At 37.1% G+C, this 205,890-nt stretch overlaps 2 protein-coding genes across 3 annotated transcripts; one reads left to right on the plus strand and one right to left on the minus strand.

Annotated features, from left to right (window-relative positions):
- Nucleotides 1–299: 299 nt before the first annotated feature.
- Nucleotides 300–40,206, plus strand: GREM2 (gremlin 2, DAN family BMP antagonist). Its single transcript, XM_065834468.2, has 2 exons — nt 300–598; nt 36,946–40,206. The coding sequence occupies exon 2, from the start codon at nt 36,947–36,949 to the stop codon at nt 37,451–37,453; it is 507 nt and encodes a 168-aa protein (XP_065690540.2). The 5' UTR covers nt 300–598; nt 36,946; the 3' UTR covers nt 37,454–40,206.
- Nucleotides 40,207–42,972: 2,766 nt separating this feature from the next.
- Nucleotides 42,973–201,492, minus strand: FMN2 (formin 2). 2 transcript variants are annotated; one of them, XM_065835906.2, is made up of 18 exons: nt 199,548–201,490; nt 181,681–181,847; nt 170,152–170,299; nt 165,199–165,260; nt 147,382–149,048; nt 146,221–146,365; nt 134,025–134,112; nt 111,989–112,050; nt 103,980–104,071; nt 103,701–103,830; nt 102,616–102,762; nt 100,729–100,788; nt 100,431–100,551; nt 90,542–90,634; nt 76,820–76,871; nt 61,380–61,529; nt 46,460–46,541; nt 42,973–45,071 (listed from the first exon to the last, which is right to left on the minus strand). In XM_065835906.2, exons 1-18 carry the CDS (start codon nt 201,487–201,489, stop codon nt 45,045–45,047), a joined length of 5,235 nt encoding a protein of 1,744 aa, XP_065691978.2. In that variant the 5' UTR covers nt 201,490; the 3' UTR covers nt 42,973–45,044. The 2 variants fall into 2 exon arrangements, 1 of the variants encoding a protein (XP_065691978.2); XR_011738305.1 differs by lacking the exon at nt 42,973–45,071 and adding an exon at nt 62,995–63,049 and having other exon boundaries at nt 199,548–201,492.
- Between the last annotated feature and the right edge of the window lie 4,398 nt (nt 201,493–205,890).

Below are 205,890 nucleotides of genomic sequence, written 5' to 3' on the forward strand. Positions count from 1 at the left end.
TGACACAAAATGTCATGAATGCTTAAAGTTGCAGGTCCTTCAACCAAAGGAGGAAGATGCTAAGGGAAGAGAGCGTGTTTTGTCAGATCCAGGGTGAGAATGTCCCTGCCTAAACAAAAGGCTCCTGACTGGACGTCCCATTAGGGCAAGGCGCGGAGGGGTGGGGGAGTAAAAGCAGGGGGTTAGATCTGCCCACCAGGTTGCGAGGTTGGGAGGAGCGGAGCCGCGGGCGAGCGGAGCGTGTGGGGCGGTGGAGGGGAGGCGGGCGGGAGGCGGCGGGCGGGCAGGCTGGGGTGAGCGGCGCGGCCACCGGAGCCAATCGAAAGCTGGAGCCCCAGCCTCTCCTCGGCCAGTGCCTGCGCCGAGGCAGTGCCGAGCTCCCCTCGCTGCCGGGACCGGCAAAGCCGCTCGCTCTCTGCACGCACCGCTCTCCCCCACTGAGCGCCTATGGGCGTCTGCAACCAGCGAGAGCTTCGCACCACCACCACCATCAGCAGCAGTAGCAGCAGGCGACGACCGCCACCCAGCTTCATCACTCCTTGGGATCTATAGCTGGCAGGACGGAGCGCGCTGCAGACCCTTCCTCGCCTCCGTGCAGGTATGGGGCGGCCGTTGGGCGCCCAGCGTCCCGCTCCGGCACCGCTTCTCTTGCTGTCGCTCTGCTCCCTTCCTCCTCCTCCTCCTTCCCTGCCCTATTACACTTATCGCCCCTCCGCCAGGCAGCGAGCGGGGTGTCGCGCCGGGCCGGCGGTCGCGGTGGCGGTGACAGCGACAGCGCGGGGCCGCCCGGCAGCGCCTCCGCCCGCCGCAGCCCCGCCGCCCGCGCCCCTCCCGGGCACCCGCCCTGCGCGGGGATCCCGCCGGCCGGGGCGCTGGAGGCCGCACGTCTCTGCGGGGAGCAGCGTGTCCCGCTGCCCGCCCGTGGGGCGTTTCCAGGGGCACGTAACTAAAGTAACGAGAGGCGGCTGCGTCTGGGTCTCTGTGCTTTGCTCTGAGCGCCTTCACATGTTACCTGAATGGCCAGATCCCTTTGGGTTTGAAGCGTCGTGCATTGCGTCTCCATGCTACCTCCCAACTGAAAAAGAAGAACCCAAAAAAACCAAACCAGGAAAAAAACCCCAATATTAATCTCGTGCTTGAAACCTGTGCCCCTTTGTACCTTTCTTTCTTTGCTTTGGGTTAATGATGGGTTGTGATTATGAAACCCCACGAGGGATCAGCTCCAAGAGCGAATAGCATTACTTTAGGTCATGAGTTGGAAAGATTTATGTGTATATATATACACTGTTTTTTCCCCCTACAAATTAGGATTATACTAATACAACCCCATGTCTGTCTCACAAGGAACTCCTGCTTGACTTTCTGCTAAAGCTAAGGAAATATTTGCACTTTGACAGGTCTTGCAGAATTGGAGTCACAGGTCTTATAAAAACTTGCAGTGGCATTTGGCTGAACAGCTCTTATTTTTAGCACAATGTTGTGAAAGTGGTTATATAACTTTTGGTGGATTTTTGAGGACAAAATTAACAGCTCATAGCAAGTTAAACCTCTTCTTTTTCTTCAAAAGAGGAGACATAAACTGAATGAAAGCCCGATGAGTGCAGTCAGGTGAACTTCAGCCTGACAAATGACCCTGGCAGAGATTCCGTGAGGAAGACCCCCTGGTTAAGGATCCCACTGTCCTCCTGAGAATCATGAAGCAGCAGGTGCAAACACCAAGCAGTGTCTGTGCAGAGCCCCAGTTAGCGTGCTGGTTATCAGGCCACTTCAAGTCTATTTCTTGCTAAACCAGGGAGAAATCAACATCGCATCAGAGTCTCGTCTTCCCACCAGTGCCAATACAATACAGATACTGTGTTCCCTTAGGGGATTAGTTTGTTGCTTGAACTCCAAGAAGTGCACACTGCCTGAAGTATTTGCTTAGAATGCCTGGTGTATTTTAATGCCGATACTTTGCTTGCTGAACTTGGTGCTAGGTTCTCAGGCTGGCTTTTCTTCGTTTCCTTCCAAAAGTTAAAGAAAAACAATACCCTAAGATTTTAAAGAAATGCCCCAAGAAAATAGTTGAATAGATGTAAGAAACAGTTTATTACTGAGGGCGAGGACGTGAGAATTGTCTCAGTATCCAGGCTCTGATCAAAGGTCCTCTCTCTGTACTTCTATTGCACTGTTTTCATGAACCACCATCATCCAAGATGTGAAGTCCTAAATTCTAAGCATTTGTGTGTGATTACTGTGCAGCTGAAGAGAACAGACAAATTTGCTAAATCTCTGTTGCAGGATGAATGAGAAACCTAGCAGGTAGAATTTTGCTTTCTCGCATCTCTTGGAGCCCACTCTTTGTGCAGAGTTCTTGTGCACGGCAAGGAGATGCATCTGGTAACGGCGAGGTTTGCCCAGCCTTTCATTGCAGGATGATAAATAAGTGAACGATGTGTCAGTGGAAAACATCAGCAAGACCTCAGAAAGGGTGCCACAAAATTAATGCAATTAACCCTAGCTTTTGAACTGATTGGTTTAACTGACTGATTTGCTTTTTTATTTTTCAAATAGATTGTGCTGTCATGAAACATGTCTTTCATTATGGAAAAGAACAAAGGTATAAGTTGAAGAATAAAGCTCAGGAGATTTTTGTTTGTTTCCATAGTATCAGATAAGCATAAAAATTAATACGGGAAATGCCAACTGAACTATTAGAAAATGCTTGGTTTCAGTGATGTTTGTCAAGGCTTATGAACGTGTAAATCAAATAGACTCAAATCATGCTCATCTAAAATAAATAGTTTAATCCTGCTGTGGTTTTGCTTGATAAATTTGGTAGCTGGTAAATTCCAACTGCTCAGTTTCATCCTTTCACACACACTACTACTAAATTCACATTGAAATAATTCTAACTCAAGCATCAGAAACTGGTAAATTCCAATTTGGAATCAGTAAATTAGAATTTACCAGTTCCTGATGCTTGAATTAGAATTATTTCAATGAGCAGTTCAAGTCACTGTGCAGATTCACTGACGTCCAAAGAGTTTTTTGAAGAGCTGCACAACAAGGTCTTACTTCGTTTCACTCTCACAGATGCTCGTGGGTGTGGTTGTGCATTTATATTAGTGTTGTGGTTCATGTCAGGGGTGTACTTTTGACACCAGTCTTCCAGTTTTTCCCACTTACTGTCCATCTCCATATATCTCATGGTGGGCCAGCTGGATTCCTTTAGAATGAATCTAAATGAGAAGTTGTGCCTGAGTCATTGCTGGAAATTCAGTCTGTGGGACCAGACCAGAGTAAGCCTTAAGTAAAACCCCAGAAAATGCATATAGTGTTGACAGAAAATCTTCCATGCTTAACTGTTTTGCTCTGTATGTCTGTTCCTGTTGGGCTGTGCTGGCTGCTAACACAGCCCTGGTCCATTTGCAGCAAAGTGCTGGTGTACCATGCAGTTGGAAGCCAATCCTGACTGTCTTTCCCAGGAGTGTGGGCTGGTCCCTACTTCTTACACCATTGCCCACACATGTGTTCCTGAGAAGCTCCCTCTGGCTCAGCAGGAGGGCACAACCCTGCAACAAGCTATGGCTGTCGTACTTGTATCTACACACATTGAGCTCCCTTCAGTTCTAAAAGAAGATGGTTGTTATTATTATTATTATTATTATTTTTTAATTGTCTGGCTAGTGATAGACTACTTTCTGAGTGGGAACTTTGGATAATGCAACCTTGCGCTTGTCTGGTGAATGTGAACACAGCAGCTGCATTTAGGAAAGGCCAACTGGTGCTTCTTCATGGTTGTTTGCCTGTCACTGACTTTAGCTTTTCTGCATATAAAGGTTCACAGGTCTTGTTTTTGTTCCTCATTGCATTTGAGAGTGGTAATAACTGTTGACTTGAACCTTAAAAACTGGCATTTAGAAATGCTGTGCTGTGTTTCCTGGGTGCAGTATCTTGGTTGACTACATTTCCCATAATGCAGCAGAAATAGTGCTTTGGAGAAAGAGGATCCCAGCATATGATGGCAAACATCCTCTGGCACTGGAGTCCAGTTGCCCCAAGCAGGTGGGAATGTGTGATGCCCAGAGGGATGTTTAGAAGCATCCACTTAAAACTGAAAGCTTCTGTTTAAAAAATGATTACACTTTTTTTATTTTCTTTCCTGCAGTTTCCACTCTAAAACTGAAAACTTTTCAGTTGTTTGTTTGGTGATTTGATTGACTTCTTGCACTTTCTTGTTTTTCTTTAGTTTGCTTCTTTTGTGAAAATTATTTTAAACAGAAGGATTATTTTGTCAATTATAAGCAATTATCTTTCGTTTGAAAGCATTTATAACTAGAAAATACATTATTGGAGCAATTAGGAATCAAACCATTTTTAGTCATTAACGGAAGATGGTCATTATTGCTGCAAACTTTGGGCTTTCTACAGACACTTCAGTTTTAAACACATTTTTACAGGGATCATGATGGAAATTACAGGGTTGTAATGATACATGAGTGATACAAAGCTCCTCCTTGTACTGGATCACGATCACTGTGACTGCTCCAAAACTGCTTTTAGATCACATAAAATGCTGTGCTATTCAGAACAACAGGAACTGATAAACAAGAGAGCTTTTCCATCTCAAATGACTGTATTTCTATTGCTAGAAGTTGTCTACTCCAAACCTTATTCCAATGAATATCTTCTCTGCAGGATGAAGTGTGGATTTTAACATGAGTTGTGCAGATTATAGATACATCACTTGAAATTATGCTATTTCTTGTTCTCAGTGCATTAAGTCTTTTATTACCAGTTTTTGAAGATTTTTAAAGCCTGTTTCAGCAAGGGAAACAGCCCATAAGAATCTGTCTTGCTCCAGGATGTTAAAACAGAAGGCAATCTATCTTTCAATATCTGGTGTGATACAATCATGGCAACTTCCCTTGTAACCTGCCTTTGTCAAAAAGTCATCTTACAGCATCTGCTTTTCACTTTTTTTTTTTTTTTCTTCTAGGCATAACCTTGTTTATGAGATTTTGTATATTTTTTCTGTGGTTACTGTCTACATAGTATTTGTAAGAGTTATAGTGGCATATTTAAATTAGTCATAAAACTAAGGGGGATTCACTAAGGTCAGTTTTTTTGTAGAGACTACAGTGCCTACAGAGGCTACTGTCTTTACTACAAGCTTCTTTATAGAAAGAGAAAGGTAAATTTATTTCTCATTCCAGACTGTTTTAAAGTAATTATTGCTTGGGAAGTGAGTATTTTAGGAAACCATAATTTGTAATGAAACCAACATTCAAATACAAAAAGTCTCATAAAGATTTCATTTCTGCCTATTTTGTGTTAAGGAAGTGGGAGAAGAAAAGTACACTGGGAAAGGAAAACATATTATTTACCCTCCAAATTTCATTTTGGAACAAATTTTTATAAAGTGTGATGGGCAATGCACAAATACAACATCAGACTGTGGATTTAAAAGCAATAAAACTTAAACATTTCCTAAATTTTAAACTTATCTTTAAACTTGGGAACGGCATTTGTACAACTCATGCGGAACACATTGTTGACCTTGTCTTGTACAAACACTTGCTAGAACTGGAAAACTGTATTGAGCTGGGGCTACAAACTGCCCTTCTTGGTTTGTGTGGAGTTTTGCTGTGGATTCTAGCCATGTCTAGTCTATCCTATTACTCTGCTAAAGTGCTATTCTGATAATGCTAAATAGCATGTTATTCTACAGTAGTGCTAACAAAAAAAACAGCAGCATTGTAAAAATTCTGCATGACCATTTCTGGCATGAAACAGCCTGCTTTCGTGGTGCAAATCTCAAACCTAATCTCATTTCCAGCGAGGCCAAAACACTAGTTTGGCTTAGAGTTGAGCAGGATCCTGCCCATAAGTCTGGCCAGTCTCCATATAGATAACATCTGGAAAGCTGTCATTTAAAAATACGTGGGAGAGCTTGGGACAGGGGTGTAAATAGTGGGTCAGAGCTTCCATCCAAAATGAAAACAGCTTGGCTCTCAGATGTCAAGCATCCTTGCCCTAGGCATGTTTTTTTGTTATGATCCATCTATCGTTTGTCGGTTCCTGTTCCGTCAACATAATTTGGAGCTCAGTGTCCTTTGCAAGGAACAAGAGGAGGTTGACAGGAAGAGAAGACAGGGAATATGTGAACATGTTACATGACTTAATGAATTCATCCAGCAAAGTCTCCTAATAAAGAGAGAGATGGCTATCACTTGTATTTCAGTTTAAGTTGTTCTCTGGCTGACACCTTTCAGATTACCACACACAATGGCTTTATACTAAGCATGTTTATTGACTTTGGTCTGTATTCTTAATTAATGAAGCCCATGGAAACTTTGCCTAATACTTCAGTGAGAACAGCTTTTGCCCAGATATTCTTAAGAGGGCATACTTACTTATAAGGACCTTGGATTCGTGTAGGCAGGGAAAAATTGTTGATCTGCCTCTTTAATATTTCCATTTCTTACTGAAGCTGATCCCTAAGTAAAGGCATAGCCCAGAACTTGTGACTTCTTAAGGGTATCTGAAGCTGAAGATTCAAACGTCACGTAAACTGATTATTAGGAAAAATTATAGCCTTATTCAAAAATTCACAGAAAATATGTGAAACTAACACCATTGTACGCTATTTTTGTTATATGTAATGTACTTTTATCTACCGTAAATTCCTCCCAAATGAAGAGAAGCTTTAAATACAAATTGTACCATAATAAATCCCATTTGGCTTACTTTATGCACTTTTTTTTTAAGTCATCTGCACTTCATGTTTTTTCTTCTTGAAGGAACACTGAAAAAGCTTCTTCACAACCTACAGTTTACTGTTTTCTGAATTCTACATCCAAAATGCCAGTTGTTTTGTCATTCAACTCAGGTAGACTGCTTCCAACTAGAAAAAATATTTTTATGTTGATGTTGATGACTTTAAAAGTACGATACATGCAAACACTATTTTGAGTACCTATCAGAAATTGCCAGTCTTCTCTTTATAAAAATAGTCTTGGTTGTTTGTGTTGTTTTTTGGTTTTTGGTTTTTTTTTTTTTTCAGTTTAAAATTAGTATTTTATGAAACATAAGTTTCTTTGGAAACAAGTTTATTGTATCATTCCAAGTTGATCCTAGTTCTTTTCTGGACATCTCTAAGATTTCTTTAAAAGAAGAATATGATATTACAAGAAGAATGTTACTTTTGTTTGCCAGAGACCTGTACTGTGTTTACTATAATAGGATTAAAGGAAATTTGAAAGTCAATACTAGCTCAGCAGGAAACTGATAAACACACGTTGTACTCACAGGAACACTCTGCCCAGTAGTATTAGGAAATTTATCACTATTTATTTAGCAGTTCAGACTTTATCCAACAAACATATTTATTGTCCATTTAAAACTATGCCAGACATTGAAAGACTTAACAATACGGATGTGATTTGCAGAAGCTGAACTATTATCCCGGCATAGCCATCTCATGTGGCTTAGGATTGGGACTCTCATACCATAGATTTTCAAAATAAGAAGTCTGTAGCTTATGGATCCTGTTGCTTTCCAAAGTCTGTGGTTTGTTTCTTGGCACTTCTGGTTAGGTCAGCTATTGTAGCCACAGTCATAAACAGTGATTTTCAGAATCGGAGCAAGCTAGATGAGGGTGTAGCTCCTTGGAAAAGTTATTCTGGAAGAGGCAAACCCAGCAATATCTCTGGATCCATGTCTGGTATTGGCAGGCTCTACTGTTGAGAAGCAATGACAGTCCAGTCCAGTCTCGTGTATACTAATGTTTGTTTATTTGTGCCTTGGCCAGCTTTTCAACGAGAGTGAATTCTGGAGAAATAAAAGGCCACAGACTTTCTATTCCTAAGTACATGTTAAGAGGTCATTTTTACATGGATACAAATGCTGCTTACGAAATCAGTAAAACAGAATGAAGTAGTTTTGTTTTGAAATGCATACAGGAATTATTTTTTTTTTTTAATATCACGAGTGGAGGGGGATACATAATCACAATGCAACACTTAAACTACTATTGCAAATGTTTTCATCATCTCCAAGACGCAAGATATCTTGCAAAAGTGGGAAGCTACTCTGTGTACTACTGAACACCAGAAAAGGCCAGTGGTCTATTCCTACTGGAATTGGTAGGAACTTCAGGATGGAGTCCCTGTTGGTTATGCAAACTACTGCTGTGAGCTGTTCATGCTGTGTATGGTAACACAATGATTTGATAAAAAGACAGGGAAAGTAGTTTATTCCTAGGCTGCTCTCACTTTTGGAATATTTTAGAAAAGTGGATCATTGTTTGTATGAAATTTATGGATGTTTATACTATCCATGAAGTCACCCCAAGATACCCATTTCTTCTGTTCATATAAAATGTCAATGCAAGACGCTAATCTGCTTTGAGATGTTCAGATCTGAATAAATCTTTTTCATACTGTTCAGCATGCTTGTGCTGACAAGAATAATCTCATTTCTCCTGTGTTCCTCTCCCACCCAAAATGATCTTTAAAAGTCTGTGGAATCACTGGAAATGACCTTTCTCAGCCAGCGGAGTTATCCTTTTATTATGGTCCATGCCTCTCTATTGTAGCCATGGCCATAGTACAGCCCAGCGTGTTGTGGAATCTCTGAGAATGCCAGCAATGATGGAAATTTTTACTTTGGTTTTAGCTGGTCCTTTCAGACAGTGGAACTGTAAACACATGAGTGAGAAGTCCATATCAAGGGATTCCTGTCTCAAGGGAGACTGTTGTGTATCTAACTCCACTGGAGGTCCAGGCTTCAAGTCATGGTGAAGCTGAGTTCTTCTGTCCTGGGCAACTTCACCTGCAGGTTGAAGAAACTTCTATCTTACTTTATCACTAATTAAAACAAAATGTTGCCTATTTGAACTCTTCTGCTTAGCTTCATCCACATAGATAGGCTACAATCAGAGTGCTTGCAGTTTGCTCGATTATATACAAATTGTAACTCAAGGCTGCAGCAAGTTGCCAGTTCGTGTCCCCACTCGGATGCCAGCTTCATTTACTCATATGAATAACTGCATAGCAGTTGAATGTGATTGACTTAAGCTGGTACTTTTTCTGAATGTGTAAAATACAGGGAGCTTGGTTTTGTTAACAGTATTTAAATGTAATTTTTTCTGTGTATTTATTATGAATTTAGATTTATCTTTACTGTTTACAAGGCAACACAAAAGAATTAATTAAAAAAACATTGTTTTTTTATTGCCGTATGAGAGTATGAATGATTGGATTTGTATTGGCTAGAGAGAGACTTAGTTTCTTAGTAAAAATCAACTGTAATTCAAGAGACTCTGGTTATGAAATGCCCCAAATGAGATTTTTTTTTTCTTTTTCCCCAAGTCACACACTTTTCCTTTAAAATGCTAACTACATTCAAAAACTGGATTATTTTACCACAATTATGGCTGATACCTCAATTAGGTCATCAAATGCACTATAACTTTTGAGCTAGATGCGTGCTATCATACTAACTACTAACATAGATAGCATAGCAGTTACTCTGCAATGCTGGTGGAATATTTTGGTGAGATCCGTGCTTCAGTTTTGCTTTTAAGTAAGCACTATCTTCTTGCTAATTGTAAACCTTCCCTAAAGCTTCTATGATGGCCTTTTGCTTTCTTTGCAAGACCAATTTCTTTCAGGTGGCAGAATCTGACAGTCTCTATTAATTAAGTATTAATGGTCCACTGAGTATTCCTGCTTTGTTATGCTGCTTGTGGCTTTGTCTGTGGTGTCACTTTAGCTGGGCTGAAGGGGTCATCTTGTCCTTGGTGTTGCTTGTAGCCGCCAGCTTGTGTCTTCATCCTGTTACAGACTTTCTTTTGGGAAACTGGCTCAGAAATTGTGCTGTAAATGTTGACGTACATGTTCAAAACATTGTATGTCCTCTAGCTGACAATATTCTCAGGTAAAGTCTCCTTGCATGGTGTCTTGAAAACCCTGCTAATACTGGATAGCTGTAGTGGTCTAGATAGACAGGCTCAGTGGCTAAATGTGGAAGATACTTGAATAACGTTGCTATTTCAGAGATAGCCCAAAGACCAGCATTCCCAAATTTTCTGGACAATGACATGGGCTAATTAGGGTGGTGAGGCATTGGAACACTCTGCCCAGAGAAGCTGTGTATGTTCCATCCCTGGAAGTGTTCATGGTCATACTAGACAGGACTTCGAGCAACCTGTTCTAGTGGAAAGTGTCCCTGCAACATGGCAGAGCATTTGGTCTGGATGGTCTTTGAAGATCTCTTAAAACCCAAACCATTTGGTGATTGTATAATCCTGTCATTGCCTGAACAGAATGTTATGGGTCACTCTACAGGCTGTAAACACTTTTACTGTCATTCAACATTAAAAAAATGTATTAAAAGGCTAAAATGCTTGTATTATAAACAACTTATTACAGTGTACTATATGTGTATTTAAGGAAATACAAACAGGATGCAAAAAAGCCATGAATTTAGATGTAGATGCAAAAAAAAAAAAAAGTGAATTCTTTTGCAGATTTGCACACATTGAACTAAATTAATTCATGCACAGAGGAACGGAATAGTGGATCACTTCGAGACAATGCAAAAGTGCTTTTATACCTTTTAAAAAAAGGCACTGTTAACCACAGCTTCTATATAGTGGGAATTTCTGCCCACTGTGTCTTACTCTGCTGTCTTCATTATTTAACATTTCTAACCTGGGACATCCAAAGCTTTTGTTTATGATTTACACAAGGTCATCCAAAGCTGTAAAATGTATTTTTGCTGTAGTAAAAGAAAGAGACAACAACATCTAATTGCCCTTGCACTTTTCTCTTTTAAAACAGATTATCTAAACCCAAGCCATATAAAGTAGGGAAGAGATAATTTGCTTCTGATGAGCTGAATTATTGCACACATAGATTGTTCTGTAACATTTCAGTTACACTTTTTACTCTATATTATTTTGGAGTTAATTCTGAGTTAATATATTCAAATGGTAACTTTGAAAAAAAGCTATGTAAATGCTTATGTTTTATGATAAAACTCATAATTTAATTCTAGAATTATTTAATCATTTTTTCTGACTTACATATATTATTAATTTCAAATCTAAGTGAAACTGGCCTGGGTACTTTGAGATATGGTGTTACCCTATCAAAGATATGTCCAATAAGGGGTTGACATTAAAACTTCTGAACTTCATTCTTTAAGAGTCACCTTATTTATAGCAAGATAAATGCACTTTCAGCTCTAATTGCAAAGAGAGGCAAAAGCATTCTTTGGATAGCCTAAGTAATCTAAAATATATCTTATCTGGGAAACCTCAGAGGATCTATTTATTCAATGAGCTAGGAAAATTTAAGGGATGTATACTTACAGCCCGGATTTCAGAATATGCAACTGCTGCTTGCACATTTTAGGAGAACTCTTAATTTCTTTTAATTATATAGAATGTTTTAAACATCATAAGCTATGTTTTCACAGAGTTTATAGGACAGATGTCATGCCATACTAGAAATATAGATGAGAACTTGAAAAGCATATTCAAGAAGAAAATCCAAAGAGATTAATGCTTTTATGTAACTGAAAAACAGGCAAAATGCAAATAGTGACAAAAATGAAAAGTGAGTTAAGCTTCTCAGTGGTCTGTCCGATATAACTACAAGTTAAATTCCAAATTGTTTATGGCTTCAGAGTAAAGTGGTGGGGGGTGGTGTTCAACAAGGGTTTTGGTCTTTTTAACTACCTTTAGAATTTTTTATTATTCATTGTAAACTAGTGCCCTCACTCATTCACTGGTTGTTCTAAATATTTTTAATGGAAATTTCACACATTTCCTAAGAAATACTTGCAAATGACATCTTTACTGTAACATATCTTGCTGTAAACTCACACTGTCTTGGCATGTAATCCTCTTCTGGGAGTGTATACATACAACTTGCTGTTAAGGCTTTTTGTCAAGAAGTCACATGGGATTTATTCCTCCATAGGCTGCCTTGGTTAGCATTTGTGAGGAAAATCACATCTAACTGCTAGTAGATATTATGTTGTGTAACCTTTGCAAGTATTCATCGCATGTTAACTCTTGACAGATAACATTACTTATTCACTATTGACTTAACTTTGAGGGATGATTTGCTTTGTCACTATTTAGTCATCTTCATGCTATGTTGAGACAGCAGTCTCTCCACAGATCATCTTGTGACATGCAACTCTTTGCCTGATGCAAAGTTGTGTAATAGTTAGAGGTCTGCAGAAGGAATGTGCAGGGGAAAAGGGAGAAAGGCAAATGCTGGCATGTTTTTGAATCTGTGCTCAAGAGAGCCAACATTGGTACCTGTGAAGCAGAGGGTTATACATCTGTAGCTTTTACTTGCTGCTGTTTACTGGGCTGCTCTCCAAGACATGCTGGGAGTATGGGGAGAGGAAGGTTAAACATTTACCTATTACCTGCTTTTGCTCACAGGATTATGTTATTTTGTCCCACAAAAAAAGATCACGAATCAAGAAACACTGTGATGTTGCCACTTTGTGTCAGTCACCTGCTTATATTAACTTATCCTTTACTTAAAACGTGCCTGTTAGCCCAACCTTGTATATATGTATATGACTTGCAATAAAACCTTGATGCATTCTTAAGCTAATGAAAGGAGCCTCTTGCTTTTATTCTAGATATTTCAGCATGACCTCTGAGAAACTTAGGAAGAATCTAAATATTTCTGACCCCTCTGACACTGCTTATATACATGAAGTGTAAAAGTAGCCTTTGCCTTCTTCCATGTATTTTCACAATGCAGAATACTGGCCTATTATGAAGGTCAAATGAATTCTACAAATAACAGTGTCTAGAGTTTGGGAACATGGAGCCACAAACTTTTTGTTTTGTGTTTGACAATTCGCCTGAAATCTGTATCTTAAGAGTACTTAGACTTTCCTCTGTTCAGCATTACAAAGACTAAGAATTCTGCAGGGTCCTTACTGTGAAGGACCACAGGAAGGGTCCTGTGAAGCTGTGGAGGTAGATGAAGCTGACAGTCTGGACTTGACAAGTCTTGCAGAAAACCAGGAGGCTAATAGCTAAGGCGATCTGTTTTGTGATGACCTGCTGACGTGGCTTCACGTGCTCTGTGAACTGAGCTGCAAAGTATTGTGGAAGTGCAAGCCCTGATTTTCCAAAGCAGCTGCTTTTGAATGTAGAACTGAGCAATCTAAATAATTCAGCAGAGGCATCACTGTAAGGACTGTTGAAGAACCTAAAATTTAGGTGACTAGTATCAGGAATTCCCATAGGTGAGGCAGACACCTACATTCTTTGTGCTGTGAACCAGGAGAGTTTGGGGATTATGTTTATGGTGTACATAAGCATGTGTGCTGAGGTAGAGAATTATTAAAATTCAGAAAATACTGAGGAAGTGAGTGTTTCCAAAACCCTGCTTCTCATGAGTTCAGGCTGCCACAGAAGTGCTGGGGGAAAATGGTGGAAGAGAGGTTGAGAAATGCTGCAAAATGCTGCTTAATGCTCTTGTCTCTGGATGCATTTGCTGAGATTTTCTTTCTGTAACGAAAACAGTGGAGCTGAAGGCTTGGAAGGATCTCTATGAGGGTTGAATGCATAGGTTAAATTACACTCTGGAACTAAAGGTGATAAAATCCTCAGAGCTATAAGGAGATGTAATTAGATCCAAAGTACAGCTAGACAAATTCTACCCCCTCCCCTCTACTGTCAAACTCTTACATAGGTGCCAGTAACCAGAATGTCACAGTTCAGAACTGGTGAGCTTTTCAGAGGCCGTTGAGATTTCCCAGATACTTTTAAGTATTGCTGAACATTATTTGACTTCAACATGAGAAAGCCCTGTATAGCAATCAATTTTACAAGTCTAAAGTTCAGTTGGGAGCTATGCACACAAAGCAACACAGATACTGAATTCTTCATTGATACTGTATTAGCATTGCATGAGGAGAGATTAGGATCAGCCGTTCTTTGCTTAAATGTTTTGCCTGGTACAGCCAACTGGCAGTAACTAGGTCCTTCCAGCCAGGAAACTGTAACAAACAAGAAACTCGTGTTATGAAGCCTACAATTAATGCACACATTGTGGGAAAACTACCATTAGCTTCAGAAAATCAGTTATTTGTCACCATTGCCAAAACTGAACCTAATGACTTCACATGGTCTGGCATCTCTGAAGTAAACCTTAATCAGATCTTGATTTGGTTCAAGCCAGGAGTGTAAATCAATGCGATGCAGGGTAATTCCATTTACACTTCCATATTTCTTCCTTTAGATTATATGGCAGTCATGCAATGAAAAAGCCTTAATTTCTTTACATTCCTCCCTGCCCCCCCTCCAAAAAGTTGTATTACAGCTCTTTCTTCCTCTTCCCTTACCTTAATATTTTACCCATGATGGTCTTCTATTAAGTTATTACTAGATCCTGATACCTAAGGCTGTGAAAAAAGAAAACAGTATGAGCTAGTTATCTGTGGTGTGTCGATATTTAATTATTGTAGGCTCAAACTTCTTAGAAAGGTATGTAATTGGAGACTGAGCAATTCTTGGATGTCCCATGTGAGACTGATGGGTAGCTCTGCTAAACTGCAAAAGCAAGAAAAAGCAGAAAACTTAGAGAAATCTGTTGGCCTGGACATCTTTTAAAAAAAAAAGGGATATTGTTCAGCATTACAGACACTTTTGAGGGATTTTAGCCATCGTTTATAGAACCTATTCAGATACTTGAGCTTTTGTAAAGTCAAGGACTCCTGTAGCCTAGATTAGGACTAAGTAGACTAGGTTTGTTTGGAGTGTTACACTATGCAGGAAACAGATGTTTGTGGAGTTTTCTCTTCACTTGTCCATTTTTCCCCTTTATAGCCAGTTCGCTAATTAAAAGTTAAAAAAAAAAAAGTAAAGAAAAAGATTCCCTGATTAAAAGTAAAATACAATTAAAAGTATACAAAATAACTAAAGAAGAAATGTGATACTAAGTAGATATGAAAAATAATTTGTATTGGAATTATTGGAATTACAAGATATTCCAAGAACATAAATATTGTTAATCTATTGTTTTAAATTACTTCCTGATAAACATTTCTGGTGTGGCTGTTTTTTTTTTTTTTTGTTTTGTTTTGTTTTGTTTTCATCTGTCAGCTGTCACGATAATTTATCTGTAAGCATTTGCTGATTACTTCAAAGGGACTGAGTATTTTAATGGCAGTACATTTTTGGCCGCCTGAACTGTGTGAAAAATCAGTGAGTCTACCTGAAGACAGATCCTTGCCTGGTCTAAATGACTGTGTATTTTAAACCTCACAACTTTGTATTGATATTCTCACCGAGTAAAATTATTGGCTCAATTGAAGTAAAATATTATGGTTTTTTAATTTACTCTAATGAAGTCACTATTTGTCAGATAAATCCTCTGAAAAAAATTAAAATACATATTTGCAGAGAATCCTTCCTCCATTTATTTATTTTTTTGTTTGTTTTGTTTTGTTTATTTATTTTTTCCTGAGCTTACTGGACGCAGTGAAAATGTGGCCTTCTTGTTGGTAGAAAACATTGCAGTACTGCCTACTGTATGAAGCCTCGCCAGACTATATCTAGGCAGGGGAGCAGTTCTTCATTGGGAAAATGTTGAGGAGATGCCTTTATTCTGTAGGCTAATTTTAGGGAATTAGCAACAGTAAGAAAATCAGATTTCAAAACTTATCTCAATTTCAGGACAATAAAGAAGGCAGATGGGAAACCAGAATTTTATTCCAGTATGTGTTCAGTTTCTGTTTGAAGGCAATTTCATTTATTTAATTGTTGGGTTTTGTGGGAAAGGGAGGGTTAGACAGCGTGTGCATCTTCACAGGGTATTGCTGTATTTGTAGGACAAATATTACAGTTTTATTATGACAACTGTTGACAAACCGTTCCACACCTGTTAATTACAGGTATTATGGATAGAGAGAAATTTGGGTGTTTGCTGTCATGAGGACAATACAGATGTTTTGGTCTGTGCAAATCTCTGTGGTTTGCCTCAGTTCCTTGAGGACATGGGTATTTCTGGGCCTGTCCTTCTGTCCTGAGGCCTTTGGATAAGAAGCCACTCAGCTGCCCCATTCAGTTGCTGTTTACAGACTTTGGTCACTCCATCAGCCAGTGCAGCACCATCATTGCCCCACTTCTAGTTCAAGGTGTCTGTTGCTATGGCTCTGAAGGGACCAGGAGTCAAAAATATGATATGGCATGATATTGTAACAATATCATCTTCCCACACTGATAGTTAGGAGTTTTGACTTCTCTGCCTTGAAATTAGTCCTCAAAGACAATGTAAAACTATGCCCAAATCAGCATTATGTGGAAAATTGTGTGTATGTGTGTTTAATGGGTATTTAAATATGCTTTAGGAATTATTTCTAATGATTTACAAATGACGTTCATCTTCTTCAACAAATCAACTAGAAATGTTTTTTCTAAATAACTTAAATTTTGAAAAACCCAAGGTGTTCTGTAGAATCCTGAGTCTTGACCTCTTTTGCCAACAGAGGAGCATGAAAAAAATGTTATGTATTCTGCCTACAGCAAAATAAATCAAACTGAGTCTTTAATTCTGAAAGTATCTGATAGTATCTGCATTATAAACCTGCTAGGTGGGGGACTACGGAGGGTTCGTGGATTCCCTGACGCAGTTAGCAAGTCGGAGTGTGTTAAACATAAGGCTGGCTTTGAGTAGTGGCTTAGCAACCCCCTAGCAAATGTACCTTAAGCTGTACTGCAAAAAGAATTATGATGTCTTTTCCATGATAGCTAGCATGAAACACAGAAGCCTAGATGAGATGAGAGATGACAGAAAACTAGACAAAAATCCATTAAAAAGATGGTTCTTTTTAGTACAATAATTGTTATATATGTATCTCTTTATTTACTTAAAAGAGAATTAGAGGGACTTCGAGAAGCCATCTGGCTCACATGTGTTTGTTACAGTCCATTTTATCTAACATAATTCCTGGCAGAGGTGGTGATTTTTTTTTTTTTTCCTCTTTTTGTGTCACTTTCTCCTTAATAATCCTATTAATGAGTCTACAACCTTAGGAAAATCAATTCTGTATCACAGCACTTGTTAATAGGAATATTGTCTGAAATCTTGTTTGCTGACATTATTGCATTTGCATCTATGAAGGGTAAGGGCATACTTTTTTCACTCTTTGTGATAGCCTTTAATGCATTTGAAACTAATAATATCACTCCTCTAGTATTTGCTTCTGTATTGAAGGTTCCTGATTCCTGCAATCTTGCCACATTAAGTTAGAAGTTCTGTATATATAGATGTTCTTCTTTGCCTTCCCTCTAGAAATCTTCATGGCTTTTCTGAAGTATGGTGCCCAGAACTGGCACCTAACCTACTACTTTCCATTCCATATTTGTGCTTTTAGAGTCCAAAACCAGAACTTTTATTTGGCCTTAATGTGCTCAACATACCATAAACAAAGTGTGATGGGCATAGATCTCTTAGGGGACTTTTTTGAGATTTCCGTACAAATTGGGTTAACTTCTCCTTTTGGATTTTTTTTTTTTTTTAATGAGGAGTCTCTTGTCCTAATGTGGGATATGTTGAGACAGACAAGTTACTGTGCTGACCATTGTGAGAGACATCGATGCACAGAGGAACAATATACAATTTGGCGTGTGTGTATGAAAACTGACTGAATAAAAAAATGCAGCAGGCTGTCAGTGAAGAACAGAGCCTAGGGCTTCCTTTAAGATTAATAAGTATTAGTTGAGAAAACTGATTAAAAATAAGAGATGGCACGCAGCTTTCCTTGTTTAAATGCCATCTGACACAAACTGTAAATTTAACCAACATGATACAATTTCCACCTCTTAATTACAGGTGGGTATGGTGTGTTCTCTGATGCTTTTGACCTGCTAGTGTGTAGGGTATGTTGCCACGCTTTTCTTCTAATGTCTGGTAACTTCAATAGGCTTTTGGACCTGAATAAAATGTTTGCCTAGCTTCTACAGTGTTAGTTTAAAGCTGTCCTAATCACTAAAATGGTGTGAGCTCATGACCTATATGAGAGCTTTAGTCGTCTCTGTTGACCAGTAAGTAAATTTATGCATACAAGCAACTGTATTTAACTGGAAAACAACCCATGTGGTACTCAAAATCATCCAAGCTTTTGGAGAATGAGGATCTCTTTGTTCAGTAACAGGTGAGTAGCTTAATGTACAAGTTCTGTGCTTGAGCCTGTGCCCTTTGCCTGGCTGGTCACCATGCTGTTTGTACCCTTTGACTGGGTGGGAGAGATATGAGCTGGTGCTCTTTGACCTTGAAGGCTTCACCTTAGACTCTGAAGGGTCAGATGCTGTTTCAGCCTTCTGCTGAATGAATACTTCTGGAAAACTTGTCTCCTCTTTTTCTTGTTCATGTATTAGGATCTTCACTCCATTTCTTACCATGTCATGTACATGCACAACTTATGCTTTTGCTTAACGAGGGCAAATATTCATGTGAACTCAATAGCCAAAACAATTGAACAACTTTTCTTATGGTTCCAGTTCTCTATTCTGAAAAGGAGTTTGTATAAATGTTTGCATTCAAATTGTGTTATAACTTCTGATACACTTTTTTTTTTTTTCAGGTTAGTAACAAGTAGATTGATTCTGTCTCATGAGCATTTTTGGCTCATCTGTTACCTGGAAAGAGACCAGAAAACTATTTCCCTCCAACTTCTTTCACCAAGCCACATGGTTTGTTTGTCCTTAAAATCAGGTTTTCTTAATTTTGTAATGCACTAATTGCACGGGTACATAGCATATTCACAAAAAGAAGAGTCACCTTGCTGCAGTCTTCAGTGCTAGATTCTGGATCACATGTGATGAATCCAGCAAGGGTAGGTGTTGGGGCAAAGAGGCTGAGGGGGCCATATGATTAAGGGAGAAAGAGTGAAGGAGAAGGCGTCAGTACTTCAGATATCACGTAGATTATTCCAGTGCAGTCTAATCAGTGATTGTATTTAATATCTTAAAACCCCAAGGCGTCGGTGGAAGAAACCTTTGAAATTAAAAGGTGGGACACTCAAAAGTCAGACAGTAGGATGCAGCAGTTAGACTTCATTTTCATGATTCTTTTTCCATCTTTAATATTTAGCATTGCACTACAGTTGCAGAGCACATTTTCAAGATAAGATAAAAGATCCTCTTTTTAAGTACTCCATATCCATTGAGGACTTGAGATAAATGGTGCATACCTCTTTTGGAAATGTAGTCGTAAGTAAGAACTGTAATGTTTAAGACACTTGCAAGTGCCTGTTTGAATACCCCATATCTCTCACCTGGCTTCCAACAGCCACTGTGAAGGAGTATACATCTCCCATAGGGTCTACCTCTGATGTGCCAGCATATACAAACATCTTAGATGCCCTTGGGCATTTGAAATGGTAGTACTCATCACATTCTATTATTCTTAATTTATTTCCTCTCACTGCTGTGGTATAGACTGTAGTTCTAACACCAAGCTATTTAGATGAAAGGACCATCCATCTCATATAGGAAGCAAAAGTATGCAGTTCTGTCAGTCAACACCACCTTTATCAGCCACACCCTACCAGTTACTTTAGCCTCCTCCACCCTGAAACAGGTAAGTTGGGTGACATTGTTCCCAGGCCCCATTTGGGAAGGAGTATCAGGGCGTGGCTGCCCGGCTGGTGGAAGGCAGCCTGCCCGTGGGCTGGTGCTGGCAGGGCAGAGCAGCCCCTAGCACTGGCATGGGGGCCCCGGCGGTGCTACTGATCCTGCCGGCAGCTGGAGAGCCAGCTGGCAAAACAAAAAAAAAAGGATACCTTTCTGGGTGGATCAGCAAACTCGCCTTGCTGACTGTGTGGCTGCATGGTTGTTAGTACTGGCACGGAGTGACCGAGGAGTGTGTGTGTGTCAGTGTGAGCACCATGCTTGTGTGCTGGGCACAGGAAAGGTGGTGCTGGTGGGGACCAGGAGCAGGGGGACTACAGCTCACAGTTTAAATGAACCAAACTGCACCCTGGACTGGGTGACAGCATGAGGTGATTTGAGCTTTATCTCAGAGGGGCATGGGTTGTGATTAGAAATATATCCAGCTGACATTAAGTGTTGTTCTAGTTGTTTCTCAAGGTCAGATACAGAGTTTTCTCTGTGCCATTACTTCACCTGAAAGTGGAATTGCACTGTTCTACAGTGAGTATATGTAACTGGAATATGTATTTGAACCCACATCCTGCAGTATTCCTATCAGAACCTAAAATTGAGAAAAAAGTGCATAGGTTTTAATTCTTTTGGTCTGTGATTATTTTCATTTGGATTTAAAAACCTAGAACAAATGACATTCTTTATGTGTTGGGGAGGATGACAAAATTCAGGGAGCTTAAATGAAGACCTTACCCTCCACATCACTAAGCCTAATCACAGAAAAATAGTGTTGGATGTGGTATTATAATTCCCTTTAGGTCCAGGAATTTTACCTTTATTCCCTACCCAGTAACCCAGCTTTAACAGAAAGTATGGGTAATGCCTTGTTGTGCTTTCTGCTCTTCCACTACCCTTTTCTGGAGTTTTTAGTTTGCAGTGGGGGAAATGTGAATGGAGTTATCTCCAGTTCACGTGGGTACTGAAACTCTAAGCTTATATTCATGAATGGGGAAGATGTTGGAGAAAGTCCTGAGGCAGGCCATGAAGATGATCAGAGGGCTGGAACACTTCTCCTATGAGGACAGGCTGAGAGACTTCAGATTGTTCAGCCTGGAGAAGAGAAGATTCTGCAGAGACCTTAGATCAGCCTTTCAGTACTTAAAGGGGAAATACAAGAAAGCTGGAGAGGGAATTTTTGCAAGGACGCATAGTGGCAGGACAAGAGGTGATGACTTTGAACTGACAGAGGGTGGATCTAGATCAAATATAAGGAAGAAATTCTTCATCATGAGGGCGGTGAGGCACTGGAACAGTCTGCCCAGAGAAGCTGTGGATGTCCTGTCCCTGGAAGTGTTCAAGGTCAGGCTGGATGGGGCTTGGAACAACCTGGTCTAGTGGAAGGTGTCCCTGCCTTTGGCAGGGTGGTTAGAACTAGGTGATTTCTATGGTCCCTTCCAATCCAACCCATTATATGATTCCATGATTCTATAAAGATCACAGAATGATTGAGGTTGGAAGTGACCTTTGGAGATCATCTAGTCCAACCCACCTGCTAAAGCAGGTACACCTAGAGCAGATCACACAGGAATATGTCCAGGCGTGTCTTGAATGTCTCCAGAGAAGGAAACTCCACAACTTCTCTGGGTAGCCTGTTCCAGTGCTTTGTCACCCAAAAAGTAAAGAAGTTTCTTTTCATATTCAGGTGGAGCCAGTTTAAGAAGATCTTGTTGCTAAGCTGGTTATGAGAAGGATATATAGAATGCCCCATTGGCTAAATTTTTGGATGACTGGTAGTAGTTAATGCTGTTAATTTTCTGCTTATTGGTGTTGTTTGGTACATGAGAAACACACTTGACAAAGCAGGACAGTTGGGGAGCTGCTGAGTGGTTCCCAAACTTTGTCTACCTTCTCTATGAGTGGCAGGAGATGGCATTACCACCTGCCCAGTCCTATGTCTGGGCACCCTACAGAGGCACCAGTGTATAAACATGTAAGGAATGTTGCCGTCCAAAATGACACTGGAGGCTTTGTAGGTGTGGGAACAGGAGTTTTCTGGATTACTCACATTGATTTAAGTGACAGGTATGTCCCTGTCACCTATTTCTAAAGTGTCTCTAAATCTCATCTCTGGTTTCTGTTAGATGCTTTGCCATGGATTTGGCAAGCAGCTTTAAACAAATAATATTTTGAGGGGAGTGGAGAATATTTATAGAGAGGACCTTGTTAAAACCATGGTATCTAGATGAGCTCTTTATGTCTTCTGTACAGTTATGCTGTAGATCCATTCAGTAGCTTGCCTTCTTGGGTCTGTTTCTATTAATCCAATTGTGCCTCTCTTGCTTTCTTTCCTCTTCAAGTCTGTGGTGCCATTGTGTATTCTGCTTAAACCATACAGTTTAAGGATTTAATTCTCACTCCTGTTTTCTTTTTAGATAAGCTTGAGTCCTCCCCTTCAGCCTTATAACAAACATGTAGATAGGAAATTGTGCATTTGCTCCCATGTACCCTTTTATGTAGAACAAGTGTGGGATTTCAGGGGCAGGAAGGAAGAAAAAAACCCCACAAACATGCCCTGTGTTTTTAATGAGCGGAGTTTTGCCAAGGGGCAACTGGTATTCCTCAGTCTTTGTGCTAATTAGGAGCTTCTTAGGGTTCTCTAAGTAAAATATTTTTTGCCAAGTTAGCGGATTCTCAGACAGGTGAGCTACTTTTAGCTTTGTCTTTGCTAGGTGCATTTTGGTAGTGTTTTTCCTAACTGCTATTCCATTCCCTCTGATGCTCTGACATTATCCATGTTCTTATGCTGCACAAATCACTGGTCTGATCTGTGTGGAGCTTCTCTACAATTTTGTGCTGGACAAAAATTATAGGAGCTGAAGGAATCATTCAAAGCAGAAGCTGTCGTTCTGAAACTAAGTAAGGGAAGAGGGGAAGCATAGTTTTGTTTTGCTAAGGCAAATTCTTTACTGAGCCTTCTTTCAAAATACAAGCATTAAAAAATTCCGTGGGGCTGTGGTTATCCTTGACCCATTGAGGACCATCACGCTACATGAATTGTGGTAGCTGACCCCAAGGGTTAGAGTTACACTCTTTTTTTTTTTTTTTTTAAATCAGGTGAAGTGTTAATGAAAACTCTTTTTTTTGAACTCTTTTTTTTTTTTTTTTTTTTTTCTTTCTGGAAGAGGTATCAACACCTTTAGACTGAAAACACCTGAAGGTCCTAGTTCAAGTTTTTGTGTACTTTTTAGGGCTTTCCCATTACTGAGACAAAAAGATGTTTCATGTTAACTCTGCAAAATGGCTTCCTGGCTTTTGAAGGTTTAATGATTTTACATTGGAAGTATCTTAAAATCTAGTTTCGCTCGCTTCACCTCCTTCTTCACAAGTAAAATAAGGAAGAGCTCAGAATGTAGTAGTCCAGCTGATTGGAAGTGAAAACATAGACCAATGGCTAGGACTTAATTTTTCCTCTAATTTGGAGATGAGGCTATTAATATGTCTAGTTCTAATAGTGTCAGAAAATATTTTCCATCTAGCCTTCTTTGAGATTCCAGTTTTCTGAATGCCACGTTACACATAACTTCTTTCAAAAGCCTGCTGTTTAGCCAAGACATAGGAAAAAGCTAGAAAAAGCCATGTTCATAGTTGAATAATGTTGTTTGTACCTGGGGTCTAAATAACTCATCAATGACTCAGTTGTGTGTATGATCACTCAGCAGGAAACAGAGCAAACCTATGGATCAGAGCATTTTCCCTGGGATAACCTTATTTGAACTAATCAATCACAATGTGCCTTAGCAAGTAGTACAGGTGGCATTTGGTTGCTGAGCCAACTAAATGGTTTATAGAGTGATGCATACAAATTTAAACTGCTTGTAATGATTCTCCTAGCACCAACACAAAGCTGTGTTGATGCTAGAACCACCATCACAAGTAGTTTGCAAACCCTTCAGCTAATCAGTCTCCCTCACTGCTTCAGCAATATATATATACATAAATGTTTGAAACAGCTCTAAGTGGTAGGATTAGTAAAAGGGTGTAAACTGTAATGCACAACGTGTTCTCTGACTGCTTTGTAATAAGATAAAAAAAGTGCCAAACCTTGAATGAGCAACCTTTGTGATCACTTGTTGCTCTTCACAATCAGTCTGGCATTTGCTGGTCGCATATGGAAATGTTAGCTAGCATCTAACGTTGTGGTCATATCAAAAGGGAAGCTGTCTTGGCCGCTTCAATTGGAAAATTCATTACTATCAATCAAATCAAGCACTGACATGAAATAGAGTTTCAGTATCTTCGTCCTTCTGTGTAGTAACATAGGGTCATCAAAAATTACCAGAAGTGTAATTTCTTTCCTCTAGATTCAGGGAAGTGCTCCCTAAGTTAGAGCTGGGGAAGAGGCCTTGAGCAGACCTGGAAGAGTAATGGAGCTTGCCATCTCACACTGTAATTTATAGCGAGATATGGCTAACTCTTTCTGAGATACCTTACTGACCTTTCTGAGTATAGATTTCTGAAAGAGCTAGACAGAAGAATATTTAGATTTCCTTTTACTTATTGTCTAATTCTCTGAGATTGAAAGCATAAGTTACTGAAAAATATTCAAATCTTAATTCTGGTGACATGGTATGAACAGCTTATGGCCAAACACTGTAAAAAAATGAGGTCACATTAACTTAATAAAGGCTGTCTAGGTGCTGTTCATCTTCTACTTACGTTTATATAAAGAGGGTCCCAAATTACTATCAACAACAACAACAAAATTCCCAGAGACAGTAAGCCCCGAAGTTGGAAACTTTTCCCTCTTTGCTGAAAAATGATAAATGCAAATGGGGTTACAAAGCTAGAAATGATCCCTAAATGGCCTACAGAGAAGGAGAGTTCTGGCGCTTGTCTGTTGATCTGTGAGCAGAAGAGGTTGGTGATTGCCTCTATAGGCTTCCTTCCTCCTTCTCCTTCTCCTTCTCCTTCTCCTTCTCCTTCTCCTTCTCCTTCTCCTTCTCCTTCTCCTTCTCCTTCTCCTTCTCCTTCTCCTTCTCCTCCTGTCATAGGGAAGATCTCTGCCATTATTAAGAAATGTGTAGACTCATTCCACTCCACAATGCACCTACATGATGTGTGATTCCTTGTCACTTTTCTTTCTGGATATTGAAACTGGATCTGTTCACCTGACTCGAAGGGCTGAACTTTCAAATTCAAGTCAGTTCATCTGTTTATCACACATTACTCTGTTTCCCATGTCCTGTATTTGACTGACAGCTCATGTCTGAGACTCTGTTCAGCTCCACACCATTGTCAAAACTGCCTAATGAAGGTCTCACCTTCCAAATCGTGAGGAGTTACATCTTTAGCTCCCATTACTAGCTTTGCCTCTGATTTACTAGTCCAGTGGCACACTACTGAATCTCCTTTCGTTCTTTGAAGGGAGGCTGAAGAAACCAGCTTATGTGTGTTTTTAATTACATGTTTATTCAACCATCTGAGGATGTCAGAAACTGTGAACAGTAAATGCCAAGTGATTGCCAGGAAGAAAGCTGCTGACTGAAGTGCATCGTAGACAGAACCCTTCTGTGTAGCTGCCACTGCCTTGCCGTGCACATACCGACGATATCTGATTTTGATTATAGTCTCTCCTCTGATGATAGTGCTGTCTCGGGTTCTCCTAGAGACAAAGTCTTAGTCAAGGGAAAACATAAGCAATAGTGTAGTCAAGGACAAAGTCAGTCTCCCCCTGGATTCCTCTCTATTGACTCTTCTTTCTTCCTCATTTGGAGTGAACTGAAAGTCTAACGATCCTCCTTTAAATGAGCATAACTTGCTGTATTATGTTAGTCTAGACAAAGGAAATCAAATTAATTAGCAGAAAGACTGCAAATGTGCTGTGTAGGAGTACCTGTCATTAGAGTACCTCATCCAGGCTCCTGTGGCTTGGTGTATATTCAGAATGATAGCTCTGGTCTTCCTCTCAGCAGAAGAGAAATAGGATAATACTAGTCTTCAATTAGAGACAGAACTATAATTCAAGTCATGGGCAAGGAGAGGGGGAGGTAAGTAGGAAGACGGCTGCTCTGCAAAGCCTAAGTCATAAAACATAAAATCCCAGTTTATGCGTGGCAACAGATCCTTCTATGATTGAATTACAGCCTTCGTATTCAATCGTGGGCTAAGTCCATAAACCAGAATACAGACAGAACAAATATTTACATTCTTGGGGCAATGATGGAGGGAGAATCACTGAGCAGAGCGTGAATCAAAGCCACAAGAACATAGATGTGGGACAGCCATGTGTTGCCATCAGTGTGAAGCAGGAGGGATGGAGTAAGTTTCCAGTATTTGGATGTGAGATTTCCTGTAGTACAGGTCACCCAGCAGCATTTCCCTGAAAATCCATATTTTAGTAAAGTGAGACACACTGCCAATAGCAGTGAGTAAACTATAGTTTGTCCATTCATTCTGTGTGCTATGCATTTTCCAGTATATCTAGAAAGTGATATTGAAATGTTTAAGTATTTAGCAATGTTTATGTTGATATTGCATATCTAATTACAATTTTATTTGTATTCCTGACTTTATAGCACCTCGTAAGTTCTGTACTTTTGACAGTTGTTGAGCACCAGCTGCTGTGATTTATTTTGGTCCAGCTGACAGATATGACAGTCATAAACATTGCTGTCAATTCAGAAATATCAATAGACGTGTAGCTAAATAAATGAAAATTCCTTTTGTTATCTTAGAAAACAGCTTGGAAATAAGGGTCAGAATAGTTCTATACCGAAGAACTTGCATCAAGACATCAATTGATGCATATACTAGGGTAGATAAGAAGCCATGTAGCTCAGAAGATTTTAAACTCCAAATGTCATCTTTGTTTATAGGCTTGCAAATGCACATATGCAAGCAGCTATCAGAGTATGCAGTTTCTGTGCTTCTCAGCTCACAGGCTTCAACTGCGTTTCAATTGCATACCTGGATTTTCTCATATGAGACCTTGAGTAAATAGACTTCCTTTTGGAGCAAAGCCTACAACTGAGTTAAACATTTGAAAGAAAAGTCATTAGACCATTAGTTAATCCGCAAAAAGAAATAACAGTAGTAAGCCAAGCAGAAGCCTGGTGTTCTTAGGGAAAGAAGAAAACATCTTGTAACACTCCAAATAAGTTTGTGAGCAAAAGGGGATACAAAATATTACAGGATCAACCCAAGGGTAATACTGTGCCTGGTGTGCAGCAGTGACTCACTACTGCCTGGCTTTTGTCTACACATAGTGCCTAGTAAATTTTTCTTAGCTATTGGGACAGCTTATATACTGAAAAAGAAAATGTATTAAACACCTTGAGGTGATCCACTGTTCTTTCAAGGTGTCTTGTACTACACATGAACATTAGAGCTCATGAACTCTGATTTTCTATGGATATGTTTGGTGTGTCAGTTCAACACGGTAACCCTAAATGTCCTCTTTACTACTCATGCCTTCTGTGTTACCAAATTGTGATATCCTTGACTTGTCCCCCCCTTTCTCTTCCCTGAAATACTTTTCATGCCTTCCCACATACCCTAGGAGAAAATACACTTAGTGTAATGCAATACGAGTTTCAAAACTGACTTGCTGTCCAACTTGCTTGAAATATGGCCAGTGGATTGAAAAATATAATTATGAGAATCTGTCAGATGGTTAATAGACAACATGCGGTTACGCAAAGGCAAAAAAAAAAGGATAAGAGGATTCACTAGGTTTAGCCTCACCAAGCAGAAAAATGCCTTTCTGTGAAACTAATCATTCTGGGAAGGTGCTTTCTTACATGTGTGTGTGGCACAGACCTGGTTGTGACTAACGGACAGAATCGGCTTAATAGGTGTTTTATTTGTACACTGGCACAGGTCTTGTGCAGTCTGTCCCCAGAACTGCTGTAAGGTTCAGTCAGGGGCACTGATGTTCTGTCAGTGAAATGTAAGCAGAGACAAATGTAAATGAAAAACTCTTGAAGCAATAAATCTATGAAATCTTTATGATAGTACAGCTGCAATAGTTCTTGCAAGTGGCATGTTGGAAAATAGTGGGATGCACTGCTGAAATTGTGTCTGCATGGGAATTTGCATACTACCTAATAGAAAGGCTAGCCTGCAGGATATTGAGATAAGAGCAATTCTTATTTAAACCATCTGTGTTTCAGCTCTATAAATAGGATATTGGCTTACAAAAATTCATAATATAAACCCTAGACCATAAATAACATCTTAGATTTTTTTTTTTTCAAACAGGAACGTGACTACTTAAGAGTTATAATGCAGTAACTGAGGATAGGATCTTGAATAAAGACCCTGACCTGGACCTACCAGAAAATTGGGAAAATTTAAATGTTACTTCTCTGCTGATTAATCTGGTGTTTCTCAGATACAAGATTACATGCCACCTATTGATTTTTAGAAGTAATTGCATTTTTCTGACCGTTAAGAGAAGCAAGCAGAAATTCTTCTGAGCACGTTTATGATGCTTTAAGGTGCAGGCTTCAGTCTTCTAGAACAGATCTCATCCAAATGCCCTTTTCTGGGAATGGGGCAAGTACAGTAATGTACCTATAATGGAGACTAATGGTTTTCTCCCTTACAGTGAGCTAGAAAATGAGCTGTGTGCTCAGGAAGTTGTCCATTGTGTGAAGCTGCAGAGCAATAAAACTCCTAACGTCATCTCTGTTCTATCAAAACTCAGGGAAACTATACTGGAAATTTTCATACAGAACCATTTTCATATACAAAAGCACAATGTTTTTAAAGAAAAGATTGCCTAAGGGTATCAAATCTGGATTGATCGGCAAAAAGCATTGGTGCCGTGTGGTGCAATTGTAAGATTTTGGAAACGGTCCATTCTCAGTTAATTTCTGACCTCCAGTAACTCACTTCCCCTCTGTGCTCAGTTCTGGTCCCACCATATGTTGCTCGCCAAGTTAGTCTACAAACATTTGAAGTTGTGTTGCTTAGTCAGGCACTGGTCTTGGAAAAGATTTCTATGTTCTGTTGTAATGCAAACAACAAAAATATAATGGAGGATACTCATTGCAAAATAGTCTTTTGTAGTATCGATTCTCCAGTGAGGAAGCAATAAAATGACCTATTGTATTTAAATGCTGAACTTTCCCCATTCTTGTGACTGTCCTCCTTTCCAGCAGGCTGAGGGATGGTCACAAGTGAAGACATTTGCTCAAGCCACCGCTTCCCTTCTGATTTAGTTTTTAGTTTCCCAAGGGCAGAAGTCTGCTGTTTTCTCCTGAATGAAACGCTGCCAAGTGGGAGTGTACCAGCTGCCTTCTGCACAGAAGAATAAATTTTAATATAGGCTATTATTTCTTGCTGGACAAAATGTTCATGTGCAAACAGAACTGACTCGCCTATTTGGGGCTCTTTATCTCGTGCTGAAAAGCTGAGGACACTGAGAAGGAGAACAAGTATCTTTTCAGCTGGTTCAGTCTTGCAAAAAGACATTTTTCAGATTGTTAGGACAACTAACTTTCAGTTCTTTCCAAAAAGCTATTCTCCTTGTATCCAAGGAGTTTTCTTTTATTTATTCCTCCCACCCCCTGACTGTAGCATTCTCCAAAACCAGGTTTGGAGAAAGAAAACCAACCTCATGGATGGCAAGTAGAAATCTGGTTTTATTTTGTGGGTTTTTGCCTCCTTCCACTCCCCCCTTTCTCCCCAGTGTTGCATGTGCTGCCAGTACTGATGACTATCCAGGCACTTCTGAGTAGGACATCTCACTCTGCTTGGGACAATTCACATGTGCTCACCAGGCAGACATTTGTCTGTGGCTGGTTCTAAAACCACAAGTTCCTGAAGCTGAAATTGCAACAAGATCTAGGAGTTTTAGTCATAACGATATTCCAGAAAGCCTTTGTCCAGATACCTGTTAGTATTCAATCTGGGTTCTACCTATCCATGTTCCCTGAAAAATGGTATTGCTGTGCTACCAGAGCTACTGCAGGAAGACTTAGCTTTTGCATTTCTTGCAGCTTTTCTTAATCCTCCTTATTCTGCTTTTCCTATCTTAGACTGATAAATTCTGACACAGTTGTGGAATCACATCTTTGCTACTGATAAATGCAGGGCAGTATGAAGTTGATAGTGTCTTGTTTCACTGTGTTACCTGGCTAACATTTAGCCCTAAAAAAACAACCAGGCAAAAGCAAAAAAAAACTTGGAGCATGATTTTCTTCACTATTCTCTTCTACTTGGGTGATTGCCTTAGTAATTGCGTTTGTTATATGTGTATGTGTTTTTTGGGAAGCGTTGGTATTTATCGTGGATATAAGTCTTAGTGAATGTATCTCAAAGAAAAATACCAGTACTGGCTTCACCAATAATTTTTTTGTTTTTCTTTTTTTCCCCCCTTCTTTCTCTCCAGTCTTCTGGAGCTCTAGTTCATGTCTTAGATATAACAGATAAAAACTGAAATGTCACCTAGTGAAATCTTCAGTGCATTGCCTCACAAAATCCTTGTTCTGGCTTTGAAAAATGAGAAACTTCTCTCAGTTCCTCCAATACTAATACTACTTGAATAAAATAAAGTGAATCATGGTTTTGGAAGCTAGGCAAGATAAGAAGGCTTCAGCTTGTGGAGAGCCTAATACCATAGATCAGTAATACAATATCTAAATCAATATACTTCCTGGCAGGATGTCAATGTGAAGAGGAGTGTTGGAGCAATGTGATCTCTGAACTCTGATGAAGTAAGCAGCTGCATTCAAAACTGTTTCGAATGAGCTTGTCTAAAGTTCCTGAATGAAGAAGTGGCTCAGTGGTTATAAACATGAATTTTTGGAGGCAGTAAAGGTAGATAGATAAGAAAGACAGAGAACAAAACATGAAGGAAAAGCTTGACGTTTTATCTGGTTAGCTTTAGTAACAAGGGTGAGTTCACCTTCAAGTTTTCTTCGTAATTGCTCCTGTCCTAAAAATGGCATATGTGACACATTACACATTGCTGAATATGACAGGAGTAATTAGTTGAGTTCTTGATTCCTCTTCTTTTGTTGTGCAAGGACCAGGAATTCTTCTAAACTCTCAGCCTCTTCAGGGAAAATTCCTGGTCGTAGAAAATCTACAGTGAGAGCTGAAATTAGCACGAAGCAGCATTCTCTGAGTTGCTTTGAACTATCTTTGTCTTAGCATAGGCAGTTCCCACCAGAGTCTTTGCTTTATGTACTTTGGTTTTGTTGATGACGTACTCTATTTTTCAGTATTTTAAATTCAGTGTTTCAGGAACTGTCTTGGCAAGCAGAACGGAGTGCTGGCATTATGGGGGCAGCGGTCGTCTTCTGAGGGACACAGGCTGGCGTCAGTGAAAACCAACCCCGCCTTCCCCTTTTGAAAACAGAACTAGACCCTGCACAAGACACATCTTGAGGCATCCAAACTGCAGGCAGACCTTTCCTGTTTCCTTCAAAGCTGCGTAGTGTTCCCCTGCGGGTCTGCTTGGGCCTCTCTGGGGAAGAGGTGTTGGTGTAAAGGAGAGACAAGGATGGATCTCCTTGGTGGAAGGGAGATCGAAGGATGGAGATGAGAAAGGATCTCCATCCAAGCCAGCCAGTGAGGGTAAAAGGAGTTTATTAAGTCTGAAAGAAATGTTTTCTCCCTCTACCACCTACCGCTAGGGCTGTGATGCAACAAAATAGCTTTCTCTCAGATCACTATAGAAGGTTGTTAGAGGGCAAGAATGAAAAAAAAATCCGCTTGTAATGGCATTAATTATTGCTTTTTAAACAATTATTCCCTTTGGTGTTGCATGCAGTGGTTTTAAAAAGTGATGCTTAGCATTCCTAGTACATGGTAACTCTTCTGCTAAAATGCAGAGATTTTCTATCTGAATAGCTGAATAACATATTCTAGCTGCATTACTGGGTTTTCTGAGTTTTGTTTGTTTGTTTGTTTGCTTGTTTGTTTTTAAAAATTTGGTTGCCCCCCGCCTTCTACATGTTTTGTTGTTGCAGCTGGCCTCAGTCTTGGCAATTTAATCATGACAACCTATTAATCATGTAATGATTTACTAAGACAACCATGGCTCTGCAAAAAGAAAGATACAGCACAGTGCTTAGTTATTGCTGACGTTGAGGCACAGGAGCAAAGTTTCCAAAGGGTATTTAAAAGGGAGAAGTTAAGAGCAAATGCCTCCCTTGCACAAAGATGCCTCATTTGTATAGTCTTTATGTGAATGTTGTGCCATTAGAATCATGCCTTATCCTTAATAAATTAAATAAATAGCATTGTTGGCTTCCTGGTAGAGTATCTGATATTTCCTGGCTTCCCACATATGTTGCTAAAGCCAAGTTTTAGTTCTTTGAGGAGTTATTGCCTGGCTTGTCTTCAAGGAACACTTCTTGTGTCCCATCTTAAATGCTGAGAACTGACCATATACACCATGTTCTTATATTAATATATGTACAACTGGTTTATCCGGATTCTTCTTTGACTAAGTCTAATATGGAGGTAAGAGTGGAGTAGAAAATATTTTGGTAACAGAGGTTCCCCCAGTCAGCTGATACCAACCGAGAGCTCTCAAGTCTCTGAAATTTGCAGGATGGAAAGTGGAAAAGAATGATGTAGATGGTCAAATGTGACCATGCATGTACAATGCTACAGAACTGTACCTGATTTAGTCTAGCCTATAATGCCTGTCTTTTGCTGGTAGATGAAGAGAAACCATTTTCCGAGACAAACTCTTCAACTATTAATTAAATTCAAAATTTTCAAGAAAAGTATCTCTGAATTCATTTATCTTCCTCCCAGTCATTGGCTCTTACAGTGCTTTTGATGAGTGTAGGATGTTTATAGCACTAAATCTTCTTCCACATGTATTTACAGACTGAATCCATTCTGTGACTGAGCTAAACAGATAGGCTTTCAAGTTCCACGGTAAGACAGGTTTTGCAGATTTCTTTTCTTTTTTTTTTTTTAAACCATTACCTGTGACTTTTTTTCTGAACCCCTCCCAGGAAGACCTGGTGAAGAGGAGATGGTTGTGTGTCATACCTGTATCAGAGAGTTGAAGGCTTCCAGGAATACTGATAACACCAAGTGCTTTGTAGGTGTTGCATGCTAAAACAAACAAAAGGGTCTTACACCCGAGGATTTCCTGAGCAGCTAGCATAAAATATCACAGCGATCTTCCAGTTGCATCCCTCTCTCTTGCTGTCCACCTCCAACCCTGAAGTAGGCTGATGTACAAAACAGGAATTTCTAGTCAGAAAATGCATCCTGAGCTGAGAAACTGGTTATGTCTTTGGCAATCAGAGGAAACGTCAGAGCAGTCACCCAGCACAGATCGGCACTGCCGTTACCTCCTGCTCTGCCTTTTAGACCATAGCACGCACCCGCGCATTGCGGGACTTATCCCAAAATGATGTGCTTGAATTCCCAGGTCAAATCCAATACTCCAATTCCCAGAGAAGTGCCCTAGCCACAAAACCATGGGCTATTTTGGGGGTCACACTAGTGCCTGTCCTGCTCCAGAGCTGGATTGCTTTCAAGAATTCATGAGTTATAGGGCCAGAAGGTCAGTATGCCAGAGGGAGCCTGCCTTGGTAGATATTTTATGTGACACAGTAATTGGATACAAAGAAGAAATAAAGCTAAGGGCAGACACAGTGATCCAGGGTCTTCCCCTCCCAGCTGAGTGCCCTGGCCTCTCTGGATTATGGAGCTGGCTTTTGGTGTTCTTGCCTCCTTGGCCAAGGATTTTTTACACTCCTAGGTACCTGATAGCCTAGCTCTGGTATGACACATTTGATAAATTTATGAACCCAAACTTGGTGCTGATTTCTTTATCTCAAAGAGATAAAAACTTAGCATGTGAAATGTGAATGCAGCTAGGCCTTGTTTGGTGTCTAGTGTAAGGTTATTTTCTGCAGCAGCTCATGCACTGGCAAAAAAGGGTGGGGGGAACCAGCAGCAGCTGGCAATGACACTTGAAGAAGCTGAAAAAACTGTCACATGGGAACTTCTACCATCTCTGCCATGGGGAGCCCCCAGTGCAGTGGGGATACTCGGCCCAGGCTGGCATATGTGCAAGTTTCAGAGGCGTTGGTCTCTTGAGGCAGTTCTTGCTTTCTTGGTCTCAGCCACATGCTGTTCAGTTCTGTGACATCTAAGTAGGACAGAAATGCCCTGTTCTTGCCAGAAGCCAGATTCTTCTCCAGTACGTTTTGTGCTTCTTCTCATCATGCTCTGTCAGCAGACAGACAGCATTCACCATGTTGCTTTGCATTCAGGCTCAGTTTACTGAAACGATCTCTGAGAATAGCGAGATTTCTCTTCTCTTTGCATGCGAGTACCAAAACTATATGTAGTTCCTTGGCATGTTGCTGGCACCAGGTGACCTTGTTTGCACCCTTACTTGCTTGAATAGGGGGTTTGTGTGCCAGGGCTTAGAAAGGGGTGATTTGCAGGCTAGTAAGGGGTAACGCTGTGATTAGAAATTCCGTGCTCTGACAGCATACACATTTGACCTGCTAGTGTAAAATAGATTATTATTCTATTATGTAAACACTTAAGGTCAAGGTTTGATAAGGATCAATTACAGAAATAGGTGATGCCTTCCTACCTGTCTGTAGAAGTACTTGCTAACACATACTGCAGCATTTCACTTATAACCTTACAATAGTGGCTTTGATTAATAATGCTTTATTAGTTATAAACGTAGACTTACTGAATAAATCCTACTTACTCCGTTGAATGGCTCCCCATGCCTACATAAAACTATTTCAGTAATTAGGAAGCTACTATAATATTTCTCTATATTGTAGACTTTGAGTTGTTAGCTCTCTGTCAGCTTTCCTGAATTCCTACGTAGGCTTTCTACTTGACCCCATCCTTGACACAAAAGGGAAACTGTTTCAACTTGTACTGTGTGATGAGAAATGGCAAGTGTGGGAAGACAGGGTTTCCCAAAGAAAAGAGGGTGGGAGAAAGAGCACATCTCTCCTTCTGACGTGCCTCTGGACCTGTACTGTCCTCTTCTCCACCGGGATCGGAGAAGTGAGACTGGACAGGTGATATCCCTGCTGAAAGGGACCAAACTCCCTCCCTGAAGGACAGCAGAGTTATCAAAATCGCTTTGTGGGCTTGCATTTCAAGAATAGAATAGATGAGGATGCCTGAGGAGTGTTGGCAAATGACATCCTGTAGAGACCTCTGTCTTTTTCTAGAAGATGTAGGCTTGTAACTCCTGGGTTTTTTCTTCCCTTTCTGTGTAAAACACAAAGCAGAGGGAAACAGTTCTTTTATCTACTACTGAAATGCAGCCATCACTGCAGAATAACATGAGAACAGTTTGAAGCATGGAACACTATATTCAACTGAAACTAATTACCTGATTAGGTTTTGGCCTGGCTGTGTGGGTTGACATCCAATGGTCTTGGCGACAATACCTGCGAGCAAAGCCAAGTCTAGCCTTGCTTCATTTGAAGACTCTGGACAAAACTTCTGGACTTGTGTGCTGAATGCTAAGCAGTGTGAAAATAGGCCACTGATTTAAAGTACCCATGGCTACAACGGGTGTCAGTGGGCAGCTATCATGTTTGCAGATGAATGAGCCTATTTGGGCTTTAGAAATACTGGTTTCTATTTAAAGGTGGTTCCGTTTCAAGCACACAATCTGGTGAAATATAACTCTGCATCAGAACATCCTCTGTCCACAGCTATAGGATTAGCACTTTCCTTCAGCACTTCGAACTTCTCCCCTTAGAAATTTAGTTACAGTCTGACACTGAGATCTCATAAACTTAGAAAATCACCTAAAGGGTTTTTATTTCACCTAGTGTCTGCTACAGGAGCTCTTTCTCTTTATCTCCATAGGGGTTAAATACGTTAAGTCTGCTTTTTTAGAAGCATTTGTTAATGCTGTTATTGTCTTCTCTTGCACCTTTGTTACAAACACTTTTTGAGTCTGTTTGTTGGTATCTTTGCCTGAGAAATGGTGTGTTTTCATGTTAGGAGTACCTACTCTACATCTGAAGTGTCTATAGAGTTAGACACATCTATATTTACCAGTGTGATGGTATTTTTTTGTCTTGGCATGAATCTAAAGGAAAATAAAATTATTACTTAGAATGACTTGAAGCTTTACTGGGAAGAGAGGGATAAGTCTTTCATCTGAATATTATTATTGTAATACAGTCCCTTAAGAACAAAAGTGAGCAGAGCACTTTTAGATAGACTTGAAGTGTCCTTGCCTCCAAACAAGAAGCTTCTGGGCTGCACTCACTTCTGGCACCCTAGGGAGCCTCTATTCTCCCTTCCCAGGGATGTGAAATGAACTGTCAAATTAGTCATGGCAGTTCACTGGTGAACATTGACTTTATGAGGAAATTTAGTACATCTACTCTGATATCCTGGAAGCACTTTGAGACGCATTACTAAAATGAATAGGACAAGTGGTTGATGAAAATCCAAGAGCTGGTAAAAGATGTTCCACAGAACAAGAAATCCTGATAGACAGCCATAGGAAAAAACATTTTTGCCAACTGGATGACTATTTTAGCTTAACAACTGGCTTGTGCTCCACTCTGTTCCTCAACATCTAAAATAAATATTGAATTCTCTCCTGTTTACAAACCTTCTTAAACCATTTGCCTAAGATGCGTTGCAGTAATGAAGTCCTCAAAGTTGTTTTTAAGCATTTCCTCTTACTGCAAAAATAAATCCATGAAGTTTTTGGCCTCCCACAAAGACAACCAATGCAAGCCTGTAGGTGCCATAAAAGCCCCAAGAAACTTCAGAAGCAATTTAAAATAAGATACACTTTTGGATACCTCTCGCTACTTCTGTGTGGAACAAGGCTGGGCAGGGACTCGGGCTGGAGAGGCAGATGGAAGATCACCCTGTGCAACCTGGTATTTCCTTCCCCAACTCCCCAAATCAGCTGTAACAGTATTGGCAGGAGTGCCCTGAGCCTTTGCTAGCCAGGAGTTTGCCCAGCTGTTTGGCCCAGGATTTCGCAGGGAAGGATGAAACCTTTCTGGCTGCAGATTTTGTGAAATCACTGCTTCAGCAATCAAAACAGCTGTGTCCCTATGGGGGAAAAAAAGAAGTTGGAGAGCTTGGGGGGCAGGGAGGGGGGCAATCTGACTTTCCACAGGGCCTAGCATCTTTATGATTAACAATCACCCTGGAGTAGAGCTAATGTCCTAGGAAAAGTGGTGGGATTACAGAGGCAGTAAGATCTCCACTTCTAAAAGCAAGAGTAAAGTTCAACTCCATTACAATTTTGCAGCTTGAAAATGTGTCTCTCCTAACAGCCCCTTGTGTTGCCATTGCAGGATGATTTGGAAATTTGCCTTGTCCGTTTTTCTGATGTCAGCGCTGGTTCGAGTAACAGACACTAGGAAAAACCGTCCTGCCGGCGCCATTCCCTCCCCTTACAAAGACAGCAGCAGCAACCACTCGGAGCGGAGGCAGCAGCTGAATAAGGAGGTACTGGCCTCTAGCCAGGAGGCCCTGGTGGTCACTGAAAGAAAGTACCTCAAGAGCGACTGGTGCAAGACGCAACCCCTGCGACAGACTGTCAGCGAGGAGGGCTGCATAAGCCGCACCATCATCAACCGTTTCTGCTATGGGCAGTGCAACTCCTTCTACATACCACGGCACGTGAAAAAGGAGGAGGAGTCCTTCCAGTCCTGTGCTTTCTGCAAGCCTCACAAGGTCACCTCTTCGACTGTGCAGCTGGAGTGTCCTGAGCTGGACCCACCTTTCCGACTCAAGAAAATTCAGAAGGTCAAGCAGTGCCGGTGCATGTCTGTGAATCTTAACAACTCGGGCAAACTGTGAGAGCAGGTGTGCAGCTACTGCTTGGTGTTGCCCCCATCAGATTTACTGCTGCCTCTCCTCTCCCACTGAGTAGACTGTCCATCTTGTTGTTTTTCTTCTTTACCTTTTTTTTTGTGTGTGTGTGTGTGTGTATGTGTGTGTGTTTTTTCCTTTCAGGAGGCATCTCTCCAACAAGGAAAGGTTCCTTGTTGCTTGCCTGCTGGAATAATGCTTTTTAATAGGCTGTGTTAGGCACTTCACTCTAAAGTTTCATTGTATTTCTAATACCATCTGGCAGTTGAACCTTCAGGAGTGGAGCAGGCTCCCAGAAGTTGGGATTGATCAGCTAAGTGGCCGTTTGGCTGAATTCAGCATTAAATGTTTCCACTGTGTGGAGTAAAGCCCTCTGCCCTACACTCCAGTCCTCTCCACAAGACGAGAACACTTTCCTCGCGCTTTGGCCCGGAGCTTGCTGCTCCCACTTGGATGTGCTGGGGAGCTTCCCAGGACTGGGGGACACAAACGAGGGAGAGTAACAATGAGTAACGTGCGCAAAGTGAGACTCTCCGATGAGGCTCGTCTCCTCCAGATGACTTCATTTGTGCAAGAACAGACGGTGCTACTGGGCCTGTTGTCTGAATGGCAGATAAGAAGCGAGGGGGAGAGGGCAAGGCGCTGGGTCAGCCGCTGTGACCACAGAGCAGACTGAGGGTGGGTTCTGGTGCTGCTGTGGTTAGAGCATATCGAACACGTGGTCTCTGCAGCAGTGTTTATTTTGTAACCTAGCTATCGTAAACAGCTGTTTAAAGTATCATAGACCTAGCCATGTGTATTTTTCTTGTGGCAGAATATGACAGAGATTAAAATGCGTTGAGTAAGAAAGACTTGGTTGCTAGGTCAGCTGCCTGGCCTAAAATGGACATGGTTTAACTAGGCTTTCAGTGGGTTTTTGTGTGTTAGATATGTGTGTTTGTTACTCCAAAAAGGACAACATCCATACATGACCTTATACTTACGCCTGCTCAGACCGGGGAAAGTGGGAGGTTAGTGGGAGAGGAGCTGAGAACACTTAAGGGAACGAAGCTTCACTTAAGGTAGAAAAGCACTGCTGCACAAAGGACAAAATTTGGTCATTGCTGGACTGAATACAAAAGCTGCATCAGTGTCATCAGGTTTTGGGAGTGGTGTCTCTCCCATGGCTGGAAACCATGTTAATGTCTAAGTGTTAAAGGACAAACCCATCAGTCAAGTGCTGCTGGAATGGGTCACAGCTGTCAGAGTGGGGAGAGAGTTGTAATTGCTACAATACTGGTGGTCCACTCAGTTTATGAGTCCTGCATAATCAGTGTTGGTGAACACTTGCAGTTCATTTCAAATCATACTTTTTTGTTATTCAGTTAATGGAGTTTAGCATGTCCTGTATATCCCGTTTGTTCCAGTTCTGATCTGTATTACTCCCAGCTGCATGAAAATACTACATCTCAAAACAAACCAGCCCCTTCCCCCAAACCAAAGCCTATGCATGCTCAGTTGGTTGAAGCTTACAAATTAAAAATGACACACCAACTCCCTGATGCATGTCTCACAGCTCAGCATCTACATCTAGTGAAACCAGCTTGCTGTGGGAGCCCTTTCCTGACAGCTTCTTCAAGAGGTTAATGTGTTTAGCACTCTGGGCAGCCAGGGGTTCAGTGCCACAGGTCTCTATTATGTGAGACAGGCTGCTCTAAGAGGCTTTCAGGACTGAGCTCCACCAGAGCTCAACAAGCGGTTTAGGGGATTGGCACGGGCAGGATGAGGTTGGTTGGGTCTGTTAGCCCTCTTACATGAACGATCGTGGCTTTTCTGCCGTGATCTTTCAGTGTGTCAGAAGTGCACAGGGAGATCACTTCAGCCACCAAATGGGCACCATCAAGTCCAGGCTTGAAGGTGTTGGTGTGGGTGGGACAGGGGGCGAAGTGGCAATAGGTATAGTCTACTAAGACTACAGAGAACTCAGTCTCTACTTGAAAGAAATGGACTGAAAGTCAGGCATTTTGGACTAGAGAGACAAAAAGCACCCTAATAACTTCAGTTAAGAAAAATGTGCAAGAATCCTTATCATCTTTAAGCTATGTCCTGCCTGGGTTTTTCACCACTTTGCAATATGAATATGCTGCAGCTTAAAGCTCCTTCTAGGAGCTGTGTTTATGTAAAAACTGAGTTGAGCTTGTAATGGTTAAAACTGTATTTAATTCTTGTTTTATAAATGAAAACAAAAATGAAGAAATGCTTTAAGTATAATGTAATTATTTTATAGGTCTGCTATTAAATTATAGATGAAATAATAAACCACTTTAGGGTTATATGGCATCCAGGTGTATGGGCTTTGCTTCAAAAACTTCTATCCAAGTGCTCACTAATCAGTGTATTCTCCCGCTTCTTTTTGACCCTGCCAGATGCAGGTAAATGTTGCCTCACTCTGACAGGTTGGGAAAGCCTAGCTATTTCTTCTCTTGTCTCCCAGCTCCCCCCCCCCAAACAAAGGTATGTGTGATGCAAGAGGGAAAAATAAATTGCACTAATCCTAGATTCTGGAGTTGAATCTACATGCACAAACTGGTTTTCTGGTTAACTAACAAGAGGACGATAGAAGCTCGACCACAGGCTGAACTGCTGGCATCACTTGTGGTAAAAGAAGTAACTGTTACTGTGAACTAAGTAGTTTTGCTTAACATATAGCTAGGTCCTTATGTAACAGGCACCAAACTATTCATAAGGAAAGAAAAAATGGCATATCTTAAGATATAGGTGAGCTTTAATGGTTGCTTTCAGCTCTTGCATGAGTACGCTGTATGTCTCTCTGAAGTAGGGTAGTGTTCTGTTTTGTTGTTTTTGTTGTTGTTGTTTGTTTGTTTGCTTGCTTTTTTTTTTTTTTTAGTAGCTGTCACTTTTGAGAATTACTGTTTTGCTGTGCTTTATCTCAGCATGGCCAGGGCCCTCTGCTCAGAACTTGTAAGTGCCTCTGTTGGTCAGCTCAGAAGGGGCTCAGGCAACCACCTCGTCCAATGTCCATCTCTCAATTCCACCTGTCTCTCCTGCTTAGCAGGTAGCTTCATTGCCCAGCACCCACTTCAATCTCTATGGTTTGTGATGCAACCCAGAGTCCTGTTCCAGCTCGCTCAGTCTCTTGCTGCCCGACTGCTGAAGCACCATGAGGCAAATACTGTAATCCAAAAATCTCCCCCTTGTGGAAGCAATCCAAGAGCAAGGCAAGTCTCACGGGGTAGATGAAAAAAAGCTTCAGATGGATCTGGTATTTCTTAAAGTAGAATGATGGTGTGGGACAAGAGGAGGAGGAAGACACTAAATGTTAAGCTCTACAACCATGGAACCGTCCCATTGGCAGGACCCTAATTTTAGGTGAGTGACAAATGAAGACTCCCAGTTTCTAAGATCTTAAATTCAAACTGCAGCTTTGAATAAATGAGAAAACAGTGCTGACTCAACAGGGATCATTTATCTTCAGAAAGACAAAATCTTTTTGAGGCAGTGCTTATTGACCTAGGTTATAAAACAAAATAATTGAAATGCGAAGATTTGCTGTACTTCTCTCCATGAAATTAATAACTGCTTCCAACTTTTTAGTTGATCACTGAAAAACTGTGCAAGAAGAAATGGCAGTCTGTGGAAGATGTACTAACTGTATTCCCACTGCCACTGTGGGTTAATACTTAACTAAGTTTTGGAAGTGCTTTAGGATGATGAAAGGTGCTACAGAAAAAATCCAACTGTTACATGAGAACGTTGCCAGCCAGGCGAGGGAGGTGATTGTCCCACTCTGCTCTGCACTGGTGCGGCCTCACCTGGAGCCCTGTGTGCAGTTCTGTGTGCCACAGAATAAAAAAAAGATACTAAGCTACTGGTGAGTGTCCAGAAGATGGACACAGAGTTGGTAAAGGGTTCTGAGAGGAAACCATATGAGGAGCAACTAAAGTCACTTGGTTTGTTCAGCCTGGAGAAGAGAAGGCTGAGGTGAGACCTCATTGTGATCTACAGCTTCCTCACAAGGGGAGGAGGAAGGCAGGCACCAACCTCTTCTCTTTGGCAACCAATGACAGAACCCAAAGGAATGGCAGGAAGATGTGCCAGGGGAGGTTTACATCAGACATTACAAAAAAGTTCTTCACCCAGAGGGTGGTAAAACACTGGAACAGGCTCCCCAGGGAGATAGTAACACCCCCAAGCCTGATAGTATTCAAGAAGAGACTGGACAATGCCCTAAGACACATGGTGTGAACTGTGGGGTTGTCCTGTGCAGGGACAGGAGTTGGACTCGATTATCCTTGTGTGTCCCTTCCAACTCAGGACATTCTATGATTCCATGACAAAGTACCATGCTTCTGAAAGATTTTAATTTGTAAGCAAAACACCAAGAATCTTCTCAGTTTCTCATAAAAGCCAGACTGCTATTCTCAGTAAGTCACATCTACTGCTCAGGTATGAGAGTCCTTACTTAGTTCCTGCATTTATTGAAGTAACCATGAGTGATATGTGGTGTGGGTGATCAACAAAGGCTCAGAATCTTTTCTGTGAGAACTCTCGCAAAGACTACAGCCAATTCAAAGTGAAGTATGCTTGATGTTGCAGTAAATGGAGGGAGAGGAGACCAGTGGGGTGTCTGACCTCTTTAAAACATACCAAAACAAACAAAATAACATTAGTTCAGAATTCTGTAAACAGCTGAGTGTGCCACTGAAAAAAAGAGCAGCAATGAAAATTATGTTGGAATTTCGTTCTGAGAGTGCTGTGTGTCAACTTTGGTGCTACACATAGTGGGCTACTTTACTTTCTATGGAAGTTTGAAAACAGGCTAGAGAGAAGCTATATAAGAGTGAGATGTTCAACCAAATAGGCTGGACCTGAGTAAATGAAATGAGGAAAAATCTATGTAACAGCTTGTATCTTAAGTACCACCAGCTGCAGTCAACCTTTGACACTGTTCTTCAGAGAGAGGTTTGCAAATAACTTTCAGCATACATGTTGCAGATCCAGTGAAAAGGGTAGTACGTCTGTATGTGACAGTCCTATCAGGTTGCTGGACAACACTTCACATATATATATATATATATATAAAATATATATGTACATAATGTTTCATATCATTAAAGGCATAACATGCAGATAAGACTTTTTAATGCATGCTTTTGCTCTAATAGCAATTTCTTGAGACTCTTAGGGAGGCGGCATTAATAAGAACAGTTTACAAAACTAAGCCAAATGCACTCCAAGGAAGTGAGCCAAATATATAGTCTGCTTGGGTAAAGGACTCTGGAGCTCCTCACTACCACCACCTTGGGAAGAGCTAATATATCCACATAACTGGAAATTACTATCACTATGCTTGTGAAAGACAAGGAAAGAGAAGCCCATTTTCCACCCATCATTTCAGAAAAGTTTTCCCTTGATCACAGGAACCTGAATGGGATGTGGTGCTTAGGAAGGAAATAGTTGTTAACAAACTACTGTATAGTCTGCCAGTGAAGAAAGAAGGCAATTACTTCAGTATTATTCCTTTTATTTTCATATAAATTAACATTCTAAAAAAATCGAAATAGAAACACTAAATACAGTATTGCACATAGTGATCTTTGTTAGATGATCTATTATTTCTTTTAGTATAGTAATATACATACTGTAGGTACTGAAGGGAACAGGAAGGCTACAAATGAAAACATGCTACTGTATCCTTGCATTTAGGAGTGAAGTTAAGAGGAAAAGACTATTGTTTACATAAATACAAACATGGTTTTGAATCAGTGCCATTAAAATAGCTTTATCTTTTAAAGTTTTTTTTCCCATAAGTTAGTTGTCACAGCAAATAATCTCTTCTGTTCACTTCCCCAAATAGTAATGTTACTCCCAACAACACAAAATTTCAGAACTCCATTCTTGGTAATTTATATCCCTGCCAGAAACTATTACAAGTACAGTTTTTCACATAGATTTGTCAGCAACAGGAGACTTGCTTTTCACATAGTGAAAAAAAACCTCTTTTCTAGTGCTTGGTATATGTGAAGAATAACAGGTTCCTGAGGTCATATTTTGCACTTCCTTTCATGACACCCTGTAGGGTATACGAGCCTCTGGACAGCTAGGAAAGTCTCTTCATGTGCTAGATTAGAGAATAACCCAACCCAGCAGGTGAGAGCTCATTTGCCTTATCCCAGTGTCTTTCAGGCTCCAAGCCTGTGAGCACATGCATCCAATTCAGTTGCACACACAGTCTGCTTTTAGAAAAAGTGTGTTTTGAAAGAAAAAACGTTATCAATCAGGCTGATTGGTTTGGGGCTCTTTAATTAGGACTGGAGGAATGGGTTGTTATCAGTTAAGCAGATCAAAACTGATACAGTAAATTCTGGATTGCAAATAGGAATCAAGCATGTTGTCTAAAATGGAAGCCCTAAGTCATGGATTTCAATCATTAACCTCCTCGTCAGGAACACTGAAAGCCTGGAGGAAAAGTCTGCAATTTTGTTAAGTGTGAAATTGATGTCAATTAGTTGGTAGTCTATGTTCTGTCACTAGAATTGGCGACTATTTTCCATAAATGGCAATCTCCATGTGTATCTTTTAATGGCTCTCTAAAGGAGTTTTGAATTAACTGTAAAGCTAAGTCCAAACGGGAATTCACGTACATGTGGCCAAAAGCCTGACTGACTTAGGTGGTCAGCAGTTAAAACTATACTCTACCTTCTAAACTTCATGTAAAAGTATTAGCTGCTTTATATATTAACAAACTATAATAGCCAAATCTCTCTCATGCTCTCTATCATATTTCTGTGCTTTTCTGTATTTTCCTGCTTTTCAATTACTCTTTTTCTTTTTTTTTTTTTTTAAATGCTGGATTTCTGATCCCCATGCCACCTGGCATTCACTATCTGGCAAATGATGAAGTAAAACTATGCTGCCTTATTGATTTTAAAGATAGTTACAGTAAACATCTTGTTCCACAAATATTTAGTCATGGAGGGCAACCAAACAAGTTGGGAAAGCATTGATTATACTGTATAAACAGCACTGAACGATTCAAAATACAAACTACAAATGCCAACATGAAACGGATACAAACAATTCACTAGGAAGTAACATTTTTTTTTTCCCTAATCTAAGTGCAGTGCCATGAAGTATTTGTGTTAAACAGATGTTGCCAGTAGGAATGGAAATGTTTTACTGTATCAAGTAGCATTCTTAGGAAGTTCAACTTAATGCGATTTTTAGCATGTTCAGCACTGATGCAGATGTCACTTTTTATGCATGCTGACTTGGCCTATGTGTAATATACCATACACTTTACAAAATACCATTTTTGAGTGGCAAAGGAGATAGAGTACAGGGAAGGTGTTTCAAGTCCATACCTAGTCTATTGCTGGGCACTCCATTAAAGTGATTACATTCATGAATGAATGTACAATAACACATCAATTGGTGGAAAACTTGAGGGAACAAAAAGCAAATTCAAAAAGGTCAAGAAAGCAAATGACCAGGATGATGTAGTTTTCTTCTCCTCACTCCCCACCCACAGGCATGTTGAGTTTTGGTAACCAGGTAACAATGGCTTTTTCTGTTGTTCTCAGATTTTCATACTTATCTTTGCTTTCTGAAAAAAATAAAGAAGAAAATTAAGTATACACAAAACCACCTCACACAAACATGAAAAGAACAGAAATATATAGTTTAATGTTCTATCACACTTTACAAAAGCACTGACTTCACAAATTTCATTTGAAGCTAGAACTGAAGTAGGCTACAGCTACACACTGCTTGTGAAAAATTTTTGATTACTTTCCTTTTCACTCTTATCAAATTTTCAGTAACACTGAAAGTCCCAGTTTCAATGCAAATAATAATCATAATGATACAGGAATAATTAAGCCTCTAGTTATTTCTCACCAAAAAAAAGTCTCAGTGTCTTTACATATAGCAAGATATGTAGGGGTTTTTGGTAGTTCTTCTGTTTGTGGTTTGTTGTTTTTATTTTTTTAATAACATCTTGATCTGCTTTCAAATAAAATTGATAAAATAAAATCTGGTTTATCATTCCTAACCAAGCTGCTGCTCTATTTACATTTCTTGTGGCACTAACCCGCTAACCACAGCCAGTTCTCCCTAAATATTCAGAATACGAAACAAATGCAAAATTATTTCTTCTTGTGTCAGATTATGTTAGCTAGAATATAGTGCATTACCACCTGCTTCATTTCAAGGGTGTGTTCCAGTAACATAGTCATGGCTACAAAGCAGAAAAGAATTAAATCTTGCCAGGGTAGGGGGACAGAGAGGGACATGGACAAATGAAAAGTATCTTCTGTTATAATATTTTACAAATATAATTGATAGTCAGTTGCTACAGGTTTAATTTTAATGTGAGGTGCCAGATTAATTTTTCACTAGAGGAATATTCATTTTCTGTAAAATCAGACATGATCCTAGAAATGCTTAGGCAATCATAGTGGAAAAGTTTCATTGCATAACTAGAATTATCCTCTACTATCATTAAAGTTATTTATCTGCTTTCAGAAGAATGATCAGAGCACAGTATTATCTTTTTCCTGGGGTTCTATTCCAAACAAATCCAGATCAGGGGAACAGAAGCCACTAGAATTTGGTAAAGAGATCCAACTTGTAAAATGTGTACTTATCACAATTCTTCCTTACATTTTGTAACTGTAGAAAAGAGATTGGATACAGACTAAGTGAGCTTGAAGACTGGAACTGCCTTTCTGCCTTCTGGTTGCATTCTGCACCAAGAATGAGATGCAGACAGATTGGCAGGGTGGGACAATGATATTCTGCCCTTGCTTACACTGTGGAGTAACATTCACGGGCAGCATTCAAGTTTGTTCATCTAACATTTTCAAAGTTAATACCAAACAAACATACGCACAAAACAAAAAAGTACACCAAGAGTAACATACGTATAAAATGCAAAGAGAAAGAGGTAGAATGAGGCATGGGAACAAAAGTATGGCTACAATTTTTACTTACAATTCCGGAGTCATGTTTTGGTCTTATATTGTATAGCGACTTGCCCTTTTTCTGCCTGCAGACTTCCTCTGCTTCTTTAACTCTGAAGAAAGACATCATTTATAAGTATTCCTCCAGACCAAAACCATTTCCAAAGACAGTGCAGTTTATAACTTACAAATTTAGGCCTGAGGACACAAGTGGATAACTTTATCCCCCATATTTTTATTAGTGCACTCCACAAAACAGCACCTTGCACTCTGTGGCTGTTGTTGCCCTACCATCAGGTTCTGGCACTTACAAGGACAGGCATAAACAATGACATAATCAATTTTAGTTACAAATGCAATCAGTACTTACTATAGTTGAAGTTTCAAATATATCAGGATTTAAAATACACTGGATGACTTGAAGAATACCTTTCAGAGCATTCATAGCAAACACTGCTAAGAAAGCTTTCTTTTCTTTTTATGAGTATTTAAAAATCATTCTTCATCCATTCCCAACCTCATTACTTCAACTAAAGTTTAAAAAAAAGTTTCTCATCAAGCTATCTTCCCTTTCACTCAATTTGTTTCTATTTAAAATGGCAAAACAGCTTAACCAAAATTTCTAGTCTTCACTCAATGACTTAAAATAAAAACAGAAATTTGCAGAATCATTATTAAAGAACATGATGTTTACAACCAAGGTGGTGCATGTCACTATACACATCTCTTTATTTCCAAAACTGAGGATGAGCAGCAAGGCTACAGGACTGCTGGGGATGAAAGCAGTTGGGCTGCTCGGATGTAAGGAGAGGAGCAGGTTCCAGAAATGAGGCTCAATTTCTTGGTGCTCCCTGACTTGGTAAAGGGTCAAATTAGGATCTTGTGAAATACCACCAAATGCCACATTTTCAATGGGATGAATGTCCTGTTTGTCACACACAGAGGGAATAAACTATGAAAGGCAGAGGGCTCTATTCCAAGAGGAGGCTGCCAGAATAAGTCTGGTAGGTTCAATGGCACGCTGTAAAAAATTTCTTTGCCATTTTTACTCATTTTTTAGATCAACCTTACAAACACACATGGTTATTGAAACACTGATAATGCAGATTTAAGTTATAAATACTCTGAGCTTCAAAAACTTACATAAACCCTTCCTATATGATTGTATTAAATGGTGTGAGATGTATATATATATATATATTTTTAATGAGAGATGAGAATATTATTTATAAATTAGAAAGTAGAAAATAAAAACGTAAATCCTATATTGGCTTGCTCTTGCCAACAACGTAGACTTCAGATAGTGTTTACTCTGCCTTTTCATCATTATCCAACAGTGAGGGAAAAAAAAAAAAACACACAATAATAAAATGATATTGAAGAAATTATATATCCTTGGCTGGTTCCATGCAGTTCATCTCCAGACCACTTGCATGTCTGCTATTTCACTGAGTCTACACAGGGCAATGTGAGAATCAGACGTGGTGTTATTATTATTTTTAAATATTTTTGTGTGTGTGGTAAGGGCCAGATTTTGAAAATACAACTCCAGCTGGGTCTGCTAAGCGCATTTAAAAAAAAAAAAAAAATCACCTTCACTTCCATCTCTCCTTATTCCAATTTCACCAGACACACATCATTCTTTTCATAAGTTTCAAATTTATACTTTCAAATATTAATTTTAACATCAGTTGTTTTCCAGCACTTCCAACAAGTTGCTATCTTCGTTTGATGAACTTATATTTCATTAACGTAGGAAGACCTTCACACGCAATGGGAAGAAAAAAGGCTTTCAAACCTATTATTGTCAAGCTGTAACATTTTCTGACTGCAAATCAGATAGATTGTTGCAGCATAATATAGAACAAGAATGTCAGACAGCCAAGTAATCCACCTTTAAAATGTATTTAAATAAATTCAGTAAAAGTGGTGACCAAAACGTGGTGATAGCTTTAAACAGAAACTTATGGGAAAGATACAGAATGCGGTGAAGTTCAAAGACATTTTCTTTTTCCTGAAACACCACTTTTTCTTCACATCTACTTACATCTGAAGGAGGAAAAGTATCTGTGACATCGATCCTCCCACGATCTTTTCCAAACAGTCAGACACACCCTGACCCATCAAAAGACACTCTTACAAAGTCAGATATAAAATAGCACGTCTTTCATATAATTTGCTTTTTTTCAAATACAACTATAGCTGGCTCCTTTCACTGGTAGACATCATTTAAATAAGAAAATGAAATATTACTTGGGAGTGAATTAGTGTCAAATCCCAGGGACTGTACAAGTACTACTGAGGTTATCAAAATGACGGGTTTATAGAAGCAATGTAATATATGCAGGTATTCAGTCTACTCATCATGCAAACGACAGCATATGTAACATACAAAAATATTTACCAAATCAGTTCACACAGCTCTGGATGTTATCCTCAGGAAACGTCAGGAAATCTTTAGTTCTAGTCTTTGTCACATCTAAATATCTCCCTTCCAGGACAGATTACCCACTGCTTGCCTAACATACCAGGTTGTAAGACAGCACAGCTCTCTGGGGGTCTCACATTGATTCAAAACAAAAGTCCTCATATGGAATGGAACTGTTGACAATACAGTGATAGGTGTTATTTTCTAAAAAGCTGGTTCCCTTAAGTGTCACTGTCAGTGTACCATCTAAATTTTCTGCTTCTATTAGAGAAATAGGTATTTGGAGAAAGGCTTTCTCTGCCTGAAACAGCAAAATGCTAATAACAGTGCCAGTCTGGGAGGGTGGAAATCAGAAATTCTCTGTCCCTTAGATTGTACTTGAAAAAATGATCCAGAACTTCTAGACTGATAAATGACAGCCTCAACCTTGTGCCACCCATTTTTCTAGGATTACATATGAGGTTCGAGTCTCACTAGTTTAATTGTGGTCCTCAAGTTTTTGGTAGCTCTTGTGAAATTCCTTGGAGTTTGAGCCTATTTATTCATACCAACGGGAATGCAGAAGATGAGAAGCATTACTCCCTACAGCACTTAAGAGAAAGCTAAGAGCTAGCAGCCGCTCAGTTCCAGTTCCAACCATATCACTGACTCACTGTGTGGGTTTGGGACAGCTTGCTGTCTCTTGGCCCCTGTCCTGTTCCCTGTACAGGAAGATTCACACGGTTGGATAGAGCCTCTGAGGTCAATATGATCTATACGTATGCTTCTTCAGAAAGAAACATCCTTAGAAACGTAAAGGCAGCACACCAAAAGCTCACTGTTAGGAGACTCAGTTTATGACCATGTTAAAACTGGAAGCACGGAGAACTGTATAAATCTACAGCTGTATCTATAAAAGAAAAGTTGGCAGACTGGTGAAATATAGAGACAAAGGCAATCATTAGCTTTCCACGGTGCTAAATCATAAACCAGCAGAACTGGTATCAATTTCTACAGTATGCGAGTGTGTTTTCCGAACACTGGTCATTCAACTAAATTAGGATGTTATTAAATGTAGAACTAAAATAACCCAGTCCTTCCAGAAGGGCAAAAGGGCATGTTTTGATGTGAACATTTAAACTGAAAGATCTAGAAAAGTAGATAAAACATCACCTCTGAAGTGAGGACAATAATCTTAATTCAGTTGGAAAATAACTTTTACTTGCCACTGGTAATTCTTTCGTCAACTTCTTAGGTTTTTTCCACCTGGCCCTGAATTATTCTTCATCTTCCCATCCATGAAACTCAGGAGATTTAGACAAAACTGCCCTGCTTCTCTTATCTCATGCCTAGTTCAAGTCACATTCTCACAGTGGCAAATTCCTTCTTGCTCAGGCTTTTCCCACATTAATTCCCACTTACCCAGTGAGACCCTGATCAGCTTGGCGATCCAAGATAATAACCTAAGACCAAAAGGTGCAAAACCTGTATTAATGCTAGTGGTCATATCAGGAAAATTGGGTTAACTATTCAACTATAGTGAGTTGTTAGAGCTTCATGAAGAAATCAATGGATCTAATTCAAAATTGGGAGGAGGGAAGATGATATTTTGAGAAAGCAACACCAGAACTATAAATCCATGAACCTCCCAACAGTCACAAAATGAGAAGCAGTTGCAGACAATGACATACTTCCAGGCTCCAGGCCAAAGTGACACTGCAGCTTTGCCAATTCAGAGCACAAAGAGCTCAAAGGGCATGAAGCAGTTAAAAAGACATTCCTAGGAAAGCGGGGATTGGTTGTCAGGCCATCTGTGGAAAGACAGGCTGCCACTGGGGGAGGATGTGGAAAGAGAGTTTGAGCAAGGTGGGTGTTCCCCAGTTCCCAAGCATTGCGACCCTCAGCCAAAGGCTAGCACGTGTACAGACTGATTTGTTGTTCTGAAGATCTGGTTTTACTTAAATTATTTAGTTCTAACAGGACTAACGTTTTCTGTCAAAGAGGCTGTTCAGCCATTTTATAAGACTATTGCTCTCAAGTGAACCAAACACTCAGAAGCAGGACAGATCCTCAAGGTATGATCTGAGAGTGGGTAAGATGTAGATGCCAAGGGACATGGTGCACTCCTGACGAAGCCAGGTGGTACCGTTAACTTGGTAACTGTGATGGCACTTATTTGCAAGCTTACAGTGTGCTAAGCTGCTTTGCTAGACTGATGCTCAAACTATCTCACTTTGTACTTTCCAACTGCTTCTCAAACTCTCTTTCAGTAAACTGACTTTGGTTCATTTGCTATCAACCCCTGCCCCATCTCATGTCAATTCTGGCTATAAAGTGAGCATACCAGTTTGACATGAAATATAACATTGACTGCATTACTTTTAGCAACTTTTGCCTGTTACTTCTTTTCCCAAATAATTTTTCAATTTTGTCTTAATAAGAACAGAATCCTATAAAAACTAGTCTTCTTAGCCTAGATAGTCACAGAGTTACTTAACTCTCACTGTAACAATCTGAAGAGCAGAGGTATTAACAGCAGTGGGCTCAATATCAGGCCCAGGGCTGGTTATATAAATACTTAAGAAGAGTGTTCATAACTTGAATCTGGACAAATATATAGGATCTCCTTAAACATTAAATTTTGCTACAGTGTTGCCTGCATTATTTCAGAAAGCATATACTTTCAAACAGCCCTAACAATAAGAAAACACGTAAGGAATGTACAACAGTGGGCAATCCATTGATCGGTTTTAAAAAAAAATAAATCTACAAATGAATGGTCAGTCACAGAGGCTAAGAATTAAGGTCTCAAAATCTGCTATTTAATAAGATTCAGAAAGTCAAATAATTATGACCTGTAAGAAAGGAAGTGGTTTCCTATTTCCATAATAATAAAAACCCTTCTCCAGCACTTTTGCTGCCTTCTACCTCATATTTATTGTGAAACAAACATATACGAACTCTGATTAAATTTAAAGCCAGTCTGCAAGATGAATAAGCAAGTTACACTTTGGCACGCACACAGGAAAAAGAAACCAGACATCTGTACAAACCCAAAAGACAGAGTATCTTTATCTACCTTCTAGACCAAGAGCCAGCCTGGCCACAACCTTATCAAGGCTTAGAGACTTTCTGTCATCATTCAATCCATTGGGGGCGAGCCACTTTCCTGCCACTAAACATTAATAATTTTGTCTGAAGTATCTGTGGCAGACAGATTCATTTCCTACTGGCTCCATCTAGGCTTGGTAGCCTTTCACTTCACTAGCGAGCACTGCTACATGACAAATGTAAGCACAGTGAGAAGGCTGGAAGGTTATACGCCTCAGATAGTAAAGCTGCTCACAAAACTTCCACGATAAACTCAGACACTACTTTTACAGTTTGACTGTATAGTTCATGAAACACAAAAGACATTTTTCTGTAGATATTCTGTATTTTTTAACATAAAACAAAGCTCAGACCAATACTCTTTATAACACTAAATGCTTGTAATCAGAGAAATTAAAGGGGTGTTGCAAAAATGTTTTATGTAAGCTTGTCTGAGTTTGAGATATCTTATTGATAATAACAATAGTACCTTTACAAATAAAAACAAATTTTAAAATCCTCAGCAAAAATATCAAGTGCCAGACAAATTTAAGACTTCATGATCAGAAAACTTTAAAACTCTTCCTTTGGAAACTTTTCAAGGACAATGTGCCTATGTTGCCTATATTTTATTCTTTGACCCAGTTACTGAAATACTGAAGTCATTTGTGCTAAGGAGTTTCTCTTTAGCAAAAGAAAAAAAAAAAAAAAACAACAAAAAAAACCCAACCAACAAAAAAACCCACAAACCAAACCAAAACAACAACACCACCACCACCTAAGCCAAATCAACCAACCAATCACCAGCAACAACAAAAAGGAAAATTACAATTCCTGACATAAAAGCAGAACAAAAAATGTAGAGCTTTTACTTTCACACCAATAGGGTTGAGGTGAGGACATAGATATGATTCAGTAACTGAATGCAAAGACTTTATACAGATAAGAAGCACACTGTAGTGTACCTGGTCCCATCAAACTGACTGATGAAACCTAGCCTCTACCTGCCAACAAAGAGATTATTAGACTATCTTGACATCCCTGCCATGGTTACTTCAAGGGCCATGAGGCAGCCAATGGATAGCTGAAATACACAGTGATTAATCATACTTTGGCTCAGAGGACCAAGGACAAATAGATTAAAATGTTTTAAACTGTCCACTTAACACAGAGAGTAAACCGTACCAGGATCCTGAACAAGATCTCTCCTCTGTCAACAGTGTAGAGTAGACTTTGGAGAATATATTTCAGATTTTCTTTAGTGTAGATCATGTCAAATGGACCTAAAATAAGGCTTCGAGGCCAACTGAAGTTGAGGCCAACTGGATGAAAGTAAGATCCCTCCATTTGCACAGTCTTACTGTACTCCACAATGCACGTCAAAATATTCTGAAATAATTTCAATTTAGAAGTATTCCATTTCACTCAGTCCTATCTAGCAATCATATTATTGGTGATCTAGGGGTTCTGCTTTTATCTGTGCAGAGATACACAGATTTCCATAAGTACAAAAAAGTATATTGTGTTGAAACATAAGATGACAACTTTAGCATTAAAGAAAATTTCATCTTGAAAATGATGATGTAAAAAATAAAACTTTTAAGGATGGCTATGATTCTAATGAAATGCAAATGTTCATATGCCCACTTAAATACATTTCCTGACTTCTGCCATCTTGTCAAAGTACCCAGTATTTCAGGCCATACCTGCTACTTTCACGCAAGATGGAAATCACTTTCCTACAGACTTTGCCCATAAAAATTTAGATCGCTCTAAGAAAAGATAGTTATCACCTTCCATTGTTTTTCTTGGAACTGAAGCCAGGTTGTTTTCAAAGAAGCTGGCTGCATTCTGGGCTATGTGGTTAGGAAATTCAACAGGAAATGATAAGGGAATGGAACAAGACTGGAGGTGAGGTAAAACTGGTAACATAATCAGCAAGCAAAAGAAAGAAAACTCATAAGTGAATGGGAATATGAAACTTTGCTGTAAAACATTTTAAAGCAGCAGATGAGGTAAAAAAAGGAAAAAATGCAAGGTGTAAAAAAGAATGAGAAAAGTCTTGGTGAACAGACTTCATGGAGAAGGAGGTTGACTTAAATAGGATATGGAGACATACCCTGCACAGATGAGTTGCTACCTTTGCTATATTGGGGCTACTATGTTGGATAATTGATAGCTACAAGATTAGCAGTAGAAGCAAAGATGAGAATTGACTAAATAGAAGAGATCACTGAAAAGCAAAGAAAAAAAGTCAGGTGGAGAGCCACAGAACTAGAGATATCCAGTGCAGGAGATGGGAAAATAAGAAGCCTCCAGCTTTGCTGCATCAGGTAAAAATATTCAAAAGTTCTAATGTAATGACTCAAATGTAATTATATGACTCAAAATGACTGCAGACACAGTGAGACTCTTCCCAAAAATGTAAAAAAACCCACTGATGTTAGACTGCTCCCTGTACTCATGTCATAAAACATGCACACAGACATATGCTTAAACTTAATGGACGTTGTCATTATTATGCCAACTCCATGCACTCATTTGGCAAACTCCCAGTAACCAAGGAATCTAACATCTTCAGTAGTTCAGGATCAGTCTGGGTTACAGTGGATTTGAAGTCTTTGCAAGTGTCTCAAACTTTAAGGGTCTAACATGTTAAGGAGAAATGCTGCTCATTTAGAAAATATTGCATCTTATTGCACCTCAAATGCCAATGTAATCACTTTGAGAACGAAAACATTTCACAAGCATAGAAAGTGTAACACCTCTTGTCAATAATTCTGTATAAATATTTTTTTGTGATATAATTTTTTTCACTGATATGCAAATATCTGTTGAGTATGTTGGGCTGATTTTTATTATAGGCAAGTGTTATTCTTTTTTCAAGGAACAGGAAAGGGTTAAAAAAACTGAAAAGATCACTATATAGTAGGAATCATGGTATTCCATCTCACTAACATCGTACCTGTCACATCAAACCTGACATTACAACCATGAAAACAGACTGCAACTTCATTATGAGATGACTGCTATCTATCTCCTATCTACACACACCAGGATGTAACGTGACGTGCCAGCATGAAACAACACCATCACCAGGTAAATAAAGATGAGACTGCTGAAATGCACTTCTGCTGTTCATGTGGGCACATTCTGAAATCTGGCCTCATGTCACAAAAATTAAGAAAAATCATAGATTTCAAATTATTTTTTTACTGGATTCTTTACTTTGTTCAAGTTTACTATTTGTATGCACCAGCTGCTTTACAGTTGCATATGGAAATATTTGTTCCTGCCTTACAAAACACAGTATTACTTAAAAATGTTAAACTAAGGTATTTAAAATTTCTACCAAAGAACCAGATTGAGAAAATTATGTCCAAATGCTTTTATTTTTTCACAAATTTCTCCCTCAAAGGCAATGCAAAAAATGAAAGTTACTGCTTTCCTCTCCCAATCAAAAAATTCTAGTGTTTTCATTGAAAAAAAAGGATTAATTGCTGAAGATGCACAAGGAAGAAAAAGAAAAGAAAAAAAAAAAATAGTACTGAAATATTGAGCAATCTCTCTCAGCTGGACAGCAAACTGTCTCTTTGTGAGGCATGGCCTCAAAGGCCTGTTCCCAGCTTCTGAATCTTTGGTGTGTTTAGACTTCTTTTAAGTAGATTTTCCAATGCCTGTAACAGTATGTTCTGTTCAGAAAGCTATTTTATTCAAGTTAATAGTTTGAAATTCTCTCAAAAACTGAAGATCCTTTTAATTACTCAGTTCAAAGTCACATAAAGTACATTCTGTTTTGAAATGTTTCTATAACCACGAGTTGTAAAACCAAGCATACCAGCATGCAACTCAGCTGATTAGAGAGCAATAAAGACATTGAGATTAAAGCTCCCAAGTCAGAAAATGTATCTACCTGTAAAAACTTACTAATGTAACACTTGCAGCTTTCAGTAGGCATTACAACAGCATGCCAAGCAAAATGTGACCCCACTAAACATACTCCACATTTTCATCCTTTCCCTTTCATGCTGCCCCTCCATCTACGTTTATCTTCTCTTTACCTCCATCTCCACATTTCTTTGCAAATGCATATTCCCACATCCCCCAAGTTCTCACTCTCAAGTCTGACTCACTGGTTCCTATTATAAGCGTTAACAAAATATCCTTTAAATTACTCTAAGAGGACGTTGCTCATGCCATGGGATTTAATGCCCTACTCTGCAAGCAGAAGTGGCAGCTTACCAGTACACTCCTTACTGTGCAACGTACAGATATCCAATGCCAGATTTAAATTGCTCAACAGCAAGTTTTAAATCATCCTGCCGAGAAGTCTGTAGGGAGACATACCAGTCTTTCTGCAGAGGGAGATCAATGAGCTGTGGAGACATGCTGGCCAGGAATCTCCCTTTCATCTAGATATACACAGTGTGACACACCAGGTGCCAGTTTAACTGCTATTCTTACGGGAACGGGCAACTTTTACATTTGAGACACAAGTGCATGGTTTTGAGTTTATAGATTATTTTTAATGTGTCAAAGATTTATCGTGGGAGTTAAAGGGTTGAATAAAGTCAGCCAAAAGAAATTCTTAAGCTTAGTGTTATGCAAGATATCTGGGACTTACAGAATTTTACCATCATGTTGATCCTGCTTATGAACTGTGCTCTGTTGGCATCCCTGACACAGGGAGTCTCTGTTCAGTGACATGCCTTTACATAAAGGCAAGGGCCACACGAGCTTATGAGCAATATATACCTTATGTACACACTTACAGGACACTGATATCTGTCCTTTTATTTCTTGCCCTGGCCCCTTCACCGCCACTCTGCTGTCTAGAAATACAACTTTCCCCTGTTTTAGGTAAATCTTTGCAAGGTTGCACAGGCCCTCTGGAACAGCAAGCAATCTGAAGAAATGGAAACATGTCCAGAGCTGGAGTGGACAAACGAGTGCCAGTGCCTCACTTGCACCCAGAAAAACGGAAAGTGGAACTGAGGCCCTGCAAATACATTTCTGTCCTGTCATTGACCCATTTCCAGTAACATCTGAATAGACATCTATGGCCTAATGATACTGGTATTAAACTTTCAGAGCAATGGAACTTTTCTTTGATCCCATTTCTTTTAAACTTAAAAATACTTAAAGGATTGACTGGTTTTTGTTACTGTAATGAGCCAGGATGTATTTCATGGTGATAAAGAAAACTTCAAGTTCTAGTCCTACAGATGGAACATTGCTGTCCATGCTAATATAAGCTTTTCTGATTAATAATTGTATTTTAGCTACCAGGAACTTTCCAGCTCCATATTTGATTGCCATACCCAGCAGGTGCTTAACTGTCTAGGACAGATTATCTTTTCCTAGTTACTAGGAAAGTCTGGGCAGCAGTTGTGTAGGCCTTTGCTGGATGTCAAGAAAAATAAAAATAATTCTTGCTCTCACAGAAGTGCTAGATTGGAATAGTGCATTTAAAATTGAACATCTCTACCTCAGAAATTTAAAGAAACCAGCTGTTGAATAAAAGCAGAGATTCATGAGTAAAGAGTTAATATATTTACAGGTCAGTTTGTATGAGGCTCCTGCTCTCATTACGGAAGAAAAAAACAGCATTTGAAGATTTGTGGCATGATCCTCTAAGAGCTTTTCTAAAAAGTTGAGACTTTTGCATATCTGTCACTGCAGCTGTGCATTATCTGACAATATGTATTCAGAGAGCAACACAAATCTTACCACATTCAGCAACTGAAATGCATATATAGATAATGAGCATGTTGAACAAGGAAGTTCACAAGGTTCAAAATCTTTTTTTTTTTTTTTTTTTTCCAAACAACACCGAAAAATAATTAGGGAAAGCTCTTCTTGAATTTCTTACTGATCACAAGCTATATTGGCTGATAGCTTTCAAGAGGTTTCAAAGTTCACATGGAGAGCGTGCCAGTGACACATTTAATATACAATGAAAGGACACTACCTACAACATTTAAAAACTTTAAACATGCAACTTTAGTGCTTTTTTTTTTTTTTAAGTTACTTAATCAGAAAGAAGTTGTATTACTTGGACATTTTTCAGTTAAAAGGATACATCTTTAGGATAGACATAGCATCAGAAATTTCAACCTCCACAAATTATATCTGAGAACTTTCTGAATAACCGAGGTAACAATCTCTATTGGAATGCCCCAGTTAGCCTGGAGTGCAGTGTGACCACAAAAAGTAGTACTGTTCAGAGAACCTTTTGGCAGACCTATGCTTTCACTGTAATTTTCAGGTGCATTTTTTTAATTGCTACTGTATTTAACAGTTTATCATGCATAATCTTCTCTACAGCTGGTATTTTCCAGTTCTGCTTTATTTCAAGTGAGAGAACTGAGTGAAAGTAGTAAAAAACTTCAGAAAAATTAATACATTTTTAACCTTGCCCCATTTCTCTTCATTTTTTTTTCTCATCTTCTGGTAAGGAAATATGAAGTCTGACACTTCAGTGTTTATCTTTTGCATATAAATGCTTGGCAAACCAATATACAAGTTGAAATGCCAAGTGAAAAGTGTTTAAAATAAGAACTGGCTGACTGCTTTCTTTAAAACATACACTTTTAATCTATCAGTAACAAAAAGTAGTACCACCTTAGGAAATACCATCTATGAAAAGCTTTTGGGTAAATTATTGTAAAACAGTGTGACTCACATTTGCAGAGACTAAATAAGGCACACTTTCTATTAACAAGTAATTCCTTTCCATACACAGTCCATATGGAAACTGGGATATAAAATACTCTAAAAACATTGGCCACAGAATAAAAGTGTATTAAATTAAAGTGGAGGAGGAAGAGGCAAAAAAAACCCAAAACCAACCCAGGTGTGAGAAAGAAAGATGATCAAACTAAAAAAGAAAAGGAAATAAAGTTATACATTTTATAAATAATGATAATAATTAAAATACATTTCATGAGGTAGCAACCTGGTAAATAATCCATCACAGGTGGCACACTGCAATACTTCAAAAAAAGTCTCACTGTATCCATCACTTTGGTGCCAATGAAAAACTACAGAAATATACTTTGACCATTAATGTTGTAGCCTGCTCCTCAACTTTGGAAGAAAAAACCTTCAAGAACATGAACTAAAGAGTAAAATCTAGTTTCTTGAAGTAAATATTTCTATTTTGGTGGCAATACCCAGATTTCCGATTTCTGTCACCTACAGTTTGGTCGATCTAGGTTAAGATTTTGAAAACCATTGTATTGTACATTCTTACACCTTTGGGCAACACTTAGTTTTCAATCAAGATTTTTCTCCTTTGACTTTTCAATATCAAGACACCTTCACATCATAGCATCTTGTCTTTCACTAAGAAAAGTGGAAATGTAAAATAAAAAAAAAAAAAGTCTAAAGAGCAACTTCAGATACCAGGTTGAACTATGACTGGAGGCAAAATATTTTCCATGTAAAGGTTTTGCTAAGACAGCTGTTTTACCAAAGAAGATCCTTCATTTGGGGCAAAATAATTTATTTTACTTAGAAAATCGTTACTCTTACTGCTAATTTGGGCAAAGTATTTTAATTCCTAAAAGGCAATGAAGAGAGCTTGAATTTGCCAGATCTGAAACAGCACCATGCCAAAGTTTTCTGAGAGGTAAGCACAAATCAAGATATCAAAGGTTTCCAAAGTCTAAACCCTGCCTCAGCTGAACAACCAAAATCTATGAAGAGGAAGATTTAAACTTGATGAGACGAGTCAAAATTAAAAATTCAAAACAAAAATCTATCTGTGATTGCCAGGATGGATCATTTTCAGTCTTAACCTCAGTGACATCCTGGGCTGCAGTTACCTGGGAAATTCTGAGTCTGGGTTTGGGTCTCTCTGTTGTGCTTCCCTATGATTCTTCCAGTTTCTTTTCCCACTGTCCTTTTTCTTCCCTGTCATTTCCTGCACCTTGAGGCTAAAAACACCCTTGTCCTAGAAGGGAGCAGCTAGCAGCCACATTTTTTCTCTTCTTAGCATACTCATACATAGAACTGGAAGTGAATTAAATGTATCACAATACCACTGTTCTCTTAAGCTTTAGATGTATTAATAAAATAGGAGGAAGAGGTTTTTTCCTTATTTAGTTAATGTCTTTTAAAGAAAAATACTTTGCAGCAAGAACCCTCTGGAGGGTTTTTGTTTGTTTGATTTTAGAAAAATAGCTTAGTATTTTGGAAAGGAAAGGACTTTTTTCTTAAATCATATTCTATAAAAAATACAAGGTGAAATTAACCTGTATTAAGTTGACAGCTAAATCCCTGTAAAGGAAACCAAATTTAGCATTTAACTGTCAGCTCAATTCCAGAAAGATATACTTAATTACATAAAATCAAGTCAGACAGTTAGTAAAGTGAAATAGATCCCCAGAGAGCTGCTGTACTGTGATAACATTTGCACCACACTCCTGCAATAGGAGCAGAATCCATGTTTCTTACCTGTGAGACTGCTTCAAAATGTATCCACTCACACTGAACATATATGGTATACAAGACACTGATCATATAGCTGCCTAAGAAGAGTTTTCAATGAGTTCCTAAGCCAGCAATCTGATATCTGTGACAATTGCATAGGGTGAGTACTCTTAAAAAGAGGCTTGTTCTTGTCAAGTTACTTAAACACGGACTTATATCAATCGCTTAATGAACATATAGCTTCCATCCTGTTAATGTTAAGATTCGGAAGTACCTTCATTATCTGTATACCAAGGTCACTCAAGTTGCTAACAGATGTAGGATTATACAACTGTGTCTGCAGTTTTCATGTTTGTATTGGTTTGATTTGTTCTTGTATGGCATGTATTACTTTTTAAACAACTGATTAATTCTTGGCATTTTCATAAACAAAGGGTGACCACAATGCAATATCTGCATGCAGATGAAAGCAAACTTCATAGCTCTTCTAATACATGTACCAGACAGTATGGGCAATTTTTCAAAATTTTTATTTCATTTCTTTATGCCACATATACCACATGTGCTCATGTCCATGGGCTGTGATTTGCAATATGGTTCAGTCTGAGTCTTTTCTTACCATGGGGTCAAATTGACTTTTCCTTCTGTCTTCCCGCTTACCTTCCTTTTTCCCAGCTTCATTGGACAAATATTTATGATATGTCATGTCTTGATACCTTGTTTTCACTAAATATGCTAATCAGAAAACTGTAATAAACTTTCAGACCTGAAACAAGTCTCCGATTTCTTGGATTCAGAGTGGCACAGTAGTTACATGCTCTACCAAAAATATCATTCAGGTTTGATATTAATGTCCCATTTGAAAATTATGAAGGTTACATATTTTTTAAAAGTCTATTAAAAAAATGAGAAAACTTCAATAGGTTGTGTGCTAATGAAGTGAGGCTGATTGCTTTCTGTGTGATTGCTCCCAATAACATCCTCTGAGAAAAGCCTTTGAACAAACAAACAAATGTACCTTTCTTGAAGAATAAGTTTGTTTTCCTTCTTCCAGAAGTCTTTGAAATCAGAACTGAATTCATGCCAAATGCTGAAGAAAGAATGTGGGGACACCTCCTTCTCTCCCATTTTTGGTTTCATACAGAAATAGGCTGCAGTTTCCAAAAAGCTGTCAAAGAAAACAACAATGGCAAATGTTTCAGCACCCATTGATGCAGATTTTTTTTCCCCCTTAGTTAAAATAAAATAATAAAAAAACATAACAGTTGTGAGCTCTTCATATAGCAATAGATACATGATATGACTTTTTAGCAAAGTTGGGAGCTGGTATTTATCATAGGTTCTGTTTTTGACCGAAGTATTTTCCATTTCAAAAGCTAAAATCAACACACTGTCCAAAGCGCTGGAAATCCAGACATCCACACCTGCCCATATTCTGCTTTTCTGTCATGTTTTAAAATATTTTCAAAACACAGAGTCAAAGCTTATAAAGGACTGCACACATAGATGCGTAACATTCTGTTATATCTATACTATGACACAATAGGGTAGATAGCTTAGGTTGAAGCCTACGCAAATGTTGAAACTCAAACCTGCTGTGTACTAAACAAAGGATGCAACAGAATACCAGGCTAGAAGCAACTGTGCTAGAAAACAGGTGCTCATCATGGCTATCAGAAGATCTGACAACCCCTTCTGAGCACAGCAAAAGTAAAGTAGCATATTAAACGTAAAAGCTACACCTAAAGTAAGAACTTCTGCTGAAATGGCAAGGACGCATTTTGAACACTGAGTGAAGGCTGTAACTGTATTAAATTTAACAAATTTCTGAATTTCAACTGCTGCTATTTTATTTCAAATTTAAAAATATGTAGGAATGTTATAGGAAGCTACAGAAGAATTAGTTCAAAAACTGCTTGATTAACTAGTATTCCATTTTGGTTTTTGCCTTAATATTTTGTAAATACTTGAGGTTTTAAGAACATTTTTCTCATCTGAAGTTCAACATGGAAGCCTCTGGATAGTTGTTTTCTTTAAATGAAAAATTCTATGGAAAGCTGTTTCTTGAAATATAATTGTAGATGCTCTGCTCACCGATCTATTACTCCCCATTGACCTCGACGATAGTTTTCTATGAAACACACATCACAGTGTTAATCACTTTAATTATGTGAAAAAATGCAATTCCAATTAAATGGACGGAAATATAATTTCAGTCACAGAAGTTGTACCTTAATTCATGGACTATTGTAACTGGAGATTGAGAGCTTTCACAGTTGTTATAATTTAAACGGTTTAATGGTGACAATAATATACAAAGATTCAACCACTGAGAAGGGTTAATCTCACGAAGTCTCTATGAAACTGTTTGTCCTAGTTCTCAAAACTCAATACATCAGTTGTTGTCCTCAACATGAAAAATGTCTACATAAATTATCCTATTTCTGAATAAAAAAGCCTAGCGCTAAAAAAGTTGTCATCAGTTTACGCGTGTTTTCTTCTTAGTTCCTAATCCATTTTTCCATCTGCTGATGCAAAATGAAGCTGTTGAGCAACAAAGATGCAGCACAAATAAAGGACAAAAATATAGTCTCTTTCTAACCCAGTGTGTTGACATTCAAATGTCAACTTACCTGAGTGTGCAACTTCTTCATCTCTCTCACAGTTTGCCTACCATGGCACTCTGTTCTGTAAATCAGTTTATGGTTAGTAAATAAAATGTCTTATAGAATGTCTTTTTTTTTTTTTTTTTTTTTTTGTGGCTGGGTTTTGTCATGTTTTTTCAAGTGATTTATAGGTGAATGATACTACTGATTAAACTAAAAAAACCCCAGTTTTACTTATTTGCATATTCCTCACAGATTAATACTGGGGAAAATATTTATTATCTATCCTTTGGTCTCACATAATCACTCAAAAAGAATATCCCTGACATTGTCAATCAGCTGTACTATGTTTTAAATCTTTTGCCTACTTTTACATGTTTTCAAGTTCTTGCAAGAGTGCTTACTTATCAGGGAGATCTTTTGGTTTTCTTCCCAGCCCCTTTCCTCAGACTTATAGCTCTGGAGCTGGCTAGTGGGGAAATCATATAAAAGGCTTGTTTGATTTTTCAGAATGACCTAGCAATATTTTTGAAGGAACATGAAGAATACAGGACAAGAGAGAAATCTGGAGGCATCAGCTGAGTCAGTGGCTTATTTTTAAGGAAACTCTTTGGATGAAGGTCATTAATGATTTACAGAACATAGAAACAATAGAAATTCAAATAAGAAACATTGTTCTGAGAAACATGTCTTCAAACCATTCTACAAGTGACAATAATGTGACAAGAATTTGATAGTGAATTGCCATCCTAAATAACACTTTTAAATATGAGGTAACAAGCTAGAATTCCCTCACAGGAAAACATCCCAAGAAATAGCAAGACTAGACAAAATGGAATCCATACTGTACAGGAGAATGCTCAAAAAAAAATTATTAACAGCATGAACATTTATTGGAGATGCAAAGGTTTCCATTACTCTTCTATTATTCCAACTATCCTTTGGGAGCAAAAGAAGATAGCCAATGTCTTTGTCTTTTCCTCTGGTGACTGAAAAAAAAAAAAAAATCTTCGAGAACAACTTGTATAACTAGTACAACCTTACACATGCATACAGATGTGTCTACCAGCTATAACTTAATTTCCAGGTTTATAGAGAGAAGAGAAATGCTCAGCCAGGTTGCTTGCCTCCCTGGCAGTTACTTTGGGAGGTAAGGGAAATAAGCTGTTTGTGAAATGTGAAACAGCAGCAGCATACCAGGTTGTCATTGTTAATATGTCACACCTTTCTAATGACTGGTAACAATGCTCAAGACATCAGCTGCAACACAGTAAGACTTCAAGGCACAAATCTCCATGAATCAAGTATTTCTTCTATATGTACAGATCAAACAGTCAAGACAGTTACCATATTTTTTTCAACCAGAGAGGTCTCCCCTTATTTAGCAGTTAAGTCTCTCAGAGTACATTTCGAAGACATATGGAAACCTGCTTGCTATACATTTGATTCTGTCACTTTTGTAGTACAAGACAAAGTGGCATAACTCACACATGAAACACAAAGCAAATAAAGTGAATCCACATGCATCAAATAATAAAACACACACAGCAATAAATCTTCTGTATTACCATGCTCTATCTGATTTGGAAATGTTTATGTATGACAAACTAGACATATCTCAAAGCTGACTCCAGGAGGGGACACACCTTTTAGATACAAAGAGAAATTTGGGTGATACTGCCATAATCCCAAGACTAGATATCATCCTTTCAGATTTCATCGAGGCAGCAAGTACCTTTTCTCTGGGGCAGCCCATGCAAATTTTCCTGTTGGTCCTTCAGCAGACTTTGAAACAAAACATCTACAAATATCATTGATACTGTTCCTGACTATATGTACAGGCACACAGACATTTTGAGTCAAATAAGGGACTAAAGTTCACGAGGCTGTTGTTCCTATAACCAAATTCTGCATCATACAGCCTTAGGAAACTCATCCGACCACTGAATTTCATTCCACCTATCTGCAAAATGCAACATTTATTACCAAACAGGTATTGCAAATCTTGTTTAGTGTCCATTTCTCAACTGAAAAGGTTGTCTGTACTCTTAGCAAGTGTCTCTAAAAAGAATGTGCATTAGAGAAGAGATAGCAGTCATGGAAGAGGGAAAGGAGGGCATGTGAGTTATTTTCAGGGATTAAAAAAGGTAAAGAAGGTCGCTGGCTTTGGTTCAAACAGCCTGACTTTTCAAGTATGATTAAAAATAAGGGAGTGATGTTCACACCACTGTCTTATCCTCACATGGCAGAAGCCAGAATTCTTTTAAACAGATTTCAGACTGGGTTTCATATCACTCTTGCTGTCCCTAAAGGAGAATTAAATAACATGAAATCTCTCAAAATAATGGCAGAGTTGCTCAACCCTGACAACTAAGTAAGGAAATAAGATCAAGAAAGATGGTTAGTTCTTTTTCTCCTTTTTTTTTTTTTTTTTTTTTTAATCTTCTAATTTCCTTCATTCAAGTGTTTGTGTAATTCAGAAAAAATACTGCATACTAAGACAACCGAACTCACAGCTTACTCAAATCTGGAAATCTGATGAATGAATCATTGGACTTTTCTGTGTGCTCCCTTGTGTACAACTATGAGACTATGGTAAATGATTTTTCTATTTGGAGAGGGAATAAAGGAATGAATGCACTAACAGCCAAACTGAATTTAATCACATGAGAAAAAAAGAAGCCATTCACATAGCTAATGGCTCATTGACAGCATTTCTAGCTAATAGATCTGATCCATTAGGAATATTTTAAGAGCAGTTATGGATTATTCAATTTTTTTTTCCATTCCATTCTGAAGCCAGTTAGCAAGCTGTTGCAGACAATGATTCCAATTCATGTCTGCTGTGTGCAATGCATTGACCAGTTTATAAATATGTACAACATATATTTGTATGCAAGCATGAATGTATGTGAATATATGCAGTGAGTCAAGCAAAAAGAGAGGGAGAGGCAACAGAGCAGCTGGCAACTACAAAAAATACTACTTCTGCTCAAAAAAAAAAAGGCAATAAGGAGGCAAATCAACAACACAACAATACTAAGCAATGGATAGCAGTCATTTCATGTCAGCATCATTTGATCAGCCTTCCATGGCCAAATAAATAGCAAAGTAACCATAGGTACCAATGTGCCCTGCCTGACCTTTTTGAGAAATAATGAACACATGCAGAAACACTCATGCACGTGGTTTCCACATACAGCAAAACAAATCACCTGCAAGAATAAAGGTTTGTTCAATATGGATTTAGAAGCAGAAAAAATGTTTCTCCAGTTCTGCAGGGGAGATTCTGTACTGTTTAACAGATTGTACGTTTTGCTTGAAGTTCAAACCTGGATATTCTTGACTATTTGGGTTTGGTTTTATAAATTGTTAAGCGTCACCTCTGTATGTACATTTGAGATGAAGAACAGGTAGTCTTACTCATGGTACAGCAGCTGTGCTTCAGGAGCAGTTCTGAGTCAGGCAGGAGCTGTTAAGGTCCATTTTAGTTTGATTAAAGTCGCAAGGAAAATTTAGAAATTAACACAATCTACCAAAAGTGTTGTGGTTTAACCCAAGCTAGCAATACAGCCACAACAGCTGCTCACTCACTCCTTCCCCCACCCCACCAGCAGGGGAGAGAATCAAAAGAGAAGGGAGAAACTTGGATTGAGATAAACAGTTTAATAAAATAACAAAATACTAATACACTACTAGTAAATAAATATATATTAAATAGAAATAAAATATATTCAAGGCAATTCCTCACAAGCTCTGTCCACAACTGAGCAGCCAGTCCCAGCAAGCCACACCTGGTTCCAAAGATCATCCCAGAGAGACAGCAGAAGAGAAAAGGAAAAAGACAGAAAAGCCTAGAGGTCTCTACAGGATGGCAAAAGGCCAAGCTAAATGTCCCTACTGAACTCCCCCAGCTTGATTGCAAGAGTAAGCAAGAGAAAGAAGAGCAAACCGGAAGGTCCCAACTCCCCTTAAATAGTTAGCATGACGCTAATGAGATGGAATACTCTTATTGATCAATCTGGATGTCAGTCAAGCTCTGCCACATCTCTGCCCCCACTTCCTCGCTGCCTCACACCTCTGGGCAGAGTGCTCAGAATGTCCTTGCCTCTCAGATGAGAGCAATTAACATCCCAACACAGAGTTAATGTTTTTATCTCTTGTTCTCAAACTAAGTCCACATAATGAGCATGTTAGCTATGAAAAGAAAGGTTTCTAACTGCATGAAGAAAATTAACCCATTTTCAGTCAAACCAGCACAAAAAGAAATTATGTAAAAAGTGGGAAAAAAAAAATATATGTGCCTCTTACTACTTTAAACCTGATGTAAATTATAGTTACAGGTAATCTGGGTTAGCAGGCCTATAGGCCTGTTCAGAGTGCTGATCCTGAATTGATAACTACATAGGAAAGATGAGCACAGTTTCTAGGTAACAGTACTTGCTTCCTGGAAAGGCTAACCGTATGAACTGCCATATTCATTCTTGTTTTATACAGAGGAAAAGACTTTGTATGTATTTTCCTTGTGTTTTCAACATCTGAAAGCGTTAACAAGAGTTAGTCTTAGGACAGAATACCAAACAGGTCAACAAAGTCACACAAAATTATATAAAATTACACAGAACCAGCATCCTGGTTAATGAGATAACACAAGACTGTGAGGAAATTTATTATGCACAACATCCCAAAAAGCCTCTAATTTTCTATTGACATATTTTGTTGAAACTCCTCTCTGTTCTACAATTTGATATCACTTTCTTCACCTTTGATTTTCAAATATCATTGCCTCTTCTCAATGCTTTCCCCTGCCCTGCGTAATTAGAAGCTAGAAAACATAAAAAATAAACATAAGTTAATCTAAAATGTCTAGTACTTAAATGCTGGTAGGAAATTCATTGGGTTACTTCCCTCCCTCCCCTTTTATTTTTTGTTTTTAAGGAAGAAAAGTATCTTTATTACGTTAAAAAAATAATAATTAAATAAAAAATAATAATATGCCAGCTCAAGTCAGCTGCCAGAATTCTTAATCTCCTATTTCATTCGCCAATCTATATTGTGTAACTACAGATTTTGTAATATTCTTCCCTAGAAAACAAAGGTCTCAAGAGATTTTTTTTTCCTTTCCTCTAAAAAAAACCTGCCAAAGATTTGCAATGTTTTGAATCCTAAGTCATGTCCCTCATCTGTAGTCCCTTGCCTTCTATAAATTCATATTAAACAGAAAAGTGTTTTATTGCTTAATCAAGTCTTTTACAGCTTAATCAACAAAAAATAAAAATCACTCTATCTTTGAGGTCCCATTATTTCCCTACAGGAAACGCCCAACATGAAGAACAGGGAATTATCTTTTGACTGGCCAGTCTGCCTTGCTCACGAGAATTTTGACACTGCTCCAACACTAGTAATGCTTTACAGCTTTAATTTTCATCGACAATGATCAATATTATCCATTGTGCACATTGATTAGTAGCACAAATGCACAATTTAGATATTTTTGCTTTATACCTTGGTCTCTGACAATTGTAACAGGCTACTCAGAGAAAAAAGCAAAGATTTTTTAGCGGGGCTTTTCTAATGTATTTGTAATTTGCATGTGCTTTCTCTTTTCATTTTAAAAAGACTATTTTAAAGTGGTTTAAACTTTCTCTCAAAAACTTGGTTTGAGGTATTTACAACTCCCTAGATGTGTTGGTGTTAGCTGCAATCCACTGTAATCTGCATGCTTAGCATAAATGTGTATGTTCTCTTCCTCAGATTTTAATGTTTTTAATTTTATGTTAGTGTGGATGTCATGTCCATGTATCCCAGCTAAACTGTTATGTAGACACATGGATAGCTCTGTGCTAAACTGGGCCTATATAATACAATATGAACATGTGTAAAACAATGTCATGTAATTGTGTGCACGAGAAAGACAGGCCCAGTAACATATCCAAGAGAAAACTATTTTTTCTCTCAAAAAGACTAACGTATGAGCTTCAAACATATTAAATGACACTCAGTCAGTTGAATTTGAAGAAATAATAGGGTGCCAGTAGACACAGGATACAGTGGTAGAATGAATTTCAACAGCAGTGATCTGACATGCAAGCTGCCAGCCTCAGCGCTGTAAGAAACATCAAAATGCCTCATGTTGAAGCCCAACTTGTCTCCATATGTTTCTATTAACACACCTCATCCACACTGTCTAATTCAACAGAGGTCTTCTGAACAATCATTATTACTTAAAGGGGTTATAATTACATATGAATGTAATGTAACTGTTGTGTACTAAATATTGCATTAAAAGTTTTATTATATTTTCTCAGTTTATCCATGTCAACCTCAGACTTGTAATCTGCCTGCTCCCATGGTATGGCTCACTTTTATAACTGAAATTCATGCACGGTCAAGGTTGGAGTTATATAAAAAAATAAGAAGTAATTTGCCCTAAACCTAGAGCAGATTATTTAGACATCTAGACAGAAAGCACACAGATCCTTTGCCAGATTTCATGTATGTATAATATTAACTCACAGTCTGAGAATACAATCTAGCATAGATTAAATTTTATACATGTGCATTTACAGAAACACACTCTAAAAATAACAAGTGAAATGAATATCCAGGTCTGTTTGGGAGTATTGTCATGTGCTCATTCTATTTTGGTGCTAAGTTAAACTTAGGTTTCAGCTTCTATTCTTTGAAAATCGTAGAATAAAATTGCTTTGAAATACTTGGGTATTATAGAATCTCGTAACATTTTAAATGTTTTGTGATGCTGTTTCATCTTAACCTTTTGGGGTTGCTCTGAAGAACATTCTTACTTAATTCAACAAACAAGAGCTCTCTCCTTAACATGCATGAACACAGGATTCCCTACAATCATCAAAAGCCAGCACAAGTGTGAACAGAAGAAATCCAGCCTTTGGAGAACACAAAAATGTTCATGGGGGCTTTCATATTCTTAGAGTCAATTACAACAAAATTGGAATTGATAGAGAGATTGTAGTAAATAACTGTATTACTTTGGATATGCAAAGCATCAATACACAGCTAAGCAAAGCTAAATAAACCATCCTGCTTTGGACTAAGAACACATGTCTGGAGGAGCTGCTCCCATCCCTTCCAAGGATTACACAAAGACTTCGTGGTGTTTCTGGTCTGGGATGACTGCTGCCCTAGTTGTTTCCATTGGAGAAGGAACTTTTACCTCCTCTACATACTGATTAAGGTAGAAGTGTCTTTCAGGCAGCAGCTGAGAAAAGAAGTGGGTGGAAATTCTCCCATGAGAAGCCTTCATTTAAGACAGAGTGCAGAAGAGTTCTTGCACACTAATGCTGTTTCAGGATCTAGCTTTTTTAAGGATGACAAGACACAAGGCAACAAGGCTGAGGAAGAGTAGAGGCAAAACTTTTTTTCCTAGTCCCTTAATGTTTGTATATGAGAAGCACAGTGGGGTTTCAGCAGTAGGCTGAGACAAGGCCTGTTCTGTGGCAGGGCTGATGGCAGTCTTTCATCAGCTGGAAATTGTTATGAAAGGAATAACCTATATTGTATAAGTTATCACTCGATAGTTCCCAGATGAGTTAATGCAATTATGACCTAATTAAGCCACATCCCTTCCATTCTTCTTTTTTATTTGCATACACATAACAACAGTGATATAACATGATAATCCGTAAAGTAAATCTTAAAATACAGCAAGGAAGAAAGCAACAACTGTACTGACAAGTCAACATAAGAGAGAAAAAGCAGAAATGTTTTCCACTTTCAAGTCAGAATCATTGCAAATGCACCCACTGTACTGTGAAGGTCTTAGGGTACAATCTAACTAAACAGCTCAGGTAGAAAATATGATGAAAAAAACCCCACTGAACATAATCAGAAACTGATGCACAATGGCGAGGCACTGGAGCTAATCACACTTACACTCATGCATGCAAGCATTTTACTTCAGTTGTAACAGCTCAAGAGGAATATCTTGGATTTTTGAGGATTGCTCAGTGAAATCACCTGCTGGACATAAACTGTAGGTGAAAACAAGGTGCCACAATTAAAGATTTTAATTTCAGTTTTTTTTTTTTTTTCATTAATTTTAAAAGCTATGTGATTCTTCTCTTATTTCTTTTTCAATCCTGCATTGAATGCTTTAGCATCAGTTTTGTGTATGATCAGACCCCAGTTATTTCAATTATAATGTTAGCAGGGTGTTACCTAGCTGTATTGCTATCAGGTCTACTTTGTTGTGTAACTGTATTTGCACCTTAAGCTAATATCCTTTATCTTTTACTGTAAAATCTAAGAAAAAGTTTTCTATGTAAACTGTAGAATAAATTGCAGAAAGGTGAGTTTAAGTTGCAAAATATTAGATTTCTGAATTGTAGCCCAATCTGTTACAAATTATATTACCATTTTTTCATACTAAAAGTGAATGCCATTAAACACAAACTAATTTAAAACTAATAAAACACAAATTTTTAAGCAAGCAGCCCAACACCTTCAAAATAAAAGATTCTTACAGACAAAAATCAATCATGCAAGTGGTTAAGGACTTGCAGCCATTTGGCAAATATTCTCAGAAAAGGACAAAGACTTCATATTTCAGTGAAAGATCGATTACCCATGTTTCAGAAGAGACCCTCTGACATAACTAAACTGCCAGCTAATTTTCCATTACTGCATATTTACAGGCCCTGATATTTTGTGAGAGACAGGATACTAAACTAGAATGATCCAATCTGTTTATCGGTCTGTGAGCTGCTTCTATACACATTTCCTTTGCTCACCAAGTATTTACTTCTCGCTGATGCAACTAATGTATACCTACAGTCTGGAATGTATTATGATGAGCAATTCAAGTCTGCATGCTGGGACCCACACAGAAAGAAGGACCTAACAGCAAAGGAACCAACAAAGGATGAGTGACCAAAGAGTAGTGAAAGATAGAGTCCAACCACATATTCTTGTCTTTCAGTTAAAGGTGTGTTGTTTTTTTGTCTTATTTTGTTTTTGTTTTGCTTTGTTTTGTTTTTAACTACATACCTCTCTCCATTCTGAGCTTTTCACCACTTTATTTCAATCATTAACTCAATTTTCACTTTAACTTTACAGTTCACTTTTGGAAACAATCCAACCATTGTGTGGAGGGTAGCGAGGTGGGAGGAACATTTACTGTTTTAAAGGATTACCAGACTTATGTGCTACATTTCTAGGTGTTGCTTTTCAGCAGTGCCATTGTACCATACTGTCTGCTATTCCTCTAAGTGTCATCAACTTGTCAGCTCGTAAGCAGGTGTAAAGCTTTGTTCCTCACAAGTTTCATGTTTAGTGAAGTCAATGGAAGTCTGTGAAGAGTGTTGTGGTTTTTTGCAGGGAATTTAAAGGTAAACATTTCTCTTCAAAATTAATGTAACTTGTTGCTACAGCAAAGAAAGCAACAACACATTACTAAATGGATTATTAAAAGTCCTGAAAACAGAAGAGGTGCCTCAGAGGCTGCACTCAGGAAGCACTTAAAAGCCTAAAAATCACCAGAATACGCAAGTAATGGGAGCAAATTATAAAATAAAACAAATTAAAATATCCTGAAACAGGAAGATGAGTGTTCCATACCCAGCCACACACATCCTAAATTCCTGAGTTGATACGTCAGAAGACAGAAAGTACTATGTTTGGCTTTTTATGAAACAAATATATATTATCATATTCCATTGAGACTTACTAAAGAACATATTACATTCTCAGGTTTGAAAAATCAGTGAGGTACACAAAGCCATGAAAGTGAGTAGCATTTCTGTCTATCCAGCCCTCATCAGGCATCATAGCAGGAAAAATGAGTGAACAGTTTCCCCCCAAATCAAGCCACTATTATATGGGACTGTTGTCTTAGTGACTTATGTTTTCACTTCAAGCAGGGTTAAACTATCTGAAATATCAGAAGTCAAAGGATCTATAGCCTTCTTAAGAGATTCTCAGCATACATTGCCACTTACAGGATTGCACTATGACTAAACATAAACTGAGCAATTTTCAGTGCTACTGCACTGAATTTAGAATTTGATGCTTCATTCTTTGACTGAGAGATAGCAGGAAGAACTGAAAATCATCTGACTGTGTCTCAGGTCTAAAACAAACATCTCCAGTTTGATTTGTGAATGATTCCCAAGGTCTTATTCCAAGAAGTGATGAATCATTACAGGTAGAGGGGAAGAAAAAGATCTTAACTATTTCAGTGGAAGAAAGATCAGTGTTACAGTGTGGATTTATTTTCTTCTAGAAAAGGAACCTAATCTGGAAGCCCTCCAATGAGATCAGAACTTAATCCTGGGTAAGGTATTACAAGAAAGTAATAAAGCTACATCCTGTTCCTTCATAGCTATTAAGCTGAATTGAGGTACCAAGGTACAGAATTAGGACCTTCTGCTTCACCAAATGCTATTTCTGGTAATTGTAGTCAGGTTGTACAGTTGTTGCTTCTTCAGGAGTGTAGGGCAAGAGAAGAGGAGTAACTAGCTGTTTTCTGATTATAAATCAGCAAGGTCTTATTGCTGCTGTTGCAATTGCCTTTTATCCTAGCATGGTAAACAAGACATCAGCGATCATATTGCTTTTGACAATAACTTTGATGCAATCTTGGTTCTTACTTGCTGTGGATAGTGTGATCAAACTCTAGCTCGTTCTAAAATTTTATTAAGTATACCTGGAAACAATAGTGCTTCTGATTTTTTCTTCATGTTTTTAAAGTCACATAATGAAAGATTACAGATATATTAAACTAGGGAGATGAAAATACAGAAAACAGAGAATGTATTTTTTGCTCCATGAAAAATGTACTTCCCAATTTTGAAAGGTGATAAATTTTAATTACAAAATGTAAATATTATATACGACTGTGTGAATTGAACATATAGCCATGCATCTTGGGACAAAGGACATAATCTAAAATTTAAAAAGTGCCAAATTGTGTAATCTTAAAATATAGAAGCATCTCTTTCCCTCCTACTCCTCTCTTTCTCCTCTTTTACTTCTTTCTCCTCCCCCCCTTAAACAGTGGTTTTTACTTTAACTTGTCAAGTATTTCACAGTTTCTCAAGTATTTAGCAATGAGGATCTAATTGGAAAGTGCCAGGTTCTTTTTTATTACACTTTATCAATATTGTTAAGGGAATGATGTAATTGTTTGGGGTTTGGTGAAGACATTCCATGTCACTTCAGTGTTAATACCAGGCTGGAGCCTTCCTTGTCTGCCTGCGTAAGCTAGATAAACACAGACCTGTGTGCTTTCTTCTCATCTCAGGATACTTACTCAGAAAGATCTTGGAACATATGCCTGTTGCGAGCTAAACATTTCACTTTTCATTTTATCCATGTGCCAGAAATCCATTCCTTGGATAAACACTTTACATACTGACACTCTTAAAGTCACTAAACACGATAAATAAAGAGGGAATACATCATTTCAAAAGCGATTAAACATTTTCTCACTTGTGACAAATGAACAGCTATACACTGTATGGAGTTCCTGGAGCAGACATTCCACTTTCTTTGTCTTTATTTTGTGTGGAAGATTAACTTTCCATTTCAGCTCATCTATTGCACAATTGAGCTTTTCTAAAATACACATTGCTGCATTTTCCCCAAATCATTATTCATTTTAGAAACATTTTTGTTGTTATTGCTGCAAGAGCTTTTTTTTTTTTTTCCAGACTTTTGTATTTTTATGGAGATATCAGCTTTATAACTTGGGCTAAAGTTATCTGCTTCAAAAAAGAAAATCCAAGCACATTAATCACATTAATTTTGCTTCATCTAATCCATCACTTCTCCTTGCGCTGCTTGCTTGTCTAGTCATCCTAAGCATTGCTGTTGTACCTATGATTAGCCAAATGTAACTAATCTTTTATTTAGCTTTTTAAGCTCTCATGTCCTTTTTCACCCACCCCCTGCCAAAAAAGAAACCAAGCATTTTATTTCTAAGCCCTACTAAAGATCTTTGTGAAATAAATACTCATAATACTAAAAGCTATACCATGAAGCTGTCTTCAATACTTTAACAAATACCACTTATCTGAGAAAGAATTTCAGTGGGAAGGCAAAAGGAAGAAAGAGAAATGTAGCCTACATAATAGTAAAAAATAACTTTGCCCTAATGTTGTCCTAGCATAATTCCTCATGTGTTCTACAGAAGGTTTTACATGTGATGTTATCCTTGCTAGATATCCACAGTAAAGAGGAACAATGAAGCTCAAATTTCTTCTTTGACAAGCAACTACGTAAAGGAGAAGAAGGAAGAATTGGAACAAGTCAGAAGTAGCAGCCCAAGTTGAATGAGAATCCAGGGAGCAGTTTGCTTTCTTCCTCCACATTGTGGATACTAGATATATCCAATAGGAAGTTTTTGATATGATGTTTCTGGTGCAGTCAGAGGGTGGGGTGGGGGGAAAGAATGGAGAGTCAATTAGGCACCAGAACACAGTGACAAGTCACAAGATTTCTGAACAGATTGCAGAGTCCCCTTCCCATTAGATATCTGTCAGCTTTGGACATGTAGTCTAACCCATTTTCCACAGGAGAAAGAGTTTCCTTAAAACAGTGGTCAAAGATCATAAAAATCTTTCATCTTAACAGCAGTTTCTTCTCTCAAGGTTTTATTGTGAAAGAGATTTTTAAAGATAAGTATTATGTAACTCAGCAGTTAAACAAACCTAAGAAACATCAGAAATGCCTTTCATTTACTTAAGCAGTAGGTACAATACTAAGTCAAAGCAATTCTCACTCTGTTTCATTTTTTCCACCATGATCCTGCATCACTGCTTTGCCACTCAAGGACCTACCATGCCCTTACAAGTGAGAATGGACCTTCCTGTGATAGAGGAACATCCACTGTCTTTAGTACCCAGCCCAAGGGAATAGACAGAAGACATGGTGCTGTACCAGGAAAGACGTCAACTGCACTGTGGCATCACAGCAGGTAGTGCATTTGGGCACCAGTGCCACAGAATGGCTAACAAACCATAGTAAGAACTAGAAACTTTTATAGTAGTAATATTTTACTGGAATCCTATTGAAAGGCTTCCTGGCTCTGGGAATATATAATGAATGTAGTCATTAGCTTATATCCAGTGGCAGTTGTAGCTGTTACAAAAAGAAGATGCTATTTTTAGCAAAAGGAAAAGAAACGCAGACTGTCAGTCTCACTAAGTCTGGACTATAAATGGTGGGTGTCACATTTTGATTTTTTTCTGGGAGAGATAGAAATCTGTCGCATTTAGACACTGCTTCTGGAGAACACTGCCAAAAAAAAAATCAGAAGAAACCACAAGTTGTGCAATGCAGTGAGGTTCCCAATTTTGAAAACTCTCTCAATTGCACACATCTGTAATGAAATGTAATGAGGTTTTTTCCTTTTTGCCACAAAAAAACCCCTATTTAAACATCTATTAGCAATTTTACAAAGGAAGTCACATTTAATTATACATATCATTAGTATATTAAAAATCAGATTTCCATTCTTTATTTTAAAGCAGACATGTTATAAGCACAGGAAGTGGTACCTAATGAATAATAGTTGTCTGAGGCATGCTGCTTATCTGTCAAATCACCATGATTCTGATGTAATATGAACAGTTTTCTCTCAGTTCAAATGGTATATTCTGAATTTATTTTTACATGGTACATGTATTTTCTAAAAAACAGAAGTCATGTGCAATATTTCTCTAAAGGTAGGCTTTGTGTGTATACGCCTTCATTTTTTTTTTTTTCCTAATTGTCAAATTAAAATTGACAACAAATAGATAATGCTGGCTACTGGAGCAACTTCTACCAAAACATATTTTTCATAGAAAGGTTTTGCTGCATTGTTATTTCTTACCTTTTATGTGCTTCTGTCAGTGACTTCTCTTCATTTTCCTGGTCTATTTTAGCTGTAAAAACACAATCAAAGAATTAGCTATAAGGTGAAAGATAAATATGTTGCTTCAGGATAATGTTCATTGAAAAAATGTCATATATAAAATGTATAGAAATCACCTGAGGATATCCTCATGTACATCAATTCTGAAAGAAAAAAACCCAAACAAACAAAAAACTCCAGCACACAAAGCTACATGAAATTTGTTATCTCTATTAAAAACAAACAAATAAGCAAAACTCAAATACCCCAAACCAATAAAACAAACACACCAAAATCAAAACCAAACATAAAAAAAACCCAAACCAAACAAAACTAAAACTGCAACCACAACAAAACCTCTAAGCAAGTTTTGAAAATAAAAAAATACCCTCTTGCAGTAATATAAACAACAACCAAGTCATGAAAGTCACTTAAAAACACACCTTAAAGAATGATTCTGAAAACCTAACAAATACGAGAACTAGTTTACCAAGAGGAGGAAAAGCTGAGTGAAGAGCAGGAAGGATTCTGCTTTGCAGCTTGTCTAAAAGTTGCTTGATAGTTAGGAATCCCATCTCCCTACACACACATCAATCAGTGAAGTACTAGAATCATAGCAGACCCCTATTGAAAACTTGATTTTTATATGAAAGAAATCATCATTTGATGGTCATGTGAAGGAAATTAGAAATATAAAACTGTTATTGCAACACATTGGTGAACAAAAAAAAATAATCTATTTTCCATGTGTTCTCTCATTTTATTTTGTACCCATTTCACTTAGATGGGTATTCTAACACACAAAATCTACAAGAACGTGCATATTTGCACCAGTGTGATAGAACAATCTGCTCTGCGCATGTGTGCTTACTTAGATGAGATTATACAGTCACTCAGGTAGCATAACTTAAATCCCATTTAAGATCTGCACACTTTTTTGGCTAAAGCCTTTTAGTTTGGAACTTGATTCCCCTTTTCAGTCTGCTGGAGTACTGGCCCGCTAATTTGCTAGAAGAATTCTAGGATTCCTGAGAGTCAGTGGGTTTTGGGACATGAAGAGGCTCTGAACTGTCCTGGAAAAAGTGTCAATAGTACAGAACTCATATAGAAATCTAAAAAAAAGAAGAATAAAACTTTAAGCTCTTTTTCATTCAAGTTTCCCTACATAGCTTTACAATAATAATTCATTAAAATAATTTTTCTACGTTATAGATACATCACCTTTGAAAAAAGAAACCCTGAATTTAAATTTGGCAAAAATGAGAAAGGTGATGGAATTATTAGAGAACAATACAATAATAAGTTTCAATCAGCAGGACTTTGTACAAACATACTGTAACACTAAAATAGATACATGAAATCTGTAGCAAAGGTACACAAATGAAGTTTCCTTATTCTTTCCCAAGTCAAAACAAAGATCAGAGCTATGTCTAATGCTACAAATGCTTTTTATTAGTAGCAATATAGTCTGCTGAGCAGGGTGAGCAGTGCCTGGATGTTTTCAGCAGCAAACATTGTATTTAGTAATAATTACTTGAAGACTCAGGCTCCATCATTGTTTTGCTGAAAGTGAAAAAAATCCTAGCAAACCACAGAAAACTTGAGAGAAAGCTGGGTAAGTGTTCTCAAGGAAATTCAAGAGCACGTGAAGCCCGCCTGATTACAGGTTTCAATACTTACTTGAAACTCAGCCCAGATTCTTCAAAAGGTTTGTGAGGGCTCACAACCCCTTTGAGGGAACCTGGGCCCAGTGTTGAGTGAATCTGGGCTGATTTACAGTTTTTCTTGAAATCCTTGTCTTGTTTTGGATATGAAACCAGGTGAAACCTGGCAGCTTTGACAGAATTTTATTAATATTTCTTTTTCTCTCCATACTTCAATCCCAAAAGTGAAGGTATGACTTGTAAATCCTTATGGTGCAAGAGAAGAAACTTCACACAAAGTCCTTGGATGAAAGCAGATCCAATATCTAATTTGGCATTAACACTTCCACCAAGTATCTGCATATACAACTTTTAAAATAAATAATTCTGTTACCAAAAAATGTAACTTGGACTCATCTGTGTTAAAGAACACTTGGAAATGGAGACTGTAATGTTCCATCTCAGGACAGTCTTCTAATACATGCATCATATTTGTAAGATACACCTCTTTTTGTAATTTCCAGCATTGATGGCATATACCATCATCTGAGCTGCCTACTTTTGGGTTTTTTCTTCCTTATTTCATCTGTTCTGCACATGCTTACAACAATTATTTATCAACCCACAATGGAGCAAATACTCCACAATTTACTTTTAGAAAGAGTGCTAGCACTACATATTATACTAGCCATATCAAAGCACATCAGAATGTCCCCATTCTGGAACAAGTTTTGTTTCAATTAAAAAGGAAATTTACTATGGTCCAGAGAGGAAGAAAGAAAAGAAAAAAGTACTTTGTGTATCTGTGCTTTTAATAATTTAGTAGAGAATGGGTATTACACAATGAAAAGAATCTTGAGAATCCCTGAGTGATGCAGGTGCATTTTTTTCAAAAGTAGTAAGTACATATATATGAAGGCAGCTACTATGCTCCCAGAGAGAAATTGCATCCTGCATCAGGTTGCCTCTTGGCATTAAACAGAGTCTTGCAAGGAAAGAATTTTCTCTAAAACAGAATTCCCTTGTAGCCTGCTTCAAATACGTGATGACACTTCTAACCCTTGTGCATGTTATTAAAACGGTATCATTCACATGTAAATCTGACTTACAATCCATTTGCTTTCTCATTTTTCTAGACATAAAAAGTTAAAGAACAGTATGAAAACAAGCCAACAGGTGGCACCAGTGAAAGAGAAGAAAATATGGAAGTGTGTTAGAAGGGGGTGGTTAGTAGGTCGAGAGAGGTTCTCCTTCCCCACTACTCTGCCCTGGTGAGACCCCATCTGGAATATTGTGTCCAGTTCTGGGTCCCTCAGTTCAAGAAGGACAGGGAACTGCTGGAGAGGGTCCAGCGTAGGACAACAAAGATGATTAAGGGAGTGGAGCATCTCCCTTATGAAGAAAGGCTGAGGGAGCTGGGTCTCTTTAGTTTGGAGAAGAGGAGGCTAAGGGGGGACCTTATTAATGTCTATAAGTATATAAAAGGTGAGTGCCATGAGGATGGAGCCAGGCTCTTCTGGATGGCAAACAATGATAGGACAAGGGATAATGGGATCAAGCTGGAACACAAGAGGTTCCACTTAAATTTGAGAAGAAACTTCTCAGTGAGGGTGACGGAGCACTGAACAGGCTGCCCAGGGGGTTTGTGGAGTCTCCTTCCCTGGAGACATTCAAAACCCACCTGGACATGTTCCTGTGTGACCTCACCTAGGCGTTCCTGCTCTGGCAGGGGGATTGGACTAGATGATTTTCTGAGGTCCCTTCCAATCCCAAACATACTGTGATACTGTGACTGTGGTACACTGAGAGATCTGTTCCTGTCCAAAGAAAATAATCAGATGACTTTTTGCACTAGCATACAGTGAACACCTGAAAGCTGTGGATGATGGCTAGTCAAATACATGCAGTGAGATCTAAGCAGCAAGGGAAGAAGGTCTCCTGTTGTCAAAAATACAAAAGCCTCACTATAGACTGCATACAATGTTGAAGCAGCTGGAGATTCCTATAACTTCTGGAACTGGTCACTAATATAATCACCTGATATTAGCTCTTATTGGTATTCTGTTCTGTGCTAATCACCCCACTGGTAAAATGCTTTCAAATCATTTTTCCTGTTTGAGTAGAGGACAAAAAAAAAATAATTCAAAGTTATGACAGATTCAGTTGAAGTGTCTCGGAGTGTATTAGACTCTATCATTTCATTCAATATAATGCATCTTTACAGTCACTTCTTCCTCCAAAGAAGCTCCTCATGACTGTAAAGAGAGTGCCTGAAAGGCACCGGTTTGGCATTCTTCTTTCTTGGCAGCCTGCATCAGTTAAGTGCTAAGTACCAGCTGAAAGCTGTCCACCTCTGGAGAGCAATCTTGGGGAAAAAGCATATTTCCTTTCACAAAAGAGAATTCCTCTGACAGGTGAAGTAAAAAGGAGAAACTTTCTACCTGCTCCACAGTGATCCTACCATGGCAACGACTGATAGGAAAATTGTTCATTGCCAGTGATACCGTGGCAGCTGAACACATCTGAGCACTCCATTCTGCCACTAAAATTTCTCTCTATCTTCAAGAAGCAAGATTACATCAGGAAGTCTTTCTTTGAAAAACATTAAAAGAAGTCATCCAGCAGCCACATCTGCTTTCATATATATTCAGAATCCATCAGCTCACCATTGCAGCGACTGCTTGCAGGCTTTTCTGGCAAGTGTAGGAGCTTCCACTCTTGGGTCTGTTATCTTTCCCAAAATAAAATATTCCATATCTTACTGACTCATCATCTTTTCTCCAATCCCTGCTAAAGCTGGTTTTCTTGATCCTTGACACTAGCTTACTAAACCACCTCCAAATACACTGTTCCAAATCTATTAAAGACTATATCATACCAGGAAATTCTAGTCCCTATATTTCGTATTATGCAGCAGGAAGCAGGGGTAAAACTTAGTTTTATACCGCTGCCTGCGTACACTGAATATGTTGTAGGGTTTTTTATGCAGCTGTCATAATCCTGAAGGCATATATATTTTATAAAATCTATGTAAAAGGAAATAGTTGAAAAATAACCTCAGGTCATACTAAAAAACATTGCCATATCAAAAAAACAACATTTTAGAGTGAAAGTAACCCCTCATAGAGCAAAGCTGCCTTATCTACTATTTACAACTTATACTGGATTAATTATCTTTTCACTTTTTCCTTTCAAAAACATCTTTAATGCCTTCTTTTGGATGATGTTCCACTCTTTGCCTGCATTTTCCATTAAAATACCTTTAGATTATTTAAAGATAGTCTCCCTTTAGAGCAAGGTCTATATTTCCTAAATACTTGATATATTTGGTAAAAATTCAAGTACATTCCTTCCTCCCTACGTCATTGCTTACCAAGTAGGACTGTACTATATCCAAGACTCTTCAATCAATTCTTTTAACTACAAGGTATACGTATCTCTTCAAAATTTACTTACATCAGATGTTCTAATTTCTACATTATCACTTTTTGTATTTGCTTAACTTTACTGTTTGATGTTTTATAATTGGGGCACAAAATCTGATTTCATGCCATTCAAAATGAGCTTTCCAAGAAGGCCTCACAAACGAAGCCTAATTAATTTAATTCACAAAAGCTCTGTCCTTATCAGCATATACCCACATTCCAGAATGATACATGCCATTGTTTCATGTGTTTGCTCTTCCAATTCTTTTAGATTGGAGTCCTGCAAAGATTGCATTTAAACTTTTGCAGAGGCACATATATGAATAGCCATAATAAAGTGATCTATGCATTTATGAAAATCTGAAGCATCTCACAAAACGGAATGTAAGTATACAGGCACATTCTAGAAAAAAATGTTCTTTGGCAAAACAATATAACAATATAATTCACTTTTCTGCACACAGTCCTTCAGTCCTTTTTTTTTTTTCTTCTTCTTCATTCTTTAAGAGGCCTAGAGAACTAAATTAAATGACCAAAAACTATTTTCAGATGACAAATTGTCCCCTCTGACCTCAATGGCAAGTGACATTTCAGATCTATTATGCTAAAATCACTGCAGGAATCAAGCCACTCTATGAACTAAGAAAACTGCCAAGTACTTTCTCATTTTCAGTCCAATAAACTTTCCATATTAGTCTCCTCCAAATTTAACCATTATACCTTCTGCATTAGATCTGATTTTTTTATTTACATGAATGTACCTTATTTTCTGAATGCACTGACAATTTTCTGTACAGACAAATATTGCGTATGATGTCTATTGTCTATATTATCAGTTGTTGCAATTTTTTGTTTGAAAGTGCAACATTTCCCTCTTTATCATGTCTTCCAGAGGATTTAAAAGCCTTAAGAAATATTTGACCTAAGACTAACTAGGAGGTCAAAGACTTACGACAACTGTTTTAAACTGGGTCTGTATAATTAATGATAATAATTTTTAAATGATGACAAGGGCTTGTGCTTAGTGTCTTAAAAAAAAAAAAAAAACATGATTAAAAGTTTTAAACTTAGGCTTAAAACTGAATATGCAATAATACAGGGAATTTCATAAGAAAAATAGACTCAAAGCTATGAGTTAATAAGAATTATCAGTATCTTTATGTGCAAATGTACTAGATAAGCATAGTCACAAAACAAGTCAATACCTTGGTTCTGATTCAGAAATCATTCCAAGTTGACTTTGTTCAAACAGCATTTGGACTCCCTGTTAGAGCTTTTACTCCACCAGAACATTTTGTTGTTGTTTTGTGGTATGATCTTGACCCAGCGATTACTGTTCTGTAGTCACCGTCTGGCCCCAAACCCTGTTGCAATTTAAGCTGTTTCTGCTGAAGCAGTTTCAAAGGGCTATGAGTAAGAAGATGCACAAAACTGCCATCCCTTCTGATCTCTTGCTCTCTTAAGGGAATATCACATCTTCTCAGGTAATTGAATACAGGAATGCATCTGAGTAACCTCAGATGGAAGGCAACAAAAATCCTTTCATCTGCTTGTCTATGCCCTAAATCTTTTTGCTTTTTTCCTCTCTTTATTGAAAGTGTTAACTAGTATTTGTTTATAATTAGCTATGAATGTGTTTTCCAGTAACTTTCAAGCGGAGCCAATGTTGGGGTCTGTTGGGTTTGTGGGTTTTTTTTGACAGATACAATGCCTTTTCAATGAGTCATTAGAGCTATGTTGCTATAGTTTTGAGAATTTCTATTTACACTGAACAAAGATCCAAGTACATTTGGTTTATTAGTGTGTACATTAATGCTAAGAAAGTTTGCAAGAGAAGAAAGCAGGATTTCTCTGGGAATCCTAGCAAGAATCCTGCATCTTTCTGTATTTGTTATGACAAATTTATAGAAGGTTATAAGCATGAGTACACATTCTCCCCCATTTTCTAAGATTTTCATATATACATGAAAAAGAACACTGAAACACTTCATTCAGACCCCAGTTTCTTGAAGAAAACTGGGTACAGACCATCTAATATGCTGGACATTTTCTTAATTACGTTGTTCCAGTTTTTTCGGCACCTATGATAAGTTAAACACATAAATATTTATATTGATCCCAATCAATTGCACTTCATAATCACTTTACACTTCCACACCACAGGAAAGCTCAAATTATGTGCTAGCCCCATAGATTACGACCAAGATTCATAGAACCACAGTTTAAACTCTTAGTGAATATGTGACTACTGAAAGTTGATCTTTGTTGAAAGTTAAAAAAAAAAAATAACCTTAACAACAACAGACTCTATAAAAGGAGAAAGATTTTACAAATTAATAACTACATTAATTAAGAATAACAACAAAAAACATCAGCACATGTTCCATCTACCCTATCTGTTTCAAGATGTGAACTCTCAGCACGTTCTCCTAATCGTGTCCTCTTTTAATCCATCTCAGGCAGCAGTCTAGCAGGAAGACAGGTTATTCGCCACCCTTTGAGAGATGTAAAAAAGAAAATCACTCCACCATACTTAGTTATATACGTTCAGCAACTCCTCACTATAATGTTGCCATATGTCACATTCACAGAAGTAAAATACCTTGTATTTGGTGTGCAGATTTGAGCTCCTCACTCCACGTTACTTGCTCCCAATTGTAAAATCCTACACTGCTCAAAGATCTCAGTCAGGTCAGGACCAGGCAATAAAAAGACACACAGCTAACATATCTAGGACTAAATATATGTTATTAGGTACAGTAAAGATACTGCAAGAGATTTCTAGCCTGATTTCAAAGGCAGGATGTGAGCTGTGAGCCTGGACTCTGCAGTGCTGGAGAATATGTGATGCCATAGGGATTAGAGTCAATGAAGAAGCTAAGGACTCTTATTTTTCCTTCTCTGTTCCAAGAACTATGTGGTAAAAGTAATGTTATTTTAACACATTTTGGATTTTACTGGAGAAGAGATTTAAAATGTGAATTCATTTTTCTTCCCAACCATACACAAGGTTTTTGGTAATTTCAGTAGAGCGCTGCATTTATTCAGAATATTTTGGGGTGGATGACTTGTATCATGTTATTGTGACACGCATGCATTGATCTGTTCTCCGGTGATGCCAAAACACCTTTTTTACTCTACCCTACCAGTGCCATCTGCAATCATGGTATCGATGCTTACAGAAATGATTAAATGTGGTCCTGTGCCAAAGGCACAAACCACTGCCAGCTCTAGTCTAAAGGTCCTTTCATGGACTTTGAGGCAAGGTGAGGCTAATTTAGTGAAGCCTGTTTAGTGCTGCAAGTGCAACACAATATGAATTAGGATTATTATGTAACAATGCACACCAATGGAGGTGCTGACATCTGAGGTAGGGACAAGTTTATACCATGCTGACGCTAAACTATTTATTAGCATTAAGATGTCAGTGTGAGATTAAAAAATAGTTTCAGCACTCAAAGAACAAGTTTTAAAAGCTCTTTCAATAATCCAACAAAAAGAATACAAGCATAAAAATGTAAACTTTCATGGAATTAATTTGTTTTAGCGTGAAAACCTGCATGTTTTTTTTTCTAGTGATTTTATGTTGCTTGTGCTTTATACCAATCCAATATTTTCTTCTAAAATGAAAAAAATATTTTTAAATCTTTGTAATCACTACAGTTTGATGGTACTATCTAAAGTGAATGTCACCACATAAATCTACTGATATCCAACCCCTTAATGTTCTGTGCATTTTTCAAAAATAAAAATTTATTTGTATATATTCATAGTGATGTTTTAGTCATATTTTTTCAAAGTGTTTTTATAAAAATTATGAAGTCATGCTATGTTCTCCCTTATACTAATCAAATTATAAAAGCAACATTTAACAGAAATGGAATCTGCAAAATCAATCATTCTGGGTTAGAAAATGCCAGAATTAAGATTACCCTAGCAGCATTCATTTCACAATCATCTACAGTACTTTTGGAGCCAGGAACTGAACCCAGACATCCAAGACTCAGTCTGATGCTTTAGTCTCATCCACAATCCATCATTAGATGAGATACAGCCTTTTGCTGCTTGACCTAAAAGAACAAGTCACAGCCAACTATCTGGTTGCAGCTATAGCGATAAATACAACAGACTTTGTGATTTATACGTTCATTTACTAATGGTTTGGAAACTAGATTCCTGAATAGTCTTCCTGGCAAAACAGGTAGATGTTTCAGACAATTCACCCAAAAGAACAACTTTAGCATCTTTATTCTACAAGATCATGAGGATACAGCTAAAGTTTGGGTCTGGAGAAGACTGTATTCTTGGGTCCAGCAGAATGAAACCTGGAGCTGGCATTCACTAACAAGAGCAGAACTTCAGAATTTTGCCAAGTAAGACTAGAAGGAACCAAAGTTTGAATGGTTACCTTGTACTCCCAAACTTACAACCCTGCTGGAATTACTCCTGATGTTTTTAGATGACCTTGCTAAACATCAGAAAATAATGTTTTTATTTCTTCTACAAACAACACATTACAGCGCTTAAGTTTCCTGCGCCATAATGCTTTTTCTACAGTCTAAAACTAATGACATTAGTTTGGCTTCTGAACAGGGTATCAGATGACTTGCTCAGTTTTGAAGTCTGGGACATTTGTACAATTTATAGAATTTCTGTGGAAAAGCTGTCATTCCAATGTATTGCCTCTTCCCAGTTCCCGAACCAGGCTTATTTTTTCCAAGGGAGTGATGGTTGCTGCCTCCTGTCATAAGTTTCTTGCCTTATCAGGCTGACAAGAATGTACAGCCTAGCTGGAGTCCCAACAGCAAACATCCAAAGATTGCTTTTCGCTGCAAAGTTTACCACAGTTAAAAACTGGGGACTAAGACTCATTTGTGTTTCATGCACACACAATTCTTTCAACATGAGCTGGCTATCCTACCAAGTGGAGACATGGTCAAAGGATTACTAACTGCTAATGAAATTCCTCTACAAATTTTATGATGACTAGCACCCTCAGTATTTCCCCATCGTTCTGTGTGTCAGGTACATTTTCCTCAGGAAAAGTAGTGATTTCTGAAAAGTAGTGATCACAGAGCATGTGATCTCTGATGGTTTTGTGTCCCTATCTATCCACAACTACATACATAAAAAAAGGAAATTTCCTTTGCAATTGTGATAACTTGTGGGGAGTAATTCAAGGACAGAAATCTTCAGTTAACATATACCCTATATTGCAGATTTGCAAATAGTACTCTGCATTCCTACAGTTTGGTCTGAATAAATTTTCATTGGAAATGGACCATTGTTTTACTAAATTTCACTCTTATCTTTTATATTGCTCATGGAAAACCTTAAAGAAATAGTTAGAAATATGCAACAAACAAAACAATATACTTCAATATCAATAAGTTTTCTATTTTCTGACAATTTTTCTTCAATTCCTGTTTTTGAAGTAGCTTTGCCCCCCTCAACTTTTTAGACACCGTGGGTATGAAGAATTTCAGAAAAAAAAAAAAAATTAAAAAAATTAACATTTGTGAAAACGAAATAACCACATTATATACTTTGTGACTGACGATTTGCAGCATGTGTATCCCAAAACAAGACAGAAAACATGGGACAATGGAGAGGATTGCCTTGGAGGTTTTCAGGCACAGAAACCCTCAGAAATCAGATGCATTGGATAAAGTATTGTGGCAAATATCCACTAAGTCTACACAGAGAGGACAGGACAGGTAGTTTGATCTTCTGTTAAGTAGACTGATCATTTTAAGAATGACTCTGAAATCCATCAGAAAAAAGACTGTCATCCTTTCATTAATTTGTGTAGTTTAGTGAATTTGATTATTATTTAGCCTACTGATTAGGCTGGTAAGGTAAACACTGAACAGCCTCAATCATATACACCACTAGCATTTTCAGCAAGAACATTAAGACTCTGAACAAGTTCTTGCCTCTTTCCCTTCTTTTTCTTTCAAATGAAATAATCTTTACAAGCTAGTAATCTAATAAAAGTGTTAACATAAAAAAAAAATATATTTTATTTATTAAATTAACACATCAATAGTAAAAATCAGTTAGGCTAGTTACAGTAACTTAATTCAAAGTTATAGAACTGTGCCAGACAGTAACAATTCTTATAAAGCAGTGCCTTTCTAACTCCTTGCCAATTTGATGTCCAAGTTTTCTTGCCTATGGGAAAACCATTTTCCATTCTAGCTGCTAGCAACAAGTATAAGTGAATATGCTGTAAATAACTAGCTATTTGAACTTTTGGATTCTATTATGCACACAAGTTATCTACTCTGAAAAGGCATCATATAAACATGCCAAATTATTCAACCCTAAGAAAAATGCTTTTCATGTGAACTATAAGTTAACTTTTTCTGACTTTGGAGAAACTGGAACTTGAAAAGATAAAAACTTAAAGCTTGATTTTTCTTTGCCCAGAGCATATGTTATATAAACACAAATCCCCAAAAAGTGCCAAGAATTGTCCCTCTGTTTTTCTAAATGATCATGTGTGCAGTCTAGCTGAAAAGACTCATCGATTATGTCTACATAAACAACAAAAGCCCTTAGAAAAAATATCTAGATCAAAAGCCTGTCAAACACTGAACAGGAAAGAGAAATCCTGCTTTAAACATGGCCTCTTTCAAGTCTGAATTCAATCCCATGAAGTAAAAACAAAGGATTTCATAATGAAAGGTATTTAAAATTACTTTATTTTTGGAACTTAACCAGGGATTCTTTTTTCCCTATATGTTAACCTTTGTCTTTCTTGCACTGTGACAGAATTCTGAAAAATACACCTTACAGTTTTAAATACATGTAGAAATTATTTAGTCACAGTTCACTGTGTTCACAACACATATTTCCGATATTTTTCATTAAAATGTGACAATGATACTTTTACTGACATTATGGGTTTCTCCTTTTGTCAACCACATGACAATATCCACTTTTAACATGGGAACAGAAATATCTTAATGGATGAGATGATTTTTTTTCCCCCTAAAACAGGGACACATAATCAAGGAAGGGAATCACATGTCCTTGCAAAACCAGAACAGATTACTATATAGCTTATATACAATTATGCTGCAGAAGTCACAGTCAGAAATCATAAAGTAAGCTAAAGGATAGAGTCAGATACTTCTGAAAGTATGGTTTCTAAAAGAAGTGGAAGAAATTTAACAGATAGACATCTGATGAAATGTAATCCTCATGTTTGATTTCCTACTCTGTTATTAAGGTTAATATGCGAACATATGGCATGATTTACAGTATACCATTAGTGATCTCTTTCAGATCAGCTTGTGATTTGACTGTCCTCTATCTATCTATATATAAATAATAATACAAACCTAATGTAAAACACTTGCTACATGTTTAATCATGCCACTAATGTAACATTTATATGCCACGTACATAATCAGAATGCAGTTTTAAAGCATTTCGTGCTTACTGGAGACAACATCCTGTTTGCCAGGTTTGGCTAACAGACGTTTGTCTTACAAAACATGACTTCACATTTGATGGTTTTAAATAGTGGTTTTACTGAATTTATTCACTGTAATTGAGAGTGTTATAGCATGGATCATTATATACTAGAACATACATACTCCACTTCTTATAATGCTTGGATAGGTGGCCACATTGGATATTCTAACCGAGAAGAGATAAATGCATAGCTGACTGGACTCTCAAACATAATACACATTCAAGTTAGTAATGATTTCTATATATAGTAGCTCATTAACACAGCTCTAGGCTAACAAATTACTGACAGCGCCATTGAATCAGCACTAGAAACTGACTTTTCACATAAGTTACCTTTTCAGGACATAACTATCTTCTATTATAAAATGCAAAATTAAAGCAGAAGGAACAGCAAAGTAGTCAAGAAAGTGAAAATTACATTGGTGTACTCATCAGGCCACTGTCACCCTGATGCATTGAATTCTAACTTGTACTCTGTATTAACCTTTTTAATTATTGGTACAGTGAGTAGTATTTCAAGAAATGCTCCGATACATCTTTAGTCAAAATTTAAAGTTATACTTACCTCTTCTCTTGCAAAAGAAGGGTCTAGTAAAGCATTGAAACCATAGTCTATTCATTTTAAAAACATTTTCCTTCTAGCACTGAGGATGCCAGTTCATCATATATATTTCTAATATATTTTCTCTTACAGCATTTTCCACTCATCACATCCAAGTATTTCATATGGATTTACCTTATATCTGGAAAGCCTTTAACTACTTTCGCTATCCTTATTCTATGTTTTTGGCGCATACAAAAGAATTCTCTCTTTGGAAAACAGTTAACGAAACAGATCCAGCTTCAATAATTTTTCAAGGAACAAAGGTTGTAAAATTGTTTTCTACTGGAATGTTGAACTTATCAGAAGATCACGCACTCAAGCCAATAGCATTTGTCTTTGCTGTCATGCGAAAGAGAGAAAGTCACCTACAGTACAACAGAATCATTTTGCAAATCTTTTAGAACTGTGTGGCATCTGATTAAACTAATCCACATCTTTCTGCGATGCCAAAATAAACAGTCCCTTTCCCACAATGTATAAACATTGTTCCCTTAACTTCCCTTTGAAATGCCATGAAAAGGTTAAGTGACGTTTCATTATTTACCTTGACTAATGAATTGCTCCATGCTGTCTTTGAAAGGCTGGAGGTGCTCTTCTAGTGATAGCTGATAAACTTTAGCTGCTTCCGTCTCACATACTAAAATTGAAGTAACAGATAAGTTTAGGATGACACATCATAGTATGGATACACATACTGTAATAAAATACACACTTAAATTAATGCACAGTCAGTGAAATTGCTCGAATATGAGCTTCAAACACACTGCTTCAAGTACAAATACTAGGAAAATACATTCAGGAAAAGTTATGTTCCCCATCAAATGTTTTTGGCCAAAATATACAGGTATCTTGTGGCCTGTGTACTAGTTTAAATGAGCGGTAACAAAAGTTAACAAAAGTAATTGATTATTTTGAAGGAGAAAGCCAAATTTAAAGGGCTGAGATGCACAGGAACAAAATTACAAACTCAGATCCCAGGCCGTGTTTATGTACCTGACCTTAGGTGACAGTGCATGAATCAAAACAAAGTTCAGATGCAAAACCTGCATGAAATAATATAGGAAGGATCTTAATTCAGTGAGTAACACCACTTGAGGGCTTGATATCTGCTAAAACCACAGACATAGTGAAATGCCTCTCAGTGTTCAAAAATAATAGGGCAAAATTATTAAAGTGAAAGAATGTAAGAGTATAACTATCATGGTTTGAAGTCTATGAGAGACCTTGGAGTAGGACAGCTTGCTTCATGCTGCACTAGAGCCCAGGACAGAGACATTGGAGCCTGAAGCAACCCTGACACAGATTATTCATTGGTGAGGTGTTACCATCATGCTTCCACTATCCAAGCTAATTTTGTTTGAGGCAACAGAAGATTTGACACTGCTACTTCAGGAGAATGTTAAGCTCTGATTTCCATCTTAGGGAAAATCTCTTTAGGCTGTGATAAATTCTCATAATTCAAGAGAAATTAATCCTGCTTGATTCTGCCTCAAAATTTCTTCTAAAAGTGCACACATTTAAAAAATGTATTTCCTTACTTGCTCTCCAGGATTTCTTTACATGAAACAGGATTATTATTATTATGTTGTCAAATGCAGAAGACTTGTTAGACATCCTAAAAAAAGATTTTAAAGCAGTAGGAAACAGTGTCATAACTATCTCCTCAAATATAACTGATGTCTAGAATTGCATCAATTCAAATATCTTCAGATGAGAATTGTAGTCTGCTTTTGAAGACCAGAAACAAAAGGTAGTAGCCTTACGTATGTCATCATTATATGCTCTGAAAGTGTGATTCTGTAATATTTGAAAGCGTCTCCAGGAAAAAAATCTGAAAGATGCTATAGAACCTACCACAACATTCAATATCACCCAAATTCCGTACTTTTTTTCCAGAATATGGATTACATATTCTTCCCAGAAATACAGTATTATAATCTCTTGAATTAATGTCTGCAGATAAACTCCTGATCTCTCAGCTGACTTGAGAGAAGTATAGATCTTATTAAAATTTATACCCACCAAAAATCCTAGCCTATACCCATGACAATAGCCTGAAGCAGTCCCTTTTCAAAGCCTATAAGGCAATGTAGGTTTATACTATCCTTTGTATTCAGCTTGCTGTGGAAAAGAAAACATGTAATATTGTCAGAAAGATTTCTGATGTCTGTTCTTTAACTATTGAGATACTGGAAGCTCTTCCATGATTGATTTGTTTGTGCAGGTACGTGGGATCAGGGAAATTAATGTAGTTAATGACAGCTTTGTTTTTCCAGTTTTTGGAGGAGTTGTTTTTGTTTGTTTCCTCGCCATTGTCCCATTAAAATACTAAAATCAATGGTGTTCGTCCCTTATTCCTGAATACAAATGATGTTTAAGTAATTTAAAATAACAAAAGAAAACAAAGGCAAAAAAGATATCATAGATAGCACCCAACCTTTAAAAAAAAAGGATAAATATTGTCATTATTACCATACTAAAAGCAGAGTTACAATGCTTAAAACAAACTAGTTCATTGGATGCTTTCTTCATTAAAGAATTACCAGGCCTGTAAGCTCTTCCTAAGTTTCCCAGTTCTCCAGAGCACCAAAACTGGAATCACAGTCTCCCTGCACAACCTGTAGGTTATAGCACTCACTTATGTTCTGTAATTTGTCACCAAAGAATGAAAACCCACTATTTAGATGAGGTATTGTTATTCCTCACTGTCACTGAAGAAATGGAAGTGTTGACCATATGAAAGGAATACAAACCAGAAAAAAGTTACCAGAATTTCTGCACAAGTGAAGGAATAAGATACTAAATAAATGTTTGTGTCAGAAGTGTATTTAATGTAATAACATCTTTTCCCTCAGCTTCATACTCAAACACATTTCTCTCCATGAAACAGCCCAGCCAAACATCCCAGATATCAAAGAAATAGGTTGGCAAAAGGGATCTGCTGTGACAACTTTGTAAAAGTTTTGCCTGAAAAAGCTTGACTCTTTTGACAACAGTCTGAAAATTTGCTCTGTTATCATCTCACTTCTCACAGGTTCATCTTGGAAGATGTGAATGCAACTGAAAAACTTAGACAATGTTAGTGTACTCCTAAGCTCAGTTTACTTTAAACAGATTTTAAATTTTCTTATAATGAAAGAATTTAAAGGTTTTAGGCACCACAAATGAGAGTCATGGAGGCAGTCACAAAGCCAAGCACTAGGTAGAAGCTTATCTGACAATCTGGAATTGCTCGAACATTAATAAAGAAAGATTAGACTTCTTCATATTGCTTTGCAGTGAAGTTTTCAGTTCCCTGTAGTCCTGAATACTCAGTCCTCATGCATTCCAAAGACCTCAGATCCTAAGCAGGAGCTGGTGTGGGTAGAGATATCTCTTCTCCAACCCTCTAAGTCAGTATTAACATATAAGCAATATCTCAACAACGGAAAAGACCAAAAGCCTATTTAGCTTCCTCTTCCCTCTAACATCACGTGCTACAGAGCTACATGTGATTTTCCAGAGAAGCAATACAAATGGATTTTTGTGGAAGGACTTTCTAATTTTGGGGTAATTCAAACTGGAAGCTTTTTGCCCATACACACACAGATCTCTCAACTGCTCCTGATCCAGAAATTGAAAATCTGTGTTCAAAACCAGTTTAGACCTTTTAAAAAATTGCAATTCCAGCTGTATCCAGCGTCTCAAAAAATCTCATCTCATTCTCTATTTCAATGTTAAAATACAATTAATTGCCATTTTTCAAGCTACTGTGTTAGTTAGCATGGTCATGTTCTTTTTTTTTTTTTTTAATTTTAGGTCAATAAACTAAAACTGTATAATGTTTCACAACAGCTAACATTGGTTAAGAGATGCCTATACAGAAAAGGAAAAGAAGAGTGAAAAAACATTCTGTGCATTATACAAACAACTTTGTTAAGTGATTCTGGTAAGTGATCTAAAAATGCACCCAGTCCCAGTATCAAACAAAGTTGCTTTGCTTTTTAAAAACGATATTCGGATTACATTTTAATGCACATTTTCCAACTAGATCTGTTGGATACAAAATTTTAGCCCTTGGAAGCCCAAATCTCCTGTAATCCTAAAATATATTTGTTTGAACAAATTGTGTGAGCTGCTCCTCAGGCTTGCTGTATTGTCTTTGCTCAGGATAATAATGGGCAGCATGATTTTTCTTTCAACACCCTCAAAACATTAAAACAACAACAAAACACACAAAGCAAAAAACACCAAAAAAATCAATAAGAAAGCCAGCAGAACTGTGAATTATCTTGGATGAGTAATTACCAGCTTTATTAGGCTGTTTTGGTTAACCACTTCTGAAACTACATACTTATCTACAGAAGTCCTATAGAATTTAAGTGGATTTTCAAGACTGTTTAAGATACTTGAGAGCAAAAGTTACACTGAGATTTGAAAGATTATCTTTATTGAAGTCTTTAAGAAAGTTTTGAAATTATGTCCTTAATTTTCAGACATTCTGAGTACTCAGACTTGCACAGCAGATGTGCCTGTGTCCTACTTGATTAAATAGCATCCGACAGCATAACCACCGTTCTCACAACTTCCCTGGTGCTTTCTGGACTCCTTACAGCTGCAACCTGTGACTTTCAAAGAAAGCTTCGACTTTACCAAAAGGAAACAATACTGCTCTCATCAAAAGACAAGCTTTGATGAACTCGGCCACAAGTACAGAAAGAGCTCTTAATTTTCCTTTATTTATTTTTTTGGAATTGTAGAGACTTACACTAAGAACTGCTGAGTCTTCAAGGGCTTCCATAGACAGCTCCTTGTTTGGAGTTTTAAGGACAGTAAAATATGACTCACAGATTGACTGAAAGCCTGGCTTTAGTTTACATCTGGTTTAGGTTTAGGAGTCTGCATGCTGCATAGCTGCAGCAATTAACCCTTTCAGTGACAGCTGAACAAACAGCTAGAATTTGTGGATGCACAGCTGTAAATAAGTAGGCAAAAGTAAATATTTAATTTGGTTAAAACAATAGCTGTTCTGTACAGACAACAGTAGAATTGACAAAACCTGCTACTGTTGCTATATTATTTTGTTAGTAATTATCTTGAGAGATTTGGCATTTTCTTATAAAAGACTGAAGGTATCTTTTCATCAGAATATAGATCTATGGATCGCATAAGAAAAAAGATCTATTTCTTAATTGTGAAAAATCTTCATTCACATTTCTATCAAAACTATTGACAGAGAATAATAGAAACGCAAACACTTCAAAGTATCTTAAAACATAAAACGTTTGATAAGACAATGAATTCAAACTCTCAAAGAATATTATTTTTCCCTGTTTCAATTCTCTCTCCTCCAGCTCCCTGCCCTTCTTCTCTTGAAACAACTTGGAATACCAGTGCAGAATCACATCAAAGAAAATATGAGGGATTTGTGAAACCTCTTAGGATGGACTTGATTTCACCAGACTTTAGCTATTTAAAAGATAGATCACCAGACTATACTCAAGATCTTTCCTTAGTATACAGTTTTAGGAGAGGACAGTCAATTTTAGGAGAGCAATACCTTCCTTTTCTGTCATCTATACTGTAACCCTCTCTGGGTTTAGATTGCTTAACTTTGTTAATTGAAGTTTACATTAATAGCATTCCTTTTCCTGATCAAGAAATGCTACCAAAATGTTGCCAAAGTCAGCCTCATAATCAGAACTGTGATGGAAACAGAGCATCTTGTGAATACGAAAAGACAGGAGGATATGCATGTGCATGAAGAAAGGGGGTGACATGGCAAATACAATGCTGCATCTTGGCCTGCAAACATTAATATTACCTATGAAAAAACTAGCAATGGATGGAATCTTAATTTGCAATCTTACCCATTCCTGCTCAAACTACAGCTTTGCTGTGCTCTTAGAGCTGATGCCACTTTCTAGACATTAGAAATAACTACTACTGAGCCAAGAGGAATGATTTGTCAAAAGTCTAATAGTTATGAGATGACTATGTGAGAAAGAAACCATAAGGGGTCAAAATATAGCATGCCCACTACTATCTCATCTCATCTCATCCAGTCCCACATTGACACCATCCTAAATTCAACTTTTAAAAGTCTTTATGTTGCACAACATAGTATTTCCAGTGCTCTGATTTACATCTGATATTAAACCCAAGAACACATGCCAGCTCCACAAACTGGGAGATCTAAGCTGAATAGATAATTTCAGGTGACTGTAAGAAGCATGGAAAAATACACATTCCCTATGTTTTCTAAGTTATTGTGGGTTTTCTTGGAACACACTTCTTAAAATACAAAGTGTTCTGCAAATGCTTAACACTTGATAAACATTCTCAGTTACATTTATTCCAAATCAGAGTGATGTACTGGACCTCACAGCCTAGCGTCTTGTTGATGGAGATTTTTCAATGAATTGTAAACACTCGCAGTAGGAAAATAAAGCATCACTAAAAAAAAAATTATCATAATTATTACTTGTAACCAGTTTTCAAAGATATTAAATATGACAACATTATGACACATAAACAAGTACTGACTTCAACTCAATTTTATAGCAGTCTGCATTATATGGTATTATTAGTCTCTTCAAAATTCTACCAGTCAGGTTTATTTTTTGCCTGACATTGTTTCCAATTTCCTCTTAGCTGAGCTTCAGGGAAAGTTTTGCAATAAGTGACAACTGATGAATTAGCTTTTGATTTGCAAGAATAAACTTACTATTGTAAAACTAAAATGTTAATGTGTAGCCAAAGAACAGCTTTTAAACAGTTTTAGCTTGCCATAAGTGCTTCATAAATACTGTAACTCTCACTGCCATTTTGGAGTCCTAATTCTTTCCTAAACTAAATACACGTCTTGAAGAATTTCACGGGTCACAAATCCAACATTTTCCTAAACCACAACTGCACCTCCAGAGAGTGTCAGAGCAGAGAGGATTCAAACATTAATTGATTCAGTACACGTTTTCCACATCTTTCTGCTCCACCTCCAGCGTTCTGAAACATCTAGAAAAATATAATTATAATAATGGATATACAACACAGGTCCTAATCAGTGACAGTCACGCACTGCTCTTGTGACCGTGGATGCCCAATTTTCCTTACATGGTGAGTTGATTCAAGTCATGTGGCAAGTGCTAAAGTTTCTTCTGTGGAATGACACAGGAACAGAAGTCATTGCTTGGCATGTGTGCATCAAGGAACGTTGATGACAGCCAGGAGAGATCAAAAGCAGATCAAGTTGCTTAACAAACTATATGTCACTGAAGTCAAAAAGGCTAAAGTGAGAATCCTGGAGAGCTGTGAAATCTGGGAGCAACAGATGGAGCCAAACTCACTTGGTTTGTTAGTAAAAGGATTTACCTGTTCTTTGGTCTTCTGTCTTAAAAAAACCCCTCGTATATCAACTTTATTCCTGGAGTCTATATTATTTTAAAAAGCAAAACCAAAACTGGAGAATCTGCAAGTTCCATATTACATGGTTAGTGTAGCTTCCACTATAATCTTAGGGGAGATTTTTTGTTTGTTTGTTTTATTAAAAATAATAACAACAAAAAAAATCTGTCTTATCCATCTTGGAACAGGCACACATCATGCTTTCTGAAAGTCTTTAGGACTTAAACTTTTAATTTGAATCTTAGAAAATACTTCATTTTCTAACATTTACAGATTGCAAGGCATACAGCTTGCAAATATTTAAAAGGCAGACAAAAGCCTCCATCATGAGCACTACTTCTTTTTAAGCAATCAGAGTAACAATCCTTCAATACAGACATAAACCCAAGCTCAAAACTGTGAAAGAGCATGACAACAAAATTATTGTACAGAACCGTAAAGATTATTTATATTTACATGTCTTTGTGAATGCTACTGACATATTTGGATGGAAAAATACAGCATTGCCAGAATAAACTGCTAATGGTTTGTGGTGGTGGTTTTTTTTTTTTTTTTTTTAATAAAAAGCTGCTTCTACTTCTTGTTGTTGTTGTTTTTTATGCATCCTCATAATTTTACAAAAGGATTATTATGGGATGAAGTTTACCTTTTAATAATGACCATGGAAAGTTTCTTAAGACAGAAATAAAATATCTTCAGATGCTATTGTTCCTGGGTGAATCAATAGTCCCAACCCCACATTGTACTAAGTGTGATCTCACCCTGCATGGTTTGCAGGGTATTTGAAACTAACATGGACGGAATATCCTTAAACTGGTGGTACTGCCTGCATCAATGTTATCTGCAATTTTCAATTTTTCAGTGATGAAGAACAAAGCAGGCAATCCCACCTCCATAAAAGGTAAAATCCTCTCATGAAATCTTCCATCTACTGAGGAAAGAGTCCCAAGGTTACAGTCTGCATCTCAGTATAAAACTGGAATGCATTCATGGGCATCTATATCTATGGCTTTAAAGTTGGTGAAAATCAGTATTTCCCAGGAATATTCAATACTCATTTACTCTCACTGACTTCAAGATAAGATGATCATATTTAGGGTTCTGTCAGAATTCGCTCAATGTGTTACAGCCCTCTTCCTGCTGTCATTTAATGATGCACTTGTTAGCTCTAGTAACTCAAAGTTCCAGACAGGCATTAGCAAATCTGGTAGTGTACTTGAACTAAATGCAGAAGAAAATAACTTTGAAGTAATTTTGTCCATTCAGCTAAAACCTGTACTCTATTTAAAAAAGGACTGGCACTGAACTTGGTTATTTTGTCTCACTGAAAACATTACAACAATCAGGCTACTGTAACACCTAAAATTTTTAGTGAATGTTCTTGTGGTTGTATTTTTTTTTAAAACAGAAATTATTTTTAATTTAGGATAACACTTGTCTTTGGAAATGAGAGCCAACATAAAGCATTTTGTATCACTCCAAAAGTCACGAATGAGATTGCAGACTAGTATTGAAATTGTTGCTTCATATTCAGGAGAGGATGCAGAAGGAAGTCTATGATACCCCCAAAAGCTTCGTACCAAAGACAATAGTGAAAAAGTGATGGAGTCTGTAGTTATTCTTCAGACTGACAACAGACACTCCAGCCAAGGGGCTGGACTGGAAGCACAGAAAGAATTCAACTGTAGTCTCATGGCAGAGCAAAGCGCGTAATTTCCATTTTTACAGAACCCCTGCTTTGATCACTGCTCAGTGAGGATTTATTCCATACAAGATTTATGCCTATGTGCAAATTTCAACCTTGATCTAAAAATATTTAGCCTTTCATCTACATAAAAACGTTTTTGGTGAACTTGCGAGGAATAGTATCTGCCCCTGTGGATGTTCGTAAACATGTACCTGAATTCAATCACCTTTTCCAATCAAAACTAACCATCTTTGTTCTCTTTGTGCAGGTTTGGAGATCAGCCCTCAGATAATCTGAAAGTTACAAGAAGTATAAAAATAAATTTTCATGGCTGAATTGTGAGATTTTAGCCCCCTAGATTGTACAGGGCAGCTAATGGATGGTGCTGCAGTTCAGTACTCAGTATCGCACTGAGTGACCTTGATACAATTTTAAATACTATTTATAAACGTTTAAAATAAATTTTTAAACACCCAAAAAGAAAGCTTGATAGGTGCAAGAAGAGAAGATCAGATACCATGCTACATTTTTGTTGCAATAGAGAACCTCCCATTCTAGATTTTTCAGAGACTAATGGTCTCTAGGTGCATAGACATTCTAAATCAGCATGACAACATACATATAAAGATTGTATCCACTGCCTGATTTGAATCCTTCTCTCCAAGATTTAGCATAATGGTACACACCTGGCAAGTCTGACAGAGACTTTTAGCAAAATATATAAGATCATGGACATTAGCCATCATTTGTGCAGATCGTACTCTTAACTAAAATTTTGTGCTTAGTTCCCAGTTATTAAGAAACGTATTGTATGCGATAGTTGCTATTCATTGAAGTCTAGCAAATACATCTTATTCTAACCTTGTTGAGTTCAATTAAAGAAATAATTCCACAAATACAAGAAAAAAAGTACTTCCTTTGCGCATATATATATATATATATATATATTTTTTTTTTTTTTTTAAGTAAATCCAGGTTATTTCAACTGTCTTTAACAACATGACATATATTATTTTGTCTGCCAGATAGTATTTGGACCCAATTATCAACTTTTTTTTTTTCCATGGACTTGGTCCAACACTCTGAAGTTCTTTCTATGGTGAAAGATCTGTGTAAATCAGTTAAAAGAAATAACATAACTGATTTGATGTTGTTTATTTTAATAACCTCCTCCGGGTTATCTAGAGAAAATAATGAATTATTAGTTAAATGGTCATGAAACAAACAAATTAGAGGAAACAAAACAGTGAGTCAAAACACACAACTCTTTTTATACTATCATTTAATTTCTCAAAATTATATAAATAATAACAGCAGGGAGAGGTTGGCAATAGGTAGTTAGTACTTAATCTAGATTCAGTACCTCGCAAATCTTTCTTCATTTTGCGAAGATCTTTTTGAAAGTCATCAAACTTCATTTGCGAAGCCTGAAAGAGATCTTGTGGGTCTGGAAGAGGAAAGATGCATTGTTCTTTTCCAGCATCCTGACAAAAGCACAAATGAATAGTTACCTAGTGCTCAGTACTTTTTTATACATTAAAATATGTAACTGATAGCAGAAATAATATTTGTGCACATTTCCTCATGTTCTCCAGCAGAAGAGCAAATTTAGTAAGTTGAATTTTTAAACTTGAATTTAAAAGAACAATGTTCTCACTCACCTCATCAAAATTACGCAAATAATATGAGACAATGTAAGATAGAAGACTCCTGCTGTTGTCCTGTATAGAAGAGAACGAAGTTTGTTGTGTTACTGAAACTCATTACATAAAAAAAAAAAAAAAAAAAAAAAAAAAGATAATTCAAGTAAATGAGATATTTAGTGTCAAGTACAGAAAATATATTGCTGATTTGGTGCCTTCACTAAAACAAACCAACCAACCAAAACAAAACAAAAATCCACACCCTGAAATACCATTTAATCATTGAAGAAAATAATAGAAAGATACAACACTCATGTAAGCCACTCCTGATTTTCAAAATTTATCTGACTGTAAACTGAACCTTTGCATATTAAAATTTCGCACAAAAAAGGGATAAATTGTTTCTAGGTTGATGTATGCAACTTGTTTGGCAACATTCAAATCTTCTTATTCATCTATAACTATAATCAAAGTGAAGTTAAACAAATAAAGTTGTCTTTCTAAATGAAATATTGGCACTTCTGGGGGAAGTTTCTCTTTGTTTCCCTTCTGTAATCTCTGTAATGAAGCTTCAGCAGAATTTTTTTTTATGTGAAGAGGATTTTTGGCAGAATTACGTTTTCAGATAGTTTCAGAAAACTATTTTGTAGGAACTTTTCTGAATGACCAGTAGCAAGTAAACTGGCTAAGATTCCTGCAATTGCAAGGTTAATAGTCAAAATATTTCCAGCAAATTATGTGCTAAAGACCTGAGTCACCAAACCAAATTTAGTATGCCTGATTGTTCTACTAAGCCAGGTTCTGAAACTGGTGATATACCTAAAATCAACCAGAAGGCTGAGCTGAAGATGCTCTAAACACATTGCACTAAGGCTTAATTCACATAATCACTCCCTTGGTTTACCAAAGAAACAAGTATGCTGGAACGAAGTTCCTCCATCTTTTTAAAGGCTGACATGGCTTCTCAATTCAGGGTAAATAGTCTGTTTGCATTACCTAACCCAGCAGCTAAAGTGCATATATTTAGTAAGTCATCAAGCAGGGAAACAAACTCTTCTTCTTTCTGCCACTTTAAGAATAGCAGATATTGGCAATTACTAGATATAGGTATGGGTCAATTTAAAGTCTCAAGAATCATTCCTATAACCTTTCTCATGCCACTTGTCCATATTTAGATGAGCTTTGTCATCATAGTCACAGAGACTCAAAGATTGTTGTTTCCCTGTAAACAAAAGCAGATACTTGAATACAACTCTAATATGAATAATCAAAGCCAAAAAAAGTGCTGGTAACAAACAATCTGCAGTTTAGCACTGTGCAAGAAACAAGACTACTTATAATTCTTTTTACTCAGATAATTATACCAGACAAATCTTATATCAACAATTCCTGTGATTACTCGTTACTTTGAAGGTTCCGTGGTCCAATCAGAAACTCACTCTGTAATAATGATGTACATAAAGGAAGAATTTGGGGTTATCCTAAATGCTCACGATGCCTATTCGATCATTTTCAGCAGTGACTATATTTCTTTTTTCTCATAAATATTTTATTCCAACTGCTTCCACTTCTGTATCAAACTTTTTAAGTGTAAGGATCATTGTATTGCTTCTGAATACAGGAAACGTTAGAACAATGCAGACTACCAGAAGTCAAATACATATCAGATTAGGAACTAAGACATAATATATTTTTGTTTGTACAGTAATGAAAATACACGGTTCATTTTCATGTTTCTACATAAATACATCCAACTCTAAAAGTATGTTCAGCTAAGTAGAGTAACAAAGGATTCCCTTTGACATGCCTTCATAAATTTGACACTACTTATTCAGAAATGGATACGAAGTAATTTTCTGAGAATTTAACATTCTCAGGTCTATAGGAAAACTAGAAGCAACTTACGCTGCTCTTCACATCTTTCAGTTTTGGCAGGATATCTAGTCCAAAGCCATCAGCCTGTCCTCGCGTCCTGTTTCCACCATTCATGTAATTTCCAAAGGCAAGAACCAAACCCAGGACCTGCATAACTCCTGATCCATTTTTCAACGTCTACAAAACAGAAAGAGAAACAATTCTCAGTTAAAAGTCATAATAATATTTACTGTTAACACTATTACTGACAAGCAGATGTGTTGATACTGTGTTTAGAAATAACACACATATAAAGGCTCAAATATAGGGAATTAACAACCTTTGGCTGCAACATGTAGAAGTAGAATAATATCAGTATGTAATTTGTTGTGAACGGAGAATGCTAACTCCAAAATGGATACAAAAAAAAATAGGAAATCTATACAATATTATCAGAGATGACCTGCTGAGAAAGACAAAATAGCAGTTCATTAACTGATGCTGAACGGTGAATGGTATATTTAATTGAGGAGAGTATTCTGCAATAAGTTCATTAAAAACCCACATGGAACAATTAAAACATTTCATTGATCAAATTTAAAAAAATCTATTTAATGGCACAACAAATATCTCACATAGTCTTCACTATAAAAACACTGATGAAACCTGCATTTTAAAGCCATGTATTTGTTTTGCATGGGATGACAAAATTCCACTAATCTCTTCTAGCTGGAGACACAATTGGTATCTCAAACTAATTTTAGATAGCAGAGATATTATTGAGTTGCACACTTCCAAAATCCAAGCAAACACAAGGTGGATTCAAGTGGCATTCATTTGGAAAGGAGGGATATAGTCACTATGAAGAGGAAAGATCTTGCTCTAACTAAAGGACACAGCACACTATTTTCCAGAAACATATATTTTGATGGCAAAAACATAGTTCAGTACCAAAAGCTAATCTTAAAATTCACTTTGATGTTGAAGTACAATCATAAAACGTTCCATTCTGCTATCCTTCAGATTTAATGAGTACTTTAAAGTAAATAAAGAAAAAAACTTTTGAAACATGAGTACAACTTAACAAGATTAAATATCAGAAATTTAGCTCCACTTTTTCACAGAGCACGACTTACCTCACACAGTTTTTGTAACAATTCAAGTTTGCGATGGATTGAACAAATGCTTTCTGAAAACGTTGATTGGAACAAGATGCAAAATACACGTTCTGAAAAGTTGGGAATTAGTGAGAGTTCATAGAGGAACCTGTAGGAGCGATCAAAGAAAATTATAAGGGTCACTGTCAGTAGGTACAGAATTTTTTTTTTTCTTTTGTAACATCTCTAAATAGTTTACTAGAGCAGGGAAATTTTTCTGAAACATGCAAAAATCTTCTTTCATAAGTATGTTCTTACTGTTCCGGCTTATCCAAAGACTTGGCATTTTCTTTTTCCTTGGATGCCTTGCTATGCTTTTCTATTTTTTCTAATTCATCTGTTTGTGCTCTCTGGAATAAAGGAAACAAAGTAATTAAAAAATGTTAATTAATAACCTAGTAAAACAACACAGATAAAGACACTCTTGTAACAAACCACGTTCACCGATTTTTCTTTTCCTTCTAGCATTTGCTTGTGGTTAAACTACTTAGTCCATAGAGTGATCCTAAGTATAAATACATCTGGTGGAAACCAGAACATCTTCCAAATAATATTCTTGACTACTGGTCATCTGCAAAAGATGTATTAACTCAACTGTGCACCACGACAATAATTTTCATTCCCACTCCCCTTTATTTGCTTGTTTATAAAGTTGTTGGATCAAAAAATTCTCAAGTTGTGTTTCTCTTCCTAAATCTGTTGGGTTGCATTTGAATACAATCTGTTCTTTAAACATATATTTAAAAAAAAAAAAAAAAAAAAACTAAATGAAAATAGGTTTGTATTGTGTGCTGCAATTTAAATTTTATTCAGTTTTTGGAAAACACTATGGAACAAGAAAAAATAGTTGATTTATAATGGAACAATCATACATACCAGAATACATGAGAACTAGGGCATACTTCTTTGGAGTAAAATTATTTTCATTTTTATCTTAATAAGCCAAGACAATTACATGTAAACTGCCTAGTTTTTTGGAGAACCCTGTAGTTCATTGTGTGGTCTTTTCTTCAGTATTTCAATCAAAAGAAACAGTGCCTCACGTCTGTGTTTTGGCTACAGAAAATTTATTTTTTCCAGTTACAATACTGGGAAATAGAACAGTATGTGAAGAAAGAATTAAGTATTTATACCTTTACTCTTTTAAGAAAACATTACACACATTTTTTAACTTACTCCACCACAGAACTTAAAGACAACAGTGGAAAATTAAGTTCTAACTACTTAAATAATGCCAAAGCGAACTATCTGCATCTGCATTCTTTCCTGCATGCTTTTGCATGAATAGCAGAAGAGGTATGGAACTCTATCAAATCATACTCCCCCAACTCCATCAGCAATCTGAAATCAGAAAGACAGGTTTGGACAGTTGTCCTGAGGTTGCTGAACATCTTTTCATACAAAAAGGTAGAAAATACTGGCGTGAAACAGAAAGATTAAGAGATTGAAGAGTTGCTTAGAGCAAAAGCACTTCAGAGTTTCTCTGATTACTTCAAGAAGTCTGGAAATGACTGCAAGGTCATCTGTCTCGAATACTATACATCCTAATATTTAGCCAGCATTTCTGTGGATGTTCTTCAAGGGTCATCTTCTCTGAAGCAGTCAGATCTTATCGATTAAATACTCCAACAGGAAATAGCAAATACCATAAATATTTTTTTTCTTTTTAACTCCTAGCAATAGCCTTTGTTCTCAACACTAAGAAATACTAATGGTGGTAGTATCTGTATCACAGATTAAGAGGATACTTGAGGTTTGTAGGGACTGCAGGAGATTATCTAGTCAAACCCTCTGGCACAAAACAGAGGTAGCTAGATCGTGTAGCTCAGTATTGTGTCCAGACAGGTTTTGAATATCTCCAAGGATGGAGACCTCACCTGCCCTCTAGGCAGTCTATTCCAGTGTTTGGACACCCTTGCAGTTAAAAAAAGGTTTTTCTATTTTCAAATGGAATTTCTAGAATATCAATTGCAAGAGGCCCACTACCTCTTTTCTTCATGCTGGACATCACTGCATCTAGCTCTGTATTCTTTACTTCCCTTCCCCAGTCAGTATTTGTACATACTGATTAGGTCCCCTGAGCTTTCTCTTCTCCAGGCTGAACAACACCAGCTCTCTCAGCCTCTCCTTCTTTGATACATTTTCTAAACCTTTAATCATTGTCATGACCCCTCACTAGACTCGCTCTAATATGCCCCTGTCTCTTGCACTAGGGAGGTCTTAACTGGACACAGCACCCTAGATGTGGTTTCATCACTGCCAGAAAGAGAAAAAGAATCACTTCCCTTCACTTGCTTGATCCTTCCTTGATCTGTGTACATGGTATCATGACTTTCTCAGTTAACAAGGGCTAGGCTGAGACTAATTTACCAGTTTTTAATTTTAGTATACTGGCAGTGACACATCCATAACACCTAGTTTCCTGAACACCCTACCCCAGTATCACTTTAGTGTGAGAAAAACTAGGGGATTTATCCTCCAAAGGTACTTTTCTCTGTAAAGTTTCTGTCAAGGCAGGCATAGGACTTGCACGTATAATTACAGTAGTAAATGTTGCTTGTATAATTCTGACGTCAGGAGAAAGAAGTTTTCAATATACTAAGATCAAGAAATCGTACAAATTTTGATCTTAGAAGACTCATCTGGAGAAGACTCATGGGATGAGGACTAGGAAAGACACAACTAACTGCAGTGCTGTTGAAGAGAAAGGCTTGCTTTTGGGTCTGTGTTTGGGAGCAGGTATAAATGGGAGATTTCTTCACTTCATCTAGAACATTCTAACCCAATGGAGAGTTAAAAGAAAAAGAAAGCTTCAATTTCTTCTTGTATCAGTGAAAACTCTCTTGGAAATGGATGAAATCTATAGATTTTAGAAATCAGAAGGATGCAAAGAGAGGTAGCATTTTTCTAATGGTCATGTTGTCAGACACACAGACATCAAGGTATGAAAATGACATACGTTGTAAGAAGGTTTATTTTATTTATTCAACTTACCCTTAAAAAAAGTAATGTATTCAGTTTACACTTGTAAATTGTAAATGAGTTATTTCAAAAAGCAAATAAGTTTTCACACTAAATTTTTTTAAATTAAGTTCTGTTATTTCCAACCAACTCTTAAAGTATATTATCTGCTGCTAAACTTAAAGGAAATCACTTGAAAATTTTTCATCATAGTTAAAGACGAGAAAATACTTTAGAAAGGAGCATAAAACCAAACTACTATTTGCAAATTCTTTAGAATAAACAGGGAGAGTACTTAGAGTGCTTATCACAGCAAGCTATTACATATATGCACATTTAATGTTTCTGTTAGTGTTTCTCCACCAAATCCCACATGTAAATTTAGGCAGACTCACTATTCCTTATTTAAGCCATTATTCTCAAATTGTTTGCTCAAAGAAATAACAACTGACAAAGATAAAACAGTGAAGCATGATCCACTCATGGGTAGGTGTGAGCAAAATTCAAGAGATGTTTTACACTCTTCACCAAAATCACACAGTCCGAGTATATTGTGCAAGTTCAAAGTTTCAAGTCCCTAATTTTGGCTCCAGAGTTCTGATTTACGTATATTTAAAATTACAACAGAAAAGGAATAAGGCTGACACATCTCCTGCACAGTTAGTATTAAAGATTATTTCTCAGAATTTTTACCAGTTTTACCAGTTAGCTTTATGTTTAATGTTTATCTATTCGTTAATTTTCAAATGGATACTCAAAAAAAAAAAAAGAGAATACATTCGATAGATATTTGCCATAAAAGTAATCAATTTGGTTGCATTAGCCCCTCTTTGAATGTCATTGCTGCTTATTTACTCGAATTTTAGCTATTATATAGCATCATAAATGGAACAAAACAGTATAAAACAAAAGAATGTGATATTAACTATATCTAAAATGAGCATAAATCCGATAGAACTTACTGCAAAAAATACACTGCCTTAGTTTAACTTTCCCACTTGTGTCAGACCGTAAACTGATGAATTTTGGTGAGACCAAGTATAGGGTAAGGACCATTTTTCCATTTCACAACATAAATATACATTTCCTGGTTACTATTTTTCCTTGCAACAGACCCTTAGGCTCTGAGTTTATATCTGTTCAAATGCGTGCAGGTTTTTCAAATTTGAGGTGGATTCTTCTTGGTCCACTTGATTTTCAAAGTTAGTGTTACATATTTCAAAAGTATCAATGACTTGTCTAAAGAATATTATTGAAAGTAACTGAGACAACAAGGATATACAGTATGATAGTTGTTAATAGCAACTATCACATTCTTTTGAAATTGGGTAATGTATCAGAAGTCAGGTATAAACTACAGTCTTTGCAGAAAAACATGAAGATACTGCATTGTAATTGTCAGTTTAAAAAAAATAAAAATCACAAGTAGTAATTGAGAAAAAGGCTTAAATATTGGTGACATAGCAGAGCCACGTCCTTCAGACTCCTGGGTGCCTTTTGCTCTTGCAAATGGCATTTTCATGTTTTTCAAAGCATTGACCTAAGTCTTTTAAAAACAGAAACTGGTTAATTTACCAAGAGTCAAATTAAGAAAGCATACACATTTCATTTTGTGATTTAAATGGATCTGAAAAGGGCAAATCCATAGACCAAAAATAATCCTTTGATACAATTTTGGTGAGACCCCATCTGGAATATTGTGTTCAGTTCTGGGCCCCTCAGTTCAAGAAGGACAGGGAACTGCTGGAGAGGGTCCAGCGTAGGGCAACAAAGATGATTAAGGGAGTGGAGCATCTCCCTTATGAAGAAAGGCTGAGGGAGCTGGGGCTCTTTAGTTTGGAGAAGAGGAGACTGAGGGGTGACCTTATTAATGTTTATAAATATATAAAGGGTGAGTGCCATGAGGATGGAGTCAGGCTCTTCTCAGTGGCAAACAATGATAGGACAAGGGGCAATGGGATCAAGCTGGAACACAAGAGGTTCCACTTAAATTTGAGAAAGAACTTCTTCTCAGTGAGGGTAACAGAGCACTGGAACAGGCTACCCAGGGAGGTTGTGGAGTCTCCTTCCCTGGAGACATTCAAAGCCCGCCTGGACACATTCCTGTGCGACCTCACCTAGGCGTTCCTGCTCCAGCAGGGGGATTGGACTAGATGATCTTTTGAGGTCCCTTCCAATCCCAAACATACTGTGATACTGTAATTTTTAATCCTTTTTTGATAAGCTTATTTTCACAATATAGTGAAGACATGAGTGGAAGTAGGCTTATTTTTTTTAGTGATATTTTAGCTACAATCTCAGCTGCTAAGAGGCTACCTGTTTCCAAAGTGAACATTCACTTCTTGCAAACAAGTACATTTCTCATCACAACCAATATGGCATGACCACATATAGCAAATTGACAACTCCACTGAATTTTATCTACTTTCTCCCTCTCTAATTATAGCTGTCACCTGAAAGCATTGCTATTAGGGTGTTTATAAAATTATATTAAGACTCTCCTGTTAAAATTGTGTAGATCTTAATACACATCTGATTATCGACACATTTAAACAACTCTTTATAAAGCAAAATACACAACCATGTGTAAGAACTACGTCACTGTATTCTACAGTGCTGCAAGTAACAAAGTCCTCTCACTTCATGCTATTCCACTTGATAGTACTAAATAAATTGTTAAGGCTTGGGTCTTTGGTGGGGTGTGCGTTTCTTCATTTATAAAAGTTACTAAGATGTATACAGTAACTTTGTGGTTTAATAAGACTTTAATTCCTCAGTAAACAGGTATTTAGCCCTTGTGACTGTGGCTTTTGAAATTACGGTGTGTTTAGGTTTGAAGACTGCCCAAATATCATTCACATTTAAGAAGTGAAAACAGTGCGCTAGACATATGCAATCAGAAAAAATTATTACATTCTGCAGGAAGACTGTAAAACAAATGCTCCCATATGTTCCATAGAGATCAAACAGAAAACCTGAGAACTAGTACAGTGGTATTTAAATATTCAGCAAAAAACCCCAATCCAATATATAAACCCTAGAAACTAAAATTAAGTTAAGGTCTACGAAGGGGCCAAATGAGGCAAAGTTATCCCCACTTACAACACCACTTGAGTCTGAGAAATATCAGAGGAGTCAAACATGCCAGGGTCTCTGGTACTACTTATTGCCTACACTTTTTTATTGAACAATATTGTAATAATTAGTGAAGCAATCAAGGGAAGCAAGTGCAAAATCTGATGCATTTTCACAAAAGACAAATAAAAGTAAAAACATAAAATAAGGTTCAATTTAAGAAATCCTTCTCTCAAGACAAAGCTTTATCAGAGGATCCAGGATTAATATTCAGGTCCTCGTATGAAGATCTCTCCAGATAAACTGTTGTGGGTTTTTTGGTTAGTGTGGGTTGGTGGTTTTGGTTTTAGCTTTTTGTTTGTTTGGGTGGGGAGGAGGTTGGTTTTGTTTTTCTTTCTTCTGTCTTGTACCCAAGAAAATACAGTGATAAACTTGGGCTGATCTATCTTCTATTCAAAGCAAATAAACATATTACAGTCATTCAAATTTTTTGAGCCTTGCCTGAAATGAACATACAATATTTTCCACATTTGGGATAATATTTCTCAGGTGCTTTCTGTAATTAGTGAAGCTAATGACAGAAGGAACACAAATGGCATTTAGTCATTTCAATGAACTGTGAATTTGCAGGTAAACTTTTATAGTGGAACTCTGAAGTATATTAGAAATGATGTTAAGAAAGCATTTGAGAAGTATCCTATTGGTATATTAGCCACATAGGAGAACTATTGTTTTAAACTGTAATTTAAAAAAAAAAAAAAAAAGTCTTATGCAATATGAAAAAGTATTCAGAAACTGATCATGAGGGCAGTATCTATTCTGTACTTCCCACAATACAATCTCTCACAGTCATGCACATGTAATATATAAAATTACTTAAATTTTTTACATGCCAAAAAATTTATGGTGTGGAACATATCTGTGTAAGGGAGCAGATCAAAAATAATGCAATATAAAAATAACACAGGCCAAACCCAAAATGCTGTGGCATGAGGATGAGAATCGTTCGAAGTATAGAGATTTGGGAGCAGTTAGAATATGATTCCCATTCGACCATTATCTACCTGAGCAGTGTTAAGCAAGTTAATTCTTCAGGGATGAAATAAGAGTAGAAGAGCTTCTTAGTTCTTGTCAGGTCTTTATTTCCACACACACCACCCCCCCCCCCCCCCATTATAAAGTGGACTAGAACTTATGGTCTTTCTCTTCAAGCCCCAAAGTGGGTTATTTACGAGAAATTTCATAAATTAACAAATCCTCCCAAAGTAGACCATAAAAATCTAGGGCCTAAAATATAAAAATCTGAAAGGTGTAAAACTAGTAAACAAATTATCAAAATTATAACATGGGAGAAATAAAAAAATCCAATACCGTAGCATACATTGGCCTCAATGCCATTCCGTGGTTCACAGCTGTATGTTTCAGATTTTCAGGTTCTTTGGAGGCTAAATATCCTCTTTGCTCTTTCCAGAGACCTCTATGTATTCAGGCAATGTGCTCAGAGAAAGGGGTAGTGCTCACTGGCCTCAGCTGGAGGCAGAAAGAAGTTTCCGAGATCCATTTTTAAAATTTTACATGTGACTAGCTTTGTGAAGTTTTAGAACATGCCTGAGTATATTCTGAATCTCTGTTTTTGCATACCCAGTGGTCAAATGCTCTCTGATGATTAGTACCAGGTATTTAAAAAGGCCCTGCCAGTTTATACTACCTTTTATTACATTAACTTAGAGCAAACTTTTTCCTTTCAGAAAGTTAAAATTATTTTGGAGGAATCCCTGAAACTATAATAATTAAAGCTACAATTTCACAAATGGAATTATTGCTGTTATTAAAACTTTTTTTTTTTTTTAATTTAACAGCATTGTTGTATTAGTGAAGTTAGGAAGTAAAACCAAAGACCTGGAGTGCAAGGTCTGATACCTATCAATGCGAGACTGCCACACACAAGAAAAAAAGAAAAGGAGCAAACTCAATTTAACTCAATTTCTGTTTAGTCATTTAGAAGTTGATTATGTCACTTATATTAAAAAGTATGCGCTATATAAAACACATGATGACAATTTATATAACTGAAATGCTTATCATTATTTTAATTGTTTTGGGGAAGATAAAGACACTTCAAAATAGGACACATTCTACAAGCTTTCTGAATATTACTGATGCAAACCGAAGATACCTTCATATGGATCTACAGTATTCCTACATAATATGGACTTCCTCTGATTACTCACATTCTCATAGAGGGCTTGAAGGGTCTCTAGGTCAACCACAGAGTTGTCCAAGTTCACAACAGCTATAAAAATAGACAAAAGAAAAAAAAAAAGAGTTAGTTGTCAGGATGATAATCCAGCTGTAAAGGAAAGACTGAGCACAATACCCAGCAATAGTTTTTATGACCTACTGGTCATACAGCTTAAGGGTTTTAACTTTATTAATGCCTTGAATAGTGCCGTTCCTGAGACTATGGGCTAGAAACCTGGTAGAGCCAGGTGTCAAGTGTTAAAGAATTCATGTCTCTCCCTCCAAACACATAAACATGATCCCACGAGTATGGCCATAGCCAGAGATCAGAGATAAGCTTTACATCAGACTTTCACGGTCTGACTGAAAGCATTATAAAAATTTGTAAAACTGCACCACAGCCACACACACACTCACACAACAAAGCCTATTCCTGTCACTGGTTGGCTTCAGTCTTAAACTGATTAATCCATAAGTCAGCCAGTTAACTTCAAGACACCTGACAAGGGTCAAGTCTTCTATGCACTAAGCTGACAGGTTTAGTACAGATACAAAATGTGCCTTTCCTGTTCCCAGCCAATTCTGATGCCACACACATATAGTATCTTTTCAGCATCAAAAAGCTAGTTGAACAGCACAGAGAGAGTGACTTCCTTCTACCTAACTTGGACAAAACAAATAATTAGGAGGGGTACACTTCTAGGAACGCAACCTTGGCTCGTCACTTATATTAGGAACGTTTCATGAGGCGTAAGAAAAGTCTGTGCAAACTAGGGAAAAATTATTTTCAGCTAATACAAAGAACTATTTTTAAAACAGTACTTTCAAGTCTTCCTCTTACATATTTTTTGCAAACACACTGATCATTCATTTAAAAGCCAGATAAATGCAGCTTTCCTCATCCAGATTTTAAATCTTGAAATAAATTTACAATGTGGCATTAGAACACATTTGATGATAATAAATTATTTTAATCACAACATAATAGTCTTTTTCCCATTTTGCCCTTCATTTGTTTGTACCCTTTTTTTGTAATGGGCTCTGTATGTGTGTACTTATAAAACAAGTAGAACAATACCCTAGGCAAGATTAAGCTAGAAATTGCAACATTGATCAGAGATAGAAACCCAGCACTAAGTTACTTTATGTGCTATAAATCTATGTCCCTAACTGTCACAGAGAAATTCTGTGTATACCCCTAAAGGCTGCAGACAATATAATTCAAGCTCATTTGTTTCCGATTGCCCTAAAGCATTTAGAGATACCACTCTGAGCCTGGGACTCATCATGTTTCTCCTTTCCAGGCCTGAGACACAGTTCTAGTTACAGTAGAAGAAAGTTATAAACAAAGATGTGTTGATCTTGATTAAACTAAGCAGGCTACTCTATATCTCTAAACAGGGCATGAAGCTAAAATGGAGGACTAAAATTAGGTAATTATTTAATTTTCAGAAATAATATTAAAAAAATATCATTTTTTTCATTTTTCCTTTACCAGAGAGTAAGATAATCTGAAATATAGTGGTTACATAACAGTTAATAGTTCAGGGAGGAATATGACTTTTGTTTTGTTTTGGGAGAGGGGGAGTATGCAAAAATCTGCTACTAATTATTTGGGATATTTTTAAACTCCATTCACCCACCCCCCGCCCCGAGTGTAAAAATTGTTGCAACAGAGACTTAAAGATGCCCTCTCAAAAAGGTACTGTAGTAGATGTCATATTTGATAATCCTTGTTGCCCAATAGGACTATCTGCATACTTAAAAATATGTCAAATTTGCCTTGTAGAACTAGAGAGCAAAATTAACATGCATGTAGAAAGTAGGTCGAGATGGGTTTGAGAGCTTTACTTTAAGAAAACACATATGTCAAAGCCCATATACAAACAGCTTTATTAAAACCAGGATATATTATGAAACTTGGTTTGTATTATCCCTACATTTCATCATTCTTATGCTTACGCAATATTTGCATATACGAACACTCACAACCCTTTAACTATTTATTCTGAGTTGTGGTTTTCTTCTCCCTGCTCCACCCACCTACCCTTCCTTCCAGAGACTGTCTGCTCCTGTACTAAGAAATATGACACAAGATTCTGCTCTGACTTTTGCTCAATGTTAAGATCACCCATGGATTACTCTGGGAGCAATAGAACACTTTTGTTTGAATGCTCACAGGAGATAAGGGAATGCCTGGCAAACACAACGGTGCCAGGTCTGTGTACTTTCAACAAAACAGGTATGCAGAACAGTGTACATACTTCAGGGAGCTGCTTATAACAAATCTGTCTGAGACAAGGACTTAAAGAAATTAGATCCTAGTATATACATTTCAAATTCCCCCTCCCAAGACAAATACATTTCTATACATTGCATCTGAAGTATATGTTCATAAATAGCACTCTAGCATCCCAACAGGATTTTTCAACGTACACCATAGGTTTGCTCCCCCCAGTCTGAGGAATCAGGAAAGGAAGTTCTGTTCCTCAATGGTACTGCAGCATTGTCATGCAGAACATAGTAGCTTGCAAAATAAATCACTACTGTTGCATATTTAATACTATTATCTAGACAATTTGAACAGATATAAACAATGATGTTTCCTGATGCAGCCAAGCTTTCTACTTAAACATGCCCCCTCCATACAATCAGCATGACTACACAAATATCTAACTGAAGAATTCCATATGTGATGGCAAAATAACGATGAAAAATACAGACAAACATTGATTTCCTTGAATGAAAATATTCTGAGCTATGCTACAATTCCCATATACTTTGATGCAAACATCTGGAGAAGGGTTTATAACAGTCTTGCAGTTGTTAGGTATTTTGACCCATGTCACTATTGAGAAAGTGATTTTTTGTTGTTGTTGTTTCAAAGTTAACATTGTCAAATCCTGGTCTGGACTTCTACAAAGTGATCTTTAATAGCCAGCACACCATCCAGTCTTTCTGACACATTCAGAAGACAGCAGTGAAGAATATCTGTTGATTTTTACTCTAATAGAAACAATGTATATACACACATCTATAGATATGATTAAATCAAATTTGAATCAAGTATGCCCAGATACACATGAAAAAATAACAGATTAAAAAAACAAGGAACTAGAAACCAACTTGTTTGGTTTTTTTTTTTTTTTTTTTTTTTAAAGCAAGCACTGGTCAACAGATGTTTACAGAAAATACACCCAGTAAAGAGAAGGGTTGAAGAGCAGTCTCCAAGTGTTGCTTGACGCTATAAAGGACAGAGGAGGGGAAAGAGATTTCAAGAGATTTGTACACAAAATAAAGGCTTCAGAAATCTCTTGTAGGTCTTAAAACTTTCCTGATATTCTCATTGTTTTTGTATCAATCTACATGGAAATTTAAACTACTGTCTTTGGGACAGAAATTATATCTTTCTTATGCAACTGCAGAATATAGAAATTTTAGCAGTAGAGTTTCCATTCCATTCTGTATTTCTGCAATAGAAATTGATACAAACAATAAATTACACAAACCCACAATAACAAACCAACCATACTAGTTTCAAACTGGTAGGACAATAAAATATATGCACAGAGACATAGACTATTCTTTACTAATATCAATTAATTTGCAAGTCTGGCTAGGTACCTTGTAAGATACTTCACCTGACAAGAGGACAAAATTGCTGCTAAAAAAAAATGACGTTACTGTATTGGATATATTTGAACTCTGAGAACAGATGTACCTTCTACCACATACAAACCAAAAGAACCCAACACAATGAATAATCGCCACCCACATGTCTTCAGGGGAACACAGTATGTAACCAAGCCACCAACGAGATCAAAGTTTTTGCTAGCAAATAATATGCTGAAGAAGAAATGCATGAGAAAACACCAGCAGGAAGTTGGAAGATGCACAGTGTATTCTCAGGAAGATTATAAAAGAAAGTAGCTGTAATTAGCTGTAAATTTTTTAATTATTCTGGGACAGATCATTACTGATGATTATTCATACATCTAGGAGCATTTTAACTACCAGCTACGACTAAAAAAAAAATTGATAAGCAATGCAGACTCAGAAGACGAACAGTTGCCTGAGGCTACACATCTAAATCCACCAGTAGCACCACTTAAACTTAGAGAGAGACAACTTCCCATAGCTACACAGTGCTTGGAAACTCTATTCCATTCGCAAGTCAAAAACTCTGGAATTTCCTTTTAAAATGAAAAAGTCAAAATTCAAAATTTCCCACTGAAGAGAACTCCAAGAAGAAGAAAAAAAAATATCAAGCCGATCCTTTGCATCCAACTTTTATGTCATAAAACTGTCATTAGCACAATCTCACTTGTGGATGACTTTCAGAAGACTGGTATTCAGTTCAAATTTTGGTCTTATATCTTCCCTTTTCTCAGGGCAGATTTCAAATCACACTCCATTTCTCTGGCCTTTCCAAGTATGCTTCCTAAGCTCTTCTGTCTCTGGACTCCATCTAAAAAGGACCGTCCTCTTCTTGAGACCTCCTAGAAGCACTGCTGTCACCCCAAAAACTGACTGCACAATTTCCAAATCCTAGTTGACTGATAACAGATTATGGTTTAACTCCACAGAAAGAAGCAGTAGCTGAAGCAAAACCACCTCAAATTTGCAAAAGGATTTCTGAACCAATCCTGCTATCCTCAGATGCTTCAGGGAGACAAACAAACAAACCACCCACCCAAGTTCTCCATGCTGATTTCCATCACAACTGACTTCTCCATGACTCTGCAAAAAGCAAGTAGTATCACTCCAAGAGGCCACTCCATTTTTCCTTCTGCACATCTTTGCCTCTTTGCTTTCACATCTGCTCTTTCCAAAAGAACACAAAGAGCCTTCGCAAACTGTCACACCTCCTCTGTCAAATGGCAGCAACAGTCACTTCAGCAAATTGCAAAGGCAGACTGATTATTTTTCACTGAATGAAGGACCTCCTACTTCTACAGCAGATAATCATGGTACTCTTATCGCACACTTTTGTGTGGGGCTCAGAGTTGGGGGTTTCACAGCTGTTCTGCCCCTTGTGTGACTCTAACGTGCAAGATCACAGGATACTGAGAGGTTACAACTTCCGCTATACTTTTTCTTAACTTACATCTCCAGATAATTCTGCTCCATGTTAACAATTAACTCATCTATACCACAGGAAGAGGGAAAGAAAGAGAAAGGGCATCAACCAGTCTTGCAACAAAAATGGACTTCGTTGTTATTAAGAACATGTACCTATATTATAAAGAAACCATGAGCCGTACATAAATAGAGTCTCAAAATTGCTACATAATTTTGAGGCAGAACTGTAGCTTTAAAAACCATTCAACCTTCTAAAATGTTTTCAAGTGATTGTACTTGAAAATTTGGTTAGACTTCAATTCATTTTTGAATACTTAAAAAGGATTTTTGAAAGGAAAAAAAAAAAAGGCACATGAGTAGATGAATAGGTCAAATGTGTCATGTTGTATGATCTTCCTTGAACGATTATTTCCGAGTTAATTAAAAAAAAATAGCTGCTCCAAGAATAATGTATGGTTAGTAAACTTCAAATGGTCAAAACTCAATATCATTAGAAAACCAACATACTGGCAAAACCTTAAGCAATAGAAAGATTCTGATACAAGAAGCATAAGTCAGACAGTATGCAGCCTGATCAACTCATGCTTCTGACAATAAATTAGAGAAAAAGAACAAAGTTGTGTTTGTTTGCTGAATACAGAGTGGAAGCCTTCACTGACAGATGTCTTTAGAATAAAATGTAAGAACACCACACATTCATATACAAGCAAACCAGAAAAAAGTCTCAGTGTAGACAATTTCATCAGGTTCCTTGGCATGACTGACAGCCGAGCTGCTCAATTCAGAAGTAGAAGAAAACACATCTGTCTCAACATTCTCATCAACAAAAGAGCCAACAGAGCCTTAGAAGAAGATCAAAGTGCAGTGGCTTCCTTTGCTGCTGTAAAGATTATGGTACGGTGCAATATCAAGCTACTTGCAAAGTAAAGCTAGTTTTAAATCCAACTTAATATTTGTATTTAAAAATAAAATAAAATGCAAAATTTGCAATCTTTTATGGATTACCTAGTAAACCCACAATTGGAAAAATGACTACCATTTGCTCTTTTTTTTTTTTTTTTCCTCTCCATATGAACTTATTGGCATCATTTGTCTAACACAGATCAACTGCACAAGGTCATGTTTTTGTGTTATACTTCCAACAACTTGACAACCACTGTTATTCTCTTGGGATTCTCCTTGATCTCAAATAATAGAAATGTGAATCTCCTAATGCAGACAGTTAAATCCCAAATTGGTTTATTTGAAATAAATGTTATATTTACATAAAATATGGAAAAAAAACAGTGATAAAAGCAAATGTCCCTGTAATAATGGGAGCTGCAGCAAAAGCACAAGGATCATGACTGTATAATTTTTAAAGATTCTCAGAAAATAAGTGAAATAAAGTAATTTTTAAACAACGGTATCTGGACTTGTACAACTTGCAGGAAAAAAAACCCTGTTGATAATGGGTAGATAGCAGACAGCTGCACTGGGTAGAGTTAACATAAATGAAGACAATTTTGTATTATTACCTACCTGCTTGCCCTCAGTATCTTTGTGAGATGTTTATCTATTAGCAAATATTCCAACCTGCTCAGGATGAAAACTAAAGTGCATAAAGCACAACGGAGATTGGATCTTCAACACAAGTACCTAGAGCATGGATCAGAGGCAAGGAGCAACACTTAAAGCTGCTTGCACACAGTTTTGCTGCATCAGTAATTCACCTTGATCTAAAGTTTGTGTAAGAAACCAGAACAGAATACAAAATTTCCAAGCAGAAGCCACAGATTAATCTTAGCTCTTGCTTTGGATTATCTTTAAAGGACTTAAAATTTGTAAATACCTCCAAGAACATGTAATCACATTTCTGGGAAGCAATAAAATAAGAATAAATTAAACAATAAAAAATATTTGCAAAATTTGAAGTGACAGACATAGGAGACCTCATCAAAAAGAGTGAATCTTTAATAGCAATTTTGTACGGATTCTTCTTTTATAAACAGAATTCAATTTTTTACAGATTTGTCCTTAGGATTTCTATTCCCTAATGTTGTATCCCTAATATATAGCAATAAAATTGTATCAATAGGGCTTTTTTTACACACACATAAATATATATACACACATATGACAAAAATATATAACTAATTTTATATACCGCTATATATAGATAATATAAACAGTTATATTACATACCTTTTAAAGAATTGCCTACTATGTTAAAGACAGCAGTTACTGATTATGTGATGTCTAAATTCATACACCTATACAGTCTGTTTATAAAAAGTGTGCAAGTTCAGTTCTTGGAGAACCAATGTATTTTGTTTGACTCAGTATGTCGCCTTCTTGTCTAGGCAGGAAAAAAATGGAGACCAATGCTGTAATCCTTTCAGAATAAAATGTTTAAATACAAACATGATTGCCATTGTAGACTGTTTAATTTAGAGAGATTGTATTTCAGTTCTGGTTTTGAGAGGTTTGCTGATTTGACTATAGAGAGTACTTCAATGCTTATCTTAATTGTTTAGATAAGATTTGTTTGAATTTGGTAGGTGAAAAAAACATGGGTGTGGGATATAGGAAGGTTGAGAAAAGAATGGCATTTTACCAGATTATGTTTATTTTAAACTATGGTCCATAGAGGAGCAAACAGTCTCAATGAACCTGACAGGGGCAGGTCTTCAGTGAGTGAATTTGAAGCACAAGATTGACTGGCAAGATTCAAGATTTTCAACGAACTGGAAAGGATTACCACAATAACTCCCAAAATGCTACTCAAGGCTTAGCACAGTACACAAATGCAAATGATATAGGACACATTTAAATACTCTTTAAAAAATGAGCTCTGTGATTATAGTAGGGGTTTGTTATTCTCTAGGTAAAATTCCTGTCCTGTAAATGTATTTTTATGAGTGTTTCAAGAACAAGATTTTGATATAAAATTAATAATTGGCATATGGATATATTTTACATGTAAGAAATTCTGTTACAGAAAATAAAATCACTGCTAGAAAAACAACAATGCTATTAGCTTTTACTTCAATATCAGCTCATAATAAATTTTTCCACTTTCTGGTTAAGGTAGTATAGCAAGCCACAGGCATTCCATTTAGAAGTTCTCAAAATGAAACTTGTCATAACTATCAAGCATATCACTTTTGTTAGGGAGACTACTAGAACAGGATATCTGAAGCATATACTTTTAGGATGTTTACATGACTATGTATTTACAGTGCATGTTATAAAAACAAACAGCACAAACACATCAGCTGCAAGGCATATATGCAGTAGATCTGCCATTGTGTATCAATCTGTCTGCAGACAGATTGATTTATAGCTTCATATTCATGAGTCAAGCAAAATAAAACTGCAGTTTTCTGTGTTAGTGTTTGACTTTTCTTTTAGATCCACACTGGCTCTAACACTTTTCAATCTCTATTTTAATGACATTATGTCTGGGAGTTCCACACGCTAATTGTGGCACCAGTGATGGTGTAACCGTGACAATCAAAGGATGTATACAAGTCAAGCTTTGCAGAACAACATAGCATCTCTCACTGAGTGCAGCTGGAAGAAGTTAGCAAGACTTTGGAATACAAAGAAGCCTTCAGGCTTCAAACTAATGAAGACTTCTAATTATTTGTGGATTTTTTCAGAATTCAAATTTGCTGTCTTTTGGTTTAATTCCAGCTTATCTATTTTCATTAGAGCAGCTCAAAGTAAACAAAGCCACGGCTAACTCTGAGAAGTCCAGTCCATAAGCAAAGAGATAAGCATTTCGATGCTTTAGGAAGCTCATTCTTGATGACAAAGATGAACAAAATGCAGGAGAAAGAGGAACAGCTTTATTTGGAACCATCTAGTAGTTCACTGATGAAGATGAAACCTAGGTTTAAAGTAGTACAAAATCAAGAATAAATTTAGGTTAAAATTACTCCAACTATTGGAAGAATCATTTATTGCTTATTCTAACATCATAATCACTGGGACAACATAAACTCTTCCTATGGGATCTCTGAACTATTTGCCTTACTCTGTGACCCTGAGTGGTTTTGGACACTCCCAAATCTTTCCATGTTCCTTATAAACATTCCAGTCTCTAATCATGCTACTAATTCACCATTGAACCTCTTGTTTTTTTGCTATTGTATTTGTTTGGGATTGACCACAATTCACCCCTCATAATAATGGCAAAGATATATCAGTTTTATAGTTACATAGCACTCTGCATATGTATTTGATAAAGTTAGCAGGGCAGATACCAAACATACTTTTTTTTTTTTTTTTTTCCAAAAAAATTACATTCTCCACATTAAGCAGCTGGCTTACGATCTTGGCTTTTGCATTCTGAAGTTACCCACACTTAGTATATAGTTAGGGGAACTCCAGGTGTGTCCAGCTGGCAATTTAGAATACTTACATTGAATTACTTAAGTGTCAACACTAAATGAGTTAACCACTGCCTAATTCACAGATCTGAAAATTTAATGGCTCATGAAACACCACCAGAAAGGAGAATATCTCAGGCTTCCACAGGAATCTGTTCTCATCTTACTGCAACTAAATAAATCTTCACCAACACCAAAAAGAGATTAAAACCAGTTAATCCTTAGTGAAGTCCACATGGCAATGCTAATGGTAGAACTGCTCTTTTCTGAGCAGACTCAAACTCACTCAAAAAACTGCTGTGATTACACTCTTAGTAATCCTGATCAATGACTTACATAAGACTCCTTGTCTCTCAAGGAGTGACTAGAAGTCAAAACAATCATTGGATTAGAGCTATAGCCAGTGGAATATCAAAGGGATCAACAAAAGGAAACAGCAGAATAACCTCAAGAATTTGTCTTTCTGTGGAATTGCTTGATCTATTTAGCTTATACAAGAGAAAGTTAAGAACCAACCTGATTACAGTTCTTATGCATACCTGCAGAAGAAGACACTCAAAAGTAGATGGCTCCCTAATTTTGCAGACCAAAAGCAGGGAAGCATGAAGGATGTCTGTAAATTAATCTGACAAATTCACTATGGAAAGAATATTTTAAGTGCTAAAAGTGAGGGAAATTAACCTTTCGAACATTGTTTCATGGGATACATTGACTTCTCCATCACATAAAGTATTTGTATGAAATCCTAGACTCACTGAAACTATCAGTGACTTCAAAGAAAGCAAAAGGTTGAAGGGTCAGAATTTCAGTTGGAACTCAAGATCATTTATACTACTAAAATGTTGGTATTTATACAGACTAATAGCTTGAGAGAGAAATTAGCAGGCAATATTACAGGACCTGCCTTATGTAACAGCCAGACTAAACGCTAAGAATGTGCTTTCTAAAAATTGAGAGTTGAGCTGTGTTTGCCCTTTGATAGGTCCCTCTGAAGTTCTCTACCATCAATGAGCCTAAATAATTTTACATAGACTGCATGGAATGTTGCTACCTTTTGATGATTTACAACAGAAAGTACTGCAAGGTCTTTTAACTACGAAGACATGCATTGATCATCCAGAAACAAGCTTTCCTTCCTTATGTTTCAACCTAGCCAGTTGTGTATTATGACATCAACATCTGTAGTAGCAGAACTAGTTAGAAAAAAATACATGCAAACTTATAGGGATTCAAAAAAAATCAGACAAAGCAAGTCCCAATTAACCTATAATTGCTGTATAGTCAACTGTTGCAGTCACAAGTCAAAATACAATATTTTTTTTTTTTTTGCTCAGGAATTACAAACATAAAACATTTGAGAGGTTTCTTTTCAAAAGCAAATTTTCCTTTCCTTCTGTCAGATGGTAGTATTTCACTCAAATAAAATGAAATATCACAGTATCACACAGTATGTTTGGGATTGGAAGGGACCTCAAAAGATCATCTAGTCCAATCCCCCAATAAATTGAGAGTCCAATACGCTCAATTTATTCTACAAATCAAACTAAAATTTTATTTTCGGCATAGCAGGGAAAAGTTTAGATGCCATCTGCTGTTCTACGTGTCTGCCTAGTCTGATGTCTGGATAAACACCAGCAATTTCATTGTACTAATCCGCATTAAGCCTTTCACCAAATATTCTGAAATTGCAGTATTAAAGAGATACAGATGCTAAGAAAAATGATGTAATGATCTTGTGATATTTAGCCCATGTTCTAAGTAAGGGGGGGATTATGAAAATAACGCAAAAAGATTTTTGGCTGGGTAGATTACAGATGACATAGCTTTACTAATTCAAATCACAATACTGTGATAACTGAGGGCAGAAGGATGCGTGTTTACGGTTTAAGTCCCATCTCTTTTCATACTTCAAAGTATTTCTCAAAAGCTGGTATTAACAACTCAAGGAAATAAGGGCTTGGATTGCAACAAAACCTATTGCCTGGATATGTGGCAAACCAAAATACAGAAATTCTAAGGAAAAAAAAAAAAAAATCAAATGTTATTTGAAATCACCTATGTGTATTTATTTCAGTATCATGACTGGATTAGGCCTGCTGAGCACTTTAAGATTACAAGAGACACTCTGTGTTGCTTCAGTTCAATGCCATTGAGCTATATTTTGTGTCCAGGTAGCTAGAGCAATTGCAGCTTCACTAAAAACACAAAATACATTATACTGAAATAGAATGCAACATATATTGCTTAGGGAGGTGTCCTGTGGGACTCCAAACAATGGAAATAACCCAGGTACCTCATAAAGCAACAGTTACAGGAACACCAACACAGTGGCTCCAGCATGAGCAACAGTGGGATCTCAGACTAAGCGTTCCATAATTTTTGCAGTAGAAAACTATAACTTCCCTTGCACTACTTCTTACCTTACCTACCACGGATGAGGGATGGATGCAGCAAGCAAATCACTCCCCCCTTTTTGCAGCATCCTTTCCCTTCCTTAAGCTCAGAGCTATTATCTGAAAGAGGACGTTCAGTGGGCGAGAAGCATGCCGACGGGCAGCGTCTCCAAGCCCGTTCGCGGGGTGAAGCCACAAGGTCTAGGACCTTGCCCACGGCAGCCAGTGCCGTGGGGCAGCGGCCTCGGCGCTGCCCAGCGGCTCCGGGGAAGGGGCGCGGAGCTTCTCTCGCCGGCGGCTGCGCGGGCCGCTGTTGCCACCTGCTGCCGGCAGCGAGGACGGGGGGCTGGCGGGGCCGAGGGAGGCTCAGCCGGGGAGAGCCGGGCCCGCGGTAGCCAGCAACAAGGGGCAATAGGCAGGCGGGTCTAACGGGAGAGGGGCGCGGCCCCGCACCTGGCAGGGACGGAAAGGAAGGTAGTGGGTCGGGGAGGAGGGAAGTTCAGGTGGAAGCCGCAGGAGAGGGGTCAGTAAAATGCCCCAGATAAGCAGAGCACAACAGAGAAAGTCCAGTCTGTGTATGTGATGTGTATCCACATATAGGGTGTTTCAAAAAGATGGATCGAATTTGAAATCACTACTGCTCTGAAGTTGTCTCCATCTTTCTGAAATACTCTGTAGTTTCCAGGCATCTAACATTTCTAGTGGGCAAATGGGTATTTACTAGTGAATTTAGGGCTGCTCCAAATGTACTAGAAGGAAGATCATCATTGTAACACCAGTAATAAAAGGTTGTACATGATGCCATACTTGATTACCACAGAAGAGTGGCAATGACTACTGAAGGAAGTGTGAGTTCATACAAAGCAATCAATTGTAACAGATCTACCACACTCCCTGCTGAGGGAGTTCATGTCTAAATAGAAAAAAATACAGTACCCTATTACAGATCATTCAACTAGCATGTTAATAATGACTTCTAAACGGTAGAAGCTTTAAGATAATATGCAATACAGAAAACATAGTAGCAAAAGGTTTACTTTGTTAAGCATACCTTTGAGACGGCATGCAGAGGTCTTGATCTTAGGATATGATAATTATTATTCAAAGCAACTAGGCTGAAACACTAAAAGAGCAGAAGCAACACATTTACTTCTGAATAGTGCACAAAAGAGCTGGAGACACTTTAACGGTATTAAATGAAACTTCTTTATAGGACAGGAGAAAAGATTTTTTAAAATAACACCATAAAACTAGACTTTACAAGTAGGAATTATATTAGAGTGAGAAAGCAGTTAAAAGGATAAAAAAAAACTTGCAGGTGAGAAGGAAGCTTATAGACACTTCTTTTTGTTATCTGAACCACGAATATAATCAACTGAAAAATTCGAAAGTACCCTTTTTTTCCCCTTGTCTTTTCAGATCCCCAGTATTCCTACTCCTCAAAACCACATACATGATTAAACATAAGAGCACAGGAGACAGCTGCAAATAAAAGATACTCTTCAAAAAGTGGAAATTGGCCAAAGAAAATAGAAAAGCAAAAAGTCTTGTAAGTTCAACATAAATTGAACAAAACCAAAAAGGTCTAAACCCAACTTGCCAAATGCATAAAAGCTAGAAATAAAACTGCTTTCAAGCACATCAGGTATATGAAAGCCTGACAGTAAACAGCTGAGCACGCAGATAATCTGGCTGTAAAAATGAGCACAAATGAAAGAGAATCAGAAAAGATTAAACAAAGTATTTGTGTTAGGACTCACAACCACAGAAAAGGTCAAAGAGGTTCTCAGACAAGCTCTATACTTTCAGCGATATGTTCAGGCACCGTCTCAAACTGAACAAGCTTCAGAACATACAAGTGCAAATTGTAAGAGGATTCCCTGATGAAGCTAGAAACTACAAACCAGTCAGGCTGACTTCTGTGCCTAGAAAATGCATATGGATTATACAGAAGAACAGCTTTTTTTGAAATGAACATACAGGTAAACCGATGCAATGACAAAGAGGGGTAACACACTATTTTGTAGTAGACACTCATGAACAACCAATTAAGTACTACTGAGTTAACGGAATCAACAAAGGCATAGGTATGAGTGATTGGACTGATGCTGGATTTTCCAAAGGCTCCTCACAATCTGCACCTAAGGCTTCAGAAAAAAGAAAATTATGCTGTCATGGGATAAGAAGAAAAGTCTACTCTGTTTAAAATCTAAAACTGCTCAAAAAACTAGGAAATCTATTACAAAAAAAAAAGTGAAGGATCAGTTTTCGAAGTACCGAGTTGTAGCAGTGGAGCCTTACTAGAATCCTTTCAGGTTCCTGTGCTATATAATGAACATGAGGTGGTAATGTTGGCAGATAATAAAAGCTAACCACTTTAAAGCTGACCACAAACGTACAAATGAATATCTTCAGTACGCTGTGTTAACACATGCAAAGTAGATTGGGAAAAAAGAACCCAAACTGTAAAAGCACTGTGATGGATACAAAATTAGCAACTACTGCCCCAAAAATGACACATGGATTTCTTCATTTGAAAACATAGGCTCAATAATTAGCAACAGTTAAAGGGCAAACAGAATGTCAGTAACAACACAGAAAAAAAAAAAATATGGAGCCTTAAACAGAAGATGATGCAATACCATGGCATAGGCATATGGCACACATAAGTCTTGAAAACAGCATACAGAGATAATCACCTCATTTGCTAAGTGAAGAAAGAGAACTATGGATCATAGACTGGTGACAAGGAAAAAAAACAAACAATGTGTATGAAAGTCATTCCAAACAAACTTTTCAGCTTGGAGAAAGATGACTACTGCAAAAAGATAAAATAGAGATCTATAAAAATTACATAATGAGTGGTCTGTGACACTCATTTTTCTTTTCAACCAGTTATTCACACAGATCAGATACTAAGCTGGACAGACCTCCATTTGATCAAATACAGCATATTGTCCTAATTGCTTCTTTAAAAGAGTAGTGATAAGAAAAAAAAAACAAACCAACAGTAAAAATAGGTACACTGAATGTAAAAAAGAAAAAAGAAAAAAGTATTCACTTCAAGTTTTACTAAATCCTCATTTTAACTACCTTCTATTTAAATTAGGTTTTAAAGGGAATGTACATGTAAGTCACTTTAATTTTTTGATAAAATTTTTTTGTTTGTACAAATATATTCAAACATAAGAAACACATGAACAAATAATGAATGGATTGCAGTGTGAGGCATCCTTTTATTCTAAACTGTTTGACTTAATGAAAAAATGTGTGGCAGTTATTGGAAGGTCTTAGTCAATTAATAAGCCTTAATTTTCATAATGCTAAAATCTCTGTGTAGTTCAGCAATGTAAAAAAGTATGACCACTGGAAAATATTTCCACTACAGAAAGCAGACCAGGTGTTCTTTTTCTCCCCCGTTATCTCCCCCTAATTTTGCATAGTACTAATGCTAACAGCATATATTTTGTTGCTTTCATGCATAGAATTTTGTAATCATCCCGCTTACGAGTGACTACATGGCACACATACAACAGTACTACTTTTTTTTTTTTTTTTTTTTTTCCCCCCTCTCTTTCGGAAGAACAGAACTTTCCTGAAACTTTTCTCTCAAAGTTTCAAAGTAAATCAGACTTCCAAGAAAAAAAATAAACTGTTTCAACTGAAACAACTGACAAACAATGCAGTTACAGTTTCTTACAAAACTTCTCTATTAAATTACATTCATATGTTCTTAACAACAACAAAAACCTTTAATTATCCAAACTATCCAATGTGGCAGTAATTAGTCTCTGTTGATTCAAATATTGTGAAAAAACTCAATATGATTTTCCTTAACTTCTTTAAAATGTATTTTTGCATTGTCAAAAATTGATGTAATTCCATACATTTATGTTTTATTGTAAATTCCAAAGTAATGTATCCCATAAAATATTCAGTTCCTTTCTTGGTGATATGAACATTTCTGTCGTTCATTATCTTGATGTGTTGCACGCACACTTGAAAAAAAAAAAGGATAACCAAGGCTGTATTTTCTTTTTTTTACCTTAACAACTGCTGCTATTGTTTTATTGGCCTCTGGTCACTGTGTACTAAGCTTCAGAAAACCTAAAATGATAGGAAGAGGACTTGAGGCATGCTTTCAATACTCAGGACTGGCTTTCAGGGCCATTGCCCACAGCTCAGGGGTTTATGCCACATCCATTAGAAACCCCACCTGTCTCCAAGGACCTTCGTTGTCCTTCCTCACAGGCTGCCTATGGCAGGAGTGGCCACACAAGGGCTCCAGAATCACTTTTGGCCGCTCAGTGCAGAACACTACGAACATCCTAGCAGCATCAAAGCAATAGGAACACTTGCAGAAATACGTATATGTGGTACTCAAATTCAGCTTTAGTCTGTCTTTTATGAAAGTCCTTTTGTGTATTCCATTGTTTTACTTACCAATAAATTCACAATAGGAGCTTGTAAAGTAATTATAAGCAAATAAAATGCATAAGCTTGCAATCTAGCAGCAGGAATAAGATAGTGAACATGGTAGCATAAAGCTAAGAAGAAATAACAGAATAAGACTGAAGTTTTGAGGAAGTCCTAGTCCACAGGACAGAAAAATGATGAACCAATCTTTCCTTGGTGATGTCTCAGAAGAGTCTAAACATGTGTTGGACAGGCTATCAGAGGAGAAACTTTATCCACAATCTCCTAAATTTTAGACATCTGAATGCACCATATTTGATTAAGAAACAAAATGCACTATATCTGTTCAAGAAAAAATAGTTAAAGAATTTTAGTTTTCAATTAATAAACCAGAACTAACAGGTAGACTTTCAAACTTTGTAATTAACCTGCACTGACTGCAACTACTTTATGATTCATTCTTTTAATAAAGAAATAGACTTGCCACCTGGAAGGGAAAAAAAAAATCTTACTACATACAGGATCTTTTTCATAACTTAAATGAAGAGAAACAATTTTGGGGAACTGGTTTACCTTCCAGTATAACAATGTCCAAAGAACTTGATCCAATAATGTGCTATTTTATTTTTATTCTTGTGTAACTTTTTTAAACCATAAAACATCTTTTGGAAAGATACCCATTCTTGACAAACATTTTAGTATTATGAGTTTCAAATGACCAAGATCATACACATCAGTTTTTATTAGGATAAATAATGTTCAGTTCACCTCTGGACATTCCATAGGGTAAACTAATAATGAGTCTTATTTTCCAGATTTTGAGTCATTCTTTCCTCATTGCTTTCTATTTAGAGCATCTCTTGGACCTATGACCACTGACACTACGTGATATTTCAATGCTTGAAGAATTCCTGCACAGAACGTTTAAATAATGCAGTGTAAGAAACACTTTATCCTCCTCCGCCTCTAGTGAAATACCTCAGTTAAACTTTGACTAAGTCTCTCCTAGCTCATCATTTCTAACTGCCAGTTTAAGCAGTCAAACAAAATAAACAAATGAAACAAACCCACCAATATTTTCTCATGTTCCTTTGTAATAAATAGCCAAATACTAAAGAATAAACATTTATTTTGCCCACCAACATTTAAAGTACATTCACTTCCTTCACATCTGTCTTGAATTCAGGGCAGAAGATGTTTGTTGTTCGAAGTTGTACTTCTGTTAGCAGAGTAAGCTCTACCACAAGTACAACCTGCAGTAAAATAATCTCAAATACAGATTAAAAGGCTGGGCTTTATCAGCTGTTAGGTGAATCCGCTTGCCCTTTCCATAACTACTTTTCCTATTACATTCTCTTATATAACCTCCTTTCTCAGTACCACTTACCAACACTAAGCTGAGGGCTGTAATTAATTTTTTTTAATTTTTTTTTTTAAAATTATTTATTTTCTCTCTCCAATTATTCGAGTAGGACTGGTAGCTCCATCAAATTCTGTAGCTTACTCATGTCTCAGAGGTAGGGTAGGGGAGCAATTACTTTTAAATGAGGATGTGAGAAAGGTGATCCAAAATTCAGAGGCAGAGATCTTCCAGCTGCTTCCAACAGAGCCAGGGCAACCACACGGTGCTATGCAAAACCTTATAGAAACCTAGTTACAGTATTGCAGCCATGCCAGAGGTAGCACAGTGCCTGAAATGATAAACCCTGTTAAGAGAAACTTACTGAATTGAAAACGATTACAGACAGCTTCAAAAGACAGACAATTATGTATGTAATTTTTGCCAGACTTCTACTTTCAACATTTAGAAGGTAAGTTCAGACTAAGATGATTTTGCTGAATAAAAGATTAATTTCCATTTTGAAAATAAATACTGGACTGTGTAGTAAGTAAAATATTTATCTACATGAAATATAGAATTTGCTTTCTGGCTGACATCTGCAGTTTCATTTTTTCCTTCTATCTTTCCACACAGAGAGAATTTTTTGCTATTCTTAACCGCACTTATTAACAACCATAGAAGATTGAACACAGAAGAGGACACAATGTATCCTTTTAAGTAAAGGGGGATTTAGAGAGCACTGACACCCGTTTATCTGCAACATAGTTGCAGTTTCAAACAGTTGTTACATTTCATGTGATGACAGACAATTTTATTAACAGGAGATAATCTTATTTGAGAGATAGGGTCCCTAAATGCAGACACAGACTTAACATGCAATCAGATGTTAATGTATAGGGTGTTCATCATAGATTACTATATGCAGTTAACTGGAATCAGACCCCTAAGCACAGGTTGCACCTCTGAAATGTCAAGAAAAAAAATTAAAAGACTAACGTGTTAAAACCATTGCCTTTTTCTCTAGGAAGAAAATCTGAGCTATAAAGGAAAAATATGTAAGAAGTGCTTGTTTGACATTTCTCAAAATTGGCTGTATCATGCAACCAAATACAGATATATTTCCAGTGGAAACATACTACCGGATAAAAGATATTTGTGGTATAGGAAAAATAAAAATTAAAAAAAAAAAAAAAAGCAAACAAAATGCCTGGATAAAGTGTTTAGGATATTTGATAGATGATTTTTTTAAAAAAAATAAGCATTGGTAAAACCTTGTGTGAAACCAGAGAAACCATGAGAAGAGGACTCACTTTTTTGTACTCATAACACGAAGAAATCACACTGTGACTAAAGAGACCAACATTTCTTACAGTTGTAGCCTAGATTGTGTAAAATAGTTGGGAGTTCTGTTAGCAATTAGAATCTAGCAAAAAAAAAAAAAAAACACCATAACAACCACCAAAATCAACCTTCCCTACTTTAAAGCACTACTAGAAAGACATTCTAGAGTTCAGTACAAACGTGGCCTGATTACTATAACTAGTCCTTCTACACTGTAAAAATATTTCAAAAGCAGTCAGGGATTGGGAGTTTGTCTTACTCAACCTGTTTCAAAGTCAGGAGCAGACAAATGCAATTCTACAATCAGATGCTTTAAAAGGATATCATCATCATGAAGGAAAGCTGTTCAGCATATACTACAATATTCTGAGATCTTCCATTAAATGCCATCCAACCATGCACGCACGAAAAGTAGCTAAGTGTTTAAGATCAGTTACCATGAATTATTCAAATTTTCAAGTTTCCAGAACAATCTTTCATCAACAATTGTTTCTTGCAAATACTATTTCACCATTGGGTTTTATCTTATAAAGCAAATGCAAATACACCAAAAACACCCTGAACCAACCAAACAAAAATTTACAAGACATTAAATACAACATGTTTAAAGTTATTTTAAGCTCTCCAGATAAACACAATATTAAAACTTGAAATCCTCAATCTATTAGGTGAATTAATACCCAGCACAATTGTTTTCTCTTCTGTTCCTCTAACACTCTGAAATTTGCCTAAAACGCTAGAAAAAGAAAACACAATAGCATGCAAACCAGGAAATTAACTGAATACCACCCTGCACAGAAAGTTTCTCTTTGTTTCTTGGTGCTTTTCTATGGACAGTAAAAAAAAAAAACAAAAACAAAAACAAAAACTTGCAATTCTTCTTCAATTTGCATCCCACAGGTATACTTTACATGTAATATAGGAATATTTACAAGAAATCCTATAGAGAAAGTTGCCTAGTACCACAAATTGTCAGAGTGAGGGGAAAAAAAGTTTCATTTGATTGTCTTTCGAATTTATGAAAAAAACATCGCATGTGTTATACTGAGATACGGTTAAAAGTACATGTCACTGTACATTAAACACCGCAAAAACTTCCATAACCTCACTAAAACTGTGGGCCAGGGGACATAACATCAGTGACATATTTTGCTGTAGTTATTGTCATACATCTTTAATCTTAATGTATAAAGATGCAAATATATCAACTGCCTATTTTGCTAATGCAGACACATTTTATATTTTCATTTTTGATTGTTAGTATATTCAAATTGCAACAGATAAACCAGTAAGCTATAAAACTCAAATATATGTAGCCCCCTTACTTTTTAATAAGCAAATAAAAATAGTGCATACATAAAGGTGAAGCTAAATACTTAGGCTTGTGATTTTATAATTTCTCCACAGGCTCTATAGCTAGATCATGGACAGAACTCTGCATGGAGTGACTGATGCCATAAATACTTCTTGGTGAGATGTGTCCTCTATTTTCCTTATATTTGCCTTGCCCCCATGCAGATTTATTTCCTGCCCCTCATCATTTTTCTTTCACGCCTATTTCATGTGCTTAACAAATAAATAAATAAATAAATAATAAGTCACACCAGGATCTTCCAACTCTTTCCACAAAGTCCCCCAACAGACAAAAGTTCTCTCATGTTTGTTCAATCCTGCACAGCAAGGGAATAAGAGCACTTCTAAATTCCCCTTTGCAAAGACTTTTAGTTTTAGAAAACAGCTATTGAAAGAGGAATATACAAAATCTGCACAGAGCTCTTAGATGATCATGTGTGCTTAATTTTGTAATAGGATAAAGGTTAAGCATAATATTGTTTGACCCCTTCAACTGCTGACATTCATGCCATGTTATTGTTAGTGTTGCATGTTAAGCAAGCAAATTTTCAATGAACTTGTGTTGGCTTTACCACAGACACAGATGTTAGGCGGACTCCTTTGTTCATAAGGTTCTCATTATTAACTGAAACCAAGTTGAATATTTGACTGAAGGAAAGGACCATATCATTGTTTTCAGATTTTGCTCTATGACTTAACTGAACTACATCTTCCAGCTTTGGAAATACCAAGTACTTCTTGGCGCCAGTACTGGCGCCTTGCTCTATGACTACCATCTTAAGCGCTTCAGCTAGTAACCATCAAAACAGTTTAATAAAAACTTAAAACTGTGATTAAGAGTTACTCACTAGCTGACAGAGTACTCTGAAATTTGTTCTATTTATGAATAATTTCACAAAATAAGCAAATCATAGCAAACTGAATGTGTGGCTGTAAATACGTAGCCTAGAAAGTTCACAAGATGTTTTTGTGATTTATGAAGTCTGTGTTATACTTGAAACCACATTTATTTAATAGATAGGCTGGCACTTCACAGGATAATTCAATCTGCTTCAAATCTATGGAAAGCCTTTGGGAAACATAAGGGATGCTTCGAACATAAATGCAATTCCACTTTTCACCTTTTTGCACTACTGTCTCTTAGAATTAATGTGAAAATTATTACACTCCCCAAATGATCTCCCTTTATAAAAAAATGCCGTTGAAGATGAAAGAACTCCACAGTTTGTGCTAACCCAAATGCAGGAACTATTTTATTTAGTAAATCAATTAAATGTGGTTTGTGGAGGGTTTTTTTGTTCGTTCGTTTTTTTGTTTTGTTTGTGTGGTTTTTTTTTTTTTTTTTTTTTTTAATTTCTGGATACATCCTGAGGCTATCTGAACTAAAATAAATAACACATCAGACTTTCTTCCTCAGAAACACTAACATCAAACTGTCTATATTTCATACCACTTAAATAACTGATGCCAAAAACTATAGAAGGCAATTCTGAAAAACAAACAAACACTTTTTTTTTTTTTTTCCATATGGACAAGGTAATATGCTACTAAAAAAAAAAAAAAAAAAAGAGAAATAAATGATAGAACAAAGTATTTTCAAAAAAATAGTGTTAAAGATTGTCTTATTAATTTATTTTAAATATCAGAGTATAGAAATAATTAGCATTTTCACATTATTAGTTATGTGATCTGAGCTAGAACCAACAATACTTATTTCACTTACCATGCTGAATGTCCCTCATGTCTAAATGAAGGCTAGACATTAGTATTCCAACAGCTTGAGATCTTTTGTTACTTAACAACTTGACAACCTGCCAAAAGAAACCCAACTATTAATATTAATCTGTGGGAAAATGTAGAAGATATTTCACATTACTAACAATAATTTCAAGAAATAGTATCTTGTAGTCTATATACAAATCTAAAAACTAGAGTAATTTTATCATTAAATTTGCTTCTGCTGCATAAATTCATCACAAGTGTAAGTAACTATGTCACCTAGTTGGACCTTAATCCTAAGAGTCACTGTAAAAGTTCCCCTAGACTTCCTTCTTCATTAGGATGCAGTCTTTCAACTTTGCACTGATGTTACAAAGTGTATGAAACAGGCTGTCATATAAAAAAAAATTCCAACTGTGTCTATCTTGGAATTGCTTTGGTTTCCAAAAACCACACAATGATTTCCATCTTTGATGTAAGCTCGAACTGTGAGAATTTGTATTTTATTTGAATGTTTGACGTAGTAGGCGCCAATATGAATTTTATTTAAAAAGCAAAATAACCACGTACATATTGGGATTTTCTTTGATCATTTTTAGGGAATATAAAAGGTTTCAAAGCTTTTTTGTTTTTAAAATACACAAAAAAGTAAAAATCAGGCCATCAAAATGTCTTGCGTTAGGGGGTTAAAACTAGCCACTAAAATACACTTTCATACATATTTGCTTTGTAAGCAGAACAGCAACAAGTAATTCACAGGCTGTCTTCCACAAGGCTCTGGGCTGTTTGAATTCAACTTACTGTAAATTTTATATTATTGGTATCAGAAGCAAGTAATGCCAGGAAAGGACCCTTATTTGTATAACAATGTGATTCTAGATAATGTACTTTTCAATGCAGGGCTAAAACCATTATGTAGATTAAAGAGGTTAATATTTAAGCTACTCAGGTTGCTGAGTTTTATATGTACTAAATACAGTAAAGAAAACCTTTGTGAATCATTTGAAGGAAAGAAGAAAAGCCAGATAATTAGAACTGTAATTCAAGCTCTTTTTATGTTGCAGTCAGGAAGCATATACATATTTTTTCAAGATTCACAGTTCCTGTCCTAGCACCAAGGTGTTGTATCATCTATGCTCCCACTGGCAAAATTATTTAGAAATTAATTTGTTAAAATGAGATTAGAAAACATAGGATTAATTTAGCCAGAGTAAAGGATGTCATGATCTAATTCACATGTTAAAAATCCTGTAAAAGCACCCACAAGATGTTTGCCCTGTGCCCAGTTTTGATTCACTTAAGTTTTCAGACAGAGGTTTGTATGTTGATGGTTGAGCAGTAGCTGAAGAAGTAAAAGCCTGAAGCAGAACTCTGGCACTGGGACTGCTTAGGAGAGGAAACGAGAAACTCATGGTGCTTGCAGTACAGGTTTTCTGAGGATATGGTTGGCTGGCTAATTGTTTTATTAATTCATTTTTTTCCCCCTTAAACCTTCATAACCACCGATTATGAAGGTATTTCACCCTCCTTTCCTCATAGATTCCTAACTAGCTATAGTGAAGTGAAAAACAAAGCATTCTGCTCACGAACTAAAAATTTTAACATTAGAAATCAACCTACATTCAGGACATAGCTACTGATCTAATCTGTCAGAAATTAGCAAGTAGTTCCTATGAATTGTGTAATTCATGTAATATACTATTAGGAATTTAAAACTGAAGTCAAATGGACTGAAATAGGATATGATAGTCAGATTTTATGAATTCAAAGAGAAAACAAATAAAACTCAAAATATAGTTAGGATATCCTGCACTCTCCTTCTAATAGGTTATAATCACTCTAATTTTTTAAAAAATGAAACATAAATCTAAATTCAGCCTACAACTGAAATAGAGCTCGGACAAATAATAATTTCCTTGTTCTAAAAAAAAGTTACTATCTTTTCACTTCTTTGCAGCTATAAAAGGTTTATGAAATAAAATAGATCTTGGGTAGCAAGGTATGGATCAAGTCTTTCTAACTACATTGCAATGTACATCTTTAATAACAACTGAACAAGTATCTTGCATTTTATCAGAAAAAAGAAAAAAAAAAAAAGGGCAGGTACTAAATTTCAAAACCAACAGAAACTCTTTAACTGGTGCTGCTACCAAACCATATTTTCAGAAAAGGCAAAGCAACATAAAGAAACAGTGTGGCATTGCTACATGACAAGAGTCCAAAAATTTCTCCTTAATGCTGTCCACTCCAACAACATTGACAAGATTGAACTAGATATGGAAGATGCTGCGGAAACTATTGATTCCAGGCCCCACCATTATTACTTTTACTCAAGTCTGAACCATCTTACACTAATAAAATAACTTAAGCTCGCTGCTATCATCAGCATATAGAGGGAGTCCTTTTCCTGTTCAAAGTAATGGCAGTAATCTATCCCAAAAGTGAATGAAAAATGAATGCAAATCCATTCCAAAAGCCCTAGAAGGAAAGAATAATAGTTACACAAAGTGGAAGGAGGTCATCTGAAGCAAGCGTGTACATTTCTTGTCACTCATTCTGCAAAAATGAAGTAGAAATGGAACTGATGGCCAGGAATAAAACAAAACAGAAGAAGAAAACAGAGCAACATAGCTTGCTTTGGTGGTCTTCCCCAAAACAAGGTTACAATGGCATGCAGGTGTGAACACACCTACGACCAAGGAAGGGTCCACAACTTGGCCTTTCCAAAGGAAGCAGAACTACACTGTTCTCTCATGAAGGCCCAAAGAGGAAGGATGAACTGTGGTCTGTTCTTGGGGCTCTTCCGCTTCTAACAGTACCAGCACCCATATAGTACTGTATCTGCTTCAAATTGTGAAATCACCATTTCTACTATGCGTCAGCAATCTAAAGCTCAGAGGGATACTGAGATCAGGTCTACAAATGCAGGAATGCAACGAACACTAAAGAAAAAAGAACCAAATAAATCAACTATGATGTTATGATGCAGGCTAGAACATGATTTCTTAGGGGACACGATTCCCACCAATGCTGTGGGACTGGATTTAGTAGTCTAGTAAATCCCTTCAGGTTCTGTGCTTTATAAGGACTATGGCCTAAAAGTGAGGAGAAAAAAGAAGCTGCTTTTTCTGAAAGTGAGTTGATGGATAGGAGAATATTGATTTTCCAAGTGCCACATTTTGCCATTGATCAGAGGGGAAAAGAAAAAAAAAAAAACCACATTGCCACATTGTCTCCTTGAAGAATAGGTTGCCTTTGCTGCCAAAATCCTGAACCACAACGACATCAAAAGAGCATGACTGTCAGGTGAATGAGTGCAGAACAACAACAGATAAAGTGTTTTTATGTAGCAGCTACCAGTTTTGTCTGGCTTTATTTAAACTGTAGGTTTTATGTCAATTTCTATGCTAATCTCTATTATGCATTTAGTTCCCAGTTCAGTTAGTTGCATGAATACTATAGTTTCCTCCAATAGAATGGCTGTAACAATACAACACTAATTCAGAAAATATGAAGATTAACATAAGTGCCTAAAGCAATTCCCACATTTAAAAATAAAACAATAAAATAAATCAGCTGCATAGTCTGGGCCTACAGGCTACAGACGAGTGACGCCATTTAAAGGCGGAACAACAAAAGTTTGATAAATCCAATCTCTACAAGATCTAAAGCCTCAGACACAATACACAGCCCCTTTTTAGTTTGGGTTTTGGAACTGTGCTTTAAACAATTAAAAAAATATAAATAAATAAAAAGGCAGCTAGACATATCTGCAGCTTCAAGTCTAGGACAAACTTTCTAATTGTTGAGTGGTCCTCATTGTTAAGCAGTAAACAAACCACATGCCAAATTTGTTCCTGATTGTTTAACACAAGCAAAAACAGTCAAAGAGATATTTAGTGAAAGGTAACGGAAGACACATGTTTGATGAGAACCCCGAAGCCAAAATAAGAAGATTCCCTTTCCCCAGAATAATACTTAGCTAATGCGTGGAATTTTGCAACGGCTCTGTCTCTCTTGTTCTGATCTTGACCACCAGCAATAAGCAAAATTAGCCCAAGGCTCTCACTAGTTAAGAAAAACTACTGCACGTTACAAATCATGACATGCAGAAAAACACTGTATAAAGGCCTATAGTTTGTAACTGGTGCAGAGAGGATGCAGAAACCTCCAAGCTTTGAACAAGATGTCAAGAGTCAGGATGAACACAGTAATGCAGCCATCTTCTCACTACGCATTGTGACAACACATCTTTCCTGTGCATTCAGTTGTATTCCAAATGTAAAATTGGCAATTGCAGAACTGGACCTATCCTATCTTTCACATGTATATACTTGTCTCTTTACAGATATAACAGAATAATATTATAGTCTTCTGGTTTTTTTTTTGTTTTTTTTTTTTTGTTTTTTTTTAAGGTAAATCCAGAAATTACTTCTGGCTAGTAATGGTAACTGCTAGACTAGAAACAGTGACTAATTCAAGTAGTGGGGTCATTTTGGTGCAATGGGAGATCACATTTTTTACTGAATACTTACAAAATAAAACAAAACCCCAAAACCAAACACCCAGTTCTGGCTGTCTAGTAGCACATCCATGTTGATGACACAATGATTTAACTCAACTCAGTTTTTACCACAGAAAATCAGTCATAAAGTGTAATTTTGAGCAGTTATCTGTCTCCTACCCTAATCAAACCTGGAATCCCCTCTGCAAACTAATTAGTTTCTTTCCTCACTGAAGATTCTTGTAATATTTAAGGAAATGCCCCAAGTTTCCAAACTGTCTCTGTCTGATAGTTCTAGATGAACTTGTTGATATGTTATGGAAATTACTACAGCCAAGCAGCTGTGCCTGCCAGTTTGTAGCTGTAACTTTATGCTTGAGGATAAAGATTAAATACAATATTTACTTTTCATTCATTTTATCTATTAGCCTACTGTGCTTTCATACATAAAGCTTTTAACAATATGGATGAGAAATAGTTCATGCCCTTTTATGCTGTTTTATCACTAAAATGGTCTTGTTTGTACTTAATATCAAAAAACTATTACTGTAGAAGCAATCTTTTACTAAGAGATTGCTACCCCAGCTCACATTCAGCACTTATAACATTAGATGAAAAAATACTTAGATTGCTTAGATTCAGATATACAGTAGTAAGGTAAGTAAGCATTATGTTCCTTAACAGGAGGCTGAACAATGCGAAAATGTCTCTTAATAAAAAATAAAAATAACATTCTAATCTTAAGGAGTGAAGCAGGGGATGGAGACAAATAGCAAAGTTCAAATGCTTTAGTTTAAAAACAGGTCAGAAGGATTTTAGTTTTCCATACCTAATGCTCCTCTTTAAGAGTTTACCTCATTGTTAGACACCACTATTATAGTTATTCTTTCATTGGCTAAAGAACCAGGGTACTATAAGTTTAGTTTCTGCATTTTTAGATCTTATGTTTGTCACTGTCAAAATGTCTCTGTGGGCTAGTAACGCAAATGCACATTCAGATGCTACATTATAAAGTATTAAAAAAAAATGCTAACATTTCCTTAGAAACTTGTTATAAAACCCAGAATTTTCATGCATGGTCTGCAATGCACTCAGCAGGTGATCAGCTCAACCAATATGAACAATCTTGTCAATGCGTATTCAAATTAGGCATGCAATTACACAGATTTTTTTTCCCCAAGTATATTTGAGAGCAACAGTCTTTTTATAAAGTCAGGAAGACAAACATGGAAGGAGGGAACAGCTTAGGAAAGGGTAAAACTTGCAAAAAAAAAGCTCCAAACAAAACACACCACCACCAACAAAAACACACCAAGTAAAAAAATCTCACAAAAAAAGGTGAGAAACAAACTATGATATCTAGTAGGAGATAACAACAACAAACAAACCTCATGCTTTAGTGTTCCCACTTTTAAACAGGGACACATGGTTACAATCAAAAGAATGACATTATTCACTGTACCTACTCCAAACGAATCCAACAACTTTTTTTTCTTGCTGTTTGTACTTTAGCCAGCACTAAGTAAGAAAATATAGCCATAAAGAAAAATCTGCAAAATCACTACTTCTTTACAAATAAAAAAATGGCTTATGCTCAAAACCTTGATTTTAATATGGACAGCAAAATTCTTTAACTTGTCAGTTAGAATCCGATAGTAATTCACACTTAAGTTAGACTGTGGGGTTTTTTAAATAAATTATCATGACTGCTGGACTAAACTCTAATTTCTACAAGAAACACATTCAATCCATATGCACATCTATTTCTGAAGTGATGTGAGTTTTCATTATCAGATTTTGTGATAAAAGTACTGTACTAAAAAGTGTAGCTTCTTCCCTCCTTAGCAAAAATCCATGTGGATCGAGAAATGGGAGAAGAAATGCATATTGCTATCTCCATATTTTCTTTCTTTCTGCTTCTCTTAATATCATCCAGCGCTACAATATCCACTGCACTGAGAGATGGAGAAGAAAATATTTGGGAGGTGCAGAACTACTGGCTATGGAAATGTGAGATGCCAGCCTCCCTGGAAAGATGGGAAAGATGGCTGTGACTAAGATGCCTCTACTCGACAGTGACAGGTACAGCAAGAACCGCACACAGGCCTGGGTGGTAGCTACCTTTCTGCTGGCATTCAAGATCTGGGATATACTTTTTGGCTATGCAGTTTTCAGTCTCACAGAACAGCTGCCGTTCACTCACCCCAACCTGAAGCCTATTTTCCTCTTTACTTGAACAAAATTTCAGTGAGACTTTCCCCTGCAGAGGTCTCTCTGGAGCACAGAGAAACACAATGAGGGCACTGTCTGACATTCATCTCTGCTGGTTAGGAAACCAACATAACCTTTCTTGCCCATACAGAATCCATAAGCTGCAGCATCTAAACCAGGCTGTTACATCAGCACAGCCTTTCAGTGCTAGTGAGAATACACAAAACAGAGAAATCCACAGAGCTCTTAGGTCACGAGATCGGTTTGCAAGATTTTCAGATACCAAGCTTATGTGTTAGTTTTTAAACTTGCGAATATATGATTCGAAGGGAAGAAAGTGAGAAGGAAACAAGAATGAGAAATGCATGTGGTTAATACCTGGGAAGTCTGAACAGGTAGAAATACTTGAAATATAGATGCAGTTAGGTAAAACTGTGTTTGCAAGAAAGAGAATTTTGTAGATACAGTTATAATACAAATAATACAAATAATATAATAACAAAACACGGAATAAGCCACAGAAAGAAAAGAATGAGCAGTAAAAACAGAGAACATATTAATACAGCATCTCAAATAAGTGAGATATTATTTAATTTCCTAATTAACTTCATGACAAAAGTAATTATTTGCTTGTGTAAATAAAAACAAGGCATCAGTCAAATCCTGTAAAATTCCTGTTTGTGGGGGCAGCAGAACTCCAACTGTATCTCCAGAGAGTACATAAAATCATAGCAAACGGTTGTGCCGTTGACACAGGTAATAGATCAACAAGTGTGGACACAGGAAGCTCCTTAAGACAGTGTCTCCACTGTTTGCAGAGGGTCTAAACCCTTCTCTTCAGAATTATTTTTCCCCTTATGTCATTCATTGTTAATGAATAAACATGAATTAACTTTTATCTGTTAACTCAATATGGCATTTACCTTATTTACCAATTTATACTTATTTTATGTGGCATTTTATTTCTAGGCATATTCTTTTACCATAGTTTCTTTATGTTCATCTTAAAAATTCAAAAATGCTGAAATAATTAACTAAACAGTTTTATTGATACATCTTGTTTGCATCTAAGGCTTTTGAAACAGAATGAAACTTTAGTAACCTATTATTTATTTTCTGGGATGGAAGGGGGAGATTAAATTCTTAATGTCAATAGATTAATAGTGGACTTTCCAGATGAGAATATCTTTAACTTTTTTATTTCATTTATATGATAGATTATAAACACATGGTCTGCTCTTGAAAAGTTCATTGCAGTTACATGTATATTATTTTCCAAAAATACAGTTAGAGAATTATCAGTAAGGCTTTTAAAGTTAGAAATGCAATCCATAGAAGTCAGCTCAGCCCCTTCTGTATACTTGTTATGCTGATGGTGATATAAAGATTTTCTGATTATGTACCATTTTACCATTAAACCCACAGTTGCCAATGTTCAACACGTAAGCAAGTTTTTAATATTGCATTTACCTTCATTCTTCAGTATGTGGCCTTAATCATGAGACCATCGTTTTTTTCTTCCTGCTTCACTAACTATGTGTTGTTCTAAGTGCTGCAATGACTGATAAAAGCATTTTTTTACTCAGGTAACAGGTTCATTTCCTAAGTAATCATTATGAACTGTGCTCCTTCCACACAGTCCACACAAGCTATGGAAATGGTCATACAAAAGACACTATCCAACCATGTAACCAAAACTAGTATTGTTGCTTGGCTGAGCAGGATACTCCAAGAGCGAGTTTTCACCCTTTGCTTGGACCAAACACCAGAGGCTTGATGAGATTCACTATTTGCTGAAAGGAACATCTGAGTCAAGAATACCCCAGGCTCACAATAAGTATCCGAGAGAAATTGCTTTAGATAGAATAAGAAGTGACACAGAATCAGACCTGTTATGTTCTACATTTCCACCTGTCAGATCTCAGTTCTTCACTCCCTCCCCAGTTACACATCTTCCTTTGCCTCTCTCCTCTTGGCCCTGGTTTTCCAACTTGCCAGTACAAGGCTAGGAAAAAGTCTTCAGAATTATACCTGAAGTCTCTCTTGAGCAACAGGAACTGAGATATAGCCTGTAGAGTGACAAAATTTAAGAAACTCTCTACACAACCAACAAGATGTGTATCTGATAAAATTTTTCCATATTTCAAACCTATGAAACTATGTGGACATGAGCAAAACCAGACTTTGATTTTTTTTTTTTTTTTTCTTAAAGTTGGCAAAATGAAGGAGACACCCAATGTGGGGAAAAAAAAAAAAACAAACCTAACCCGACAAAACTGGCAGTCTAAAGAGCTAAACTTGGGAAAAATTAGTCATAAGGGCTTATAATGAAAGCCAGACCACTTTAATAGGTAGCAATGGCAGCCCCACCTATAATATAGCCCATAAAGGATATTCTTTGAAGATTTAGTAGGCATTCTCATTGAGTGAGCCTGCACACACTTAGAGCAGCTGAGAACTTGACATATACATATTAACAGAGCAAAATAAATCACAGGTGTTGCCATAGCACCAAATGAGAGATAGTGAGAATAAAATCAGCTGCATTCACAAATAAATGTTAATACTTCATTTTTTTTCCTACTTCTTTAAAGTTCTGGAACAGATTTTAATGCAGCCTTCATTCAGCGCTAGATGTAATTTTTGTTGTTTGCAGATAATCACGCCAAGAAAAAAAAAAATAGAATCGATATTTGGATAGGGTGAAATTAATTCAATTGGTAACTCAGAAAACCCCCAAACCACCCACAACCATATAGATAATTTTACCACTTAAGGGGAAATAATTGTATCATGCATATCTATATACACACACAAGCAAACATATGCATATACTCTATGGCATATAACATAAATAGCTCTGTGCACAGAACAGCAGCATACTCCTAAATCATTAATCTTTCACCCACTAAAACATCCCAAAACTATCAAATCTTTCTTCAGATTAGCTAGAATTTCCCCCTGCCCCCTTCATGTGGCCTCCTCTGTAAACACATTTTTATTTCAGCTTACAGTAAAAACTTCTTTTTAATTAAAATCAGATGTTTACATGGAGTACCAAATACTTTATGCATTTGAAAGTTATCTGGGCATTTTTTCCTGACTAGTATTTCCAGTGTAGCTCGTATTTTACATCCAGTCCATCTAAGGAATACATCCACTCAGCACACCTGCACATCAATGCAGGGAGGAAAACCAATTGCCAGACTAGAGTGTTTCTGGAAAGCCGCAGAGCAAGCTTTGTGGGTCCTGGTTCTGTTCTGTACAATGCTCCTCCACAGCTCAACAGGTGACAGAACACATCTGCTTTGCATAACATGTCCCTGTAAAAATCACTACAGAAACACCATTTGTAAGATCTTTACAACACCCGTAACTATCGTAGAAGCCATGTAAGTCAGTAAAACACTTAAATAGCACTTGGTGCTTCCTATAAAAACATACTTGTGGAATTACAGCCATGCTTTCCCCAAATAACTGCTTCGCCTGCTAAACATGGATGGACTTCATTATCCAAGTGTTTACTGTGGTATAAATGAAGAGAATTTAAAAAATTAAGGCCTGCATTCCAAACTCTGAGAAGGCGTGTGCAGAATGTATTTGTGTTCTACTTAGTTGTCCCATGTTGGTACTATGAAAATCCCAAACTGGATTTGCACACATGAACATTTAACTTTGACATCTGCAGTAAACCATAGCTCCAATTATAGTTCCAATGAAAGTCTGTGATTATCTGTTTGGTTGATCTTTTCCCCCCCAGATACTACAGTTCAACAGATCAGACTTCTCCATCAGACAACTTCTCCCTCCTTTAGAGAGCAGTACAATTGTTTGACCACCAGAGTAAGAGAACACAGGAACGTTTGTTCTAGATGACAGCACCTACTTAAATTGCCTTAAACTTCTGTGTGGAAATCTCTGTCACAAACAATTTGTTCTTTTCAAATAAGTTAAAAACTATCAGTCATTTTCATTTAGTTTTAGTTCCATTTTGTTTATTTATTGAGAACATATCTAAATTTTTAATACTTGGTATTTAAAACCTCATCTAATGTTTATTTATAATCACTGTCTGTCATTAACTGCTGTTTATGTTATGGAATTAAACAGTTTTCATTTCTACTTTGTTTGGAGATTTGCATCATCAAACCTCATGAAATTTGAATGGACCAACAGTCCATAGGCAAAGCATAACGAATACCTTTGCACACTTTTTTTTTTTAACTTGAAGAGCTATCATATTAATTTAGTTAAGAATAAACATTAAAGGGGGCTTTTTCCAGAAGGGGGGAAGAAATGCAAAGGTCTTGCACTTTGGAGATTTATTGCAGGACGGCAAGGTGGCAGCAGCACTGTCACCTTTCCTCATATCCCGGTGAGCACAGCCTGATGCAGCACACAGGTACAGGAAGAACACCCACACAACTGTGGCTGAACTATTCTTCCACCCAAACAAAGGTTTTATCCAACATCTTGGGATAACCATCCTAACTCCACTACCAATTCTGTTGCCTGCAAGAGGTTCCCGGCTTTGTAAAGAGTGCCTGTACGTTTATATTGCTAACCAAAGTGTGTCTTTGGGGACAATATCTCCAGAACTTGGAAAAGTGGAGAAGTCATATTCAAACGTAAGATCTACTGCATGGAGATTTTGAAGAGTCTTACTGTATATTCAAAATGGAAAAAAAACCTGTATAGCATTAACCTGTATATTAAAAGGTTGTGGAAAGAACAGCCTAGTTTTCAATTGAGTACAGGAATGTGAAGAGGAGATAAAACTAGAACTTCAACTGCTGTTTAGGATTCTAAGAAGTTTAATTACAAACTAATTATCATACCATCACAACTCAATTTTCACAGAGATACCAAGAACGTTACAGCTCTCTAGTCATGTAAATATTCAGATTCAGTTCTCTTATCCCAGGGTTCTACATTTAAAATATGCTTCCTACTTTTATTTTATTGTACACCATTCCAAGAAACCCATTTGATTGATTTTCTCAGTGGTGCTTGTCATTTATTGTATGTGTAAACTTCATATTAATTTTATATATGAACACATCTCAGAACTGTTATGATTGGTATAACACTAGGACTTAGATTCTTAAACATAATTTTTCTCTGAAGTCCTGGTAATTCATATGCATCTCATTATTTAATTTATAAAATTAATAAGAATGATTTATATGCTGCTTATTGAACTAAAGCATCATATACGCACCCAATTATTTCAGCTTTACTTTTGTTAATTTTTAGGTGGATAAAGCAAAGGGTTTTTTTAAGAAAATACACACTTAAAAAGTAATTTATAAAAAACCCCAAATCTTTAGTCTATAACATACAGAGTGTACATATATATATAAATGTATATATATATATTTCGTAACAATTTCACACAAGGCAAAATTCATCTCAGCTGCATGCAAAAATACGTCTTTATGCAAAAACCAGTCTAGAAAAGATCTGAAATTAAATGAGTACTCACTTGTTTAGTCTTTGTTTTTGTAATGGTGTCCGAAATGGGTTTCTTCCTCTCTTTTACAGCTGTTTTAGAAAACAGTTCTTCAAACTCATGATAATCTATGGAAGGCTCTTCAATTTTTTCCCACACAAGTGAAGCACTAGAATCTCTAAAGTTAAGCAAAAGACCTATGTAGGGCAACGTCAGACTAAATAAGGTCATAAACGGAGGAATGATGAAAATAAAATATCAGCAATTTAAAAGTTGTTGCCTAACTTCTACTAGCAGCATTTTGACATGACATAGTGTTGATTCTCCCCTATACTTTGATTGGTTCTTTGTTCACACACAATAATGGTGATTCACCCACTTTACATACATAGGAATAAAAATAGGCTGCATATAGGCTATAAAACACACAGACATGGACACAAAGAAGTAGAAATAGACAGTTGTCTGCAGACCACCTGTGTAACATCAGCAAGAACTTGAAAAGAAAGAAGAAATTAATCATTAAATAGCAGCAGAAGGGTTTTAAAATCAGTACTCAAGGACATAAATAAAAGATTAATAAACTTATTTTCATGATCAAGAATGGTATTTTACAAACAAACAAAAAGCACTGACAACTGGAAACAAGTGTATCAGAGCCATACCAAAGCAAGGGCTACCAGAATAGTTTTATGCTGCCATGTAAATAAATTCCAGTTTGAATTTGCCTTCTGAGTACACAAAGTGATGAAAAAAAAATAAAAATAAAAAAAAGATTGCTAGGTCACTGGAAAAAAGAAAAGAGGTGAATAAAATGCATTCAGCATACATTCATCTAGAGGGAAGACACTATCAAAACTTGCAAGATGCTCCAGATAGAGACAAATGCTGTCTTGAAAGTTGAGGGGAAGCACAAATACAACATTTTAAAAACCAACTCACAGAACACTCAGTGGCACACAGTCACCCCTGTTCTCTCATCAGCAGGTGGTATGGAACCCCAAAGGACAGCTGAAAACACTACCCTCAATGAGCTTTCACGTGCAAATAACGTTACTCGGAGTTTGTGCACATTAAGTAAAAAAAAAAAAAGAGCCAGTAAGCAAGTAAATAAGGCTGTTGCTTATAACAAGTGACACTACCAGGACAGCCATAAAGTGCAGATACCACTCTCTTCACAACTCTACAACTCACCTTTTACCATGGAGCTGAATTCTTGTCCAATAAAGAGGCTTCATTGGCCGAGAAGGCTCTATCACATGTTTCCTGCTCCCTTTCTCCTGATTCATCCCCATTGCAAATAAACCAGATGGTAATGGAGGAGGAAGAAACCCACAGCCCAGTGGGACTGCTGGGTAGGAGCTACCCTGGGCTGACACTGGAAGGGGTGGTGTTCCTCCAGGCAAAGGTGGAGGGGCTGGAGGTGGCATCCCCAGCCCAGGCAAAGGAGGGGGTGGTGGAGGGACACCAGCACCAGGCAAAGGTGGTGGAGGAGGGACGCCTGCACCAGGCAGAGGAGGTGGAGGGGGGACGCCTGCACCAGGCAGAGGAGGTGGAGGGGGTGGAGGGGGGACACCTGCACCAGGCAAAGGTGGTGGAGGAGGTGGAGGGGGGATACCTGCACCAGGCAAAGGTGGTGGAGGAGGTGGAGGGGGGATACCTGCACCAGGCAAAGGTGGTGGAGGAGGTGGAGGGGGGACACCTGCACCAGGCAAAGGTGGTGGAGGAGGTGGAGGGGGGACACCTGCACCAGGCAAAGGTGGTGGAGGAGGTGGAGGGGGGACACCTGCACCAGGCAAAGGTGGTGGAGGAGGTGGAGGGGGGATACCTGCACCGGGCAGAGGTGGGGGAGGAGGAGGGGGTGGCATGCCCCCTCCGGGCAGAGGTGGGGGAGGAGGAGGGGGTGGCAGTCCTGCTCCAGGCAGAGGTGGTGCTGGGGGTGGCGGTGGCATTCCCGGGCCAGGCAGAGGAGGAGGTGGGAGAGGGACACCAACCCCAGGTAAAGGTGGTGGTGGTGGTGGCGGAGGGGGAGGTGGGATGCCCCAACCAAGAAGAGGAGGTGGGACTCCTGCTCCAGGCAAAGGTGGTGGTAGAGGTGGTGATGGGACTCCAGCACATGGTAGAGGAGGGGCTGGAGGCAGCATCGACATCTCCCCACTTGGGAAAGGTGGAGGAGGAGGGGCAGGGGGTGGTGCCATGTCTGGGCCAGAGCTGTCCAGATGTGGCACTGCTGAGCCAGCAGGAGGGAGTCCTGAGCCGGGCAGGGGTGGTGGTGCAGGTACTCCTGATGTGGACACGGAAGTGGCAAGGGAAGAGCCATGTGCTCCAGATAGGGGAGCAGCAAGTGTAAGGGACAAATTAACTTTGGGTTCTGAAAGAGGTGACTGCAGCATACTCTGTACTGATTGGCTTGCATCCACTGGCACCGAGATTAGCTTCGGCGACAGAATTAAAGAGATTTCAGAACAAAACGTGGGCTGTAGTTCTAGAGCTGGCAATTTCTGAGTTGGTCCTACAGCTTTACCCCCTTCTAAGTGTGGTGGTGGGGGTGACTGTGGCAGTGCATTGGCTGAAGGCATCGTGTGTGTTAGATAATCCTCTGTTGGTGATGTTTGTACAGATCTTGCTTGTGACGCAGTCCTGGGTACAGTCTCCTCTCTGCTCGTTTGAAGAGTCACACTGCTAAGTTCCTTGCAGACTGCGTGTGTATGCTCATTTCCCTGTTCGCTCCCAGCAGTCTGTACCTCCGCAGCAGGGAACTGTTTCTCTAGTTCTGCAATTTTTGTTCTCAGATCCTCAATAGTTTGCTCAAGTTGTTGGATGACACTGGCACGCTCCTCGGATTTCACTTCAATATCATCCTTTGAAAGAAAACAAATAAGCAATAAGCACTAAACAGATGACATTCATCGCTATATATATATATATAAGAAAAGAATTAGTCAAGAATATTGGTATTCCAGATGTTCAGAAATACGCCAGTTATGACAAGCCTTTAAAAACAGGTATCATTTTGCCTGGCTGCATCTTACATGGAAGAAGGTAGCTTAGGAAAATGACTTGCTTCAGTATGAAACCATAAGTATGAGTATTAGTGTGAGTATATTTGCAAAACCAAAAATCAGCAGCAACCCATCCCCCTTCCGCCACACACCCTAACCAAGAAAACAACCAACAACTAAGCAAACGTACTGCAAGTGTTTGTGTACACATGGGCATACAGACATGGCAGTGGGAAGGGCACTGCCTGACTTTAATTCTGTTAACTGAAAATATGTAAAGTGTCTCTTCTAATGGATGCACTGTCAATGACAAACTCAACACACTACTGACCGTTGGGTTTCAATGTACACCTTAAAGATACAATACAGATCAGGAATGCAGAACATAATAAAATGTGTACTTTTCAAAACCAGCCAATCTCAGAACAGAGTAATTACATTTTTCTCCAGCCAGCATGCTTGGGGAAGAAAAGAAGCAAGACAAAAACTAAGGGAGAACTTTCTGCCCACCCAATATGTGAAACTCCTCTACCAAGCGACAGACTATGAGGAAGTAAGGTTAGAAAAGCTTTCTGTCTGGAATGGTTATTCTGTATTTGACAACCTCACATCTTTTGTATCTTTTTCTGAAGCATCTGAACCTGCCTGCTGTAGACTGAGTAGAGGAACCATTAGCCTTAAATGGCATGGTGATTCCTACATTTTTAAACAAACACCAGTCACAAACTGTACTAAAGTTAATGGGTATGTGCTTTTATCAAAAAGTACTAAAAGAAGCAACCTAGTGCATGAATAGCCATCTGTGCATATTCAGGAAAGCTGAACAAGAGATAGAACAGACATGACAACACAAAATCTTTTAATAAAGAACACAGTAATTTCTAGTTGTATTCGTGTACTTTTAAGTACTTTTTCTTTAAATTCAGAATATTTGTCAGCACTTCAAGCATTTTGTTAAATTAAATTTATGATGCAACAGGTTTCCTGAGCAGTTACAGCAACACTGTTATGTAGTGCCTTTTTGTTCCCTTTTCTAAAATCATAAGCTCCATGGATGAGACTGTAGGCTTACTTCATAGAAAATTTTTCAAATATTCAGATTTTACAGGTTTTGTAAAGAAGCTTGCAAATAAACATACAATACCTGATATACTAATTGTTTTGATTTTTTTTCAAGAAGACAATGTTTTTCATCTCATCCTTTAACACATGAAACATTTAGAAGTCATTTTTCTGTCTGCAAAATAAAATGCTAACTTCCAGCTGGGGAGTATTAATAAAATATATGTCAATTAATATTTAAATTGTTTCTGCACAGAATTGGTTTTCAAACATAAAATTTGAATCTCATGTGTATCTTAGATCTTCCCAGCTATCCTAAAACAACCCCAAAAGTAAAATGGAAACTGCTATATTTAAATCTAATATTGTTTGATTTTGTAGCACCTTTATCAAAATGTACAATCCCCTACATTGTTTGAACTTTCTGGGATGGCAGTTTGAACAGCAAGTTATGGATTACAAATAGGACTCCATACCAAACTCTGAAGATAAATGAAAAACAGAAAAAGAAATATCAAAAAAGTTTTTCAATGAATAGTGAAGGAATGAACACAGCAGAGATACTAACAGTATTATAAGAAGTAAAAAAGGTCAAAAAAGTAATTCCCATTACAGACTACTCATGGTGCTTCAACTCAATTTCCTTTAGTAAATCAATACTTTCTAACAGCAACAGTTTTATTCAAGAACTTTATTATAAAGGAGAAAGAGAATATTATATTACCCCTTCATTTTACCTGCTCTTATCTCCCCACCAGTCACCTGCAAATAGAATAATAAGGCCTAACAATTCTTCAAAAGGCAACATTATCAAAAGAAATATGTTCCTAGGATTATTAAGTCATGCACCAGTTTTCAGTTGTTCGAGAACAAATTCATTTGCCCTAGACTGTAGCTCTCCTAAGCTCCCACTTCACGCTGTAAGAACACTCCACTGAGGGTTTTATGACAGACACAGCTTCCCAATTCTGTCAGAATTGGAAAATTCATTCCTGCCACAAACAAACTGAAGCCCACAGGATTAGAAACAACATTAAACAGTTCTGAAGAGATTTGTCTTACTGATGGCTGATCTCAGAACAGTTCACTGTTTTAAAAACTCATCTACTCAGGAGATTGGATACAACTTTTCACAAGAAAGAGCTAATCCTTGAATCCTGAAATTCTGTCTCAACTACAGGAAAAACCTAGAATTAACTGGTTTACAAGATTATGTTTTAAAGTTTAATAAAAAGGGACAAACAAGTGAGATGATTAAGCAATTCAGACAAGAAACAAAAAATGTACTGATGAATTAAAGTGACTTTCCATCACTTTGCCTGAAGAAACACTTCTGCTGTCCTTGAGAGATGGCATTTCAAGCAATCCCGTGATCTGCTACTGTGTTGTTACTTAAGATTTACCAGTATAGCCCAGTTTTTACAGAAACAGCATATTGTGAACAAACAAGACTTTGTTGTGAATGTAGAAATATTTATCTGAAGGAAATTACATATTTAAGTTTTATTTGGTTTAAAAACCAAATCAATGAAAACCAAAACAAAGCCCCAGTATTTAAATGCTTCAGTAATTATTTCAGATAGAGCTATTTTTGATTTTTACTTTTAAGATGCTCTCAGACTAGTTTGATTAGATTTGTGTTTCCTCTAGCAAGAATTTTAAAGTCTTCCTCTAGATCAGAAAGGGCTGTATTAAGCAAACAATACACCACGGAAAGTTTCCACTACCCTCAAGAAGGAAGGAAATTTGAAATATATCTAAGTCCAATTAGAAATGAAAATTAGACAGTTTTCTTACAAGAATAAGTAAGGAAGACTTAATTTTTCACACATGTAAAAGATGATCTAAAGCTGTTGACCAGAAGCAGAAGACCCAGATAAAAAAATACACATAATGAAAAGAAGGTTCATTTTTAATCTAAATTATAATTCCACGGCAGAAACCTACAGGGTTTAAAAGAGATATGAGGGAACTCTGTCTCGCCTAGAGTTCTTACCCAGGACCCAGGTACTGTGGAAGTCTTCTTTCTGTAAAGAAAGAAAGAAAGAAAGGTGGAAGCTTAAGCCTTGCTTTATCCAGGTAACTTGAGCCTGAAAGATTTGAGCAGGCAAAAAAAGTTCCAGAAGTGTCTGGCTACAGAATGGCACCAGGGTTTCTCGAACAGGTTTTACATGTTCCACGTGCAATGAGTTCGATGATTAATCTGGGGTTGCTGGACTGACTGGGTCTGTGTTGCACTGATAGGTTTGTGTGTGTACAGTATCCAACTGATATGGGAGTACTGGCTTTACTGTATAAAGGTTGTACACTTGAATCTGCCCATGTGCCAAAATCCCATACATTACATCCAATTCATTCCAGTCTTGTCATGTTTTCCACATGTGCATATCAGATGCCTAGCATAAAGCTTATCCATACAGATAGAACCTGCCCAGGATCTTCAAATATGTCAAAGCTCAGACTGCAGCTACCTTCTCCACTGAGTCTGACAACCTGGTTTCTTAGATGAGTAACTGAAACCTACCGACCCTGCCATAACTAAATTTCCAGGTAAAAAAACACATCTGTGAAATTTAGCCCTCGTCTATATGTATATGTATACACACACACATATGTATATATTATATAAATACCATTATATACATATATGGTCTCATTTCCCACATATATATTATATAGTTAAATATATCTATCTCAATTTGCATTCACTTATATACTTTATGAACTGCCATAATGTGTCTTTTTTTTCTTTTGAAAATAAACACAGTGGCAGTTCTTAATGGTAATTTTGAAATAACTGAAAAATACAGACACATTACTGTTTAGTTTTAGAAGCTAACGTCTTATACTAGTACAAGTCAAGAAGCTGCATCAGCGGTTTGATAATTTTTAGCAATTTGTCAATGAGCATCATGAAATTTCCTCTCTGGGTGTAATTCATATTTAGATGATAGGATTATACTACTTTTTTCTTTTTTTTTTTTCCTTTTTTTTTTTTTTCCCAAAACATTTACCTTTTAGTTTCTCGACATCAAAATTCATGATTCAGAGTCTATGTTGCTACCTGATTACAAGCATGCACAGAGCACAGAAGCATAGTTAAGCAGAACTAAGATGGCAAAATAAAGACCCCTCAAATCTTCCAGTAAATCAACAGCTGGTGGTATTAGCAGCACCCAGTTACTTGGAAGGATGCTCTTTCCAACTGCTCTGTTAATAAATGCCTCTTTTCTATACGAGACAAAAACTTTTTGAGCACACACACGCCACAGTAAGAACTGAATTCAGAGAATTGCAATCTCTATTAAGGTTTCTCTTTTTTAAGCTGTCTCATTTTCAAAGCTGCTTCTTGCAACTGCAGATCAACCTTAAGAAAGGAGACACAACGTTTTAACATGCATTTTTAGTGCTAGAAGGATTGCCAGATGAGAAGTACCGATGGACACTTGTTTTGGATTCAGACAAAATAGGATCCATCTAACTCTCACATTTCACTTGATCCTCAAAGCCTGTTGCAGTATTCTAGTTTTGTGGTAGTAGAAGTTGAGTTGAAAGCTGGTAAACTTGCCAATGGCATCAGGGAGAACTGCTGAAGGAGTAAAATTAGTATAGGATACTAGTTTCTTCCTCAGACTATGAGATCAAATCATTTTTTTAGAAGCTTTTATTATATTGCGGGTGCATATATGGGGACAAAGGAGACATGTTTAAGCTGTGGTCAATGTTTCTTCCTGTAGCCACAGAGAAACATGATGCACAGCTCCCCAGGATAGCCCTGGTGCAGAAATCACTGCCATGCCTGAAGTGATAAACTTTATTTGATGGACATGAGTTATTCTCCCACACAGTGACACACTGCAACAGATGGATTACATGAGCCTGCACTGTGCTGGCATTGAGACTATTCAGCTCTTCCTAAGCATAACAGCTAGAACATGTCTAATCAACCCCGAAGTTTTATCATAACCTAGCATGGGAAAAAAAAGCAAAATCTGAAAAACAAATAAACAAAAAACCCAACTGAACAAAAACCACCACCACAACACAAAACAATCACCACACACACACATAAAACCAACCAACCAAATAAAAAAACCCCACCAAACCAAAAAACCCAAACCATAACCAAACAAACAGAAAAAAAAACCACCAATATGCAGAAATCTTTAATTGGTGCAATTCAAACAGTTCAAGTAAAACACAGGATCAGCAGGGAGCACGGACCTTTGAAGAAAGACGCATGGATTACAAATGCCAACGTCTAAAGCTGGAAGGCAGAAGAAAAAGGTTTTGTTCAGATTCAGTTTTGTGAAGCTTCTGTTGCTGAACAGTTTGAATTCCTTACCCCTTGGCTAAGTGCATTTCAGAGGATAAGATACCAGTTCTTTACAGTTTCCATTTTAGCAAATAATAAAAACGGAAAACCAACTTGAGATGCATCAAAGATTAAAAGTTTTCTCTCTACAAGTTGTACAACTCTTAACTGAGCTGAAATATGACCTTAGGTTATCTGCAAGTTCTGCTACAATATGAATCTCCAAAGAATTTCTGTAAACTATAGACAAGACAAGATAAAAATCTCACAAAACCACTGTGCACCCTAGGAGGTACACAGCAGTAAGTATAATTACTGTTGTCTTACATAATATTGCTTTTAGTCTGCATAAATAGTATTTTTCAGCCTGATTGCCCAGAGAGTTTCAGACCTGATTAACTTTAAAAGACAAAACAAAAAGCCCCCCCAAAACCAACAAAAAACCCAAACAAACAAAAAAAATAACCTACAACAACAACCAAAAAACAAAACCAAACAACACACCACAACAAAAAACCCTCCTCAAGTCTTGCAGGTTCCTCTCCCAGCATAAATGAAATATCTTTAATAGAGAAGCATGAAGCAGTAAAGCAGTAAACAATCACAGAATCACAGAATGTTAGGGATTAGAAGTGACCTCGAAAGATCATCTAGTCCAATCCCCCTGCTGGAGCAGGAACACTTAGATGAGGCTATACAGGAATGTGTCCAGGCGAATTTTGAATGTCTCCAGAGTAGGAGACTCCACAATCCCCATGGGCAGCTTCTTTCAGTGTTCTGTTACCCTTACTGTGAAGAAGTTTCCTCTCATATTTAAGTGGAACCTCCTGTGTTCCAGTTTGTACCCACTGCCCCTTGGTGGTTGTCACCGAGAAGAGCCTGGCTCCATCTTCCTGACACTCACCCTTAAAGACTTCAAAAAAGGCTTACCCTTCCAAGTAACTTCAGTTAGCACAGAAACTGGTTTATCTGTTCTGTCACTTAACCAGTGTAAAACAAGTATGTAAATGAGAATGGGCATAGAAATAAAAGAGAGAAAAAAAAAAGAGGCAGTTAAACTTTATTAATTTTAATACAGCCTTATTTTGTCTATTTCTGCTGTCTTTTAGGTGTTCTGCTGTTGGTCTCAAAGAGACTCCTACAATAGAATCAGCTGCACTTGGGTCTTTCAGCAGATGCAGAGAGAACTAAAACCCAGCCACCTACGCCCACAATCCAAAAAGCAGCAGGCACCTTAAGAGTCAGATATTTCAGTTGGGAAAAAAACTGTTCTGTATTTATTTTCTGCTCAATATTTAGGTTGTTTACTGAAATTACTATCACATGATGAATCACTTCCTTTCTTCTATCACCTGCATTTATCATAAAGTATATTATCTCTCAGTCTAACAGTGTTGCGTAGTTTTCTTATGTATCCTAGCCAAGGTAACCATCCCTCTCATTTGGTTAAAACACAAAATCTGGCATACCTTGAACATTACTACATTGGCATACTAGAGAAAGGAGTTTTCTTTTTCACACCAGGCCATTTTTTGATTTTTGATCCAATTTCAGATTGACTGGCAATCCAGGAAGAAGTCATGCTGTAAACTGCCACATTCTATTATTTCTGTGTTCTTTATATACAGAAACTATACAAGATTTTTTGCTAGAAATAACAGTATGGATTCTATTGCCCAAAATGTGAACATTAATAATCTAAAACTGAGAAGAAACCACCTTTGGTTTCTTCTCCTGATGGTCCAGCACTAGAGATCAAAAAGAGGTAATGATTTTCCAGGTGAATTTTGCCACAGCTTGTTAAGCAACTGTCCAGAGTATGATAATCCTACATGGTACTTGCCCTTTTTATCCAAGAGTTCAGCCAGACCACGAAATGGGAGGTTCACATGTTGCTTTTGTTTCAGGCTTCCAGCAGGGAATAAGCAGCAAGAAATATCCACAGTAAGAATAAATCTTTGTAGAAAGGGATGAATACCCTGAAATATTAGCCTCCTGCTCACGACAGAAAAAGCTTGGAGAAATCAGAGTCTTCACAAATGTATCCATGAACATAGCAAGGGTAGGGGGCTGGAGGTCAGTCAGCTTCTCTAACTCTTTGAAAGTGGGAAGGCTCTATTAAAAGTAAAGCTGTATCATCTTGGGTGAGAGAACATTAAACAATCAACTACAATGAAGTCATTAAAGATGAGCTTTACATTTTGGGAGGTTAAGTAAATACTTTTGAGTATAAAGTACATTAGAAAAAATCATTTGTCTTCAGGAAAAGTTGAATATTGAAATTAATTAAACATTCAGGAATAGGTGGGTTAATTTTTATCAGTAGTATTTGGCTTTGAATATACCTATGAGTATATTCTCTAAAGAACAAATAAAAATATTTATTTAAAAACACAGAAAATAACAAAGTGATCTGACTGGTTTAACATTACTAACTCAAAATGGAGAACCTAATTATAACTGTATTTTGATCTGATTGTAAGTAGAAGCTAAATTGGTTAGTCTGGTTTTTTTATCCAAAACGTAGAAATTCTCAGCTTTATTTTTAAATTCTCATTCAAGCATGGCAATATACCATGGTTGTTTTTCTTTTTTCTTTTTTCTTTTTTTTTTAATTTTAAAAATAATTTTGCATATTTCTAAATTAAAGAAATATTAATTTTTATTATGAAAAGCATTTCTTGTCTCTCTTCCACACAGAGTCCTATAGAAATTTTTGGGATCTAGACCACTGTAAAATAGCAGCTGATCTTCAATGCTGAGAAAAATTTGAAAAAATTAATCCTTAGAACATGGCTGATTTTTGACTGGATGAGGTCTCTCAAATAGGTTAAGACAACTTGACAAATGAGATCAGTCTGTCCTGCTAGGAATGGCACAAGAAGAAAATTTCTTTCAGTGACCTACTCTTTGGAGACATGTTTTTATGGAAAAGGTAATTCTTCCTATCCAAGCCATATCTTGGGAAAGAATAGTGTCTCACATTATTGCCAAGGATTTTAGGTACCAACAAGCAACTCTCGTTAAAAGAAATAGGTTTCTTGGTTTCACTTTAATTTCTCCTTGTTTTCCCATCAATGACAAAAGAAAGGGAAATCTGTAAATCCTAAGTTGTCTTCCATTAGACAGAATTTGTAAGCCCACTGTTCAGGCATCGGTATTGCCTGAACCTTAAGGCTGGTACCTAAAATGTGAAAAAAGACAGTCTGGTTGTGTCTAAGTACAAAGCATAGTTAAAATGGAAAACACAGAATGCTCATTATAATTACTAAATGCAAAATTTGTTTTACACTCTACCATATTCTCATAAAAGTCTGTGATGTAGAAGCCATATGAACCACTTGAACTCAAACAGCAGTTTTGTGAGAATTTTAACCAATGCCTCTAAGTACACAGAGTTTAAATTAGGAGTAACTCACAGGAAATATATGTGCTTTCAGAGCACACATGTTCATCTTCTCAATCTGTTATCAAAACAACACAATGAATGTAGCAAGACTTATCATTTTACCACTGCCCAGGCAAAGCTGGAAGTATGGCTGAGTACTATCACACAGCCCCACGTGGAGATGAGCAAAATCCTAAGAAAACAATCTAACACATAAGCTAGCCTTGCTGGTGGGGAAGGGGCTGGGCAGCATGACCTCCTAATGTCTATTCAGCCCTAAATTATTCTATTATTTTTATGTTATTTCAGAGCTATAATTGAAGTAGCATGTCATGTATCAAAAAGGAAAAACAGAATAAAGAGCCTTTCGAATTTGAATGAGGACATAAGAAAAACTTCATCTTGACATTAACATCAAGAGCACAGATTAGAACAAAACAAATTTTAGTCTCACCATTGCCAGGAGGAATAGTGCAAAAATGTGCTATTGTCACTCTACTGAAAATTATACCAATGTATTGTTCCTTTTAAAGAAGCAAACATTGCCTTCAAGCAAAACAACAGAAGTCAATCCAAGTATTGTGAAGTGTGGATATAATACAAAATACTAACATTTATTCTGAGAATTAACTGCTTTTATTTTTCTACCACACAGGCTTGACATATTGTACTTTTTTTTTTTTAAATCTGGAGTCTATGATTTATATTCTACATATGTCAACTAATTGATAAAAATGATGTTAGGTGCACTTTTTGTTTTTATTCTTTCCCTAATTAAAAAAAAAATGGAAAAGATTCAGGATTATGGTTGAAGAAATGACAGAAAACTGACCTCTTTATTTAAACAGTGGTAATTCAGCAGCAAAACTTTTAAATTACCATTACAAAGACAGTCATCCAGAAGTCTTGTAGAACAAATTAAATATGTTCCCTTCACAGATTTTTAAAAAACTTAACAGTGATAGAACAGAACTTTCCAAACCTTTAGTGTTTCAGAGTTTTTGCTATTTTTAGGACAAAGTTTTACTATCTTCGAGAAATGCTCCAATTTCTAAACCCCAATCAGATTAAGCATGGTAAATGTGCGTCCTTTCCACAGGCTGACTTATTGATGACCAGAAAGCCACCACTTTCTGACTAAAAATAAATAAATTAATTAATATCCACACTGCAGGGTGTCTTCAGGACCCCCTGAGAATAACTTAGAAGTGCCTCGCACGGCCCATTAAAAATACTTAACTGCCATCTAGTGGCAGAGTAGGCCCACTTCTTTCTGGTGTCTTTCAGGATGTAATCAAACAGTTCTTGCCTCATTTCTATACTTCTGCTGGCATTCTCAACCTTGCTTCATGGCCTAAGAAATCCCAACACTATCAGAAGACTGTTTTAATCACAATGTTCAGCTACTAGTCATATAGGAAGAACAACAGACTGGAACAGACAATCTCTATTTAAATTATATTGAGATCTCATCTTGGAGAACCTCACTTCATAATTTAAGAAGCTTAATTAATTAACCAGCTACAGCTGCAGAACATGAAAAAAATATCTCTGTGCTTATTAGGCTTTGTAAAAACAAACCAAAAAGAAACCCAAAAGTTCCACCACACTTACACTGAAGAGTAAGTTCTGACATTGAGAATCAAAGACAGATTTCCATCAATAAAACTGGAAACCCCTGTGCAAGAACTCCGTTTCATGAACATGAACACAAAAGGCAGTGTATACCTGACTTGCACATATCATGTTCTGGAATTAAGTTTGACTGGCTGGACTCTCCCTGACTTCCTGAACAAAATGCTATGCACTGCAGCAGTTCCTGTGACCCCAGCAGCGAAGTCTTCTGCCAGGTTTCTATCATCTCTTGTTTCACATAAACTTTATTTCCCTTCTGTGCATTTTTGATGAAGCACAACTTATTCTCAAGGCTAACAAGAAAAAACTGTCTACCTACATATGCTTCCTGATGTTCACTCTCTTTAAGCTAAGACATGCCAATTCTAACCCCTATGCATTGGACTTACAGTAGAACACAAGATCTTGCACACCACATGTTGTAATCTGGCTTGATTTTTTGCCAGATAAGAAAGAAAAAGAGATTTATACCTCTGAAGTTCTTTAATTTTGTTTTCTGAGATTGGGTATGCTGGTGTGCAAGAAGTTTACATTGATACAGTTCTCCTTAAAACAATATATTCAATTCTATTTGTCAGGACAGAGATCATCAATTAGCTACAGTATTTACTTCCAAAAATGCAATAGGTACAGGCTTCACTATCGTTTGATAGATATGGAAAACTCAAAAAATATTTGCTTCTTTCATATTCCTTGCTTTCCTCAATGAGATAACTGAATATAGTAGATCCCTGTAAATGCCATACTTTTTAAAAAAAAACAAAACAAAACAAAAACCACCTAAATGCGTATCTTTTTTACCCTGCTGAAATCTAAGAATTCAGTAATCATACTTTTGTAGGAAAATAATTGTCTTAGTAGAAATGTTCATTGCCTTCCCAAGCCTTCTCTTCCTCCCTACAATAAGGAACCTGGCCAGTAGGAAAGGGACAGGAGAGGAGTGGTGCATGTTCCCAGGGTCACTGGATCCTTTTGAATGAATATCCCAAGAAAGAACATGTAAAATGATGTAGCGTAAAAAGATCCACAATATGGTTTGGGAGCTCATAAATGAAGATTTTCCAATTTTCCTCCCATTTCCGTTGAACACAATTTTAACCAGTGTCATCTACATTTTGCCTCTACCCTGATGAAAGTCTAGAGTGAAGAAAAAAGGTCCCTGATGAAAGGCTGAGAGAGAGGACCAGCAAAGTGTGGTATTCAGGAATACTCTAAAGAGACGCTCCAAGAGTCAGACTCCCAACGTTTTCAAAGTGAAAAGTATATTCAACATGGCAAAACACATCTTGTAATTTAAGGTTTTTAGGGCTAGAATTGTTTCCCTATTATATTGTTGGAAAGTGCAGTCACAGATCATACAGCATAAATCTGTCTTCAGTGCCTAAAAACTGCCAAAATTTTGTCTAGTTCTTACTACCAGTTGAAGTACATGCTGTTCCAAGAAGGCATATAATTTTGGTTGAGGTATTGTTTGCTGGTTTAAATGGGGTGAACCAAACCAAAGTGAACAATGGAGCCGGAAACATTACAGGCAAAAGAATTTTTTAATGGCAAACTCTCCTGTTGTAAACATAGTTTAAGTATTTGGTGTAAGCTATCTTATAACCAAATGGCTACAAATAGGAACAGCCTGGCAAAACCTGAGACAGGATTACTGGGACCAGTCATTGCCAATGCCATGAGGAAGAATTCATTACATCTGAATGCTGACCTTTAAATAAACATAATGAGGACTTTCTGTTTAAATTTGTGTGATACTCAGAATAGGAACTCATGACAAGCGATCAAAAAAGAAGAAATTTTAAATATCTAGAAAATAAGGCATATAAAAGAACAAGGAATTTAGGTGACTTCCGAACAACATTAGGTTTCTGGTTCTGTGATGACCCACTACTAACCAAAGCCTAGTTTTCATGTACTTATTTTACACATACAAGATAACCTTTTAAATTATTATTTTTTATTCACTAAGACTCTGTTTTTACCTACCAGATAAGCAAAATCAAGAAAGCCTGAAAACTGAGTTAAAATGTACGGAAAAATTGCAGGGGTACTATAAAAGATCAGGGGTGCAAAACAGAAAGGAAACTGGCTCTTGCACAACAGTACAGCTGTCAGATCCACACATCAGGTTTGAAGCTGGAATTTCTAAATTAGGACATGCAATTTGTCTCTTCTTCCTTCACTAACAGAGTGAGGCCTAACAAAGCTTTCTCTGTTCGTATCAGGAAGACTAAGAAGCCATTGCTGCTCCTCTTTGGCATTTCAAAACCATGACTTGAAATGGTTGCCAATTTTTCTTATTTTTCCTCTGCTTACCGATTCCTGAACTAAAAGCAAGCACACCTTCAGGCCCTCATTTTTAAATTGTAGTTTTTAGGAATTCACTATTTTAGACTTGAAAGATAAATGTGAAAAACGTCGAGAAGTTATGCTGCAAAACATGAAAGTTATGTCTAACATTGTGAAGGTAAGGAAACAGAGAGGACATATAAAGAAGCCCCTTCAAGTGGCAAGGAAGTGTAGAATCCAGGCTCTGTGTGTGTTACTTGTGCTTTTAACTACAAGATTCAGAATAATCTTCAATTAACTGTTTATCATGAAATAAATTACCAACATTGTGTTACATTTGCATGTGTTCCTATGTCAATATGAACCACCTCCATTTATTTTAGTAGCACGTGGAAAATGACTTTTCCCAGGGAAGGAAGAAGGAAGAAGGCTGTAAATAGAGTTAAGTTGATCAATTCTACACTAAAGCTTTCTTCTTTTTTCATGTATCAAAAGAAAAGAGAAAAATCACCTACTTGACTACATTCAGCCAATATTCAGTTTCTTCAGAAAGAAAAACTGTGCACATGCTACACAAAGAATAAAAGAGGCTAAATCTCCAACACAAAACTTTCATAGTATTTCATCACTTTCAAAAGGTCCGAGTAACAACAACAATGATTTGATCATAAATGATTTATCTGCAAACATGGTGAAAAAAGTTACTGTGATTGTCCTACTTTCACAGTATCACAGTATGTTTGGGATTGGAAGGGACCTCAAAAGATCATCTAGTCCAATCCCCCTGCTGGAGCAGGAACGCCTAGGTGAGGTCGCACAGGAATGTGTCCAGGCGGGCTTTGAATGTCTCCAGGGAAGGAGACTCCACAACCTCCCTGGGTAGCCTGTTCCAGTGCTCTGTTACCCTCACTGAGAAGAAGTTCTTTCTCAAATTTAAGTGGAACCTCTCGTGTTCCAGCTTGATCCCATTGCCCCTTGTCCTATCATTGTTTGCCACTAAGAAGAGCCTGACTCCATCCTCATGGCACTCACCCTTAATATATTTATAAACATTAATAAGGTCACCCCTCAGTCTCCTCTTCTCCAAACTAAAGAGCCCCAGCTCCCTCAGCCTTTCTTCATAAGGGAGGTGCTCCACTCCCTTAATCATCTTTGTTGCCCTACGCTGGACCCTCTCCAGCAGTTCCCTGTCCTTCGTGAACTGAGGGGCCCAGAACTGGACACAATATTCCAGATGGGGTCTCACCAGGGCGGAGTAGAGGGGAAGGAGGACCTCTCTCGATCTACTGACCACCCTCCTTGTAATACACCCAAGGATGCCATTAGCCTTCCTGGCCACAAGGACACAGTGCTGGCTCATGGTCAGATGTTTTTCCAGATGTTTTTAACAGATTGATATAGATACTGATATATAGGTAGAATACACTCAGCTGTTTGACACTGTACAGAAATAGTTCAAACACAGAAAAACACATTTTACCCACATACAGTTCCTCAAATTAACTAACTTCCACTCTTATTTTCAAAATAAACCAGAATGATGATGACATAATATAACAAAAACTTGAAATTATTTTCTGTAAGTGAGGTGATCATGCCTTCAAAACAAGTATTTCTGCTTTTCATTGATGAGTAATAATATAGAATGGAAGAAGTTCACCTTATTGTCATAGGAGATGAACACTGAGTAAAATGGATGGGGATCTCTAACAACACTATCAAATGCAATTAAGTAATTAGACAACACAGTAAGCTAGTTTAAAAAAATAATAACAACAACAAATGATAAAAATAAAAATGTACAACCACAAAAAAAAAAAAACAACCAAAACACAACAACAAAAACAAAACCACCAAACCCAACAACTTGAAGCAAATGTTATTTGTTCAAGTAAGCAGTGTTCTAGTGGTGCTGTTTAAACTTCATTCTCATAGCAAAAGAATCAGTTTCTTTTAGGTAAAGTACATAAGCATTCATGAACCTATTCCCACTAATTACATTTCCAATAAAAGGTCTTTTTATATAGGCTGTTTCTTGTAATGACTCAAAATCCTAGAGACAGATTAAATATTCTCCTTACATACAATATTTTTGTGAAAGTATGGGAAATAGTTCTGTTGCACAAGAAACACTAGAAAGCAATGTTACTAAAAGCTGAGTGACTGAAACATAAAAAAAAAATAGCATGGGACAAATATATTTTCAACTTAAAATATTGCGATGGAGAATAATTTGGTGCTATTGTTTTAATTAATGTGCTCTGGTTTTTAAGTGTTCTTAATTGTAGAGGTAGAAGAATCCAGGTAACTGACTAGAACTCCTTTAATGTTTGGCAAGATAAAAGCCACATACCTACGCTCCCCACCCATGCTCATAAAATACTTGATTGAACCTGAACTGAATTTGCAGGTCTATGATCAGCAACACACATTTCACTAGGCATTCCTTGTTTTCTCACTCAAAACCATATCACCGGTCATTTTCACAAATACTACTCAAGGCAGTGATGCTTGAACCATCCAGTCATTAAAGAACAAGCAAACAAAAGAAACCTGAAACCCAAAGATAACCCACAAAAAATAAACCCCACCAACATTTAAGAAAATCAGAACTTTGCCTTCCTTGCCATGACTTCCAGAATAATTGAATACTCTCATTCACTGGTAAGTCTGGCACTTCAGAACTTTCATAGACAATAAGCCTTTTGAGGACACAAAATTTGAAGTTTCTCAACTCCAGGAAACTGCACCACATTTACAGGAGAATATAACATGAATGATGACATGTTAACAAAAGAAAAAAAAAAAAAAAAAAATCAGGCTGTTTTTATGTCCAACCAAGACTAAGTCTCCACTGTAGCAGTACTACATTATCTCCTTTCGAGGTCCAGCATGGCACCCTAAATCTATTAGTCTTTTACCTATAGGCTTCAGTGAAGAAATAGAAAAAAAGAATCTCTGCCACTGTTATTCACATGAACCTTTGAAGATCAGGTAATATAGCCAGATCTTTTATTGCTATTCCTTAGTAACACCATCAGACCTCCAGAAAAATGTGTTAATTAAGTTATGAGTGAAGCAAACAATAACATTTCACAAGAATCACCTTAGGCTGGCAGGAACCTTGAATCCCTGTATGTAGATACTCTATGGAGCACATAAGAGGTTTGAAATAAAAATTCAGAATCAAAACCACATTCTGTATTTTGTTTGTATTCAGAACATTCAGTACACAAAACTATTGCAAAAGTGTCTGAAATACCACTTTACCAGTCTCTTTTACAAAATGACAAACAAAACACTTGTTAGAATCTTACCTGTACCCGTTGAACATCATCTATGCGCTGTTTCTCTGTTTTGAGGACAGTAGATTTCGACTCTGAATTTGAAAAGAAGATACACATTTTTAAAGTTCCGTGTAAAAATCCATTCATCTTTCACATTAAGAATTTCATGCCAAGAGGGCAGAGTTAGAAAGAAAACCACGTTAACTGTCCCACTTTCCAAATTATTCATCTAAAATTAAATGAACAGGTTGTATGCGTAAAGCCAGCCTGATCTCAATTTGCAATGTATGTATTATGACTCAAGATTAAATGCTAGCATCTTAAATGTGTAGCGCATAAAACTTGAAAAAGTCCATTTTGATTGTCAAAATTTCTGATTCATGGAAACAATTACTTATGGCTCTATAATATACATTCCACAAAGATCAAGGAAAAGTTCTCATGCTTGTTCTTCCCTCCCATTTTCATTAAGAAGTATTGCTGTCCTTAAGGTTTGCAGATGGAGTCTGTTCACGAAAGGACCCATGAGCAGACTGATGACTGTTGTTGTCGTCTTCATATCCTCCTCTGGCCCTACCATTAAACTTTGAGACCTGCACAATAGCACAGTGATACAGATAGAAACTCACATTTTAATCATGTACTTCCATGTAATTGGTATCACTACTGCAAATACATTTTGAGAAATCTCACTTTTACCCTAGCTTTATTATTCACTGTCTACAGCACCTCAGCCTTACAAAGTGATAGTTTGGGACTGCACACTTATTGCGTAAATGTACAGACAAAGCTTCCCAGAACTGGCAATATTCAAGCTGAGGATACAAAACTAATTCTTCACCTTTGTACTGAATTTCACATCCTCTCTTACGGGCTTAAAACCAGTATTAATTTGACTTTATGCATTTTGTCCACTTTACTTATTTACATTGAAAAATGAAACAGCAATACTTCATTCCAGTAGTACCATCTTCAATTATTTTTTTACTTTGGAATAACTACTGAGAATCCTAATAAATACCTAAGCATTCCTTCACTTAATTTCTGTCTTTAAATGAAGAAAAAAAAAATAGTCCTGAAATGATGGTTTTAGATTGAACTACAGATCTCCAACTATCACTGTGAAATGAAAAATCAAATATCAGTGGGAATAAGAGGCTTTATCTGTGCATTTTACATGGAAAATGAGAATCAAAACCTATTACCACTCCCCAACTAGATTTCCTTTCTTATTTCAAAACCTGGATAACAATTATTCTTTCTACAAATACTAGCCTTTGAGATCTGTGTTTTGATAAACACATTTCAATTCGTATCAAACTGAAGTACAAAAGAAATTACATTAAAACCTTGATTATTGTAGTATTTATTTCAGTGAAAGACATGTACTGTAGATTACTGCATTATTTCTACAGTGCCGTATTTTGATTGACTGTTGGTTAAAAGAAATAACATACTTTTGTGCTGGAAATGACACAAGCATGTAACAATTCAATACACGTTCAGGACCCTCAAGTCTTTTGGTAAGCTACTGCAGAGAATAACAGAGTTATTTTTAGTTTATGTATGGAAGAGAGAGAGTCTTGCAGGTAAAGCACAGGGTTTGAATTAAAAGCTCTGGTTTCTGTTCTGACCATTCTACAGGTTTTTTCTCTGACCTTAGAGAACCTCACTGTGCCTCACTTTCCCTGCCTGATAGGAGATTACATAAAAAAAAAAAAAAAAAAGAAAACCCTCAGCAGTTGCACAGCACACAGATCTCTAACCAGCTTAGTAGCTACTGCTAATGATGCCTCTTTAACTGGTTATTGCCTAATTTTGTACACAGGACAAGAATAGAAATATTTTTCTTATACCTGCTCAGAGAACATGTGCATTCCACATTATTCTTATACTTTTTAGGGATACCAGTATATACAAGTATATACTATAAATATATATTTATATACACACACTTATATGTATATCTGTTGACCATTTGCAGGAAGAGTGAAGCAGCAAAACAAAAAAGAACAAAAACAAACAAACAAAAAAAAAAACACAAAACAAAACAAAAAAACCCCCACAAAACCAAAAAACCCAAAGAAACAAACAAACCAACAAACCACCATTACAACAAAAAAGCTTCCCTTTAACCCAAATGAAATATTTTTTCCTCCTTTTTTATTAAACAGAAGAAATAAATGTCTGGAAAAGTCTAGTTTTGTTGAACAGACTTAGATTTTGGAGCATAAACCCACACAGTGCTGGGACTGTTTCATTTTGCAGGAGAAGTTGTATTATCTTTGGTTTCTGCCCACATGGTTAGGACAGTCACATGGGAGACAGGATGACAGGGCTCTAGTGCCTGCATATTCGCCTTTTCTTATATTTTAAGTAGAATAGTGTCATCAGCAAGGCATTAAAATAACTGAATTTCAAATACTCTGTTGTGTTTAGATTCAGACAACGTGCTGGGGTGCGAGAGTGGTAGAATCAAATACCATAAGAAGTGACAGGAACAGACTTCTGATATTCACATGGAAAATTAGTGGCATACATATCGATCCTATTAGTAATATTGACTTATTTTCTTCAAAAGCTTTTCTGAATTCAGAACTGAAAAATGTTTTTGGCACAAGCACCTGCAGACTTGAACCCAGGTTTTTAATAAATAAACAACATAAAAAATAACAAAAACTGAAAAAAAATATCCTAGGCAATCTGACAAAAAAAACCCACCACACAGACAAAATAAAGCCCTGACCACTGTAATAACCCTTTCCTCACACTCAACAACTCTGCACATGACACAGAGCACACAGTAAAACTATCTAATATACACTCTATTAAACAGATGATTAACTACTTTGCTAATTTAAGAACAGGTTACTTAAGACCTTGCAGAACTTCCTCTTTTATTATTATATATAATGCAAAATACAGCTACTCTGCACACAGTAATTTAAATCCTTTAAAAAAATGCTTTCCCAGTCCATCTTTCAAATGAGCATACACATAAAATAATTTAGTTACAAATCTTGGGGAAGGTGTTTATCCTTCAGGTTCCACCTGAAACATCACTCACCTACAGGTTCTTCCACATAGCAAGCATGCAAACAATCAAACAAAAAGTTAAATTCTTTATCTACCTGAATTGTATTCAGAACAGACATAATTTTTCCTTTTCCCTCCATGCCCTTCACTGCAAATCACAGCAAAAAACCACAATTTTTTTAGAATTATTTCCACTCTGTTTAGAAATAATCACAATACACAATTTTCCACTTCTAATTCTGTTTTCTTAACAGTTTCGCAGTTTTTGAGTGGGCAGTGGTTGAGATAAGGAACAGACAAATACTGTACACATTACATCCATGTAGTAGGTATAACATTAAATAGAAAAACATAGGATGGGACCAAACCATGTATAAAAAGAACACATTTAAACATTATTAGTATTATTTTCTTGATGGAAATCCTCTTCCAAACTATACGTTTCAAAATATTTTATGATTTTTAAAGTTTTTTACTTAATCGATGTTCTTCTAGATTTTAGAACAACAAAACTGTTGTTAACTTGCATCAACCTCTGCTGGGCTATAACTTCAATAATAAAGCATTCATCCTTTTGTTTTTCTAGTGCAGAATATGTTCATAAACACTCTGATCACATGTCTATTAGCTAAGTTTCCAAGTTGAGAAACACAGCCTGTGCTCTCAGAGTACATGGTAATGAATTCTACTACCACATATGACAGCACTTGCATTGAATACAGTATAAAACCAAGGATGATGAGTCAAAAACTGGACCAGTCCAACAGTTCAGTACTGCAGCATTCCACACTCTGAGCTGCAGTAGAGAGATGAATGCAGAAATGTTTCCTTCACCACTAATAGAGTTACTTTGGTAAAAAACAATAAGCTCAATAATATAGCAGCATTGCATTTTTGTTGGCATCACTTCTTTTGTTTGTGAACACTGGAATAATTGATACCAGTAAAAGTGAAGTGTTGCCATGATAAATGCAGTCCTTGCAAGGAATACTTTGTTCATGTTCCAGGGGAAGTGGTAGAGAAGTCCCAAAGGGAGCAAATCTGAAATGAATTCCACCCAAAGCCCGCAAGCAGTACAGAGAGAACTGTTGAAATAATGACTTAATTCTTCAAATCTGAGCAATATAAATATATAAATACAATATAACATAATATAATATATAAATATAAAGAAGGAGTGGTAGGAAATGGAAAATTTGAGAACACCCATTGGCTCTGCATGGTGGTCATGGGCATGAATGCAGCCCAAAAGTGTTGAGAGCCATTGAATGCTACCTAATGTAAAGTTAAGCTTCCAAGAACCTGTGGTATTTGCCCATTAACACTACTAACAGAAAACAGGTTTGAAATTCTCTTCTAAATTTATTTGTCACCTACAAGAAGCTTTATTTTGTTTTAATTCTCAGCTTAAACAAAGTTTTTAATGAGTATGCAGAAGATTTCAGAGATTTGTCTGGTAAAGTAAATTCACAAATTTTAAGATACACTGACTTTTTAAACAAGACCTCAATTTATTTTTCAGATACACTTTTCCTACCTCTCTGTCAGCAGGGGACTGCTGAATCCAAAAGGAATACCTTACATCACTCTAATAACTTTCAGTATACCACCAGTGGGCTTCTGAAGTTTTCCATATTTTTAAGAAGAGAAAAGTACCCATATTTCATGGCTCTGAAGATATGTAAACTGGAAAAGAACAAAGGCCACAACACCTGGTAAAAGACACTAGCCAGCAAATGCCAGGTGCACATCTTCGTTGTTAACAAAAAGCATGCATTTTTGCTGAATATTTTTTATTAGATTCATGCTAGCAAACATTTCAGATTCTAATCCAAAATCTTCAAAATCAGGTATTTCTTGGAAGATATTAAGTTATTATCTTGGATTCTCAAAGACAACAGCTCCCCCTCATGCCATATGTATCTTGTATGTACCCAAGAACTATACCTTCTTTTGTAATTTTAAGTCTTTGTTCTTCATCTGGAGGTTTGGGTGGGGGCCACACAGATGGAATTCTCCTTGGAAAACTTCCTTCAATGTAATCTGATGAATGTGTGGGTTGGCTAACTGCAGCCCAAGTATAAAGCTGGTCTTGCTGTGATTATAAAAAAAAAAAAAAAAAAAAAAAAAGTTGAGAAGTTCATATAGAAAGACAGCTCAAAATTTCAAAGCCTTTGTTTCCAACACAAATAACTCGATATCCTTGCTTTTAGAATACAACTGAAAGACAAAACAAAACAAAACAAAAAAAACCAACAACCCACAACAACAAATCAGTTAAAAGTATTGTCAGTCCTCTGGGCTCAAATCAGATTGTATCCTTATTGCTCAATAGCTTTGACTTTGATTCATTTATCAAAAGTCAGAAAAATTCAGACTTTCTGATGAAAAGTAGGGCAAACTTACACTTTAAGACAACAGCAAGATTTTAGCTGACCACAATTCAAGTATTCATTCTTGTGGCTCCCAGTATGCATCAAAATGTACACTTTGTGATTAGATCTTTATAACACTGTAAATGCTATACAAATCACAGCAACTACATAAGTATTCTAGTAAGTGATCTGGAAATATGTGAATACTGTAGTACAAAACTGGAAAACAAAACCAAAAGTCACAGGATGAAAATACTGTCGTATTACACAGTAGTATCTTCTGGGTAAACATCGAGTTGCCATTCCATGTGACTAAACTTCTACTTGCCTAAAAATAAGTTATAATAAGAGTGATAGTATTCTATCGAGCGCAACTCACTTAGAACAGACAAATGCTGGTTAAAAAGTTTTGGTTTACAGAGGGTGCCTCAAACAGTCAGGGTCAAAGTAAGCTCATTAGATCTTTCCAGCATGAAAAACATGGCAAAAATCCAGCCACATACACAGACCTTAGATAAAGGTAAAAAAAAAATGGATAAAGTGTTTAATACAAAAATCACATGAGGTTCTTTATGCAGCCCAGAACTCTCTGTTCTTGAAGAGCCTGTCCTTTTCCCATTACAACGCTACTGCATTTGAACATCTATACAGGCTTGATTAATGCCATTCTTTCAGTAACTTAGTACCTTCTCTTTAATTCCAGCTTTTTAGAGGATGTGTGTATTTGGGGTATCCAGTGCTGTACATACTGTGTAAACAAAAAGAAAAGGTGCAGGACTTTGTTATTGCTTCTGCACCATCCAAATCTCAAAAGATAGAGGAAAATAAGATTCAAAAAAGTCAGAGGTAAACCATAACGTGTTTTTTTTTTTTTTTTCCCCCACTCTACTACCTTACACAACTCAGGGAACACAGGGAAGAACAACCTCTACAGAGAGTTACCTGGATAAGCACAGTCAGCTTTCAATGGGATTACATGTAGGGACATAGGGCAATAAAACAGAAGGTAACAAACTATAGATAATGTTGACATTAAATGGATGAGGAAGACAGAGAGTTAAACTGTTCCTGGACATATTTCACCATGCCAGTTCTTGAAAGATACAATACAATCATTTAACAACAAATTTTTGAAGTATTATTAGTCCACATGAATTAAGATGCACTAAAACCGAAACAAAGCAAACATGCTATGCCTCAGAATTATTGTACAGAAGGGATACATTATAAAGGTAATAAAATATGAACTACCAGTGTTCTTGCTGAATTTTTTACAGCATATAAACTATGAACAGTTATAAACTAAGACATCACACAACTCCATGACCAACTCCTAATCCAGCATGAGAGATTTGTTTGCAAGTGTAAAAACACTTTTTTGTTTGTTTTAGGATTCTTTACGTACACTACTCAACACAGAAAATTATGCTGGAATAGACTCATGGTGTAACAGAGATTTACAGAGGTGGATGTAAACTTGCAAAAATGCATTGGAGGGGTTTGCACTACAACCACAATGTATCTGTATTCAACATATAAGCAAGGTATTTAATAACAGCTATGTTCAGACTACTTGCAAACTAATACACAATTTAAAATATGAAAAACCCTCACGGCAGACAGAAAGGTAATCTGAAGGTCTGGACTTCAAGCTGATAGTCCAAAAATGACAATTAAAATGGGAAAAGATTGACCCTGTCTCCACTTCTGTGCCCTTCAAAAGAAGTGAATCATTTGAATGTTCTAATTCCTGCTCACTCAAGATACTGTCCAAAATCTAATCCTTTTAAGCTTTGTTTTAACTTCTTGTCAGTTAATACACTAACACATTTTGTTTCTCTGATAACATCATGACACTGCGCGATTATTAGAACATTTTGAAGAAAGATATATGCAGCCAATTCTGTGATGTTGAAGTACTGTTCAAGCAAAAGAAACAAAATAATTCAAATTTAAAAAAAAATCCAGATTTGTTTTTATCATTAATAATTTTAACACAAGAATCCACAAACCTGGATTTCCACATCCAGCTTTATTTCCCCTTTAATCTTTTCATTTCCAAGGCAATTTTTACTGCATATCATTGTAAGTACAGCCAGTGAATATCCTTACCGTGATCAAGCTTTGAATCTATCTTGAATTTCCACTTCATCTTGCTCAGACTCCTCTATTTGGTGTGCACTTCTTTTCAGGAATATATATATGTATCTAGATATAGATATGTCCTTGTAGTGAATGATCACCATCTTATTTATTCGGACTCATTTCAGAGCGGTCACTAAAAGCTTAAAGTTATCTGAGTCCAGTGCACGAAACATGATGGCAAGAAGAGTTCTCATTTCCACACATCCTTACACAGCACTTTCCACCGCTTCTTAAAACTGCAGAGCATTCACACATGGGCAAGGCAAACTGCCTGCAGAATCTGATGGTACCCAATCAATAGACATTTTACCACTTATAGATGCTAGCAGTTTAACTCACTCTCTTCCTAGCCAGCTTTCAGTAGGCACAAAGAATGGCTTTTTGTAACAAATTTTAATGCTCAGACACCACAGTGTTACATTTCAGGCCCATAATATATTAAATATGAATTATGTTCCTTCACTGCTTGAGCTAAAGATATGTTTTCCTCCTAATATTTAAAGATTCAAGCCAATACTGTAAGCTACTCAAAGTAAGAGTCTCTATCAAATGACACATACAAAGAGGCTGGTGGACCCAGAACTAAGGCCATGAGATAGACCTGAGGCCAGTATCAGGATTCTGGTGAGCCCTGAGCTTTCAGAAAAGGGGTCATACATTTTTCACAGAGATCAGGTTTGTTCCCCAGGCACAGACTGAAGTAGAGATTAGTATATGCACCACTGTAGGAATATAATGTGCAACCTTGAATCTGTGCTTTTGGCAGTTGTATTGCTACGGGAGATAAGCAGGTAAGACGACATTCCGTTCAACACACTTCGGCTTTTAATCAATTGTTTATCTGCTTCCAGTTCAAAGGACAAACATAGACATTGTGAGGTACAAGAGCTGGAGCTGAAACAGCAATAAATGTACACACATCTGTCCAAACTGGTTGCAAAGGCATGAGTTGGCAACATGAGAATAAAGGTGAAAAGAATCTGCCCAGAAGTATTTTGACAATACTCAAAAAAAGCATGCAGTTAGATCATACATGGCAAGATGGGACAGGCATGGTGTACAGAAGCACACTGCTATCAGGAATAGCCTCTGCTCTTCAGCTCAGCACAGCAGTAGATGGGGGAAATGCATCAGCTGTACCTCTAAAGCTTCTTATGCTAGAGTGAATTGGCACAAACTGCCATGATGGAATCAGGCCTTATCTTGCAGAGCATTTATTTTAAAATAGTAAACCTGAATGATTTTTCACTAGAACCCCAAACATACAAAGTTGTCCTGAAGAGAGGAAGAGAGAAGGGTTGGCATGTCTGCAGACAGGAATAAATGGGCCAGGAGTAAACCTATAGTGATAGTTACAAGAAAGCTCCTACTCATCAAATCAGTCTGTCTTCCAATGGGAAGAGTTGGAGGAGCATGGAGAGGACAAAGTATAACTGCATTTAAGATGAAGCTAGATAAACTTATAGAGGAATTATATGTTATGGTACTTGGGTAAGCAGGGGCCAGACTCCATGACTCAGAAGGTGTTTTCCAGGCTGAGAACTCCAAAGAGCTTGTTTCACATTTGTATATAACTGCTTGTTTTTCAGACTCTTTCAAGTGCATGGCAGGATTTTTTTTTTTTCTCCCATTCAGGAAGTTTAATCATTCTACTATAGTAAGTACAGAACCTCTAAAATGAAAAAAAGCTAATTGTATGTTCCCATTGCATACAAATAGTTAATCGGGCCAGCAAGGTTTTGTTCAAGAAATCAGAGCTGGACTACCTCAAAATGCTCTTATCAGCAGGAGACTGTTTTATTTTAAGTAGCTTTTAAAATAAAAAAATCAATACTATCAAGAATGAGGAAAGTGGTTTACTTTTTGAGGAGAGGTTCAGTAACAAAGCTCTGTCTGACCACTGACAGAACCAGAGTGGTGATTAAACGTGGCTCTCGGCTTGTATTACCTTGGGCTGTACTAGTGAGCACAGATGCCTTTCAAGGCTGAAAAGAGCAAGTCAGACATAATACTGTAATATATGGCTGAAGTAGCACTTTATCCTCATCAACTAGATTTCATGCATGGACATTTTACTCAAGTGATTTTTATTTTCTTTTCAGAAAACTAGTGGGTCTCAACAACTCATTTAAAATCACTTTTAGTGCCAAAAAAACACCCCATGAAATATTTCTTTCCCTGAAATGACTTCAACCTCCTCAACAAAACAAACTTGCTCGAGCCCATCAAGCTCAGGATTCAACATAATATCCTAAGGATATGAGAGGCCAGTAGAGCCAAAAGCCCTGTAGTTAGGGCCCTGACGGGGAAAGGGAATCAGGAAACTAAACTGCAGATTTCCACATCTATTCTCATTCAGTTCCAGAGTTATTGTCTTGGTCATCCTATTCCCCAATAACTTCTACCTTTAATATAGCCAAATAAATAGAACTGGTGAGCTTACCAGAAATTTTTATTGGAAGAAGGAACCGTGGCTAGTCTTTTATGAAACAGAGGAACCTCAAAATCAAGCCTCTTTACACATTGAAATTGAACTCACACTTGAAGACTGCATCCTAAGACCATGATGATTTCAGCTGTTACTTAGACCATCTGATGGTGTGTCCTATCTCATTCACTATTTCCAGAAAACCTAAGCTGATGCAGAAGTTTCTCCATCAGGAGTTCTTTTCACTTATACAGTCCTGCAATAGGTTTGGATTCTGACAAATTTGAATTTTCCAAAGAAATCAGTTTCAATAGAAAATTCCTATCACCTCTGTTCCATATGAAAAGGTGATTATTACTACCGTAAAAACTTCCCCTTGAAAATACAGAGACATGTAATGTACACAAATTCAACCCTCACTGTATTCTCAATTCCAAACTAGAAAAAAAAAAAGACATTGTGTTATAACTGTCATTCTTAAGAAAGTGAACTAATGCACTAAAGGTCATAAAACAGAAAGATCTCTTTAGGTGATAGGGTGACCACCACTTTCACACTATGCACAATGATTTTGAAAGTTGTAAACTGCTTGTGTAAACTTAACATCCAGTATGTGTCTCTTCAAGCAGTTCAGATTAACATGCAGGTAAGCAACATTCTCTACAAAAAGAAGCATGTGTAGGGCGTTGTTAGGTTCTTTTAAAATACCTCAGTTGACAGTATATACAGTAGCATCACCTCAAGTAACTGAAAAGAGAAAAGAAAAATTGAAAAGAGAAGGCTAGAAGTCTGCAGGGCCAGATGTAACAACTATAAAGTAAACATGCAGTTAAAATTTCAAAAAGGAAGATGGGAAACACAATAACAGGAATCCTTCAGCCCTGTAATCATCCAACTGTTTCCATTTTACTATTCTCAGGAATATTTAGAGTTGCTCACCAAAAGACGAAGTGTCACTATGTGTTACTAGGCAACGGAAAAGGAAGAGGAGACATGAGGGCTTTGATTTAGCCAAACTCAACTGCCATAGTAACCTACATGACAAACAAAGATTAAGAGAGCAAATTAACTGTTTTATCTGCTCTGTTTCACAATTTTCACTTATTAACTTGTACAGCCTAATTCACTACTGACCCCCACCTTATTGTCATTAAAAATTTCATAAGATGGGACAACATTCAGTCCTACACATTTTATTCCTGAGCATTAAAAGTTTGCTTGAAGAAATGCTCTATTGTTGCCAGCTCTGTGCTGCAATTCAGAAGAAAGTTCTTCTAAGGCTGAAGTCAATTCTTGGGAAAGTTGCTCTTTGGAAACTGATCACTGGTGTTTTGGCTTTCTGACTTCTGGGAAAGGAGTCTGTCTGCAATCTGTTTAACTACTAATTTTCAGACTGGCATAAACAGTGCAAATAAATTAAAATTAATTGAAGTCTTCATGTCACTGACTCCTTTTCCAGCTGACCTGCAAAGTCCCACCATCTGCTACTGCTCAGCAGAAAGAAAGCAATGTCTTTATTTCCTTAAAAAGCATTTGTATCACCACAGGTGGCCAGGAGATAATAGGAAAACAGCCATTTTTATAGCATTTCCCATTTATGCTGTCTGGCTCTTTGCTTCCTTGTGGAAGCGTTATTCCAGAAATGGATGAAAATCTAATCTGGCGTCAGAACTACAAATCGCACAAGAGGTAGTCCCTATCCCAAACTGTCAAACATGCCTATGCATAAAACCACATCATGACACAGTAAAGAAAGACATTCTCCAGAAGATACCCATTTAGCTCTTTCATTATAGAATATGCTGAAATAATTTATAAATCAAAAAGGCATAACAGCTAACACTAATCTTTATAACTTATATACATTACTGATGGCTCTCCAAAGTGAGCCATCTTCCAGCTTCTGTAATACATCATTAATAGGGGAGCTAAGCAGGAGATAAGATCTCTTCTTGTTTAAAATTGTGGCCCTCCAACAGGTGGCTGGAAAACTTGCCTGTGGTTATATAAAACATTCTTGCTAATGATGCACTGTTTTGCCAGCTCAGCATGGTGTTTATTTTGCTCTAATATTATAAAATGATGAGGTAACATTAAGACTATAGCTTAGGACTACACCTACACTATAGAAATATAGTTATTTAGTAACATGACACAGTCATTTGGGACGAACAAGAGTTTTTCACAAAGTAATTTCTTACGTATCGTTCAGTCAGAGAGTGTTTGATTTTAATTTGAAAGTTTAGAAGCCCTCTTGAACAAGTCACAACTGTTAAAAAGGGAAAAATTCAAAAGGCAAGGAGGCAATATTTATTTAAAAGGCAATCCATTTTTTGAAGAACATTATTTAAATAGGCTATTGCTAATCTATCTTTCTATAAGTTGTGTAATTACTTGCTTGACCATTTTTTTAAAATTTATTTTTAAAAACTATTTATTTTTTTTTTTTTATAAAATACTAGCAGAAGAATGAAAGGCTGTAAAGATAGCCTAATGAGTAACCGGTTATGACACCCATAAGGCAATAATTAGCAGCCTCTCCAGGAGACAGGAAACTAGAAAAAAGGGCATCATGTTACTGGAGAGTGAACCTTTCATTTTACATTTACTTTTTAAGATATCATTACATTATAATAAGAGTAGGTAGGAAGAGCTATAGCAAAAGATTCCACTGCTTCTCAACAGTAAACATCTTAAAAATCTCAACCCTGTCTACTTCTTTTACTTCTAAAACTTTGTTCAAATTCCATTTTTCTGACTCGTCTTTTATTATGGGCATTTGCCACAATCTGTTTGGAAATAAATAATAAATAAAATGGGCCATGATAGAACATGAAAGTTTCCTCAGAAGTTCTTAAGTTTTGAAGTTTCTGGCTTTGGGCTATGACTTGAAATTTGACAAAAAAACTCAGAGATAGTTTAGGAACATGCCATTTCCAATCATCATTGAAATATATCCAAAATCTGACAAAGTTATCAGTCTCTGAAAACTGGACACCACCCTCAGCATAAATGTGATGACAGCTGCTAGTTCTCTGAAGATTTATGCTCTCACTAGGTAATTGTTGGTTCTTCATGTTTGCCGTATACTAACAAAGGAGTAATCATAAAGTCAACAAAGCATAACCTATACCAGAAATACAAGTGACAATAATTTAATTTAAACTGACTTCCAGGAGCCATTATAATAGTAACCCAAGAAACTAAGAGCTGTGAAAGTTTTCTTTAGTCTTAATGCAATGCCTAATTGCAGTCAGACAGTGTGGAAAAGAAAGAAACAGGATCCAACGAGAAAAAGATGATGTGTGCAATTATTCAACGGGCTGAGGTAGAGGCACATACTGAAGCCCAGAATATCTTGGGAGAAAAAAACAAACAAAAAACCCCAACAAAACAGATCTCTTGTGTATTACTTGGAAAACAGACAAAATTTGGGTACACACTTATAAGATAGGGAGAGCAAGAGGTGGCCACTGTGTATTAGTAGTAAACAAGATGATAATATAATCAGAGTGTGCAATTGCAAACATTTCAAGACAGCAGAGAGTTCAACATTAGGCATGTTAAACTAAATTCACTGGAAGACATCCAGAAAAGAGGATCGGAGTGAGAGAATAAGACTGTAAAATAATCTGTTTATATTCATCTCAAGCCATGAGCAATAGATCATAGAGTGAACAAAACTTACTGAATTATTTTCATAAACTGCAGCCTAACATCTTCAAAAATCAAAGTCTGTGGGGCCACACTTAAGTAAAAGGGGAATCATGGTTTTTATTCAACATAAAAAAAGAGTAAGTTAAAGCTCAGAAATACATGGGATCAGTCACAAAAGGAGAAAAAACAGGATTCAAGGAAGTATTTCAGTGGAAAAAAGGTTGGAAATTCTGGAAAACAAACAAAAAACAAACAAACATGCTAAAGGAGTGTCATAAGACGCTTTATAAGAACTAGACTAAGACAAAAATCAAAACAGCCAAACGAGTAACATTAACGAACAAGCAAGTACGAGAGCTGGATGTATCAGAGAGTGAGGACAAGGGGGTGTCAAACAAACCTGACTGGGATCAGGATAGGGTTACAGGAACTTTGTTGGTAGCAGTTTCAGCTGAGTGAAAAGGACACCAGCCAAACTGGAGGCAATCCAGGATGGAACTGGAGGCATATCTGATGAACTCATAGATGAAGGTAGAATATGGGGCTGGCTGTGCTCCCAATTTTGGAGTAAGGTCAAATATGATGTATCTTCCAATTCCACATGGGTGAAACTCAAGCATTACTTAAGGCTAGTTTAATTCCTCTGTCTTTGAGATCAACGGTTAGATCAACATTAAATTCTTCTTCTAATGAATTTAAAAACACAACAAAAACCTAAATAAGAAAAAGGCAAAGTATAGACATAGGGAGGGAAGAAATAGGGGACATGAGTCACAGATTGGACCTCCTTTTTTAAGTAATGTACAGAATCACCATAAGATTTTTACATTGATTTTTAATTGTGTTATTTTCTTACATAACGATTAGCATTTATTTTCTGTAAGACATTTACTCACTCTAAGAAGCAAAATCAGCTAGAAGAAGCCTGATTTTTGAAGTTCTCAGCCACTAGAGTTTATACTACAAGTTCTAAACATTTTCACCCTTGTAGGGCATGTAACGAATAAACAGTGTTCTTGTACCATGGTAACCAAGGCTGAAACAGAAACATATTCCCAAACTCGATAGCAGCAGCTCTCACCTTTGTGCCATGTGAAATTCAGTTGTTGACATCTTAGTGTTCAAGACAGAGGCACGCTCCTTTGAAGTAGGGCGCACTACTAGTTGAATACATGTACGCGTTCTTTATGTTACTTCTGACATTGTTTTACGGGAGCTTGATCTGTTTAGGGGACTTATACAGAAAAACAGTAAGAGAGCATTTGTGTCTTACTGATAGTCCAATTCAATTATGATTGGTGCTAGGCCAGCAACATCAGAAATTGCTGACTTTGACGCACTGTTCACATGGCACTAGCCCAGGCTACTTTTGTTTTTTTCATAAAGTACATCCTGTTGGATACCTCAATGAAGGATAACTAGAATAATTGTCTCACTATGACAAAGAATAGTACACCAGTTAAGAAAAGAGCCTCTTCTGTCTCTTTCTAAATGCATCATTTGATAAAATCTGTTTGTAACAGAGGAGAAACTTTTTAAAAAAGGACTATTGTGTTTAATACTTGAAAGAAGAAGAGTTTAGCTGAATATATGGTAAAAACAGAACAGAAAACATTTCCAGACTGTTTTAAACAACCTGGAAAAAATAGGACATGTAAATTTATTGAGTATATTTAACCACAAACACTTTCAGATGGTGTGTGATTAAGTTGCCTGAATAACCTCAGTTTTATAGTCACACTCAACGTTTTGATTAATTTCTAAAAACAGTTTGAAGATATTTTAAACACTTTTTTTTTAAAAAAAAAAAAGGTTGAATATTGTTAAGGGAACATGGAGTGATTTTGTAAATAAGCTAGTTTATCTAGGAAAGCTTGCTTGTGTTAAGAATTCATTAGACAAATTTATTCTACCCGTTTTTGTTTAACACATTGTATAAGGCTATTCTTCAGGAAAGACTAGAAAGATTTCAAGACTTAAAAAGACTGGTTCTCCCATACCTATGCCAATCATTTTTTGAGAATTTCTAACCAAGCTTCAGCTAAATGTATAGAATAGGGATGATCTTAACTATATGACTAATGTATTAAGTAGATTAGTTAATATTTGTACATTATTTTAAAGTTAATTAGTGAAGAGGAAAACCTTTATTATCTTCAGTCACATACACCACTACAAAGAAATGTCAAAATTTAAAAGCAAAGATCAGAAAAATAAGTTCACTGTAGAACTTCATGGGTTGTACAGTATCAGACAATGTTGAATTCATCATCCAAGAAGAAAAAAAAAAAAATGTTAGGCGATGTCTACACCACAATTTTGTAATGGTATGCAAACACCATGAATAACAGCAGTCTGGCCAGATAGCCCAAAGGCATAGATAACACAGTAGCTGGAACTCTAGCAAAGTTGCACTGATCCCAGTACTATTTTGTATCAAAACCTTTCAGGGAGAGGGAATTATCTAGCATAGATATCTTATCTGGGTTCTGTAAAGTTTTGTTTTTTTTACATGGTGTTTTCTGTTGTTCCTTTAATCCTTATTTTTGGTGAAGCAGCTATGGGATTGGAGTGTTGATAGTCCTACAGAGTGCTTTGATTAAAATGACTTAATGAAAAACACAGATGAAGAACAGTACAGTAGACTAAGATACGAGTTAATAAGTTAAGAAACCAAGTTAGTAGAGAACCTTTTAAAACTTATGCTTACTTGGATACAAAAGTGTACACACCTGAGCTCATATCATAATACTAGCCAGTCACTCTCTCAAGGTTAATTTTTCATTAAAAGGACTAACAGAATTCTCTCAGGACTGATGAGACATGTTCTGTTTGGCAAAACAGAACAAAGAGAATGTTTTCAGTACTTACATCGAACGTGGGTGTGGTTTGCTGGGTGCTCTGATTACATGGTTCTCTGAAGCAGTCGGTGAATGGAAGCAGAAGACCCAATGCAATAATACGAGAACACAGTTTTTCCGCTTCTTCTTGTGGTGCATTTTCCTGCTGGTTGAAGAGCTTTTCCAGTAGAGTTCGTCCTGCCAAGGTGATGACACAGATCAATAAGAATTTGTAGCTATCTATGGGACACAAAGATTAAGGTATTACAATGTCTATTGAAAATCTCATCTATTAGAAGTATAAACATGAAATAAAAAAATAATTCTTCAGAAAAGTATCCCATAATAGGTCTTCAATATAACGTAGTTCTATATAATAATTTGAACTGATCTGTAGCCTCATTAATGAGGATATTCAAGAAAATATACCTTGTGTTGGCTACACTCTGGAGTACAGGCAAAAAACATGAGATGTTACTGTAGCATCAATTTCCTGTTTATTTAAATTATGCAATTGTCCTGACAGGAAAAATCAAAATATTACCAGGAAACATCATAAAATGATCATAGACTTTAAGAAATTGTTCTCTGCTTCTTTGGAGAAACTATCAATAAAAGAATAATAACAAAAAAAAAAAAAAAACCACAACAAACAAACAAACCACAAAAACTCCTGATAACTATTCTGTTTAAAATTGTATTTAATAAGGCTCCGGAGCAGCAGAGTACTCCAAACTAAAATGCAGTGCCATAAGCATCAACTCAGAAAAGTAAAACTTTTGAAAAGCAAGAAAAGATATTTATTCCTATTACAGAGCCAGACTTCACAATCGAAGTGTTTTCTTTGTTATCTCACCAGAGCATGAAAGGAAAAAGTACGCTATAAAGTATATTAAAGGCGACAATGCTAGAGGTTTGAAAGACCTTTGTGTTGTGTGCAATTAGTAAGAAAGAGACTACAAAAATTAGTTATATACCCCGGCTGTAGTAAAATCTACATGTTAAGAATATTAAATTGCTTGATTAAGCTCTAGAATGTCAAAAGATGCCAATGTTCAGAGTTACAGGATATAAATTAGGAGACTAAATAGATCTACTGGAAGAGGAAAGGCAGACGGAGTAATAAAGTTAATTTCGTGTTTTAGTATAAACTAGCTGTGAATACAATTTGTACCTAAATCAGTTCCTATAGTCTGTTTTTTCCACCTTGTCTCTGGAAGCCAAAGGTACTTTTCCAGAAAAAATATACTGCATTAAGAAAGTATTTTAGTGACATTTAAAGTAGCAATAATAATGATGATAGTACTACTTTTTTTTTTTTTTTTTTAACATATAAGTGCAAGATCTCTGTTTGAATGTTGATTTTACTCAAAACATTAAATTTCCCAGGCTTTTTAAACATATAAAAAGATTTTTTTATAAAACATCTGGATGTAATTTATAAAGTACATTGTAAGTGACATTTGGCCCAAAGTTTCTGTATTATTTTAAATTCATGGGGCAATACAGCCCAAAATAAACAATACATTAAAATGTTAGAAGTTATTTCTAAGATTTTCCCCTCCACATCTGAAGAACTGATAATTTTGAATCATTTGTCCAAGTTTCCTAGCCTTTTATTAGACATGATACAGTACATTCAAGGGGATAAGCCAGGGGATAAACTTATAAGATACACAAGTTTTGTTACGTTTGCTGATTAGTTTGCCTTTGTTCCTTGGTTTCACCACCTATAAGGTGATGATAACATAATTGCTTATTCAACACATCCTTCTTTTTAGCTGAAGATCAAGTTCAGTCGTTAAATCTTCAAAGTCATTAATTAATTGAAGACAAGCTTTCTTACTGTCTGAAATGCACTGTGATTTTTCACAACAATTTACCCACAGTTACAGTGATGTACAGCAATTCCCTGCATGAAGAAAGGCTACAGCGTGAAATCAAGTGAAGCACAAATAGGGAGCTATCTGCAGACAGACAGTTTTGTGATTTCTTAGTAATTTTTCTTTAGGGTTGTAGTTGCCAATGCTTAGTGGTGCTGTACAAGACCACTTTAAAAAGCCCCAGCTATTACCTTTTTACTGCTGTAAATTGATTTTCCTAGCTAAAAATACTAAGGTTAAGCTATATCAGCAAGTTTTAGAAAGAAAAAAAAAAGTATAAGACAGGCATCATACTGACACTAGAACACCAATAAGTAGCTAGACTTTTGAGGCAATGCACATCATATTACCATAGCATCATCTTAGATCACTGAGTAAAGTTCAATGAGATGGAAAGTTGTCTAGCTAAATGAGAGACTGCAAGTGCCGAGGATGAATGGAGAAGTCGATGCTCTACATTTATGTAAAATGCAGAAGAAAAAATAATAAGAAAAAAATGCACCAGAGGAAGAGTACCCTACACACACACAAAAATAGGACTATGTGAGAAAATGACACATTTCTTCATGTCATACTAAATATTAAAATGTAATCCATGACTTTTGAACATCAGACTTGATATGTCTTGGTTGTTGTTGTGTGTGGTTTTTTTTTTGTTTGGTTTTTTTTTTTTTTTTTTTTTTTTTTGTCTGGATGTTCCAACATTTAAATAGTCATGTCATGTTTAGAGACTCTTCTCCTGGCCATCCAGAAGAATAGCCCCCTGGCCCTTTTGGTTTAACTGAATTAACAGGAACAACATTTAGCACTGACAAAACAGGAAATGAGCCCTTTTTTGTTTTTGTTTTGTTTTTTTTATTTTTATTTCCTTCTTAATACATCCATTATTTTGCTATTCTTTGTACCACTTAAGTCTTGCTCAGATACTTTGTTCAGAATTTCAGTTGCCATTCAGTTGCAGTTTAATTTGTATGGTGGTTGTTAACTATTGTTACTTAGTGATTATTAACCTTTGTCTAAACATTCTTTAGTATTCAGACAATATATCATAGAATAAGCATATATGTTAAATAAAGTCATTAATGAGCTTAACTTCTCTTACTGCACTCTGCATTACTTTGTCCATCTGAGGCTGGAGTGTTCTCCCCAGTGCATTATCAGTCTTGGAATACATACGGTAGTAAAATTTATTTAATTACATTAGCTAGTACTTTTAGACCTGAAAGAATCAATCATTTAAACTAACTTGAGTACAATTAAGTTGTCCTTTGCGTCAAATATACATTGAGTCAAAAAAAAAATAAATAAAGGTTCCCAACAGAAACAATAATATTTGGATAAAGCTGTGCTCTCACACAGCTTACGTGCTTCTTACGATTGCTATGGAGAGCTGAGGACAGACAGAAATTTGAATTACAGAAGTACATTTTGCCAGTTCATTTCACACATTTTACCAAATGCAAGCTGGAAAAAAGTTTGTTTTTCAATGCATACAGAAAATAGCTTCACTGTGAACAGCTGTGGAAAAAAAAAAAAAAACAAAACAAAACAACAAAACAAAACAAACAAAAAAACCCAACACACCAACTCTGCATCAACAATAAATGTGTTATATGTTTAAAGCACTGACTTGGCAATATATTTAGAACAGACTTAAGCCACTGAAATTTTGTACCTAACCAGCTAGGGGCTCATCATCAAATTGAACAGTCATTACAAGTATCAGAACCACTCACCTCCTCCCAAACATAAAACACAGTCAAAGTTATAAAAAGAACAATGCATATTTCCTTAAAGGGGAGTGAGAGTACAGCCCACCAAAAGAAAGTGTGTCGTTACTTGAGAATGTCACTCATTTTCTCAAGGCAACTCCATGCCATCAGGCACTTCCCAACAGACAGAGTCACTGTGGTGCTGTAGTTTCAGACAGGGCTGAAGCTGTTTTACAGGGAAGACCAATGTTTGAAAACCACCACTCACCAAGAAGTTGTGCCTCCCTTGTCAAGTGCATCTGACATTTCTCTTTCACCTGTTTTCAGGTAAAAGCCAGTTGTCACTACAGCAGAAGCATTCCAACTCTTAAGTCCTTTGCAGCCTGGGGAGGTTGGTGCCAAATTTTCCCCCCGGCTGGCTGCGCTCTGCCCTTACCTATGCCTGCACTGATGTCAAATAAAGCAATATGTGTTTGGGAAGCAGCAGGAATCACATTCATTATTTTGATTCAGGGCAAGAAGAAGGTTATCTTTTTGTTCAGGTATAGCAAAATACCTCTTTTACTTTGTACTCCACAGGTTTTTTAGTATAAACTTAGTATAAACTTTAGTATAAACTTCTGTTTGGAACCAAAAATGGTTTGGCAGTGTCCCATCTATTTGCACTATAATGATGTCAAATTAAAATGACTTTGTGTCTAGATGTACAAAATTGTGCAATATTAATCCCTGAACCTATTCCTTAAACAGAAAAAAACAAAATCACGCCCATATTTAATTCCTAGGTTAATTTCCCATAGAATTCAACCACAATATTTTTAAGCTATGTTTTTTCATCTTCAGTTTACAAATAAAATGCAGCAAGAATAGCCTTAATCACCTCTTACTCATAACTTACATGAGGTAGTACCTGAATGTGTTCTCAATAGGTAAATATGGCTGCAAATAACCTGGAATAATTAAATGATTAATGATGTCATAATTATTAAATGATCAGCTGATTTCTGCTACAGGGATTGAAGGGCAATGGTAAAAGAAATTTCTCTTGGTTGACTTTACACACCATGAAAATTGTAAAGAACAAAGATATCTCAGCTTTTTTTTTTTTCTTCCCTTAAAAAAGGTCAATTTTTTTTACACTATAACAACGTTTCTTCCCATAAATCCCAGGTCATGAAGTTCTTAGAGCCTGTTCTTACCTTTCCCCTAAGCATTAGTTTGGCAAGGATGGAAGACGTACCAGCTTTTGAATTAGAGAAGAACTGCAGTTAAGTTTCAGCCTTCGATAAAATCAGTGTTCTGAGGATCTTGCCAAAGCCCTCCAGTAAATGACTATACATTTATAAGTTATTCTTTAGCAGCTTACAATTGCTTATTAAATCCTAGTTAAGGGATAAGACTTTTATTTTCTTACAAAGGATTACACAATTAACTAACTAAAAGAATGGGAATGTGAAATTAAGTTTGGTAGTATCAGGTACTCTTGATATTTTGTGATACTTTTTCTGCCATAGCTCAGCCTAGGTCTTCTGTCTCAGCTTCCAAATTCCATGTTCCCTACCACCACGTCATCTGCCACTTCTTTCCGTTCTCATTAAGATGAAGCACTTATGATCTCCTGCAGGACATCACTATGACCAACACTTGAATAGTGCTTCATCAAAATCACCTCTGGCAACAACTGTAGAACATATAAGCCATTCACTGCACAATGAAAATTTGCAAGTCCAGAATGGTTTCCATTCATATTGTCCGCCTTTTTCAAAAATGCAGGTAATTGCTATTCTTGAATGATCATTTTCAATTTGAGATTTAGTGCAACCATGTTCACTCAAATGCAAGGTGGAGGGAGAAAGGATGACTACCCCCACCAAAAGTCATTTTACAAACATTATTTCATATAATAATGAAATATTGTAAAATATTAACTATTTTATATATAAAAATATATATATTTATATAAAATATACATATAATAATTTCATGTTATCCTCCCACCCAGTACCAACCTGACACAGCCACAGATTCTCCCTTGGCCTGAAGAGATATCTGTATGTACATATTACGCATCCTTCCATATGGCAGGAACTGCTACAGACCTTGGCCATCAGTATTAATAATACGAACCACCTTGTCTGTCATTAGCATGACTGTGCTCCAGCAGGAGAATTGGACTAGATGATCTTTTGAGGTCCTTTCCAATCCCTAACGTTCTGTGATTCTGTGACTTTTGACGGGAGAGGTTGCCTTTTTTAGAAGGAAGCAAGTTTGGTCTATTACAGTTATTTTATATTTCAGGACAACTTTTTTTCTCCTGAGGCACACACTAAAACTAAGGATTTACACTTTTCTGAAATGCAGGTCTTTACTGAACGTTGCAAGCACATTCAATACTGTCCACCGAGAAATACAGGCAAGTCCCAACTCAAGGAATTCACATTATAGCTCTTTTTCTGACCAATCTGCACAGAAGACCAACCTTAAGGGAGCAACAAAGTGAACAACAAAATCCTTAAGAACCAGTAATAACACGAGCACGTTGTTGTTGGCTTTGGATTTGCTTAGTTATTGAGGGGAAACAGAGAGACAAATGTGAGAGAAAGAGGAGAAAACTACAGTATTCACAGACACACTAAAAAGCCACACATTCATGCACCGAGGCCCAGCACCACAGCAGAGATTGCAATAACAGTTCCCTGAGGATTGAGTTGTTACAACCTCACATTTATCTTTAAAGATGTGCTTTCTACCCTCCTGACACTGCATTTGCAGAAGCCCGGGAGCACATCTGTCAGTGAGCACAAGCTGAGACTGATGATACAAATGAGTTCTACTCCAAAAGCTCCCCCTCCTGTCAGCCTCCCGCGATTCTCTCTTCTAACCATCAGAGCACCACACCACGCTGTCACCGTCAGCACAGCAGCTGCATCCGCACATTTTAAGCTGCACAGACTGGAGAGAGACTTTCAACTTTAGTTTTTCCAATGCAGTGTGAATGGCTGCAGTCTAATTCCAGCCCTGAACACCCTACTCAGAGTCGTATCATGGGTTAACAGTGACTCATGCATGTAGTGCTTCCATCTTCAAAACCAAAATCAGCTTGCCCTCTTTTCCCCAGTTGTTCCCCGTATCAGTGCGATTATAAATGCTAACACAGCAAAGAGATTTCATAAGCTTTGAAGCCAAAAGTACCATAGGTGGTTCTCTATTTTGGGGAGCTAGGACAAGAGAAAAAAAAAAAAAAAGGAAATGAACAAAGTGATGCATTACCATTCAGAATGTTTTCTATTAGTCTTACAAAATATAAAGAGACAAATGTAGTCTTATTATGATTTTTCAATTTCCAAAGGATTACAATAGTGAACATATTTATATTAATTAAAAAAACAAAAAAAAAGAGCAGCATTTCAAAGCTTAGGAAAAACTATAATTCAGATATCTGCTACTGCATATATCCCTAACATTCCTTCCTTCCTTCCAACTTCTTTCTTGTCTGTTTTACTACATATACTACCATCAAGGTCACAGCTAAATCAGATCTAAATTGGCTGGCAAAGCACCTGAACTGTGCAGCACGAACTGTTCCTTGGAATGCCAGAAGAGGACAAACCCCTCCAGGAGACAGAAATACTGCAAAGACTTCCATACGTGCTTGCTTGTACATGCGCTAGGAGTTGCAATTCCATGTAATTTCTTACATACTTTACAGTACAAGATTTTTCCGTTCATCCCATTCCTCCAAACTACACAGCAAAAGTGTGCTGAAGCATTTCCAAGGGGCAAATCAGTCACACTTCATTTTCACTTTTCTACTGTTTAATGTACTTTCCCAGATCTCAAATATACAAAGCATTTAGTTACTAATAACTCACATATAAAATTAATATTTCAAGGATCAAAAGTATTACATTTCTTAAATATTTGCCTTTAATTCCATAATATTTTCAAATTTCAAGTTTTTCAGCTAACCTGTACCAGCAAACCTAAATACAATATGCAACACATGACTGCTGAGAGAGAAGAGATTTTCAAAGTTGTCTGTGGAACCTGAGGAATGAAACGGAACTGCGAATTGGTATTTTAGACATCTCTTCAAATAACAAGTCCTGCAGAAATGCATATTGAATATACATTTGCACTAAAAAGAATATAACAAATAAATTTAGTCTCTTGCTTGCCTGAAGCCTGACCTGGGAGGTTACACCCAATATTTCAGGATTAGAGACTTCATTTATTGTTCTTTTTCACTGCAGCTTCTAATCCTCTGCTGATTTAGATCGGGAAGCTCTGTTATAGATCTCATCCTATGAGGTTGTTTTGCCTGTTTTGTTGTTGTTTTAAAGGGACTGTATTTTCATTGACAGATACTTTTCCTGAAACCATGTGACGGTTTTGTCACAACCTGGTTACATAAAATATGGAAAACCCACCAACCAATAGGTCTGCACACTCAACATGGTTTCATAACAAAAAGAAAAAAATAAAAATCTAATCCTTCCACTATGAATAAACACAAAATAAAGTGTGTCATAAGTCTTATTTCCAGGCAACATGAACCTTAAAAGTAAAAAAAAAAAACTTGTCAAGGTCTAGGGTTATGGTGCAAATTCCTATAACTGTCATAAAGATATTTCCTTTTGTTTTTATTATCAATGTAATAGCTAATATCTGCCTTCACTGCTTGTACACATAGATATGCTCCTAAAGGGAATAAAACAGAGGTTAAATAATGATTTCTTTATATAATAATATTGTATATTAGCATGTTACATATAATGTGCATTACATTAATTTATATTTTATATATTTATATATTTAAATATATTTATATATTTATATGCTATATTTTAGTTTTTACAATGATACTAAAGTTACAGCTGTGTGGAGACACTTGAGTGGACTGTACTTTCTTCTCTGATATTCTGTCTCTAGATTTCCTGGCTCTGTTAACATGGATGGTATGAACTGAACCCACATCATCTTAAATTTGGAAGTCAAAAACAGAAAGCCTCTCTAAACAAGAGAATTAGGAAAAAGACATACATCGACACTATCTTCCCATTTACCCACAATGCCTGCCTACACACAGTTCTATATAATTTCAAAGTTGGAAACACATATTAAATTCAACTGAAAAAACGTATCGATGAAGAGCCTGTGAACATAGTCAATCCAAACAACTAGAATAAAACTACAAATTATTAATTTCACATTTGTCAGTTATATATCTGATTGTCACAGTAAACACCATGCTTTACTTTGCCAAGCTGTCTGAATCTCTTGACATCTCAATCTCGCACCCTTTGTGACATCCCACCTCTTAGTACTCTCTTAACAGTTAAAAATTTTCCATGAAAACTCTTAACTAGCTGTAAGTTAGAACCACAATATATCAACATCTATGTAACTTAAGCAAGTAATTTTCTCCCTAATTATAGCCCCATAATTATCATTAATCGTTTCAGCATAATCCAGGTTGTGTAAAACAACTCAATCATATCATTGCATTTTCAACTAACTCAGCTAGAACAAGCAACCCATTACACAGTTATAGAAAGAGAATCACACAATTCTAACAGTTTCAAGTGTTCAAGACATCCCCAAAAAACCCAGGGAACACATGTGTGCCTGCTCCCTTTTGGAAGGAGGGTCACTAGCTGCTACTGGCAACAGACTATTGCTGTCCACCGCAGCATACACAGGGCAAAAGTGGCACCTCACCCAAGTGCCACTGAAATTCTTCCGAGAATGGCCTGCTGGAAAAAGCAGAGGTCTGGCAAAATTTGAAAAATGGGATTCCCTGGAAATAAAGATGACGAGGAAACAACTCAGAATTAATGAAGTAAAAAGACACCTCAGAAAGGACGTTACAAGCAAACATTTTTCAAAAAAACTGATCTCACTCTACCGATTGTGTCCCATGATTGAACCAAGCAGTTGTATTTTTAAATAGCTTGCTCCACTCGTGCTGCCTATCAGACATAGCAATACCACCAATCCCAGCATATCACCCAACGGTCTGTTAAAAGATAACTTAACCATATGCCATACTTGCACAAATCATGCTGGAAAAAACTTAAGCAATCAGGTCAAAACTGATAATAGAGACCTTGGTCCTGATGAAATGACTCCCAGTGCCAGCTCAGTTCCCAATTTTGAAATTTGTAGCAGAGATTGTATAGCAGAGAAAGACAAAATTTTACTGGGAATTTCACTCAGTAACGAAAAGGTCAAGTCCTGCAAACACTAAGGTCAGGACAAAGATCATGACCCAGTTCTACTCTTACATTAATTATACAATAAAATTCCACAGCTTGACCAAACACCAGGTAGAGAAGGTGAAAACAAAGCTCTTTCTCTTTGATGAAATAGAAGTAACATGAGAGAGTCCCTTAACAAAAACACCAGCAATTTTCTTCTTGGGGTTATTTGCAGTGTTTCATTTTGTACATAAACCAAGATTAATTCCTTCCTAATATTCATGTGTTGTCTAGGAAGTAGATGTACATAAAATTATCAATGTAGTCTTATTGATCTTTGCTAAAACCACACTGCATTTTGTTCCATTTTTCTTTGCCCTTTTATCGTACAACCAATAGCTAATTATATCTTATTTTCTGCCTCAAGATTTGTTCCAAAGCCTTGCTTGTTGCTGCAGTCAAAATTAAGTAATGAAAATCACCTGGATCATTCAAAATAACAATATAACAGTTTTTTGGCAAAGCAGGTATTATAGTTTTGTAATCACCAGAACTTGAAAATATATTAAAATACATGTGATGGCCTGTGACAGTGCTTTCAGAATTCTTGCAGATTAGCAAATCTCTGAAGGATTCCATCTCCCTAACTTCAGCATTAAGCTCCTTGACATTTTGCTTTCACAGTGACTAAGATTTTATACATTTCTCCCACACTTAATTTTCTGATGTATGACATACAGGATAAGCTGAGACAAAGTATTAAACTATGTTCTTATCCTTACATTTCACTATTTGTATCATATATACAGTAAGAGTAAGAATATATCTTAAACGTCACTAAATATCTTTCAGAAGCTGAAGTTTTTAAATGTCAACCAATTCCTCAACTATGATACAGCAACGGTACACAGTACAAAATACCTTTCTAAAAATGTAAAGAAGATGCACCCTGCCACAACATTACGTGGCATGTCCCTTCTCACTTTGATTTCTCTTCAGTTCTAATGCAGTATTACTGCAGATTACAGAAGTATGTTGCTAAAGTGTTTCTAATTACAATAGTTTATGGTAAAAGGGAATCTATATGTGTCCATCTACCAAATCTTTCAGGTATCATATGCCTCTTTGGCAACTTTCATATTGTATTTTCCAGGTGCGTATGTTCCTCTCAGCAAGTATTTAATCCTGCCCATCTTTACCCTTTTAGTTTCCATGGTAATTTGTTGCGTGAAGGTGGCATTCTGTGAGAGGTTCTCACAGACTGCTGGAAAGCCACAGTTGTTTCTGTCTGGCTCTTTAAGAAGTTTCTCTGATGTCTTTTTTTTTTTTTTTAATTTATTTTTGGGTATCTATTACTAATAGCATCTTTTGTTAGTCCAAATTCATGCACACTGACATTTGATGCAGTCTGGCCCATATCTATCTTAGAAGTAAATCCAAGTATTTGCTCTAGCGTCCACAGGTCACAACACACAACTGAACTGAATGAGCAAGCCTCTGAAGCGGGATACAAATAACAAATTTCTTTCAACCTACTCATTAGAGCCCCAGCATCACTTAGCTTTTATTCCTCTCCAGGAGCTGTGTACCCACAGTTTGACAATATCCTCCAGCTTTAATAACTGCTGACTTTTTAATATTTATCACAATGTACACAAGCTCTTATTCTTTGTATGCATAAACAAAAACTGGTAAGATGAATAAAGGGGAAAAGCAGAAAATCATAACTTCATTCCACAAAAAAGAAAAATATATACCTGCATGCTAATATATTTCTGCACGTATGTTCTTTTAGACTTCATTTGAATAAAACCTAAGCACGTCTCCCTTGCTATAACTGGACCTTCATGTCCTTTTATTGATGTAATAAAATATTTCCCTCAACTATTTCTCAGCATACTGTATTGTCTTGACTCTTTGCATGACAAAATAGTGTTTACATACACACCCTCTGCTATGAAGGTAACGTTTCATTTTTCTTTTTTTTTTTTTTCAATGAAAACCACCTTTTCTTCAATGCCTGCCAGCAGATGTCAATGCAGTTAGTTATAGCGCTACTGCAATATTGACTTCTTTTGTACAATTATTTTTTCCCTATCAGTGTAAGAAAGAGGAAAAAATACAAGTTGTTTTTCCCTTTGTTCATACTAGCTATTATATTTCTTAAAGGGACATCTGAGTCAGATCTTGGCATCAAATAAACTCTAGAATGAAAGCTACCTCCTATAATTAGTTCCACAGTAAAGTTATCTGTGCTTCCTCCTGATTCAAATTCACACCAGGTTCAGAGCTCTGGAGCTCCTGATAAATTTCATACAGATCCTGAGACCAAATAATTCATACTTTTACTGACAAATATGACTGTCCCGATGATAAATATAATTTGTGACTAGGCTTACCTGCCACTACTGACTTGCATATGTCAAGACACAAAAATATTAAATTCTCAAGCATTTTTGCACTTCTTCTGTATTTACACATTTCCATTTAATTTTATGTATATTAGGATTTACTTTTATAATGGTGATGTTGTTCACACACAATCTCACAACCACTCCTTCTTACTGCTGCAAAACTGCCGACTGACTTAATGGATTCTACCATCTATGCATCTACAGATGAAAGAAGTCATGTTATGTATTTATCTAAGAATAAATCAAGGTTCTTCATCAGAAAACATGCAATTCATGGTCAGAAAGACTAGCTATTTCCGTAAATGTGAAAGAATCTTACTATGGACAGCAGTAATATGTAAATAAAACTAGGAATATTCATTTGGTACTCAAGGTAACACCGACCATCTCCTTGTCTCTAACTTCCTTTAAATGAACTGCAATGTAGGAATGCAGGAAGTTGTTGCTGCTTAAAGCAAATCAGTGTGACACAGCTCCTGAATACACTTTGCTGCCTTTTCTAAAGCACTTAATGAAATGCAACTGGCCTTGTATTATCACATGAAGAAGCAGGAATGATGTGACATAATGTAAAGTCCTCACATCATCCCATCGCCTTCCTTTCACAAATTCTCACTGTTTCTGCCCTATTCCCCTTTTATCAGTTCACCTCATGCCCCAAAAAGACAAATTCTATGCATAAAATTTTCCAGAAACTGTTGTATGCCACCTGGCCTCTACAGAACTATGCTTTGAAATGCACCTAAAAATAATCAAAGTCACAGTGACAGAAACACCTACGCACTTTGTCACCACTACTCCTTATGTAAGTTTGAATTTTGGCAGGAGTAGTTTATAAAGAATACACTTGGTCATATTCTGAGCTTGGTTAAACTACACCACAAACAAGATGCCTTGGCTAACTAGTATTTTTGCATTTCCTATCACCATGATTCACATTAGGACTTGATTTATCAACGCAGGTGGCCTAAAATACTCCTAGAGATGTTTTTGAATTCCAAGTTTATTTTTCTTTAGACACCATAGTGTGGAGAAAAAGGTGAGGCCTGCTTCAAGAAACAGAGCTTTTTCTGCAGTTTTTCTGTACAGTTTAAAGAAAAAAAGAAAAAATGCACAAATCACCCCACCCAAGCTATTAAATAATTTTTAAAAGTTTAAAAAACGATAAAGCACAATTTAGTCCAATAAATACATTCAGATCTAAATCCCATATAACTATTCCCACTGGAATAATCCACTGCTCTTTTAACAGAAATGAAATCACTGAAGCACACAACGTCCTTTAATGACCAGTTCTGGCCTGATCCCATGTGTGATGGTTATTATAGTGCTACTATGTCTCAGATCGAAGCAGAGCTGCATGGGCCTCCAGCTATGAACTGCCCCTTTCCCTTTCCCCCTTTGCTCCCCAAAAGTCATCAGCAGGCACCCACGATGACACATTTCTAGTCCAGACAAGAATCAGGCTGCCAGTCAGACCTCAGAACAGAACTGCTGCTCAGAAAGAAGTTGCCAGAGAGATACAACCACTTAGTCCCATGACCAAAACCTGCTGCTCCCAGTGAAGTTCTAGATAAAGATCAAAGCATTAATCATGAGACCCCATCAAAACAGCCCTGTGGCAGCACTGCATTCCAGCGATATTGCTCATGTTGCTCCCATTCCCCTATTGCAGTGCTGGCACAGCAACATTAAAGCAATTTATCAGCACTCAGCAGTCTTTCAATAACAGCAGCCCATTTTCAAACACAGTTTACTGTAGTTGGAGTGCAGTATTGCAGCCCTTTTTTTCTTCCTCCACCTCTCTCCAGGTTCGGGTTTACTAGGCAAAAAGAGTGGGGTCTTTCCCTTCACATGCTTACTAGCAACACCCAGCGTAGTGTGTGATCCCATATCACATGAAGGGTGGCTGTTGCCAGCTCCCTTAGTTAGAGGAGGTTGCACAACCCCACCACCTGATAGAAGAAATATTTGTATTATTGTTAGCAAAAATCAGTGAAACAGTTAACCACAAGTAGGCTCAAATAACAGTTGCATGATAAATAGTCTCCTCAGGATGCCAGCAGATACAAATCCATATTGTGTGCATCATCACATGAATCAGAACGAAAGCACTTGAAGTATTTCAAAAGACCTACTTTATGTCTCAGAAACAAAACGTTCATCCTGTCTTTTCCAAGTTTTCACATACTTATCTATACCAAGACCTTTGTTTATGCCTGCAGACACTGCGCTGGAACTGCAAGTGGGTGCAAATGACATTAGCACAGTGCAGAAGTGTGCTAAAGTGGCCTTTGTGAGAAGCAGGCCAGCACTTTGTGGAAATCAAAAAGTTGCCGTTAGCACGCAAGCAAGGGACTGACTGTTCTGGTTTACGGTAACCAGGACTTTTTGTTTGTCTCCTGTTTACAGCTAGAGCAGCATAAATATCAACCTCTGAAGAGAAATGTAACGATAAATAATCCATTCGAAAGAGATTCATGCAGCAAGTGTGTTACAGCCAGCCAACAGAGATTAGAAAGGGCACAGGTTTGTCTGGGTTGAATTTAATTACCATCTGGGGCAACTGATGGGACTTTTACATTCAGTTTATGTAACAGACACCCTCTGCTCCTCTGCAATCACTGCACTTCAAATTAATGCCAGGATAAACTCCTTTTTATTAAATCAATCTATTAGCTCTTCCGTTTCAGTTATGTTAACATTTGGAAACATCAGTTTCATTTTCCCACCAAGATACTCTTGTGATGTTAGTGCAAATCATTCATTGCCACGTACCAAAGCGAGAGAGCCGACCCTATTCATTCAAGTTCAGCTCTTTTCCTCCTGGGACCACTACATAAAAGCCATGGCTCCACTGTGCATCAGGTAATCTAGAACTTGTAATTACTGTCACTGCAATTTCAAATACAGCTGTCCTCACCATAAAAGAAATAGATCTGATGCCTGAACTAGAAAATCTCCATAAATTTGTCCACACCACATTCTTAGTTAATGCATCCAATCTGAAATACCATATTTTACTTATTTCTAATATAAAGAAAAATTAAAATATGCAAAGTCTCTAGCATTCCAGTTGTTGGTTTGCATCTACATTTTACATTAAGACAGTCTTGGTACAGTTCATATGGATCACTGTGAAAACCAAATGGCACACAGCCAAACCACAACATAGTGCAAAAGTAGGCCAGTCATCTGCAGAGAACCTGCTGTCATTAAAATCGATGATTAAATTATTGGGGAATATTTTACTTGATGCTAATTAGAAATGCAGACCAACACTGCAGTCCCTGCACAGCAAGATGGGATTTAATGCTCTAGGCAAGAAGCTGACTTTTTTTAAAAGACAGAAATGAGACACCATTAAGAATGTTATTTCTAAAATCCTGATTGTAATCCCTGAATTGATGCATCTGATGCACACAATTGAATACAACATTTTTCAAAACCAGTATTCAAATTAAAAGGAAATTATTTCTGTAACTGTTGCTGTGCAGACTGGTTTAAATAAAGAGGCTTTTCTGCTCTTACAGCAATGACAGCCAGTCTGTAGGAATACTAACATAGAGTTTAATTTTCCTTTTTCATGTACATTAGTTGTTATTTTTATATTCTTGATTATTTTCAGCTTGTAAATATATTTTTTAAAATAAGAATGATTAAAAAGAGAGAAAGTGTTATCACGTCACTTCCAGTTCCCTCATTTCAAGCTTTTCTGCATGAACTGAGAGGTATAATTGTCCTCTGCCTGTAAAGACAGCTGGTATGTACATGCAAATGAGGGTCACTCTAATTTCCATATGAGACAGAACTACTGTTGCATTGGACATTGGTCTCTTCACAATAAGTCTAAAGTGTTAGTCAGAAAGCCCAAAAAACCCAAAAATTATTAATGAGTAGGTCAAAACCTTGAGAAGAAATGTGAAAAAGGCTCTGTCCTGGAGAACAGGTATCTAAAAAGTAATTCCATGTTCCTTGAGTTTGCCACATAAAGTTTATTTCCATCATAGTACCACCAGAAAGAAGAAAGTCTAATTACTGATGGTGCCATTTAAAGCTTTGCTCTCCGAGTTGTTTATAAGCTGTCAGGTGTCAATTGCACATGATTTTTATATCCTATAAATCTGGAAGTAGTGATCACCTCAAATTGTAAAACTGAAATTAAATCTAAGAAAACAGATGGAAGGGATTTGAAAATTTTTGCTGTGCAAAAAAGCCACTAATTGTAGTTTCTGTTTCCAGACAGGTTCATTCATCAGTATTACTGTGACGTCAAGCAGAGCAGAATGTGCACAAAGAAAGCAATTATGAATGCAAACAATTACAAGTTATGTATTTTTTTAAGCCTACGGTATAAAACAAGATAGCCTTTTTATGATAAACAGTTGTTGATAGTTCAACTATTTTCTCACATGTGATTTTTAAATCTAGTCATTGTTCCCTTCATAAACCACGCTATTTTGTTAAGTTTTCATAGAAGCATGATAAAATTCTCACTGCATTTTTTGCAAATATGTCCAGTACATATATGGTTACTGTGCTCATGCATCTAAAACAGAATTCCATTCAAAACAAACCTGATTATAGATCCAACTGATTTAATCTTGTAACAGATACTTGTAGGGTATGTTCTCTGTATTCTCCTAGTTCTACAGTTTCCTTCAATGAAAAATAAATTGAATATAATGCTGAGTTTCTTCTGTATACATACCCCTCTTGTGGCAGAGGCCATCTCTATTTGTGAATACGTTAGCTCTATATAGAAACTTCAGATGGGGGGGGAAGAGAAAGGGAAAAAAAAAACCGAACCAAACACAAAACAAAACAAACAAAAAAAACCCCCACAAACAAACAAAAAAAAAACAAAACAAACCACCCAACAACTCAAAGTGCAGGAAAATATAACCATCTATTCACACTGTTTCATTTGTAAACTCTATATTCTTATGCCTTTGTGAGAGGGTGCATGCTGCCTAGCAGGCAAGGTAAAAGAACGCTTTTCTCAATGAGTCACCCTGTATAGCCTGAGCAGCAGCCTGCCACAGCTACCAAATCATACTATCCACAGTTTCTCTTCTCCATTTTATGCTGCCTTTTCAATTCATTAACTTTTTTTCTCCTCCTCTTTACCCTTCTGAAGAGGAAATTGGCTCCTTTCTGTAGTGCTGTCCATCTGTGCCTACATGGCTTTTCCCTTTTTGCACTAAGCAAATCCTCATCGTTGCCTCAGTCTAACACCAGGTGCAGCTCCCAAATATTTACAGTACATCAGAACAGCACCTAGCACAAGAAAACCCCAAACAAGATCTTAGTTACAGGAAGCTTTGCATCTGAAAGATCTATTTATGTGGAGAGCCAGTCCGCCTACAACAGTGCAGCTCTTAGCTTTTTCAACAAGAATAATTTAACGCATCCAGCCTTCTCCTAGAGGATTTAAACAAAGGAGAAAAGCAGAAAGAAAAACTTCAAAGAGTTACGCACTTCCTTTACTGGCAATACTGCCAGGCTGACACTGGGTAGAGACACTATGCTTGTTAATGAAATGTGACTAAGATCAGGCCTTTGATTTTGAAACTGTCAGCACAAGTAAAGACAATAGTACATGTAAAGGACTGAATTCAAGTATTTTAAAAAATCTCTGGGAGAAAAAAACAAAAACACCACACTGAACTTAATACATGTCACTCACCTGAAAAGACATTGGGAAACGTCTCTGCAGAAGCCTGCACCCCTGAGGACTTCCTTGAATGAGTCGAAGGCACTCTTTCCGTTTGAAACCTCTCTCTAAACTCCTTGTGCTCCAAGTAGCCTGCAGAGCCCACCTTCTGTGTTATCTCACATTTGTGATTAGATACCTCTTCTGTCCAGTCTGCAGAACGACTAAATAAACCTGTTAAACTAGCAGACCTCTGCTTCTTGATTGAGACTTTTTCTTTTTGGTGGAAGTACTCCTGCTTCCTTGTAAAAAGTGGGCTCTGGGATGGGGAGGGAGATGGTGAATGGTTGGGAGAACTCAGTTGCCTAGTTGTGGTTTTGATGTAACAAGGATTAATTAGATAGGGCTTGAAGCATCGGGAACCAAGGATCGGACTGCCTGCTGTCCCCTCAGAAGACAAAATGCCATTTTTCATTTCTGCGGATAAACCATTATGCAGGTCCTCTTGACTGGCTGACAGAGCATGTTTCTCTTCCTGAGTCTCAGCAGCATGATCATGGCCTGCATCTGAAATACCATCCTCTGCTACTGTATCCTGCAAATCAACAGCCTGCACTTCAACAATTTCAGTCTCAGCATCTGCTACCGAGGTTGGAAAAGGTCGTGTGGAGCTATGTGTCTGAGACCCATTTTCTACTGCAGTTCTATTTAAATCATCTTCTAGTTCCCCAGCTACAGCATCCACTCCAGAAACGAGCTGTTTCTGTTCATCAATCAGTAGATTACGTTCCTGTGTTTGAAATGAACCATTACCAGGAGAGCCTGTGCCATTTACCACTTCTTTCAGTTCACGTTCAGTTGCACAGGAGACGCAAATGCTTTCCGCAATTTCAGATATCGCTGGAAAAGCTGCTTCAGCGTCTGGGCTCCTCTCTTTGTCAGTGGTAGTTACTGAAAGAAACCGTTCAAAATCTAAGGGAGCTGCTTGCGAATTAACCATGTGTCGGCCCATTGTTTTGGTGACAAGGTCCTCAGTTCCAGTGTTAATTGCCCCCTGCTGCTGCTGCTGCAGTCTAATAGCTTGTTGGATATCAGAAAGCAAATCCTCTTGTTCTGTGGCTGAATGGAAACTGTATATATCCGTATCAGAGCCAGAGCTGGTCCTTTGTCCATCCTGCGTCTCTGCAGCAGCTGGGACAGTTTCATTTCGGATTTCAAAATGTTCCACATCTGTGTCTGAGAGACCCCCTTCATCTGCAGAGATGCTTATATCTGGAGTTTTGGCTACAGTTGAATAAGTACTGTCCAGCTCTCCAGCTTGCGAGGCCTGGCTTTCCAAAACATCCTCCCGTGAACTACTATTCCCGTCTTTAGCCTTAGACAGATTTTTTCTGATCCTCAGATTTGAAAACACGGAGGCCCTCGACTCCGACTTACCCTTCTTCTTACCGGATTCACTTCCTTTTGCATGCTTCCCCAGTCCCCTCCTGCTTCCCGATACCTTCTTTGTGCCATCTGTATCCTTGGGCCCAGAGGCATCCTCTCCTTCATGCACATCACCTGCATTTTTCTTCAGCTTCCCATCTTGATTCCCCATGATTTTTCTCTGTGCAAGACCTTCTGCAATCAAGCCATGCTCCCGGATTTCGTTCCTTCGGCCTGCCGGCAAGATCCCCTCTAGCGATCCAGGTTCGTTTTCAAGCAGTGGTGATGCAAGCGGAGCAAATGCTTGCTGTGCCTCTCTCCCATCTGCTAGAGCTGCCTTTTTGCATAATGTGCTGCTTGCGCTGGGCTCCGCTGGGACATGCTCAGTGCAGCACTGCGAGCTGCAGACAGCTCCTTCCAATGGCTGCTGCTTGCCCAGCCGCCCGCTCTCCAGGCTTCTGCTGCACTCCTGTTTCTGTAGGAAGGATTCCGTGAAAATCCTTTCCCTTACAAAAGTCACCTCTTTTTCCACGGTTTTTATTGCCTGCATTGCAAGCTCGGCTTGTCACCAAATCATTTATAATTTCAGGGCTTCAAGTTCCTTGAGGGGAAAAAAAAGAAGAAAAAGTTACAGCAAGGCACTTTAGTTAAGTTGTTCTGCAATTGTTAAAAATGAATAACCTAATAACCTCAGAAAGACAAGTATGATTATTTAATAGTTTATAAGGTGCTTAAGCATATGCTGCTTTGACACATTACACAGTACCTCTGGTGATTTACACATTTACTTTTTAAAGGCCACCAAAACACGATACATAGTTTTAAAAGGAGAGTCACTCTGAAAGTAGATAGAAGAAAGACAATAAAAAATTTGTTCCACAGTTTCAAAGAGTTGCACTTAAAATTTAATGTGTTGTGGTAGTTACATTATAAAAAACCTCCCACAATTTGTATTCTGAGAAGGTAGATATACTATTATTCCCAGAAGAATCAACTCATCAATATTAAAACACACCACCATTGTTTTCCCTCATAAAAACATCTGGTGTGAAACAAGACAAAACAAACAAGAGAAACTGCACGATTCAAATGCTACTAAGGAAAAAAGATACAGTAAAGCACTCCTCTATTTCACCCTGTATATTTAACAGTTGATTTAAACACTGCCACTTACTAACTATTTTGGAAGCTTGTGCAACAGTTATAACATGTTGCTACTTTCCCTCCATTTTCAGTTTAGAAGTGTAAGCATCCATATTTCATAAAAACATTTCCTGAACTTCCAGACAGGTACTCTCTTCCACCTTTAAAATTTAGATTTAAAATAACTGAAATAAAAACAAAAGGGCATAAGAATGCCAAATTGCCAAGTTGGCTCACTTCAGCAATACAGTATCTTGGTTCAACACCAGCCAAGAAGTAATTAGATAGGTTTCTGTTTATGATTTATAATCTCTAGACTGCCTGGTCTGTTAGGTTCAGTTTCTGTGAAAGACTTCACGTATTCCTCACATCCCTGAGCTTCTTTATTAGCAATTTCCCTTTTATCATAGATGGTTTAAACAACACATCATTCCAGGGAAATGCATTGTATTGGTTTAGTTGACTCTTACTTTTGGTACCATTCTCTTGCTACCAGAGGTTCCACTTACTTTTCTCTGCCTTAATACACATTGAAGAAGAAGAAAAAGACTGTCATTCACACTTTAAAAACTATGCAGGCACAAGTCCCACAAACACACATGCAGTGTTTTTTTCAAGGGATACTAAGTACCTTTACAAATCTAGACTGTGGTCATTGCTAAATAATTTCTGTTAATTCAGTTTGGAAAGAATAACACTGTCAATAATACATGCAGGCAAATTGTTTTGAACTATCGTATTTTTTTCCTTGTGGTTCTTGGTCACTTACTGCTCTGATGTAAGTCCTTTGCTGAAGGGTCTGTGGCTCAGGCACCACAAGCCTTCTCTGTACAAGAACTCAAATGTTTTAAGTGGATCAGATGACTTTGTACACTTAGTAGTTTTTCTTTAGTTTTCACATATTTGATGAAGCGGTTATTCTATTATTTTCACACTCAGCATTCATAAGTATCTTACCAAAGCTAGTATACCAAAACCTGCAAGACCACAATAAGTGACTTTGCTTTTTGACTCCAGTCCTGCTTTTGCTCTTTGTTATCCTACTTAGTTTCCAATTTGTTGCAGTATTTTACCTTTTACAGCATTATTATGTACTTGCAAAAGGCTTTTGAAAGCTCAGGTAATTTTAGTCCATCTCAAGATGCACAGTAAGAATTACCTAAGGCACCATTTGAGGGAACCAGCGTAGTAGAATACTACCTTGATGGGTATTTTCACTGACTAGAACTGACAGGGATCTAACCCTTTATTAGAACTGGAGTACTTGAAGCTTCTGACTCCATTTAAAGACTCCCACTCAAATCTGCCTGAAATTAACATAGCGCAGACATAATATAAAGATACTGTGGACTGAATGCGTAAGGGAAATGTAGAATTAGTGTGATGTTCTGAAACATTCCCTTTCCTTTCTTCTCTGTAAACTCACATTACAAACTCAACACACTTCCATTACAGCTAATGATAGTTCACCAGCAGTAATTACACTGCAAATTATGGAAAACCAAGCCATCAACAAAGCTGGGGTTATAAGACAGCCAAATTAAAGACTGAACTTTATTTTTTAAATTATAAACTAGAAACTTACAATGATTTAAATCATTATCTGCACTTTTTCCTAGTTTTCACATAGCACATCCTGATGAGTAAGTTCTTAAAAAACCCACATAAACGTATAACCACAGATACTACCTGAGTTTAAATATCTTACACTAAAAATTATTCATTTCTTTTCAGTCTGTGGCTGTAATCCTAAAAGCAAAAAAACTACAAGAAAAAGAGGCAAACAGTTTTTCTAGATAGTTCCCTTAACCATAATGGATTCTGAGCACAATTTCTGGCCTACATGGGGACAGAGCACCACCAAAATAGGCATACTTATGGGAACAGAGATATGCATGTGAACATCAAAGAATTTGCTCTGGTTATTCCAAGCAAGGCACAGAAATACAGTAAAAAAAAAAAAAAAAAAAAAAAAAAAAAAAAAAAAAAAAAAGAGGACTAGGGCATAACACAAATTGCCCTGAAGTGTCGGTGACAGATACAGCATTTCCAGGAAAGTACAAAAGGTTAATATTAGCGAAACATAAAAACAAATGTTAATACTCTGGAGTTTGTTTATTCTCAGGAGTCTTTTAGCTTCTGAAGAAAAACATGCCATTAAAAGTCAGCAAGAAACCAGGACATTCTGGCATCAGTATAAGCAAAATTTTAACAGCTAAAAATGTACTCACTATTCTACACCAAAAAGAGAGACTTTCAAAAAGTAAATGAGGAATAGAGGGGGCTTAGGGGGTTTGGATGTTTAAGAAGGATGTTTCATTTTTAAGAGTAACTAGGTTGCTGTAAGTTGTCAACAAACATCTAAGGCTAGTCAGTGAACCTGCCTGCCTATCTCATTTAATATTTGCCCATGGTCAATCAAAAATGCCAAGGGGTGAGATCATGGGCACAGACCTGAGATCCCCCTCGCTTCTCATTCTTCTCCAAAGCTCAAGAGATACAAATGGCAACACACAAAGAAGAGTCACAACTTACAGCTCGAAATGCATTGCCCTTCCACTCCCAGAGACTTCCACATTAACACATTCCTGTTAGAAAAGTAAGCCCCTATTATGAGATTGCAATTACTTTCAATGAGACAGTTACCATTTCCTGCCTCTCTGGAGAGATGGCCAGACACCCCCAGCAACACCCCACTGCCTGCCCAGCTGCCCTGCTGGGAGGGGAAGTACTGCCAGCACCAATTGCCCACACCTGGGTGCAGGTCTTGGCCTCCTGGAGCAGAGCCAAGGCACACCACTTCCCTCTGGGCAGGGCAGGGACCATGTGGGAGCTTTTCTCCCAGATTCCTCACAAAAAGGCTGGGTGACCAGATGAAGGTCTGGTATTTGGGGCCCATTGTGAACACAGGCTGCCAGGGGAAGAGAGGGACCTCTAGGGCAGCCTGCCCTGAGGAGACACAGTTTTCTTAGGGTGGACACGTTTTCACCATGACTTATTTACTGTGATATTTCATTCTTCTCTCACTGGTAGTCATTGAAAAAGTCCCCATAGAGCAATGACAATAATGCCTCATTACTGCTGCAGGGCTTTCTGGTGAGGAAAGAGCTTTTGGGGCAGGGTTAGGCTTCACCAGTACAATCCCAGGGAAGGACTTAAGTTGTGAGAGTGCTTGCAATACACAAAGTGCCCAAAACAGCACTTTGTTACCTGCATGTGCAGGTAACATGCAGAGAGGGTAGCACATGTACCCCCAGGGTGAGCCGCACCATGTGTCCTGCATGTACCCCGTCATACCGTCCTGCACAGCAAATGAGGGGCAGGCTCTGGATATGTTCTCATGGCAAGCTCTTCTAGGAGCCTAACATGGCTGGCCAGGCACATACACGTCTATCTAAGGGCTCTGTGCTCCCCTTTCCTGCTGGGGATACTCAGCAGGTGGGGTGAGGGAGGCTGCTGTGGCCCAGGGCAGGTGCTCTGCTGAGGCTAAGCCACAAGACATTGGCCCAGGGTGGAGACCAGCTAGAGGAGGCTGAATCTCATTTTCCAAGCCTGTGCTTCCCCTGGCAGACCCCCCCACCTTGTCTTCACACAGAGTATGGCTGCAGGTGAGGTGGCAGCGGTGTGAGAGCCACAGCACCATACTTCAGGGAGCAGGTGCCATGGGGGTGCTCTGGGAGCTGCGCTCTGCTCCCCTCAGCACTGTGGCACCCCCAGCCTCCCATCACCCATACCCCAAGAGGACAAGGTTATTGCTTGGACAGGGAAAGCAGGGACAACTTAGGTGTTCCTCACCTCTGCTGTACAC

This window comes from Patagioenas fasciata, chromosome 3 (assembly GCF_037038585.1).
Source record: "Patagioenas fasciata isolate bPatFas1 chromosome 3, bPatFas1.hap1, whole genome shotgun sequence".
Lineage (NCBI taxonomy): Eukaryota > Metazoa > Chordata > Aves > Columbiformes > Columbidae > Patagioenas > Patagioenas fasciata.

What these genes read in the sequence shown, in the direction of transcription:
- GREM2 (XM_065834468.2), top strand. Translation starts at nt 36,947, where the DNA reads ATGATTTGGAAATTTGCCTTGTCCGTTTTTCTGATGTCAGCGCTGGTT.
- FMN2 (XM_065835906.2), bottom strand. Translation starts at nt 201,489, where the DNA reads ATGCAGGCAATAAAAACCGTGGAAAAAGAGGTGACTTTTGTAAGGGAA. An exon ending in CAAAAACAAAGACTAAACAA is followed by an intron (nt 134,113 to 146,220) that starts GTGAGTACTCAT and finishes TTCTTTTGGCAG; the next exon opens with GTTGTCAAGTTGTTAAGTAA. An exon ending in TCTTTGGATAAGCCGGAACA is followed by an intron (nt 103,831 to 103,979) that starts GTAAGAACATAC and finishes TCGCTCCTACAG; the next exon opens with GTTCCTCTATGAACTCTCAC.